General features: G+C 52.0%; 2 protein-coding genes, 1 long non-coding RNA gene and 1 pseudogene across 4 annotated transcripts; 1 reads left to right on the top strand and 3 right to left on the bottom strand.

Moving 5' to 3' along the window:
* Positions 42619–44934, bottom strand: LOC108637960. Its single transcript, XR_001919435.1, has 2 exons — positions 44829–44934; positions 42619–42798 (listed from the first exon to the last, which is right to left on the bottom strand). It is a non-coding gene; the product is annotated as an uncharacterized LOC108637960 (long non-coding RNA).
* Positions 44994–76697, top strand: KLHDC4 (kelch domain containing 4). 2 transcript variants are annotated; one of them, XM_018061831.1, is made up of 12 exons: positions 44994–45201; positions 48742–48833; positions 51308–51386; positions 51963–52061; positions 55873–56009; positions 66843–66935; positions 67947–68106; positions 72173–72248; positions 73988–74196; positions 74623–75025; positions 75493–75621; positions 76201–76697. In XM_018061831.1, exons 1-12 carry the CDS (start codon positions 45013–45015, stop codon positions 76410–76412), a joined length of 1878 nt encoding a protein of 625 aa, XP_017917320.1. In that variant the 5' UTR covers positions 44994–45012; the 3' UTR covers positions 76413–76697. The 2 variants fall into 2 exon arrangements, with proteins under 2 accessions (XP_017917320.1, XP_017917321.1); XM_018061832.1 differs by lacking the exon at positions 55873–56009 and having other exon boundaries at positions 51308–51391.
* On the bottom strand, positions 58021–58759 carry LOC102171732 (annotated as a pseudogene).
* Positions 75991–155576, bottom strand: JPH3 (junctophilin 3). Its single transcript, XM_018061830.1, has 5 exons — positions 154886–155576; positions 124410–125187; positions 84684–84808; positions 82833–83731; positions 75991–81266 (listed from the first exon to the last, which is right to left on the bottom strand). Exons 1-5 carry the CDS (start codon positions 155265–155267, stop codon positions 81186–81188), a joined length of 2265 nt encoding a protein of 754 aa, XP_017917319.1. The 5' UTR covers positions 155268–155576; the 3' UTR covers positions 75991–81185.

Below are 263066 nucleotides of genomic sequence, written 5' to 3'. Positions count from 1 at the left end.
AGCGAATTGCCTAATGCATTTGTCTGAGCAGAGCTGGCGGGTCTGGGTCCTCTGTGGGCAGGGAGGAGAGAAATGTCCCTTGGGGGCTGGGAGAAGAACCAGGCATGTTCACCCAACAGCCTGTGTCGCTCAAACCCTGGGCACCCAGGCACAGAGAGGATGTTTATTTGGAGACCGGGAAGAAGGTGGAGGAGTGCTGGCTCTTGCAGGAGACCTCTCTCTTTGTGGTCCCCATATTCTTGGGAAGGGGCTGGTAGGGTGGGGGTGTGGGCAGCGAGGCAGGGGCCTCTAACATCAGGGGTTAGCCAAAACCACCACGAGGGTGTGGGATCTCGCCTGGCTGTGGGGATGGGGGCCAGGCACACACAACTGGATCCCAAGCAGAGTGGGAGGGGCCCAGGGGGAGAGCTGGGAAACCAAGCTGGTCATGAGCTCCCGGGGAGGAAGCAGTGCCCACGTTGTGCTCCTGCTTCGGGACAAGACCAGTTCTGTGCATCTTAAACACATGACTTTTCCCCAGCCTCCGAGATGGTGAAGGGGGGCAAAGACCTGGAGAGAATACCCCTACCCACAAAGGGGCTCTCTGTACTCAGGAGTCTGCCCCAGGCGAGCAGCTCCTTGTGGCCCCAGGACCTTTGCCCTCCTGCCAGAAACTGCTCCTAAATTCCTCCTTGTGCACAGCCACGTCACACAGGTCCAAGCTGCAGGCCCTTCTAGGGGTCCAGCTCTGGCAAGGCCCATTGTCCTCCAGCCAAAGGGTGACTTAATCCTGCAAGTAGGAACACAACTGTAATTAACTAAAACACTTAAGTTTAAATCACACCAGTGCCCCGGGTGATCAGATCTTCACAGAACTCGTCTCTGCCTGTTTTCCCGAAGGAGAACCTGTCCTCTCTGGATCTAAGATGGTCATGGAAGTTTCCCTCGTAGCCCTCTGCAGGCTGGGTGGAGGGTGGCACATGTGCCTCAGAAGGGCTCTTACCCACCTCCTCCCCAAGAAGGAGGGCTCGGGGCCCAGAGTGGCATGTGCCTGCCCCTGCCCACCTCTGGTCCCAGCCCTTCCAAGCCTGGGCAGGTAGTGGCCACCAGGCACTCTGGGCCCTAACCAGGGCCCTGAACTTGGGAAAGGGATGTGTTTAAGGCAAGGTCCTCGGGGCTGACTGGACCTCCGGGCCGAGACTGCAGGCTGGGCTGCCCCTCACCTCTGGGAAGGTTCCATCTCACGTGCCTATACAGCTGCAGAAGCTGGCTCCTCCGTTGCCATGGCCGCTCTGTCGCGGTTGCTGAGGGAGCGGGAGGCCGCCTAGACCTGACCTCTACCCCCGCCCGTTCCTCTAGCTGCCATGATGTGCTCCAGACTCTGGCGGTGGTCCTGGGACAGCCTGCCTGAGTCTCAAGGAGCCCCGGGGGTGTGGGCTGAGCCCCTCCTGTTCCAGAAGAGCTGCTCCTGTTCTATTTCTGGGCTGTGGACCCCACAGGGAGGGAGCTGACACTCAGGAGCTAGATTTGGCCTGAGGAAGGAGGTATGTTGGACAGTCACTGCAGAGAGTCCCTGACTGAAGGATGGGCCCGCGTTTGGGGCAGGGTGGGGAGAGAGGGGAGGAGGCCAGGGGTCTCCACAGGGAGGGGAAGAGGTCAGAGAGGGCTGGGGTGGGTGTGGGGTGAGGGCAGCCAGGAGGGCCGTGGGGAGGTTCCCCCCCAGGCAGCCTGTTTCAGGAGCCTCTGTCAGCTCGGGGGTCTGGGCAGGGAGGGGAGTCACCAGAGTCTGGTTATGAGCAGTTCGTCCCCTGGGTCAGAGGGGAAGGACAAGCAGCCCCTCTGGCGGCCACATGTGGCCTTGTCACAGGGGAACAAGAAGTGTCCTCTGGTCTTAGGGGCAGTTCCAGAGCACGGGGGAGGGGCTGTCAGCGGGGTTTCTCCCGGACGTTCAGCCCCATCTTAATGAAGTCGGGCTGTTTTCTCCTGTGGTACCTGGCACACTGCCCCCACCCCTGCCGGCTCCCACTGCTTCCTGCCGCCCGACACCCTTCTGAGGGCCATGGACGTGCGCCTGGCCTTGCCACCTCTGTTCCCCCACGAGCCCCTGGGTTACCAGGGCCACCTGTCCAGCGGTAGGCAGCCCCTCGGCCAGTAACGGGTGCTGCATAGATTCCCAGGGTGATGAGTATGCCTGCAGGGTTGAAGTCTGACCCACCGCAGGGAAGCAGGAAACGGGTGCTGAGGCCGCCTGATCTCTTAAAACCGCCGGCAGAGCAATAGGAAGCTGGCTCAAGGGAAGGGGGTTCAGGATGGAAGGGACACATGTATACCCGTGGTCGATTCCTGTTGATATAAGGCAAAAAAACATTGCAGTATTGTAAAGTAATTAACGTGTAATTAAATAAATGTTTTAAATAAAAATTTTCTAAACAAAGAAACTGGCTCAAGCCCACGGTGGATGGAGACCATGGAGACCAACATGGTGATGAGACAGTTCTGTGGTGGCGGTTGCACAACCTTGGCAGATGCTCTGGAAACTGTCGGGGGACTTGTTCAGTGTGTGAACTATGTCTCAATAAACCCATCACCAAAAAAAAAAAAAAGAAAGAGATGGAAGGCTTGCCTTATAAACAGCGTGAACCACTCAGCCATGTGTGGAATGGTGGATGCGGTTGTTGTTCAGTTGCTCAGTCGTGTCTGACTCTTTACAACCCCATGGATTGCAGCACGCCGGGCTTCCTTGTCCTTCACTATCTCCTGGAGTTTGCTCAAGTTCATGTCCATTGATTCAGTACTGTTATCTAACCATCTCAACCTCTGTCACCCACTTCTCCTCCTGCCTTCAATCTTTCCCAGCATCAGGGCCTTTTCCAATGAGTCAACTCTTCGCATCAGGTGGCCAAAGTATTGGAGCTTCAGCTACAGCATCAGTCCTTCCAATGAATATTCAGGGTTGATTTCCTTCAGAATTGGCTGGTTTGGTCCTTGCAGTCCAAGGGACTCTTAAGAGTCTTCTCCAGCACCTACCGTTTTTACCAAAAAAAAGGAGAAAAGAATATCAAGTGTATTTCCCTGAGTATGGAGGGTCTTTGTGGGTGGGCGGTGGCAAGGAGTTGTTGTTGGGGGGGGCGGTGCTCCATCCTGCAGTAGTAGTTGCCTTGGTGCCTGCAGGAAGGGCCTTGAGTCCCTGGGGAAGGACACCAATCTTGCACCCTTTGCACCTCTGGAGTTTTCGATCACATGGGTGATTTACACATTCACAAAAGCAGTACTTTCAAATTAGCTTTTAAAAACTCAGCAGGCTCCCTGGGATGCTGGCACTGTTCTGTGTTTAGATCTAGTCGCGTGGAAATTTATCCTGCTGGGCACGAAACATTCACACGCTTCCCTGTACGTGTTTTTAAATGTGCAGTGGAGGCTCGGCTGCCTGGCTGTCACCTGGATCTCACGGTGGGTCTTTGATGGGCCCTGCAGACCCCAGGATCACACCCCTCAGTTGGATGTGACTCAGAGACTATTGCATTTGAGACAAAGACCCACCTCTGTTAACACCCCCAGGGCCTTGCACGTCCACCCCTGCACCTGCCCTTCTGGCTTTACTGACCCAGCGCCCCTCCCTCTGTACCTCACCCACCAACATGGTCTCACAGCAGCTGGGAGACCCCCAGGGCCTTGCACCTGTTCCTCCTCCTCACCTGCAAATTCCTCTTGCCCCCCTTCCCCCACACACAGAGCCCACCCTCTCTGGGCCCTGGGATCCTGGGGCCTCTCAGCACCTCAAGGTCCACAGAATATCATGGGCTGCCTGTTAGCATTTCTTTCCCTCACTTGTCGCTAAGAAAACGTGGGCAACTGGGGGCTCCCGGAGACGCACGGGTGGAAGCCAGAGAAAGGGGGTGAGCTACCCTGTGAGCTTCCCCGGGACATGAGCGCTGGCCGTGTCCATGAGGCATTGTGGCCCTCTACTCTCCAGCTATAACAGCCTGGGCAAGGCCACCTACCTCCACCTGAGCCTCGGTTTTCCCACATAGAAGGTGGGTGTGGGAGGTGGGGAGGGTTAAGGGAAGCAGCCAAGTCAGTGTAGCATCCACCTTCCCTCTAGGACCCTGAGCCCACTGCTCACTCCAGAGACAGACGGGCCCATCCAGCACCTGCTCCAGGAGCAGCCAGTGGCTGGGGGAGCCCCCAGGAAACATGCGGGGGGCCTCTGGGCACAGTGCCAAGAAGAGGCTGTTTTCTTCCCTGGGACGCAGTGTGAGTTCTGAAACCACTACTGCTCTGGAGGCGGCCTGAGAAAGAGGCCCGCACACACAGGGCACGGTGCCCGAGGAGCGGGGGAGAGGCTGCCGCAAGCATCCCTCCCCCAATGGTGCTCCGGACCGCAGGTGTCCCACCTCCCGGGGTGGCTGCTGATCGCTCTCAGCTGGGCCTCCCCACTCGCGCTTGGCCTAGGGGACCACTCATCCAGAGCTAACGCCGGCATCCAGTGACAACTGGACATGGCCCCGGTTGTCCCCAGCTGTTACCGAAATTGTGGCCCCTCTGTACAGTGCTGAGTCAGACCTCAGAGACCCAGTTTGGGGACAAGTAGACAATGATAGCTTTATTGCTTTGTCAGGCAAAGGGGGCCACAGTGGGGTCCTGCTCCAAAACACTATGTGTGCTGACCCAAGAGGATTTGATGAGGGTTTTATAACAAAGGTGGGCTCCCTGACAAGCTTAGGGTGCGGCAGGGCCTGCACACCCTCGATCTCATCTCAGGAGGTGGTCTCCTCATCTCCACAGTTTCCTGGCTGCTTCTCCCTTGATTAGCAACTGTTGGAACCTGCGCTTTGGAACTCAGGAAAGGTCATGGAGGCCGGAGTCTTGCCTACAAGAAACAGGAGACGAAAGGCCCTCTGCGCCTGGGAGCCCCAGGGGACCCTGCTCAGTTTCAGGACAAGCCCAAAGCCTCCCCAGCCCCAGAGCTCCTGTGGAGTCAGCTGGGGCCTCAGCTGTGACCAAGTGCAGCTCAGTGGGACGTGGAGCTGATAGGGGAAACACACTGACTGAGACCACCCACCCTAGCCAGGCACCATAGTAACCATTTGCATGAGTTATTTATGACAGTTATTTTAGGAAGGAACAGGAACTGACAAGCCACCACCAACCAGAAGAGTTAAGAAAAGGTCGAAAGGTGACACCGTGTGTCCAACCGCCTCCCAAAATCCTCGCTGGCATCCATCTTGGCTGAGCAATGCTTGCGCCACCAGAAAGGACCCTGAATCAGAATGATTGGCCAAAGACAACCCAGAAACGAATCCGTCACGTTTCAGCTTTAAACTGAGACTGTGAGCCACGTGGCAGAGCAGTTCTCCTGGGTTTCCTTACCCTACTGCTCTCTGCCCAGGCGCCCCTTCCTAATAAGGTCTCTTGCTTTGTCAGCTCATGAGTCTCCTCAGTTCAGTTCAATTCAGTTCAGTCGCTCAGTCGTGTCTGACTCTTTGCGACCCCATGAATCGCAGCACGCCAGGCCTCCCTGTCCGTCACCAACTCCCGGAGTTCACTCAGACTCACATCCATCAAGTCCGTGATGCCATCCAGCCATTTCATCCTCGATCGTCCCCTTCTCCTCCTGCCCCCAATCCCTCCTAGCATCACAGTCTTTTCCAATGAGTCAGCTCTTCACATGAGGTGGCCAAAGTACTGGAGTTTCAGCTTTAGCATCATTCCTTCCAAAGAACACCCAGGACCGATCTCCTTTAGAATGGACTGGTTGGATAGCCTTGTAGTCCAAGGGACTCTCAAGAGTCTTCTCCAATATCACAGTTCAAAAGCACCAATTCTTCAGCGCTCAGCTTTCTTCACAGTCCAACTCTCACATCCATACATGAACACTGGAGAAACCATAGCCTTGACAAGACGGACCTCTGTCGGCAAAGTAATGTCTCTGCTTTTCAATATGCTATTTAGGTTGGTCATAACTTTCCTTCCAAGGAGTAAGTGTCTTTTAATTTCATGGCTGCAATCACCATCTGCAGTGATTTTGGAGCCCCAAAAAATACTGGGATAAGCTACCCCATGTCCGAGGTCAGGGGCGGCGGCCGAGAGTGCCAGGCTGCAATGGTGCAGGAGCAGCCAAGAGGAGCTACCCCCGGCCTGAGGCCAGGGGCAGCGGCCGAGAGGAGCAACCCCACATCCAAGGAGCGGTGGCTGCACTGGTGCAGGAGGGCTGAGAGGAGCTACTCCATGTTCAAGGTCAGGAGGGGCAGCGGTGAGGAGATACCCCTCATCCAAGGTAAGGAGCAGCGGCTGCGCTTTGCTGGAGCAGCCGTGAAGAGATACCCCATGTCCAAGATAAGAGAAACTCAAGTAAGACGGTAGGTGTTGCAAGAGGGCATCAGAGGGCAGACACACTGAAACCATAATCACAGAAAACTAGTCAATCTAATCACATGGACCACAGCCTTGTCTAAACTCAATGAAACCTAGCCATGCCGTGTGGGGCCACCCAAGATGGACGGGTCATGGTGGAGAGGTCTGATAGAATGGGTCTCCTAGGACAATTCATTTCCCAGTGTTAGGCAAGAGCCTGCTCTCTGGCCCTAGAAGGGGTCCCCCTTCCTGCAACAGGGCCACCCCAACAAGCCTCACATCCCTGGCTCGGAGGTGCTCCTGGGAGCCCACTCAAGAGGGGAGGGTCTCTTCCACCTATATGTTCCTCCCTTTGCAGTGGTCCACGTGGAATGTGGGGCTAGGGGCTGTGGGGGTTGGTGCTATGGGGTGGCCCAGACCAAACCCTGGGCACCCACCTACCGGAAGGGGCAGGGCACAACCTTTGAAAGAATGACAGAACCCGAGGCCTCAATGTAAGCTGAGTAGAACCAAGTGGGTCCAAGATGGCAGACAAGTCAAACTGAGGAGACCTGGATGCTCGGTGCACACTTGTGACACATCAGCGAGGGGCCAGGCCAGGTCAAGGTCAACTCGCAAAGTACCCGGAGATCTCTACCCCTTCCCCGAAATAATGGAAATAATCCTCCCATTCACTAGTCTATAAATGGGCTCGATAAAGGACAGAAATAGTATGGACCTAACAGAGGCAGAAGATATTAAGAAGAGGTGGCAAGAATACACAGAAGAACTGTACAAAAAAGATCTTCACAACCCAGATAATCACGATGGTGTGATCACTCACCTAGAGCCAGACATCCTGGAATGTGAAGTCAAGTGGGCCTTAGGAAGCATCACTACGAACAAAGCTAGTGGAGGTGATGGAATTCCAGTTAAGTGACTTCAAATTCTGAAAGATGATGCTGTGAATGTGCTGCACTCAATATGCCAGCAAATGTGGAAAACTCAGCAGTGGCCACAGGACTGGAAAAGGTCAGTTTTCATTCCAATCACAAAGAAAGGCAATGCCAAAGAATGCTCAAACTACCACACAATTGCACTCATCTCACACGCTAGTAAAGTAATGCTGAAAATTCTCCAAGCCAGGCTTCAGCAATAAGTGAACCGTGAACTTCCTGAAGGTCAAGCTGGTTTTAGAAAAGGCAGAAGAATCAGAGGTCAAACTGCCAACATCCGCTGGATCATGGTAAAACCAAGAGAGTTCCAGAAAAACATCTATTTCTGCTTTATTGACTATGCCAAAGGCTTTGACTGTGTGGATCACAATAAACTGTGGAAAATTCTGAGAGAGATGGGAATACCAGACCACCTGACCTGCCTCTTAAGAAACCTATATGCAGGTCAGGAAGCAACAGTTAGAACTGGACATGGAACAACAGACTGGTTCCAAATAGGAAAAGGAGTACGTCAAGGCTGTATATTGTCACCCTGCTTATTTAACTTCTATGCAGAGTACATCATGAGAAACGCTGGGCTGGAAGAAGCACAAGCTGGAATCAAGATTGCCGGGAGAAATATCAGTAACCTCAGATATGCAGATGACACCACCCTTATGGCAGAAAGGGAAAAGGAACTCAAAAGCCTCTTGATGAAAGTGAAAGAGAAGAGTGAAAAGATTGGCTTAAAGCTCAACATTCAGAAAACGAAGATCATGGCATCCGGTCCCATCACTTCATGGGAAATAGATTGGGAAACAGTGGAAACAGTGTCAGACTTTATCTTTTTGGGCTCCAAAATCACTGCAGATGGTGATTGCAGCCATGAAATTAAAAGACACTTACTCCTTGGAAGGAAAGTTATGACCAACCTAGATAGTATATTCAAAAGCAGAGACATTACTTTGCCAACAAAGGTCCGTCTAGTCAAGGCTATGGTTTTTCCTGTGGTCATGTATGGATGTGAGAGTTGGACTGTGAAGAAAGCTGAGCGCCAATGAATTGATGCTTTTGAACTGTGATGGTGGGGAAGACTCTTGAGAGTCCCTTGGACTACAAGGAGATCCAACCAGTCCATTCTAAAGGAGATCAGCCCTGTGTGTTCTTTGGAAGGAATGATGCTAAAGCTGAAACTCCAGTACTTTGGCCACCTCATGTGAAGAGTTGACTCATTAGAAAAGACTCTGATGCTGGGAGGGATTGGGGGCAGGAAGAGAAGGGGACGACAAAGGATGAGATGGCTGGATGACATCACCGACTCGATGGACGTGAGTCTGAGTGAACTCCGGGAGTTGGTGATGGACAGGGAGGCCTGGCATGCTGTGATTCATGGGGTTGCAAAGAGTCGGACACGACTGAGCGACTGAACTCAACTGAAAAGCTGAAAGATGGGGGGAAAAAAAACACTAACCACACCACATTTCCGGGCCACACTCGCCCCTGTGACAGCCCATATTCTGTTTGTGAAGTGTTTCTCTTTGAATAAATCCACTTCTTAGTTATCAGTTTGTCTCTCGCTGAATCCTTTCTGAAGTGAGACACCAAGAACCGGAGTTTCAGTAGGTCCTGAAACCAGGTCTGTTATCTCAGTTGGAAGACCGTGGGTTTTGGCTGGATCAAGTCCTAGCCACGTGAGTTAGAGCCCCAAGCAGGGTGTTGGCCAGGTTCGAGTCCCAACCTGAGGTGGACAGTTTCACTAGCATTCCCACCCATTTCTGGAGCTGGAAAGTCCGTCCTCCTGGTCTGGCCTCTTCTCCATGCCTGCATCTTTCTCTGGCTCCTTCCAAAGGGAAATCTCTGTCTCTTATCAATCACGAGGTGCTGGGGACCACTCTGGAGCTCTGGCCCGCGGCAGTGTGTTCCCGTCTATGTTCTGATGTTCACCTCCTAGAGTGCAGGGCGCCACAGGCCAGGACAAGGAGGGGAATCATTAATTCTGCCAAGACGAACTAAACACCTCGATCCCAGGGATCAGGACCAGTTTAGTCAAGGTCTCTACCTGGTTTTCAGAATCCTGCAGGCGGCACAAATTCCATTTGGCCAACTCTCTCCCAGATCACTCAATCCTCTTCTCTCTCCCTCGAGGGGATACAAGTGAGTTCAATTGTTTGGAAATGGTGAGGCAGCACTTGCTGGAGCCCATGACTCACAGATCCGCTTCTGGGTGTGTACCCAGCACAGATTTCAAGCTGTGTGCAGGGCATGTTTGTGGAGGTTCCAGTTACTGCAGCTCATACTGGGGACTACCTGGGGTTCTGTGAACTGTCAAGAGAGAGACTGTGGTGAGGTCACGTATGGGTAGTAAACTGTGATGAGGATGAGGGGCCAACCACAGCCACGCGCAGCAGTTCCACAAACCCCATGTTGGACGAGAGATGCCTGGACCGCAGGCTCCCTGTGTGGCAGCGTCCCAGAAAGTCCGAGCCGGGGACACACCTTTGCACCAGCGTCCTGGGGCTGTGTTCCACTTAGTGCAACCCAGAGGCTTTGACAACAGGAATCTATCCCGTTGAAGTCCAGGGATCTGAGGTCCACAGTCAAGGTGTGGGCAGGGCAGTGGTCCCCTGAGATGCCAGGGAGGGTCCTTCCTGCCTCTTCATCCATCCAACCTCTGCCTCCATCCTCAGATGGCCTCTACCTGTGTCTCTGAGGCTATGTGCATTTCCCCTTCTCTTACAAAGACTCTTTCATGGGATTTAGGGCCCATCCTAGTCCAGGATAGGTCATCTTGAGATCCCTACCATAATTCCATCTGCAATGTCCCTATTTCCAAACAGCGTCCCAGCCTGAGGCTCTGGGTGGACATGGATGGGTGGGGCATCATCTTAACCCATGGGAGGTTCCATGGGACTCTGCCAGCCCCGGCACGCCCCACCCCATATACTGGGTGCCCCCAGCCATTGCAGGCAGACCAGGCTCAGTTGGGAGCCCTATTCAGCCCCAAATCTCCCTCACCTGTCACCTCCCAGGGTCGGTCACGTGTCACGTGCTCAGCGAGGCCTTTTCAGACTGACTTCTAACCCCTCTGGGTCACCTGTCATCCCAGAGCCCAGCGCCCTTCTCCAGGCTCTCCCTGCTTCCTGATGTGAAGATCTTCAAGCTTGGTCTGTATGGAAGTCCACCTGGAAACTCAACCCAGATGGTTGTGGGGGCGGGCGGTGGTGGTGTGGGGGTGAAGCTGGGGTCTCAGAAAACTTGATAACACCCCCATCTAGACCGGAGTCTTCGGAGCAAACAACCCTCCCTGCAAACAATGGCGAATGGAGAGCCAGGGGTGAAGCAGACAGACCAGTGGGGCCTCCTGTCTCTGCTCCCTGCCCTCATCCTACAGGGTAACTGCCCCGGACAGTGAGGGCAAGGAGGAGGCCAGGGGTGGGAGGGAGGGGGTGCAGAGCTGGGCTACCATGGGCTTCTGGCTAAGATGCCAGCCGCTCAGCCTCTGTGTGCCCCCAACATGAGGGCCACCTCCCAGGGCTGACCCTGCACACTATGATAGCCTGCACTTCCATTTCTGGATTAGCATTGATTAGGTTAATTAATTAGCATTAAGTCAGAACCACAGACCCAGACAGAAATGGCCAGAGGGTATGGGACCCCACAGCTAGGATGACCATTCCACACTCTGCTCTTAGGACCAGAGCAACCTATCCTAGATGCCACTTCCTGTCACACTTAACAGACCCCCAAATCCGTAAGACCCTGGTGGTCCGCCCCACCCCCTGCCTGCCCCTCGCTCACCAGGTCGCCCCGCCCCGTATACTGGGTGCCCCCAGCCAGTGCAGGCAGACCAGGCTCAGCTGGGAGCCTTATTCAGCCCCAAGTCTCCCTCGCCTGTCACCTCCCGGGTCGTGTGACATGCTCAGCGAGGCCTCTTCAGACTGACTTCTAACCCCACTGGGTCACCTGTCATCCCAGAGCCCAGCGCCCTTCTCCAGGCATTTTCCTAGTCTTATTTCTGGAATAAGCACTCGAATGCGGCAGACTTCCACTAAAGAAGAATTTCTCTGTTTCCTAATTTACACCCAGCACTGGAGCTGGGTTCGGCCAGGCATGCCGAACCCAGGGGCCCAGCCTTCTCCAGCAGCACCAGAGCTCTACGGTGACCAGAAGCCCAGCCCTGGGTCTGGGCCTGGGGATTGTCCCTGGAGGACGAGGACCCCATCAGGTCACGTCGGATCGCTCTGTCCTGGTCGGTCTGGGTCTGCCCCGGGCCCAGGTGCCCCTCATTGAGGAGAATCTCTTCTGCAGGCAGCTTCGTCTCAAAGGACTAAGACTATCAGGGGATTCGAGCCCTTTGCTGCGGCCAGGCTGGGCAGAACTCCCGGCTCCGGCTCAGAGAAGACCCTCCAGGGACCTTCCAGGCAGCCAAGCCACAGTGGGGTCGCAGGTGTCCTGGCTGTTTTAACAACCCAGAGTCAGAAGACAGCACTGACCACTTCTGGCTCCAGCAGGAGGTGAGTGCGAGCGGGTGAGGCCGCCCCTCCCTCCATGGCCGCTGGGCTCCAGCCTGTGGCTCTGTTTGCCTGTCCAGGCACCATTGGGCTGCGCTTCGCCTGGGTTGGAGGGCGCCTCCCCGGACCCTGGTCCACACAGGGACGGGCACCCTAGCTGTCCTGTGGGACTGCTTTCGGGGCGAGGCAGGGGTGGCCTGCCCTCAGCATCCCGAGCTCTGGGCGGTTGTCATGGCTGTGTGGATACGGGTGAGCTCCATCTGCTTCTGCGGTGCCCTAATGGTGAGCCGCGCTTCTCAGAACCAGCCCCGTGAGTCACCGCGCAGCCGAGCCACATGGATGTCGGGCTGTGGCCACGCAGTACAGCAGCTGCCACTCCCATGGGGATGTGAGAGGCAGGCTGGGGGAAGCTGTGGGTGAGGCCACAGCCGGTCTTAGCATCAGCCTAGAGGCCTGTGAAGGATCTGGGCCCTGAGACCACATATTCCCCCCGGCCGGGTGTCCTGGGCTCAGATGACCCGGAGCTGGGGGCTTTAGAACAACAGAAATCTCTTTCCTCCAGCCTGGAGACCAGGAGTCTGAAATCAAAGGGTCGCAGGGCTGGGCTCCCTCCACAGGCCTTTTGGAGACGGTCCCTCCTGCCTCTTCCAACTCCTAGGGGTTCCAGACGTCCCTCCAGTGGTGGCCTCCTCCCTCCAGGTCCTGCCTCCATCATCACATGTCATCTTTGTGTATGCGCCTCAGATATAAGGACACTGTTCATCGGACCACCCTAACCTCAGTTTGGACCTCATCTAAATTCAACTGACTCTATCTGCAGAGACCCTGTTTCCAAGTCAGATCACACCTGTGTTTCCAGGTGGAGGTGAATTAGGGGGTCACTGTCTCACTGACAAACAAGGTGTTTGTCACCAGCTCCTGGCATGTCTGGTGTAGGTGGTCCTGGCCGCTCCCCTGGGGTGCCCCAGGTCAGGGTAGCCCTGCAGTCCTGACTGGACTCCAGCCTCCCACACCCCAACCTCATCATTTCCACATGGGTAGGTTTTTCCAATGGGGAGGAATCTCCCCTCCAGCAGGAGGATTATGTGGGCGCCACCATTCAGATGAGCTGGCAGACGGCTGTTACCTCCCAGCGTCAGGCGTGTGTGTGGGTGCCCCTGAGTCCCTGCAGAGAGACGGTGACCTCAGGACATCTCTGTCAGCCTGGACACCAGGCGTGCTTTGTTTCCTCACCGTGGGCCACGTGGCCGGGCGAGGAGCCGCTAGTCAGAGGCAGACGGCGGCTGGGGAGAAGCAGCAAAAATGTCCTGGGGGGCCTGGGAGGAGGGGCTGCACAGGAGAGGCAGGAGGGGTCCCCTCCAGACACAGGCCTGGGCCTCAGGGTCCCCTCCTCGCCCGGTTGTGTCCATTCCTTATGTCCTCCAGGGGCCAGAGCAATTGGCTGAGCAAAATGGCCCTTGCCCTGGGGAGTTTGGGGGAGCCCACTGCACCGAGCTTCTCGTCAGTCTCAGGCCATAAGCCACCTCTGTCTCTTCTCTCCCAGAGTTTCTTTCTTTGCAAAAATGTGTTTTTTAAAAACTTTTAAATCGAGGTGTAGGGAGTTCCCTGGTGGCCTAGTGGTCAGCACTTAGTGCTTTCACTCACTGGCCTGGGTTCCGTCCCTGGTTAAGAAACGGACGTCCTGCAAGCTGTGCAGTGCAGCAAAAAAACAAAAAAGGAATAACTCATGTAATGCAAAATCAGTCATTTAAAAAGTACAATTCAGTGGCATTCAGCAGCTTCGCAGTGCTGTACAACCAGCCCCTCTGTCTAGTCGCAGAACGTTTCCGTCACCCCAGAAGGAACCGCTGCAGCCACTGCTGGTCACCCCCATCCTCTGTCCCAGCCCCTGCACTGTCGCCCTGGACTCGCCGCTTCTGGACACTTTGCACACGTGGAACTGAGAGAGTCAGTTCCTACACAGTCCGGGGTCCCCGAGGAGGAGAAAGGAGTCTGAAATCCTCAAGGAGGAGGAAATGACAAACATCTTTGTTTTTCCCTCTACATTCCTTAGTCTTAGTCACATAAAACATTTGGGAACTGATGACTACACAACAAACAGCTCAGTTTAAACTCTGTACTAAGGATTTTATAACAACAACGTATCCTGCTTGAGGACAGTTTCTCCTTCCTGAAAACCTTCTGGCTAATCCTGTTATCTTAAAATGTAAATTATGGGCCTGGGTCTGGTAAAATCTTTACAACCTTGAGACATTCTTTTGACTTATTGTAATATCAAGATTGGAGAAATATCACTAACCTCAGATATGCAGATGACACCACCCTTACTGCAGAAAGGGAAGAGGAACTAAAGAGCCTCTTGATGAAAGTGAAAGAGGAGAGTGAAAAGGTCGGCTTAAAGCTCAACATTCAGAAAACGAAGATCATGGCATCTGGTCCCATCACTTCATGGGAAATAGATGGGGAAACAGTGTCAGACTATTTTTGGGGGCTCCAAAATCACTGCAGATGGTGATTGCAGCCATGAAATTCAGTTCAGTTCAGTCGCTCAGTCGTGTCCGACTCTTTGCGACCCCATGAATCACAGCACTCCAGGCCTCCCTGTCCATCACCATCTCCCGGAGTTCACTCAGACTCACGTCCATCGAGTGGGTGATGCCATCCAGCCATCTCATCCTCTGTCGTCCCCTTCTCCTCCTGCCCCCAATCCCTTCCAGCATTACAGTCTTTTCCAATGAGTCAACTCTTCACATGAGGTAGCCGAAGTACTGAAGCGTCAGCTTTAGCATCATTCCTTCCAAAGAAATCCCAGGGCTGATCTCCTTCAGAATGGACTGGTTGGATCTCCTTGCAGTCCAAGGGACTCTCAAGAGTCTTCTCCAACACCACAGTTCAAAAGAATCAATTCTTCGGCACTCAGCTTTCTTCACAGTCCAACCCTCACATCCATACATGACCACAGGAAAAACCATAGCCTTGACTAGACGGACCTTAGTCGGCAAAGTAATGTCTCTGCCTTTGAATATACTATCTAGGTTGGTCATAACTTTTCTTCCAAGGAGTAAGCGTCTTTTAATTTCATGGCTACAATCACCATATGCAGTGATTTTGGAGCCCCCAAAAGATAAAGTCTGACACTGTTTCCACTGTTTCCCAATCTATTTCCCATGAAGTGATGGGACCAGATGCCATGATCTTCGTTTCTGAATGTTGAGCTTTAAGCCAACCTAAAAGACACTTACTCCTTGGAAGGAAAGTTATGACCAACCTAGATGGCATATTCAAAAGCAGAGACATTACTTTGCCAACAAAGGTCTGTCTAGTCAAGGCTATGGTTTTTCTAGTGGTCATGTATGGATGTGAGAGTTGGACTGTGAAGAAAGCTGAGCACTGAAGAATTGGTGCTTTTGAACTGTGGTGTTGAAGAAGACTCTTGAGAGTCCTTTGGACTGCAAGGAGATCCAACCACTCCATCCTAAAGGAGATCAGTCCTGGGTGTTCTTTGGAAGGAATGATGCTAAAGCTGACGCTTCAGTATTTTGGCCACCTCATGCGAAGAGTTGACTCATTGGAAAAGACTGATGCTGGGAGGGATTGGGGGCAGGAGAAGGGGACAACAGAGGATGAGATGGCTGGATGGCATCACGGACTCGATGGACATGAGTCTGAGTGAACTCCAGGAGTTGGTGATGGACAGGGAGGCCTGGCGTGCTGTGATTCATGCGGTAGCAAAGAGTCGGACACGACTGAGAGACTGAACTGAACTGAATAACTAATTTAAAAAAGTAATATAACTCCCTTGATAACACTAGCAAGGGGGGCACTCTCCACCCCCCTTCTGATCCCTGTTTTTACTTTAATAAAACTCTTCTGCAATTCATGGGGCCGCGAAGAGTCGGACACAACTGAGCGGCTAAACTGAACTGAACTAGGTTGGTCATTGCTTTTCTTCCAAGGAGCAAGCGTCTTTTAATTTCACGGCTGCAGTCACCGTTTGCAGTGATTTTGGAGCCCACATGTCGCATGGTTCTGATAGCTCATGGTGAACACTGTCAGATTTGTGATCTCCGAAGAAGATTTAAGTTCAAGAGATTTTGCAAGAAAATAAAGTCTCTTACTGTTTCCATTGTTTTCCCATCTATTTGCCATGAAGTGATGGGACCAGATGGCATGATCTTCGTTTTCTGAATGTTGAGTTTTAAGCCAACTTTGTCACTCTCCTCTTTCACTTTCATTAAGAGACCCTTCAGTTCTTCTTCGCTTTCTGCCATAAGGGTGGTGTCATCTGCATATCTGAGGTTATTGATATTTCTCCCAGCAATCTTAATTCCAGCTTGTGTTTCATCCAGCCCGGCATTTTGCATGGTTTTAAATAAGTTATTTTAACTGCATATAATTAAATAAGCAGGGTAACAATATATAGCCTTGATGTACTTCTTTGGAACTAGTCTGTTGTTCCATTTCAAGTTCTAACTGTTACTTCCTGACCTGCACACAGATTTCTCAGGAGGCAGGTAAGGTGGTCTGGTATTCCCATCTCTTTCAGAATTTCCCACAGTTTTTGTGATCCACATAGTTAAAGGTTTTGGCATAGTCAATAAAGCAGAAATAGATGTTTTTCTGGAACTCTCTTGCTTTTACCATGATCCAGCGGATGTTGGCAATTTGATCTCTGGTTCCTCTGCCTTTTCTAAAACCAGCTTGAACATCTGGAAGTTCATGGTTCAAGTACTATTGAAGCCTAGCTTGGAGAATTTTGAGCATTACTTTACTAGCATATGAGATGAGTGCAATTGTGCAGTAGTTTGAGCATTCTTTGGCATTGCCTTTCTTTGAGATTGGAATGAAAACTGACCTTTTCCCATCCCGTGGCCACTGCTGAGTTTCCCGAATTTGCTGGCATATTGAGTGCAGCACTTTCACAGCATCATCTTTCAGGATTTGAAATAGCTCCACTGGAATTCCCTCACCTCCACTAGCTTTGTTTGTAGTGATGGTTCCTAAGATCCACTTGACTTCAGACTCCAGGATGTCTGGCTCTAGGTGAGTGACCACACCATTGTGGTTATCTGGGTCATGAAGATCTTTTTTGTACGGTTCTTCTGTGTATTCTTGTCATCTCTTCTTAATACTGTCTGCTTCTGTTAGGTCCATACCATTTCTGTCCTTTATTGAGCCCATCTTTGCATGAAATGTTCCCTTGGTAGCTCTAATTTTCTTGAAGAGATCTCTAGTCTTTCCCATTCCGTTGTTTTCCTCAATTTCTTTGCATTGACCACTGAGGAAGGCTTTCTTATCTCTCCTTGTTATTCTTTCAGTTTGGTTCAGTTGCTCAGTCAAGTCTGACTCTTTGCAAGCACACCAGGCTTCCCTGTCCATCACCAACTCCCACAGCTTGCTCAAATTCATGTCCATTGAGTTGGTGATGCCATCCAACCGTCTCATCTTCTGTCGTCCCCTTCTCTTCCTGCCTTCGATCTTTCCCAGCATCAGGGTCTTTTCCAATGAGTCCGCTCTTTGCATCAGATGGACAAAGTGTTGGAGTTTCAGCTTCAGCATCAGTCGTTCCAATGAATATTCAGGACTAATTTCCCTTAGAATTGACTGGTTTGATTTCCTTGCAATCCAAGGGGCTTTCAAGAGTCTTCTCCAATACCACAGTCCAAAAGCATCAATTCTTTGGCACTCAGCTTTCTTTATAGTCCGACTCTCAACTCTGCTATTCTTTCGAACTCTGCATTCAGATGGGTATATCTTTCCTTTTCTCCTTTGCCTTTAGCTTCTCTTCTTTTCTCAGCTATTTGTAAGGCCTCCTCAGACAACCATATTGCCTTTTCGCATTTCTTTTTTGAGGGAATGGTCTTAATCACTGCCTCCTATACAGTGTCACAAACCTCTGTCCATAGTTCTTCAGGCACTCTGTCTATCAGATCTAATCGCTTGAATCTATTTGTCACTTCCACTGTATAATCATAAGGTATTTGATTTACATCATACCTGAATCGTCTACTGGTTTTCCCTACTTTCTTCAACTTAGTGTGAATTTGACAACAAGGAACTCATGATCTGAGCCCCAGTTAGCTCCTGGTCTTGTTTTTGCTGACTGTATAGAACTTTTCCATCTTTGGCTGCAAAAAATATAATCAATCTGATTTTTGTATTTACCATCTAGTGATGTTCATGTGTAGAGTTTTCTCCTGTGTTGTTGGAAGAGGGTGTTTGCTATGACAAGTGCATTCTCTTGGCAAAACTCTGTTAGCCTTTGCCCTGCTTCATTCTGTACTCCAAGGCCAAATTTGCCATTACTCCAGGTATTTTTTGACTTCCTACTTTAGCATTCCAGTGCCCTATAATGAAAAGGACATCCATCTATCCAACACCCAAAAGCACCTTTTTGGGGTGTTAGTTTTAGAAGGTCTTGGAGGTCTTTATAGAACCATTCAACTTCAGCTTCTTCAGCATTACTGGTTGGGGCATAGACTTGGATTACTGTGATATTGAATGGTTTGGAAATGAACAGAGATCATTTCGTCATTTTTGAGATTGCACCCAAGTACTGCATTTTGGACTTTTTGTTGTCTATGAAGGCTACTCCATTTCTTCTAAGGAATTCTTGCCCACAGTAATAGATGCAATGGTCATCTGAGTTAAATTCGCCCATTCCAGTCCATTTCAGTTCACTGATTCCTAAAATGTCAGTGTTCACTCTTGCCCATCTCCTGTTTGACCACTTCCAATTTACCTTGATTCATGGCCCTAACATTCCAGGTTCCTAAGCAATATTACAGCATTGGACTTTACTTCCATCACCAGTCACATCCACACTGGGTGTTGTTTTTGCTTTGACTCCACCTCTTCATTCTTTCTGGAGCTATTTCTCTACTCTTCTCCAGTAGCATATTGGGCACCTACCAACCTGGGGAGGTCATCTTTCAGTGTCCTGTCTTTTTGCCTTTTTATACTGTTCATGGGGTTCTCAAGGCAAGAATACTAAAGTGGTTTGCCATCCCCTTCTCCAGTGGACCACATTCTGTCAGACCTCTCCACCATGACCCCTCTGTCTTGGGTGGCCCCACAAGGCATGGCTCATAGTTTCATTGATCTAGACAAGGCTGTGGTCCATGTGATCAATTTGATTAGTTTTCTGTGACTGCGGTTTTCATTCTGTATGCCCTCTGATGGATAAGGATAAGAGGCTTATGGAAGCTTCCTGATGGGAGAGACTGTGGCAGAAACTGGGTCTTGTTCTGATGGGCGGGGACATTCTCAGTAGATCTTTAATCCGATTTTCTGTTGATGGGCGGGGCTGTGTTCCCTCCCTGTTGTTTGACCTGAGACCAAACTATGGTGGGGGCAATGAAGATAATGGCAACCTCCCTCAAATGGTCCGGTGCACACTGTCGCACTCGGTGACTCTGACCCTGTAGCAGCCCACCACCGACCCACGCCTCCGCTGGAGACTCCTGGATACTCACAGGCAAGTCTGGGTCAGCCTCTTGTGGGGTCACTGCTCCTTTCTCCTGGGCCCGATGACTATAGTCTATGGGGTCGCAAAGAATCAGACATGACTTAGCGACTAAACAGCAACATGGATTTGTCAGTTTCTTTTATGTGAGTACTGTAAGAAGCTAAATAATTAAAAGCCTTATTTGTGATTTTAAAAAATAAGTAAACTTCACATTAAAAAATAATAAAATTTCTAATTGTTTTTCTTAAAATTAAAAATTAAAAAAAAAACCAAACCCACCCAAGGATCTAGCAATGTCAGTATCTCCGTCCCCAGGGACTGAATTGGCTGGTGAGCCCAGCAGCTACCTGGGCATGTAACCATCACCTCCACCCACCCAGTCAGCTCCTTTCTCTTCTGGCCCCAGCTCCTGGAGACATAAGATTTCAACTCCTGGCTGGTATACAGACCATCCCTGAGAACGAAGTAACCCACATAAGGCCACCACATCAGAGAATCCCTAGAATAGGGTGACACGTGCCCTGGTTCAAACACCTGTGCTCCCTAGGGTCTGCCTGCAGCTGGCATCGCAAAGGGGCCCAATAGGTGTAAAGGCCCCAGAGAGAGACAGGGAGAAGGGGGAATGAATGGGTCGCTGTCAGCCAGGTAGGCCTGAGATGGAGACTAAGCTGTGTGGGCACCACCACTTTCCTCTTCTGTGTCAGGGACAGACATAAATACTGGCTGTAATATAGCTGTCTTTCTCTGAGCCAGCATTTCTGTCTTGGCTATGGACATCTGGGGCCAAATCACTCTGTGGTTGGTGGGGTGTGGGGGGAGGGTGCCATATGCATTGTAGGCTTCTGAGCAGCATCTCTGAGCTGCTCCCACTAGACGCCAGTAACAACTCCCCGCCCCCCCTTCCAAAGCTGTGACAACCAAAAGTATCTCCAGGCACTGCCGAGCATCGCCCTTCCCCCATGCCTTTCAGGGGTTGATCAGAACTGCTTCCCAGGAGAAGCCTCTTCTTCATCCCTGTGGTGCCTGTGTCCTGCTTTGCACATCCGCGCTCTAACCCAGTTGCCCTCTAACATAGTTGCCCTCTCCAAGACCTCATTGCATCAGACCAAGTTGCAGACACCAGACTTGGCTCCTGGGTCCTCCCCACCCTGCCCTGCCCTCCCCTGCCCTTCTGTGCAGGGAGGTGACTCAGAGCCAGGTGGAGGTGGGCACCTGGGAGCCGCTCCAAGCCGCAGCGCTGGCCCATCGCAGCCTGGTCTCCGGTTACATGAGGGCTGGACTGGGCAGAAAAGATGGAGCATGTTCTGTTGAGAAAGAAGCCCCCAGGGACACGCTGGTCTCCTGGCATCAGTGAATCTGGGGGCACACTCCCCGCCCCTCCCCCTCATGCAGAGGCTGGTGGCTGATGCAAGATGCTCTCGGATTGCGCCGCCTCCCAGAACAGCCTTTCAAGTGGGAAGTGCGAGTGAACAGGCGGCTGCAGCGGTTGTGGAAAGAGCGGGGGAGAGGTGGCGCCGCCCAGCGCTCCGCTCGGTAGGGGCCGGCAGGCCGGCTGGAATTCTGCGGGAAGGGGAGGGGGACCCTCAGAAGAAGACTGCACCCTCCTGGAGCCCCGAGAAACTGCAGGTGCAGAGGGCAAGGGGAGACCCCAGTGACCACGGGAGAATCTCCCCAGATGCCCTCTGTCAGGGAGGGGGCAGGTCCCCAGGAGGGACAGAAGCCCTGCTTCAGCAGCACCGGGGACTCTGGGAGGGACTCCAAGGCCCTGGGCTCAGCGAGGCTTCTGAGATGTGGGAGCAGGGTGGCTGCAGAGCCAGGGCGCCTTTGCCTAGCTGTGCCCAGGGTGGGGGCGCTGACCACACGAATGTCCTGGTGCCATGGTTGCCTGTATGAAGAGCACGTGGCAATGGCAGGGGTTCCTGACCCCCACATGATCTTGGGGGTCTAAGGGGGGCATCCTGTGCACTGTAGGCTGTCGAGTAGCATGCGGTCTCCACCTCCCAGGTACCACAGCACTGCCCCCAACAGGTGTTGATAGTCAAAACTGCCACCTGCCGTCGCCCTGCATCCTGAGGGTGCCTGCCAGGACACCCCTAGCTCTCCTCCCCTGCTCTGCCCAGCGGCCCTCCTGTCCAGTCCTGCCTGATCTGGTCCTGCAGCTCTGGCGTCCAGTGCCACACCCACATCGCCCCAGCCCTCGGGCTTCTCTGCTGTGGCCACTTTGGAGGCTGGCTGCCCTCGGCCTGGGCTCTGCCGCCCTCCTCGAGGTCGGGCTGCAGGGAAGGGGCTCCCCAGGAGTGGAAACTACTCCCCACCACCACCCGACGTGAATACATATTCCTGGGCCAGGTGAGCTCATATGGGTCCTCTTGGAGGTCTACCGAGGGGCTCCCAGGAGCTATTCTGGTGTCCCGAGCACAGAAGTCTCCCTCTCAGTAGTCAGAGTTTCCCAGGAAGGTGGGGAGAGAGGGTGCTGCCTCCAGCTCGAGGAGCCAGGGACCCTGACTCCCTTCCTTCCCTCCAAAGTGAACCACGGGCGGTCGTCAAGGAAAGCATGACTCATCACACGTGCTAAGGTTGTGGGGGGTGCCCCTCCAGACAGTGGGTGTAGGGAGGGATTTGCAGGAGGGAAAGGGAATGGGCTAAGCCTGGAAAATAGCATCAGGAAGGGAGGGTCACAACTGAGGGCCAGGTGGGGTCACTGGGTGGAAAAGTCATGGGAGGGGACAAGGGGGAGGGGAGGAGACTCTGGCCAATGGGCAGAGGCAGCCCAGGGGGTCAGAGACCTCCTCTGGGAAGGGGAGGGAGGAGGACTTGGTTGGGTTGTATATTGAGGGGGTCAGATACCAAGGTGGGGGAAGCTGGCTGAGCTGATTAAGCAGACTTCTTGCTGTAATCAGCCCCTGAGCGCATGCCCAAGGATGAGGCCTTGTTGAAAATGTGCTCGGAGGAACCTGCCTAGGGTCTGGTCAGGGGACAGCCTCTGTCTCCGAGCGGTGGGCATTCGTTACACTCTGCTGTCGTCACTACACGGGAGGATGTGAGACTCTGGGGAGGCCGGGTCACCTGCCCCAGGTCCCCATCGCCGGAGCAGGCAGGCGGATGAGGCCAGCAAGGCCATGGGGGGCCCCAATGTGAACCATGAGGCGTCGGCGTCCAGTGAGGAGGGACGAGGGGGCAGGTTTCTCTTTTTGCCCTGCAACCCCCATCAGGCCCAAGGATGTGGAATACAGAGGACAACTCCTGGTGGAGGCCCCTTACTCCACATCTCTTGGGGCTTTTCTGGAGCCAGAGTGGGGACGAGGCTTTTCTCACCTGTGCTTGAAGCTGCTGTTCTCCCTTCAGTTCCCCACAGGCAGGGGCTTGCTAGAGCAGGCAGTGCCCATGGAGGGCGGCCTAGGGGTCACCCTCCAAGATGAGGGCCAGCAAGGGCAGGAGCCAGGACCGCCCAAGGCAAGGGAACCCTGGGATGTCTGCAGAGGGTGGGGGAGTGGGAGCGGGGTCTGGAGGGGCAGAGAGAGGCGCCAGCACCCATATTCTCAGGCCCAGACAGCAGACTGGATTGCGACACCAGGGGCCAGGGAGGCCAGGAAGAGGGCCGCAGGAGGCACACTCCCCCGCAGGAGAGGGTGCAGGGTGGACGAGTCCTGCTGGGTTCTGGATCGGGCTCCTGTTAATAGTCCCCAGCAACAGACTTCAAAAGGACTCACCTTGGGCTAGACAAGGCCGGGACAAGCAGAGACTGCAGACCTGTGCCCGAGAGGAGAGGTCAAGTCCTGGCCCACAGGCCCCAGGGCCTTGCTGGCACCTTCCCTACACCTCCTCTGCCCTCTCCTGGCACCCAGGCTTGCCTCTGCTGGCACCTTCCCCTGGCTCCATGTTTGGCTAAGCTGCCTGGCGGCCAAAACAGGCCAGGATGAGGGAGGGGCCCTGTGATGAGTGAGTGATGGACACAGCGGAGGAGTGGTGGGGACACTAGTGGAGACGCTTCCCACTTCCTTCTGCGGGTGGTGAGGCCTCCACTCGGGGCTGCCATGTACAGTGCCACAGTACGTGCACTGCACAAAGTCACCCTGGCCTGGATTTGCTCCAGCAGAGGACGGGGTATCCATCAGAGAGGCCATCCACGAGCCAAGTGTCCCTGTGGCGTTTTCCCTGCCCTAAGCGTCTCCCCAGTGGGGAAGACTTCATGTTCTCACCAAGCCACTTATTTGCTCTAGCTATCGCCGTGGAGCAAATTGTTCACACAAATTCCTGTGCCCGATGTGTGCTGAGGCCAAACCTACTGAAACGTTGGAGTTTAAAGCAGAGAAAGGTTTATGGCGGAGCCAAGCAGAGACAGGTGGCTTGGGCCTTAAAAAGCCCCAGATTCTCTGAAGGGTTTTTGGCAAAGCATTTCTCAAAGCCAGGAGGCAGGTTGCAGGGTCTGTGGTAAGCTTGTGCACAATTCTCTGATTGGCTGGTGGTGAGGTAATTAGGGTAGTATCACAGAAGTTAACATTATCAGTCCTTAGGCTCCAGGAAGCCTAGGGCTGCGTGCTCATGGTCATCAGGTAGTTACATCTTTGTAACCGTTTGGTGGGGGGTTTTCATGTCTGCAAAACAACTCTGAAAATGCGCATCAGATATTGTTATCTATTCAACAGGTACTTCAGAGAGGAGCTAAAGCAGAGGATAAAGGGGAAGGCCTCTCCCCGGAGGGCCCCTGCTTGGTTACAAAATCAGCCCCAAGGTTAACAGCTTAAAACAATTTGTTATGAGGGCTCCTGGCTCCCAGCAGTTGGGCTCAGCAGGCGCTTCTTGCCTAGGGTCTCACATAGCTGCAATCGCGGGCAGGTAGACCTGGAGTCTAGAATCATCTGCTTCTTGGTCCTGGGCTGGTGTGGCTGGAGTTTTGGGGGCTGGGCGGACATCTTTCTCTCCATGCAGCCTTTCCATGGGGCTTCCCAGACCCTGAGGGTCTCCCTGTGGTCAGAAGCCTTACAGGGAAATTCTGGGGTCCAGGAGTGACTGTCCCAGGACAGGAAATGGAAGCTACCAACCTCCTATGGTCTGGTCACCACAGGCACCAAATCACTTCCTCCAGGTTCCCTGGAAAACTTGTTGTCCTAGTTCCAAGGCCACTGAGCAGGAAGAACTCTCTCTTACTCAGAAGAGGTTGGCCTTTTTGTTCTATTCAGGCCTTTGACAGATTAGATGAGGCCTACCCACACTACAGAAGGCAATCTGCATACTCAGTCCACAAATTTACATGTTACTTTCATCCAAAGACATCCTTAGGGAAATACTTAGAATTGTGTTGGAACACAAAGCTGTGGCCCAGTCAAGCTGACATAAATAAGATTAATCCTCGAACTTTTGCTGCTTCTTCCAGCTTCACCCTGGTGGGCTCAGATGGTAAAGAATCTGTCTGCAATGCAGGACACCCAGGTTCGATCCCTGGGTTGGGAAGATCCCCTTGAGAAGGGCATGGCAACCCACTCCAGTATTCTTGCCTGGAGAATCCCAGGGACAGAGGAGCTTGGCAGGCTACAGTCCATGGGGCTACGAAGAGTCAGACACAATTGAGCGACTAACACTTGCGGTTTCTTCAAGCTCCTGGGGCTCCTGGTGTTTCCTGGCTTATGCTGTATCACTCCAACACCTGCTTCTGCGCTCACATGGTCCCTGGAAGAGTCAGCATCTGTGCGTCTCAAATCTGCCTCTTTTGCCTCTTTAAGGATACAAATTAATTAGATCTGCAAAGACCCTGTTTTCCAATAAGGTCACATTCCCAGGTCTCCGGGGTCAGGACTTGGACATTTTTTTTTTGGGGGGGGGGACACTATTCTGCCTCATGCTGGGTGAGGGTGGGCCCTAAAGCCAGTGACTGGCGACTTTGTGTGAAGACATGGAGACACAGAGAGGAAAAAGCCATGTGAGGCTGGACAGAGGTTGGAAAGGTGCAGTTAGAAGCCCGGACGCCAAGGCCTGCTGGCCACCAAAAGCTGGAGGGTTAAGGAAGGCCCCTCTCCTCGAGGGGAGGCCCCATGTCTGACCTCTGCTTCTGTTGTCGCCTCTCCTCCTCTGACCTCCCATCTCCCTGATAAAGATCCACGTGATGAGATCGGGACCCTCAGATGATCCGGGGCCATGTCTCACCTCAAGGGCCTCACTTTATCCCACCTGCAGAGCTTCTTTTGCCACGTGAGGCCGCACATCCACAGGTCCCCCTGGGGCAGGTCGTGGTCACCCTACCCACCTCCCCAGACTCCTGCTGCTCCGCAGTGGCCAGAGTGCCCTTTCCCTAGGTGCCAGGCCCCTTTGTGTCACAGCCCGGCATACTGCCCTGGTGCTTAGAACAGAGTCCAAACCCCTCCTCACGTCCACTGCCCTGTGGGAAGCTGCCCTGCCTCTCCCCCAGCCCCCTCTCAGGGCACAGTGTGTCTGACACCAGGTCACCCCAGCAGGGCCCCTCCGGCCTCTGCCCCGCAGGAGACCCCATCCTGCCTACTGGGCTGGCCTGTTTACTTCATTCACACACTGCTCATTGCCCCAGGTTACCTGTGGGTCCGTGCACCTGTTCCTGTCCGTCCCCCTCTGAGGACCAGCTGTGAGTTCTGTGAACACCTCGGCCTCTGAGTGCCCGGAGCCCGCGGACCACGCTCGCCAAATGTTGTAAAGTGTCGAGGGATTCCAGCAGAGGCCGCCCAGCTCAAGCCGGCCCGTCGCCGGTCTTGGCACAATGTGCCGTCCGGTCCTTGGCCAGTTATTCAGACATACAAAGGGCTCTTGGCCTCGGCTGGGGACAACAGAAGGGGCAGTGTTGGCGCCAGGGCCCCAGGTCTCAGCCCCTGGAGTTTCATTCTGCCGCTTCAGCAGAAGCCATTCCCGCCAACTCTCACCAACGACCCCAGGGAGGGAGGCGCCTGCTTCTCCCTTGTCCCCCCCGAACCCTGTGCCATCTGGGAATCTTGCTCCTCTGACCTCCACTCCCAGATCCCAACTTGGCCTTGGCTACCGGCAGCGGACGATAATATTTATTGGTGGGGTGCCACGGCCTGGCTCAGCTCTGTGACCGTGAGACAAATAACACCCACATCTTGGCAGCAGAGTGTGGCCCGTTCCTCCTGGGTGGGAGAGCCTTGGGGAGCCAGAGGGTGTGATGCTCGGAGACCAGTGGCAGCCAAGCCCAGGAAGCAGCCACGGCCAGGTCCCAGCACATTCGCTGTGCCTACCCCGAGGCCCAGGGCCCTTCACACAGTCTGGCATGCTTGTTAATTATAGCGAGTTAAAAGATTATCTCTGGAGAAAGCACTGTTGCAGGATTTTTGCTTACGGCTGAAGAGATGTGCTCACCAGCCAACAGATGGAAGGCCAGTGAGGCGAGTCTTCTCTAGGTTCTGCAGAGAAATGGAAAACAATGTGGAGATCTGGAGACCCCAAGGTGCCCAGCAAAGAGGCCAAGAGCAAGCTTCCACGGGAGAGGGTCCAAGGTGCCTGTAATGATCACATGTAGCCTCTGAGAGGCTGGGGGCTGCTGTGGGGGTCTGCCATCAGAAGCCCCTCACCCACCCTCCCCACTCACAGTGAGCACGTGACATGTTTCACACAGTGTATTTCTGCCTCCTCATTAAGCCTCCTTTATGGCGCAGGGTGGACATTTGAAACTGACCCGTGACTGCCTCGTGGATGCAGGGACCTCGTGTTCCACCAGGGACCACGGCCTCGGATGCTCGGGGCATGACCCGCTCCCCTCTCCTGGCCTCGTTTGTTGAAACTTGCAGGATCCTATGTGCTAATTCCCAAAGAATGAAACAGCCAGAGGGACCCAAGAATGCTGGGCTCTCGTTCCAGTGGATTAACAGCCCATTCAACCCGACCGGACAAGTCTGAGAGGCTGCTTCTTTCCAGCTTCACGCCCCTGCTGGTCTTGGTTCCTCTTGCCTCCCAGGCCTGAGTCCCAGGTTGGAATCAAGGAAAGCGCCGAATGCAAACGTGTGGGCCGTGCAGGACGGGAGGAGAGAGCGCGAGCAGCGCCTGACACCGCTCTCTGGTCCACAGATCCATTCGGCTTTTAGAAATGAAGCTGAGGAACCATAGCTCCTCAGGGCTGATGGAGACAAATGAGGGAGAGGGGAGGGTGTGGATGAGAGGGGGTTGTTCCACTTACCGTGTGTGTGTGTGTGTGTGTGTGTGCGTGTGTGTTTCGTGTTACAAGCACATAAGGCCAACATCAGGAGGGCGTCTGTGAAACAGGAAAAGCCTTTGTACCAGGCCTCCTGCTAAAAGCTCATGAACATGAAATTCACATAAGAAGCAACAGAAAAGTGTCAAGGTCAAATTCCATACACAAGTTACTACAAGAAAAACAAGAACAGGCCACAGAGCGACACTCCTCACAGAGGAGGAACGAGAAGACTGAGAAGGAGGCATCTGCAAAGAGATAAACCCGAAACTCGCTGTCTCAAAATGAGCGAAAAAGTTTCACACAATGATACAAGGCCTGAGAAAAACACCATTGTAAGTCAATTTTTACAACTCACAAATGAGAGACTCAAGAAAAGAATTTAAAACAGGAAAGAAACTTCCTTGACAGGCAGTACAGTGGACAGGACTCTTGCTTCCGAGGCAGGGGCCAAGGTTCTACCCCTGGTTGGAAAATGAAGATGCTGCATGGCCAAAAGAAAAAAGAAAATAAAAAATCATTTCCTACGTGAGGACTAAATTACGAGGAATCCAAGAGTAAATAAACACAATAAATAATGCTCTAAGAGAAGTAGAAGGTAAAGAGAAGTTTTTTAAAACTGAAAAGGAAACAAAGATTGTGGGACAAATTAATTAAGGGACATTCTAAATTTGCCATCCCAGGGGTCCTTGAGACCCCTAGTGAGCTCCTGGAGGAAATGAGGTCGCTCAAGCCGCAGAGGCTGGCTTTTTAGAATATACATATATTTTCCAGATTCGTTTCCCTTGTAGGTTATTACCGAATACTGAGCACAAAACTCCCCGTGCTATAGAGCAGGTCCCTGTTAGTTGTCTATTCTAGCTCTGGTAGTGTGTTCACTTTTGCTCTGCATTCCCAGTGCAGGGGGCCTGGAGTTGATCCCTGAGCAGAGAACTAAGATCCCACGTGCTGCAAATGCAGCCAAAGAAAAGAAGACTAGCCTCCATTTTTTAAGCAGTTAGAGGTTCCCGGAGGCCCTATTCAGCCTGCGCCCGGGGAACTCTGGGCCCCACAGCCCTGCACCTATCACCATCAGGAGCCCACACGGGCATGTCACTGCCACCCAGGCCGTTTACGACCACGTTTGGGGGTAATTTCTGCTTCACTGCCACGTGGTAGGAGAGGGTTTGTTGGGTCTCATTGTCCTGAGTAGATGAAGTGAGAGTGGGGTAACCACAGGAAACTGGGAGAAGGGACGGTCCCTGAGCCAGGGGACAGCCCCTGAGCCAGGGGACAGCTGAGCAGGAGCTGGCAGCTGCCACAGGTGTCACTGTGCCCCCGACCTCTGCTGGGTTCGAAATCTTCCCCGGGTGAAGACCCTGCAGCCTGGGGCTTGGGACCCCAGGTTCTGGCTGCAGACTCAGCAGCTCTTTGTGCTGTGTCTGGAGGTTCCTAGATTTACAAAGTAAAGCCAGGGGTATTCTGCGGGGCCAGCACGGGGGAAGGGAAATGGAAAGATGACTGCAGGGGCAGCTGTGCGGAATGAACTGTCTGGGGCCTGGGGAGGAGCGGGGAGGAGAGGGACAGCCGTGGGCACGGAGCCCACAGGTGGAGCCTCTGCCCCCAGGTGGGCACGGGACACAGCCCCTCAGCCCAAGCCCCACCGTCCCAGGTGTGCAGGGGTCTCTCTCGGTTTTCCCACCCCAATACTGTTCAGAGGGCACCGCAGAAAGACTAGGAAGGAGACGGTCCAGTCTGCCCAAGTTCGAGCCACCCAAGTGGCTCCGAGCCAGGGACTCGGGGACGCGGCCCCGCGAGGTCGCTGCGGCTCCCGCCGCGGTCGCTGATTCAGAAAAGCGGTGCTCCTGGCACCCCTGGCTTTGGCCTCGTTCCACAGTCACAGTGAAGTCAGGATTGAATGGATTCCGTAGCTAGCGTTCTGGCGCCCTGCGGCTGGTGGCCCCCGAGCGAGCGGGGGAGACAAGTCACTTTGGTGCCTGGTGGGGATGTTTTGATTTCTGCATCCCTTACCCCGGGGGTTGTTCTGATCCCCTGGCCAAGGCATCGAGGTTACCCAGAGACTCAGCCTGAGCAAAACTTACAGATTCCCTCCCGTTTTCTAGAGTACAGACCTGTCTTGCTGCATGCAAGTGAGTCTCAAATGACGCCCTGTGTCAGCGCTCCAGCTGTGGGATTCAGGGGAGACTCTGCAGGGGTGGGCAGGGTAGAAAGGGTCAGAGTCACAGGAGTGACCTCCAAGCATCAGGACTCTCAGAAAAGCTTTAATCCCTAATGCCACCCAAGACTCGAGACTATTTCCGTTCTGGAAAACTCTGCATCTTTGAATCTCTGGGAGCTGAGAGGAGGCCAAGGGGACCCCAGAGGGATGGATGGAGGAAGGCCAGTGTGGGGACTGCTGGGAGCAGGCAAAGCAAGGTCCAGCTCTCTATCTGGAGCCCTGAGGCATTTCAGAGACAACCTGGACTTTCACTCAAGGGCGTGTTTTCTCCCCAGAGCAGCAGTGGATGGGATCTGGCGGTGGGGGGTGGGGGGGGGCGGGGGGCAGGGGTGTGTGCGGTGCACACCTGATGGGCACGGGGTGCTTTACAGACCACATCCTGAGATGCGAGTGGCCTCTAAATGCAGCATCATAACATGTGTGAGATCCTGAGCGGGACCAGGCATTCACGGGGAAGCCAGCTGGATCCAAACAGCGTCTGTAGTTGAGTTGATGGTCATGTATCTGTGTCCCCGTGTTGATTTCTCCATTTCTACCGATTTACCGATGTCCTGGAAGATGAACATACGAAAACTCAGAACTATCTTTGCAACATTTTTGTAAATCTAAAAGTATTTCAAAAGAAAAAAAAAAAAAAGTGTATCTGATTAAAAAAAAAAAAAAAGGAGGCCAAAGGTGAAAGCAATAGGTGTGGGAGGGGAGAGTGCAGGTGCAGGGCAGAGGGCAGGAGGGCAGGAAGCAGGGCCGGGAGCCCATTTTAGACCTCTTGGGTAGAGCTGCATGGATTTGAGCCCCAGAAGCAGAGAGGCGTGTCGGCTCTTGTTCTCCACACTTTGATGGCGGAGATGAAGGTTAACATTTTAAGAAGGAGCAGTTGGCCTCCATCCAGCCCCAGCTGGGCTCTCCTCACCTGGCGGGCAGCAGGGAGGACTGTCCCGGTGCCTATCTGTTTTCAGAACAGTTGAGCAAACAATCATTTACAGGTTTCCATGGACGCCTGAGGACACTGGGCAGCTGACGCTAGGGATCACAAACAATTCTTTCCACCATCTTTCCACTCCCCTGGGGCCCCAGGGCTCGGGCCGGGCCTTCCCCTGTGTCCTATATGTGTGAAGGCCGGCAGGCCCTTCTGACCTCAGTTCACCCTGTAAAATGACCCCAAAGCCGGCATGGAAGTCCCTTTTAAAAACATACCTTCTGGGAATTCCAGGCAGTCCAATGGTTAGGACCCTGAGCTACCAAAGCTGATGCTGGGGCCTAGGTTTGACCCCTGGTCCAGGAACTAAGATCCCACAAGTCACACAGTGCAGTCAAAAAAACCTACGTTTCTCCTAACACATCGGGGAGGTGAAAGTGAGTTCTGAAAAGACATTTTTCCCAGCCGCCTCCAGTCCAGCCCCTCCTGTCTGGTCCCTCTTGGCAGCCTGCCTGGGGACCGGCCACCTTCAGTGTGACGGCCATGAGGGACACAGTTCCAGCCACAGAAGGCTGCGGGTGCTTCTGTTTCTGATGCCAGGAGGTTTCCAGCAGGCTGTTCCCTGATGCCATGCGGGGATCATGCAAGGCCATTGTCACGTGGCCGGAGGCCGTCAGTGGGGAAGCGCTGACCTCTGGTGGCAGATTCCAGTATTGCATAACGTCATGGCAAATAGAAGGGGAAACAACAGGAACAGTGACAGGCTTTATTTTTCTTGGGCTCCAAAATCACTGCAGTTGATGACTGCAGCCATGAAATTAAAAGACGCTTGCTCCTTGGAAAAAAAGTTATGGCCAACCTAGACAGCATATTAAAAAGCAGAGACATTACTTTGCCAACTAAGGTGCATCTAGTCAAAGCTATGGTTTTTCCAGTATTCATGTATGGATGTGAGAGTTGGACTATAAAGAAAGCTGAGCACCAAAGAATTGTTGCTTTAACATTGAGTTGGTGTTGGAGAAGACTCTTGAGAGTCCCTTGGACTTCAAGGAGATCCAACCATTCCATCCTAAAGGAGATCAGTCCTGAATATTCCAATGGAAGGACTGATGCTGAAACTCCAATACTTTGGCCATCTGATGCGAAGAACTGACTCATTGGAAAAGACCCTGATGCTGGGAAAGATTGAACGTGGGAGGAGAAGGGGGCGACAGAGGATGAGATGGTTGGATAGCATCACTGACTTGATGGACATGAGTTTGAGTAAACTCCGGGAGTTGGTGATGGACAGGGAAGTCTGGCGTGCTGCAGTCCACAGGGCCGCAGAGTTGGACACGACTGAGCGACTGAACTGAACTGAACTGAACTGAATGCTCCTCCCAGCTTCTATGCTGTCTGTGTGCCCCATGGGAGCCGCAGGCCCTTCCTATCCCTGGGCGCCTTTGCAGGCTGAGGTTGTATGCTGAGGGGTGAGCTCACCCCTCAGGCCCCTTTCACCTGTGGGGACTGTGTCCACAGCACATGTCCAGGGCCTGGCTCCTGGCCATGGGAGCTGGTGACCCACTGGGACCACAGGGCTGCTCCTCAACCCTAAGGGGGCCCCGTCTGCTCTCACTGGGCCCAGCTCTCTCAGTCTTTGCCCACCTCCTGTCCTTCATCCCCCGGCCCAGGAGGAGGTCTGGTTGTCTCTGGCTCTGTGACGGTCAGGAGGTGCCCAGCCTTGGATCAAAGAGGTCTGGTGCTCAGACAAAGAGACACCCCTTCTGCTTTCAAGAATATCGTCACCAAGTCGTTATTATTGTCCCCAAGAAATGCTGACAGCAGACACTCCGATGCCTCCTCTTGTCAAGGGTCAGAAGTAAGGAGGAGTTGGCCATGGAGAGGATGCCTGCTTCACATCGTACCTGGTAAATTTTTTTTTTTTCCCCCACACTATGAGGCATGCGAGATCTTAGTTCCCTGACCAGGGACTGAACCTATGTCCCGTGCAGTGGACCGCCAGTGCCTGGTAATTTTCAGCGCGGCAAGCCTGGTGACCAGGCTTTCTCTCTTTTTCGCTTGTTCTCTCATTACTATGGCTGAGCACGTGCCAATGTGCACACTTCCCTGAGTGCTGTGGGTGGAGCTGACTTCCTTGCCGCGTGCCTGTAGTCCCTGCTCACCGGTGCAGGCTGGGAGAGAAGTTTCTATGTCTCTATCAGGGAACCTCAGAGATACCCCAGGAAGACGAGGTCTCCTGCCAGCCAGGAAGCAGCTGTTATCGAATCGAATGCACAGCAGTTGGTCGGCAAGTGGGTTATAGTGGCACCATGAGCCTTAGTGCTACAGGCTCAAGAGTGCAGGTTCAAGTCTGTGTCCCAGAGACAGTTCCCTAGGCCTACCTTCTGGGAGGAGGGCATTGGCTCGCGAGAGCCCACCCACTGTACCCTGGCTTCTGCACAGCATCACTCCTACAGGTTCGCTTCTCTTTGTGGATGAATGGATTGTAACATTAAATACGCTGGGCCCCTTGGTCGCTCAGATGGTAAAGAATCCGCCTGAAAAGCAGGATATGCAGGTTTGATCCCTGGGTTGAGAGGATCCCCTGGAGAAGGAAATGGCAACCCACTCCAGTATTCTGCCTGGAGAATCCTATGGACCGAGGAGCCTGGCGGGATACAGTCCACAGGGTCCCAAGGAGTCAGGCACTACTGAACGACTTTCGCTTTCTTTTTATGTATTTTCTTTTAAATGCATTACTGTAGGGGAACAAAATTTGTCACCCAAAATGTCTCTGGCCTGCAAATCACTTCAAATTGAAGACAATCAAGGCCCTAAAAGCCTCAGGAAGAAACTTTGACCTTTCTCCGGCTTGTTCCCAGAATAGGACTGTCAGTAAAGACGTCTATGAGAGTATGGTTGGGTGGGGCGGGGGACTTGGCAGGGCCTGCCATCGGAGCCCACTCCATGTCCCATCGTCTCTGCTGGCCCAGCAAACAGTCCAGGTGAATGATCTTCTGCCCCTTCGACGTCCCAAACCACTCTACTCATCATCCTATTCCGTCTGTAGCTGAGGGTGGTATTTAAGATGAGGGTTTTGGCCATTTTGGTGAGTTGTGCAGTTTTTCTGGATCTCTCCTATGTATACGTTATTAAACTTTGATTTTTCTCCTGTTAATCTGATTCATAGACCAGCCAGAAGAAACTGGAAGTTGTGGAGGAAAATGTCTTCCCCAACATTACTTATGTAAAAATATGCAACACCTCCTCACCAGCCTTGGGTGTTAGTGTCCTGGGTCTGGGGCATTCTGATCAGTGTGTGGGGTGTCTCCCAGCTGCTGTAACCTGTGTTTCCCTGATGACATGTGATGCAAAGAATCTGCATTATTTATCAAACCATTAGTTGATGGTGTCATCCTGGGGAGAGGCTATTTGAGAGGCTGGGATGGCAGACATTTCAGTGGGATTCAAGGGCTTAGAGTGGAGTCCCACTTCGGAGGGAGGGTCCAGGTGGCAGGAATACAGGGGCCTTGCACAGCTTCACAGCAATGCCACTGGCATTCGCTTTGATCAGCCTCCACCTGAAACCGTGTTCCTCAGGTTGGGACTTGAACCCATGGGGCTGGGACTCGAACTGTTGCAGGAAGGGGGACCCCTTCTGGAGCTGGAGAGCAGGCCCTTGTCTAACACTGGGAAATGAATTGTCCGAGGAGACCCATGAGCTGACAAAGCAAGAGACTGTTGGGAAGAACGCCCGGCAGGAAGTAGCAGGGTAAGGGAACCCAGGAGAACTGCTCTGCAGCGTGGCTCTCGGTCTCAGGTTTTATGGTGATAGGAGTAGTTTCTGGGTTTTCTTTGGCCAGTCACTCTGACTCAGGGTCATTCCTGGTGGTGCACTCATTGCTCAGCCAAGATGGACGCCAGAAAGAAGGATTCTGGGAGATGGTTGGACACATGGCATCTCCTTTTTACTTTTCCTGAACTCTTTTGGTTGGTGGTGGCTAATAGTCCCTTGGACTGCAAGGAGATCCAACCAGTCCATTCTAAAGGAGATCAGTCCTGGGTGTTCTTTGGAAGGAATGATGCTAAAGCTGAAACTCCAATGCTTTGGCCACCTCATGCGAAGAGTGGACTCATTGGAAAAGACTCTGATGCTGGGAGGGATTGGGGGCAGGAGGAGAAGGGGACGACAGAGGATGAGATGGCTGGATGGCATCACCGACTCGATGGATGTGAGTTTGAGTGAACTCCGGGAGTTGGTGATGGAGAGGGAGGCCTGGTGTGCTGCAGTTCATGGGGTCGCAAAGAGTCAGACACGACCGAGCGACTGAACTGAACTGAACTGAATTAGTTCTGTGTTCCTTATCAGGACCTCTTGTCACAAAATAACTCATGCAAATGGTTATTATGGTGCCTGTCAGGGTGAGAAGTTTCAGTCAGTGTCTCCCCCTAACAGAACCTGGCCAAATCCCACTGTCTTCCGAGATCATTCACCTGGTTTTAAGACTGAATGGCGCTCAGGTTCTTGATGTCTCCTTGGAGAAAGAATTCAGTGAGAGACGAAGTCTTAGGTAAGGAGTGGATTTATTTAGAGAGAAACACATTCCAAGACAAGAGTGTAAGCCCTTGTAGACCGGCCTCCAAATATGGTGTTGTTAACTTTCATAAATAGTTTCATAGGCCAGTGAGTGGGAGGATTATTCCAACTATTTTGGAGAAGAGGCAGCGATTCCCACGAATTGGGCCACCACCCACTTTTTGGTCTTTGACAGTCGGCTTTGGAACTGTCACAGGGCCTGTGGGTGTGTCATTTACTGGTGTGTTACAATGAGCATATAATGAGGCTCAAGATCCAGTGGAAGTCAGCTTGTCCACCATCTCGGACCCATTTGGCTCTAATCAGTTTGTGTTGTGTCCTCAGACTCAACATTCTTTCATTCTTTCAAAGGTCGCGCCTTGCCCCTGCCTTCCTGCTTTACACTCATTTCCCCGAATAATCTACTTATTTTGTTTTCACTCAGCCGCAGGGGCTTCTCAGGTGGCTCAGTGGTAAAGAATCCACATGCCAGTTGCAGGAGATGCAGCTTCAATCCCTGGGTCAGGAAGATTCCCTGGAGGAGGTCATGGCAACCCACTCCAGTATTCCTGCTTGGAGAATCCTATGGACAGAGAAGCCTGACGGGCTACGGCCCACAGGGTCTCAAAGAGTCGGACGTGACTGAAGCAACTTGGCACACACACGTATTTTCACTCTCAGCATCAGCAGCGCTTGCAGGGCCCATCGAGGTGGAATTTCCCTCTGCCCACCCCAGGCCTTTCTTCTCAGGCCAGAGCAAAAAATACTAAGGAAGGAAGGGGGCTGGAGAAAGAAAGGGAAAGAGAGAAGAAAGGGAGGAAAGGAGAGGAAAGGAAAAACAGTCTCCTGCCACTCCAGTTCCACGGGGATCAAGCTTTTGGCAGTCGCCCACCAACAGAGCTGGGTGGGGGGCGGCGGGAATCAGGTGGAGAAAAACAGGAAGTGCTCTGTGATGGGGATGCAGGCCTCCCAGACAGCTCAGTTAAATATCTAAGGAAAACCTTCAATGACCCTAGATGCTCACATCTTGTCCTACCTAGAAAAGCACAGTAAAACCATTAACTTGAGGCGGCTGTCCTCTGTGATTAGCCGCAGTCTTTGTGTGCTTGATTACACGTTTTTCCAGTAAAAAAAGTTCTTATATGTCTTGGCCCTTCCCTCACCTCTTTGGAGCAGTTCCTCAGAGCCCTGTGAGAGAGAGAGGGGTGTAGTCCTCAGGAAGGTCTCCGAAAAAAGCTTTCTTTTTATTTTTTAAATTATGAAAGTATGATAACACATTTACAGGAGACTTGGGAACTACAGAACAAAGTCATGTGTAGTTCCACTATATATTACAGTTATTTTTTTAAGTAGATGAGTTAAGATTTTTAGTTGGAGTTTGAATATCAAACTCTCAAAATTGATAGAATGAACACACAGAAAAGTAGGATATAGGAGACCTTAAAAGCACTACGAACCAATTCAACAAAATTAAGATTGATGCAATTTTCACAAAAACAGCAAGATACAAATTCTATTCAAGTTCCTATAAACTATAGACCAGGAGACACTGGAACATATCCAGGGACATAAAGCAAGGTGCAAAAATTTCATGGTCTAAAGGTGTTGAAATCATACAGAGCCTTTCTGTTATCACTGTGGAATTATGTTAGAAATCAATATCAAAAAATTAGTGAAAATGTTAGGGGAAGCACACTGATTAAACCACCCACCCTGGCCAGGCACCATAGTAACCATTTGCGTGAGTTGTCTTATGAGAGGAGATCCTGATGAGGGATACGGAACTAATATGCCACCACTAACCGGAAGAGTTCAGTAAGGTGAAGTCACTCAGTTGTGTCCGACTCTTTGCGACCCCGTGAACTGTAACCTACTAGGCTTCTTCGTCCATGGGATTCTCCAGGCAAGAATACTGGAGTGGGTTGCCATTTCCTTCTTCAGGGGATCTTCCTGACCCAGGGATCGAACCTGGGTCTCCCGCATTGGAGGCAGATGCTTTAACCTCTGAACCACCAGGGAAGTCTCATGGAAGAGTTCAGGGAAGGTCTGAAGGAGACACTGCATGTCTGTCCACTTCCCAGAGTCCCTCTCGCTAGCATCCATCTTGGCTGAGTGATGCGTGCGCCACCAGGTAGGACTCTGAATTAGAATGATTGGCCAAAGACCACCCGGAAACTAATCCCATCACCATAAAACCCGAGACTGCAAGCCACATGGCAGAGCAGTTCTCCTGGGTTCCCTTACCCTACTGCTCTCCACCCGGGTGCCCTTGCCCAATAAAATCTCTTGCTTTGTCAGCACGTGTCTCCTCGGGCAATTCATTTCTGAGTGTTGGACAAGAGCCCAGTTTCTGGACCTGGAAGGGGTCCCCCTTCCTGCAGCAAAAATAACCCACATATTTTCAAATGCAATGTGACATTTACCAAGAAATTTTGGATTTAGTTGTTGAAAACCTCAATAAAGTTAAAAGACTAAAAACACAGAGGTGATTGCAAAGAAGAAAGCATTTATATGAGAAATGACGTCAAGGGTACTTTAAAAACTTCGTTTTTGGCAATAAAACTTAACTGACAACTTTTATGTTGTGTCTTTTCAGTCAACAGAAATGAGGAAAAAAAATACACCAAGCATGCAGATGACACCACCCTGATGGCAGAAAGTGAAGAACTAGAGTCTCTTGATGAAAGTGAAAGAGGAGAGCGAAAAGTTGACCTAAAACTCAACATTCAGAAAACTAAGATCATGGTATCCGATCCGGTTACTTCATGGCAAATAGATGGGGAAACATGGAAACAGTGAGAGACTTTATTCTTTTGGGCTCCAAAATCACTGCAGATGGTGACTGCAGTCATGAAATTAAAAGATGCTTACTCCTTGGAAGAAAAGCTATGACCAACCTGGACAGCGTATTAAAAAGCAGAGACATTACTTTGCCAACAAAGGTCCATCTAGTCAAAGCTATGGTTTTTCCAGTGGTCATGTATGGATGTGAGAGTTGGACTGTAAAGAAAGCTGAGCACTGAAGAATTGTTGCTTTAACATTGAGTTGGTGTTGGAGAAGACTCTTGAGAGTGCCTTGGACTGCAAGGAGATCCAACCAGTCCATCCTAAAGGAAATCAGTCTTGAATAGTCATTGGAAGGTCAGATGCTGAAGTTGAAACTCCAATACTTTGGCCATCTGATGCAAAGAGCCAACTCATTAGAAAAGACCCTGATTCTGGGAAAGAAGGACATCGATTAAGCTGTGAGTTGGTGATGGACAGGGAAGGCTGGTGTGCTGCAGTGCATGGGGTTGGAAAGAGTTGGACATGACTGAGCGACTGAACTGAACTGAACCGATGAGCTATGAACTGGGGTGAGAGCTGACCCTGGATCCCTTAGAGGGGATGTTAAGGAGCAGAGTTAAAAGTTTGTAATGCGAGGATCAAGCTTGCCATCAAAGCTGCTTCACAAGGTAGGTAGGACGGGCATCTTATTCAAAGGGCCCTCCGTCCCATTTACTCACTGGCCCTACATTCCTCTCTAATAGATCTTTCTTGATCTTCATTTTTTTTCTCTCCCTTGAGTTTTCATTTCAAATGTGTGTGGTTCTTCATCTTTGGGAACGAATGGTCTATATACAGGTCATTACTCTGAAATATTTAACCAACTGAAACATACCCTCACTCTGACCGTGCTGGACAAACGTTCTCGGCATTAAGCTGTACTGTCACTTGGGGAGTTTTACTCATTCACTGTTTATTCATAATTTATTAACGTTTAACAGAGAGAGCAACATTTTTGTCCTGGGGATACAAAGAGGAGTAAGACACAGCCTGAGGAGACTGACATCTAGTGGATGAAAGAGACAGTACACAGATGACTGATGCAATAAGCTCTTAAGTATGCTCATACAGTTTGAGGAAATGCGTTAATGGAAAATCTTGATTTTCTCGGAAATCAGATAACATGAACATTACTCCTGGCACACCTTTGAAATACCAGGCAATATGTATCAATTCTCCTATCCAGTTTCTAAGTGCCTCTAACAACATTCCAGCCCTCAGGTAGGTGTTAATGTATAAGTTGTCTTTGTTGCATTTTACGTATTTTCTGTTGATTGCATCATTCACGAATGTGGCCCCAGGTGGGAGGATGCGCCTGCAACTTGGGTTTTTGAGCTTTGTTTCCGCGAAGGGTTTTAGAAAGTGGCCTCCTCCCAGATGGAGAAGGTACTCAGAACAGTTCTTCTGGAGAATTAGGAGGGTTAGTGAATGCCATCTGTTTTCAAAACCTGGCAGCTGAAACTTAAGGGGCTACAGCTATGAACCCTGAGCATAAGTTGTTGACTGTGAGATGGTCAAGCTTGAAAGCTGAGCTGGTTTCTGGGTCAGGGAGGATTAAAGGGCCAGAGACTCAGAATTGTTGTGAGGGTGATATTGTTGTTGCTGACACTAAGTGGTGTCCGACTTTTTGCAACCCCATGGACTGTAGTCCGCCAGGCTCCTTCTGTCCATGGGATTTCCCAGGCAAGAATACTGGAGTGGGTTGGCATTTCCTTCCCCAGAGACTCAGGGATTGAACCCACATCTCCTGCATTGGCAGTGGGATTCTTTACCACTGAACCACCTGGGAAGACCATGTGATGTTATAGGGATTTAAAAACTCAAAAACCACCAATATCGCTAACTATTTGGTCAAGTTTTACCTTTGTAAAAACAAATTTAACCTTAGGAACAGATGTGCAGTTTCACAGACCGCATGTCCTCTAGGCTGCTGCCTCTGAACCCCATGTGCGTGGGAGCTGGCTTCGGGCTGCATCTGGGTAGTTTAGGGGATACAGTGGCTGGTAAACAGATGCACGGCTGCAGGCTCACAGGGCAGCGTGCAAGATCCTCAGCTGCCTCACACCCTGCTTGCTCCCAGACTCGCTGTGATGCTGCAGTTAGCACAGCCACAGGGCTTTGTCTCCTGTTCCACTTCCTGCACTATTGCCTGGCAAAAGCAAGGATGAGGCAGGCCCTGCACTTGAGAGCCAAGCAGCTGAGTGAAACTACAACACAGAGCTTTGCTTTTCTAAATTAATTCATTATTTATGTTTGGCTGTGCTGGATGCTGGGTTTTCATTGCTGCATGCGGGCTCTCTCTAGTTGCAGTGATCAGGGGCTGCACTCTAGTTGCATCTGTGCAGGCTTTTCATTGTGCTGGTTTTTCTTGCCGCAGAGCATGGGCTCTAGAGTGAGGGCTCAGTAGCCGTGACACACGGGCTTATTGTCCCACAGCATGTAATCTTCCCAGACCAGGGATTGAACCTGTGTCCCCTGCATTGGCAGATTAATTCTCCACTGCTGGACCACCAGGGGAATCCCAGATCTTTGCTTAGTATCAGTCAGCAGGGAATTTCCTCCATGCTAAGCATGCTTGTGAGTGGAAGACTGTGGGTGACTTTGGGGTTTCCTTCATCATACATGCCTGCATTTTCCAAATTTTAAACTTTAGTGTATATTAATGACACACTGAACAATACCATTTAAAGACTGAGCAGTGCTATCGTATGGTAGACTAGGTTATTTGGACCAATCCTCCTATTCAAACTAGAAAATGAGGGATTAGCGATGGAAGACTCATCTTCTTCATGGCACTGGAAAGCTGACAAGGAGTCAAGTATCACCAGATGGGAACCTAACCAGGAGTACATATGAAAACACTGGGGTAGCGGCTGGGCTCAGGGATGGGTCTCTTCTGGGCACAAGCAGGCAGTGCCACACTTTTCTTCACTTCAACAAGCTTGAAGCGCAAGGAGTGCTGTTAGTCGCTCAGTGGTTCCGACTCTGCAATCCCAGGGACTGTAGCCCGCCAGGCTCCTCTGTCCATGGAGATTCTCCAGGCAAGAATACTGGAGTGTGTTGCTCTCCTCCAGGGGATCTTCCCAACCTAGGGATCAAACCCAGGTCTCCCACATTGCAGGCAGATTCTTTACCATCTGAACCACCAGGGAAGTTCTGAAGTGCAAGGAGAGCTCAGCAAATCCTCGGGGGCAGGGGGGTGGATCTCAGAGAGATACCCTGCAGATGAGCAGAGATTCCCTGAGGATCCTGACACAGCAGAAGTAAGCTAGCTCCCCAGAACCCCGGCAACTGGGGATGTTACCCCAGTGCCAAGCAAGGTGGGAAGGCAAGGTCCCTGAGACACTGACCACATCCCAGCCTTTCCTTGGATTTTCAGCCTCAATTTGCATCACCTGGATTGTCCAAAAGACAATCTGGACTGGATGTCACGAGCTGGCAGTGCCCATGGCTGTCTGGCAGCAGCAAAAGCAATTCCCCTTGGGAGAAAGATGCTCTGGCTGAAGTCTTTCAAAGGTTATTCACAAGCAGTTCTTCAAGACAGAAGCAGCATCACTGCAGCACAAACCGATTGATATACTTCCTCTAAGGACGAGACACGCTTGAAAATGTCTGCAGGGAATTGAAAGCTGCAAAAGTGATCCAGCAGATTTGAGAAAAATGGAACCTGTGAAAATTACTAATCATAATCAAAAGTTATATGGACAAATTAGACAGATTTGATGGGGTTCAGCAAACAATTCATGAACCAGTAGGAGGAATTTTCCAGAAGGACAGATTATCCAGAAGTGCAGCACAGAGGGACAAACAGGGAAAATGGGGGAAATGAAGAGAGGTTAAGAAAGCCAAAGGAAAGGAGAAGGGAGCCCCAGAAGAGAAAGGAGCAACAGCATCTCCTGAAGGGAGGGTGACAGAGAAATCCTGCCACGCGTGGCTTCATGGAGACTAGTCATTTCCAAGCAAGGTGAATAAAAAGAAATAAACAAGCATATCTTAGTGAAACGGCAGGATAATAGAGAGGAAGGTAAAATAAAAAGGGTTAGAGAAAAAGAAAACTACTTTCCAGAAGGATCTTTAGAACATCTCCAAATATCTGGAAACAAACCAACACACTTCTAAGCAAGCCAAGGGCCAAAGAAGAAATCAAAAAGGGAATTAGGAAGTATCTTGAGTGGAATGAAAATCAAAGCACAAATATTAAATTTTGTAGGATGCAGCTGAAACAGAGTTACAGGGAAATGAAGAGCTCTCAAATCAATGAATTGAATTACAAATAAATAACAAAGAGATCTCCAAATGTTTGGGATTAAACACCTGAATCCCAGAAAGGAGAAAATTTTGCTATCGCCCATGATGAAGCAAAGAGTCTGGATTTACCCTTTCCCCTCAAATGTCTAGAAAACCAGACAAAACATATGAAACAAAGGTTTTGAAGCCACTCCTTCCCTTCCCTTCCCTCTTCCCCTTCTCCCCCATCCCCTCCTTCTGTCCTTATTCCCAGCTTAATTGCACAAAGCATTTGAGGAATGCCATCAAGCTTGTCTCATTAGAACAAAATCTCCTCGAAGCTGGTGGCTGGGTCTTGTTTTGTATCTCATGTGTGCAGGTACAACGTCGCCAAGTTGCAGTAACCAGTGAATGTTGTTAAATGAAATGACCATCTGTCAGTCCACAACCACTGTGACCCCACTCTGAAGCACACAGAATCTCTTAAATTTGTATTTTCCTTTTTATTACTCTAAGTTTTTGAAAAATTGTATTTCATTTGATTCAGGAGTTCTGTGCAGTAGGTGGGCAGGTTTAAGATGATCACTTTCCAGGTGGTTAAGTACAGAGATCCACTTCATCTGTAGCACACTTGGAACATCTCTCCTGTTATGCTGATTGTTCCTGGGAAGGATGATTAGAAGTTAGACGCCTTGTTCATCTCTTTTTCTCTTCTGGATTTCAACTTGAAGACAGCAGAGGGCGCCTGACTACATGAAAGGTACGCTCTAAATGTTAATGATAGGTTAGATTTAAGATTATTCATTAAAGTTTCAAAAATGTGAATTTCACTAAAATAGGACTTTGTATTTCATCTTTCTACTATTTTTGGATTCTGATCTCATTTTAAATGTTCTCTTCTCCTTCTTTTTTGGTAATGAGAGTTTCAACCTCATGTAAATCACCATGACACTATTAGTTCCAAGAACCTTCCAATTTAGCTTCAATATTCTTTCAGAAAATGTAAGTATTAAATCCTTCATCTACCAGATCCTTCAAAATCTTCAGTAGGGAATAGGATCTCCCTTTGGTAGCTCTTAAGAGGTGACCACTATAATGTGTTGCAAACAGACGTGCTGCAACTGAAGGGCCATCTTGCTTCAAGTGCATTGCCTCCAGATTACCCAGTTCTCAGAAAAGGATACAAGGATTAGGTACGTTCTTAGACATATTGCACTAGAGGGAATGGAACAATTTCCGAGAGGCAGTATTGAGGCTTTGACACCGTGTTGCTCACCGTTGAGGGTAATTATGTCTGCAGGCTCAGGGGCCAGGTTCCTGTGAAATTCTGCATTCCCTTCTGACTGACTTCTAGCTGGTTCTTTTCTCTGGCATCTGGAATGTCCTCCCATTCTCCTACCATCACTGCTGGAGACAGCAGCAGCCTGAATCCTAGTCTACCCTGCCCTCATAGTTCCCCAGTTATATTTTCCTTCCTGAAGACTAGGTTTATGGACAAGGCTTGGAGCTGGCTGAAAAAGCATTCCTCCCTGGCTGCTCACTGATTAATAAATTGATTGGATCTAAGTTGATTTCGCTACCTATCAGGATTCTAGGACTTCTTTGGCAACCCACTCCAGTATTCTTGCCTGGATAATCTCACAAACATCAGAGGTTGGTGGGCAGAGTTGGACACAACTGAAATGACTTAGCACAGCACTCATAATCAACAGAAATTGATAAGAAGCCAGAGAAGAAGGTTCCCTTGCTTGCTCCCAGACAGGGGATGGGGCAGGTGAGCTGGTTTTATACAGGTGAGGGTAGGGTTGGTCCAGGAGTGGGAGGGTGGTGGCTTGCTCACTCCCTTAGTGGTGCTGTGTGCAAGGATCATGTACAGTAACCATGCTTTTGTTTCTGACTTCTCAGAAGTGGCAGTTGGGGTTTTTGTCTTTTTGTATCTTGCTCATAATTTGCCCCAACTGTGCATGCATGCGTGCAGTTATTTTAATCCCTTATAGTTTCTTTGCATTTTGTTTATGGAAGAGGCATTTGTCCAGGTGAGAGCACTGAGGAAAGGGTTCCAGGTCCCAGCTGGTCTTAATTTCTTTAAGGATGAGTCTTGTGGTGGTTCACTCACAAAGCAGGAAAGATTATTTCCTTGTTTATGCTTTCCCTTTGCTGCGGGTTTACTCGTCCTTATCCTTAATTTATTCTATTTCCTGATTTTGAGCATGAAATTATGCCTTCTAAGCAATGAGAGGCATTTTCACTCTGCTGTCCAAACCTTAGCAGTCCACGTATTATACGTGTTTTTTCGCATTTATTACGTTTAGTCAAACGCTAGCGGGCAGTTTTGGTTTTCCAGACTTGGAAACTGACTGCTCTTGGAGAGGGGTCATTAGCCCTGCGCCATGATGGAGAAAACAAGTCCCCTCACACAGTACACTTGAGGACAGTCACCTAGAAGGCGGATGGGCAGGGCTGTTTTTCTTGCTGAGCACAGTATCCTCAGCCCCTAACAGTAGCTAGCGCGTTTTACACCTTCGCTCGGGGTCTGCGAACCCTTTAAGTGCATGACCGTCTCTCCGGAGCAGGAAGCCACAACAATCATTTAATTTGCACAGGGTTCGCGCTACCAAGTGAGCCCACTAAGTCACTGTGCACGGGGCTCAGCATTGTTGAACAAACACGGCGGAGCGACAGGCGCGGCGTACCTGGTACAGCTGAAGGGGGAAGGGGAAGGAGCGCGGCCTCGCTGCTTCTAGGCGGACACCACCCCGAGCCGGAGGTCCCCAGGCCGGTTTGTATAGGCGGACCAGGAAGGACTACGGAAGCAGCCATCCCCAGGCGCAGGCCCCACCACCCGCCCGGGAAGGCGCGCGAGGCGAACCGGAAGTGATGCGCTCTCTGCGCGTCCCATACGTATTTCCTGCGCGTCGCGCGCCGCTAGAATCTTACAGGCGGTTCAGAAGCCTCCTTGGACCCGGCGCGATGGGCAAAAAGGGCAAGAAAGAGAAGGGCCGCGGGGCGGAGAAGACGGCCGCTAAGATGGAGAAGAAAGTGTCCAAGCGCTCGCGGAAGGAGGAGGTGAGCGGGCCCGGGGGGCGGGTGTATCCGGGCCCCCACTGTGAGGGGTGCTGGCAGCGGCCGGGCTGAGCTGGAGCACCTCTGCAAGCCTCAGTCCTCGGCTTTAAACGGGGCACGTGACCCTCAGGGCAGCCCTGAGCAGTGAGCATCGGTGGAGTGAGTGGGACTGTGGGAAATTCCATAACAGTTGATGGCGACCAGGGGTCTTTCTCTGTGTCTGTCCCTGTCTCCCTTTGTCTGTCCCTTCCTCTCGCTCCCTCCCTCTTTCTTCTTTTACCCTCTTTCTCTTTCCACATCTTTAGCAGGGTCTGCAGATGGGTCAGTGCTAAACTTAGAGGCGAGCGCTCTGTTCCTAATTGACTGTTGCTCAGGGACTCCCTCGGAGAAGGCAGTGGCACCCCACTCCAGTACTCCTGCCTGGAAAATCCCATGGACGGAGGAGCCTGGAAGGCTGCAGTCCATGGGGTCGCTGAGGGTCGGACATGAGTGAGTAACTTCACTTTCGCTTTTCGCTTTCATGCATTGGAAAAGAAAATGGCAACCCACTCCAGTGTTCTTGCCTGGAGAATCCCAGGGACAGGGGATCCTGGTGGGCTGCCGAATATGGGGTCGGACACGACTGAAGTGACTTAGCAGCAGCAGCAGGAGCAGGGACTCCCTAACCCGGGACAGTTTATAATGGTTAAGGAGTGTTTGCTGTCTCCAGGCTTTGTGCTCTCTGGGCTTTCTCACAGCCAGTTGAGTTAGGTAGCTTTGGCATCTCCGCCTGACAGTCAGGAAATCAGAAGCTAGCAGGTTACGCAGGTCGGCTGTGAGGTCGCCGGGAGCTGAAATTTGACCAGACACCTCACATCCAGAGCTCTTGACCACATACCCTTGTCCCTTTTCTTCCTAAGGCATTCGTGTGTCCATTTTGTCATCTATCAAATAATGAGGTTGGGCTCTTTTCTCTCTCCATCTCCCGTCATTTTTCAGCTAGGGTGGGGGCAGGTGGCTAAGCCAGCGGTCTTTAGGGACAACTTAAGAGTTCTGCTCTGCACAGAACTCATGTCTCAGATACCTGGTGACATCTGCACACAGGTGGCAGTCACACAGATTGATTCCTTCCCTTCTGCATGGTCCTGCTGAAGCCCCATTTCTTCACCCTGCCTGGGCGCCCTGCATCTCCTGGGCTCTGCCTCCTCAGCAGCTCACTCCCCAAAGGCTTGCAGGGAAGGTTTTTAAAGACAGGGTGAGGGAAGGGGCTGTCACAGCATCAGCTCATGGGCATTCTTCTGGTTGGTTGATGGTGAAGTAGTTGGAAATCAACGTCCTCAACCTTCTGATTCCAGCTGGTCTGGAGTCTCCATCCTTGTGGGCAGCATGTGGTTAACTTCTTCCACCTGGTAGGGGTTTCGGTATCTGCAAAACAGCTCAACGGACATAGCTCAGAATATTATCTGTAGGCCTTGGAGAGGAACTAAAAGTCCTGACTTTAAGGCTAAGTTACTTTTATTTTGTCTTGCTTGACTCTTTTCTGCAATTTCCCACTCTTCTGATTAAATTTATTCTTTGGAACTCGAGAAGGCCTGGGACGCTAAAGTTTTTACAGACAAGAGGTAGGCGGGGGACATGGCGGGGGTGTGCACTGGGGTGGGATGGGGTGGTTCTGTCCCAGGAAGACCCCAAAGACCCCGAAGTCTTGGTTAGAAGACGGCAGGGCCTGTACTTCTAACGAAGGGGGCGACCAGGCCTGCTCCCAACCGGAGACATCAGGGTCGCTCCTGCTCTCGAGTGACAGGGTGTTCAGTGCTTCCTGCTGACCTCGCCCGGTGTGCATCAGTGCCATGACTGGTACTCGCCCCGTGACTGACACAGCAGCTCTCCCTCCAGGCCTGCTTGTTGCAACCACGCCTCCCTCCCACCTTGATCCCGTCTTCCCTTCCGCCTTAAGGAAGGTAATGACACTGGACTGGAACCTGAGTTCATCAAGGTTCCAGTAGTCCCTCGTTCACCTGTCCCTTCCTGGAAAGAGCCAGTGGTTCAGTAACTTGTCTTTAGTACCTAAAGGAGCGTGTTTTGCACTTGGGACTTGGAGTCAGCAGGTCAGCTGTTACACAGAAGTAATAGGATGACAGGTGTTTCTGTGGACTTTTGTGAGGGTGCAAATTAGTAGAGTCAGTTGGGTCTTAAATTGTCAGTACATACAAGAATGGCAGATAAAACATAGCAGTTGCACACATAAAGATTTAGCTTGGAAAAATTACCCCCAGCTCTGCAAAGACAGGTCCTCCAGCAGCCATGGTAGTAGTGCTTGTAAAGTTTTGGAGTTGAGTCAGATGTTCAGTAGCAGCGGAATGGGTGGAGAAGCCGTGTGGCGCTGCCACCATGACAGCAAACAGACTTGGGGTATCAGGCTGCTCTTTCAGCAGGGTAAAGCAAAGAAGCAAGTCGCAAGGGAATATTCAGTGTGATGACATTTACATGGAATTGGAAAACTTGAGACAGTAATGTACAGAGCTTAGGGATACATTAATGGGTAGTGAAAGTATCTAGAGAGATGCCTGAGAGTCAGGAGCCCCCAGTTCCAGACAGTGGCTGCTTCTGGAAGGTGAAGGGGGTACAGTGGGGGAGGGGGGTTGCCGGTGGCTGTTCAAGCCCAGGGCAAGTGATGTTCTGCTGAAAGAAGCCAAGAGGGAGCCTGGGCAGCTGGAGAGTGAGGAGGTGGGGTGAGACATGAGGTGGGTGAAGGAGGAAGAATGGCCTGGAAGTATATGTAGGCGCAGGAAGGACGCCTCACCGACTTTGAGGCCCTGCACAGTGTGGAAGCTGAGGGAGAGCTGGTGTGAGGTGAAATGGGGAGGAACGATGGGGGACAGATGCCAGGTGTCAGCATGAGCCAGGGGCTAGGATGAGCATTGACGGGCAGGTGGGAGCCTTTCCCGTGACAGGCGGGTCAGCATCCCTGTGGGCTGGGGGACACTAGCGTAAATGCAGGGACTGGGGGTGGGAAGTCTGAGTTCCAGCACTGCCCAGGCGTGCACAGAAATAGGCACCTCAACCTCTAAGTCTGTAGTTGTAACAGTGGAGATGTTCTTACACAGGTTGGTTGCAGCTGGTAGTTGACGAGCCCCCCGCAGTGTGCAGGCACATGTCAGTAAGCAGACTGACATGTCTGGGTCACGTGGAACTTACATTTTGTTATGTTGGTAGAAGATGGAAACTAAATAAATGAATTTAGAAATGTCAGACCCTGCTCTGTGGACAACAGAGCAGGCTGGTGTGGTGGCCCGGGGCCTCGGTTTCAGCGGTGATTGAAGGTGTTGGTGTGAAATTGGGTGGGCTTGTCTGAGAAGCAGGCCTTTGGTGGGTGTGGGGAGTGAGGGTTTGGACTGAGATGACGCTTGCCGTGTGCCAGAAGCTCAGGTGCTGAGTGTTTGTGCCTGTGTCAGGTTCTGTGACTTTTAAGTGGAAGGAACAAGATCTAATCTGGTCAGGTCAAGGGGTCAGGGAGAGCGGACCCAGGCATTTGGCCATGTGTAACTGCTTGTCTGTCTGCAGGAGGACCTGGAAGCCCTCATAGCCCACTTCCAGACTCTCGATGCCAGAAAGACTCAGGTCGTGGAAACACCCTGCTCGCCGCCTTCCCCACGGTAAGCAAGCTACAGGGTAGCTTCTGATAGTTTTCTGGTAGAAACTGGAAAGCTGCTTGAAACAGGCACCATGTTTTCCTAAGTAACTGGGCACTTGGGCATTTCCATTATTAGAAACTACTAGATGAGCTCCTACAAGACAAGACGCTTTTTTCACCTCTGCCTCTGACGAGTGGGAGGGAGGCAGTCCAGCCCTGTTGTCACATGGAAACACGGAGAAGAGGTCCGCCGGCCCTGCTGCTCATCAGGGAGGTTATGTGGGTTTGAAACCCCACCTGGTGACAGTCTGTGTTTGAGGGTGTTTTTTTAAGCAATGTTTTATTAGTTCCTGCCACACAGCAAAGTGCCTCGGTTGTACATGCATACATATATGTTGTTGTTGTTTAGTTGCTAAGTCATGTCCAACCCTTTGTGACCCCAGGGACTGTAGCCTGCCAGGCTCCTCTGTTCATGGGATTTCCCAGGCCAGAGCAAGAGTACTAGAGTGGGTTGCCGTTTCCTTCTCCCTGTGTCTGAAGTTTTTAAAGGCTCCTCAGACGTACAAAAGTTTAAAAATCATGATGCTTTTCACTGTGCTCATTCATAGCGCTTCTATGTTCTCATGTGGAAAGCATGACCATTAAACATGAAATTGTAAGCCATTTCAGATGGGTTTGTAGTTTATGTGAGGAGCTCCAGTGTCTTTTGTAGGATTTCAGACCCAGTGGAAGGAGGAGGAAGGAGCAGGCTGTGGTCTTTCCCTGGCTCCTTATCCCTTCGTTCTTGCCTCCTCAGCTCTTGAATGCCCGCAGTCCTCTGGTTGGATGCAGGACCCAGGGCTCCGTCATTCTCATCCCTGCTCCGGGCAGAGCATGGCCAGGACACAAAGCACCTCGAGCTAGGAGCCTGGGAGGCCAAGTGACCCTGGCGAGGAGATGCATGCCCTTCAGAGAAGGGGAAATGCCTAACCTCCCGAGCATCCAGGGCTGCCTTGTTAAGCTGAGAAATGATTTGCTTTATTTCCTTCAGGCCTGAGTGGAGGCCTTTGCCCAGCACATCAGGAAGGGAGGTGGTGGAGTGTCCCCTCTGCCTCAGTGGGGTGCAGGGCATGGCCTGAATCCCACGACCTCGCCCCAGCATGTGGTCTTTACCTTTCAGGGTCAGGAGCAGTGTGCTCACTCCTGAGCGGACACCAGGGGCTTTCCCTAGGCTCCCAGAGGTTCCTCCTGTCCTTCCGTTCATAAATTCCCCTGGGAGTCACGCTTTATTTTCATTTTATTCGTCATGTTATCTTTGGGTCAAGCCTAAGGGTCACATGTGGTAGGTGGACCTGTTCATCTGAATTGTTGAAGCAGATAAATCCATGAGATCGTGAAGGCTTTACCTGTGCAGAACCCCTGAGGGAACTCACATTGAATGTGGGTTGATTTGGTTGAATTTTTTTTGGATGACATTTGCCTTAAAGTATGTTGCCCTAAAAGTCAGGTGTAATGTTCCAGTATAATTTGAAACCTTGGCAGTGCCCTAGGTCACCAGGTCACTGGGCAGCCTCCTGAAGGAAAAGGACAGGTGTTAGAGCTGAGATCTGCTGGGACACAGACCTTTCAGGGGTCACCTCAGTACCGTCTCACTTCCTACCACTCCATTGAATTACAGGAAAAATCCATGAAAATCACCAAGTTTAAGTGTGTATATCCCCACGTCTTTGCTCAGAGATAATTTAATGGGAGCGTGAGGGCGAGGTGCTCAGTTGTATTGGAGACCAGGGTGCACTATTTTGACTTGAGGATTTGACTACAGAGTTTCTCAGCCTATAGAATGTCTCTGTGTATAATAAATCCCCAGTTAACAACAACAACAAAAAAACAGTTTTCCCTTTCCCTTTGAGAAGCATCGTTTGGCATTGATGTGGTAGAGGACACCTCGGGAACACTGCCCCAGAGGCTTCTGCACAGAGAATGTTTTCCCTCCCTGTGGCCATACCCTTCAGTGCTTCCTGCTGAGATGTCAGGGTGCACTTAAAATTCCTGCAGAGCTGTTGCCTCGTCCTCGCGTTTGAAATTAAGCAGAAAGGTGTTTGTGTTTTCCACATGGAAGCAGTCTGGGATGTATACTGAAACGCTTGAACAGTGGACCCCTGAAGACGGTTCGATTGTGATGTAGGAGGACAGAGCTGTGAAGGAGGACGGCTCTGGGAAGAGTGGCACAGGCGTAGGCCCGCCGACTCCACCCCTCCTGATGATTTGTAGCCAGATGCTGTGGGAGAGGCCCTGGCCCCTCCTGGGAGGCTAGCCTGGGTGTCAGTGTCCTGAGGGTGAGGCTGCCATTAAGGGCGGTGGCTCAGCTTCCGTCCTCGGCCCGGGCTCCTTTTTCCCAGAAGTTCAGGACAGGCTGGTCCCCGGCGGTGCAGCCTGTGGAGGGAGGGAGACAGGCCCTCAGTTTGGGCGTCACGTGGTTTGATTATTGTGTTGAGCTGCTGCTTGTGTCTCTTGCAGGTTAAATGCCTCCCTCTCCACTCATCCTGAGAAAGATGAATTAATCCTTTTCGGAGGTGAATATTTCAATGGCCAAAAAGTAAAGTATATATTTTATTCTTTCCCTTCAAATTTTCATGAGTCTCATTTAGAGGAAAATCCCTTTTAGGCAGTGATGTCAAATACCCATTGGTCCTTTAACTCCCCCTCATGTGTCCTGCCTCCACACGACAGGACGGACCTGGGGTGTGGTCCTTGACAAGCCACCAGGGTCCTTTCGGGCCCTTGAGGGTCACGGCTCTCCCTGCCTGCATGAGGTGGGCCGCGCCTTGCTGTCCTTCCTCAGGATAAGTTTCCAGAGGTATTTGAATAGGCAAAGTGCTGATACATGGTAGAGCAATTGATAACATCATAAAAACTATAAGTTTTATTTTTGAGCAGACCAGATAGCCCCGTGTTTCAGAGCTACAGATGAAATAGTTCCAGAGTCCTGAGTTCAGCTTCCCTGCGTGGCGGTCCAGAGGTGGTCTTTGTCTTTGTGTCACCATCCTGGAGGGTCCAGGGACTGGCCTTAGGAAGCACACTGCCCGGGGAGAGCTAGTGACTGAGCTCTACCTCCTGCTTGCCTTTGCTTGTGTGGAAGCAGTGTTCGCGATGTTCCTCTTCCTTCCTGCAGACTTTTCTGTATAACGAACTCTATGTCTACAACATCAGGAAGGACAGCTGGACCAAAGTGGAGATTCCCAACCCACCTCCGAGGCGCTGTGCTCACCAGGTACGTGTCTGTGTGATCGTCGGCCTCCTCTCTTCTCATGCTGGGGTCCCGATGCAGGGTTCCATGACGGACTTTCGAGCTGGCGACCTCCTCACTCTGCTGTCTCCGCCTGGAACGTGTTTTTCCCATTTTTCGGCTCTGCTGGGTCTTCGTAACTGCGTCTGCTTTTCTCTAGTTGAGAAGAGCGAGGGCTGCTCTCTAGCTGCGGTGCGTTCTCGTTGCGGCGGCCTTTCTCATCATAGAGTAGTCCCTAGGGCATGCAGGCTCATTAGTTGTGGCGCACAGCCACAGTTGCTCCGCGTCACGTGAAGTCTTCCCGGACCAGGAATAGAAGCCATGTTCCTTGCATTGGCAGGCGGACTCCCACCCACTGGACCACCAGAGGAGTCCTCTCGTTCATTCTTATAACTATTTGAAACAGTGTTGGGGCTCAAAAGGTAGTTTGAAAGAGTGAAACCTCTCCAGTGTCAGCCTCCCAGGGCGTGACTGAAACATTCCTCCACACTGTGGTTCTTCTGATTCAGTGCTCAGAGGTAGCCTCCTGATTTGAAATTGGGTCCGCAAGGGGGACCTGCCTGTCTGAACTGCATCGACGTCTCATGCACAGCAAGGCTTGCAGCCATTTGGACTGGTTCATATTTTGGAAGAGAAGCGTGCACTGCTTTTTGATTTAGAACCTAGATCTTAGTAAGCCTGGGTTTTAATTAGTAAATGGCTCTTGATAAGTTCGAGTCCATTCATCTGAGCCTACTCCAGCTCTGAGAACGTGTTCACCCAGGCCTCCAGGCTAAGCACCGAGTCCTGTCCTGGTCCAGCAAGGAGTACTCCAAGTGCCCCCACCCAATGCCCGGCCAGTTCCCAGGCCCCAGGCATGCAGGCTGAGGGGCTTCTTTGGTGTTGTTTTCTTATCTGTTTCAATTAGTTATTAACTGTCCTTGAAGAACTAGTATCATAAGAGTCTTTGAGATTTTATTTCAGTCATTTGGGCAGGCTCTGATTCATATGCATATCTTGTGAGTACTTTTTGAGTCTGGGACTTAATATTATCCCTGTAGGTAAGGTTGGCTTGCTATTTACTCTGTGAATTTTCCAACAAATCAGAGCTATGGGAAACAGAAAATTGGGGGTGAAGTCTTCTGCCTAGAGGTCATTACAGTTCAAATTCCACTGCATTATATTTTGAGATGTAAAAATTTCCTCATTTTGGACTAGTTTAATGAATGTGATAACAGAAGCCACGTTCTTTATCTTCTCTTTAATCAATCAGGGGCAGAAGGAGTAGAAAGAGAAAGCTTATATGTGCACCCATCATTCTGTCATTTCTCTGAGATCTTAGATTTTTGGGGGGTGAAGTTTATTTTAGCATGTAATTTGAAAATTTAATGCCATTTTCTAAAATTAGTACAGCTGGTGAGAGAAAGGAAAGGGCCACAGGGCCCCTGAAGGTGTGCCCAGCAGCCTCATGGACCTCACTCGTCAGGTCTTGCCTGGTGCTCCCCTCCTGGGACCCTCCCTGGGTAGAATATTCAGATGCTCCTGTTGGGATGGACTGAGCAGGACTGTTGAAAGTTGAAGGGTGGGGGAGGAGGGGTTTGGGTGCAGCTGAAGTTCTCCTCTTCTTATTCATCTGATGGTTTGTTTTTCCTGAAGCAATAACTCACTTGAAACAAAATGCGTTCTTGCAAACAGTAGAACAAGCAGTTCCCTATGGTTTTAAAAAAGTCACCTCTGTTCTCGTCAGCCTTTGTGTGTGCGTGAGCAGTAAGTAGTCGGTGTTTACAGAATGCCTACTCCTGGGTGATTGGCATTGTGCCCACAGTGCCCAGGGGAGCTGCAGAAGGCATTTCCTTGCAGCTCAGTCACAGCTCTGTCTCGTTCCACCTGAGCAGCAGGGGAGGCTTGTTCACTGGGAACTGAGCATCTTTCACACGAGAGGTGCGCTTCCAGGGCTGAGACGCACCAACAAGAAGGGCCCGTTTGCCACTTCTTATTATGTCCCCTGGGCTCTGCTTTCCTTGGTCCTGGTGGCCTGGCAGGTTGTTAGGACTTGGCTTTCACAAAGCAGGTGCATGTGGCTGACATCACAGTCTAGTCACCGAGTCTGTATGTTGCTTTGGACTCCATTGTGCCTTTTTTTTTTTTTTGGCCTTTGGAGGGAGAGTTGTGACCTTAAGGTTTTCTGGACATGACTTTATTCCATTGAAGACAACAACACAGAAACCCAAATGCTTGGGAAGCGTACAGCCTCAAGTGACACGTAGGAAAGTAGACACTGGTGGGGAAGCCCCGCCTTGGCCTGGGAGCAGAGCTGTCCTGCTTTGGCCACTGGACGGTGTTCAACCTTTGTTAGGTCCAGGGAACGTTGGCCATCAGTCCATCTAAACCATTACTTCAAAACCACTGTGAGTATGTATATGTGTGTGTGAATATATGTATGTAAAGGAGTTTATTTTTATTGCTTTATTTTCAAATACATAAATTAATCACTCCAAAGTGGGCCAGGGGGCTCAGTGGTAAAAAATCTGCCTGCAGTGCAGGAAACACAAGAGATGTGGGTTCCATCCCTCATCGGGATGAGGAGGAGGAGATGGCAGCCCACTCGTGTATTCTTGCCTGGAGAATCCCGTGGACGGAGGAGCCCAGCAGGCTGCAGTCGATGGGGCTGCAAAGAGTTGCACACAACAGTGCATGTGTGTGGGTGTGCTCTTTCCGGTAGATGCATTGTTTGTGATGCTGTCCCGGGCATTAAATAGCTTCTATAATAGGGTATTTCAGGACCACATTGGATCGCATAGCATGACTGTACCACCTAAACTTCTTTAAACTCAGAAAAATGTGTTAAGTTTGGGCCTAAGCTAATTTTCATGTCTGGTTTGAAGATTTGAAATAGTTCCTTACAATCATGGTTTTAGAATCACGGGAAGCTGATGTGTCTTCTGATAGGTCAGTGCTGAGAGGATGCACAGAGCTGAGTGGAGATGGCGTGGGGGGCCACATCACCCTGCGTGTGCCACAGGGCCCTCCAGTTGGTCCAGGGCAGGGGCAGCATGGTGATGGAGCCACAGTTTTCCGGCATTAAGCTGACTTAAGCGACAGCCTGTGCTGCGGCAAAAGCCTGGGGTGCTCCGACGGTGCTGAGAGGCGGCGTCCTGGGAACCACTGTCTGACCGCCCAGCGTGTGCTTGTCCGTGGAGGTTTGCCAGGGCAGGAGGCGTTCACCCAGAATGCTTGGTAGTGCCTGGCGTCCAGCTGCCCCAGCCCACTTCTGCCCTGCCACGCTGTGCCTGCTGCCCTGGACACTGCTTCTGAGCCCCTGGCCAGGAGCTACTCAGCCACTTGGTGTGAAGATGTGTCCTGTGGCCTGCTTTGCTGCCAGAGCCCTGGGACTGGTGACACCGAGGCAGGCTGGCTTGCCGTCTGCCCCCTACAGGCATTCACTGACTAGGCAGCACCCCCACATTTTTGGGGTACTGGCAGAAGTGATTTCTGTGAAGTCTGTCCCCTCACATGATTCACATAAAAGCAGCCAAGATGAGACTGTCTCCGCAGCCGTGCCCTCCCTGGGTGGGGGGCACTCCAGGGAGGAGTTCTCCAGGGAGGGGCTCCATTGACCACTGGCCTCCAGTGACTTTGTAGTTCTGTCGGCCCAGGCAGTCCTGCGTGGTCCTGTGTGAGTCCTGGGCCTTCAGAACCAGAGGGGCAGGCCTTTGAGGCTGGGGTGTGGGCTTGGAACCGAGTGACCAGGGACAGGTCTCCAGTTGGACTGAGAGCTGTCTGGCTGTGCCCTGACCCATCACCGTTCTCTCAACAGGCTGTGGTGGTGCCCCAGGGTGGTGGGCAGCTGTGGATCTTCGGTGGGGAGTTTGCCTCTCCTGATGGAGAGCAGTTTTACCACTACAAGGACCTCTGGGTGCTGCATTTGGCCACCAAGACCTGGGAGCAAGTCAGGTGAGTGCTGGGTGATGAGCCCAGCCCCTGGGCCCACTCCTGTCCCCTGCCAGCATTTGGAGTTTGTGGCACGTGGCTCTGGGAAGGTACATTTATGCAGGCCTGATGGTGGTGGTGGCGGCACGTGGTGGGGTGTCCCGCAGTGATCTGCCAGGCTGTGTGTGACGTGTGCTGTCTCGTGGCCTTCAGACTTTCCAGGTCTGTGACAGGTGTTAGTTCCAAGGAACAGGGAGGCCCTGGGGATGTACAGTCACTGCCCTTTGCAGGGCTGCCCGTGGCCACGGACTCCAGTCCCAGCTGAGTGTCCCACTGGAGCTGTGTTCTGCTGCCGTTAGCTCAGTGACGCTTGCAAAGCATTTGAAGCCTCCGTCCTGAGTCAGAGGTTGTTCCTGCTAAGCAGGTCTTTACTTCATTGTTGATTGTTGCTGAAGGCGGAGAATTCTGTAAGAAATGGGAGGCTGCGCCATGCTAATACAGAGGTGCAGAGGCAGCTTGGCCTCTCTGTTCCAGCCTGGGTAGAGTGGTGTGGCAGGGAAGGTGGTAGGTGCTTTATTTTCTGTCTTTTTGTCTGGTGGATTTTTTCCCAGGCCTGCCTTCTGGGCCATGGTCTCCGGTTCTCAGTGAGATGAGCAGAGGGGCAGAGCTGTGCTGAGCTCTAGGAAGAACTCAGTGGCGGGGCACAGCTGTGCGACTGACCGGAGCCCTGGTCCCTGTGGGGTGGACGTCAGGGCATGGAGCCTGTCTCCCTGGCTTCGCGTCTTCCTCTGTCTGCCTCTGCTCCCCTTGTTATGGTGCTGGGCTGCAGCCCCCGCGCCACCTAGCCCAGCGTGGTCCATAAGACGGCCAGGACAGCATGCCTCGTGTGGCCTCTTCTCTTGCTGTTACAGGGTTTGCGAACACCATGGGTGGAGGGGGCAGGTGTCTTGGGGAGGGGTCCTCCGTGAGCCACACTCCAGAAGCCACAGGAGAGGGACTGCCCGAGCATGGCAAGTAGGAAGCCTTCTCGGGGGGGATGACGCCGCCAGGATAGTGGGGAGTCATGGCAGCTGTATAGCGGAGAATGAGCTTGTGTCCAGAATAGAGACTCTCTGTCGAGCGGCCAGTAGCAAGCTCCTGGGTGTAAGACAGCAGGCTCAAGGGCTCCCAGAGCAGGTTGGGGCAGTCCGGTGGGGTGGGCGGAGCAAGCAAGGTCATGCTGGCCAGAGCGTCGGCAGCTTCCTGTTGCACGCCTGCCATCGACCCCGTTCACCGTTAGGAACAGACCCTAAAGAAATACTGCTTTTCATTTCATACAGGAAAGCGTATACGGAAATAAAGTATATGCAGGAAAAACCAAGATGCAGAGCAACCTGTGCCTGAGTGTGTGTGCACACAGGTGCCTGCAGAGGGGGCCAGAGAGAGGTGCAGCCCCATATGTGTGCACACAGACACGCACACACGAGTGCCTTTGTATACACACGGTCCAGAAGGGTCTGGATGTTTCCAAGTTTTCTTCTGACTCCTAGAACTTCTCTTTGCACCTGTTCTAGTATCATGCTCCATTTTAATTGCTACATGGTTTTATAGCCAGAAGGTTTTTCTCATTTACTTTAAAAATTTTTTTGCCGTGCACTCGTTGTTTTCATAAGAGCTTTAAGATCATTTTTCAGGTTCTGTCCTTAACCATTCTAATGGGATTTCGATTGGATTGCAGTTTGTAGATTGCACCTAGGGAGAATTAACACCTTTCTAATCCTCAGGGCCCCCCTCCCATGCCACACCCCAGGAACGTTTCACATACCCACCCTTAGGAGTCTTAGGTGACTGCTGGCAGCTTCTCTGTAATTTTTTCTTACTGACCAAGAAGCAAAGGGAAGGAGCTTCAGCCAAAATGAAGGCTGGTTTTGCTGTTCCTGGGGAATATCGCTGAGCCTGGGGGAATCCACACGGTGTGGGCTCCAGTCCTGGGAAAAGCGCAGCAGGAGTTCACTGTGAACTGAGTTTCTCCAGACTCCAGGATTTGGGCCTGCTCTCTAGAAAAGCATTAGAACTCCTAGAAAAGTTTCATTTTCTAGGAAACGTTTTTTACTCTTGTGGGTGTAGTTTGAGGGAAGGAGAGAGTGAGAAAAGTCTACCCAACAGTGAAGGCCGCAGAGGCGGGGTTATATCAGCACTGGGGTCTGTAGAACCTTTCTCAGCTTGTGAATTAGGGTTTATGAAGCCGTGCCTTAGTACTGGCGTAGGGGCTGATCCACAGTGCTCTTACTGTATGAAACCTGGACATTTCCCCCAGTTTTTCTTGAGCAATGACACCAGGAAGTTGACAGCTAAGTGGATATTGTGCCCGAGCTCCTCATCTGTCATCTCCACGGGGCCAGCAGCCACTGCCAGACCCAGCAGCATCTCCATCTGGAGCTTGATCCTGGACTTCTCTTCATCCACTTTGGCCTCCGTGTCCTCATTGTGGGTCCGCAAGGAAGGGAACCTGCCAGCCTTCTTCAGGCCTGGGCCCCACATTTGTGGGATCTACTTGATCAGACTCTGAAGGCAAAACCACATTGTACTTCTTGGCCAGCTTCTTATTCCTGTTGAATTCCTTCAGTGCCTGGATGTCCATGTGGGGGATACCCACAGCCTTGGCCTTATCACAGTGCTGCTGGTCCCCAGAGCATTTATGGAGAATAGGGGTGGGGAGTGGGCTTAAGCCTGATGGTCCTGAGAAGCGTTTGAGGGTCATGGTTCTTTTTGTTGTTGTTTGGGCCACACCACATAGTGTGGGATCTTAGTTCCCTGACCAGTGTTTGAACCCATGCCCCTGTGTTGGGAGTGCGTAGTCTTAATCACTGGACCACCTGGGAAGCCCCTTGGCTTTTAAGCAGGCTTTTCTGCTGGGAGGCAGGGTGATTCCCAGATGTCCGTTTTGTCCTCCCTGTTTGCCCTACCCACGTTTCTGTAGCACGTTTACGAGTAGCCCCTTTGGAGACTTTGCTGTCTCTTCCTTTATGCATGCTCTCCATTCTAGCAATGTTTAATAGACATCATGACAGTTTGAAAACAAGAGGAAAAGTCCTGGTGTTACTAATGTCAAGGAAACCAGAGCTTAAATGTCAGCAGGGCCTCCCGATTTACGTTGGGCAAGCGTGACCAGCTTTACCAGATGTTTCGAGAGTCCCTTCAGTCTCTGCCTTCGGTGGTAGGTGCCTGCACAACTGACCTGATTTTAAGATTCTGTCTACTAATCCTGTTCTTACTTTCATAGCATACAGCCTCTCTCCCTATCCTCAGCTGCATTTCCTCCAGAAAGTAGGGGAGAAGAGTGGGCTGTGTTCTGTGGATGTGCAAAGGCAGGAGTCGACATTGACCCGCCTGCCCTGTCTCCTGTCTTTCCTGGAGGAAGAAATGGCAATCTGCTCCAGTATTCTTGCCTGAGACATTCCGTGGACAGCGCTACCTGGCAGGCTATAGCCCATGGGGTCGCAAAGAGTAGGACACTGCTGAGCTGCTGAGCACCTGTCTCTCACAGCACAGACTTCTCTGTGGCAGTTTCTTATACGAACACCCCACAAATGGGGGTTTTAGTACTGATCGTAATAGTTAAAAGAAGGACACAGCTCTGATAGGCTGCCTGGATTCTAGAAACTGCTGCTAATTATTCTGTGCAACGTGATTAAATACTTACTAACTCCCCAAATCTGTGTTTCGAGTGGCGCTTGGAAAAGGGGGGCCAGATTCTGAAGGTATCTGTTTGGTTATGGGGGAGATGCTGTTGCCTGCGGTTTGAGTCTGGCTTCTGGCCATGTCGGAACCAGCCTTGCAGGAAGGTCCCTTCTTTTTCAAAGGATGGGCCGCTAGATCAAGTTACCCATCAGCTCAGCCTGTGTGGCCTTGAATCTCTGGGGTTATGAGAGAAATTTTTCCTCTGCTCGGTAAATGTCTCAGGAACAGCGTGGTACTATGGCATATCTTTTGTAAGGTGTAAACTTTAAAATAACTCGGGGACGCATTTGCATACTGAGTGCCTAACGCTCTGTTTGTATCCGAAGCCCATGGAGTCACTTGATGTGTGTGCATTTTCTGTAAATGTCGCTGCAGCGACGGCTTGGAAAGGGCCTGGGTGATGCTGAGTGGCAGCGTGCCCTGCCAGAGCACCGCACCACATGCAACTCGGATGTGCTGAAAGCTCTCCCTCCCACGGCAGGACACATGTATTTTTGTGCTGCTTATAGATCTGGCTGAGTAGGACATGTGAATTTTTTAAGACTCCGTATTTAGGACTGACGGCAGTTGAAAAGTGCCTGTTGAAGATTGAAATATAAACAGGTTTTTTTGGGTGAGTTTATTTTTCTGATGGGGTATATAGAGCCTTTTTATAGAAAAAAAATTCCCATTTTGGTTACAAAACACAGCGATACTTGGCTACTGCCAGGAAAGTTAATTGAGTCCTCCGTGCCTAGCCCACGGAAGGATGACACTCCCTTCAGATTCTTGGGCGGGAGGCCCTGACCTGGCCACCCTGGGGGTCATCTTGAGGCGGCTTGGCTTGCTGGCACTGTTTCCGTAGGTCACTGGGCCTCTGCAGTCACAGTTACTGGAGTAACACTGGGAGCGTTTAGGCTCTCCTGTGTACCTTTTCTTGAAGTAGAATTGGAAGCCAACCTACTAGCTTTTGAATGAAAACCTGTTCCCCAGGTTGTATATTTGTAAAGTGCTATAACAGAAAGTTTCTCAGAAAGGGAGTCTGCTGCGCACCCAGCAAGGTGGTGTTCTTCTCATTCACCTCCTCTGTTGTGTAGGTGACTGTATGTTGGGGCTCATCACCGTGGCACCCAGCATAGGGGCATGGGGTGGTGGTCCAGCCGCTTCCACCTGTGGCCTGCTCCGAGGACAGTGATGCTTCCTCTTTGCAGAGAGCACAGGCGTGGACCTGTGGTGTCTCGGCCTGGCACAGCTCCTCCTTCTGAACCTTGTCCTGCTGGTGTTTTTTATCACAAATTTACATGAGAAAACATGCTTACTCGATTCGTGGGTGATAAAAAGCTAGGAGGGAAAGCAGATAAGTTGGTTGGCAAATGCAGCTTCCAAAATCATCTTTGTGGACCAAATCAAGCAGGATGAAATTGAAGTGGGGCTGAATTTTCCTTGTAGGTTGCATTTGGAAGAACTACCCTTGCTAGAAGGGAAGAAGGATTTAGTAAGTTGAAATCCTTGTCGTCGTCTGCATATGGTGACGCTACCCCAAGGCTGATGCTTAAAGATTGGATTAGCAGGATATAGTTGACAGGGACAGATAGCTTTTGGTTGACTTTCCATGGCTGAGTACATTGGTCCGTTTGAATGACATGTTAAAAGGGATGTTAGTAAACTGGGCGTTAGGAGAGAGAGACTGGGATGCTCAGGCATTTGAGGAAAGGTGAGAGAAAGGGATTTGTTCTAGATTGGAATAAGGAAGGACCCTGGGGGTCCTCATGGCCACATGTGATGAGTCATTCATCTGAGATTTGCTGGTGGGGAGATGCTGGGTTGGGCAGCTCAAGCTTCTGGTTCATTTTGAGAGTCTCTGTTGTATCTTTTAGGGCCCGTGGTTTGGGGGAAAGGTTTGTAGAAAAAAGTGGAAATTGTAGAGAAGAGCTGGGTTGGGGGGCTCAGGTTGTAACCATCCTTTGTAGCCTGGACTTGGTGGTTGGATTGTGTAGGTCGGAGAGCTGGATGGAGACAGCACCAGCGCAGAACAGGGTGAGCAGAGGTAGCCTGGCAGATGGGCCTGGCTTGACGATGCCGGTGCTCTTTAAATGGGGTCACTTGTTTCCTTACTCTTGAGTTTTAAGTGTTTGTGTATTTTGGATAACAGTCCTTTATCAGGTGTGTTTTTTGCAAATATTTTCTTCCAGACTCTGACTTCTAATTCTCTTGATACATCTTTTGCAGAGCACAAGTTTTAAATCTTAATACAGTCCGGCTTGCATGCATGCTCTGTCGTGTCCGACTCTCTGCGACCCCACAGACCATAGCGCACCAGGCTCCTCTGTCCATGGGGTTCTCCAGGCAGCGATACGGAGTGGGTTGCCATTTCTTCCTCCGGGGGATCTTCCCTACCCAGGGATTGAACCCATGTCTCCTGCATCTCCTGCATCGGCAGGTGAATTCTTTACTGCTGAGCACCTTGGGAAGCCAGCTTATCTGTCAGTTATTTTACATGTAGGCCTGTGATCCATTTTGAGTATTTTTTGCAAAAGGTTTGCAAAAGGACACGTAAGGCTTGTGTCCAGGTTCATTCTTTTGCATTTGGACGTCCAGTTGATCGAGCACCATTTGTTGAAGAGATTGTCTTTGCTCCATTGTATTGCCTTTGCTCTTTTGTCAAAGATCAGTTGACTGTACTTTTTAAAAGTTGATTAGTGAGTTTTTGGCTGTGCTGAGTCCTTTGCCGCACGCAGGCTTTCTCTCATTGCATCGAGCGGGGACCAGTTGCGCAGGCTTCTCGTTGCAGTGGCTTGCTGAGGGGCACGGGCTCCAGGGTGAGTGCGCTTCAGCAGTTGCTGCGCGTGGGCTCAGTAGGTGTGGCGCGTGGGTTTAGTTGTCGCCCCATGGCGTGGTCTTCCCTGAAACCATAGCAGGCTGACTCAGCCACTGGAGCACAGGGAAGTCCTGGTTGACTGTACTTAGGAAATTTATTTCTGGGCTGTCTTTTCTGTTCCACTGACCTACTTGTTCATTCTTTCACCAATGCCCAACTGCTTTGCTCACTGTAGCTTTGTAGTGTAGTCTGACGTCAGGAAGTCTGGTTCCTCCAGCTCTGTTTTTCTTTCTTGGGATTGTTTTGGCTATTTGAGGTCTTGTGTGTTTTCATACAATTATAAAAATCTTAGTTCTTTGAAAAATGCCATTGATAATTTGATAGGGATTGCACTGAATCTGTAGATTGCCTTGGGTAGTATCCTTTTTTTGACCACATTGATTCTTCCAAAGAACATGGTATATCTTTCCATCTATTTCTATTGGTTTCAATTCCTCCCCCTCCCCCACATCTTCAGTTTCTTTAATCTCCGTCTTATATTCTGAGTACAGATCTCTTGTCTCCTTAGGTAAATTTATTCCTAGGTATTTTATTTATTTACTTTTTGATGTAACAAATGAGATTTCTTCATTAATTTCTCTTTCTGATCTTTCACTATAGTATATAGAAATGCAACAGGTTTCTGTGTATTAATGTTGTATCCTACAGCCTTACCGATTCACTGATGAGCTCTAGTAGTCTTTTTCTTTTTTTCATAGTTTTCTGTTAGCTTGTTTAGGATTGTCTGTATATAGCTGCATGTCATCTGCAAACAATGACAGATAATTACTTCTTTTCCAATTTGGATTCCTTTTAATTTCTTTTTCTTCTCTGATTACCATGGCTAGGACTTCCAAAACTGTGTTGAATAAAAGTGGCAAGAGTGGACATTCTTGTTCTGTACCTGATTTTAGAGGAAAAGCTTTTAGCTTTTCACCATTGAGAATGATGTTTAGCTGTGAGCTTGTTATATATGGCCTTTATTATGTTAGGTTCCCTCTGTGCCCACTTTCTGAAGACTTTTAGTCATAAATGGGTGTTTTGTTAAAAGCTTTTTCTGTGTCTGTTGAGACGATTATATGGTTTTTATTCATCAGTTTGTTAATGTGGTGTATCACACTGGTTGATTTGCAAATGTTGAAGAATCCTTGCATTCTTGGGATAAATCCCACTTGATTATGGTGTGCGATCCTTTTAATATGTTGTTGTATTTAGTTTGCTAGTATTTTGTTGAGAATTTTTGTGTCTTTGTTCATCAGTGATATTGGCCTGTAATTTTCTTCTATTGTATCTTTGTCTAATTTTGGTATTAGAGTGATGGTGGCCCCATAGAATGAGTTTGGAGTGTTTCTTCCTCTGCGGTTTTTTGGAATAGTTTCAGAAGGGTAGGTGTTAACTCTTCTCTAAGTGTTTGGTAAAATTTGTTTGTGAAGCCATCTGGTCCTAGACTGTTGTTTGTCGGAAGATTTTAAGTCGCAGTTCTAATTTCAGTACTTATGATTGGTCCGTTCGTATTTTCTGCTTCTTCCTGGTTCAGTCTTGAAAAGTCAGAACCTTTCTAAGAACCTGTCCATTTCTTCTAGGTTGTCTTATTTTATTGGCATGTAGTTGCTTGTAGTAGTCTCTTGTGATTCTTTCTATTTCGTGATGTCAGCTGTAACTTCTTTTTTGATTCTAATTTTATTGGTTTGACCCCTCTCCCATTTTTTTTTTTTTGGTGAGTCTGGCTAAAGGCTTATCAGCTTTGTTTATCTTTTCAAAGAATCAGCTTTTAGTTTCATTAATCTTCTCTGCTGTTTTCCCTTTTATTACATTTGTTTCTGCTCTGTTCTTTATGATTTTTTTTTCCCTTTTGCTAACTTTGGGTTTTGCTTCTACTTCTTTCTCTAGTTGCTTTCAGTGTAAGGTTAGGTTTATTTGTTCAAGACTTTTCTTGTTTCCTGAGATAAGATTGTATTGCTGTAAACTTCCCTCTTAGAACTGCTTTTGCCATGTCCCATCAGTTTTGGATTGCCATGTTTTTGTTGTCATTTGTTTCTAAGTTGTTTTTTTTTTTTAATTTACTCTTTGATTTCTTCAGTGATACATTGGTTGTTTAATAACATTGTTTAGCCTCCACACGTTTGTGCTATTTAAAGTTCTTATGATTGATTTTTGTCTCATAGTGTTATGGTCTGAAAAGATGCTTGATATGATTTCAGGTTTTCTTAAAATTACTGCAGCTTGCTTTGTGACCCAGCTTGTGATCTGTCCTGGAGAATGTTCTGTGTGCACTTGAGAGGAATGTGTATTCTGCCCTCAGGTGGGATGTTGTACACATATCACTTAAGCCCGTCTACTCTAATGTGTTGTTTAACACACTGGGGGATTTCCGCAGAAGCTGACACCTGTGGCTGGCAGTTTGCTCCATTAGTGAGTTTTGTAGGCAGTTGTTTGTTTATTTGGCTGGCTTGGGTCTTAGATGTGGCATGCGACTCTCCCGCTGCAGCGCATGTGCTCCAGAGTGCATGGGCCTCGGTAGTTGTGGGACCTGGGCTTAGTTGCTCTGTGGCACGTGGGATCTTCCCAGACCAGGGATCGAACCTGTGTCCCTGCATTGGCAGGTGGATTCCTGTCCACCGGGCCACCAAGGAGTCTCCCTTGTGAGGCTTTGATAAAGCAGTCTGTGTCTATATATTTGCAAGATTGTTTCACGTTGCTGGTGTCTTAATTTCAAGTGCACGTCCAATATCCTACATTTATATTCTCCTCATGATTGCTGAGTTTGGTGTCATATTTGTGTGTGGGTCATTTCCTACCTTTACTGTGTGTTTGCCTTTACTGATGAGCTTTTCTGTTCATAATTTTCTTGTTTCTAGTTAACGGCCTTTTCTGCTTAGAGAAGTTCTTTTAACATTTGTCATAAAGCTGGTTTGGTGGTGCCAAACCACCTTACCTTAGCTTTTGGATGGCATCTCTGACTCGATGGACATGAGTTTGAGTAAGCTCTGGCAGTTGATGATACACAGGGAGGCCTGGCGTGCTGCAGTCCATGGGGTCACAAAGAGCTGGATATGGCTGAGCAACTGAACTGAACTTGCTTGTCTGTAAAACTCTTAAAAAAATGTTTGTTTATTGGGCCGCGCTGGGTCTTTGTTGCGACACGCGGGTTTGGATGCTTGCTGCCCCTTTCCTCGTGTGTGCTGCCTGTTACTCCCTGGATACGGGGTGTGCGGGTGTTGTGGCCCCTGCACACTCCTGGTATGGGGGGGCAGTGGTCAGTGCCTGCTTGTGGGTCCCCACAGTGGTGGCGGCCGCTGGGCCCATGGGGCAGTAGAGACAGTAGGGACAGTGCTTGGTGCCTGCTCCCGAGTCTCAGCGCTGGCAGCCTGTGAGCTCCTGAGATGGCAGGGACAGTGATTGGCGCCCAGTGCCGCCTACGCACACTCCCCAGCTTAGGGGGCAGCACCTGTCACATGCTTGCGGGTCTCTTGGCGGTAGTAGGGGACTGTGTCCTCCTCGTACAGTGGGGGCAGCGCCTGGTGCCTGCTCATGGATCTTGTGGCGGGGGCAGCCCTTGGGGCCTGCTCGTGGGCGTCTTAGCTGTTGTGATGCCCATGCGTGCCTTTGGAGTTCATGTAGGTGTGACCTGTTCCCTGAGAGTATGTGTGCAAGGAAGGAAGCTCTGTGGCGGTCCTGCCCCTCCTCTGTGTGCCCCCAGCAATGGTACCTTGCGTCTGGCGGGCCCAGGGTTCTTCCCAGTGCACCCTCAGTGGCCATAGTCCAGCCTATTCAGGCTGTCTCTGTGCAGCTAAGCCCGATCCTCCCCCTGGATCTGACCTCTGATGCCCAGGCGTCAAGCATGAGGCCCCCGCACACACCTGTGGACAAGTGTCTGAGGCTGGGGAGCACAGAGTGGCGGTCCCCACTGTCCGTGCAGGTCACTCTGTTGTGCCTTCCGCTCACTGGGTCCTGTGCTCTTCTCTGAGGCCCCGAAGCCCCTCCGCGCCCAGGTCAGCCTCCCTGCCGGTGAGGGGCCTGCCCCGGGTGCGGAGCCTCTGCCCCTCCTCAGCTCCTCCGTGGGTGTGGGCCCCCTTTCACGTCTGTTCAGTTTGCTCGCTTGTTTCTTTTCTCCTGCCTGGTGACGTGGAGGCTTTTTGCGCTTTGGGGAGTCTGAGGTCTCCTGCCTGGCATTTAGTAGATGCTCTGCTTGAGTCGTTCCACTCGTAGACGTGCTTTGATGTGTTTGTGGGAGCTCACGAGCTCCACGTCCTCCTCCTCTGCTTGCCAAGTGCCTATTTTTTGTGTGTTTTCAATTTTAGATCACCAGGTGGTCCTTCAGGCCGGAGTGGACATCGGATGGTGGCCTGGAAGAGACAGTTAATCCTTTTTGGTGGCTTCCATGAGAGTACAAGGTCAGTACCAACAGGAAGGTCCTCCTTCCTGGTGCAGTAAGGAGGGGGCTCTCTGGGAAGAGCCGCTTAGAACACACGTGCAGGACACTGCCCATCCCTTCACACAAGGGCTGATGGCATGGGCACGTTGCTTGGGCAGTCGCACAGGAGGGCCCTGAGCTTGGTTTACTGCTCTGCTGTCCCTCTTGTGGAATTCTTCATCGTTGTTAAAATGACTGTTTATGAAGTGTTTCAAGAGTACAGAAGAAATTTAAAGTTTTCAGAGAGATAATCTGTGTGGTCACCATTTATATCAAACAAGTCCGTTCGACCTTGAGAACGCAATTACAGTTTTTATTTATCCCACGTGCAGAACAGAGTTTTTTTGCTAGATATCTGCCATGTGAAATCGGAGAAAACAGTGGAATGTGATGAAGTCTTCTAAGAACTGAGCCCCCAGCTTCCTTAGTTCGCCTCCTGAAAGCCTTGCTCCCATGGAAGGGTGCGTTTGTTTGGTGGGCGCAGGTCGGAGAGCTCACGTGTGCTCCCGTCCCCGCTCCCAGTGCCCTGCTGTGGATGGGGCTCCTGGGGCCACAGTGGCCTGCATGTGGGCGCAGGGCCCCAGACCAGGGCTACCCGAGTGCAGTAGGGGCGACAGGAACCGTGTCCGATGGGTGGAGCTGCTTGCTCTTTCCATGTGTCTGTGTGTCCTTCCTGCGGAAGCAGGCCCAGCTCTCATCATGTGACTCTGACCCGAGCCCCTTGCCCATGGCTGCCTGTGACCTGCCTTCAGGACACCATTCCCCCTGTGTGTGACTTGGGCAGACCCGCCGTTTCCCATTCGTCTCCCTTCTCAAGGCCCCATCTGTGTTTTGAGTGCTTTGCCCCTGAAGTCCCAGGAGCGTGGTGTGAGCAGGGCCACCGTGCCTTTTGGAATGCCTCAGAAAGCACAGTGTGTAGGAAAGGTACCTTTAAGTGAAGTTCACGTGTTCATCTTGCTGCCTCTTTGTTTTTGTTCCTGTGTTGCAACAGAGATTACATCTATTACAATGATGTGTATGCCTTCAGCCTGGACACTTTCACATGGAGCAGGCTGTCCCCATCCGGGACTGGGCCCACACCCCGGTCGGGCTGCCAGATGACCGTCACCCCTCAGGGCAGCGTCCTCATCTATGGGGGCTACTCAAAGCAGGTAAGACGTGCGGGACGCAGGGGGCTTCTGTCTGCTGTGCTTTCAGTCTTGCCAGCGCTGAGAACCTCAAATAAGACTGCACCTTAGTTTAATGTGAAAGTCTTTTCTGTTGTTTAGATGAGACGTGGACAGGGGTGTGTGCTCTGCTCCTCTGAACACACTGAGGTTCTGTACAGCCTTGCTGCGTTCTCATCCATGTGCCACGAGGTGCCCTGCCCTCCTCCTCCCGCTCTGCCCCACCCCTACTAAGCCAGTGGTCAGCCCTCGCTCTGGAAAGGAAAACAGACAGTTCTCTGTAGTTGTGACCTGCCCGGGTCTCATCTAGACGTGAGAGACGTGGGCTGTGGCCAGGGCTGCCTGTTAATCACAGCAGATGCTCCACAGAGCCAAACAGGATGACGAACGGTAAGCCGCATTAGGCTGACCCCACTTTAATCAAGACAGGGTCTCTTTCCCCGCCGCTGCTCTTCTACAGCTGCACAGACAGCCAGGGGGCGGTCCTAGCAGCACGATTCAGAGCCCACTGGCGCCAGGCCTTGGCGCTGGGTGGAATGAGAAGCTGGTCTGTTCGCCTTCATGGGGGTCACCAGAATTGAGGAAAGATGCAGGTGTGGTGGTGTGGCTCGTCTGGCTGGGAACACAGGAGCAGCGCATGGCTCCTCCTGCCTGGGTTGCCGCCAGCTCTGGGTGTCTGGTTGAGCTGGGCAGCATCCAGGGAGGCAGCCTTTACCAGCAAGCCCTTAACTCATGGGGATCGACCTCTTGGTGGCTTCTGTGTTCCACAAACAGTCCATCTGGAGACCTCAGCCATCATCACCCCGAGTTCTGAAAAATTCCTGCCGTTGTCGGTCCCGCAGAACCAGTGTGAAGTGGTGCTAAAGACTGACCTCTTGTTGCCAAGGTGCTGAGGGCGGCCTCTGGCCGGCGGTCATGCTGGCAGGCGAAGGAAGGCCCCATGTGCCTCACTCTTCCGGACACAGAGCCAAGAGGCAGTCCTGGCCGGTTTATAGCAGTGCGTCCTGGCCTGTCCAGACGGCACCTCCAGCGCACACAATAGGGTTGTTTATCCACCTGCTGCGAGGCGGCCCAGCGTGCCCTTGACCTCCCTGGTGTCCCCTGTGCTGACCGGGTCTCTTGCTCTGCTGTCAGGCTGCCACTGTGTCTCAGTGCTCAGGCCAGGAGTGGCGTGGGGGCCCTTGGCCCCTCCCCGGCAGCTCTGTCTCCCTCAGCTTGGTGCCCCCGTGCCCCCGCTCCAGTCCTCCCCCAGCGCTGCTGGGAGCCCTTTCTCAGAGTGGCCGGGAGCCCGGTCCGCTGCAGTGCCGCCCTTGGAGTGCCGGAGCGTGCCCCCTGCTGGGACAGGCGCACCAAAGTTGGGAGCCTGGCCCGGGCTGTCTCCTGCTGACAGTTGAAGGGCCTGGCTCTGAGTGTGAGGCTGGGGCAGCAGGAGACTCAGGACACGTGTCCAGAGCTCATGGTCCAGGCAGGAGGCCGTGGGGGTGCGTGCACAGGCTGTCCTGGGCTCTGGGTCACTGACGGTTGTGCTGTGACAGCTTAGCGCTGTCGCACTTGGCACACATCTCTCAGATATACATGTGAGCAGAGGATGGAATCGTGTGTGAAGTGCACGCCCGAGTCACCACTCTGTGGGGTCAACATCCGCTCACCCTTGAGAACAGCCGAGACCCCAGGTGGACGCGCCACAGCCCCGGGAGTCATGCCCAGCCCGTGTCCTCCAGTGGGAGGGCTGAGTGTTGTGCCAGCGTGCTGCGCGTCACTGGGAAGGACAGCACAGGCCACCACGAGAGAGACCAGCGCCCGGTGACCTCCAGTCACCCCCGTGAGGATCGGGGGTGGAATGGGGGCGTTGCAGACTTCAGGAGGAGCCCTGATGGCTGCGGCATCCTTGCTCCCGGCCGCTCTGTGGAAGCCATCGACCTGGCGGGCAGAGCGCCTGCTTGGGAGGGGCTCTGGCTCACAGGCCACAGGGGGCATATTTACATGTGATGGTGAGGAAGACCCGCTCCGCTCATTGGTCTAGGAAAGATGGTTGCTGTCAGTGGAGCAATACCATGGATACCGCAGGTGTGGGGGGACGAGGGGAAGGTCTGCGCCGGCTGTGATTGGTTTCTAGTAACCCGCCTGCAGCGCTGACTTCCCCTATGTGCCCCCATGGGTGAGGCCTCGGTGTGGGCTTAGCTTCCGTGAGTGGGGGGCATTGGCCTGGAGGGTGGGCCTGGGAGTGGCAGCCACTTCCTGGTCAACCTGCAGGATGGGAGGACTGTCCGTCTTGGGGACTGTGACACACAGAGGCTGACCGCCTGACTGTGAGGGTCCCCGCCTCGTCCTTGGTGCTAGGAGGCTCAGGCCACAGTCCACTCAGGGAAGGTGGATTGTTTTGTTTTCCAAAAGGAAAGTAACTTTCCCCTTTACAGTAAACACAACACGTACTCATTAGTAAACAAGGCAAGATGAATCGTGCACTTCGGCTGAGAGAACAAAACCATACTGCCCAGTGATAAGGCCTCGCACCCAGACCTGGGATTCTAGGACTGTCCAGTGAAGTCACAGGGCTCTGTGGGGAAGCGGCCGATTCCAGAACTGGGGCAGGGAGTGTGTGAATGGTGCCAGAGCCCAGGAAACCCAAGACATCTGCGCCAGTGGGACACATCAGGGGCCTGGGTAGTGGGTCCCCAGGGGCAGAGCTGGAGGCGTGTGAGCAGCGGAGTGAATCAGGTGGTGTCAGACTGTAGTCCAGAGGAGATGTGATGGTGCACGGGCGCATGTGATGCCAAGCCAGTGACTGCATGAATTCATACACGGGGAGGAGAGGCAGACGCCCTGCACACTGTCCCACCCCAAGGAAGACCTGCCACCCTCCAGGAGGTGGAGCACGACCCCCGGCCCCTGTTAGAGGGGCTACACAGGGGACACTTTTCCCCCGAGGACAGCCTGGAAAGTTGGGGTGGGGGCAGTGACTGGACCACGGAGAAACCTGGTGAACACCTCAGCCAGATGGCCCAGGTCCACGTCTGCGATGGCGGTCATGGTGACAGCACATACCCCCAGTAGGGTGGGATGGAAGGGCACTTGACCTCTGAGACCCCACCTGGAACCCACAGCCTGTCCAGTCATGAGAACAGTGTCGGCCGGGTCCCAGTGGAGGGCACTCTACAGGACCCACAACCAGCACTCCTCAACGTCAGTCACCAGAAACAAGCCAGACTGAGCAGTCTTCCTGGCCCAGAAGGCCTAAGGACCCACGACAGCCTGGTGGGCTCTGGGGCGGGAGAAGGACGTTGGGGAGAACAGGAGTGTGAGTGAGCCATGGGCTCAAGTGTGGCTTGTTGATGGTGTCACACGCACCACGAAGTCAGGGGATCAACAGGAAGGGGAACAGTGCAGGGCACATGGGAACTCTCCGTGCCAGCTTGCACAGTTTTCTATACACGTAGAAATACAGCTCAGGTTTTCTGTAAACGTAGAAATACTCCGAAGTTAAGAGTCTATTAAAAATCAGGAGTTTGAAGGATAAAGACCTGGAAGCGAAAGCTGGTGCCCCCAGCAGCTGGAGCCGCCGGGAGAGCCAGTCTGCTAGGTTGCCGTCCCGACGCCTGTGCCCTGCGGGGAGGTGCAGTGTGCACACTGGGTGTGCTCTAGAGAGCCACGTGTCTGACTGGGCCGTGAGCCTGGTGTGAGGCAGGCGGTGCTGCTGAGAGCTCAGCAAAGCTTTTGAGCGGCCGTGCGGGCGTCTGCAGAGTTTCATCCGGTCCTTGGACCACAGCTTGAGTCCCGATATTCGGAGGTGATGGGGATGGAGGGCACGTGAGCTGGAGGCGGAGGGTGGCCGTGTGACGACAGGAGAGGTCCCCGTGCCAGCCCATCCACCCTGAGCAGAGGGCTCTGTGCGGATGGGCTTGGAGGGAGCCTGTCGTGTTTCAGATTTTGAAGCTGATCTGAGTGAAGGCTCCCGAGTCGCCTCCACAGGACCTGGGACCGCGAGCTTGAGGGGCCGTGCATGGCGTGGTGTAGCACGTGGTCTTCTCATGGCTTCCTGTTCCTTTTGCAGAGAGTCAGGAAAGATGTGGACAGAGGCACCCAGCACTCTGACATGTTCCTGCTGAAGGCTGAGGAGGGGAGAGAAGGTATGTGCACTGTGCCAGGACAAGCCACGTGGGCGGCTGTGTGTCGGTGGGAGGCGGGCAGAGGGTTTGGGGCTGGTGGGGAGCCCCTGCACGTGCCCCCTCGGGAGGCCAGCAGACACCTCGCAAACGGCTCCCACGTGCCCTCCGGGGCACCGAGGATGCAGAGTTAAAACCCCGGTGGTGTCGGTTGGTCCACGGTGCCTGTCGTCTCTCTCTCCTTCCTGCTCAGTGGTAGGACGGAGACTCCTGGAGGCTTATGGTGGGATTGAAGTCACCACTGTGCTTTTTTGTTAGTTGAAGTATAGGTAACATCCAGTGCTGTGTTAGTTGCAGGTACTCAGCAGAGTGATGCAGTTATATCTAAGCATACACGTTGCTTTTCAGACGGTTTTCCTTATAGGCCGTAAAATGCTGAGCGAGCTCTTGTGCGCCACAGTAGGTCTTTGTTGATTTTACACCCAGTGACGTGTTTCTGTCAGTCCCGTACTCCTAATTCCCCCCCCACACCTCCGCTTTGGTAACCCTAACTTTGCTCCTGTGTCTGTGGGTCTGCTTCTGTTTTGTGAGGGCACTTGTATCCTTCTTCTTAGGTCCCACACATGCATGTATTTACCTCACCGAGTGTGATCACCTCTGGGTCCATGCAGACAGCATTATTGCATTCTTCCTAATGACCGAGCCATATTCCATTGTGAATATGTATCACGTCTTCTTCATCCATTTCTTCTGTCAGTAGTCATGTAGGTGTCCTCCCGTTGTTCATTTTTTAAAGCTCAAAAACTAGTGATTGGTGAGAGAAATCACTGCCTCCTCCCCCACCCTACTGCCATCCCCCACACTACATACGAGTCTAAGTTTTGTTACTGCTATAATAGCGCTTTATACTGGCTTTTCTCAAAAGAAGGGGGGGTGTTGTGGGGGAGGTGGTTGGCTTGCGTGGTGCCAGTGGTGGGCGAGAGGCCTAAGGGGATGGGGCCTGTCTGGCCCTGGGCTGCTCCCTGCCCTGGGAGGGGTGTCTCTGTGGCGCCAGAGGCCTGCTGGGTAGGGCCTGTCCTCCTCCTCGCTGTGATGCTCTTTCCGTACAAGGTGTTTCTCGGATGCAGAGGTGATGGGGACCTGGAGCCAAAGAGTAGAGCCCCTTTCACTTGTCAGCGCACCTGCACTTGAAAGGGCTGTGTTCTCGGCAGTGGAGCCCTAGCCCTTTCATAGTTGGGCGAGCACACCCCGCCACCCTCACCCCATGCGAGGCACGCTGACAGCCTTCTCTTATTTAAACACTGAGACGCTGGCTGTCATGAGTGACCTTCTGGCCCGCTGGTGCATGCAGCTGGGGTCGCGCCTCCAGGGGGTGCTTGCTGTGGGTCGCTTCATTACAGAAGACATCCCTGTCCTTCTCTAAATGTGCTGGGGAGACTCCCTCACGTACCACGCCCAACCCCCTCTTGAGGGTTATTGGCAGACCCAGTGCCCCACTCAGAGGGCAGGACTGCAGTGCTGGCCCGCCCCAGGGCGTGGTGTGCGGGTCCCAGAGCCAGTGGGCCGGCCTCCTCTTCACCCCTGCCTTCACAGCTCCACTGCCCAGTGCCCTAGGCGAGTGTCGGGAGGCTGTGTGGACGGGTGGCTTCTGTGTAGACCAGCCCTTGAGGACGCACGGCCTCCGGGGCGGCTGGCCCAGGAGCCACAGACCACGGCTGCGCCCTCCTGCGGGTCCATGGGTCCCCGCCTCCTCTCCTTGGCAGGCAAGTGGTCGTGGACACGGATTAACCCTTCTGGAGCTAAGCCCACGCCGAGGTCTGGATTCTCGGTGGCTGTGGCCCCAAACCACCAGACGCTGCTCTTCGGAGGGGTGTGTGACGAGGAGGAGGAGGAGAGCCTAGAGGGGGACTTCCTCAACGACCTGCACTTCTACGACCCCGTCAGGAACCGCTGGTTTGCAGGGCAACTGAAGGTAGTGTGGGCCCCCGGCCTGCGACACCTCCCTCACCTCAGGGCCTCCCCTGTCTCTGGGTCTGCTGAGCTCTGTGGAGCCATCGTCACCATCTTCCCCATCACTGAAGGCGGGGACCAGGTCGCCCCTGCCCTTGCTGCCAGCACAGGCTGGGAGTGCGGCTCAGGGGCTGCTTTCCGGGGCTCGGCTCCCTGGGGCTGCGTCAGGTCGGGGGCCTCAGAAACAGGGCCCTAGGGCCACAAAGGGGGACGGTCCACCCCGTGGGGAAGACTGGCTCTGGACGGAGTGCCCTGGCGCCTCTGACGGGGGTCGGACGGCGTGAGCGCTGTGCTCTGGCTCGTTCTTCCAAGAGGTCACCCTGGCGGGGGCGGGGTCCTCTAACGCTTGGGCACTTGCCACATCATGCTGCCTGCTCTCCATCCGCAGGGGCCCAAGGCGGAGAAGAGGAGGCGCAGGCAGGGCAGAAAGGCGGAGCCCGGGGGCGCCGACAAGCAGGCGGTGAAGGGGCCCGGTGCCCAGGAGCCCCTGGAGGTGGTCAGGGAGGTGGTCTCAGAGGACGGGACCGTAGTCACCATCAAACAGGTGCTCGCCGCCCCGGGAGCGGCAGGACAGCTGGAGTCGGATGACGACGACGGCCCCGAGGAGGCAGCTGTTGCCCCGGTGGAGCCCAGCCCTCGCTCCAACGCCATGCTGGCCGTGAAGCACGGGCGCCTCTACCTCTACGGCGGCATGTTTGAGGCCGGCGACCGCCAGGTGACCCTCAGCGACCTCTACTGCCTGGACCTCCATAAGATGGAGGAGTGGACGGTCTTGGTAGAGACGGACCCAGGTGAGGGGGAGCGCCGTCCACCCCGCGACCACAGAGAGTGCTTGCAGGCCCGGGGAGGGCGCAGGCTCACCCCAGCACCACTCGTGAGCCCCGGACCAGCCCCAGGCAGCATGGACTGGACACCTGTTCTCTCCAAGGGGCCCTGTGTGCCCCGAGTGGACCCTCCTCCCCACCGCCCAGTCACACCACAGGCAGGCTGCGTGGACATGGTCACTGCTCCGTCCTGAGCTGAGGCTGAAGTACCTTCAGATCCACATGTCTGGGGAGAGGCTCGGAGTGGCTGTGAGACCCCTCCTGTCTCGGAGCACAGCCTCCCCACCCAGCCCTGCTGTGAGATGCAGGGATGAGGTGTTGACCTGGAGCCCCAGACATGCTGGGTGGGCCCCGCGCTCACGTCCCGGTATTTAGACAGAGGGTGGCATCCTCGAAGCAGCCACACTGACACTGGTTCCTCCCTTTGCTTAAAGAATCTCAGGAGTGGCTGGAGGAGACTGACTCGGACGAGGACAGCGAGGAGGCCGAGGGTGCTGAGGGCGGCGGGGAGGAGGATGAGGAGGAGGACGAGGAGGAGGAGAGCAGCGGCGAGGAGGGCAGGGGTGAGTGCCGGGTGGGGAGGGGCACTGGGAGGAGGGGGAGGGGAGGAGTGGGGGCCCTGGGGAGGGGCCGGCTCCCTCAGAGCTCGCAGCTCCCCTCCTTTTCTTTTTTTGGTAACAAGATTTTAAAGTTTTAATAAGTTTTTGTTAAGACTTACTTTGCTGTGTGGCTTAGATGGTGAAGAATCTGCCTGCAATGCAGGAGACCCGGGTCTGATCGCTGGGTTGGGAAGATTCCCTGGAGAAGGAAATGGTAACCCACCCCAGTATTCTTGCCTGGAGACTCCCATGGACAGAGGAACCTGGTGGGCTACAGTCCACGGGGTCACACAGAGTCGGACACGACTGAGCAACTAACACTTCTTTCACTTCTTTCACTTTACTGTGTAGATATGCCCCCGAGGCAGGCAGCTGGTGTGTGTGTTTCTCACTGTGTGGAGGGTGTGTGAGCACTTGCTGTGAGTGGGGCCTGTGCTCTTTCCTCGTGCAGTCCTCTGTGGACGTGGGGTGCTCACACGCTCGCTCTGCAGGACGTAGGCCCCTTCCTCACTGAACACGTTTCTCTCTCCTTCCCCACCAAAGAGGAGCACCCCTCGGTGGCACCTGGCGAGCTGTTCGCAGACTACCTGCCCAGGACGGAGCAGCACTGGCTGAGGTGTGCGCGGGACGACGTCGGGCCCGGCGCCCCGGAGAGGAGGGTGCTGAGGGCCGCGCAGGCCCTGGCCCAGGCCTTCTATGACAGCTCAGCCGGAAGATGGACCGAGGGAGGCACGGTTCCCTGCGGCTTAAAATAAACTGACCTGGCCCAAGGCTGCTGTCCCTCTTCTGTGCCGCACGTCTGGCTGGGCCTCTGGCAGGTCGGGGCCGGACTGAGGGCGAGGGTGAGCCGCGCCCACAGTGCAGCGCCTGGTGGGACGTGGCGCTCACAGGGCTTCCCCTCAGCAGGAGCAGGAGTTCAGCTCCGCCTGACTGCACGGTCAGCCGTCTCGTTCGTGTCTAAAAAGTGCGGCAGCTTTCGACCACTTGCTGTACAGTTTTCTCGGCTCTTTGGAAAATAAAGTGCCTGTCGGTGGGTGGCCTGCTTGCTGTGCTGTCGGGCCTGGCCTGGGGTCTCCTGGTGTGTCTGCCGTGTCGGGCTTGCCTGGGCCGTCCGTGGGCCTCCTGCCTGCTCCATGCTGTGCTGACTGGCTGGTGAGCCCACCTCCCCTCCCCGCCTTCGGATGGGCTCCACCCCTTTCTCTCACTGGCTCCCCAGGACGGAGAGGGGGCTCCCCAGGGTGAAGGGGGGCTCCGCAGGACAGAGTGCAGGCTCCCCAGTGGAGTGGGGGCTCCCCACAGTGGAGAGGGGGCTCCCCAGGACAGAATGTGGGTGCCCCAGAACAGAGGGGGGCACCCCAGGGTGGAGAAGGGGTGCCCCAGGGTGGAGAGGGGATCCCCTGGGTGGGGCGGGGGTGCCCCTGGACGGAGGAATCTCCCCTTGGATTGAGGGGGAACTGCCATGGACAGTGAGGGGACTCCCTTAGACAGAGGGGGGACTCCCCTGGGTGGAGAGGGGCCCCTTGATGGAGATGCGGTCCTCCCCTGGGGGGCCCCCTGGAAGGAGTGCAGGCCCCCCTGGAGGGGACTCAGGGGATGCCCCTGGATAGAGGTGGGTCTCCCCTGGAAAGATGGGGTTCCCTTGGATAGGGTGGGGGTTCCCCTGGACAGAGAAGGGGTACCCTGGGACAGAAAAGGGGCTCTGCTGGAGTGACAGGAGGCTCTCCTGGACAGGGTGGGTAACCTAGGATGAAGGGGGGCTCCCCTAGACAGATTGAAGGCTCCCTTGGACAGACAGAACTCCCCAGGGTGGAGTAGGAGCTCCTTGGGATGGAGAGGGGCTTCCCCTGAACGGAGAGGGGATTCTCCTGGAAGGTGAGGGTTCTGGAGGAGAGGGGCTTCCCCTGAACAGAGAGGGGATTCCCCTGGATTGAGCTGTGGCTCTCCTGGATGACATGAGCACTCCTCCTTTGGAAGGAGAGAGGATTCCCCTGGAAGGAGTCGGGGGCTCCCCTGGACAGAACAGGGGCTTCCCTTCAGGGGACAGGGTCAGTGCAGTGTCCTGCTTCCATCGCCCTCGTGGGGTCCTCCTGGTCTCCTCTGCCTGGCCTGGCTGGCTGTCCAGCTGCTCCCTTGGGTGGCCAGCACCCTAGTGTGTCTGTGCCCATGCCTGCACACCCCCACTGCTGGGGCACAGTCTGTGTCCCGGAGGCCATGTTCCCAGGTTCACGCGCATGCGGCGTAAGTACAGCTTCGTCTCTGGTTTTACAGAGACAAAGGCAGCTGCGCTTGCTTCCTTTCAGGCTGAGTCAGAGACATGGTTGGTAACTGGGGCCTGTGGTTTCTCGGTCTTGCTTCCTGCCGAGTTCCTGATGTGGGCAGCTCTGGGCAGAGTAAGGCCGACCAGGCTGAGCCTGGCTGCGCGTCACTCCGCCCTTGTCTGGGCTCCTCCTCTTACCGAACTACCTGGTAGAAAACCCTCGTTCCCCCATGAGGCTCATGACGCTAGGACAGTACGAGCTGGGTGTCGTGAGCTGACCGCGTGTGGCCGTGGGCAGAGGGGTCGTGATGTGCGGGAGGGACTGTTGTGCAAGTTTCCAAGACAAAAGCAGGAAGAGCTGGAGGCGAGCCCTTGGGTGAGCTGAGCGTCACCCAAAGATGGCCTCTGCCCATGGGGCTGGGGGGACCCGCAGGGTGGGTCCTGCTGCTGGGTCAGGAAAACCCAAACTAAGAAAGGGCGAAAGACAGAAACAGCTTGTTTCACTCTCCCCAACATTCGTCTGCCTCAACAAGTCTGTCACGTCCCGGGCTTGTTACCTGGACCTCTCAGGGCTCTCGGTAATGTCCTCTTGGGTTTTTAAGTGGGATGGCCATATGACTTACTGTCCAAAGTGGGGCTCTAGAAACAAAAGGGAGCCATTTGATGAGCAGGCTGGTGCGCTCTGCACACTTTCCAGGGGAGTTGTGGGCTTCATGAAGGTAGGAAAGTGGAGAGTGCCCTTATGCTCCCACAGAGCCCTCACGGAGGGCGTCCAGCAGGGAAGCGGGCCCACGGTTGCGTTCCTGCAGCCACGCTGAGCTATTCTGCACAGACCCCATCTTCCCCGTTGGTTGTTTGGGTGCAGTTGCGGTTTCCAGCCTGAGGGCAGCCCCGCCCCGCTCTCCACAGCCCAGGTCTCTCGGTTTCTCTGCCCTGGTTTTCACATCTCGAGCTCGGAAGCAGCTGTCAGGGGACAAGACGCCTCTCGCGACGCTGCTCTGGGGTTAATTAAAGCCTGCCAGCGCTCCTCACCATCGGGGCCGCCACTGCGCCCGTTCTTCCCTGGCCTGCATGTCCACCAGGGACATGCCCGGCAGTGGCGGGCCAGCCAGCCTGGCCCGGAGGGAGCCCGTGGATGTGCTTGTTGGGAAACCCGGGGTGCCAACAGAAGGCCGGCCGGCCAGCCTGCGGGGCAGTCCAGTCTTTGACCACCGTCTGGAAACCGGTTAAAAACTAGCTTGTGGAGCCCATCAGCCCCAGGGTATGATGATCTTGGCGGAACCCACCTGGGATTCCCCAGGTGCAGGGAGATGACAGCTGTCCAGGCGGGCACTGCTCCGCTTTTTAGGGGTGCTGCTGGCAGCCGGACGCGGGATGGGATGCCAGCCTGCCTCCGGTGAGACCCCTGCCTCGAATGATGGGCGTTTGTGCTGCCGCTGTTTTGCACGTGGCTCAGGGTGTTTGCATGTGAATGAATATGTGCCCTGCCTGTGCGGGTACCATCTGTGTCCTGCAGTGCCCGGAATGTACCAGAGGTATCGGACCTTTACCAAGTGTTGCGGACGGAATCACAGGACACACACCCAGCATGGACGACGCGTGGAGCTGCGAGGAGCAGGCATGTTTATTTGGTTCTCTCCAGGGCTGCGGCAACCACGCGGTAGTAAAAAAAAAAAAAGATGTACAAAAACATGGAACATCCCTTCAGAAAGTAACAGCAGCAAAAATGTATCTTCTGCAGATCCTCCCTCCCTCTCCTGTGTCCCCCACTCCCCCGAAGAAGACCCCCAAACTCAACCCAGCTGGGAAAAGGATCAGGGGGTGAGTCTGTAACAGGAAAAAAAAAAAACTGAATTTAACTGGAACATGCTCTAATCTTTAGTTTATTTCTGGTTAAAAATATAGCAATCCAGTGCAGTGTAGTAAAGAAATCTGCTCGAAACGTAGCAGAGAGACAGCTGAACAGAAGCAGAGCAAGCAGAGCCCATGGGCGCCAAACCCTGGGCCTTCCCAGGCTGAGCGCGGGCCCCACACACGCATCCGCGCACACAGCCCGCCAGGCGGGCACCCAGACGGTCTGGGACCTTGGTGTTTAGTTTGGACGGTGGACAGCGCTGGCGGCAGACACACCAGAACCTGGTCTTGAGGGGCTGAAACAAGTAGGTTGCATATTCTGGAGGTGGATATGTCATGACTGCTTAGGAGCTGTCAAGCCCCCCTGGGTTGCGACCACATTCCTGTCCTGGGACCCGACCAGCCCCCAAGTGTGCGTGAGGCATCTAGGAGGAAAACGCGTGTCTGCCGGGGCAGTGGAGGCAGGCACAGGACGAGAATGTGGAGACTGCGGCCTCAGAGACAGCCAGAGAGGACCACGTGGCGTGGGGGCCGACCGGGCTGTGGACCTCGGCAGGAGCCTGGACAGGCATCTTGTGCCTGCAGTGCACGAATGCCACGTGCTGGGGCCTGGGCCCAGTGGCAGGCTGTCCCTGCGAGGTCTCACCCCCGTCCCCAACCACAGTGCTACCCCTCTCCTGCCCCCAGGGCCAGTCCCCTGGACACCCACTGCGCAGCAGCCCTGGGGGCCTGGGTCGGTGGGGGAGGGAGAGACAGTGAGAAAAATAAGAACTTGACTGTAAGACTCGGTGTGGGAAGGTGGCCTCGTGAGGAGGGCCGTGGGGCAGTGCCAGGGGCCGGGGTGTGATGGCTTCACGGGCAGTAGAGAGGGCAGATGCTTGCCCCCGCTCTTGGTGTGCAGCAGAGGTCTGAGACAGAACAAGGCCCAGGGGGATGCCCACGCCTGTCACCTGCTCGTCCAGAACAGGAACGCAGGGTTACTGGACTCCCTGTGTGCGGCCCGTCCCCAGCCGCTGGCCCCCACCCCCGCCCCCCAAGGCTGGACCACCCGATCCTCCACCCAGGCTGCCCCCTCCACGTCCCAGATGGAGTGTGATGACAATGACGATTTTTTTTTTTGCCGCGGACTTGCCGGGATCCCTTTTCTTTCCATGTCAAGCTGGAGGGTCGGCGTGCTGGCCTCCTTCTGCCATGCCACACAGCAAAGTGTTATACAAGCAAGGAACTGTGGCTAAAATCCAAAAAACATTACCCAGAAAAAAAGGCAAACTGTGAGTAATACCCAATCGTGTGGTTCTGTGAAAAGACTCGGAAGTTGTCATTGGGTGTCCAAGCGACGAGCCTTCCCTTTTGTTGGTTTGCTTTGAAACATCTCCCGTTTGTACCCCAACTGTTTTTTCCGAACGTGACAATCTCCTCAGATGAAAAAGTTAATAAACAAAATGGCGACTCCGATGTTTAGCAAGATCACCATGGCAACCAGGATCGGCGCAGAGCCCTGGAACAGAATGAAAAAAGGTGAGGTGAGCCTGTGGCCTCTCCCCTACTCCTGAGCCAAACTAGGGGTTCCCAGGGGACTGGGGTGGGGGGACGGACATGGATCGCTGAGGAACCAGTCAGAGGCTCCCATGAGCGTCCAAGTCTGGACTCTGAAGCCCTTCAGGCCTGCACCTCTCCTGCCCCGGGTCTCTGAACACAGTCGCCCCCTGGCCTACGGCGTCGCTGCCTCCAGCTCTGCACAACCAGGCTTCAGAAGTGGCCCCTCCACCCAAGCGTGGCCCCAACCCAGGGAGGGCGGAGCTCTCCCAGTCCTCTCCACTGGCTTGCGGTGTGCAGCCGCCAGGAGCCCCCTGTGCAATCCTGGGACATGAAGCCCACCAGGGCACGCGGACCCCAGCCCTTCCCTCCCTGGACCCTCCATCCTCAACCCTCTGCAGGCCCCAGGGCTGTACAGGGACAAACGGCTGCCCCGGCCACCCCAGGTCTCTGCAGGAAGCCCTTCCATGGAAGGGTTTGGCAGTGGTGGTGCTCCCGTAAGTAGCTTTGTTTTTAAGCACCCAAGCTGTGCTTTAAGAGGTGTTAAAGCAGGAGCACGGTTCAGGGGACTCCGTATAAAGCCCTTCCTGCATCTCCCACCCTGCCCATTGCTCAGCTTTCTAAACTAACTGCGTGTATGTGCACACACCACGCGCATTTCTGGAAGAGACCTGGGCGCTCGGTCCGCGAGGACCGCCTGGGTTCAGAGAGGGCGGGCATGTCTCAGGACAGCCCTCCACCCGGACACAGGCTCACACTGGCTGCTGGGGGCTGAGCACACTGCGAGGGGCCCTGAGGGCTGGTCACATGGGGCGTCTGTCAGCCACTGGGCCGTGGTCAGAGAAGTTTCATGGGTCCTGCCTGCCGCCATGCGGTGGAGGAAGCAGGGAGTGTCTGCCTCCAGGTGGGAGCCAGGGGTGGGGGGAACAAGGGACCTGGGGAGGTCCCTCTGGGGTGCAAGAGCCCCAGCTCTCAGTCTGGCCCAGGCCTCTGTCCTCTCCTCCAAACCGCCTGCCCTCTGCGGGGGGCGTGCAGGAGACAACGTGGACCCCACAGCTGAGCAGGAGGCGCCCCACCCCCCACAGGGCCTGAGGATCCTGGGTCACAGCCCCACCGGCGTATCTGACCCCACGGGCCTGAGGCACTGTGTCCATCTCACCCACGTGGGAGCGGACATGCCTGTGTCTCGCCTGCTCTGTCTGGCCTCTGGGTTTCCCTCCAGGACACAGAACTTTCCTTAAAGGACAGCAGGGGGAAAGGTCCGAGAAAGCTGGAGGAAGGTTTGGGGTGGGGAGGCGTTCCAGGCTGCCCAGTTCTTTTGGGGGAGCTTTCAGAACCACCCAGGCGCTTTTGCTGGAAAGATGCCCCAGGGGAGCAACCCTCGCGTGGACCTGTCAGAGGCAGTTCGGGAATTCCCGTGGGTGGGCTTTCAGCGGGGGAGGGTCCTGAGAGCTGGATGGGCGGGGTCGGGCTCTCGCCACCCACCCTCCATCCCCGACCCCACCCCGGTCGGCTGGTGCCCACTCACCGTGCTGGCCTTGAGCTCGTCCCCATTCTCATCGTCAGACTCCAGCGCCACGGGCGCGGACCTCTGGGGCGGGGAGAAGGTCAAGTCCCAGCGCAGCAGCCGCGGCTCTGCGCGGTCCCCCAGCCTCAGGCTCTCCAGCCTCTGCACTGCGGGCTCCGCGCAGGGGGCTGGCCTGGCGTGCTCCTTGTTCTGGGACTTGGACCGCAGTCTCTGGGCCCCGAAGGCTCGGTCCTCCGGGCGGTGGTCCTCCCCGGGGCCCCGGCAGGCGCCCCCCTTGCTGTAGCGTCTTTTCGGAGGGTGCACGTCTTGTGTGTACGAGTCCATCCTCAGCAGGGGCTTCATCTCCATCTCGTAGTTGCTCAGTTTCTCCTCGTCCAGCTCCAGCAGCTTGGGGCCCCCGGGGCCGGGGTTGCCGGCCCGGTGGTGGGAAGTCCAGGAGAAAGTGGTGGGGGACTCCGTCCGCCGCTCCCGGGGCTTGGGGTTGCCGGACTGCTTGTGGCCCGCGCCCCGGGTGCGGAAGTCATCCGCCGGCTGGCCGCTGCGGAGGACGCCGCTGCGGATGCCGCGGGAGGCCCCGGCCTTCTCCTCGGCCCAGCTGTTGCGGGTGTAGTCCCCTCCCCTGCCCTCCAGCAGCATCTGGATGTCCCCGCCCCGCTCCTCGTCCACCGAGACCTGCCGGGAGAAGTGGGCCACCTTGTTCCTTGCGGCGGGGGCCGGGGGTGGGGTGGCCGTGGGGCTGGCGGGGAAGCTCTGCAGGGGGCTGTCGTCGGGGGTCAGGTCCGAGGGGGTGGTGCCCTTGCGGTACAGCTCGGGGCTCTCCTGCTGCGGGGGCGTCCCCGTGGAGGTCACCTCGATGTCCTCACTCGAAAGCTGATGCTTCGGCCGCTGGTACTCGAGCCCTGCGATGGGTTGGAGACAGATGTGGGTGGGCAGGTTACTTGGGGGTTCTGTGCTCAGGCCTAGGGGGGACCAGGATTGGGCCAGGTGGCACTCACTGCCTGCCAGCGGGTGAGGGGCAGAGAAAGTGGGAGGACAGTGTTCTCAAAGTCCCGAGGAGACCCCCATCCCCATCTGTGGCCACTATTGAGGGTGACCGGATCAGGATGATGGGGTGGCCCCCAGCTACAGAGGTGACCCGAGGCCCAATGTGTTCCTCCTGAGGACAGAACGTCTTGTGCTGGGTGACATTCCGCAAGGCAGATGTGGAGCTTAAGTGACAGTCCCACTGCCCCTGCCCCCATCCTGGGTCCTGGGGTTCTCCAGGCCGCTGCGAAGGCAGGGCTGAGAGCAGAGCTCCAGAGGGTGGTCCCAGGACGGATCCGACCCCAGCACCTCAAGAGCCTTCCAGTCGCTCTGGGAAGCGTGCATCCAGAGGCATGATCCTGAGCTGCGTGAGGAGGGTGGGGGCTGGGCTGCCAGGACCTCGGCCTCGGCAAACCCTCGGACCAGTCACCCCCTGCTCTCGAGGAGGGAGGAGGGTCTCGGGTCTGGCTGACTCAAGGGGCTTCTAACTCCTTTCATCCGTTCTCCGCTCCGAGAGCACAGGTGGGCACCCCATGAGTGTCTCCGAGCTTCACTGCCCAGCTCGGCACCAGCTCGGTCATGTGTGGCTGCTGATGTTTAAATGTGGACTGAAGAGCAGGCCAGGGGCTGCAGTGGCCACAGTTCCTGCATGGAGGGCAGCCACCTGGTTGGGCAGAGCAGGGACAGAGTTTCAGAACAGCCCTGGGGGCCGTGGAGCACACCAGAGTCTAAGGGGTGAGGCAGGCAGGAGGGATGCAATGCGCTGGCGGGGGGCTCTGGGGCACAGCCCGTGGGAGGCGTCCAGGGACCCTGGCTGAGCAGACTCACCGTTTTCCCGGTGCTGGAAGGAAGGGGAGAACTCTTTGGCAGTGATCCGGGCGATGCGCGCCTCCTCCTGGGCCTTCTGGGCCGCGGTGAGGGCTGCCTCCGCCTTGGCCCGGGAGTGAGAAGTCCTGGGCGGGGGAGACGGGAGGGCGGTGAGGGCCCGGGATGGGTCAGGACAGGGTGCCCGACACCTCGCTCACCCACACGGCCCCACCAGGGCCTCGGTGCCCTCCAGCCACTGCAGGCATGGGGCAGGCCACACTCGAGAGTGGAACCTGGCCTGGGACGGGTCCAGTCCTGCCTGAGGAGTGTCCCTCCTCCCCGGGTCCTGGCCACAGACTAGACCCCTGGCTGACTCGTCTCAGCCTCCAGGGGTGGGCCGGTGCTCAGTGTGGCCCTGACTAGAGACGGGGGTTCTGGGGGTGGCTATTCCCTGATGGACAGGGAAGCCTGGCGTGCTGCACTCCACGGGGTCGCAAAGAGCCGGACATGACTGAGCGACTGAACTGAACGGATGCCACTGCCACCAGCGCGCAGAGTGGGCCGTGCTCCAGGTGGCCGGCCTGGAGCAGGAAGGGGTGGGGCCCGCCAGCCTGGCACAGAGAGGGTGCCAGGGCCCAAGGAGCATGGCCTGCCTGCACACCAGCTCTGACCTACCCCAGGCGACCGCTTAGCCTCCGTCCCACCCTGTGTGAAGGGCCCTTGTTCAACCCAGCTGAGCCAAGAGCTGCGCGGCTCCTGTTCCCAGGACACAGGCCAGGATGGGTGTGTTGGCCCCTGGCCACCAGCCCAGCATTTCTTCCCCCAGACCCTATCCCGGCCACCACAGTGCCTCCACAGGCTAGTGCCTCCAACCCTGTGGATGTGGAGGAGACATGTCCGGGGGGGTCTGAGAAAACCTCCCCAAGTGGGTGGGAGCCGTGGTCTCCAGGCGCTGAGAGAAGGCGAAGCCCGACTCCCCTTAGCAGGGTGATGGTTCTCCACAGTCACTTGGATTTGGTGATGGCACCGCCCTTGTGTGAGGACACAGGCCCAGCGTGGGGACCTCACACCCCAGGGTGGACACGGGAGCCACGACTCCAAACGAGCTTGATGTTAGGCCCAGAAACTTCCAGCAGGACAGCCTCCGGCCCAACGCTCGGACCTGTCCCTCCCCAGCTGAGTCCAGATGAGACACAAAGGGGGCAGGGCTGGGTCACCCAGATGGAGGGTCTCACCTGCCTCTGGGTTCCACTTGTTCCTGCCTCCTGTCCTGGCTCCAGGGGCCTGCTTCCCAACCGCCAGTCCCCCGAGACGATTGCAGTCTGACCCCCCAGGAGCCTCCTCCCTTCCCCGGAGAGCTCTAAACAGCCTGGCCACACACCCCTCAGTGCCCATGGGACCCGCTCCATGGGGTCCACCAGGAGACCCCTCACTCTTTGCAAGCCACAGGGTTCTGTTTTTTTTTTCAGAATGCCCCTGTGCTAACCAGGACGAGTTTACAAGAAGAGAACAGGGTGTGATGTACCCAGAGAGTGTGTATGTCATCGCATGAGCAGGAGTGCAGGACCCAGAGCCGCCGCCTCCAGGCCCCTCGCCCGCCAGCCTGCTGCCTCACCTGGGAGTGGCCGCTAAGGCGGAACTAACCGTAGAAGCACAGTGCCAAGGAAATTCTTCCCTTCACACGGTTTCTGAACAACGGGGAAAGACAGCGCCTCTCAGTGTGGCGGCTGCCCGGGCCCCTTGGCATGGAAGCAGAGAAGCAGCGCCCCGCGGACGATCCCTCAGGGAACCCGTGCTTGTCATCTTGACAGACGAGGGGCAGGATGCCCGGGGGGCGGCGAGCCAGTAACACAGCACCAGTTACGAACACGGAGCTCATCGGTTGTCATCAGTTGATAAGCCATGGCTGCAGCCCACGGGCTCCCACGGGGCGTCCCCCACCTGCACCCCTGAAGGCACAGGGCGTGTCTGCGGCCCTCAGGGGCTGTGCCGTCCGCGCTGATGGGGGCATGGCTGGCCGAGGCCCGTGTTCACTTTCAGAACCGGCAGGGTCGCGTCAGACCCGGTGAGGGTCACTGTGAGGCCCCGGCCGCCCAGGCCCATCTCAGGGCCAGGGCCCTGGGGACAGAGCAGGAAGAACTGAGGCAGGGTTTCCGGCTGCGGGGGTCCCGCCTCCCCGTCCTTCTCTGTCTGTCTGCTGCATGGGACCCGGTGAGCGACTCCTACACGGACACCCCGACCTGGAGACCCGGGCACTCTGAAATCGTGTTCGAAGTGCCCCATCTGCTTCTTCCTTACCCCTAGCAGGGGCCCACGGTTTTTGTCTGACCCTGTGAGGCCCCACAGCCCCACACGCGCTGGACTGGACACGGCCCTTCCTGGGCCAATGGTGTGATCTGGTTCCTGCAAGGCAGCTCCCGCAGCTGAGAGGGTTGTGGTCGGGGCAGGACACCAGCTCCCTTGGAACCTGCCCGTGGGCCGGGGCTCGGCTTAGCTGATGCTGCGGCTTCTCCAGAATGTGCCAGGGGCTGGCTTTTCTAGTAACACTTTATTGAGCTATAACTCAGAATGTGTATATATATATATTACATATATAATAATGTATATATGTAATATATATATAAAGTGAAGTCGCTCAGTCGTGTCCGACTCTTTGCGACCCCATGGACTGTAGCCTACCAGGCTCCTCCCTCCATGGGATTCTCCAGGCAAGAGTACAGGAGTGGGTTGCCATTTCCTTCTCCAGGGGATCTTCCCGACCCAGGGATCGAACCTGGGTCTCCAGCATTCCAGGCAGACGCTTTAACCTCTGAGTCACCAGGGAAGTCCAAATAATAGTGTGTATATACATAAAACAGTGTGTGAATATATTTATCAGTGTGTATTCATATATAATAGCATGTGTGTGTGTGTATATATAATAAGTAGTGCAGTGGTAAAGAATCTGCCTGCCAATGCAGGAGACGCAAGAGATGAGGTTCAGTCCCTGGGTTGAGAAGATCCCCTGGAGGAGGAAATGCAACCCACTGCAGTATTCTTGTCTGGAGACTCCCATGGACAGAGGAGCTGGTGGGCTACAGTCCCTGGGGTCACAAAGAGTCGGACACAACTGAGCACACATCCACACACACATGTGTATAATGATGTGTCTATATATAGTGTGTGTCTATATAATCACTGCAGAAGGCGATGGCACCCCACTCCAGTACTCTTGCCTGGAAAATCCCATGGACGGAGGAGCCTGGTAGGCTGCAGTCCATGGGGTCATGAAGAGTCAGACAGGACTGAGCAACTTCCCTTTCACTTTTCACTTTCATGCACTGGAGACGGAAATGGCAACCCACTCCAGTGTTCTTGCCTGGAGAATGCCAGGGACGGGGGAGCCTGGTGGGCTGCCATCTATGGGGTCACACTGAGTCGGACACGACTGAAGTAACTTAGCAGCAGTGTATACACATTAGTTTGTGTATATTATATGTTAGTGTATTATTTAATAGTGCGTGTATATATATAATTGTGTATAAAAACTAGCATGTGTATCTGTAATAGTGTGTGAATATGTATGATTGTGTGTATGTCTGTAATAGTGTGTGTGTATAAATATAATAGCATAGGTACATATATAAAAGGGCTTCCCTGGTGGCTCAGTGGTAAAGGATCCGCCTGCCAACGCAGGAGACGTGGGTTCAATCTCTCTGGTGGTAAGAGCCCCTGGAGAAGGAAATGCAACCTACTCCAGTATTCTTGCCTGGAAAATCCCATGCTTAGCGGAGCCTGGCTGGCTGCAATCCTTGGGGTCACGAAAGAGTCGGACATGACTTAGTGACTAAACAACAATATGTATATAATAGTGTGTGTCTGTGTAATATGTACACGTGTGTATGTATGTGTGTATCTGTATGTATCTGTAACAGTGTGTGTGTATATATAATACTGTGTATCTATAATCCCATGTATATACACACACACACACAATGGTGTATATATAAAAATGTGTGTATATATGAAACAGGTGCATATGTAATTGTATAGAATAGTGTGTCTCTATAATAGTTTGTGTATATATACCTGTCTGTATAATAGTGTGTGTCTATGTGTGTCTGTATATATAATAGTGTCTGTACACATATACATAGCTAAGTGAAAGTGAAGAAAGTGAAGGTGCTCAGTCATGTCCGACTCTTTATGACCCCATGGACCGTAGCGCACCTGGCTCCTCCGGCCATGGGGTTTTTCAGGCAAGAATACTAGAGTGGGTTGTCATTTCCTCCTCCAGGGGATCTTCCCGTGACCCTGGGTCTCCTGCACTGCAGGCAGACTCTTTACCATCTGAGCCACCAGTGAGTCCCATATATACACACACACACACACACAACGGTGTATATATAAAAATGTGTGTATATATGAAATAGGGTGCATGTATAATTGTATAGAATAGTGTGTATCTATAATAGTTTGTGTATATATGTGTGTTTATAATAGTGTGCATTTCTATAATACTGTGCTATATAATAGTGTGTGTCTATAAAATTGTATCTATATAATAATGTCAGTAAGAGTGTATCCATATATAGTGTTTGCATCTATATAATAGCGTGTGTATATATAATAGTGTGTATACCTTATCTAAAATAGATAGCCAATGGGAATTTGTGGTACGGCTCAGGAAACTAAAACAGGGGCTCTGTATCAACCCAGAGGGGTGGGATGGGGAGGAAGATGGGAGGGAGGTTCAAGAGGGAGGGGATATACATATACCTATGGCTGATTGATGCTGAGGTTTGACAGAAAACAATAAAATTCTGTAAGGCAATTATCCTTCAATTAAAAAATAAATTTAAAAAATAGTGTATACGTGTGTGTATATATACGTGGATATATATTATATACACAACTATTATATACACACACACTATTATATATAAAATACTGTGTATCTGTGTAATAGTGTGTTGTATATAATCTGTATGTAACAGTGTGCGTGTATAATAGTGACTGTACGTACATGACACACACCGGGATAACTCGGCCGTCCGAGGCGTGCAGGCCGGTGGCTTTAGCCCATCTGTGGAGCTGCAGTGCCACCACTGCAGTCAGCCTTAGAATCTTCTACCCACCCCCGAAGACCCCGCTCCCTCCATCAGTCAGCCCCGCCTCCCCCAGAGCCTCCCCACCAGCCCGTGGTGGTCAGCAGGGTTGCCCGGGACAACGGTGGCAGCATGAGCTCTGCACCCTGCCCTGAGGGTTCAGGCAGTTACTGCTTCCTAGGACGTGTTCATTACAAACAAAGGTAGGAAAAGGTTGACATGATGCTGAAACCTGGGATGATTTCCCATTTTTAGCATATGTTACCACCTTTTCGCTCATTTCCAATGCCCCACAACAGTCCTGGATTGATCATGCAGGGACAAGAAGACTCCCCTGCACAACCTGGAGGAGGAGTTGATGATGGAAGCCTGATGTCTACTCAAGAATGAGGAAGAAGGTGGTCTTTTTCTCCTCCCCACTTTTCCTTTGATTATAGAACTGCAGCCCAGCTTCTCGCCCACCCACCTGTAAGCCTCCTATTCTAATAAGTCGCTTCTTATCTATGGCGTTGAGTGCCTCTGCACATGTGCCAAGTTGCTTCAGTCGTGGCTGACCCTTTGTGACCCCATGGACTGTAGCCCACCAGGCTCCTCTGTCCATGGGGATTCTCCAGGCAAGAACCCTGGAGTGGGTTGCCAGGCCCTCCTCCAGGGGATCTTCTTGATCCAGGGATGGAACCTGAATCTCTTATGTCTCCTGCATTCTCAGGGGGGTTCTTTACCACTAGTGCCCCCTGGGAAGCCCTATCTATGACTTTCAGTTCAGTTCAGTCTCTCAGTCGTGTCCGACTATTCGCGACCCCAAGAATCACAGCACGCCAGGCCTCCCTGTCCATCACCAACTCCCAGAGTTCACTCAGATTCACGTCCATCGAGTCAATGATGCCATCCAGCCATCTCATCCTCGGTCGTCCCCTTCTCCTCCTGCCCCCAATCCCTCCCAGCATCAGAGTCTTTTCCAATGAGTCAAATCTTTGCATGAGGTGGCCAAAGTACTGGAGTTTCAGCTTTAGCATCATTCCTTCCAAAGAAATCCCAGGGCTGATCTCCTTCAGAATGGACTGATTGGATCTCCTTGCAGTCCAAGGGACTCTCAAAAGTCTTCTCCAACACCACAGTTCAAAAGCATCAATTCTTTGGCACTCAGCCTTCTTCACAGTCCAACTCTCACATCCATACATGACCACAGGAAAAACCATAGCCTTGACTAGATGGACCTTAGTCGGCAAAGTAATGTCTCTGTTTTGAATATACTATCTAGGTTGGTCATAACTTTTCTTCCAAGGAGTAAGCATCTTTTAATTTCATGGCTGCAGTCACCATCTGCAGTGGTTTTGGAGCCCCCCAAAAATAAAGTCTGACACTGTTTCCACTGTTTCCCCAGCTATTTCCCATGAAGTGATGGCACCAGATGCCATGATCTTTGTTTTCTGAATGTTGAGCTTTAAGCCAACTTTTTCACCCTCCTCTTTCACTTTCATCAAGAGGCTTTTTAGTTCCTCTTCACTTTCTGCCATAAGGGTGGTGTCATCTGCATATCTGAGGTTATTGATATTTCTCCCAGCAATCTTGATTCCAGCTTGTGTTTCTTCCAGTCCAGCGTTTCTCATGATGTACTCTGCATAGAAGTTAAATAAGCAGGGTGACAATATACAGCCTTGACGTACTCCTTTTCCTATTTGGAACCAGTCTGTTGTTCCATGTCCAGTTCTAACTGTTGCTTCCTGACCTGCATACAGGTTTCTCAAGAGGCAGGTCAGGTGGTCTGGTATTTCGATCTCTCTCAGAATTTTCCACAGTTGATTGTGATCCACACAGTCAAAGGCTTTGGCATAGTCAATAAAGCAGAAATAGATGTTTTTCTGGAACTCTCTTGCTTTTTTGATGATCCAGCGGATGTTGGCAATTTGATCTCTGGTTCCTGTGCCTTTTCTAAAACCAGCTTGAACATCAGGAAGTTCACGGTTCACGTATTGCTGAAGCCTGGCTTGGAGAATTTTGAGCATTACTTTACTAGCATGCTGAGCAGGCTGATGCATGAACTGATAGTGGGGTATTTTAGGGTCAGGAAGCAGGAAGGACGCGGGGTGAGCACAGAGAGAGTGCTGGAGGGCCCGGGCCGTGGAAGGACTCTGAGCTCCCCAGGGCCCAAGGTAGGCTTGAAACAGCATTGATCCCATTCAAGGGGTTTGCCGGACAGAATCAAAGCCTTGGCTCAGGAGAGAGGTGGCCAGCCTGGGCTCTGGGCCTGCAGGAAGCTTCTTGTCTTCCAGGCTTCCTCAGGGCAGGATGGGGAGCCACACAGGCTGAGCCCAGCACTAAATGTGGAAGGCTGGAATGACCCAGAGACCAGCACTGTGGGCCTGGAGGGGACAGTGCGCGTCCGTGAAGGTTTGGTGACTCCGAGTCGACATCCCTCCCCAACCCCCCCAGGGAGTATCCCCTGACGCCCACTAACGGCAGGTCCCCACACTCACTGACAAATGCCGATGCTGGAGCCCAGACCCCCCCACCCCTCCCCAGGGATGGGGTGGCAGGCACAGGACCGAGGGGGCGGGTGGGCAGGGCAGGCCCCTGAGCAGTGGCAAGGCCAGACTGCAGGCCACAGGGGGATATGGAATCGAGGAGGGTTTGTGTACCGTGAACTAGTGGGGTTGCTGGTTCGTCATTAGAGGAATGATGTGAACCTTACTGTATCAGCGCCCACTTTGAAGAGCTCAGTGCAAATCCCCCCAAAGGTCAGGCCAACAGGCGTCACCTAGAGCATCTCTGCACACACATCCTGTGTAAACACGCGTGTGCCATCCCCTCTGTCCCAAGGGAGACGTGGCTCAGACATGACAGCAGTTCTGGGGACGGACTCATCCAAGAGGCTGATGGAGGCCCAGCTTTCATCAGGCCCAGCGTGATGGGCTGTTTCCCTGTTTATTCTGAGCCCATGGAACTAAGAACAAGCACCTCCTGCCCACCCTCCTGGGAGGCCTGGCTGGATGGCAGGAGCTGGGTCCCCGTCCTCAGATGGCCACCTTGGCCTGGCCTCAAAGCCAGCGTGGTGGGTGTGGCTGAGCCCCGACCCCCGTATCCAGTCCCCCTCATGGTGTATTTGGTGAACACCCCCTCGACCAGAGGCTCCCAAAGAGGAGGTCCCGCTGTTCCCACCTGCTCGGGAGCACACACACACACACACACACAGTGAGAGGGAGGGATGGGAGACATCCCAGAGGGGCCACGGTCTGGTTCCTGCAGCTTTGCTTAGTAAAAACACATGGACATTAATCCCCCAACATCATACGTATATTTACACATATACGTTCACACATATATAAAAAGAACGCGCTGCGGCAACCCTAAAATAAAATTAAATCAAGCAACTGCATTTAATAGAGAAGAAACCTCCCAAGGCATCGCGAAGGTTCCCCGGAAGTGAGACATGCAGGGCTCTTGGCTGGCAGTGAGGTGACCTGCCCTCTGGGGACGCTGAGCAGGGGTCCGGCCGGTGCCGTGAGCCGGCTGGGGAGTCCCAGTTCCCCCTCAACTCCCGGCAGCTCCACCTGGTGTCCTACACCTCTGCCCCCTGCACCCCAGCTCCCAGAGAGGAGGGCCGGGCATTCCCGCCAACCAGGTGGACAGCACCTCCCAGACACAGGGCTGCACAAGACAAGGCCACAGGTGCATCAGATGGATGGACACATGGGTGGGGCGTGCAGTGACCTGCCTGTGTCTCCCCAAGCTCTGTCCATCTGGGAACTGGGAATGTCACCTTATTTGAGGGGGGGTGTGATAAAACCCCAAATGGCCAAGCCCCTCCAAGTGTCTGACTCAGCAGGTCTGGGTGGGCCTGGGAACCTGAACTTGTCTGCAGTCAGCCCTCTGCCCCCGGCTGACACCACAGTGAACCGGTTCATGTTCCCACACCCCAGACTGAGGCGTGCCCACCCTCCAGGGCTGCCCTGGGCCCCCCAGCTCACTGTTTGCTCAGAAGGAGGTGTGTGGTCCCACTCACAGCCGCCAGCTCCCATCCCCAAGTCCAGGCTTGACTTTCTCATGCCCGGATTCAATTCAGCACATGTTGAGCGCCTGCTGTGTACATGTGGGGACGCCCAGGAGTCAGGGGTCCTCTACACACTGTCGTGGGCCCTGTTGACCCTGGCAGCCAGCTGGTTTCCATGCCCATGACGACCCTGAGGTCAGTGTGTGGGTTACTCCTCACTGACCAGTCAGGAGACTGAGGTACAGGGATCTGGGCGCGCTCTGGGGCCCAGGGCTGGGACAGGTACACACACTTCTCCAGCCAGTGAAGGACCGCCTTTTGGAGGTGGAGACGTACCATGAGCACATTCAGGGGGAAGGCGCCAAGTGGAAGCCAGGTGTTAGCCCCACCCACCCCACTCCTTCTCCTGATGGCCTTCTTGAGGGCCCCCAGGAGCCTCTGGAGTCTACCCACACGTGATTCCAGCTGGGATGGCCAAGCTGAGCATGAGGCCCTCGGTGCCAAGGGCTCCTTCATGGGCCCAGAGGTGTTCTTGGGCCCAAGGAAGAAGGATCGCGGCCCTGCCCGCCCGACAACCTGGGGCCCTGCCCTCGCTGCCCAAGGCCGTGACCGAGCTCCACGTTCATCTCTCATCCCCACGGCCCCTGCACTCTGGCCTTACACTGTCCTCCCAGCAGGTCTCTCTGCAGACGGCATCTGACCTCGTCACCACCACCTCCCCCCTCTGGTTTTATAACAGTTTAACTGAGCTCGATCCACGTCCCTCCATGACTGCCTTCACGGGCTGTCTTCTCCATGTATGGCATCCCCTCCCCCGACCTCTGTGAGGGCGCTGTCCTTGGACTCAGACCACACCTATCTAGGACGACTACGTCTCCAGACCCTCACTCTGGTTGATGTGCTTCCCCAGAGAGGGCTACGCTGCGTCTCCAGGGTGTCTGCAGATGGAGGTGACTTCTCAGGGGTACCACTCAGCCCACCCTGGTGGGCAGGATGACAGGCTGGGGACAGGGGGCGGAGGAAGGGGAAGTGCTCCACTGTCCCTCCAGCCCCAGCCCTGCCGGCCCTCCCTGCCCCACCCCAGGCCACAGGATCTCTTCTTTCTAACTGTTGTGAGCAAGGCCGCCCCCTGCCTGCAGGAGGGCAGAGCCAGACCTGTATCTGTCCCCACTTGCATGCGGCCTGAGGCGTGCGGGCATCTCTAAGGGCAGAATCCAGGGCTTAGTTCCCTTGAAGAGAGGCTGGCAGGCAAGCCAGAGTCGAGGGGAGAAAGAAGGGGAGACAGAGGCGCACAAGCCTTCCTTTCACAGGCAGGGCCAGTGCAGTAACCCTTTGCCTTCGCATCGTTAGGTCCTTGCTAAGGGCTTCCAGCCGAAGAGCAGTGCATCCCTATAGATGGAAATGTGCAAGGCTGTGTGCACGCCAGTGAGAGCGCAGTCCCAGGCATGGACGCTCCTCCAGGACGACCGGGCTAAAGGCAAGTGGCTGAGCCCTGAGCCCCGAGTGGGCAGACACAGCAGAGGGGGCCCCCGCACTGCGTCACCAGGAGACAGGGTGGAGCAGTCAGGCCCTTGAGCAGCTGGGCTTCGACTCCTTCTGACACATCAAGCTAACGGTAAGGCAGAAGGGAGGAGCTGGGCCCTGTTTGAGTAAAAGTAAGGATATTTCTGGGCTGCTCATCTTAAGGATATTTCACCCACATACTTCTCATTCTCAGGGTCAAGGAGATCTCCCAGACTACACGTGTGGAGATCAGAGGAGGGAGGGGTGTCAGACCATAATATGTCCCGCCAACCTCCCGAAACCCTTGCGCTGGAATCCATCTTCGGTAAAAGATGCACGTATCTGGGAGGGCCCTGGGTCAGATCGAATATGGACATGAAGCCAAACAATGCAAGATGACTGGCCAGAGAACGCCTGGAAACTGCCCGCCGTGTGAGCATTTAAACCATCCCCAAAGTGCAAGACTCCCTGAGCCTGCCCACATATCCTTCTGCACATTTTACTTCTAATAAACATCCTACCTGTTTCACAAACTTTCCTTCTCATTGCTGAACATTTTCTTTAAAGAAGAGAAGATCTGGAGACCCACTTCTAGCCCCCAGTCTCTGGTGGCCTAGTGGCTAGGATTGGGTGCGCTCACCTCCGGGGCCTGGGTTCAATTCCCCGTCAGGGAACTCAGATTCCACGTCAAGCTGCCACAAGCTGTGGCCACCCTCATCTCACAGACAAGAAGACTTGGGGCCCCAGGGGTGGAGAGGCTTGCTCGAGGTCCGGAGGGGTGGTGCAGAGCCCAGGGTGTGTGGGATAGGTCAGGGGAGGACCAGACTCCTGACCCCTCTGGACAGAAGCCGCATCCAGGGCCTCGTGTGGCCCCGTCAGCTCCTCGCTGGCTCCCACTCAGAACTGCCCTCATGTCATTTTTCCCCGTCCACACCTTCGGATCACAGAGGAGAGCAGAGACGGGGCAGAAAACGGAGAACAGAGGCTTTTTCACTAGGAGTGGCGCCGACCAGAGCCTGCTGCCCGACGGGGACTCCGACGATGCCAGCCAGGAGCCAGGCTGTGGCGAGCACCGTTGGGGGGCATCAAATCCCCACATGACCCAGTTCACAGGGGAGAGAACCGAGGAAAAGGACACGCAGCATGGCTGGGTGGCTCTCAGCCCCCACAGCCAGGTGTGTTACAGAGAATACTCGCACGTTGTAGGCACTGAGAACACGTGTATGCTGACTTGTATCCTCCCAAATACACACGCTGAAGCTCTAACCCGGGCACCCTTGAGTCTTTACTGAGGTCATCGAGTTAAAATGAGGTCACTTGGGTGGCTCTGATCCAGTTTAAACCCTTAAATCCTGATGACCGGTTTAAGAAGAGAGACCAGCACACATACAAAGAGGGAAGGTCACGTGAGGACGCAGGGAGGAGGGAGGGTCTACACGCCAGGGAGAGATGCCCCCAAAACCAGCCTGCCCAGACCTCGATGTCAGGCGTCCGGCCTCCAGGACTGGAAAGGAATAAACCTGTCATCTGAGCCCCGTTCACTGCCTCAGTCCATCCACACAAGTAAGGCAGGGGACTGGCAGGATCTTCAAAGAGGATTCAAGTCAAAACAGGACAGTAGCTGGGACTTCCTTGCTGCTGCAGTGGTTAAGACTCCACGCTTCCAATACGGGGGCCCTGGGTTCAATTCCTGGTTGGGGAACTAGGTCCCGCATGCCGCAACTAAAAATGCTGCACATTTACCACTCAGTGCAGCCAAAAGCAAAAGCAAACAGGCAAAAAACAAGCCAGAATAAAACAAGTCCCTTATTGCAGCTATCTTAATGGCATTTTCTACTGAAGCCAGGAAATTGGTAAGGGTCTGTACCGCCTGAATCCCATCTGAGGCCCTGAAAAGGGTATTTCATCTGGTCAGACCCAGTTAGAACGTCTAAGATGAGCAGCCCAGAAAACCAGGGAACATTCCGGATCAAACCGTGACAGCTGGCCTCTCTTCCTCCTGCCATATTTCCCCACTTCCCCCTCCACCTCTTTTTTTTCTATTAAAAAAGCCTTCAAAGGAAGAGAAAAGAGAACTCAAAGTAATGAAGGAACCGCTGTCCAGCGCACTGGCAGGTCCAGCGAGGCTGACTCACAAAGCACAGAGCAGACGGGGGTCAAGATGCCGCACAGAGGGACGTCCGGCCCCGGCGCTGAGACGAGAGGGGCGGGGGAGGCCCTGAGGTCACGGGTCTGACACGGACACCCCACCCGGCGAGCAGCCTTGGGGTCTGTGGGAGATCCTGGGGCTGCAGTAACAAGTGACCACCAACTGGGGGCTTAAAAGAGAAACCTATTCTCCCTCAGCTCCAGAGGCCCGAAGTCCACACCCCTGAAGCCCTGGGAGAAGCTGTTCCAGGCCTCCCTCCCAGTTCCTGCAGGGCTGGTGGTCCCCGGCAGTCCTTGTCGTGGGGCTGCACTGGTCTCTGCCTCCATCCTCCTGTGGCCTCTTCCCGTGTCTATGTCTCTCCTTGTCTGCCTCTTATAAAGACACTCATCATTGGATTTGGGCCACCCTAAGCCAGAATGATCCCATGTCAAGATCTTTAATTACATCTACAAAAACCCTTCTTCCAAATAAGGGCATGGTCTAAGGTTCCAGCTGGACAAGTCTTCTGGGGTCCACCATCTAGCCTACTGCAAGGTATTGCTGTCACTGTTCAGTCATGTCCGACTCTCTTTGATACCAGGGGCTGCAGCACACCAGGTTTCCCTGTCCGTCACTATCTCCTGGAGTTTGTTCAAACTCATGTCCATCCAGTCGGTGATGCCATCCAACCATCTCATCCTCTGTCACCTCCTTCTCCTCCTGTCTTCAGTCTTTCCCAGCATTAGGGTCTTCTCTAGTGAGTTGGCTCTTCACATCACGTGGCTGAAGTATTGCAACTTCAGCTTCAGCATCAGTCCTTCCAATGAATATTCAGGAGTGATTTCCTTTAGGATTGACTAGTTGGATTGCCTTGCTGTCCAAGAGATTCTTAAGAGTCTTCTCTGACACCACAATTTGAAAGCATCTGCCTTCTTTATAGTCCAAGTCTCACATCCATACGTGACTACTGGAGAAACCATAGCACTGACTATACAGACCTTTGTCAGCAAAGTAATGGCTCTGCTTTTTAATTTGCTATCTAGGTTTGTCAAAGCTTTTCTTCCACGGAGCGTCTTTTAATTTTGTGGCTGCAGTCACCGTCCTACAGATGAGTATAGTCCTATAGTCACTATAGGGTATTAATTCTCCACTTCTCTGGAACCTTTGATCTCAGGCCAAAATAACTCCCAGAAAATGACCCCACCCTCCACTTGCCCCTCTAAGAGCAACCCAGGTTTCCCAGGACCCCCATCAACTCCCAAGAAGGTGTGACGGGGGTGAGTGTTGGCATCCAGGCTCCATCCACCTCCTTCTCCATCTGGGGCACGTTATGCCTCTCTGGGTCTCAATGGAAAAAGGTACAGTAACAAGGATCCTGTGGGATCTCAGCAAAGGTCCCTGAGACAAGGCGTAGATGGCACACAGCTCAGCTTTCCTTCTTAGTGGGTATTTCACAGACGAGGTTTGCACTGCGGCGTAATTTATGTATCATAATTATGACAGAATAATTTCTCCTATTTAATGGTGCAGTTCAGTGATACTCAGGGTACTTAGAGTCCTGTAACTGTCACCATAACCGGATTTTACATTTTCAGCGCCACTAAGAAATCTCATCCCCATTAGCCCTCACGCCCGTTCCCGGGCTCACGGCAGCAGCCAGTCTGCTGTTCCGTTGTTGTTTTGATGGAAGTATTTCTCTGGGAAGGAATTAAGGGCCAGCGCTGGCAGGGGAAGGGCGGCTGTGTTTGAACTAGGTGCAGCTAAGGGGCTGGGAGACCGGGGGCAGGGCCTCGCTGCAGCCCCCTTCCTGCTCTCCACGGTGCCTGGCCGCTTCTGAACTTCCTCTGTTTTGGACAGTTCCTTTCTCAGGACTGTCCTTTCACCAGGACTTCCTGGTGGCTCAGATAGTAAAGCGTCTGCCTACAGTGCGGGAGACCTGGGTTCACTCCCTGGGTCAGGAAGATTCCCTGGAGAAGGAAATCCACTCCAGTACTCTTGCCTGGAAAATCTCTTGGATGGAGGAGCTTGGTGCAGGCTACTGTCCATGGGGTTGTAAAGAGTCAGGCACGACTGAGCGACTTCACTTCACTTTCTCAGTTAGAAAATACAACAAACTCTGTGGATGGCAGAAACCAACACAATACTGTAAAGCAATTATCCTCCAATTAAAAATAAATAAATAAATAAAATACACCAAAATCTAGAAAACCACCCTCCTGGATCGAAAGAGGAAATGGCAGAGAGGAGGGTATAAAACAACCCAGACACAGACACACTCTCCGTCACCGCCAGACATGCCCTGGGAGAGCAGGGCTCGCTCGTCCCCTTGCTCCAAGTGGGCTGACCGCCACACACTGGACATGTGGGGGCACCAGGGACTCTGAGCACAGGGGCAGAACCTGCCCTGAGGGAGTGGATGGCCTGATGGGGAGGCTGGTTTGGACACGGGCCTCCCAAAGCCTGAGAGGAAGGAGCTGGCCAGGTAAACAGTCTTGGGATGAAGTCGCAGTGAGGGCCAAGGCCCGGGGCAGGGGAGCAAGCCATGTGCTGGAGAAGCTGGGGAGGCCGATGTGGGTGTCTGCCTCACAGTAGGGCAGTGGGACCAGCCCGGAAGATGAAGGTTTAAAACCTCCCAGTGCCAGGCTATTACGGCTGGATGCTCTCTCTTTAAAAAAAAACCACAATACACACACATATACACATACACACACACACACACACACGTGTGTGTGTGTATATATAGAAATGTGAGTTCTTTTTTTAAAAAAACGTTCAAATAAAAACTGTGGAGAATGAGTGTAAATTCCCCTTCCACCCTCCCCATCTACTCAGCGCCCCAGTGCTCAGTAGACAGCGGCTCTGTTGTGTCCGACTCTTTGCGACCCCATGGACTGCAGCCCACCAGACTCCTCTGTCCATGAGATTCTTCAGGCAAGAATACTGGAGTGGGTAGCCATTCCCTTCTTCAGGGGATCTTCCCGACCCAGGGATGGAACTCGAGTCTCCTGCATTACAGGCGGATTCTTTAGTGCCTGAGCCACCAGGGAAGCCCCCAGCCCCACAGGAACTACTGTTAATTCTGGCCAACGCCCTTCCAGCTCTCTTTCTACATAAAGGGATCCCTTGCTTCTCCAAAGTTCACTTTACGCCACTTTGTTTCTAGGAAAAACCTACGTTCATCCCTGTTTTCCATCATTCATATGAGAAGAGAAGAAAACTGAAAACAGAGTTCAGGGCTGGCTGTGCGGCGAGAGGGGCCAGGCCCCTTCCCCGGGAGCCACAGCCAGAGTCCCGGCATCGGCCGCCGGCACCGTGACCTCCGTCGGCATCTGCGGGGTTCTCTTAAAAACCATAATTTGATTAATTAATTAATTTTGGCTGTGCTGGGCCTTTGTCTGCTGCACGGGCTCTTCTCTGGTTGCGGCGGGCAGGGGCCCCTCTCGAGCTGGGGTGGGAGGGCTTCCCCTGCCGCGCAGCACGCAGGCTCTAGCGCACGCAGGCTTCAGTGGCCGTGGCTCACGGGCTTAGCTGCTCCGCGGCAGGTGGGATCTTCCCTGAGCAGGGGTCGATCCCGTGTCTCCTGGACCAGCAGGCAGACCCTCTACCCCTGAGCCGCCCCGGAAGCCCCTGCGCTTTGCCTGGACTTTCTTGTGCATCTGAGAGCCGGATGTGTCCCGAGGTCCTTGTAGTTCAGTCGCTCAGTCGTGTCCACCTCTTTGTGACCCCGCAGACTGAAGTCCTACTTCTTGGCTTCACACCACTCCGGTTCAGGAGAGAGTTCGCAGATGTGCTCTGCTTTCGGATAGCGGGGGAAACCCGCACGCACAGACACGCTCATTTGAATACAACTGGGGTCACACTCCACGCACTATTTCCTAAGACTTGCTTTTGCCTGTCACATGTCGCACACATTTCGACGAATGAGTTCCCCATGGTTTTCCACACCGTTTCTGAAGCCTGTACGGGCTCCCACACTAGGAAGTCTGAACACTGGCATCAGCCCCGCCCGCGACCTGGTTCTGCCTCTCGCCTCTTCCGTTGTTCTCGCCTTCCACTGTGTCTTGGACATTGTTCCACACCAGCAAACGCAGGCCTTTCTTGTTCTCTTTCGTGGTCCTTGTGCCAAACACACCAGGCCTGCCCCACTGACAGATGGGTAGGCTGCTCTCTACTCTGATTTTTTTTTTTTTTTTTTTACAAATCAAGGGCCAGTGACATCCTTGTGCCTTTGGTATTGACACACAAATCCACCTCCAGGACACATTTCCAGAAGCTGGCTGCCCGTTTCTGGCATCTCCAATTCAGTGGGACACTTTTTTTTTTTCCTTCCCAAGCTGACAGGTGAAACAATATTATACCCTTGTAGTTTGAATCTGCACTTTGGTTATTAACAGTGAAAGTGAGTTTGTTGTTCATTTCAGGACCATTCGTAAAGATATGTCGAGGCTGCCAGCACCATCCCCTCTCCCCATTTCACAGGTGAGAACACCAAGGCCTCTGCAGGTAGGGCCCTGCTGGTACTGCTGGTGCGTTGACAAGCCCACCTGCGGTCTGAGCTGGGCAAGCCCAGAGAGAAGGGCCATGATCAAGGGGGTGGGGGTGGGGGTGGAGGTGGGGGAGGCACACCCTAGTTGCCACGGCAACCCACAAGCTCTCCCGCTCATTAGAAACACAAGTCTCTTGAAGAGTTGATTTTCCACCATCATCTCTCCCTCCTTCCTGCCACCTCCCTCCAGGCTGCAGTCTATGTTTAGAGCGAGCACCCCCTTCTCCTCCCTCACCCCGCACCCCAAGCCCCCGCACGCCAGGAATAGCAGGCGAGCTGTCGCCCCGTGAGTAGCCTATATACCCACCCAGCGAGGGGAAGACGGCTGATGCCAGCACTACGTTCCAGCGGGCAGGCCGCATCTGCCAGCAATTGTCTGTGCACCCAGACAGGGTGGGGGCCAGGGAGGGGGCTGGGCAGGGGGTGGAACAGAGGGAAGGGGACCGGGGAAAGGCCCCGTGGACTCCAGAGTCACTTAAAACCCAGTTTAAAAAAAAAAATTTTTTTTAAAAACCAGTTTAAAAGGAAGCAGGTCCCTGCCCTCTTTGGTTTGCCTACTTACTCCTTGAAACTTGAAATAACTCAGTTGTGTTCAGCTTCACAAGGCACCAGATTGTCCACGACATCTGGACTGGGCCCAGGACTCTGGCCCCCATGGCTCTCCAAGAACCCTGAGGTGGCCCGCCCTGTCCCCCGCCAAATTTCTGTGACCCGGCTCAGCTCAGCGTGGCCTGTGTGCCCAGCCCGACATCCCCAGTCCCACGGAGCAGCAAGCAGTGGTGGGACGTGGGCCCCTCACCAACAACGCTGGCCACACTGTGGGACTGGAAGGGGAGGCGGGGCCAGGAGAGGTCAGGGGGCAAGCGGCCACAAACTTGCCTCTGGGATAAAAGAAAAGACCTACGCGCTGTCCCATCGAACTGCACTGAGTCCACACAGACGCCAAGGGTGAGGTATGTCAAGATGGTGATGCCAGGCATCAGGGCCCTTTGGGTCAGGGGACCCGGATGACCACACTACCTACAGCCCACCCAGTGCCCTGCTTACCCCACGGCCCCCTCTGTGATGGCAACACTGCCTCCCGACTCCAGGAGGGCCAGGACCCGATCACACTGGCCCTGGGATCTCTGACCAAGGTGACTTCTGTGGGAAAGTCCTTCCTGCACCCCCCACCCTTTCTCCTCGGCACTCCGGGCCCAGATCTTGTTCCTGCCTCAGCGTGGATGATCCGTAAGCAGCATCTTCCTTCTTCCTTCCAAGTACCAAGGACAGCGGCAGGGGGCAGACCTGCCCCACCAGGCATCTGGGGACTGGACAGATGGTGGATGGATGGCGCAGGAGAGTGATTCTCCAGGAACACTGGCTCCCCAACCCTGCCCCGTTCCAGTCCCTTGAGAACGGCTGTGCCCATTTCTGGCGTCCGTCTGGGGCACAGAGATATCTCAGGAGACACTCTCCTGATGAATGAGCGGATGGAAAAGAGGGTGGAACGGCGTGGCCAGCAGGTGGATGGCGCCGTGGATGAGGGATGGGCCTTCGTCCAGGGTCTACCCACGGTTCCAGCACCTGGCCATTCACACAGCAGAACCCATGGGCACTGCTGGCTGGTTGATAAACAAAACCAGACCAGTGGGCCAGCCCTGCACTGAGATCTTGGGGGTGCTACCTGTGGGCTCCCTCCTCCAGGCCTCAGTTCCAGGCGGAGTGGAGAAAAAGGCCGCTCAGAGGTGCTGCCAACTTTCTGCCAGGTCCCTGTACCTGGGCCCCCGTAGGTGCAGCAATCACCCACCCGTGCCCATTCAGAACCCCCCCTCGTGATCCCATCACTACCTTTGCTCCTGCAGAGTGACAGCAAGTTCGATCAGGGCCTCAGGCTTGTAGGAACTGGCTGCCAGTGGTGGGATGGGCCTCACTCAGTCCCTGACTTGCTGTAGGAAGTCCCCACAGTTCGGGAAGGGCTGAACTACGCTGGTGAAAGAGTCAGTTGCTCAGTCGTGTCCAAATCTTTATGACCCCATGGACTGTAACCCGCCAAGCTCCTCTGTCCATGGGATTCTCCAGGCAAGAATGCTGGAGTGGGTAGCCATTCCCTTCTCCAAGGGATCTTCCTCACCCAGGGATCAAACCCAGGTCTCCTGCACTGCAGGCGGATTCTTAACCGTCTGAGCCACCAGGGAGCCGTGCTGGAGGCAGAGCTAAGGGAACAGTTCCACAGCCTCCAGGACACGAGGCTGGGCTCCACATGTAGCTGGACTCTTGCCGTGTGATGCTGGCCCCCCATTTCCTCCGCTGTTTGCTCCCTGCCCTCCCTCCGACTGCTCCAGGTCCTCTGCCTGCAGTGGCACTTCCTACAGGAAGTCCTCCAGGTCTCAACCAGCTTCTCTGAGCCCCAGAGCCCCTAAACGTAAGCTCCTCAGCCAGAGTGAGCACACGAAGGCCCCTGCAGAGCCGGGAACAGGGTCGTGCCCTGGATCAGCTGCCGGTCTCACCACGAACGTCATTAATCTTCCTCCCTCTGCGCCATCCAGCCTGCCACCCTCCCCCGGGCTGGTGGCTCTCAGGCATCCGGCCTACCGGTCCCAGCAACCCGACGCCCCGGACTTTCCACGCAGCATCCATGCCAGTGGCTGGTGTGAGGATCACCCCGCTTTACAGAGGAGGACGCTGTGGCCCAGGGGAGGTTGATAAGCTGCCTCGGGTGACAGACGAGGCAGGGGGTAAGATCCTGCCTGCTGAGCTCAGGTGCCCGCTCCTCCCACTCTGATGAAGCTCCAGTCTGGGCACAGGCTGCTGTCTAACAGTAACCAGTCTCTCCTTTTTTTTTTTCAGCATCTCCCAAGTCAGGTGTGGGTGGAACAAGACACCTGGTCTGGGCTCGGAGCCCCACCCTGCAGGTGAGCATCCTGGATTGGGAATCTACTCACTGACCTGACATTTCCTGCAGGTGTGCAGGGGGGACCAGGGGCTTTCAGCCAACTCCACCTGGGAGGACCCAGGGCGGACCCCGACCCTGGACTGCAGACATCCCTCGTCCCATGGGACATGAGGCAGGAGACGCCAGCAGCACCTCAAGGCTCTGTGCGCCCAGCTGGAGAAGCTGGGGGAGATTTAAGCTGGGGGAGATTTCGTAACTAATCGTCAGTTCTCTGAAGGCAGAGCTGCGCAGGCTTAAGCTCGTGGGACCTCACAGAGGATTAATGAGATGTTTGTAAAAAGTCTGGAGCTCCCGGAGGCCAGATCCCGGTGAGTGCTAGGAGCAGGCAGGAGGAACCCCGCCCACTGAGGTGGCCCGAGGGGGTGGGGGCTGGAGGCCTGGTCCCAGGGGAGGAAGGGGAGGAGGTGGCACTGGCGTCTAGCTCTTTAGGCAGTAATTTGAGTGCACAAGGGGCTCAGCACTGGCCACGAAAGATCTCTTCAGAGATTGAGCCCCAGTCACTGCCAGGAAGGGAAGGACAAGATCCTGCCCCCTCCATCAGGTCTTCCGACTCTCCCTGGATACTGGGCAGGGCCAGCCTGACAGGCCACTCTTCGTGAAATGAAACCCCCCCGGCCCTCAAACAACAGACAGGGAGACGTTATCACCTCCTCTATGAAATTAAGTGGGATGAAGGCTCAGCTGTGCTCACCAGCTCCCCACCCAAGTCCCACCAGTGGGGCCTGGATTTGAGATGGACCAGAAAGGGTGTGAGTAGACACCTCACCTCCAAACACCTGTAGAAGGGGTGGGGCTCGATGGGACCCCAAATCCTGGTGTCCACATCAGAGAATGCAGCATGGTGCTGGAGTAAGCCTGCCCCCAAGTGCCAGGTCAGCCCCGGCCAAGGCCCAGCTCTCATGCGTTCAGGCAGCAAATGTGGGGAGTCTGGGTGCAGACCAGGAGGACTTTCTGGAAGAAGTGCCACTGCAGGCAGATGACCTGGAGCAGTCAGAGGGAGGACAAGGAGCAAACATTGGAGGAAATGGGGGGCCAGCATGCTCCGCTCACCAGTGCACAGCCAAAGAAAAGAAACACCCAAAGCAGGGCGGACAGAGCCTAACACTCCATTCGTGGGCCAGTACCCGTGGAGCCAGAGGGTAGTGTGGCACTTGTGGACAGAGTCAGAGGCCCCTCTTAGGGCAGGGCACTGCCACTCACAGCCCACCAGCCAAATCCAGCTGATGCCTGGAGCTGAGAGTGGGTTTTGCGTTTTCAATGATTTTAGGAAAAATGACTTCCTCGCTTGCTCCTTGGAAGAAAAGCTCTGAGAAACCTAGACAGCATATTAACAAGCAGAGATGTTACTTTGTCGACAAAGATCCATACAGTCAAAGCTATGGTTTTTCCAGTGGTCATGTATGGATGTGAGAGTTGGACCATAAAGAAGGCTGAACACCAAAAAATTGATGCTTTTGAACTGTGGTGTTGGAGAAGACTCTTGAGAGTCCCTTGGACTGCATGAAGATCCAACCAGTCCATCCTAAAGGAAATCAGTCCTAAATATTCATTGGAAGGACTGATGCCGAAGCTGAATCTCCAATACTTTGGCCACCTGATGCGAAGAGCTGACTCATTAGGAAAGACCCTGATGCTGGGAAAGATTGAGGGCGGGAGAAGAAGGGGACGACAGAGGACGAGATGGTTGGATGGCATCACTGCCTCAATGGACATGGGTTTGAACAAACTCTGGAAGATGGTGAAAGACGGAAGCCTGGCACACTGCAGTCCATGGGGTCGAAAAGAGTCAGACAGGGCTGAGCAACCGAACAACAACAGCAAATGGTGGTCCAGTGCTAACACTCCAAGCTCCCAGTGGAGGAGGCCCGGGTTTGATCCCTGGTCAGGAAACCAGATTCCACATGCCGAAACCCAAACCCAGTGCAGCCAAATAAATAAGATAAAGACAAATATTTTTTTTTTAAAGAATTTAAAAAAAGAGATGATTCTATGACAGGGAGCTCAGGGCCGCCAAAACCTAAAATATTTACTGTCTCATCCTTTACAGAAAAGTGTGTTGACACTGATGGAGGGGAACTTTGCAGGCCAAGGACACACCACTCTAGCTCCGAGGCCCTGAGATGGAGGTGCCTGGCTCAGGAGCCCAGCTGTCACCACGCAGGACCAGGACCGGGTTCTCCATGCAGGTGTGGGGGTAGTGGTTCACGGGCTGCCTGGGGTCAGGGCCGACCGTTAGATCTAACCTCAAAGCCGAGGATGGAGCCACGATGACCCGGCTGCCAACCGGGGATGGAACATTCTGGTCAAGAGACAAAGTGCTTTGTCTGAACAGCCTCAGGAAATGGAGGAGTGTGGATGTGGTTGCCAGGATGAGCTGGGCTGTGCAGGACGCGGAGGAAACCGGACTCGGGCAGGCAGGTGCAGTAGGGGACAGTTTCAGAGGCTGGTGAGTGGACCAGCCTGTGTCCCGTCCCCTCTGCCCCCAGCTTGGAGCCACACAGGAAGGCGTGGTGAGTGCTTAGCATCAGGGGCTCACAGGAGACCGTTCCCACAGTGGTCAGGGATCAGCCTACAGTCATTATCATGGACACAACCTCACAGCAAGGCCCAAGCTCAAGGCTCAGGGAGGAAGGGGGTCTCTACCCCGACCAGCAGGTGGGAGAGACCACAGCCCTTGCCAGCCCTGACCTGGCTTCTTGGGCCAGCCCCTGAGGTGAGACAGGAGGTTCCAGGCAGGCCCAGGGTCCAGGGAAGGGTTCCCTGAGCACTCCCTGGGGAAGAAGGGTCTAGTCTGACCACTCACAGTGAGCCCCTTACCTCCTACTGAAGACAATGCCTGTTGGCAACTGCCCCTTGTGGGTATAGACCCAAAAGAACTGAAAACAGGGTCTCAAAAGGGTATCTGCACAACCATATTCACTCCAGGATTATTCACAACAGCCAAAATGTGGAAGTGACCCACATGCCCATCACTAGACTTGTGGATAAACAAAATGTGGTCCACCCACACAGCGGAGTATCATTCAGCCTCAGAAAGGAGGATTCTGACACACATCACCACACGGATGTACCTTGACCTTAGGCTCAGTAAAATAAGCCGCACGCAAGACACTGTACAACGCCACTTTCGTGAGGTTCCAAGAACCACCAGGCTCACAGAGAGAAGGAGGGCTGTGGCTGGGAGCTGGGGAGGGGGCTGCGGCTGGAGAGGGGATTGGGAAGGGGCTGGGGAAGGACTGGGGATCCAGCTCTTGTCTCTTTCGTCTCCTGCATTGGCAGGTGGGTTCTTTACCACTATCACTACCAGGAAGCCCATACTTAACGGTGGTGCTACTGGTCAAGAACCCGCCTGCCAATGCAGGAGATACAAGAGACGCGGGTGCGATCCCTGGGTCGGGAAGATCCCCTAGAGCAGGAAATGGCAACCCACTCCATTGTTCTTGCCTGGGAAATCCCATGGACAGAGCAGCCCGGCGGACTACAGTCCATGGGCTCACAGAGAGTTGGACATGACTAAGTGACCTAAGCACAGGATGTTATGTATGTTTTACAAAAATTTTTTACATTAAAAAAAAATGCTGCAGGCACCAAGGGCCAGAGAGGGTGAGCAGCTCACTCTGGAGAGGTTCACGTCCACAAGTGGGAGCCCCAGTCTGCTCCCACAGCCCCTCCTGGTGTTCCTCCCACCCCCTGCCCAAACCCATGACAGACGGTCTGGATCACTGACAGGGCCCTTCCATTGAGCCCAGACTTGGCCTCAGAATCCTTCTCAACCCAGAGCCCAAGGGCGGCTTCTGCCCATCAGACAAGGTTGGGGGTGGTGCTCACCCCAGGGCCTCACAACTCATGCAGCCCAGAGCCAGGCCCCAGATGCAGGGCAGGCCATCTCAGGCCTTGGCTGGGCCCCCTGGCTGGCCAGATGCCTCTGCCAAAGCCAGCGATGACCGAGGTCACGGCCACAGTGGCACCCTGCCTGTGATCGCGCCCTTGTTCAGCTACTTCATGCAATTACTGGGCCTGTCAAGTCTCCTGCCGGGCAGACAGCTAACAAGGGCATGTTCAGTCGGAAAGGGCAGGAGCTGGGCTGCGGTGGGGGGGCAGACGCCGCACTCCAGGCCGGCAGCCAGCTGGGCTCCCAGCTGCCCGCCCACCAGGCTGGGGTTCAGACTCCCATAGACTCTGCCAGCAGCCGCCCAGCAGCTTGTCCAGCTTCCCCACAGCAGGAAACGGGGAGCACAGCCCTGCAGCACCCCACCTCCCTGCCACCAGCGCCCATATTTGGGGTCAAGGGCAAGCCCCTCTTCTCACTGTCCTCCCTGTGCCCAGGGTCTGTGTCAGAACCCACAGTGGAGAGACAGGGCAGAGGGAGACACAGAGATGGAACCCCTGTCCCAATGCTTTTGGGAAAAAGGCAAACGGCAAACAGAGAACTCTCCACCCAGATGTCACATTTGAAGTTCAAATCATGGCCCCACTGTTGAATTGCTGTGACCCCCAAGAGGGCACTTTCACCCACTCTTGCTCACTCATGAAGTATTTGCTGAGTATCCCCTCAGTGCCAGGTTCTCACCTGGCCCTGGAGATGCCAGTCAACAAACAGGCAGCGCCCGGCACCCAAAGAGCAAGAGTCTGGGGCAGGTGGGGTGGAGAAAGCCAGGTCCCACCTCCCTAATGTGAGCAACACAGGGCGCACCGCAGGGCCTGAATTCTGGGGCTCAGGGAAGACTGCACAGAAGAGTGGACGCTAGGTCCTCAAGAATGACCGCCCTGTGACCAGGTGTGGCTGGGACGGCTGCTGCCCACCCAGGAACCACTGGCCCCACTCTTGCACAGCAGCGCATGGCTGCCCAGAATAAGGACTACATTTCCCAGCCTCCCTTGAAGCTGGGTGGCCATGGGACTCTGTTCTGGCCAATGGGGTGTGAGCTCAGTGTCCTGTGAACCTTGGAGGGGACAGTGTGGATGTTCCATGCAAGACATAAGCACCTCCTTTGCACCGCTATGAGCTTCTTATTGTGGCAAACTATATGGAGTTAACCCTTCTGGAGCGTGCAATTCAGCAGCAGGGGTGACATCCACAGTGTCGTGTGACCATCAGCACGATCTATTTCAAACCCATTTCCAGTGCCCCAAACAGAATCCCAGGACCAGTACCAGGGACTCTCTGCCCTCCCCTGCACAGCCCTGGGAACCTCTGCTCTTCCTTCTCCTCTTCTAGGTATTTCACTTGAATGGAGTCAGACGGGACTTGTCCTTTTGTGTCTGGCTTCTGTCACTCAGCACCACGTCCCCGGGGTTCATCCACGTTACAGCCTGTATCAGACCTTAAAACCAATGTTATTTTAGGTCTTCTCAATCTGCCTCCTTCTTAACACACCAGGTGCTGTGGACTGGTTGTACCCCCTGAAATTTTTGTGTGAAGCCCCACCACTGCAATGTGACTGTATTTGGTGACAGCACTTATAGGAGGTCCTTATGGATAAATGAGGTCATAAAGCTGGGGTCCCCATCCAGCAGGACTGGTGTCCTTATTAGAAGGGGAAGAGAGCTCTCCGCACACACAGAGGACACGCCACGCGAGGACACAGAGATGGTGCTGCCCGCCCCCAGGGAGAGCGGCCAGAGCCGGCCCCACGGGCACGCTGACCTCAGACTCTGCAGACTCCAGACCTGGGGGAGACCACGTCTTGTGTAAGGCCTGTGTCTGTGAGATTTTGTCACACGTCTAAGACACCAGGGAAGGAGTAGGACAAGGATGCCAGGAGTGGGTTAGGGTGAGGAAGGTGCTGTTTCCTCAGTTGTGAAGCAGGTACACAGGCTCCTGTGCTGCCCCGAGGGCCAGTGAAGATGGGACACAGAGGCCCCAGTGCGACCAGTGGCATCCCGCTCGTCTGACCCGCTCGGGGAGGCCAGTTCATGGTCGGGGCACTGACGAGTTAGCTCTGGGGGCTGCTGGCAACCCTGGAGAGACCTACTCATCCAAGCCCCACTGTCATGGCCTCGCCTTTGGCGGCCCCACTCAGGTCAGCTTGCAGAGGGTGGCCGGGCAGTGGCGAAAGGCAACCGTGCGGGGCCGTGACGCCAGTGGAGCAGCCGAGACTCCAGGTGCGCTCGGGCCCTGTGCTGTGTGCACTTGCCTCCCGCCTCATTCAACCCCGATTCCCCAGGAGGCGGGCCAGGCAGGGGCAAGGATGGAGACAGGTGCTCACTTCTCCACGTACTGGTAGGGACGCCGGCTGATGCTGTGCTGATGGGCAGTAAGTATTCTGACTGCCACTCCTGGGAATAGTCATAATTGTTGAGGGCAAAAGAGGAAATGAAAATCAAAACCAAAACAGAAAATGATCCTGTCCTACAGACAGAGAAACCAGCTCAGCAAGGAGAGGCAGTGTTGCCAAGGTGGCCACTGGCCTGGGGCCAGCTCTGCACCTCGTGTGCAGGATCCGGCGCTCATGGGGGCTGGCGGGCGGGGCTGTTGTGGATGGAGGTCCCCACCTCTTGCCGAATACACACCAGCAAGGCTTTGAAGCAGGAAGACCAGGGCTGGAGACATGAGCCACGGCCCTTTCTAGCCCAAATGCCACCCCATGACCCCCGAGGGAAATGGTGGCACACAGCCCTTGTCCATGGTGGACCACGGGAGCCCGCATAGCCACGCCCTTCGGGTGCTTGGCAACAAACAGCAGCTTGTCTGCAGTGACAATGTTTTCCTGGAGCCAAACCAGGGCAGGGATTTATTTTGAGTCCTTGTTGGGAGGGGCCAGGTGACCAGTGCATGTGTGCGGCCACCCTCCCACAAGAAGACGGTGGACTGGTGACCGGAACCTGAAGAACAGTGTCGTGGGCAGTGAGAGGACCTGAGTCTGGCAGGAGAATCCTTCTGACTCCTGAGTTAGTGTTTAGGTAGCCTCTTGTGAGTTCCCACCACCCTGAAGATCCCAAGGTGGAAATATAACTCCTGAGGGCTTCCTGGAGGCAGGGACATGCTGAGCATTATTAGAGAGGCCCCCTCCTTCCCTTGCTCACTCCTGTACCTATTCGGTGCTGAGAAGTAAATAGTCCTAACTTCAGGGAACTCACAACCCAACAAATAGACAAAAACTCCTGCACCGCCAGACAGACGCCAACACAGAGGGGAAGAGAAAGTGCTTTGCGATCACAGAAAGGGAGCAGCTGATCCCTGCCTCAATCAGGGATGAGTTCGGAAAGGTATATCTGAACTGGGTCTTGAGGGGTGCACAGGAGTTGGCTGGTGGAGCTGAGGCATTCAGAACTTAGGGAACAATGTGTGCAAAGAAGAGGGTGGTGGGGCGGGTGTGTGGGACAGAGGGCCAGAACACAAGGGCAGCCGTCCAGCTGGGGATCTGGACTTTATCCTGAGGCCTGGAAGCACTGGCACAGAGAACAGCAGACTGACCCTACGGCTGCAGATGCGCCCGTCTGTCCACTGCAGAGATGTACGTGGTCTCTCACCAGCCCCCCACCGGTGGGCGGCAGCACTGAGACCTGAGACGCACAGCTGGAACTCTACTGCCTATACCGCCCCTCCCCAAGCCCAGAAGCCCAGGGCAGGGCTAGGAGCTCAAGGGAGAGAAGCCAGAGAAGCCAAGGTGGGATGGGAGAGCGACCGGCAGCCGCCAGCACTCCTGACATGGCAAGGTCCTGGAAGCCCGGTGGCAGCTGAGGTTCGGGGAGGGGCCAGGGTCCTGGGCAGCCTCAGTCTCTTCCCCGAGGGACCCCAGCCGGGGAGGGCTCTGCAGTAACCCCTCCGGAAGATGAGCTCACCGGGGCCTCGGGGCTGGAGGGACCGGGTCTCCCTGGCGACAGCTAGAGGCGAGTCAGTTCTGTCCCCAGCAGGGCCCTACTGCTCCCCAGGACAGCACTGTGGCTGAGGGCTCTGAGTCAGGCGGCATAGCCCTGCTGGGGAAGGGGTCCCTCCCTTGGTGCCCGCCAAACCCAGCCCAGAGCCCCGGGGAGGCGCACTCTAGAGCACGGGGCAGCTCTGCCTCCCGGGGTGGGTGCCTCCAACCAACACACAGAGCCCACAGGGGAGAGAAACGAACATTCACTAAAACCCAAGCTGCCAACAGATCTCCCAAGAAGATGCCCAGATGGCCAAGAAGCACAAGGAAAGATGCTCGAAATGTCCATTGAAACCACAAGGAGGGACTTCCCTGGTGGTCCGGTGGCTAAGACTCCACGCTCCCAATTGCAAGGGGCCGGGGTTCAATCCCTGGTCAGGGAACTAGATCCCACGTGCTGCACCTGAAGATCCTGCATGGCACAACTAAGGTCTGGCAGAGTCAAATAAAGTAAATAAATATTAAAAAAAACAACCATGCAAGGCAATCCACTCCACACCCACAGGGGCGGCTAGAATCAGAGACACACGGGAACAAGTCAGGGAGGATGCCGAGATGCGGGATCCAGTGCTGACGGGGAAGTCAGAGGAGCAGGCCGTGGGAGACAGCAGGCAGCACCTCTGACCGTTAAGCCCGGAATCGCCATTCGGCCTAGCAATTCCTCTCCCAGGTGCCCACCCAAGAGAACTGGACAGCACCCAAAGATTCCTACAGGAACGTTCACAGCGGCACTATCCGGACCAGACAGGAGCAGAGACCACCCAACTGCTCCTCAGCTGGGGAGGGGATCGACAACGCGAGACCCACGCGCACGGCAGGCTGTCACTCGGGTGGAGAGGGATGAAGCTCAGACGCAGGCTGCAGCGGGGCTGAACACTGACAGCAAGACCACACTGTGCCGAATGGAGAAGCCAGACAAGCCACAGCACGTATTGAGCGACTCCACTTACACGGAGTGCTCTGAGCAGGCAAACAGAAAGAATTTAGATCTGTGGCTGCCAGGGGCTGGAGGAGGCTGCTGAGGGGTACAGGTTTCTTTTGGGGTGGTGGAAATGTTCTAAAAGCAGCGAGGACAGCTGCACCACTCTGAACATTCCAGAGATCACTGTGTCGTGCACTTTAAAGAGTGACTTGATGGTATGTGAAAGTGTCTTCATGGGGCACCACTAACCTTCCACATGGACGGGAGAACATGACCTGAGAGTGTTCCCTTCTGGAGCTGGACAGAGGTTTGCTTGCCCAGCGCCCCCCATCAGGGACCTTCCCTCCTCCACTGCACTCCTGATGGAGTGTCAGGATGTCCGTCCTCTGACCACACCCCTCACATCTCAGGTGGGCACATGACCCAGCCTGGCCAATCAGCAAATTCCATCGTCAAGGGCAATTAGCAGGCGGGTGACTCCTGCAGAGCCAAGCTGAGCCTTTCCAGACCATCACTATACGGGCCCCGGGAGAAAACCATCTCGCCTTCCCGCCAGGACCGAGAGCTCTAAGGAGTATGTGAACGCAGACCCGGTGGCCTTTCCCACCGCATGCAGAGAACCTGGAGAGTGGAATTAACACGCAGAGGAAAGCAAAACCAAGAAAGGGAGGTAACGACAGAGCTCTGACATTATCTGAATCCCTGGATCCAGCTGTGCCCGACGCCAACCCAGCGACTGGGAGCCAACACAGTGCCTCTCTGCTTGAGCTGCTTTGAATGATGATGCTACTGCTTGCAAGAGTCCTGATTAAGGGAGCCAAGTCACATTCTACATAGACTTTAGGTTTAGAGAAAACTTCAAGTGGTCACAATGACTCTTCAAGATCCCCCAAATATATACACTGAGCAGCTCCACTGCGCAGAACATACAGGTCTTTAAACAGCAGACACCAGTAAGTTCAGGTGCTTACACACCGGATGTTCTGTTCTTCCCAGCTTCTGTTTCTCCTTCCTGCCTTGTTGCTGTTAAGGCTGAATCCATAACTTTTTTTGGCCTGTGTCATGCAGCATGTGGGATCTTAGTTCCCCAAGCAGGGATCAAACCTGGGTCTCCTTGCAGTGGAAGCATGAGGTCTTAACCACTGGACCACCAGGGAATTTCTAAATCTGTAACTTCAGTGCTCACATGGCTTGTGACTCCTCCGGATACCAGACAGGCTGGGAGAAAATGACCCCTCCGCCCTGGCAGAGCCCATCAGTGGATCTTTCGAGAGGCAGAGGGGAGCCCAGGGCAGAGTCTGGGGTGGCAGCGGGAGTAGGTGGGAGTGCTGTTGGCAGACAAAGCCTGAAGCTCATATTGGAGCAGAGGCTGGGCATTGTGAGAACAGGGTGGTCAGCAAGCAGTGACTGAGGAAACCCCTTCTATTTCCCCAAGCCATCTGCAAGCCACACCCCTCAAACACACACCCCTTAGACGAGGATAAGGCAGGTTCTCATGGAAGACATTCAAGGTTAGAAAAAGCACGGGAAAACTAAAGTGGCCCCTCAGAGCTTGGGACACGAAGACCCAGAGCACGTAAGACCCTGAGACCCAAAGACACTTTGTAGGGAAGCAGGGAGCTCCCCAGGAGAGTAGTAAGTTTTGTTCCAAGCCCTCCAGAGGCCAGCCTGACTCCGAGGCAGAAGCTGTGATCACAGGAGTTGAAGTGAGGCAGTGGGAGAAGGCATTCACGTCCGCAGGAGCCGTGGCCGTGGGGCAGCCGTGCAGAGTGCAGACCCCAAGTTCACATCCATTGGGAACCTCAGAGCGGGGCCTTCTTTGGAACAGCGTCTTTGCAGATGTAATAAGATGACACTGGATGGTGGCTGCCCTAAATCCAATGACATGTCCTTATAAGAAGGAAGGACAGACACCGGCAGAAGTTGGAGGGATGTGGCCACCCCACAAGGATGCCTGGACACCCAGGAGCTGGAAGAGACAGGAAGGACTGCCCCCACCACCCCTCTAGAGAATCCAGAGGGATGGTGATGCTGCCCACAGCCTGACGCTGGACTTCTGGCTCCAGAACTGTGAGAGAACATTCCCATTGTTTAAGCCCACCCCATTTGTGGCACTTTGATATGGCAGCCCCAGGACACTCACACAAAGGATCAGGAATGTTCCCCCAGAGGACTAATGGTCTAGTGTGAGCCTTTTATCCAAGACCACCCACAAGGGCCGTAGCAGTCAGCGATGCCAAATGACGCTTTTCAACATGTCACCGGGAATGAGTGACGTGTCACCGGGAAAGACAGGACACCAGCTGTCTTCCTCGTGACGTGTTAGAGCAGGCAAGAGGGGTGAGGAGGTGTAGCGGAGACTCCCCTGCCCTTGACCCCTTTACCCCTGGGCAGCCACAGAGCCTCAGTCTCCTCACCCGAGTGCCTGCCTCCCTAGATGTGGAAAAGGAGGTGATTTAAAATAATCATTATTTTTGCTTACGCATCCAGGTGTCCCCAGGTGTCCCTCTCCCCCGCCCCCAGGGATGGGGGCGCCCAGGGCATGTTGTCAGCCTGGGATGGGGCCCTCCATCACTCCAGGCCAGTCTCGCGGACCAGGCAAAGCCCGTGGCCGAGGCTCCAGGGGGCGAACCACAGTCACAGGGCCAAGGGCGTGGGGATGACGAACAAACATGTAGCCTACACATGCCTGCCTGTTCTAGGCTGCATTGAAGCAAACTTCGATTTGATGAAACTCCTCAGTTTAAACTCAAATTAAACTCGGATCTGACGAGTGTGGATATGGTCGTTTCCACATCTAGGGAGGCAGGCTCTTGGGTGAGGAGACTGAGGCTCCGTGGCTGCCCAGGGGTAAAGGGGTCAAGGGCAGGGGAGTCTCCCCTACATCCCCTCACCCCTCTTGCCTGCTCTAACATGTCACGAGGAAGACAGCTGGTGTCCTGTCTTTCCCGGTGACATGTCACTCTCCACAACGACCCTACTGGGCACATCACCTCTTCAACCCATTTCACAGGGTAGAAATTGGAGACGCAGGGAGTTTATGTCCTTGCCTGAGGCCACAGACCTGCTAACAGCAGATCATTTTACTATTTCCCTCAACAACAGGAAAGAAACAGGCGCGGGTGGTAACAGAAGGGCTTGGGTTTAGATTAGGATGAAAAATCCCTGTGCCACCAAGTCTGGGGACAGGTCACCAAGGCCACGTGGGAGGCCCATCCTCCAGGGCTGTGGAAAAGCCCACAGCTTCTCTGTGAAGGGGTGAGTTCAACAGCCCCCCAGCCCAGAACCCTGGGCCAGGGATCTCCTGGACACGGCCAACACAGGGCCCAGGTCACCCCAGGCGCCTTCTGATGCCAGGTGGGAAAGCTGCCCGTGGGTGAGTCAGAGCTCCGCGCGTCTGTCTGACAAGTGGCCCAGAGCAAAGCGGGCAGCGATCCTAATCCCATCTGACAGCCTGAATCCCCGACCCCACACGCGAGGACCGGAGGTGACAGAGGTGTAGGCACAGCCTGGCACCCCAAGCCGACACCCTCCAGCCCCAGGAAGCGGCTCACAGACGCGACACGCAGGCCCAAGGCCAAGCGCTCCTGGGTCTTTGGGGTGAAGCCAGGTCTGGGGGCTCCGTGGCCTCGCACCCCCAGGGGCCCTCAGGCTGGCCCGTGACCCAGGTATTTCCAGGCCCTGGCACCCCATTCCCCGGCCTCTTCTGCTCCTTCTCTTTTTTTAATGTTGGGAGGCCAGAGCCGGAACAGATGGCTGTCGCCCACCAGAAGGCCTCTCCTGGCGTGTGGCCGGCCCTCCCCCGGAGGCAGGAAGCCGCACGTACTCCTCACCGAGAGTCCATCTCCGCAGGGCCTGGAAGCACGGCTGCAGAGCAGGTCTCCTGCCGGGGGCGGGAAGGGGCCGGGCCTGCCCTCTCTAGAAGGGGGACACCAGGTGACACAGCCCACCCGGTGCCAGAGCTGGGGGCGCATGGGCTTCCTATGGAGCTGCAGCAGCCCAGAACAGCACACACTCATTATCCTACGGTTCCGGAGGCCCGAAGTCCAGAACGAATCTGTCTTATCGGCTGAACTGGGGCCGGTTCCCGATGGAGGCTCCAGGGAGATGCATTTCCTCCCTTCCAGCGTCTGGAGGCACCAGCACCCCCTGGCTTGTGGCCACGTCATCCTGACCTCCACTTGCAACATCACTTACTCTGCCCTCTCGCCTCCCTCCAACAAGGACGCTTGTGATGACACTGGGCCCCCACCCAGGCCATCCTGAGCAGCGCCGAATGTAATCTCATCTGCCAAGTCCCTTTTCCCAAGGAAGGTCACACATCCACAGGTTCCAGGGATTATCAGGATGTAGGCTTCTTGGTGGGGACAGGGGGCTGACTGCAGGGAGAAACCCCTCAATGACAGAGCAGTCACTCAAGGCCGCCCCACCGCCTCCTCCTGCAGCCCTCCCTCCCAGCCAAGGGAAGGTGATGGAGCCTGGCACCAGGATGAGGCAGCACCTTGCACACGTCCCTCAGCCACGCACACTTGCTCTAGGGGGTCGAGGTGGGAAAGACCTGTGCCAGCAGCGGAGCCAGGCAGACAAGCACAGTCTTAGCTGCCTTGTAAGACCACAGGATGGGATGCAGACTTGGGCCAGGCTTCCCAGGCGGCGCTAACGGTAAAGGACTGCCTGCCGATGCAGGAGACGCAAGAGACGAGGGGTCGATCCCCGGGTCGGGAAGATCCCCTGGGGGAGGGCGTGGCAACCCACTCCAGCCTTCTTGCCTGGAGAGTCCCATGGACAGAGGAGCCTGGTGGGCTACAGTCCCTGGGGTTGCAAAGAGTCAGACACGACTGAAGCGACCTAGCACACACCTAACGGCTGGACAGTGGTGGTGCACCCGTAACATAGAATATGACGCAGACACCAGGGCAAAAACCCGACACGGAAAGAGGTCTTTGACATAAGTGAGGGGAAAAGGGAACCAAGCCGCAGAACAGGTCGACAGTACGACTCCTTCACCGTGACACAGAATCCTGTAGGTGTGATATGGTTACCTGCACACACGTTGAAAAAACTGTGATTTCCTCTAAGCAGACGGACAGCCCACGGTGGGACATGCCTACTCGATGCTGTCTGCCTTATTGTGTGAGCGCTCCATTACTCAGTGTGTCCAGCTCTTTACAACCGCAGGGACTGTAGCCCGCCAGGTTCCTCTGTCCATGGGATTCTCCCAGGAAGAACACTGGAGTGGGTTGCCATTTCCTTCTCCAGGGGATCTTCCTGACCCTGGGATTGAACTGGCAGGCAGATTCTTTACCACTAGGGCCACCTGGGAAGCCATCTCCCCTATTGCTTTAGTATTTTCACAGGGATGTATTACATTTTAACAAGGAATGATATGAACATATTTTCATCCCATAATAAACCACAACCCCCACCCTGATTTCAGGTCCTGAAATATTTTGTTTTCTCTAAGAGGGAAAGATGCCCCAGTGAGACAGCCCCAGGCAGTCTCCCCTGCAGACAATGCGCCCTCCCTGTCTTGACCCACATGGGGCTCATGCACTGTCCCCCTGCCCCCCGGGCTCTGAGGACGACCTGCTGAAGACACGTAACTGACAGGGGCAGAAAAGCCACAGCACGGCTTCCCTGGTGGCTCAGTGGTAAAGAATCCACCTGCGGAAGCAGGAGACATGGGTTCCACCCCTGGTCCAGGAAGATCACACATGTCGTGGAGCAACTAAGCCTGTGAGCCACAACTACTGAGCCTGCGACCTAGAGCCCGGGAGCCTCTACTGAAGCCCGTACGCCCTAGAACCTGCGCTCTGCAACAAGAGAAGCCACCGCAATGAGAAGCCTGCACACTGCAGCTAGAGAGCAGCCCCTGCTCGCGGCAGCTAGAGAGAAGCCCGCAGAGCAACAAAAAAGGAGAGAGACAGAAGCCACAGCAGAAAGCTTAAAGCAAACAGGTCTCCCCGAGGCCCAGACAGACGCCAGCCCAGGATCGACATAAAAAGGTGACTGGGGACGTAGACGCCTGTCCCTGAGCAGACCTCACCGAGGTTTCATGCGTGAAGCCCTCCTGTCCAGGGGCAGGGCTGGATTTCAAGAGCACTTCATGGAAGGCAGCCAGCACCCCTCTATTCACAGAGCCCCCAATCTGGGCCCAGGTCTGAAGGGGCTGAGAGCAGGCACAGGGCAGCAGGCAGCGCGGAGATGTGAGTTCTAGTCCTGCCTGGGCCACTGCCTGGCTCTCAGACTGGCTCCGCCCTGCCAGCACAGGGGCCTGACTCAGCCAGGCTGCCCTCGGAGCCCGCTTTCCCACCTCGCTGGCGGGGACCACTCCCGTCCTTCAGAAGGGCCGGCCGGCCTGGCGCGAGGATGTGGTGTGCAGCCCGCCATGGGTGCAGGAAGGAGGAATGGCTGCCCCCTGCCAGGAACTTGTCATCTTTCACCTAAACGTCAGGTCAAGGTCCCTCCTAGCTCCACCTGCCCACGACTCTGCTCACTCAGCAAAGCATCAGGAGACAGAGGTATCAGCTGATGGGCAGCACGCAGGCCTGTGGTCACAGCCCTGCCGACCACCACGACCACTGGCAGCCTTGGCGCACCTCCTGCCCCCACACCCCTGCCCCGCGGGGACCCCGCAGCCTGGAACCGCGAGGCCGCCCCGCCCACACCTCCTCCCCTCTCACCCCCGAGCGCAGCAGTCACTCCCAGGAAGCAGAGCTGGCTCCATGCTCCAGGCTACAGGTTTAGCGCCAGAGGGCAGCCTGGCCAAGAAGAGGCAGCGCGGACAGGAGCGACTGTTCCACACCCAGCCCCTCCCTCTCTGGTCCCCGCAGGGTCTCGGGTGAGGATAGCGAGCTGTCACATTCACCAGACTCAGGCTCTGGTGTAGCCCCTACCATCCAGGACCTTGGGGGAAATTTGCCTCTCCTCCCCCCGTGGAGCCAGCTGACCCGCCAGGCCCCACAGCGCCCCTGGATCAGGATTGACCACGTCTACAGGAGGTCCGGCCAGAGACAGACCAAACCTGAAGGAACTTGCAGTTCCATCCTGCGGGCTTTGCCGAGGATGCTGCCTTGCTGGTTCGTGGTGGGTCTGCCTCTCGCCCTGGAGAGTCTGCGGGCACCCAGGAGCAAGAAGGGACCCGTGATCCTCCCGGGATGAACGATGTGGCTGTGGCTCCTGGGGAACCTGGCCCAGCTCCACGGTGGCCATGGCCTTGCCTCCAGGTCTCAGAACCGAAGGAGGCAGCCAGGCCCCTGATGATGAGAAGGGGCGGGGCTGAGCATCTTCATTCATTCATTCATTCAGAACTAGCTTCATTCATTCATTCAGAACCAGCTTTTGTGCACCCCAGGGTAGGCCAGCAGGGCCTCTGAGCCCGCCTATCTCTGCAGACCAACCAGCCTGGCACAGCTTTCCCTCAGCCCGGGCTCCACGTTACCTGATTGGGCAGGAAGCTCCTCCACCTCCCACCTCGGCCACAGGCAAATCTGCTCCCCGCCCTGGGGGCCCAGTCAGCACCAGCATCCCAGGGGCTCCCCAGGAATACAGGTTCTCAAGCCCCACCAGGATCTGCTGAGCATCTGCATTTTACACACGTCCTGAGGGGGCTGAGGCAGGGCTCTAGAGCCCAGGTGGCACCCCTGTCAAGGAGCTTGGCATCTCTGGGCAGGCTGCCTGTGTATCCCTGGTGATGCCAGCCTGCACGACGGGCAGCAATGATGGGGACCAACCTGCAGACCCGGTGCTCAGGAGGAACCCCAGCTTCCCATCTCAGCCATGTGGCCCGGCCCTGGCCCTAAAAGCCAGGGTGGGTGCAGTTCACCCTGGAACAGAGGGAACAGGACCCCGTCTGGGACCCCAAGCTCCGTGCAGTCCCCCTTCCCAGGAAGGCCCGTGGCGTCCTCACGGCAGCTGCCCTCCAGGAGGTCCTCACACTGGGAGAGAGAACACACACACACACACACACACAGAACCGTTTCTGGCTGGCTCGGCTCAGCGACTGCACCCTCCTAGGCCCGAGGACGCGGCTCGCTGACGCCAGGCCGGCTCCTGGCTGTGACAGTGACTGCAGCCCGCCGGGGCCAGTCACTCCGTGGCCCCACGCGGCTGCCGCGGCTGCTTTCACGCTCCGGTGGAGGGCGGGCCTCGGGGCTCCAGGGCGTCCACTGGCTTCACTCTCCAGGACGGCAGCCTCTGGCTTCTCTCTTTTTTTTTAAATCTAAGCCCATTGAGAAAACGCAGGCAAGTGCAGCTCCTGCCGCAGCCTGGAATGGAGGCTCGTCCTCACTGTGTCTGGGGACCGAGAACACTGTCCCCTCCCACCTCTGATGGTGGCCCAGGGCACTATGAGGCCGCCAGGCTGAGACCACATCAGGGTGTGCATTCACACCCACCTCCCCACAAGGCCAGGGTGCAAGGCGAGGGGCCAACCTGGTTCAGGGGTCACCTGGGAGGGTAGCCAGGTCCCACACTTGCTGAGGGCACTGCATGCTGCTCCATGCCATCTGTCTACAAGGACCCAGCCCAGAGAGGGTGAGTGCCCTCCCCAGGATGCTCAGCAGTGGTGGGCCAGGCTGGATGTTCAGCGAGCCAGCACGCAATTCACGGAGCCACCCTCAGGCCTTTGCAGCAGGCAGGCAGCTGCATGGGGGCCCAGGTAGGGGTCCTCAGGGAGCTGGCTCTGAGCTCTGCCCACACCACCACATCCATGTACTCCTTCTTAGAGACCAGCACCCCCCAGGTTCTGGGAGTGTGTCAGAAAACTGCCCTGCATCCCATGTCCCCAGTTCCAAGAGGTTCACCTGAGTGACAGACTTTCAAATAAAATCAGAGCTTCCCTGGTGGTCCAGAGGCTAAGACCCCACACTTCCAATGCAGGGGGCCCGGGTTCAATCCCTGGTCAGGGAACTAGATCCCACATGCCACGACTCAGAGTTCGCACACCACAACTAAAGATCCTGCAGCCACAACAAAGATTGAAGATCCCGTTACTACAACCAAGACTCGGCGCAGCCAAATAAATAAATACTAGCAAAAATAAAATAGCCAATTCCGGGGCATACTGTCCATGAAATCTTTGTGCTTCTTGCCTCACAAGCCTCTAAATTTCTGACGACACTGACCCCCTGCCCTGTAAAGTGCCTCGTATCCACTGAGGTCAACAAGACAAACAAACACAAATGGTAAAAAATAGATGAACTATTGGAAGGGAAGAAAAATGCCCAACACCGGCGGGGTCTCTGGGTGATGCATGCGACCTGCCCTTAGGCTGCTCCTTGCCTTTCATGTTCCATCATTCAGTTTTTCTATGTGGAGCAAGGGTTATACATTCATAAAGGAAAAAATAACCAGGGAACCAAATTTGATTGTACAATACCAGAAGAGCAGTGATAAAAGCTGCTCTTATTTATCGTTGAACACTTCTGGGGGAACTGGAAGGGGTGAACAGAGCAGGGCTGGACCCCGACATTCAGGCAGTAATTCCTTTTTCCCCTTGGCTTCTTGGAATGGGTTTCGTTCCCCTCTAAGATCTTGGATGTGAGCGGCAGATATCCTGCCAACAAACCACAGCCACCTTTTTTTGTTCTTCCAGTATGGGTGGAAGGTTGCTGAAAATCAGAACCAAATAGGCTACAATAAAGTTTTATTAGCGATGAGGTTGGGAAGGCCTGAGCCTAACTGAGCTGGGTGTCTCCCTGGAATAACCCCAGCCTGCCTTGGCCGGGAATTCAGAATCATCCAGAAAGACTCAGTGTCTGTCCTCCTGGACACCTCCTGTCCGGGCAGCCTGAGGCATCTAAAGTGCCCCAGACTCCTGTCCTAGGCCCCATGACCCTCGGGGCTGACCCCAGGGCCCTACCCTGACCCGGAAAAGTACACAGGTGGCCGGAAGCTCTCGACACACTCAAGTCAGGAATGGTACCCTGAGAACCCAGGAGCGTGGCCACCCGGGGGCACTGGTTTTCAACTGGGTGGCTTCCTTCAACCTGGGGCTGGCAGTTCCTGCTGTCTGTGTCTCCCGCAGCAGCAGCGCGGGGCAGACCCAGGCTCACACACTTTCATCTGTGCTTCCTGGGGGGACCCAGGGACCCCTTCTACCAGTTCAAAAGTTCCCACCCCTGCACCAATACAAAGCCACCTCAATAGCCAACACAGCACCCACCTACAGTCAACTCTGGACCCTGCTTAGGGTCTGGAGGCTGCTGAACCCACACAGTGAGCCCCATGTCCCACTGAGAACAGCTGATGGCCGACAGCACCAAGTTGCAAGTGACTCCTGGGCCAGCGCTCACAGCCCAGCCCTGTTCACTTGGTGCCATCTCCAGGGCCCGTGGAGAATCTACCTCAGGCTGGGGTGGCCGGGACAGCTACCCCCTGCCTCCCACATCCCTGCAGCACCGGGGGACTCCATGCCCGCCTGGGAATGCAGCCGTGGGGGCACACACCTTCCTCTCAGCCAGCAGCTGTGCTATGCATCCTACTAAGAGAATGGCCAACATCGTTCTCCATCAAACACCAGCATATAAAACAAGGAAGAGAGGGGAAGGGAGGTTTGCTCCATTTGACGGGAGCTTGTAAGACCCAGAGCCTCCTCAGACCAACCATCTCCTTGCACCACCTCTGAGGAACACCAGGGTTCCACCGGGCATAGTTTGAGAAACACACGCTTAGTCATCGAACCAGGCAGCCCAACCAACCAGACCAGGTCCGGCGGCCCAGAACAGCCCCGCTCCCCACCCCCTATCATCACGCCGCCCCTCAGCCTCCTACCTGGAGGCCGCGATCTCCGCCTTCTGCTTGGCGATGGTGGCTGCCCGCTCGGCCGCCTCCACGGCCCGGTCCACCTTCTCGCGGATCTTGCTGGCGCGCAGCGGGATGAGGTTCTTGCGCTTGCCGCTCACGAGGATGTTCTGCTTGTACTTGCCCTCCTCCTTCGTGCCGTCAGGGAAGGTCATGCAGCCGTAGCCATGCCGCCGGTTGCCCGCCCACTCGCCCTCGTACTTGAGCCCATCCGAGCGCTGGCTCACGCCGAAGCCCGAGCGCTTGTCGCTCTTCCACTCCCCCACGTAGGTCTCGGTGGTGGTGGCGTCGATGTCGTCCTCGATGGCCGACAGCTCGGCCTCGCCCTCGCCCAGGCTGATGGTGGAGTGGATGTCGCTGGCCGTGGAGCTGACCGAGCTCATGCCAGCCTCGCTGCGGAAGGAGCTCTGCTTGCTGCGCTGGCTGGCCAGGCTGCTCTTGGACTCCGACTTGCGCAGCTTCAGCCCGCTCAGCAGCGAGCGCCGGAACAGCCCTTTCTTCTTGCTCTTGAGGATCTCGGAGTCGCTGTGCGCCACCAGCACGAAGCCCCCGCGGGACACGGCGGGGCTGCCGGCCACGGCGGGGGAGGCGTCGGGGTGAAGCGCCGCGCCATTGGTGTGCTCGCTGCGCAGGGAGTTGATGGAGGTCCTCAGGGGCGAGCGGATGACCGCCGCCATGCCGTAGGGGACACTCTGCCGCACGCCGTAGCCCTGGCGCATGCCGCCGACCCACTGGCCCTGGTAGGTCCCTGCGGAGACAAAGGAGAGGGTGAGGCTCGCGGGCGGGAGGGGTGAGGCGGCCTCCACGGTTCGCCCCGTCCTGGGGCAACTCGGCCAGGTTCACAGCGAGGCAGTCAGCCCCCAGGTGGTTTGACGATTGCTATCACGGGTGGTCATTTCTTTGTGTGCTGCCTAAAGTATACCATTCTTTTTTTAAATTTATTTTTTTATTAAAGAATAATTGCTTAACAGAATTTTGCTGTTTTCTGTCAAAATGCAACATGAATCACCCATAGGTATACATATATCCCCTCTCTTTTGAAACTCCCTCTCATCTCCCTCCCCATCCTACTCCTTGAGGTTGATACAGAGCCCCGTTTGAATTTCCTGAGCCTTACAGCAACTTCCCCGTTGGCTATCTATTTTACATATGGTAGTATAAGTTTCCTTGTTACTCCCCGGTGGTCCCCCTGTTTCTTGAAGCTGAATTCTGCTCCCTTAGGGCTCAGGGAGGGGGAGAGAGGAGTTGGATGCAGTCAGGAGTGAACAGCAGAGCTCCTCAGGCACATGGGCACAAGGGGGTGGGAGAGACGAAGAAGCACTCCCCAGGTGAGCAGCTCCACACTGGCCTCATGGGGCTCATGAGTGACAGATATAAGCACACAGAGCCAGGCTACAGACTGGGTACTGACGACACTGGGAGGTAGTGAGTTCTCCATTGCTGGAGGCATCCAAGAAGAGTTGGGAAGACCGGACCTGATGTCTCCAAAAGAATCCAAAGTGGAGACGTAGACACTCGTACCTGCACGAGCCCAGCAGCACTACTCACAAAAGCCAGAGAAAATGTGGTCCATCCAACAATGAAACATTGTTCATGCAGCCTCAAGAGGAAGGCCATCCTGCCATTTGCCACAACATGGATGAACCCTGAGGACACCATGTTCGGTGAAATAAACATGTCACAAGGGACACTCGCTATTTGATTCCTCTCACAGGAGATATCCAGGAGTCAAACCAGACAGCCTGAAAGTAGATGGTGGGGCCGGGGCTGGGGCAGGGAACGGGCAATTACTGCTTATTGGTACAGAGTTACTGTTTGGGGGGACGGTAGTCCTGAAAACAGGCAGAGGTGATGGCTGTGTGACACTGTAAGAGTGATTGACGCCACTGAACTGTGCACTTAGAAATGGTTCAAGTGGCGAGCTTTATGTTATCTATATATCTCACCACACTCAAGCTAAAACATCACAGCACTGGGCTCATATTCTTGCTCTGCTTATTGGCTGTGTGACTCTTTTACAGGCCGGGTCTCCATTTTTCCTGCATTAGGTAGTTATGCAAATTAAATGGCATTCCTCACACAGCAGGGCAGGGCGCTCCATCGTCTTCCGTCCTCCCACCCCCCCTCAATACCAACAGCTTTTCCTCCCTTGGGCCACAGCTGCCCTTGCTGGGGCAGAGAGCCTGGACCTGCACCCTGGGTTGTGAGAGGGACGCTGGACTAGCCTTTCAGTCCTGGATGGCTCCTCCCCTCCTGGGTGGGTGGCTGTGGGAAGCTGGCCCTTTAAGGCCAGACCCTTCCACCACACAGCGGCCTTCCTGTGGCCAGTTCAAGCTGGGAGCCAGCAGCTGTTGCAGGGATCTCTGGCTCCCAGCTTCCTGCCACTTCCACTTGTGGGTTGAGGACAGATAAAACACAGGACCCCGAGTTAAATCTGAATTCCACATGGACAAGTGGGACATAGGCTAGAAACGATCAGACTGATGATCTGAAATTCAGGGTTAACTAAATGTCCCATGTGTTTATTTGCTGAATCCAACCGCCCCCGCTGGGGTCTCCCAACATGTCACCCCAGGTTTCTCTGGCAGGCCCCCACAAAGCTGAGGATGCCCTTGCATGAAGAGACTCAGCCCACCTCCCCACCAACACCCCTGCACCCCCTCAAGGCAGGCTGAGCATATAGCTGAGGACACACGGGGGCTCCACACGCAGCCTCGTGGAGGTCGTGGGTATGGGGGTAGAGGGAGGACTCAGAGGGGGGCAGACACGGAATCGAGTTCCCAGCTCCACTCTCTCTGCATTTGTGACCTTGGGAATGTCTGCTTTAAGTTCCCATGCCTCAGTTTCCTCACCTGTAAAACAGGGAAGGTGGCTGTGTGGATTAAATGTGGTAATCCACGTAAAGTGCGGAAAGGTTGTTAATGCTCAGTAATCACCAACAGTTGTCCATCATCGTCATTAAAACCTTAGGGATACGTAAAACTGAATCCCTTAGCTATACACTTGAAACTGTCATAACACTGTAAATCAACTATACTCCAATATAAAACAGAAAGTTTACAAAATGAAAGAAAATTCGGTTAAGGAAGAAACCCTTAGGGATAAACAGCACTTTACCTGGCAGGTGAGGAAACTGAGGCTCAAAGAGCGACAGGATTCAACCCCAGGGTTTGCGTCCTCCCCCTGCCAGGGCTCTGCACGCAGTGAGGTCCTGCCTACCCTCGTCCAGAGGGCACCAGGCTGGAAGCCACACCTGGCATCCTGTGAGGTGTGGGCCACTTCCATCCCTGAGAAAAAGATTGCCCACACCCCCTCCCTCAGATAAAAGGGTAATAACAGGGAGGCGTCGGGAAGTGGGCCTCCCTGTGCCGATCTTGGAGTCTGAACGACGTCCCCACAGGCTGGAGGGCATTGTTCCACCTTCCAGACGTGGACGCGGAGTCCATCACATACACGGAGGCAAAGGCAAGCTGCAGCTTGCTCTGAGCATTGGCGCAGGCAAAGCAAGGGTCCCAGGTGGGGATTCGAGCCTCCCTCCCACTCTGAGCTCCCGGGTCCTGCTGCCCTGGCCTTCCACAGGCCACGCAGCCCTGCAGAGGTGAGTCTCTTTTCACATCAGCGAAAAAGCTGCTCGGCATACTATGCCTGAATTCCATGATTCCAGAGGTCCCTGGACAGGAGAGCTGCGGCTGGAGAGGGTCAGAGATGTGTGCAGAAGGTGTGCCCAGACAGGAGCGAATGCTGAAGAGAAGGCTCCGCACAGCCAGCCTCCGCTTTAAAATACACAGCCTCAACGGACAGTCCAGGGAGATAGCAGGTTGTTGGTCCCCAGGGGCTGGGGGAGGGAGGACGAGAATGACGGCTATCGGGGTCAGGGTTTCCTTTTGGGGTGATCAAGACAGTCTGGAATTAGATGGTAATAACTGGTAGCAGAAAAATGAACAGAAGCAGTGAGAAATGGGCTTCCCAGGTTGTGCTAGGGGTAAAAAACCCTCCTGCCAATGCAGGAGACGTAAGAGATGTTGGTTCGATCCCTGGGTTGGGAAGATCCCCTGGAGGAGGACATGGCAACTCACTCCAGTATTCTGGCCTAGAGAATCCCATGGACAGAGGAGGCTGGCGGGCTACCGTCCACGGGGTCGCAGAGTTAGACACGACTGAAGCAACTTTGCATGCACAGTGAGAAACATATCAAGACAGAAGATGAACTGATCATATTCTAGGTGATTTAAGCAGAATGAGGGCATCGGGGCTTTGAAACAAATGCCTGTGGTTGCTGGGGCCCTGCTGGGCCAGCCTACCCAGCGGTGCTGGAGCCTGGGGCTTGGGCACCGGGACTCAGGAGCCCCGAGTTCAGAGCTGGGGCTTTCTACTTACCCCAGACCTGGGGTCCTCACTCCACCTCTCAGATCTCCCAATTCATCTGTGACATGGGGGTGACGACCATAACCATCCTCTAGACACATGGAGCCGTGGGTGTGGCCTCCTGCACACGGTGTGACGCGGGCAGTTGAGCCTTCCTTGCTCAGGGCGTGCAGTTTTATTGTATTTGCACTTTTGATTTCTGAATTTACAGCTGATATCAGTAAGAAAAATGAATTTTGATATTACAGAAATACACTCCTGATCAGCTCTGCTGTGACCTGCTGGGATAACTGGGCCCAGCTTCGGGGCTGGTCCAGATCAGGAGAAAGAAGACAGGCCTTCAGCCAGGAGCCAGCTTCTCCCAAAGTGGGGGCTCTGGGCTGGCCCCCGCTGGGCCAGGTCCTTTCTTCCCCTCCCATCTCCCTTTCTTGTTTGGGGCCAGTAGAGGACAGGTTGAAATCAAACCTCTGGTTCCCCATGGCTGTTTCATTGAATCTGGTTGGTTCTTAAAAGAGACTAAGTCCACCGTTTTGTTTTATATGCCAAGCAGCTTGCATGTGGACAGAAGCCAGCCCAGTGCAGAGAGAAGACCGCGTGTGGCCCCGCAGGGGCGCCCTTGCGATGCTGCAGGGTCAGCCTGGGTGGCGCAGACCCCAGGGCAGGGCAACTTCCTGTCTGCACTCTGTACCCCGACCCGGGGCCCCGCAAGCCCTGTGTCTGCCCCTCACAGGGAGACACCCAAATGCAGATGAATCATCCAGGGGGCACCTGGGGGTGGGGGGGCAGGTAACCTCAGGGGGGTAGGGTGGCACGCAGGTGACCCACTCAGGGACTCTGCACATTGCAATGAAGATGAGGGATGACCCCTGTCACCCAGAACTCAGAACTAGAGCTCAGTGGACCTCAGGTAAGGAAACAAACCTCCCAAACGCGGCCTGTGAGATGCCAACTGGAGCGACCCAGGCCTGCAGAGAAGAGCCAGTGAGGTATGAACACCAGTAGGTCTCAGGCTTGCGGGGCTGTCCAACATCCCTGAGCTCCTAGCCACAGCCCCTGCATTCCTGACGAGCCTTCCGGGAAGGCCAACACTGTGCTCAGGGACCCACTCGAGGGCCACTGTGACCGTCGCTCTGGGCACACCATGGACACTGGCGCCGTCTGGTTCTGGACACCACCGGGTCCAAATTAAAAAGCTGGCTCTGCTCCACGGAGCTCAGCCAGCGGAGATCCAGGCCTCACCCCCGCTGCCAGCCTCTTGGGTGCTGCGCACAGTCTGCTCTTGCTGACTTATTCAGGCCTCCCCAGAGCCCTAGCGTCTCTCACACGCTTTTATCTTCTTACTGTGGAAACCCCTCCCCAGACTCATCCACTGAAGTCCTTCCAATGCGTTCATCACAGACACAACATGTTCAACTGTCAATGTTGTGTTAGTTTCAGGGACCAGTCTGGGGACAAGACAGGTCAGTCCAGCCAGATGCTGCATCCTCCAAGAGCAAGCCCTGGGCGGGACAGGGACTGTTCTTCCTGGGAAGGGCATGGAGCCCACAGCAGACAGGGTGGGGGTAGTGGGGGTGCTCAGGCCAGGGCCCCACCCTGGAAGGATGCTCACCCATGGCACCTGACGGTGAGGGGGCAGGAAAGAGCCTCACCTAGGGTAAAACTGGAGAGAATCATGGGAAATGCAGGGTGTGGACACCAAATGTTAAATCCTCATAGAGATGAGATGCTGCACCTTCAAAATGAGAATCAAATGCAATTTTCAAAAAAAGGAAAAGAAAATCAGAGAAAAAGAGCTCCTGGAAATTGAAAGTGGAATGGCCAAAATAAAAATTTTGATGTGAGTTGGATGATAAAGCCAAGGAAATGTTTCTGAAACTAGAACAAAAAGAGGTAGGCAAAGTAGTGAGAGATAGAAGAAATTTAGAGCCATCCATGAGTCATGTGGAAGGCTTCAAATCTATATACTAGGAGCTCCAGAAAGCAAGGAAGGAAACTTACCAAAGATGCAAACTGGGAAAGTGCCCCAGAACTGAAGGATGTGAGCATCCAGGCTGAAAGGGCTCAAGACGCCCTGCACGACCAAGCAGAGAGGCACAGCCCAAGCCCAGTGAAACTTCAGAACCTCGGTGAGCAAAGCAAGACCCCGAGCGCTTCCAGAGAAGAAAAAGAGACTTCACGCGAAGGGCTGAGAGCACGGCATGAGACCCTTCTGCAGCAACACCGAGACCAAGACTTCGGCGGGAATTTCTCTCACTCAAATTCGGATCAAAAATGATTTTCAATCTAAAACTACATATACAACCAATTGACCAACTAATTAAGCCACAACAACTATCTTCCACGCATCCTTTCTCAGGAAGCTACTGCAGGATGTACTCCACCGAGACGAGGAAGCAAACCACAGAAGAGGGAGGACACAGGGGAGCCAACAAACATGAGGGGAAACGATTCTATATATGCTCACAAAAATACCACGGGTTTCAGGGTCCAATTATACTGATTTTTCTTGCAAAGGTAAAAGCTACAGTGGTTGAATCCCCAGATGCAGAACTGCAGATACTGTGGAACTGCATACCCTGAGGTTGACTATCAATTATACATAAATTTTCAAATTCGTGGAGGGTTGGAGCCCCTTATCCTGACACTGTCCAAGGGTCAATTGAACATAACTTATAGCAAGCAATGAGAGAAAATATACAAATATGAAATGCATGTATACTGTATATATGTAGAGAATTTGGTGTATTTGTTCAGGCAAAAAGCTGTATTGGAGTAGCATTTTACTGAGCATTTGGAAGGTGGGGAAAGAAATGACCAGCATAGTGGTGAGCATTCCCACCTGTCATGTGGGAGACAGGGGTTCGATTCCCTGACAGGGGAACCAGAGCTTCCCTGGTAGCTCAGCTGGTAAAGAATCCGTCTGTAATACAGCAGACCCTGATTCGATTCCTGGGTCAGGAAGATCCCTTGGAAAAGAGATAGGCTACCCATTCCAGTATTCTTGAGTTTCCCTAGTGGCTTAGGTGGTAAAGAATCTACCTGCAGTGTGGGAGACCTGGGTTCAATCCCTGGGTTGGGAAGATCCGCTGGAGAAAGGAATGGCTACCCCAATATTCTGGCCTGGAGAATTCCAAGGACAGAGGAGTCTGGCGGGCTACAGTCAATGGGGTCTCAAAGAATTGGACACAACTGAGCGACTTTCATTTCATACATTTGAAAAATGAGGCAGTTACTAACTTATGCTGCACAGGAGAAGTACTTGAGTGTATATAGAATCAATACATTGCTGGCCCCAGTAATAAGTAACGCTTAATAGTCTTGTAATAATGACAACTCACAACGAATTTAACAGAAGAATTGTAACCATGCTGAAACAGTTAAAGAAGGGAAGAGGAAGGTGGTTCTAAAAGACTGAGAACCTTTTGTTTAAGTCTGCCTCAGTTATACACATAAATATACATAGGCTATGCTGGTTCTTTGTTGCTGTGCGTAGACTTTCTCTAGTTGTGGTGTGTGGCTTCTGATTGCGGGGGCTTCTCTTGTTGGAGAGCATGGGCTCTAGGGCAAGTAGACTTCAGCAGTTGCAGCACACAGGCTCAGCAGTTGTGCCCCTAGGCACGTGGAATCTTAGTTCCTGGATCAGGGATAGAACCTATGACTCCGGCATTGGCAGGTGGATTCTTAACCACTGGACCACCAGGCAAGTCCCAAGACTAAGAATCTTCACCTAAGAGTCCCATGCTGAGTCTGAGGAAGTCAGTGCGTGCGTGTTCAGTTGCTCAGTTGTGTCTGATTTCTTTGTGACCTAATGGACTGTAGCCCTTAGGAAGTCAGAACCTAACAGCTAAAAGAGACGATGAGCCAAGGAAGCAGTCAGCACACAGATGTAGAAACTCGGAGGTGGGTCTCTGAAGACACGACTGCAGGAGTTTAAAGCCGTAGTTCTGGGGAGCGGTAGGGGTTGGGATCCCGCTGATTTTGTTCTAAGCGCTATTCTTTGTAGCACCCACTGACATCTTAAACTATGGGCACATCAGCGTGACAAAGATTAAATTTGTCAAGGGGGATGAGACTTTCACGAGAAAATTCTCACAATAGTGGTCTTATGCCTGTTTCCCCAGCTGTAGAAACTAAGCCTCGGGATTTGTGTCTCGTGGGGGCCCAAAGGTGAACCTGGATATCAAGCTAAAGCCCTGCTCCTCACAGAGGCCGCTGACCTGGAGGATGCCCAGCCCTAGTATTTAGCAGGTGGGTAGAGGAAGTCAGAGAGGAAGCCCAGGGGGCAGGTCGGCGGAGGTCTTGGAGGGATGGAGGGGATAAAACTCCCTGAGAAGGCATCAGATATGTCAGATGAGAGGCAGGAAAGGTCAGTGACCTCAGAGGCCATGAGCATCGGGTGCAGGTGACTGCCATTCCCACGCTGAGAACAGGACACCAGCCAGGAAGCCACCCAAGGCTGGGAGGGGCTGGGAGCAAAAGCAGAGCCCGTGGAGACCAGCAATTATGGGCCCTCGTGCTGCCCAGAGGGGAGGGCCTTGGGCCAGGGAGCCACCCAGGTAGGCCCACCTCCACGGTGGGGGGCAGGGTCCCCAAAGGCTGGGGGAGGACCAGGCTCAGAGCCAGCCTCAGAAAGCATTCTAGGTCGTGCCCGCCCGCCCGACTTCACACCAGCATTGCTCCTTCCGTACCACTCATCTTTTACTATCTCCTTATCCACTCATCCTGGGAAGCTTTAGTTTAGTTTTCTTTTTTAAGATGAATAAACGCTCTATTTATCTGTTACCAGATATTTCTTACAAATTAAAATAGAAAAAGCTTAAAAAAAGATTAAAACGTCAAGAGGGGATGAGAGAGGATGGATGGCATCACCGACTTGATGGACATGAGTTTGAGCAAGCTCTGGGGGTTGGTGACGGACAGGGAGGCCTGATGTGCTGCAGTGCAGGGAGTTGCAAAAAGTCAGACACAACTGAGCGACTGAACTGAACTATAAAGTCTACAGAAAAGCGAGTGCGAGTACAGACACACATGAGTGTGGCGCATGTCTTACAGCCAGTGAGCCAATACTGACACATCTCACCCCTGGCGTGGCCCGTCCCTGGATTCTGGATAAATGCAACAAGCATCCGCCATTACCGGGACATGCAGGGTGTCTCCTTGCCCTAAAAGCCCTCTGCACTCAGCCTGCTCACCCTCCCTCCCCCAGCGCCTGGCCACCACTCAGTTTATACAGTCTCCACAGTGCTGCCTTTCCAGAAAGTCGTGGGGTTGGACTCAGTATGAAGCCTTTTCAGACTGGCTTCTTTCACGTTGCAACACACACTTCAGACCTCTGCGCCTTTTGTGGGCCTGAACCATACTGTGTCCTCCACTCCAACTCAAGAGTACCTTTGTTGCTTAAGTTTTGGTGATTATGAATAAATGGAAGGTCTTTTCCACATCAGAAAAACAAAGAGATGGGTCTAACCTCAGATGAACGAACGCTGTTAAGTGAAAGTCGGCTCAGTCGTGTCCGACTCTTTGTGATCGCATGGACCATACAGTCCACGGAATTCTCCAGGCCAGAATACTGGAGCGGGTAGCCTTCCCTTCTCCAGGGGATCTTCCCACCCCAGGGATCGAACCCAGGTCTCCCACATTGCAGGGGGCTTCTTCACAGCTGAGCCCTGTCAAGTCAGGGTTCTACTGAACTCCCCTGCACTGGCTGCCTTCTCAGCTGGAGGCACCAAGAAAACACTCCAGGGCACTCGGGTCGGGAACCACAGCCATAGCGTTCGGGGACACCATCCGCTGACATCCGCTGAGCTCTCACCATCTACGGAGGGCCAGGACCTGCCGTCACAGCAGGGAGCTCAGAGTGGTGGGGTGACTTGTCCGAGGCCACACAGCAGGCAGGGGTGAAGATCTGAACCTCCCTCCTCTGCTGTCCCCAGAGCTGGAAGGGGCTGTGGGGATGAGGGGCCGGCCCAACCGTCAGCTGACGCATGCACCTCTGGGGCGAGCCTAAGGAGCGGCTGGTCTGTAGACCCCAGTCAGCGGTCCCTTCCCTGAGCTTGGTTCCCTCTGGGCTGCACTACCTGGGGAAAGCCCCTCTGCTTGCCTGTCAGTCACCCTGACCTCCCTGCAGAGTGCTCACAGTGGGCCCCAGGGAGCTGCAAGGGAGACACTGCCCATTTTACAGACAGAAAAACTGAGGCATGATGAGGTTAAGGCTCTTGCCCAGAGTCCTGATGGAAGTGGCTCAGCTTAGGACCCCTGCCACATGTTCTGGGTTCTCAGGCCTGCAACCTTTCTCCACTGCCCAACGGAAAACTCTGAGGGGTCTGCATCAAAGTACACAGCCTCCAGCTCCCACCACACCAGGGCCCCTGGCCCAGCGGTCCTCACTCAGGGTGGGAGGATGACTCACCCCATAGGAGGTCCCTTTAGCATGCAGCTCTGCGCCTGGCACTAAGGGGCTGGCCCCGGGAGGCGGGAGGAACCCAGGCTTCGCTCAGAGGCGGCGGCTGCTGCTTCTGACCCAGTCATATCAAGGGCAGCCTCCTCTCTAGAGTCAACGTTTTCAAGGCACAGGCTGGGGAGATCTGGGCATCCCTCCCATAGCTTCCAAGCTTCAGCTGTACCTCCTCTCGGGCCTCAGTGAGCAGGGACCACCCCTGCCCACCTCTCCTGCCCCTCGCCCTGGGCCTGAACAGGGGAGACGGGAATAGAAGGCAGGGTTCCCAAGCCCGCCACCCAGGAAGCCTCCTTCTGGGCCTGTGCCTCCCTCTCTGGTCACCCAGGGGATATCGTGATTCACTTGCAGAATCACGGCAGGGCTGGCCTCTTAGAAGTGAGCGGGTTACAGAAGCAATTGTGAGGTGTGGCAGCGTGGGCCACTGGGCAGGAGTGGGAGGAGGAAGCAAGGGAGCCCCCTCCTCGGGGAGGCCCTTCACCAGAGTGGCTGGAAGTCAGGCAGGTCTGAGCACAGGTCCTGGAAGGATGACCTGACCTGAGCCTCTATCTGCAAAATGGGGGTAAAATTATTTCCGCTCGGGCTAAAGAAAGAGGGGAGGAGCGAGGAGCTGGAGCCAGGCCGACACTCAACGCCTCCAGAGCTGCCCTGAGACACCTGACGTGGCTGTGGCTCTGCGTCCCCTTCTGTGGAGGGCGACAGTCCACCCTGGGGACACTCAAGGGGAGAAAGTGGATTTGTACTTGCAAAGCGCCTCACGATGGTGCGTGGCAGGTTCTGCATTAAGTACATCACACCAGAAGCCACGACTGTCTTGCATGTGACCAGGCAGAGGACTTGGGGGCTGTGAAGGACGGTGGTGGCTGTGGCTGCTCTGGGCTGGGGTCTCCGACAGCGTCCGCAACCCAGGACCTCGATGAAATGCAGATTCTCGGGCTCCCCTGGGCCCCGCGAAGCAGACACTCTGGGGGTGGGCAGACCACCAGGGCTATAACACCCTCTGGGTTTCTCAGCACTTGAGGTCAAGCACCCAGGTTGTCCTGTTAGAACACCTGCAGGACCTTAAACTAATGACCGACGCCCCATCCACCCAGAGACGCTGATTCAGTGGTCAGAGGCAAGGCCTGAGCAGAGGTGGGTTTTAAAAACTCGAGGGGGACTTCCCTGGTGGTCCAGTGGCTAAAGCTCCACACTCCCAATGCAGGGGGCCTGGGTTCAATCCCTGGTCAGGGAACTAGATCTCACATGCCGCAGTGAAGATGGAAAATCCTGAGTGCTACGACTGAGACTCAGAGCCGCCAAATAAATAAATAACCATTAAAAAAAAGAAGAAGCTTGCGTGTGATTCTTATTTCAGGACCAATAACCATTTTCTCTGTTACATTTTTTGAGGACCAAGATTTTGCTGAAGAGCTGCCAGAGGTCAAGCTCCCAGCTTCCCCCCGGGCCGCAGCCTCTGTTTCACACTCTCTGGGGAGCCCTGCCGGCTCTTCTCAGGGACAAGTGCTGCACACACACACACCAGACACCCCAGGACCATGGCCTGGGCCCAGGCTGCAAGCCGAGCACCGGGGAAGGACGGAGGATTGGGGCTTCGGAGGGATCTGACCCTCCTGATGTGACTTGAGCTCTGAGCCACTGTCACAGGAAAACACCCAAGCCCACCACCAAAAGCAGGGGCTCCCACACCCCCACCAGCCTGGGCCCTAGTGTGCAGGGCTTTTTCCAAAGCCCTCCAACGTGGAGAACAGGCTCGCTGGTCATGCTCAGTGTGAGAGCCTCCCCAGGGTCCCTCCCTGTCCCCTCCCTGGCTTCCTGTGGCTTGGGGACAGCCCCTCCTCTAAATGACTGGTTATCCCGACCCATAACCACCAGACACCTTCTGAGTGCCAGGGGCTGAGGGTATAGAGAACAAAGAACTTCATGGACCTGAGATTTAGGGGGACAGATTTAGAGACACTAGGTGAACCGCACCCTGAAGAAAGCTAGAGCAGGGCATCGGGGGTCGGGGGTCGGGGGTCGGGGGGAGGAACATGGGTGCGGCCACCTGCAGGGGGCGACACTGAGCGGTCTCCACGCTCGGCACAGACCATGTGCTCAAGAAATGATTTTCTCCAAACACAGACTTCACCATGTCCAGGAACAGATTTCCAGGTTTGGGTGAGGGGTGGGGGGCTTCGTAAAGATGTCTCAGCTTCCAGGAAACTCTTTTTAAAAGAAGCTGAAATGTAAAAAGGTTCAGACGCTCTGGAAAGCAGTCTGGCAGTTTCTCTTAAGTGTAGAGGTCTAGCCTGACCCAGTAATTTCATTCCTGGCTTGATACCCAAGAATGAAATGAATAAAACACAACTTGACACACAAACCTGTACAAGAACCTTCACACAGCAGTACTGCGTGAAACAACCCAGAGGTCCATCACTGGACGACTGGATAAACTGAATGTGGTCCTTCCACATGCTGGAATATTACCCAGTCTTAATACTCATGTGGCCTGTAGTCAAGCTTTGACATGGATGGATCTCGAAAACGGTACAGGGAGAGAAAGAAGCCAGACAGCACAGGGTTCCAGCTCCATGAAGTGTCCACGGTGGACAGATCTGCAGAGACAGAGAGCAGATTCCTGGCTGCCGGGGGCTAGGGGATGATCAGGGGGTGATGACAGCTGTGCACAGGGCTTCTTTTTGAGGTGATGAAAATGCTCTAAAATTGACTGGTGATGCCTACACAACTCCAAATATACTAGAGGTCACGCGATTGCACGCCTAAATGGGGGAACTGTGTGTTGTATGAACTGTAGCTCAAACCATAAAAAACAGAGCCTTGGTCCGCAGAGGCCCTGCAGTTTGAGCAGGGTGGGCCCTGGCGGGGAGCTGGCCCCGCCCTTCCTCTACCTTGGGGAGGGGCCTGGGGGTCTCTGCACGTCCCCCCCCCCCCCACTGACAGGCATCACAGCTCCCCTGACCACCCCAGTGGGGACATGACCACTTCCAGTCAAGGTCAGAAAAAAACCCTCTGATTACTGGGTTCCATGGGGGCCCCCACAGACGAAGACTCCCAGAAAGCCTGCTCTGCAGCCCAGGGGGGCCCCACAACCTAGGAGTATTTCCAAGCTGTGCCCTGAACTTCCACAGAACACCCCCAAACCCAGAGGCCCTGGCAGCAGGTAGGGTGGAGAAGGCTCCAGTCAGGACTCCCCTCAGGAGGTGGGCTCTCTGACTTCAGGCCATACATATGCTCCTGAGGTGGGGGCGTGCTGGGGCAGGGACCCCCACCCCAGGATTGGTGGGCTCCCAGGGGGAGGGAGGAATTGGGGATTGCGGGGGAAGAAATTGTATCCTTATTTCACTGGCAGCAAACTGTGGTGGTGGTCGCCAAACCCGGGACGCTGTCACCCCCGGAAACGGCACATCTAGTGAGGGTGGCTGCAAGCACCCTGGAAGAGCGTTACACCCAGGCCTGCTGGCCAGAGAGCTGAAAACACGGCTCACACGCCCACTCTGCCGGACGCTGCAGTGGCCAGCCGGGGGGGCCTAGGCTCGGGACACGCAGCACCACTGCCCTGGACCCGCTCCATGGACCCCAAGGGCAGAAGGAGGGGCAGGAGAGGCCCACACGGTGTCCACCAGCCAGCAGACCCCCCACCTCCACTGCCCCTCCGACTCAACGCCCAAGGGGCCCGGGGACCTTCCGGAGAGGCAAGGGCGCTGGGAGGACTCCGGAGCCCCCAGCGCTGCCCTCTGCAGCCTGACTGGCACATGCTCAGAATCACCCCCGATGACCCTCAGGCAGCTTGCTGGGCAGGGGTCCAGGCCTGGGGTTCTCCTACAGGATGGCCCAGGGAGCGGCTCCGGGCAGAAGGAGGGGGTGTCCCCAGGTTGGGGAGTTCTGATCCACAGCGGGGTGAGGCGGCCCTGAGTTTTCACCCCAGGACTTTGGACCAAACTGACAGCAGCTCAAGTGGGATCAGGCGTGGGCTGCTTGGGGGATGGGGACCCAGTTCTACCAGGGACCCCTCACTGTCCAGAGAAGGGGGCGCAGGGCTGAACACTGAGGCAGGGGTGCCTGCCTGGAGCACGGAAGCAGCCTGGCCGCTGGCAGCGAGACAGGCCACCCACCCCCCATCACCCCGGCCCTGCTCAGGCTGCTCTGGGCTTCAGGACAGCCGGCCTCAGGGGACAGCTGCTGGGGCTTTATGGAAAGGTGCGTGGGAAGGGCTGGGCACTGGGCTTCTGAACAAGGGGGACTGAGCAATAACACGTGTGCCCTTGGCGGGGCAGAAGGGCTCATTCTCTCTCGCTGCCCCCACGGCCCGCCCCCAACTCCTCGGCTCTTCCTCCCCAGCCCTGCCTCTCTGCCCTCCATCTCTCTCTGCCCTCCCTGTCTCTCCTTCCTTCTGTCTCTCTCCCCTGCTCTCCTCCCTTCCTCTCTCCTGTCTCTCCACTAACACAGTCAGTAACAAGGCAGCCTCCAGCCCCGAGAAAACCCTGACTTCTGCTGTATTTCTGCCGCATTCTCTTGGGGACTCATAATTCATTTCTTCCACGTTTGGGCCCGGCCCCTGCACACAGCCACTGAGGCCCCCACGCAGGGTGCGCGGGTCCCCAGTCTGTCTGGGCAGCACGGGATGCTGGGAGAATCCGGCCTGGCTATGGACTGGGACCTTGGGCCCCAGCGGGTTACCTCCTGGCTCATTTCTCCTGACCATCGGGTTGATTTTGTGCAGACAGAAGGGTCCCCACGCACCGGGCAGGGGGTCTGGCCCCCAGGCATGGCCCGTTGTGCCCGGCCAGACACAGCCACGCTGGTCCCCCACCCCTCACCCGTACTTCCGGGGGCTGCTTTGTTCTCTCTGCCTCTGGGGGTGATTAAACATCTCCTCCTTGTGCACCTCTGACACCTGCCTCTCTCCTGAAACTCTCAAGTCTCTGTGGAAAAGTGCTGCACTAGAAGGTGTTCCCAGATGCCCAGACATCTGCTGGTCCTGTCCAGGATTCGCTGACACAGGTCCCCAGCCTGTGCAAACACACACCCCGCCCTGGGGCTCTCGGACCCCTCTCTCCCCAAGGCCTAGCTCATTGCCCAGCACAGTCAGTGCTCAGTAAATACCTGCATGGGTCCCCACTTCCCCACAGACACCACTGCCGTTCTCGCTTGGCTGGTAACACGGAGCCTAAATGCAACCCATCACAGCCACCTTACTGAAAAGTAGACAGGACCGTCTAGCCCCTTAGCTGGTGTGCTGAGGTCCCAATGTTTACTGAGCCCCTGCTGTGTGCCTGGCACTGTGCTAGGTATTCGGGCCAAGAGAGAGGCACCCACAATGTATTTCAAGGAATGTGTCACCCAAGGGGGCGGCAGCATGCCAGTGGGCACCCTGGGGGTGGCTAAGAGTCAGGTGGTTCAGTTTAAGTCACTGTGGTATCTACAATACATTAAAAAGAGCTTTAGAACCGAATAATATAAAGACAAATAACCCCATCTTAAAGTGTGCAAGGATCTGGACAGACATTTCTCTGAAGTCTCACAAATGGCCAAGAAGCATGTGAAAAGATGTTCAACATCACTGGTTATTAGGGAAACACAAATCAAAATCACAGTGAGACATCACTTCACACCCACCAGGATGGCCATAATCAAAAAGACAGATATAACAGGTGTTCGAGAGGATGTGGAGGGATTGGAACCCTCAGACCCCGGCTGACGGGATTGCAAAACCATGAAGCTGCTTTGGAAGAGTCCCGCAGCTCCTCAAAAGGTGAAACACTGTTACCATCAGACCTCACAGTTCCACTTGTGAGTAATTACCCAAGAGAATGGAAAACATTTCCACATGAAACTGTGTCCACAAATGTTCACAGCAGCAATATTCACAACAGTCCAAGGGTGGAACCAGTACAAATGTCCATCGATGGATGGATGGATAAACAAACTGAGGTCTATCCATATAGACTGCTATTCAGTCTTAAAAAGGAAAGAAGGGGCTTCCCTGGTGGCTCAGTGGTAAAGAATCCACTTGCCAATGGAGGAGACACAAGTTTAATCCCTGATCCCACATGCTGTGCAGCTGAGCCCGTGTTTTAGAGCCCAGGAGCTGCAACTACTTTAGCCCATGGGCTGCAACTACTGAAGCCCGCATGCCCAGAGCCCGTGCTCTGCAACAAGAGCAGCCGTCCCAGTGAGAAGCCCGTGGAGCGGAACTAGAGCGTGGCCCCTACTCACCACAGCTAGAGGAAAGCCCACGCCGCAGGGAAGACCCAGCACAGCCAAACGTAAATTAAAAAAATTTTTAAACCAAAAAAAAGGAATGAACTTCTGATACATGGCGTGAGGATGGACCCGGGTGCTGAGTGGAATAAGCCAAACCCAGAAGACCACATGCAGAGCGTAGGATTCCATCCACATGAAACGCCCGGAACAGGCGGTCCACAGACAGCAGAATAGGGCTTGTCAAGGGCTGGGGGGCGGGGGGCAATGGGGAGTCACTGCTTAATGCAGAACAGGGTTTCTTTTGTGGGCGATAAAAATGTTCTAAAATTAGGTGGTGAGGACAGCTGCACAACCTTGTGAACATTCCAAAGAGCACCGAATTATGCACTTTAAAAAAGTGGGTTCTATGTAAATTATATCTCAATAAACACAATACGATTTGTCTTCTCTCAGGGCACAGGCGTGACCTGGGACCACTTATGATATAATAGGATAAGTGGGGAGGATGTGAAGCACAGAACGGGGGCTACCATCCACCCTTGGGGTTTGTGAAGGGTCCACAACGGCAGCAATAGCAGCTTATTCATGGAGCATCCGTGGGTACCAGGTGCGAGCTCGGAAATCTTCGCCTGAGCTCATGGACCTTCAGGAAGGCCTGCGCAGGCTTTAACCAATGGCCTGCGCTCTGAACTCAGCCCTGTGCTCTGTGATTCCGTGGCTTCCGGAATCCAGCTCTCCCTCATGACTTGGGCAGGTCACTCTATCCTCTGTCCCTGCTTTCCTGGTCTGTAAATGGGCACACTATGTGGGAGTGATCAGATGACCTCATGAAGGAAAGTGGTGCCCATGTGGACAGGACAAGCAGGGACCAAGTCCCTGCTGCCCCCTCGGTCTGTCTTCACCCCCAACCCTCCTCCTCCTCCTCCAATTCTGAGGCCTAGGGCCCCTCTAGGAAGATGCCTCCCCTGACTTTCAGCATCACCTCCCACAGAACGATGTCCCCTGAGACCCAACTCACAACCCTCACCATACCCTGTCCTCCCACGACCGACATCCACTCCTCCCCAGGGTCCCCTCAGCCCTCAGTTCCCGGGCACTGTCTGTCTGCACTCCACCCCCCTGCTCTGCCCACCTCCAAATTCTCAGGCCTCTGGTTCTCCCCTGCACACTGTCTCGACCCAGACTCAGGCCATCATCCCCTCCTTCTTGGACACCTGCACCCCTCTCGGGGGCCCCAGCTTCCTCTCTAGCCCCCCTTTTCCGTTCCCACCCAGCAGCCAGAGTGACCATCTAAACACAGCCACACAACTGCCGCACGGCCCAGCAAGCACACACCTGGGCATTTATCCCAGAAAAAGGAAGGCTTAGGTTCGCACAAAGCCTCTGCGTGGAAGAGCGCAGTGGTGGCATTCATGGCAGGCCCCTGCGGGAACACCCCAGATGCCCCTCAACGGGGACAGGGCGCCTCTCCATTCACGGAGGAGCACAGTGGGCAGCGAAAGGAACCAACTGTTGGCAGGAGCAATGGCCTGGATGGTCTCCAGGGAACCGCAGCGAGCGACAAAGGCAGCTCCCAAAGGCCACATCTGTAGAATATTCTTGAAATGAGAAATGACAGAAATGGAGAGCAGGGCTGTGGTCGCAGAGGCTGAGGAGACCGGTGCGGCGGGATGGGGAGGGATGGATGTGGCCCTAAAGGAGGACAGAGGGTCCAGATGGTGACGAGATGTTCTGTCTGAGACAGTACGCACGCTGGCATTCAGACTATAATACCGTACTAGAGTTTTTCAAAATGTTACCCGTTGGGGCATGTGGTGGAGGGTTCAGGGGATGTCCTGTATCATTCTCACAAGTGCGTGTGAATCTACAATTATCTGGAAAGAAAACACTTAATTACGAAAGCACAAACACCAGATCGCATGCTGCCCTGCTTAAATCGTTCAGAGCCCTTCCCTGGCCTCTGGACAAAATCCAGCATCCTTCCCGGAGCCCGGAAGCTGAGCTCGGACACCGCTGGGCTCTGCCTCCCTCTGCTGCAGACCGAGCCCTGCCTCTGGCCTCTGCACGTGCTGTCCTCCCCGCCCGCACCTTCTCTCGCTCTCCACGGGGCTTCGCTCTCACATCTCCAGCTCCCTGCTAAGGGGTCATTCATTCACCGCCCTACCCCAAGTCCCCCTGCAGCAGGCGCTGTGACTGGACCGGGGGTCACAGCCAGGAACTCGACAGACGGGCCTCTGCCCTTCTGGAGTTTCCAGTCCAAGGAGAGAAGATGCCACGGGAGCCAGAGCACAAGCACGGGCACACACGGGGGGCCCAGGGGCACCGAGGGGCCAGTGGAGGGGCGGGGGCGCCACACCTGCCAAGCCACAGACCACCCTCACTGTCCTCACCAACGTGCATTTCGAGTGATGCTTGTTATCTCAGAGCGACCCACGAGCAGCCGGGTCTCCAAACTCACCAGTAACAACCCAATGGTTGGGGGTAGGGCCTCGAAACGCACATGCATTGGCTGCACATCCCCAGGTAGGCAGTGGGGCCCCAGCTCACGCCCCCTGGCTTTTCTCCTACAACCAGTCTCCGAGAAAGCCTGCGTGGTTTGTGACAGTGGTCGGCCACGTAGGATCTCACCTGGCACTCCTGGCAGGGCCCCCTCAAGTCCCCTTAGTCCCTGAAACCCTCCCATTGGAAACCCCTCCAGGACTTCCCACAGTGCAGGTGCCACCTGGCCCACATGGAAACACCTCCTGTCCCCATTAGCCGTCCTCAGCCCTGATGCAAAGACCTGCTGGGGTGGGGGGACAGGTCTTCCCAGCATGGTCCTCACGACCACCCGCATCAAGCAGCCCCACTGCAGGTCCCCGGGCTCTCCTTTGGGAGCCCGTCCAGGCAGCCCCGGTCAGACCACAAGTAGTTCAGTCCCTGTTTCAGCATTTCCCATCTCCCCTACCTCCCTGAACCTCAGGCCCACCCCCATCTGTAAAATGGAGGGGTCATGCTTATCTCACAAGGGGACCACAGGGAAGAAGCCTGGGCAGGGACTTTCCTGGTGGCTCAGCGGTTAAGAATCCGCACTTCCAACGCAGGGTTCAATGCCTGGTAGGGGAACTAAAATCCTACATGCTAACGGGCAGCTAAGCTTGTGTGCTCCAACTACTGAGCACGCACTGCAATGAAGAACCCACACGCGGCAGGAAGACCCAGCATAGCCAAAATTTTTTTAGAAAGGAAGAAGAAGGCCAGGTCACTCCCAGCTCAAAAAGCTAGACACTCACCAGGCATGGGAGTGAGGGTAGCTGACAGAGGGTAGCTGTGGGGAGCACGATGGGAGGAAGGTCAGGGCGCCAGAGGCTGGCTGCAAGCGTGGGCCCTGGAGGCTTCCGGAAGAAGCCTTGGGCTGTGGGCCTCTGGAGTGGAGCATCCTGAGAAGGGAAGAGGGACGGAGGGGCAGGCCCACTGCCCACTCCTGCCCTATGCCTCGGACTCAGACCTGTAGGAGTCCGCAGTTCCTCTGTCCACCTCCCACTGGCTGTGAAATCTCGGCATGTACGGACACCCATGGAGAATGGTGGGGTTCTCATCTGGGGTCTATGGAGAAGCCTTGGGGAGTCTGCAACCCCCAGAGGTGCCCACAGAATGTCACAGGACTTGCCTGCCCCTGGGAGAGGGCCAGAGTTCTCAGGGCCTGGGAGAACCCAAGTGTTTACAAATGTGGACAAAGGCCCACTGGAGGCCCAGGCTCAAAAGATGGTGTCACCCTCTCCAGCCTCTGCTTCATGGTGAGACATGGGCTCCTCTGGCCCCAGCTTCCTCAGCTGTAAGGAAGGGGATGAACTGATGGCTCCACTGGGGAACACCATCGCTTGGGACTGTGGGTGGCTCTGGGCCAGCTGAGCCCAACGTCCAACAGTCATGCAACCTCCTAAAGCCTCGGAACCTGCACACTTCACCTTCTCATCCCCTAAATGAGACCCCATGCCTCACCCCAAGGACTTCCCTGGTGGCTCAGTGGTAAAGAATCCACCTGCAATACAGGAGACGCGGGTTTAATCCCTGGGTTGGGAAGATCCCCTGGAGAAGGAAATAGCAGTATTCCTGACTGAGGGAATCCCATGGATAGAGGAGCCTGGCGGGCTACAGTTCATGGGGTTGAAAAAAATTGGACATGACTGAAGGGCCTGAGCATGCACACCTCACCTCAAACCACTGATTTAAGGACTACAATTGATGCTTGCAAACTGGGGGGCTAGAGAAGACTGCTGAGGGTCCCTTGGACTGCAAGGAGATTAAATAAGTCAATCCTAAAGGAAATCAACCCCAAATACTCATTGGAAGGACTGATGCTGAAGGTGAAGCTCCAATATTTGGCCACCTGATGTGAACAGCCAGCTCACTGGAAAAGACCCTGATGCTGGGAAAGACTGAGAGTAGGAGGACAAGGGGGTGATACAGGGTGAGATGGTTGGATGGCATCACCAACTCAATTGACATGAGTTTGAGCAGACTCTGGGAGATAGTGAAGGACAGGGAAGCCTGGCGTGCTGCAGTCCATGGGGCTGCAAAGAGTCGGACATGAGTTAGCGACTGAACAAGAACAAAGGACTAAAAGCAATAACACCTGTGGTGAGTGCACAGCTCAGTCCTTGGAACAAAGTGGATGTTAAGACAGTGAGTATCCTTCCGGAGGAATCTCCTGGCTTCAGGATTCCAGTTAACACGTATTCGCATTGGAGCTCTTTCAAACCAAAACTGGTATGACATTGCAGTGGGTTGAAAAATGTCCCCCCAAAGAGATGTCCAAGTCCTAAACCCTGATACCTAGGAATGTGCCCTTATTTAAACATCTTTATTTATTTTTGGCTGGGCCAGGTGGCATGTGGGATATCAGTTCCCCAACTAGGGCTCAAACTCATGCCCTCTGCAGTGGAAGCATGGAGTCTTAGCCACTGGACCGTCAGGGAGGTCTCTTGTGTGCTCTTATTTAGAAAAAGGGTCTCTGCAGATGCAGCGAACTTAAAGTCCTTGAGATGAGATCACCCTGGATTTTGGCTGAGCCTTAAATCTAATGAGAGGCATCCTTTCAAGAAACAAAGGGGAGACACAGAGAAGGAGGCTGTTGGCGATGGGGCAGAAGTGAAACATCGCTCACCCTCATGGATGTGGTGCTGGGGAAATGCTAGTCTATTTCCTTTTCGTGAGCCATGTGACCCAGAGTTTAAAACACTCTGTCCAGAGCGGTGACTCTCAGCCCTGCCTCCTCTGTCACACACCCAAGCCGGATGCCACCGTCCGAGATCCTGGCTGGAGAGGTGCTGCATGGAGCCCAGACATGTCCCTCCCTCAAACCATCCCAGTGATCCCAACGTGTGGCTGAGGCTGCTCTGCATGCAAGGCCATCGACCAAACTACACATAAGAATCCCCCGGGCAGCTTGAAAAAGGACTCAAACACCCAGGCCACACCCAGATCACCCTGTCAGCATCTCTGGGTGGGGCCAGGCACCAAGTATTTTTCATAGTGCCCAGATGACTCTGCATGCAGCCAAGGAAGGAACTTGAATGGAGCTGCCCACATGCGAACCCCCTGGGCATCTTGCAAGCACGAGGATTCCGACCCTGCAGGTCTATGGGAGGCCTGCATTTCTAACAGTCTCCCTGGACACCATCCTTGGTGGAGCTACTGTGTGGCTGGGGATGAAAAGGGCTGCCTAGCACTGTGGTTCTAGAGGTGGGGTCCTTGGGCCAGTAGCATCAGCATCAATTGAAACTTGTAAGAAATGTAAATTCCCGGGGGTACCTCTCAGACCCAGGAGGTCAGCAATCTATGTTAACACACCTCCCAGGTGACTCACACACGATCAGGCGGAGGACACACTGGCCTGGGGTAACAGTGGCAGGCCAGCACCAGCAGCAAGACTAACCCTTGATTCAACTGGAGGTCTCCAAAAGCACCAGGGAGCCCTCTCTGTGTCCAAATCAATAACGCTGACATTCCTGGGAATTCGTGAGATGACACGTATGGAAAAAATTGCTATGGTAGCTCAAATGGTAAAGAATCTGCCTGCAATGCAGGAGATCCGAGTTTGATCCTTGGGTTGGAAAGATCCCCTGGAGAAGGGGATGGCTGCCCACTCCAGTAATCTTGCCTAGAGAATCCCAAGGACAGAGGAGCCTGGTGGGCTACAGGCCATGGGATCACAAAGAGTCGGACACAACTGAAGTGAATAACACTTTCATCATGGAGATGAGAAAACCAATGCGGAGGACAAGCCTCCTTTAAGGCCAGCAGCTTCAGTCCTGGTGTAATGACCGACCACACTACCCCCCGTCATCCAGACTTGGCTCAGGTGCTCCTCCAAGGATGCCTCCGGGGCTCACTTAAGGACAGACATGGCTCTCCCTTCCCTTCACAGAGCCCTCACCTATGGCATTTCCTTTTGAGATGCCCAAAGTCTGGCATGAGAAACTCCTAATTATTTTACACATTATAGTCTTGTACCCAGGCTACATATTCTTCTGTAAAAGTCATGTCATGCTGTTCCTTGTGTTTTAGATTTTGCTTATTTCTTTTCCAACAGCCTACATTACTGCAAACTATGTACTGTATCCATAGTGCTATGGACTATGCTTGTGTCCCCCCAGAACCGTGCAGGCTTTGGGAGTGATGAGGTCATGAGGATGGGGCCCACCACGGTGGGATTGGTGCCCTTACGAAGGAGACCCCACAGAACTCCTCTGTCCTCCCCCTCATGTGAGGACACAGAGAAGCTGGTGGTCTGCAACCCAGAAGGTCCTCACCAAACACTGAATCTGCCAGCGCCCTGATCTGGGACTTCTCAGCCTCCAGAAGCATGAGGAATGAATGCTGTTGTTTATAACCTCCCCATCCCCCACCTGGTCTATGGTTTTCTGCTGCAGCAGCCCAAAGGGACAGAGACACAGAGTCAGGCGCAGCAGATACTGCCAGGTGGACCCACTGAAAATGAGGTTTCAGTCTTTACGCTGTGAGCATAGTAGGAACTTGGTAAATGCTGCTCAATTACTGAACGAATCAAGCTGAGGAAAAGGGACTGTTAGAAAGTGGACAGATGAAAGGGTACTTATTTTTCTGCTTGTGTTTCCTAGCACTTAAAAAAATTACTTATTTGGCTGCATTGGGCCTCAGTTGCAGCACGCAGGCTCTCTGTTGTGGCACGCAGCCTTCTTTGGTTGTGGCACACGGGCTCCAGAGTGCGTGAGCTCAGTTGCAGCACATGGGTTTCGTTGCCCCATGGCACACGGGATCTTATTTCTCCAACCAGGGTCCAGGCTTTCCTGGACCACCAGGAAAGTCCCTTGCTTAGCACTTTACAATGAATGCTGCTCATTTGACAGTGTTCCAACAATGCCTCCTGGCATGACTGCCTCGCAGCATTAGAACATCTTCTCTATTATTCACTGTATTCAACACCATCCATCTTACTCATGTAAAATGCTGGCAGGTCTATGAGCAACAACAGAGCTGATAACAAAACAAAACCAATCAGGGAATTTTAACAGCGATGCTTTAGAGGGTTTTTAAATTTCCCTTTAACTGTCTACATCCAGTTCTAAGTTCTTACAACAGGATGGATGTGTGAAATCATGACAGTGAATGAAATTACCAAATACTGCTTCATTTGCCCATGGATTCATCCCACACATTTACTGAGTGACCACTGTATGTGGGCACTACTTCACTGGCGGGACACACAGCCCTTCCTGCACAACTCTTACGCTCCACACTGGTGCTGTACAAGACGACTTTCTGTGATGACAGAAATGTTCTGTCTCTGCACTGTCCAAGGTGGTGGCCTCAAGTCACAAGCAGCATTTGAGCGTGTGGAATGCAGCTAGCATGGCAGAGGCACTGAGTTTCTAAATTTCATTTAATTGCAATTAATTCAAATTTAAATTCAAATGGCCACATGCAGATTGGGCAGAATTGGTTCAGATGACTAATCCATTGATGCTGATTTAAACAGAACGGAGGCACGACCATCTTCCATTGTCTGCAACAGACAAAATCCTTCCTTTGCTGCCGTGTGTGCACGTCCTGGTGTGCATGTTTTCTCTTTATGGGGCTGTGCCACGTGGCATGTGGGGTCTTAGTTCCCTGAGCAGCGATTGAACCCACACTCTCTGCAGTGGAAGCTCAGTCTTAACCGCTGGATGACCAGGAAAGTCCCTGGTGTGCACTTGTAACCCTTGTACACCCCATGGGAACTGAACACACACAACCCAAGGCAGAAGTAAACCTCAGGTTTTATTTGCATGAGTTCTACCAAAGGACCCCATTCCAATCCTGCCCACCCTAGCTGGGAAATGCCCCCTTGGCTCACAAGAAGACACCGAGACACTAAGAAGGCATTCAACCGGCCAGTAGACAAGGTCTTAGTGGACGAAGTGCCCAGAGGGAATCGGAGCAAGGCCGTCTCCCAGCAGCTCAGGCAGAACAGGGGAGCGCTCTCCATGGTGCTGAACGGGCCGCTCCCGTCTCCGAACAACGGGCGAGCCGCCGGCCTCTTGCACTAGTCCACAGAACCTGTTTGGCAAAGCCAGGACGCCACAGAGCACCACTTTCATCAACCACGTGCCCTTTCCCAAGCCGGGAAACTACAAACTGGGGAGCAGTTGATCCAAGAGGGGGAGAATCGCTGCAGAAAATTCAAACATCACCCGTCCTTCCAGGGCTCAAAAATCTAATATCGTGCTGACATTGAAGGACCTGAGGAGTGTTTTATACAGACTTATCAGCTCAGGGTTGATAGCTAGCTGTCTTTAGAGCTGTGGAGGCCTGGCGGAAGATGAGAAAGAGAAAGTCTTGAGGAAAAATGGCAGACGCTCCTGGCCCTGCCCTCATGCCACCATCACCCTTTTCCCGGGGGCTTCCTCTCTCCACAGGCACCCTCAGAACATGGACCCACAGTCCCCTGTCCTTGGGTTCGCTGCATGAACTGTTACTGTCAGCGAGGGCTACTCACTAGCTACCCGGCGGATGGCTATTTTCGGAGGGTGCTGATCCTCACCAGCTCAGTTAGGCTTCCTAATATAAAGCCCGTCAAATTGCTCCAGGGCTGTGCTGGGTGAGGGGACTTTTCAGTAACACTCCTCTCTCAGCTATTAGTGGCAACAAAGAACTAGTTATTTGCTTTCCCTTCTCCTTTCACCTCATGGAGCCTTTTCCTTCCCCAAAGGGGCTGAAAGACTCTCTGAAGACACACTTTCATCTCCAACTCCCTTTCGTTTCTGAAATGAGTTCCTACTGGCGCAATATCCATGTCCATGGACCTGGCTCCTCTTAAATTAAGCATTTGGATTTTTTAAAAAAAGTTCACTTTTCACATATTCCAAGCACCAATGGTCATTTATTTTGATAGAGGGTTTCTCCCACTTAAAGGGGGGGTACTGACTGCCTAAATGTGTGTTTAAAGTGGAAACAAAGCCGCAGACCCGTATATGTACCCGAGCCCTGCTCTGTGGTTGGCACCCTCTCTTTACAGGGAGAGCCGCTTCTCGGAAGGAGTGGAGGTGGGGGGACCTGGAGTACCTGGCAAGCGAACAGAGCTGGAGGGCGCACGTGGCTGTGTTTTGGGGGGCAGGGTGGAGACTGTCTCTGGGTGACGTGTACTGTGTGCACGCACGCAGGCGCAGGGGGGGTCTGAATTTTGACTGTGGGCGTGTGTGATTCGTGTGGGCCGAGGGATCTGGGCCAGTGAACGGAATCTGTATGTGAGGGGGAGCGGCCGGGTGTGTGCAATGACTCACATCTTTCGGGCTGTGGGAGGGTTTTATTTGCGGGGGGTAACTTTTGGTCTGAGGGATCCTGTGCACATGGCACCCGACAGGAAATATTTACCTGTGCAGCAAAGCAGGGGTCCATCAGGCGGAGAAGAGAGCCCGGGTGGGGTGTCTGGCTGTGTGCACCTGCCTGCAACTCCTCTGCTGCACCCAGAGGAGGAGGAGGGTGTGGAGGGAGAGGAAGAACAAGGATGGGGCTTTGCACAAGGGAGTTCAGAGAGAGGTGTTCCACACAGAAGCAAGAGCTTGGGAACTGCAGCCCTGAGTGTGATTCCAGGTGCCGCCCAGTGCGCAGCAGTCAAGTCACCTGGCTCCTCTGAGCCTCTGCTTCCCAAAGTGGGAAATGGGAGGAAGGAGAAAACCAAGCCTGGAAATGAACTGGGACTGAGTGCTGTAGTCGTGCAGACACTCGGCACATGCCTGGCACACAGTAAGTGTTGAGCATGGCCATTTATTAACATTTTCATGATCATTATCATCATGTCTGGCTTTTGGTTCTAATAACGATCATTGTAAGTGACATTCATTGCACGTGAACTCTAATAATGAAATGGTGCTAAATAACAATGAATGCTTACTCTATTCCTGGCACTGCCATGTATACCACCTCAATTAAGCCCCACCTACTTCACAGTCATTGCTATCGGCCCTCTGGATGGCTTCAGAAACAGAAGCTCAGAGATGTTAAGTAGCTCACCCCAAGGTCACAGAAAAGAGCAAATGCACAACCGGGATTCAAGTCCAATGGGTGTCGATCCCACAGCATGTGCTCCTGCCACACTTGTGCCCTCAGGCCTCACCATCTCTTCAGGGTCACCCGACAGACAGTGGAAGCCACTCAGCTCGGTTGAGTGAGCAATGCCGGCCTTGCGCCTGGGGGAGGATGAACCTGGAGGAGGAGGAGTTGGCAGAAGTGTCCCCAGTTGAAATGGATTCCATACCAATTCCAGCTAAATGTAGAATACATTTGCCGTTGGTGCATTATTCATGAAAATCACCATTTCCCCAAGTCAGCACTGGGAACTGGGCGGCTGCCCGCCCCACATCCCCATCCCCGTGTGCAGAGGAAAGCAGGGTTGGAGGCAGGACCATGCGCTTATTAAGGCTCTGCTGGCCCTCTCTAAGCATGACCCACGCTGCCTACCAGTTGACTTGGGAGCAGGCGTGGAGACCACCGCTCAGTTCTGGTGGATTATGAAACATCACGTCAACTCTGCTCGCCCCGTGCACTGCTTGAGGGCAAACATTCTCAACAGCCACCCCCTTCCTAGTGAGGGGTGCGGACCAGGTTCCAGCAGCCCCAGATGTCTGGCCTGATTATTCCAGGCCACAAAGGTCAGTTCGACTTTCTGTGCTCCCTTGTCGCCAACCAAAAGGCAGCAAGTTGGCCTGGCACCCTGCATCCTGTGCCCGCCTCGGCTGGCACACAGGTGATGGGATGTGAGTAAGGAAAGGGGGGGTCCGGGGTCCCAGCCTGGACAGACTGGGGGTTCAAACCCTCGCCTCTGCCACCAAAGGTTGGGGGCTCGGTACTGTCCCATGGGCTCCAGGGCCTCCCTGGCTCGATAGGTGGTGGACATGACTCCCTCCCCTGCAACCTGTGAGACTCAAGCAAGATGATGTGGAGGAAAGCGTTTTAGGGGGTGGACACAGCGGAGCTGGTTGGTAGCTGATGGAGACCCAAGGATGTCCACCCAATGGCAGCAGCGCTTCTCACAACAACATAGCCTATCCTACACTCGTGGCCCCCACAGGATGGGATCCTCTCCTCCCAGTGAAACCACCACCCTTCCCTCTAAAATGGAAGCTCCGCGAGGGCAGAGATTCCATCCAGCAGGGTCCCAAGCACCTGTTCACAGTAGGCACTCGGGAGGTGTCTGATGAACAGAGGCTTGACTTCCATGGGCCACTGAAGATCTCTGGGGAAGGGGGGCCGACCAGGGTGCTGGACCTCCCCGGCAGACACACTGCCGAGTCCCACGGGGGACCAGCCCAGCCCCTCTCCTCCCAGGCTCCAGTCTCCAGGCACAGACACAGCTGGCAGAAGCTCCAGAGGGACGGATCTGCAGAGCAGCCAGACCAGAGCCACGGGTGACGGCTGCCCTGGGCTCCCAAAGTGCCCAGCTGGGAGCGCCAGGCTGCTCGGCCGCCCACCTCAGCCACCCACATCTGCTGCCTGGGCCTGGCCGTGCCTGCACACACACACACACACACACACGCCCACGGCCTAGAACCCAAGGAGGGCTGTCTGTTCGGCCTGGCCTGGGCACCCCTGGGTCAAGGAAGCTCTCCAACCCACTCCAGAAAAACAACAACAGCACAGAAGAGGCCGCCTGGGACGGGGCGCCATGGCTTTGACAGGCAGGAGCGTTATATAATTAACTGCCCCCCACGCCTCCTCCCCTTGCAGGAATAACGAACCTTGCCTCTCAGTTGCATAAGCCAAAATAATAATTACTCTCCAGCCCTCTGACACTCCTGGATGTGGCCAGGGAGCAGGTGTTTAGCACAAGCTACAGGAGCCTCAGAGAGCAAGCAGGGGACAGCACGTACGTTTGTGACTCTTGTGCCCAGCAGAAGCACACACGTCCCCTCCAGTTCCCACTCCTTTCCCAGGCATCCAAGCCTGAAAAATTAGCCAGCCGCCAAGAGGGAGCCACTCATCAGGATAAGCTCCCAGATGGGGGAAGGGGTCTCTGGGGAGCAGGCTTGCTTGGGGTCTGGCTTCCAGGAACAGAAGTGCCTCACACCTCTCAGATGCCCTGAGGAGTGGACACTGGAGTGTCTGGGACAGCCAGGGCTCCCTGAACAGAAACCATCTTAGAGCCACGCAGGGCGGGCAGCACGCTGGCTTCCGGCGCCGGCTCAGCCGGGAATGTGGCGGCATCTTGGAATGAAGGCACGGAGCATCCCTAAACTAACGGTGAAAATGATTCAGCCACTGAAAGGCGAGATTCCTGGGCTCGCGCTAAACAGATGGGCCTCCCTCCCTTCCGCCCGCCAGCAGCCTGCTCCAACAGCGCTAGCCCCGCGTCCAACCACCTAGAAGTTTATTGCCTTGTTGTGATGGTTTGGGTTCGCGTCCCCCGCCTCTAGCTCTCCCAGCCGCTCTCTCTCCATTGGCTTGGGTTGATCAGGACCAAGAGAGGCCCGGAGGCACCGCAGGGAAAACAAGCAGCAGAGCAGGGGCCTGACTCCCAGAGGCCGACACCCAGGGAGCTGGGCCAGCAGGGGGGCCGGCGGGGGGTTCTCCCAGCCCCCCTGCGCCCTTGCTGGGTCCCAGAGGAGGCCGCGGGCCCAGCCTGGCCTTTCCGGCCTGCTCTTGGACGATGCACTAACACCCGGCTCAGCTCTGAGGCTCCTGGGCCTGGCACTGCTCCCAGAAAGCCCCCAACACCCTTCCGCTGGCACAGGGGCGCTGTCCCCCACCAGGCAGTGAGGCAACCTGTAGCCAAGGCCGCTGTGGCCTCCAGGGAGCCCCAGGAAATGCCCTAGGTGCCCACGGCCCTCTGGAGGGAAAAGCTCGACTTCCCCAGAGATAAAACAGAAGAAGCGAGAGAAGAAGGTCCCTCCTCCGCCAGCCCCCGCGCGCCGGGCGCACCTACCTCCATCGGAGTAGGTCTCCGTGCCGTAGCCGTCCTGCAGCCCGTTGCTCCAGGTCCCTTCGTACTTGGCCCCGTTGCCCGTGCACTCCCGCACCCCGTAGCGCCCCTTAAATCCGTGCGTCCACTCGCCCTTGTACACCCACTTCCCCTTGCTCTCCAGGCCGATGCCGTGGCGCTTGCCCTGCGCCCAAGTGCCCTGGTACGTGTTGCCGCTGGGCCAGGTGTAGACGCCCAGTACCTCGAAGCCGTGGCTCCACGAGCCGGTGTATTCGCCTTGGCCCTTGGGGCCGGTGCAGACGCCATGGCCGTGCGCCTTGCCGTCCTCCCAGCCTCCACAGTAGGACCCTCCATCGTCAAAATTAAACCTGCCCCCACTGGACATGCATGTAACTCGGTTTGCAAATCCCGCAAACGGTGAAAAAAAAAAAAAAAAAGGCGATCAACAAACCGGAGTCTTGGTTGGCTGGCTGGCTGGTTTTGTTTTGCTTTTTTTTTTTTTTTAAGGAAGAATGGAGAAAGCAAAAAACACAGCAAACAGATCCCGGGCGGCGGACGGCCGCGGCGTCGGCTTCGGAGGAATTCAAGTCAATTGGGGGCGATTATTCATTTTCGAGCTGCGCCGCGGAGCCTGACCAGCGTCTCGCGCTCCCGCTGGAGACAGGACCGGAGGGGAGGAGGGCGGGGGAGGGGAGGGGAGGGGGAGGGAGGGGGCAGGAGCAAGAGCGGCTGGTGCGAACGGCTCCACCTCAGCGGCAAGTGCCCCTCGGAGGCGAGCCCGCTGGGCTGGCCGCGCAGGCCAGGCGGGGACGGCGGCGCTCAGGCCCGGGGCGCAGTCCCCCACCTGCGGCTGCCGCGCTGCGGGCGCCCGAGGGCGGCGGCGGGGCCCGCGGGCGGCGGCGGCACGGGCGGCGGCGCGGGCGGCTGCACCATATTGGGGGCCGCGGGCCGGGCCGGGCCGGGCGGCGGCGGCAGCAGCAATGCGGAGTGTCGGGCGGCGGCGGCGGCGGCGGCGGTGGCGGCGGCGGCGGCGTGCGCTCTGGGCCCGGCTCGCGCGCTCGGGCCGGCGCGGCGCGCGCCTGCACTCCGCGCCCCGCCCGCGCGCGCGCCCCCGCACCCCGCCGCCCGCGCGCCCCCGCCCGGCCGCCCGGACCCCCGCCCCCGGCGCGCCCGCGGCCTGGAGAGGGGAGCTGGCCGGCCTGGCTGAGGGCGCGTGGCGCAGGCGGGGACCCGGGGCGCCCCGCCCGCCCGGCGTCACCTCTTCCTCCGATCGGCCTGGAAATAGGGGTCCAGCCGCGGCGCCCCAGACGCCCCCCCTCCCCCCATCTTTCCTGGGACTTGGGTTTAAAGGGACAGGAACTGCGTAACGGGAAGGCGCCCAGCACCCAGGGCGCTCGCTGCCCCCTCCCGGGAGCCACGAGTTGAAGCCGGGCGCCGTAGGCCTTGGGCAGGCCAGGGGCGCCCCGCATGCTTCGGCTCGCCCACCGCGCGCCTCGCCCCTCGCGCCCGACTCCTGCCTGGGACGCCTGGCCCTGACTTGACTGGAGAGGCTCTCGGCGGACCACAGGTGGTTTTCTCTATGACAAATGATCCTTCCTTTTTCCTTACAGGCGATTTGGGTCCACATGTGGGGGAAAGGGGATGCTCGCCTTAGAAAACTGGTATTTGGCCATTGGCCCCTCCCCATAAATTAAGAGAAAGTCCAGCTACGCAGAGACCTTAAAGTAAAGACACCCAAATTCCGTTCCTCCCCTGCACCCCGGCCAACAGGTAGCCCCCTTCCATCCCGTGAGCCGTTGCGCTTTGGGGGAACAAAGTGGAATCGCCTCTCAGGCGTAATTAGGTCTCTTTCAACACACACTCCCACCCCCCACCCCCAAGAGATGGTGTCTGATTCCTGGATCCGGGTATCCTGGGACCAATTTGAAGTGCATTTCCTGGACCATAAATCCGCAGGCAGGAGCCCGAGTTCCCAGCTCTCCGGAACGTGTTGGGCAACTGGCAGCAGCCAAGTGCTGCGCCGCGAAATTGCACAGGGTCGCCGCTGGTTGCAGTGGGGGATGGGGGGTGGGGGTTACTCAGAGGAGCAGACTTTGCAGCTGAGGTTTAGGCAGGCCAGGAGAGCTGCACTTCCGGGGGCAGAGTGAGGGGACGGGGTTACACCTCCAGCCAGCAGTGTTCCCACCTTTGGCTCTCAAAAGAAAACCAGCCCCTCCTCCTCCTAGAATTCAAGTTCAGTTTCTTTTCTCCCTGGGATAACCAAAGCCCCCTCTCTGAAGAGCCATCAGCCTGCAGGGCTGTACCCTCTTCACCACCCCTCATCAGAGGGACAATTAGGGAGTTTTCAGTTTTGCTTTGTGACTTGGAGTTACTGGGATTCAGTGCACTTTCTAGGTGGCGCCTCCCTGTGCCCTCTGGGAGGTTTTCCTACCTGCCCAGGGTGGAGTTCTTGGGCCTAGCCTGTCTTAGACTTAATGGAAGTAGCCGATCGGCCCTCCAGAACACCTGGAGCAAGTGCCCTGGGTTTCTGGTTCTCTGTTCCTCAGCTGAAATTCAGTGTTATCAGGCTTAGGTCTGCTTTTATTGTATTTTGTCTCTCTAAAGTAAAGTAAAGTCGCTCAGTAGTGTCCAACTCTGCGACCCCATGGACTGTAGCCTACAACGCTCCTCCGTCCATGGGATTTTCCAGGCAATAGTACTGGAGTGGGTTGCCATTTGTCTCTCTAAATGGATATGAAATAGCATTTCAGAGCTGTTCCGCGTAAATGAAAGATTAAATGTTGTGAAGGGCTATAGACTTTCCTCACAATTCAGATTGAAATCCTGCCTCCAGGGACTGGCAGCTGTGTGGCTCTGGGCAGTCCCTTAAAGTCTCTGAGCTCATTTTTCTCATCTGTAAAGTGGGCACAATAACAGTTTCCATCAGAGCACTGTGAGGATTTATCTGAACTGAGTGCCCAGCACCTCGTAGGTGCTCAAGACATGGGATGTGATGTTACTAGAAGGCCAACCCCCAGCAAAGGTCATGGCTTTCTACATGGGACACCCAGCCTTCAGCCTGCTCCCCTTAACATAGCTGACATAAAATTGCCATTTCTCTTGGACACTGCACTTTCTTTCTTCCATTTTATTTCCAAGCTGTCTTTTGCTGATTCAGCGGCCCTTCCTCACACAAGCAGTGGATTGCAACTGAGATCTCATTGGGAAATGGTGATTGGTTCCAAGTAACTACTGGCCAGCACCTTCTGCCTCTAGCTAATTGCCCCAGGCAATTCTAGTGCACACCCCCAGGACCCCTCCCTCCTCTCCAGGTTTGGTCAGATTGGCTCCAGCGGTTTCAGACTCTCTTTCTTGAAATGCAGATATTAGAGGCATTCATTTTTTGCAATTTGGAAATCATTCTCCCATAAAGTAGGGCTGACGGTATTGATTTCATTTTGGAGGAAACTCTCTAAGGTTATAAACGTAGTACCTACCACCCAGCAATTTCAAAACACAGACCAGGGAGAAAACACAAAAAGCCAGACCCCCATGTGGAATTTCACGACTCTGTGCACCAGGCTCTGGGGTGAACAGCTCACAGTAGTGACCTCAGGGCACCCCTCAGGTGACCTGGGCTTACCCACTCAGCTTCCACAAAGGCCAGCTTGGAGGGGACTTTGGTGATCCAGTGGCTAGGATGCCATACTCCCAATGCAGGGGGCCCAGGTTCCATCCCTGGTCAGAGAACTAGATCCCACATGCTGCAGCTAAAGAAAGATCTCCCATACTCCGACTAAGACCCAACACAGCCAAATAAATAAATACTAAATTAAAAAAAAAAAAGAAAAAACCACACCAGCTTGGAGCTCTCTCTGTGAAGTGCCTGGCCAAAGGAAAAATAATGACTGAGCAGGGTTCCAGCCCAAGCTGTCCAGTTTTCCAGCCTCCAGGAGTGAAAGCTCCCATTTCCCTGCCCACTCCCTCTTCCTGTGACCAAGAAGTTTTCTGATTTTGGCTTCAGAAAGGCTTCTTGGCTTCCCTATCTAAAGAACGGCCCCATTTCGCCTCCACAGAAGCCTGTGTGTTTCCTTCAGAGAACTGAGCTTCAGTCTACAGTTTACGGTTCTTCTTCATGAATCACAGCTGATGGTGACTGCAGCCACGAAATTAAGATGTTTGCTTCTTGGAAGAAAAGCTATGACCAATCTAGACAGCATATTAAAAAGCAGAGACATCACTTTGCCAACAAAGTTCTGTGTAGTCAAAGCTATGGTTTTTCCAGTAGTCATGTATGGATGCAAGCGTTGGACCATAAAGAAGGCTGAGCACCAAAGAATTGATGTTTTCAAACTGTGGTGCTGGAGAAGACTCTTGAGAGTCCTTTGACAGCAAGGAGATCAAACCGGTCAATCCTCGAGGAAATCAACCCTGAATATTCATTGGAAGGACTGATGCTGAAGCTGAAACTCCAATACATTGGACACCTAATGTGAAGAATTGACTCATTGGAAAAGATCTTGATGCTGGAAAGATTGAAGGCAGGAGGAGAAGTGGGTGACAGAGGATGAGCTGATTGGATGGCATCATCTACTCAATGGACATAAGTCTGAGCAAACTCTGGGAGATAGTGAAGGACAGGGAAGACTGGCGTGCTGCAGTCCATGGGGTTGCAAAGTGTCGGACATGACTGAGTAACTGAACAGAAACTTCACGAATGTGCCTGTGTTTACCCCACACTGTGAGATGCCTGCATCAAGAGCTCCCTTCCTTCCTGCTCTCTTAGAACGTAATGCGGATACTTCTCCTGCCAGGAAGTGGGCTGGCTGGTGAGTGTAGCAGAGGGGGCGCAATGTGATTTTGAAGGTTACAGCGTAAAGGCAGCTTCTGCTTCATGCTCTTGAGATCCTGGAGAGCTTGGACCCCACTCGCCATGATGTCAGGAAACCCAAGCAGCGCCGGGAGAGAAACAGAGCCTCCAGCTGTCAGCCCAGCTGGACTCCTGGCACACAGCCGGTCCCAGGTGACAGCTCTGTAAGCATACCATTTTGAAAGTAGGTCTGCCAGCTCCTGACTAGCCACTGCAGCAAATGCCGCGTGGATCAAGACCCCACCCACAGGGCTTTCTTCACCATGCCTTGTTATAATTCCACATAATAATATTTTATCATGTCTATATGATGATCTATATTTCCTCTATCTCACATGGATAAAGAATACAGTGTATATATGTATACATACAGTGAAATATTACTTAGCCATAAAAATGAATGAGATAATGCCATTTGCAGCAACCATGGATGGACCTAGAGATTTTCATACTTCTTCTTTTCTTTTTGAGGTATGACTGACATACATTTTACTAGTTTCAGGTGTACAACATGATGATTTGATATTTGTATATACGGCAAAGTGACCACCACAGTAAGTCTAATTAAAATGAACATCCATCACCACACAGAGTCATAGAATTTTTTTTTTCGTGATGACAACATTAAGGTTTACAGTCTTAGCAGCTTTCAAATATGCAGTCAGTGTTGTTAACTAGAGGCCAGGCAATGGCACCCCTCTCCAGTACTCTTGCCTGGAAAATCCCATGGATGGAGGAGCCTGGTAGGCGGCAGTCCATGGGGTCGCTGAGAGTCGGATACGACTGAGCAACTTCACTTTCGCTTTTCACTTTCATGCATTGGAGAAGGAAATGGCAACCCACTCCAGTGTTCTTGCCTGGAGAATCCCAGGGACGGGGGAGCCTGGTGGGCTGCCGTCTATGGGGTTGCACAGAGTCGGACACGACTGAAGTGACTTAGCAGCAACAGCATGCGGTGCATGACACCCCCCTGACTTACTTGTTTTATACATGGAAGTCTGTACCTTTTGACCTGCTTCACCCTTTCCGCCCACCCACCTCCCCTGCAACATTCAATCCAATCTGTTCCCTGTATCTGTGAGCTTCTTTCCCCCCTTTTAAAAAAAGATTCCACACATAGTTGCAATGAAATATTTGTCTTTCTCTGTCTGACTTAATTCACTTAGCATAATGCCCTCATGATCCATGCATGTTGTTGCAAATGACAAGATTTCATTCATTTTTATGGCTGAATAATATTTCATCATATCTATATCTATCTATCTCACATGGATAAAGAACATGTGATATATATATATATACATATACAATGAAATATTACTCAGCCATAAAAAATGAGGTATTGCCATTTGCAGCAACATGGATTGACTTAGAAATTGAGTGAAGTATTATTTGTATATGTATTATATGTATATGTATTATTTGTATCATATGTATGTGTGTGCATATATTATACAAATAATCTGAAAAGTATATATATATTATTTTCAGATTATTTCTCTCCTAGGTTATTATAAAATATTGAGTATAGTGCCCTGTGCTATATAGTAGGTCCTTGTTGGTTATCTATTTTACATATACATTTTACATACTGAGTGAAGTAAGTCATACAGAGAAACACAAATATCATATGCTATCACTCATATGTGAAATCTTTTATAAAAAGATACAAATGAACTTATTTACAAGACAGAACTAGACCCACAGACATAGAAAACAAACTTATGGTTACCAAAGGGGAAAGGGTAGGGAAGGATAAATTAGGAGGGTGGGATTAATTTATACACATGACTATATGTAAAATAGATAACCAACAAGGACCTACTGTATAGCACAGGGCACTATACTCAATATTTTATAATAACCTAGAAGAGAAATACTCTAAAAATAATATATATATTATATATGTATACTTTTCAGATTATTTGTATAATATATATACACACACACACATATGATACAAATAATACATATATTCTATTATATCAGTTCAGTTCAGTCGCTCAGTCATGTCTGACTCTGCGACCCCATGAATCGCAGCACGCCAGCCCTCCCTGTCCATCACCAACTCTCAGAGTTCACTCAGACTCAACGTCCACCGAGTCAGTGATTCCATCCAGCCATCTCATCTTCCATCATCCCCTTCTCCTCCTGCCCCCAATCCCTCCCAGCATCAGGGTCTTTTCCAATGAGTCAACTCTTCGCATGAGGTGGCCAGAGTACTGGAGTTTCAGCTTTAGCATCATTCCTTCCAAGGAAACCCCAGGGCTGATCTCCTTCAGAATGGACTGGTTGGATCTCCTTGTTGTCCAAGGGACTCTCAAGAGTCTTCTCCGACACCACAGTTCAAAAGCATCAATTCTGCGGTGCTCAGCTTTCTTTGCAGTCCAACCCTCACATCCATCCATGACCACTGGAAAAACCATAGCCTTGACTAGACGGACCTTAGTCGGCAAAGTAATGTCTCTGCTTTTGAACATGCTGTCTAGGTTGGTCATGACTTTTCTTCCAAGGAGTAAGCATCTTTTAATTTCATGGCTGCAATCACCATCTGCAGTGATTTTGGAGCCCCCCAAAATAAAGTCTGACTCTGTTTCCACTCTTTCCCCATCTATTTCCCATGAAGTGATGGGACCAGATGCCATGATCTTCGTTTTCTGAATGTTGAGCTTTAAGCCAACTTTTTCACTCTCCACTTTCACTTTCATCAAGAGGCTTTTTAGTTCCTCTTCACTTTCTGCCATAAGGGTGGTGTCATCTGCATATCTGAGGTTATTGATATTTCTCCCGGCAAACTTGATTCCAGCTTGTGCTTCTTCCAGCCCAGTGTTTCTCATGATGTACTCTGCATATAAGTTAAATAAGCAGCGTGACAATATACAGCCTTGACGTACTCCTTTTCCTATTTGGAACCAGTTTGTTGTTCCATGTCCAGTTCTAATTTTTGCTTCCTGACCTCCATATAGGTTTCTCAAGAGGCAGGTCAGGTGGTCTGGTATTCCCATCTCTCTCAGAATTTTCCACAGTTTATTGTGATCCACACAATCAAAGGCTTTGGCATAGTCAATAAAGCAGAAATAGATGTTTTTCTGGAACTCTCTTGCTTTTTTGATGATCCACCGGATGTTGGGATTTGATCTCTGGTTCCTCTGCCTTTTCTAAAACCAGCTTGAACATCTGGAAGTTCACAGTTCACGTATTGCTGAAGCTTGGCTTGGAGAATCTTCAGCATTACTTTACTAGCGTGTGAGATGAGTGCAATTGTGTGGTAGTTTGAGCATTCTTTGGCATTGCCTTTCTTTGTGATTGGAATGAAAACTGACCTTTTCCAGTCCTATGGCCACTGCTGAGTATTCCAAATTTGCTGGCATATTGAGTGCAGCACTTTCATAGCATCATCCTTCAGGATTTGAAATAGCTCAACTGGAATTCCATCACCTCCACTAGCTTTGTTTGTAGTGATGCTTTCTAAGGCCCACTTGACTTCACATTCCAGGATGTCTGGCTCTATATACACATATATACACATCATCATATCATCACATCATATATATATGTATATGTGTGTATACATATAACTGAATCACCATGCTCACATTTGAAACTTCATACAGCATTGTAAGTCAACTATAGTTCAATAAAATAAACTAGGATATGTGTTCTGTCAATGGGACAAATAATTTGAAATTGAGAATAAAAGAGCTTTGAAAAATGGCAGGCATCATTTTACTTCCTTATTTATGAAGATCTAGAACTATCTATGACAGGGAGCAGTGTCATTGGGTCATTTCCATTTCTAGATAAAGACAATTATGAAGAAGAGAGAGGTGGAAGAATAAAGAAGCGAAGGGTAAGGAAGAAGTGATTTGGATGGATTAATGAGAAGGGAAAAGAGAGGCTGTGGTGATGATGGTGATGATGGTAGTGATGATGTTATGACAGTCGTGGTGATGATGGTGGTAATGGTGATGGTGGTGATGATGGTGATGATGATGGTGATGATGGTGGCAATGGAGATGGTGGTGATGGTGATGATACTGGTAATGGTGATGATGGTGATGATGGTGATGATGGTGTTAATGGTGATGATGGTGATGGTGTTGGTGGTGATGGTGATGGTGGTGATGATTGTGGTAATGGTGGTGATGGTGATGATTGTGGTAATGGTGATGGTGGTGATGATGGTGATGATGGTGGCAATGGAGATGGTGGTGATGGTGATGATACTGGTAATGGTGATGGTGGTAATGGTGATGGCGGTGATGATGGTGGTGATGGTGATGATGGCGATGATGGAGATGGTGGTGATGGTGGTGATGGTGATGGTGATGGTGGTGATGATGGTGGCAATGGAGATGGTGGTGATGGTGATGATACTGATAATGGTGGTGATGGTGATGAGATGGTGATGATGGTGTTAATGGTGATGATGGTGATGCTGGAGATGGTGGTGATGGTGATGGTGGTGGTAATGGTGATGGCGGTGATGATTGTGGTGATGGTGATGATGACGATGATGGAGATGGTGGTGATGGTGATGGTGATGGTGGTGATGATGGTGGCAATGGAGATGGTGGTGATGGTGATGATACTGATAATGGTGGTGATGGTGATGAGATGGTGATGATGGTGTTAATGGTGATGATGGTGATGCTGGAGATGGTGGTGATGGTGATGATGGTGGTGATGGTGATGGTGGTGATGGTGGTGATGGTGATGGTGGTGATGGTGGTGATGGTGATGGTGGTGATGGTGGTGATGGTGATGGTGGTGATGGTGGTGATGGTGTTGGTGGTGGTAATGGTGATGGTGGTGATGGTGATGATGGTGGTGATGGTGATGGTGGTGATGGTGATGATGGTGGTGATGGTGATGGTGGTGATGGTGGTGATGGTGGTGGTGGTGGTAATGGTGATGGTGGTGATGGTGGTGATGGTGATGGTGGATGGTGGTGATGGTGGTGATGGTGGTGATGGTGGTGATGGTGGTGATGGTGGTGATGGTGGTGATGGTGATGGTGGTGATGGTGATGATGGTGGTGATGGTGATGGTGGTGATGATGGAGATGGTGGTGATGGTGGTGATGGTGATGATGGAAGTGATGGTGATGGTGGTGATGGTGATGATGGTGGTGATGGTGATGGTGGTGATGATGGAGATGGTGGTGATGGTGATGATGGTGGTAATGGTGATGGTGGTGATGGTGATGATGGAAGTGATGGTGATGGTGGTGATGGTGATGATGGTGGTGATGGTGATGGTGGTGATGGTGGTGATGGTGATGGTGGTGATGATGGAGATGGTGGTGATGGTGATGATGGTGGTAATGGTGATAGTGGTGGTGATCAGGATTAATTACTACATTTGTGTGCCTGGCTCTGTGTCAAGCACTTGACATTTGCTATCACATTTAATCCTAGGACAACTTTATGAGGCTGGTATTATTATTATCCCCATTTTACACATGAGGAAACCTGAGACCTGGACAGGTCAAATCAGTTGCCCAAGATGGAAATGAACCCAATTAGCAAGCAGTAAAGCGCAGGCTTGCAACTGCCACACTTTTCTGTCTTGAGTGTGTAAACATATCCTCACCGGGGAAGACAAGTTGTTGTCTATGGTCAAGCTACATGTTCGTACATTTTAATGAATGGTTATATAGCATTTTCCACGAACAACCACCCAGGTGAAGGAATTGAACATTATCAGCATCTCAAACCCCCTAGTGTGCTCCCCTTAATCATAACTTCTCTCCCAAACAGAACCATTAATCCGAGTTTATCATTATCTTTCTTTCTTTATAGTTCTACCACCTGTATGTGTATTCCTAAGTCCTGTAGTTTAGGAATTCCTAAGTCCTGTAGTTTTGGAATGTTATGTGACAGAACTTATAATACCTGCACTTTCTTTTACCCAACATAGCTCTATGGGTCACTCATTTGCTTAACAGTATAATATCCCATTGTATAAATGCATCAGCTGTTACTTGCCCCATTCTGCCATAACTAGACATTCAGGTCAGTTGTTTCCAGTTTGGGGCTATTAACAGCCACGCTTGCTTTCTAGCGTATGTGTCCTGCAGCATGTGAGCACACGTCTGCACCGGGAACACTTCCTCACTCACAGGACTCACATCAGCACCCCTCCCCAGGAGCCAGGCCAGGCAGGTGCCTCTCCTCTGAGCTTTGCTGACACCTGTGCTCATCTGGGTTTGGTGCATGTCGCTCTGCCCTGTAGTTATTTGTAAAGTCATATGTCTTACTTCATGCTCTCATCCACTCACAGGCAGGGGAACACTGCAAGGTGGGACCCCATCTGATTCCTCTCCTCCCCTCTCTGTGCCTGGCACGGTGTCTGGCACACACCAGGAGTGTGATCGTTGCAATCGAGTCAATGATGAATGAACAAACCGATGAATGAATGAACAGTGGGCGTTCCCTAAACATTTGCTAAACCAGAGCTTGTCACGTAAGTGAACGGTGGAGCCCGGAGGTGCTGTCAGCTGGGGCTGCTTTCGATCCGTGTTTGACCTTGTCTGACACTCTGATGTCACAGCGGTGGCGCTGGGGACACAGACTATGTATGGGCAGAGGAGTGGGAGGATTACGGAGGCTTCACACACACTCCCTGTTCAGCAGGCGGGGTGTCAGGGTGAGGGGCAGAAAGGCGTCCAGGAAAACGCTTCCCCACCCCCGGCCAGATCGCTTGTCTCTGTTCCCGCCTCCTCTGCCTCCCAGGGCTAATGAGGGTGATTAGACCTCATTAGACCGCAGCAGCTAGTGGTTTCCTCCTGCCATTCCCTTATCTACCCTGTATCTGATTCGTCCATCCCTGTGATGATTAGCGAGATGGCAGTGGGGTTGGGGGTGTGTGTGTGTGTGCTGCAGGGTTGGCCTGAAGAGGCTTGTAAATCTGCTGGTTCATCAAAGGGGAGGATGAAAGTTCTGGAGTCTGGGCGAGGGCCATGGGCAGGGGCTGAGCTGCTGTAGCTGGAGGGTGTACCAGGATCAAAGACAGTGTAGAAGGGCTCAGAGGCTGGGGAGGTGAAGTCACAGTTGTGGATGGGAGCCCCAGGCAGTGTGGACCAGGTATGTGGGCCAGGCCAGGTGAGTTCACACCTGTCCTGTCAGGAAGTGTCTCATCAGAGCCCACTGGACTTGGGATCACACCCAGCCTCCCTAACCCGGTTTTCAGCCTCCCTCCCTGACCCGTGCCTGCCTCTCCGTCCGCCTCCTCCCCTCCCGGCCCCTACATCCCCTTGGCCTGGGCTGCTGGCTCTGCCCTCACCTGTTCTGCTCCCCCTCCTGCCGCATCCCGTCAGGTCTCTGCTCTGTAACTCCTTCTCCCAGGAAGTCTGCCTGGCCCCCCACCACTTCCAAGGCCAGGGTGGGTGGCCGCGCCTGTGGTTCCACAGCCCCTGGGGCCTCTGCACCCCCGCACCGTGCGGTCCAGGCTTGCTCCTCCCCAGCGTTCTCTGCCAGGTGACTGATGGCAGGGACTGGGGTTGCTGGGCTGACATTCTATCCTGACTCAGTGTCGGTCCAGAGCAGGTGCTCAACAAATCACTCAGGGGGTGACAGCATGAAGAAGGTGGGCCAGTGTTTGCCCAGGACCATAGCGTAACTCAAAGGTACCGTGGTCTAAGGACCCCCTCCTCCCCTCTTCCAGCCCTTCCCTACCCCACCTTGCTTTCCCATGGATGTAGCCTCCCCCAACCCCTCTGTGCCAGTTGGAGCTGGCAGTGCACGCAGGGCTGCTCAGAATCCAGCACTCTGCTCATACAAACGCACTCAAGAGTCTTCCTGAGTCTCAGCCCACATGCTGGGTGCCTTCACCCAAGGGCTGAGGACCTGATTTAGTCCCCCAAATCAGGTGGTACCTGAAGGCTGGTGTTGTCTGAACTTATGACTACTCAAGTACAGGAGTGAACGAACCCCTTTTTGGGCATACCTCTCTGAGCTGGGTTCTCTGGCTTTTTGCAAAAGGGTGTTTTTAAAACATCTTTATTGAGGGACTTCCCTGGAGGTCCAGTGGTTAAGAATCCACCTTTCCATGCATGTGGAAAGGTGATGTGGGGATGTGGGTTCAATTCCTGTTCAGAGAACTAAGACCCCACGTCTTGTGGCAACTAAGCCTGCACACTGCAGGTACTGGGCTCCCACGACACGGCTAGAGAGAAACCTGCATGCCGCGACAAAGATCTCTGGTGCTGTAAATAAGACCTGACACAGCCAAAAATAGATCCAAAGAAAAAGACTACACAGTACATAATTCATATAAGATAAGAAATACTCGGAAAAGGCAGATTCATTGAGACAAAACTAAAGAGTGGTTATCTAGGGCCAGGAAGGCTGGTGAGAAGTGGAAAGTGACTGCTGACAGGTACAGGAGCTCATTCTGATGTAATGAGAAGGTTCTAGAGTTGATTGTGGCAATGACTCTGTGAATATACTAAAAAAAGAAATTAATAAAAAATTTTCGAAAACTTTATTGAGATATAATTCGCTTACCATATAATACATGCACTTAAAGTGTAGAATTCAGGGTTCTTAGTATAAAGTTGTCAACTATCATTACAATGTAATCTTGCATTTTCATTACTCCCAAAGAAGCCCTGTGCATATTAGCAGTCACTCCTTACCGTCCCCTCCCCCAGCCCCCAGCAAGCTCTAATCTGCTTTCTGTGTGCACGGATTTGCCTGTTCTGGACGCCGCATATAGACGGACTCATACAATGCAGGCTCTTTGTGACTGGCTCTTTTCACAGGGCATAATGTCCTGAAGGTTCATTCATGTTTTAGCGTCAGTACCTCGGGCCTGTTTGTGGCCAAGTAACATTCCATCATGTGGATGGGCCGCATTTCGTTCACCCATTCATCAGCTGATGGACATTTGGGTTGCTTCTATTTTTGCCCGCTGTGAACAATGCTGCCATGAACATTTGTTTCCAAACGTTTGTGTGCATGTATGGTTTCATTTCTCTTGGGTATAAACCTAGCAGAGGAATTGCTGGGTCACATGGTTACTCTCTTTCACCTTTGGAGGAGCTGCCAGACCGTTTTCCAGACCAGCTGCACTGTTTTCCTTGTGATTTGTGATGCTGAGAATCTTTCTATGTGCTTACTGGCCATTTGTATGTCTTCTTGGGAGAACTGTGTATTCAAGTCCTTTGCCCTTTTCTAAATCTGCACTTTCTTATTAAGCTGTAGGAGTGCTTTGCATATTTTGGATACAAATCCTTTAGCAGATAGACTGTTTGCAAATATTTCTTTCCGTTCTCTAGATTGTCTTTTTACTTTCTTCATGATTTTATCATTTGCAGCATTAGGCTTTTAATTTTGATGAAGCCCTTCGTATCTGCTTTTTCTTTTATCCCTCATGCTTTTGGTGTCACTCCTAAAGGATCTTTACTAACACACCCAACTTCTTTGACACAACTGGCCACTCCTCTTCCATCTGACCCAGCTTGTATCCTCAGAGTGCAGTAGTCTTGCCTCCCAGAGAGCCTCATGCTCTGGGGATGTAGGGGTAGCTGAACCAATGATGTCAGAGTCATCAGCACCCCCAACGATGTGTTCTTGTGGAAAGCATCTCAGGTACCTGAACAGATGGCTTCTGAGACACACACATTCCCTTTCCCACTGTGACCGCAGCTGATAGACACTGGAGGGCTTCCTGGAGGAAGGGTCAGTGAGGCATGAAGGGGCAATCACAGAGCGTGGGCACCAGTCAGGCTCGGACCTTTGGGGGCCTACACCCTGGAGCGTGCTTGAATCTGGTGTGTCCAGCCCACTGAAGCCTCCCTGAACCCCGACCAGTCAGAGAACACGCCAGGCCTTGAGCTCACAGGAGCTGGTCTGCGCTCTGCTCGGCCAAGTGAATTGCTGAGCAGACAGGCTTCTTTCCCAGCCCCTCCTCCCAATCTCTCCTGCCTCCCAAACACAGGCTCTTTACCTCAAACCCTCAACAGCTCACTCAACATTCATTCAAGAACCCCTAGACCAGGGCTGGGGATATGGCAGAGGACAGGTGTGGCCTTTGCCCTGGTGGCAGAAAGCCGTCTGCAGGAGCCCAGTGTGCCCTGCTCACAGCCAGCAGCCAGTTACTGGTGACGTGGAGACCAGGCTCAGCTGGTACATAGCTGTCAGTGCAGAAATCCCCACCTGAGGAAGAACCTGTGGAGCCCGGGGCGGACTCGGCGGAGTGCGCGTTTGGTCCTAAGCCTGCCCCTTGCTCCTCTGTGGCCTTGGGCAAATCACTCGGCCTCTCTGAGCCTCAGAGTCATCACCTGTCATGTGGGAAGAAGAATCAACGCCACCTTCCTGCAGAGAGTAGGTGACGTGTGACTGTCAGTGTTGACCCAGCTGCAGCCAGTGACAATCCCTTCATTTAATGAAGAGCTGGTCTCAGTGTCACCCACTGAATCCATACAACAACCCCACCCCCTCCCTGTGGGAGGCACCCCCAGGAAAAGAGACAGAAGCTCAGGAGTGGGGAGGGGCTGAGCCTTCTGGCTCTGGGGTCTCTTGCTCCCTGGAGAGCTGGGGATAGAGAGATCAGGGTTCTTGTAACTTCTCACCAGTCCACCCTCCACACCTTCGCCCTGCAGTGGGGCCAAGGCTTTGGGAAAAGGAAAGACAGCCCCCCATCATGACAGGAGTCGGGGGCTCCCTGAAATATAGCTTTCTTCTTTGTGGGCAGGTTTTTAAAATGTATTTCGTTCATCTTATAACCATCGCATTTACTGTACACACTTTGGAAAATCCAGGAAGGCACACACAAAAGGTGAAAGTCATCATCGCCCCCAAGTCCAGCAGTTACAGTCAACAATTGATTTCTTTATTCCCAGGCTTTTTCTCCTGGGTGCGGTTAACACAGATAGATTTTACAAAAGTGGGAAGACACTTTTTGCACTTCCTTTTTTTTTTCATTTAGCACATGCTCCGCACATTTTCTCATTGAATTAAATCGTCTTCTACGGCCCAGGTTGCTAGTGTCTATCCAGAGCCATCGATAATAGCGAATGTTAGATTTGAATATAGTTTACATCCCTTTAGAGCTTTATAATGCTTGCACTGTGCTCGTATGTGCTCCGTGCTTTCCATATAATAATTCATTTAATCCTCACAACAACTGCATGCGCTCAGTGGACTATTATGACCCCTTTTACAGAGAAGGAAGCTGAAGAACAGAGAGGTAAAGCCACTTGTCCAAAATCACACAGCTCCTAAGGGGCAGGGCCAGGATTCGAACCTGGGCAGCCTAGCTCCAGGGTCCACGCTGCCCTGGTTATGAGCAGAAATGGGACAGGAAGGGCACTAGGGGGACAGGGTGGGGTAAAGGGTGCAGACTTCCCCTTCTCTGGGGCTCTGGAAGACACATGGAGTGGGGTCTCTGGGTCCAGCTTGTGACTGACGCTGGGCTATCTGTGCCTCTGATGGTCAGGAAGCCATTGTGCTTGTCTGTGTGGATGTGTGCACCTGCTAGCCCCTTTGAGAGCCTGGGAACCTATTTACAGTGATGCCCCGGAGCTGCAGCCACAGGGGCTGGGGGTCCTCTTCTGCCCTCAATTCCCAGCCCCTTGGTCTCAAGCACCAGGTTCTAGGATGCGGGTTGCCTCAAGCGACCCGAGGCGATGCCAGCCTGAGTCACCAGACACATGCTTTCCCAGCCAGTGGCAGCCATGGCAGCAGGCTGACAGGCCTCAGCTGGGAGACTCAGAGTCCCCACACTCCCGGGAAGCCACGGCAGCCCCTGGGGTTCCGGGGGACCTGACAGGGGCAGGAGGAAACTGTGGACCTCGGCCCAGTTTCGAGGGGTGCTATTCCAGTGCACAGGCGGGCCTATCAGGGACTGGTATCCACGCCCCCAAACCAGAGGCAGGATACCTGATTGTAAAGACAGACCACGTCCCCCTGTGCCCAGCCCCAGTGCAGGAGGTGCCCCATACTGCCCACTTCTTGTAAACAGCACCACCATGGCCACGCCCACCCAAGAGGCAGGGGACTGCTGGTGGGCAGCCGGAGCTCAGCTCCTCACCTTACTGTGCCCTGGCAGGTGGCCTGGTGGTCCTTGACTTTTGTGAGTCTCAGTCCCCTCTTGGCCAGCCAGCCCCATCCCAGGGTTACACCAAGGACATGAAATGAATGAGGTGTCCATCGTGTCTGGAGTAAGCGCTGCATTACTAGGTCAGACTTTTCCCTGGGTGCATCTCTGATCGCTTCCTTGGGATAAATTCCAAAATGCAGACTGGCCACGTCAAAGGGCACACGCGTTCTGCAAACCAGCTGCTGCCGGATGGTCCTCCCTGCTACAGTTCAGCCTCTCATCACAGAGCCTCCTGGCTCTAGTTCTGGGTTGGCAGGACTGGGCGGGCCCTGAGACTCTGCATTTCTAAAGCGGGCAGTGCTGACACCAGGGTCCCGGACCACCCCCTGGCAGGGGTCATCAGGTGTACGCAGGCTCTCCACCAGCCCCCCTTGTAGGAAGCCGGTTCTCGGCAGGGCAGGGCGGACCACAGCCCCAGGCAGTGTCAGTGGCAGGGCTAGAAGGCCATCCTGGCGTTCTGCCTGCATCTCAGCGTGGAGTCTGAATCTCTGCCCTTAGCCGCCAGTCCAGCAGAGCTGTTTATGCGGTCAATTCCAGCAAATGCACTTTATCCAGAGAGGCCAAGAGAGACCAGCTCTCTGCACCGAGGCCAGGCGACTGGGGTCCAGCCCTGCACCGCCCAGAGAGCCTTTCCAGCAGCCTCGGGCCTTTGGCTTCAGTCCCTGCGGCGGCGCTGCAAGCAGGCCCAGAGCAGACGGTGGGCCGAGGGAGACCCCGTCTGGACGGGAGCGTCCGTGCAGCTGCCTCGCTTTCTCCCCGCCCGTCAGATGCAGTGTGCACGCTGGGCTTCCACTCCAGCCCAAGGGGCTACAAAGCCTGGGCATTTCTTGAAATCAGGGATCAAACAATCAACTCCACTCTGGGTAAAAGGAGGGAGGAAGGCATAAAATACATAGGGTGTGTTTGTTTCCTGTATGAACCACATAAAATTGCTGAATTGGGGCCTTTTTTGCCCTGCAAAAGGGCAACTTCACGTGGTTCAGCGCTTACTTCGTGGCAAACCTTCCAGGCAGTTTTATAATCGGCCTGTTCTCAGGATGCACCGTCGCTCTTCACACACATTGCCAACAACACTGACCATATTTCAGGGAATCAGACATCAAGGGTGCTCGGGGCTCCTCTGTCCCCTGACAGCTGAGCTCACTTTCAGTCCCCCGGGGGGTGTTAGAGGGCCAGGGCCCCCCATCTTCTCTTTCCAGCATTTTAGGGTCACTTCCTGGAGGAAGTTCCCGTGAGCACTGTTGGGCAACGAGGCAGACAGAGCCCCCAGAGGCCGCTGTCCGTCTCACAGCAGAGGGAGCTGCCCTTCTCTTGTCTCCCACAGAGACTCCGAGGATCGTCCAAGGGAAGAGCTGTGAGGTGGGAGGGGAGATGGAAGCCAAACAGAAGGAGATGCCGACTTTTGTCTGATCCCGGAGACAAGATGCCCATGTGTGGTGGACGAGGGACTCACCTGGCCTGGCCTTCCTGAGTCAGGAGGTGAGAGCTCCCAGGTGTCAGAGCGCTGTGGCCAGGCGGGCGGAACCGGGTGGACCCCCTCACCCAAGCGGGAGTCTCAGGTCGGAAGAGATGAGTAGCCCGTGCACCCATGATGAGGCTCGCTGCAGGGAGCAGGGCGGCCACCCACGTGGGTCCGAAACAGCAGGGAAGGAAGACTGGCCTGGGTCTTGCTGTGATTGGGGGTGAGGTGTCTGCTCTCAGAACGGAGCTGCCAGCAGCCACGAAGGAGGGAGCACCCACTTCCTATCAGCCTGCCTGGATGTGGGGTGTTGGTGCGGAGGCTTCATAGCTGCCAGCAGTCCAACATCCAGGTCGGAGTCAGACTCTGCTATGCACTGACACGCCTGCCTCCCGTATTGCAACTCAGCGACACGAGTGACCCAATCCAGGCCCAGGGAGCAAGATGACCCTACGAGTCTCCAGCACCTGAGTGCCTGGGGCAGGGGTTGCATTCAACCCACCTCTCCCCACGGCCTCCTCATGGCAGCTCCGCTGTCAAAACACACTCAAGACTTTAAATTGTGCCTGGTTCAGGCTGTACCAGACACCCATGTACCACCACCCAGATTGAACAAATGTTCATCTTTTCCATATTTGCTCTGCAGTGTTTTTTAAGGAGATCAGTTTAGAGTGGAAGCTCCACCCCATGCTTCCCCTCTCACCTGGCTCAGAGGCGACTTCTTGCCAAGTTACTGTGTATTCCTCCCACTATATGCCATCGTCGTGTGTGTCCCACGAAATTTCCATAAAGATGGTCATACCATTCAAATCCTTTAGTGGTTCTTTTTCCCTCCACCTGATATAACATTTTAGGTTCATCTCTATTGATTCAAGCAGCTCTCATTCATTTTAAAGGTGAGGATAGAGGTTGGCTTCCCCAGTGGTTCAGTGGTAAAAATCTGCCAGCAATGCAGGAGACTTGGGTTCAATCCCTGAGTTGGGAAGATCCCCTGGAGAAGGCAATGGCAACCCACTCCAGTACTCTTGCCTGGAGAATCCCATGGTCAGAGGAGCCTGGTGGGCTACAGTCCACGGGGTCATAATGAGTAGGACAGCCGAGCAACTAACACGCACAGAGGTTATTCCACTGTGAGACTGAGCCCAGCTGAGTTAACCATCCCACGTCCTGCTAAGATCAGGGATGGTTCCTGGCTTTTGCTTTTAGTCTTTTTTTTTTTTTTGACAAAGAAGATAGGATGCTCAGCAGGTAAGCAGTAGGGGCAGGAGACAGGTCATCCTCTGCTTTCCCAGCAGAGCATCACCACAGTCTTGGACCCCTGGTTAAGCCACACACCCCATCAGGGCAAGGTCACCTGTTGTGGTGGCTTTAGGATATGTGCACAGGGTACTCCCCAGTGGTCCTGTGGCTAAGACTCCATGCTTCTAATGCAGGGAGCCTGGGTTCCATCCCCGGTCAGGGAACTAGATCCCACAAGCTGCAACTAAGAATTCACACACTGCAACTAAGACCTGACACAGCCAAATAAATTAATTAAAAAAATAAAAGTATGCCCACAAATCCCTGGACTCCCTGCCCCTCAAGAGGGGAAGCTTTATTCTCCCGCCCCGAGTGTGGGCTGTACTCACCCACTTGCTCACCCCTAACAAATAGAACAGGCAGGTGTGGTGTGGCATCACAAAGATACTAGAGGACTGGGGCTTATGTCTTTGCCTGTCTGTCTCTTCCTGTCTCTGATCACCCACTCTGTGGGAAGCCAGCTGCCCTCCCCAGAGATGTGATGAGGAACCGAGGCCTTCCAAGAACAGCCAGCGAGGCCCTGCAGGCTGCTGGTAACCACAGAGGTGCCTTGAAAGTGGATCCTTGATGCCCTGTGCGACACCTTGACTGCAGCTGCTCAGGCACTTCCTAGACTCCTGCGCCATGGAACCGTGGGCTAACTAATGCACATGTGCTCTTCAAGCCCCTGATTTCAGGGGGGTGGGTAGTATTTGTTATGCAGCAGCAGATAACTGACACACCCATTCTGCATCACTCAGAGGCCAGGAGGCAGACTTGGGAGTCCGGCTGGCTTGACCACCCATAGTCTCGAAGCATCTCCTCCTCACAGCATCCTAGCCTCAGAGTGAGTGTGCTGGCCCAGGAGCCACCAGCATGGACCTGTCACAGCACCTGGGGCTGACCACGACGGCAGCCTCCTCTTCCCTTTCTCCTCTGACTCCATCATCTTTTGCCAGTTCCCTCACAGCCCTGACTGGCTGCATCTCCAGGGACTGAAATACTACACAATAAACTCAGACCCAGCCCCCAGCTACAGACAACTAGCCTCCCATTATGCTTTTTCCCTGGGCTTCCCTGGTGGCTCAGATGGTAAAGAATCTGCCTGCAATGCAGGAGACCCCAGGTTGATCCCTGGGTCAGGAAGATTCCCTGGAGTAGGGAATGGCTATCCACTCCAGTTCTTTCCTGGTGAATCTCATGGACAGAGGAACCTGGTGGGCTACAGAATTGGACATGACTGAGAGACTTACACACACACACACACTTTCTTCCTGAGGGTAAATTTCTGATACAGAATCCAACAACTTCTGCCACATACAGTGTTCTGGAAATTTTAATTAGGTTGGTGCAAATGTAATTGTGGTTTCAGACTGTGAACTTTAGATCATTATAACTAGGCTCAAACACACCTTTATTAATTAAAATAGGAACAATTATAGTCAACATATTTTTGCCAATGGAATATAAGTTTGTTTATTCCTGTGGTGTAGAAATCCATGCTTCAGGATTTGACAAACCCTTGGAAAGCATTTTCTGCCTCCTTCTGGTTATGGAAGTATTTTCCCTGCAAAAAGTTGTCAAGATGCTTGAAGAAGTGGTAGTCGTTTGGTGAGAGGCCAGGTGAATGTGGCAGATGAGGCAAAACTTCGTAGCCCAATTCATTCAACTTCTGAAGCACTGGTTGTACGATATGCATTTGGGCGTTGGCATGGAGAATAACGGCCCTTTCTGTTGACCAGTGCCAGCTGCAGGCCATGCAGTTTCAGTGCGTCTCATCGATTTGCTGAGCATAGCTGTAATGGTTTCACTAGGAGTCAGAAAGCTGTAGTGGATCAGACAGACAGCAGACCACCAAACAGTGACCGACCTTTTTTTTGGTGCAAGTTTGGCTTTGGGAAGTGCTTTGGAGCTTCTTCTCGGTCAAACCACTGAGTTGGTCATCACTGGTTGTCATATGCTGCTGCTGCTAAGTCACTTCAGTTGCGTCTGACTCTTTGCAACCCTATAGACCATGGCCCACCAGGCTCTTCACTCCATGAGATTTCCCAGGGAAGAGAAATTTCCCATTTCCCAGGCAAGTGGGAAATTTGCTTGGGAGTGGATTGCCATGTCCTGGAGTGGGTTGCCATGTGTTCCTCCAGGGGATCTTCCCAACCCAGGGATTGAACTTGCATCTCTTATGCCTCCTGCATTCGCAGGCAGGTTCTTTACCACTAGTGCCACCTGGGAAGCCTGAGTTGCTTTATAAAATCCACTTTTTGTTGCTGGTCACAATCTGAGCGAGAAATGACTCACTGTTGCGTAGAATAAGAGAAGATAATTTTTCAAAACACTGATTTTTTTTTTTGATTTGCAGTCAGTTCATGCTGCTGCTGCTGCTAAGTTGCATCAGTCATGTCCGACTCTGTGCGACCCCATAGATGGCAGCCCACCAGGCTCCTCCATCTCTGGGATTCTCCAGGCAAGGATACTGGAGTGGGTTGCCATTGCCTTCTCCAATGCATGAAAATGAAAAGTGAAAGTGAAGTCACTCAGTCATGTCTGACTCTTCATGACCCCATGGACTGTAGCCCACCAGGCTCCTCCATCCATGGGATTCTTCAGGCAAGAATACTGGAGTGGGTTGCCATTGCCTTCTCTTAGTCAGTTCATGAGGCACCCACTTATAGAGCTTTACCCTCTTTCCATTTTGCTTCAAATGCCAAACAACTGCAGAATGGTCAATATTGAATTCTTTGGCAACTTCTCATGTAGTTGTGAGAGGATCAGCTTTGATGATGGCTCTCAATTGGTCAGTATCACCTTCCGATCACTATACTCCTCATCTTCAAGGCTCTCATCTCCTTTGCAAAACCTGAACCGCCACTGAACTGCAGGCTCTCGTCTCCCTTGCAAAACCTGAACTGCACCGTATGTTCACTAGCAGTTCCTGGGCCAAATGCGTTATTGATGTTTCAAGTTGTCTCCACTGCTCATTTTTAAAAATTAATTTAATTGGAGGCTAATTACTTTACAATATTGTGGTGGTTCTTGCCATACATTGACATGAATCAGCCATGGGTATACATGTGTCCCCGCGTCCTGAACCCCCCTCCCCCCTCCCTCTTTATCCCATCCCTCTCGGTTGTCCCAGTGCACCAGCTTTGAGTACCCTGCTTCATCCATTGAACTTGGACTGGCGATCTATTTCACATACGGTAATATACATGTTTCAATGCTATTCTCTCAAATCATCCCACCCTCACCTTCTCTCACAGAGCCCAAAAGTCTGTTCTTTATATCTGTGTCTCTTTTGCTGTCTTGCATATGGATTCATTGTTGCCATCTTTCTAAATTCCATATATACGCATTAATATACTGTGTTTGTGTTTTTCTTTCTGACTTACTTCACTTTGTATAATAAGCTCCAGTTTTATCCACCTCATTGGAACTGACTCAAATGCATTCTTTTTTATAGCTGAGTAACATTCCATTGTGTATATGTAACTTTCTTATCCACTTGTCTGCTGATGGACATCTAGGTTGCTTCCATGTCCTGGCTATTATAAACAGTGCTGCGATGAACATTGAGGTACACGTGTCTCTTTCAATTCTGGTTTCCTCGGTGTGTATGCCGAGCAGTGGGATTGCTGGGTCATACGGCAGTTCTATTTCTTGTTCTTTAAGGACTCTCCACACCGTTCTCCATAGTGGCTGTATTAGTTTGCATTCCCACCAACAGTGTAAGAGGGTTCCCTTTTCTCCACACCCTCTCCAGCATTTATTGTTTGTAGACTTTTTCATGGCAGCCATTCTGACTGGTATGAGATGGTACCTCATTGTGGTTTTGATTTGCATTTCTCTGATAATGAGTGATGTTGAGCACATTTTTATGTGTTTGTTAGCCATCTGTATGTCTTCCTTGGAGAAACATTTGTTTAGTTCTTTGGCCCATTTTTTGATTGGGCCATTTATTGTTCTGGTATTGAGCTATGTGAGCTGCTTGTATATTTTGGAGATTAATTCTTTGTCAGTTGTTTCATTTGCTATTATTTTCTCCCATTCTGAAGGCTGCCTTTTCACCTTGCTTATAGTTTCCTTCGTTGTGTAAAAGCTTTTAAGTTTAATTAGATCCCATTTGTTTATTTTTGCTTTTATTTCCATTACTCTGGGAGGTGGATCATAGAGGGTCCTGCTGTGATTTATGAAGAAGGAAATGGTAACCCACTCCAGTGTTCTTGCCTGAAGAATCCCAGGGACAGGGGAGCCTGGTGGGCTGCCATCTATGGGATCACACAGAGTCAGATATGACTGAAGTGACAGCAGCAGCTGTGATTTATGTCAGAGAGTGTTCTCCTATGTTTTCCCCTAGGATTTTTATAGTTTCTGGTCCTGCATTTAGCTCTTTAACCCATTTTTATTTTATTTTTGTGTATGGTGTTAGAAAGTGTTCTAGTTTCATTCTTTTACAGGTGGTTGACCAGTTTTCCCAGCACCACTTTTTAGAGAGATTGTCTCTTCTCTAGGGTATACTTTTTCCTCCTTTGTCAAAGATAAGGTGTTCCTCAGTTCAGTTCAGTTCAGTTCAGTCGCTCAGTCATGTCCAACTCTTTGCAGCCCCATGAATTGCAGCATGCCAGGCCTCCCTGTCCATCACCAACTCCCAGAGTTCACTCAAACTCATGTCCATCGAGTCCGTGATGCCATCCAGCCATCTCATCCTCGGTCGTCCCCTTCTCCTCCTGCCCCCAATCCCTCCCAGCATCACAGTCTTTTCCAATGAGTCAACTCTTTGCATGAGGTGGCCAAAGTATTGGAGTTTCAGCTTTAGCATCATTCCTTCCAAAGAAATCCCAGGGCTGGTCTCCTTTAGAATGAACTGATTGGATCTCTTTGCAGTCCAAGGGACTCTCAAGAGTCTTCTCCGAAACCACAGTTCAAAAGCATCAATTCTGCAGTGCTCAGCTTTCTTTACAGTCCAACACTCACATCCATACATGACCACTGGAAAAACCATAGCCTTGACTAGACGGACCTTTGTTGGCCAAGTAATGTCTCTGCTTTTCAATATGCTATCTAGGTTGGTCATAACTTTTCTTCCAAGGAGTAAGCATATTTTAATTTCATGGCTGCAGTCACCATCTGCACTGATTTTGGAGCCCCCAAAAATAAAGTCTGACACTGTTTCCACTGTTTCCCCATCTATTTCCCATGAAGTGATGGGACCAGATGCCATGATCTTCGTTTTCTGAATGTTGAGCTTTAAGCCAACTTTTTCACTCTCCACTTTCACTCTCATCAGGAGGCTTTTTAGTTCCTCTTCACTTTCTGCCATAAGGATGGTGTCATCTACATATCTGAGGTTATTGAAGGTGTCCCTAGGTGTGTGGATTTATCTCTGGGCTTTCTATTTTGTTCCATTGATCTATATCTCTGTCTTTGTGCCAGTACCATACTGTATTGATGATTGTAGCTTTGTAGTATAGTCTGAAGTCAGGCAGGTTTATTCCTCTAGTTCCATTCTTCTTTCTCAAGACTGCTTTGGCTGTTCAAGATTTTTTGTGTTTCTATACAAATTGTGAAATTATTTGTTGTAGTTATGTGAAAAATACCATTGGTAGCTTGACAGGGATTGCATTGAATCTATAGATTGCTTTGGATAATATACTCATTTTCACTATAATGATTCTTCTGATCCATGAACAAGGTATATTCTCCATCTGTTTGTGTCATCTTTGATTTCTTTCATCAGTGTTTTATAGTTTTCTATGTATATGTCTTTTGTTTCTTTAGGTAAATTTATTCCTAAGTATTAGATTCTTTTTGTTGCAATGGTGAAAGGGATTGTTTCCTTAATTTTTCTGTCTGTCTTCTTATTGTTAGTATATAGGAATCCAAGGGATTTCTGTATGTTAATTTTATATCCTGCAAATTTACTATAGTCATTGATTAGCTCTGGTAACTTTCTGCTGGTGTCTTTAGGGTTTTCTATGTAGAGGATCATATCATCTGCAAACAGTGAGAGTTTTTCTTCTTCTAGTCCAAACTGGATTCCTTTTATTTCTTTTTCTTCTCTGATTGCTGTGTCTAGGACTTCCAAAATTTTTTTGAAAAGTAGTGGTGAGAGTGGGCACCCTTGTCTTGTTCCTGATTTTAGAGGAAATGCTTTCAATTTTTTGCCATTGAGGATAATGTTTGCTGTGGGTTTATTATAGATGGCTTTTATGTTGAGGTATGTTTCTTCTATGCCTGCTTTCTGGAGAGTTTTTATCATAAATGAGTGTTGAATTTTGTCAAAGACTTTCTCTGCATCTATTGAGATAATCATATGGTTTTTAATCTTTCAATTTGTTAACATTGTGTATCACATCAATTGATTTGCAAATACTGAAGAATCCTTGCATCCTTGGGATAAAGCCCACTTGGTCATGATATCCTTTTAATTAGTTGCTGGATTCTGTTTGCTAGAATTTTGTTGGGGATTTTTGCATCTATGTTCATCAGTGATATTGGCCTATAGTCTTCTTTTTTTGTGGTATTTTTATCTGGTTTTGGTATTAGGGTGATGGTGGTCTCATAGAATGAGTTTGGGAGTTTACCTTCCTCTGCAATTTTCTGGAGGAGTTTGAGTAGCATAGGTGTTAGCTGTTCCCTAAATTTTTGGTAGAATGAAACTGTGAAGCCATCTGGTCCTGGGTTTTTGTCTGTTGGAAGATTTTTGATCACAGTTTCAATTTCCTTGGTTGTGATGGGTCGGTTAAGATTTTCTGTTTCTTCCTGGTTCAGTCTTGGAAGGTTACACTTTTCTAAGAATTTGTCCATTTCTTCCAAGTTGTCCATTTTATTGGCATATAGTTGCCAATAGTAGTCTCTTAGGAAACTTTGTATTTCTGTGTTGTCTGTTGTGACTTCTCCATTTTCGTTTCTAATTTTATTGATTTGATTCTGCTCTCTTTTTTTCTTGATGAGTCTGACTAATGGTTTGTCTATTTCACTTATCTTCTCAAAGAACCACCTTTTAGTTTTGCTGATTTTTGCTATAATCTTCTTTCTTTTTCATTTATTTTTGCTCTGATTTTTATGATTTCTTTCCTTCTACTAACTTTGGGTTTCTCCTTTTCTTCTTTTTCTAGTTGCTTCAGATGTAAAGTTAGGTTATTTATTTGATGTTTTTCTTGTTTCTTGAGGTAAGCTTGTATTGCTATGAACCTTCCTCTCAGCACTGCTTTTACTGAATCCCATAGGTTTGGGGTTGTACAACTCATTTTGAACTCAAATAAGAAAATTGCTAACATTTGCTTTTTGTCTTACATAAATACAAAGTAAACAGTCAGTAATAAGCCATTAGCAAAAATAAAGCAAAAAAAGGCATTAAAATGGTGTATAACACAACCACATTTATGGAAGAATATATTCCAATATCAAATGGCAAAATTAAACAGTGCAAAACCACAATTGCTTTTGCACCAACCTAGCTAATTTTTCAGGCGCAGAAGCACGCCGGCTGTGATGGACCGCGCAGAAGCATGGCCAAGAGGAGCTAGCCCATGTCCAAGGAGCGGTGGCTGCATGAGCACAGGAGGGCCGAGAGGAGCTACTCCAAGTTCAAGGTCAGGAGGGGTGGCCATGAGGAGATACCCCTCGTCCAAGGTAAGGAGCAGTGGCTGCGCTTTGCTGGAGCAGCCGTGAAGAGATACCCCACGTCCAAGGTAAGAGAAACCCAAGTAAGATGGTAGGTATTGCAAGAGGGCATCAGAGGGCAGACACACTGAAACCATCATCACAGAAAACTAGCCAAGTTGATCACATGGACCACAGCCTTGTCTAATTCAATGAATCTAAGCCACGCTGTATGGGGCCACCCAAGACAGGTGGGTCATGGTGGAGAGGTCTCACAGAATGTGGTCCACTGGAGAAGGGAATGGCAAACCACTTCAGTATTCTTGCCTTGAGAACCCCATGAACAGTATGAAAAGGCAAAATGATAGGATACTGAAAGAGGAACTCCCCAGGTCGGTAGGTGCCCAATATGTTACTGGAGGTCAGTGGAGAAATAACTCCAGAAAGAATGAAGGGATGGAGCCAAAGCAAAACAATACCCAGCTGTGGATGTGACTAGTGATAGAAGCAAGGTCTGATGATGTAAAGAGCAATATTGCCTAGGAACCTGGAATGTTAGGTCCATGAATCAAGGCAAATTGGAAGTGGTCAAATGAGATGGCAAGAGTGAACACTGACATTCTAGGAATCAGTGAACTAAAATGGACTGGAATGGGTGAATTTAACTCAGATGACCATTATATCTACTACTGTGGGCAGGAATCCCTTAGAAGAAATGGAGTAGCCATCATGGTCAACAAAAGAGTCCGAAATGAAGTACTTGGATGCAATCTCAAAAATGACAGAATGATCTCTGTTCATTTTCAAGGCAAACCATTCAATATCACGGTAATCCAGGTCTACGCTCCAACCAGTAACGCTGAAGAAGCTGAAGTTGAATGGTTCTGTGAAGACCTACAAGGCCTTTTAGAATTAACACCCAAAAAAGATGTCCTTTTCATTATAGGGGACTGGAATGCAAAAGTAGGAAGTCAAGGGTAACAGGCAAATTTGGCCTTAGAATACAGAATGAAGCAGGAAAAAGGCTAATAGAGTTTTGCCAAGAGAACGCACTGGTCACAGAAAACACTCTCTTCCAACAACACAAGAGAAAACTCTACACATGGACATCACCAGATGGTCAACACTGAAATCAGATTGATTATATTCTTTGCAGCCAAAGATGGAGAAGCTCTATACAGTCAGCAAAAACAAGAACAGGAGCTGACTGTGGCTCAGATCATGAACTCCTTATTGCCAAATTCAGACTTAAATTGAAGAAAGTAGGGAAAACCATTAGACTATTCAGGTATGACCTAAATCAAATCCCTTATGATTATACAGTGGAAGTGAGAAATAGATTTTAGGGACTAGATCTGATAGATAGAGTGCCTGATGAACTATGGACACAGGTTCATGACATTGTACAGGAGACAGGGATCAAGACCATCCGCATGGAAAAGAAATGCAAAAAAGCAAAATGGCTGTCTGAGGAGACCTTACAAATAGCTGTGAAAAGAAGAGAAGCAAAAAGCAAAGGAGGAAAGGAAAGATATAAGCATCTGAATGCAGAGTTCCAAAGAATAGCAAGGAGAGATAAGAAAGCCTTCCTCAGTGATCAATGCAAAGAAATAGAGGAAAACAACAGAATGGGAAAGACTAGAGATCTCCTCAAGAAAATTAGAGATACCAAGGGAACATTTCATGCAAAGACTGGCTCGATAAAGGACAGAAATGGTATGGACCTAAAAGAAACAGAAGATATTAAGAAGAGGTGGCAAGAATACACAGAACTGTACAAAAAAGATCTTCATGACCAAGATAATCACGATGGTGTGATCACTCATTTAGAGCCAGACATCCTGGAATATGAAGTCAAGTGATCCTTAGAAAGCATCACTACGAACAAAGCTAGTGGATGTGATGGAATTCCAGTTGAGCTATTTTGAATCCTGGAAGATGATGCTGTGAAAGTGCTGCACTCAATACGCCAGTAAATTTGGAAAACTCAGCAGTGGCCACAGGACTGGAAAAGGTCAGTTTTCATTTCAATCTCAAAGAAAGGCAATGCCAAAGAATGCTCAAACTACTGCACAATTGCATTCATCTCACACGCTATGAAGTAATGCTCAAAATTCTCCAAGCCAGGCTTTAGCAATACATGAACCGTGAACTTCCAGATGTTCAAGCTGCTTTTAGAAAAGGCAGAGGAACCAGAGATCAAATTGCCCACATCCACTTGATCATCAAAAAAGCAAGAGAGTTCCAGAAAAATATTTATTTCTGCTTTATTGACTATGCCAAAGCCTTTGACTGTGTGGATCACAATAAACGGTGGAAAATTCTGAAAGAGATGAGAATGCCAGACCACCTGACCTGCCTTTTGAGAAACCTATATGCAGGTCAGGAAGCAACAGTTAGAACTGGACATGGAACAACAGACTGGTTCCAAATAGGAAAAGGAGTATGTCAGGGCTGTATATTGTCACCCTGCTTATTTAACTTCTATGCAGAGTATATCATGAGAAATGCTGGGCTGGAAGAACCACAAGCTGGAATCAAGATTGCTGGGAGAAATCACAATAACCTCGATATGCAGATGACACCACTCTTATGGCAGAAAGTGAAGAGGAACTAAAAAGCCTCTTGATGAAAGTGAAAGTGGAGAGTGAAAAAGTTGGCTTAAAGCTCAACATTCAGAAAACGAAGATTATGGCATCTGGTCCCATCACTTCATGGGAAATAGATGGGGAAACAGTAGAAACAGAGTCAGACTTTATTTTTGGGGGCTCCAAAATCAGTGCAGATGGTGACTGCAGCCATGAAATTAAAAGACGCTTAATCCTTGGAAGGAAAATCATGACCAACCTAGAAGCATATTGAAAAGCAGAGACATTACTTTGCCAACAAAGGTCCGTCTAGTCAAGGCTATGGTTTTTCCACTGGTCATGTATAGATGTGAGAGTTGGACTGTGAAGAAAGCTGAGTGCCCAAGAATTGATGCTTTTGAACTGTGGTGTTGGAGAAGACTCTTGAGAGTCCCTTGGACTGCAAGGAGATCCAATCAGTCCATTCTAAAGGAGATCAGCCCTGGGTGTTCTTTGAAAGGAATGACGCTAAAGCTGAAACTCCAATACTTTGGCCACCTCATGCGAAGAGTTGACTCATTGGAAAAGACCCTGATGCTGGGAGGGATTGGGGGCAGGATAAGGGGACGACAGAGGATGAGATGGCAGGATGGCATCATTGACTTGATGGACATAAGTCTGAGTGAACTCCGGGAGATGGTGATGGACAGGGAGGCCTGGCCTGCTGTGATTCATGGGGTCACAAAGAGTCGGACACGCACGACTGAGCGACTGAACTGAACTGAACTGAATTAATTTTTTGGCTGTGTTGAGTCTTCATTGCTGCACGTGGTTTTCTCTAGTTGCAGTGAATGAGGGCTACTCTTTGGTTGCAGTGTGAAGACTTATTGCAGTAGCTTCTCTTATTGCAGAGCATGGGATCCAGGCATGCAGGCTTCAGTAGTTGTGACTCATGGGCCTAGCATGCGGAATCCCTCAGCATGTAGAATCATCCCAGACCAGGGACTGAACTGGATTTGTAAACTCTAGACCACCTGGGAAGTCTGGTCCTGGGTTTTCAAGCCTCTTCTGCCGCTTTTCGTCTCCCCCAGCCTCCCTCTCCTCATCTGTGCAGTGGGTCAAATTGTACCCATCTCCAGGACCACCTCCAGGACAGCAGAGAGAATTCAGGCAGATGAAGGAGCTGGTGATTAGGAAAGAACCCTCAGGCAACAGGGCTGTGAGGTTATCATCCACCTAATTAATACCAGACAGCAGGAGCTGGGCAGCCCAGGTAATGTCCTGGTGATTAGTGATGTTAAGCATCTTTTCATGTACCTGTTTACCATCTGTATGTGTTCTTTGCAAAAATGTCGATTCAAATCCTGTATTTTTAAATTGCGTTGTTTTGTGATATTGAGCTGTATAAGTTCTTTATATAGTTTGGATATTAACCCCTTATCAGACATAAAGTGAAAGTGAAAGTCTCTCAGGTGTGTCCGACTCTTTGCGACCCATACAGTCCATGGAATTCTCCTGGACAGAGTACTGGAGTGGGTAGCCTTTCCCTTCTCCAGGGGATCTTCCCAACCCAGGGATTGAACCCAGGTCTCCCGCATTGCAGGCGGATTCTTTACCAGCTGAGCCACAAGGAAAGCCCAAGAATACTGGAGTGCGTAGCCTATTCCTTCTCTAGTGCATCTTCCCAACCCAGGAATCGAACCAGGGTCTCCTGCATTGCAGGCAGATTCTTTACCAACTGAGCTATCAGGGAAGGCCTATCAGACATATGATTTGCAAATTCTCTTCTTCCATTTGGTAGGTTGCCTTTATTCCTTTTTACAGCTGAACAATGCTCTATTGTATGGAATATGTGTATGTACATGTGTTCATACACCTAATAATAGTTATTGAACACTTATTATGGGTCCATTGCCATCCTAAGAATTTTACACTTATTACCCTTTCAAACCTCACAACAGCTCTATAAGTAGGTCCTACCATTATCCCCATTTTTATAAGGGAAATGAGGCTGAGAAAGGCAAAGTGATTTTCATAAAGCCACCCAGCTGGCAGATGGTAGGACCGGTACGCAAAGCCAGACAGCCTGATTCCAGGGGCCATGCTCTGAGCCTCTGAGGCTTGCATTTGAAGATGTGAACAAACCTCTTGCCCCTTCTGAGACACGCAGCGGAGTGATGCCTCCACCTGGTAACTTTCCTTCTGTTCTGGCTTCTTCACAGGAGAGCAAAAAGTCCCTGAGCATATCCAGTCTGCATATTCACTTTATAGTCGGGATGAAGACGCTGGGAAAGACTGAGGGCAGGAGAAGAAGGGGATGACGGAGGATGAGATGGTTGGATGGCATCACTGGTTCAGTGGACGTGGGTTTGGGTGGACTCGGGAGTTGGTGATGGACAGGGAAGCCTGGAGTGCTGCGGTTCATGGGGTCGCAAAGAGTCGGACACGACTGAGCGGCTGAACTGAACTGAACTGAACTAAAGACATTCAGGGAGAGAAGTGACTCCTGCAAGCACACACAGCTGGAAGTGACAGATGGGTCTGGATCCTGAGGACCCAGAGGGGAGGCGAGACCTCCATGTGCCTCCAAACTGCAGAACCATCCCCAGCTAGCAGTCTAATGAGCTGTGTCCTTTCTCCGACGGCCACCAGGAGGAGGTGAACCTCTGCCCACAGCAACGCCGGCTGTGTCCCCTCCCCCAGGCTCCTCCCGCGGGCACATTCATTCTTCCGAGGGTGGTTTCCTTTTTCACTACTGCTTTAGTGGGAAAGAAAAAGGCTAGAGACCAAAAACCTGGGAGCAGTGGTCCTGGTGAGCAGAGGCACTCGCTGCCTCCCCCCTGACTTCTGGCCTCCTCAGCAGCCGCTCCTGGCAGGCAGGTCATGGGACTGGAGGCAGACGTTGCCTGCGGAGACAGCTGCCCGTGCCCCCGCCCCGCCACCCCCCACCCAACTTGGCCGACAGACAGGCTGGCCTTGGCCAGAAATTATATGTTTTGAAGCTGTTTCTAAAGCAGAAGCCCCAAGACTGTGCCGTCTTTGTGGTCAGTGCTTGAATTCTTCTGCATTTCCTTGAATTCTCCCAGCTTTTCTTTATACCCTTTGATTTTTAAAAACTATGTCTCATTATGGAATATATATTTGCTGTAGAAAAATGAGAAAATATAAATAAGCATAAGAAGGGTTTTAAATATCCCAACTCTACTACACAGAGAGGAAATTAAACCATCTGATCTGGCATAAGGATAACCCTCACAAGCAAGAAACCAGGCCCTCTAAGGTGCCCTGACTCACCTGTGAGTGAGAAGCCAGGAGGGTGGCCAGCCTGGAGGAGGTGCAGGCCTGGAAGGGAAGGCTGGAAGTCTGCTGCTCAGACTACACGGTGTTTGCATGGAAGAAAAGGCACCAAGTGTACATGTATGACCCATGCATGTTCCACGTGTAATCTCAAAATCACCATTACTAAGGACCTGCCCTTTATATTCCCAAAGTCACCACTATTATTTTTTAATTCCTGTATTTGGCTGCAGTGGGTTTAGTTGTAGTACAGGGGATCTCAGTTGCTCCATGGCGTGCGGGATCCTTATTTCCCTGACCAGGAATCATGTCCTACAAAGTGGATTCTTAACCACTGGGTCACCAGGGAAGTCCTGGGGTCACCACTAGTAACATTTTCAGGGCGTTTCCTAGCAGACGTCTTCCTGTGCATACATGCAGATTTTTTCATAGACTTGCTAAATCTATGTTAATTTTTGTGTCCTTGTTTATTGCCCTCCAGTCCCACTATAAGGACCCATGTCATCTGAGGTCAGTTAAAAGCAAGGAGGCCTGGGTGTACTGGTTACTATTAATGACTGGGAGCACAGAAGGGCTGAGGACAGAGGCCATGGGGAGGACTCTCAGGGGTCTTGTGGGTCAGGTAGGAAAACACCAGTGAACAAGCTCTCGGAGCTTCAATTGTCTACATCTTGAACCGAGCAGTTACTGCGGCACTAAGAAGGCAGGGCTTGCTCCTGGCCCAGTGTGGCCCCCACTCTGGGTCTCACCTGACAAATGACCTGGACCCAGGCTTCCCAGGCTGTCCCTGACCCAGCCTCCTCCGCCGTTCTCATGCACGGACTGCTCTGCCTGCCGCCACTGCTGCTGGTCTGCAGTTGTCCTATCCCCAGGGTTAAAGGGGCTGCTCACCAAGTGGCTGGTTGAACCCTGAGTCTGCAATGCAGCTCATCACTCCAGGATCAAAGGACCTCATCCAGGCCCTCAGTCTAAGTGAGAGGAGGGAGGCTGTGCTGCCTCCATCAGACACTGGGAGCCAGACCCACCCCCTCAGTCTCTGATCCCCGATGGTCTTGGTCACTTGGGCAACTCACTGACCAAGTGAATTGACCAACTCACTGGCCAAGAGGCTTGCTGAGCCCAGGGGAGGCCCCCCTACCTGCCTGTCCACCCAGGCCTCACCCACCAGGTGTGGGGCAGGAAGAATGATATTTCTGTCAAAGGCTTTGGCTGTGAACTTGCCCTGAGCAAGTCTGGGTAGGTGCTGAGAAGTGAATGGTTGTCCCGTGGTCAGAGAAGGGGCTTCAGGGACAACGAGGGGCCAGATGGGAGTCAAGACTGTGGGGTCCTTCCTGCTGGCGCTCACCATGCCCTGAGCTTATACGTCATGCTCTGCCGTGCCCAGAGGAGGGCTGCTGCCTCGGTGACATGGCCTCTGCAGTGGCTGTGCTCCGTTGCGGTCCCCATTTCTGAACAAGGCTTTAATATAATATTTTTCATTGAGTGAATAAGTGAATGAATGGATCATTCACTCACACCCATTTTTCAACACCCAGAGTTAGAAGCTGAGCAAATGAGAGAGAACAAAAGAGTCTCTTGGTCCAAGCAAACCCCAGGCTGGTCGGAAGGAAGCTCTGGGTCCCCAAGAACTGTCCCTTCTCCCTCCTTACTGCTGGGGAAACCGAGGGCTCTGCGGATGCTAGGCGTGTGGCCGGACTTCAGGAAATCAGGTACCGCTCGGTTTTGGAACATAAACACATTCCATCGACTCTGGAGAGTATGGCCCTGCTGTGGACTCAAAGGACTGATGTCAAAGGCCACTATGCGGCCCGTCCTCTTCCCAAGAAATCTGGGGGAGCCTTGAGCATCACTAGATCGACCCCAGGCCTGTCGATGGGCAAACTGAGACCAGGATGGGCAGGGACTTGCCCAAGGCCACTCAGCAGTCAGGAGCAGAAGTCAAGCCCCCGTTACTCCGCTGGGTGCAGTTTGAACCTGACTCCCGGCCTGGTTAGAGCAGGAACCACAGAGCTCAGATGATGGTGGAGGCAGGGGGTGGGGGGCCGGGAAGCTGTATCCCGGTCTCCTCTATGGGCACAGGATTGTGCCAACTGACGGCCCCAACGTGTAGTGTGCTGGCACCAAAGCTGTGCTGTGCCTCCTGGTCAGAGCCTGCTTGGACCCCTCCATGTGGGGAGTTTGCCCAATGTCCTTTCATAGATTCCTGTCGTCAGAGGTGTGAGTGCAGGACGGAAGGCTGAGGCCACGGGCAGCAGAGCCCACTGGTGACTCCGAGCCTGACCCATCTTGAGACACACGTGGCATTGCACCCATGGCTGACCATGGCATCATGGATACAGCCCAGATGCTGGCCCTTCCAGGCTGGGCACATCAGCACAGAGGCACATCCATCCCAGGCCAGAAGATGCTGCGTTCGCTGAGGCTGGCCGGTGGGGGAGTGTCATGCTTTTTTAGGCACAGAGAGGGCTGCTGATGGGGCTGTAAACAGAAACAGCTGCTGCAGAAAACAGTCTGGTGGGTCCTCGCATGGTTAAGCACAGAGTTAGCATGTATGTGCATGCTGAGTCACGTCAGTCATGCCCAGCTCTTTGCGACCCTATGGACTATAGGTCTCCAGGCTCCTCTGTCCATGGGATTCTCCAGGCAAGAATACAGAGTGGGTTGCTGTGCCCTCCTCCAGGGGATCTTCCCAGCCCAGGGACTGAGCCAGCATCTCTTATGTCTCCTGTATTGGTGGGCAGGTTTTTTACCACGAGAGTGCGTGGGAGCCCAGAATTAGCACGTGATCCAGCGAGCACATGGGAGCCCAGAATTAGCACGTGATCCAGCATTTCCACTCTTAGGTTCATATCCGAGAAAATAAAAACACACACCCACACAAAATCTTCTATAAAGACGTTTTTAACAGTCAAAGGGTGGAAGCAACCCAAGTGACCATCAGCTGACGAATGAATAAACAAAATGCGGTATATCCAGGTGGTGGAATATTACTCAGCCACCAACAGGAATAACCAGACACATGGCCCAACACGGATGAACTTTAGCAACACGGTGCCATGTGAAAGAAGCGGGTTGCAAAAGACCAAATTTTGTAATTCCCTTTATGTGACATGCCTAAATCCATAAAGACAGAAAGCATGTCAGTGGTTGAATAGGGCTGGTCAGCTGCTGGGGGCGGATCCTGGGAGGACACCTAGCAGGTACAGGAGTTTTTACAGGATGATGAAAATGTTCTAGCACTGAATGTGGTGATGGCCCCACAGTTCTGTGAGTGTATGAACCACCACTGAATTATTCCCTTTACAGGGATGAACTGTTTGGTCTGTGAATTGTATCTCAATAAAGCTGTAGAAAAAGCAAATGTTAATGATAGGCAACAATGTGGTGTCACTGGAGATTTCAGACGCTGCTGGAATCTGCCATTGCAGAACTTTGTAGAATTGGCAATATGTACTCAGATGAACTTGCACACCCAGTGACCTCCTGTCCCACTCCCAGGCCTGGACTCAACAGAAACACCACATCTGTCCACCAGAATATGTCCACAGCAGAATGATGACAACAGCCCTCACCAGGCTGCCACTCGTGTGTCCATGAATAGTACAGTGAATGAATTTGCTGTTGCTATTCAGCTGCTCAATTGGTGTCTGGACTCTTTGATGAGTCCCCATGGACTGTAGCAACGCAGGCTATCCAACCAGTCCACTTCTCAAGAATCATGGATCCATTGAGCGAATGATGCTAACAGCTCATCCTGTCCAGTACTCTTGCCACCTCAATGCCAGGCATGAGTCTTTGCAAAGAGCTGCTGCATGCTGGTGCCAAGGACTGGAGCTCAGCATCAGTCTTTCAATGAATATTCAGGACTGGATCATCACTGTAGGACTCGAATGGATGTGGATCTCCTTGCTGTCCAAGGGCTCTCGGTTGATTGCCAACACACTGTGTAGCATCGATTCATCGGGTCACAGAGTTCTGTCATGGTCCAACTCCGACATCTGTTCCAACTACTGAATAGCCATATGCTTTGACTGATACAGACCTTTACTGGCAAAGTGATGTTCTGCTTTTAATATGCTGTCCTAGGTTCTGTCACAGTTTTCTTCCAAGGAGCTTTAGGTTCTTTTAATTCATTCTGTGCTGCGTCCAATCTGCACATCATGTGGATATTGGAGCAAGAAAAGAACATCTGCTACACTGTTGGTGATGCAATATCTGTCACAGCCATCTATTTGCCAGAAGTCAGTGATGGAGCGTGGTCATTCAAAAATGGCAGAATGAACTACCTGCTGAGCTAAAATACACACGGTGGATGAATTGTGCACATACAGCAATGGAGGGAATGGCAGGCCAGCTCTGGAATTTCATGTGCTCACATTCAGGAAACCAACTTCTGCATCAAAAGCTAATCGATGGCTACTCTCAGAGGACAGACAGAGCCATGGGAAAGGTGCTCCTGCGGCTGCTGACATTCTATTTCTTGATCTGAGTACATGCCATGAAATTAAACAACAGCACAGCTAGGATTGGACGTCTTTGCGTCAGCTAGGTAAAGAAACCACCTGCAATGTGGAACCATAGGTTTGAATTTTGGAAGATCCTGGCAAAGGAGAGCTACCCATCCTAGAGAATCCAAGGACTGTACAGTATGGATCGCAAGAGTAGGACACGACTGGCAACTTTCACTCATACTAGGATTTGCCAGCTATGGCGACGATATTGGAGTAATGGGTTCTTATACATTATACTGTCATTAGATATGTAATCCATCCTTATGACGAAATCATCTGTGGCAAGAATCTTCGTGCCCATTCAGTAGGTGGCGCATTTGTGTTTTTGTTGATGTTCCATTTGCTGTACAAAAGGTTTTCAATTTAATGTGATCCTATTTGCTTATTTTTCTTTTTTTGTCTCTTTACTGATGCGAAACAGATTAAAAAATCAATATCTAGAACAGAGTGAATGTCAAAGAGCATACATGCTTCACGTTTTCTTCTGATTTTTTTTTTTTATTTTATTTTATTTTTTTTTAAATTTTTTTTTTTTTTTAAATTTTAAAATCTTAAATTCTTACATGCGTTCCCAAACATGAACCCCCCTCCCACCTCCCTCCCCACAACATCTCTCTGGGTCATCCCCATGCACCTGCCCAAGCAAGCTGCACCCTACGTCAGACATGGACTGGCGATTCAATTCTTACATGACAGTATACATGTTAGAATTCCCATTCTCCCAAATCGTCCCACCTCTCCTCTCCCTCTGAGTCAAAAGTCCGTTATACACATCTGTGTCTTTTTTCCTGTCTTGCATACAGGGTCGTCATTGCCATCTTCCTAAATTCCATATATATGTGTTAGTATACTGTATTGGTGTTTTCTTTCTGGCTTACTTCACTCTGTATAATTGGCTCCAGTTTCATCCATCTCATCAGAACTGATTCAAATGAATTCTTTTTAACGGCTGAGTAATACTCCATTGTGTATATGTACCACAGCTTTCTTATCCATTCATCTGCTGATGGCATCTAGGTTGTTTCCATGTCCTGGCTATTATAAACAGTGCTGCGATGAACATTGGGTACATATGTCTCTTTCAATTCTGGTTTCCTCCGTGTGTATGCCCAGAAGTGGGATTGCTGGGTCATAAGGTAGTTCTATTTGCAATTTTTTAAGGAATCTCCACACTGTTCTCCATAGTGGCTGTACTAGTTTGCATTTCCACCAACAGTGTAGGAGGGTTCCCTTTTCTCCACACCCTCTCCAGCATTTATTGCTTGCAGATTTTTGGATCGCAGCCACAGAATGGCTATTTTAAAAAAGACAGCAAATAACAAGCATTGGCAAGGATGTGGAGAAAGGGGAGCCTTCATGCACATCTGGTGGGAAGGTAAGTTGGTGCAGCCACTACAGAAAATATTATCAGTTCAGTTCAGTCGCTCAGTCATGTCCGACTCTTTGTGACCCCATGAATCGCAGCACACCAGGCCTCCCTCCATCACCAACGCCCGGAGTTCACTCAGACTCACATCCATTGAGTCAGTGATGCCATCCAGCCATCTCATCCTCTGTTGTCCCCTTCTCCTCCTGCCCTCAATCCCGCCCAGCATCACAGTCTTTTCCAATGAGTCAACCCTTTGCATGAGGTGGCCAAAGTACTGGACTTTCAGCTTTAGCATCATTCCTTCCAAAGAAATCCCAGGGCTGATCTCCTTCAGAATGGACTGGTTGGATCTCCTTGCAGTCCAAGGGACTCTCAAGAGTCTTCTCCAACACCACAGTTCAAAAGCATCAATTCTTCGGTGCTCAGCTTTCTTCACAGTCCAACTCTCACATCCATATATGACCACTGGAAAAACCATAGCCTTGACTAGACAGACCTTTGTTGGCCAAGTAATGTCTCTGCTTTTCAATATGCTATGTAGGTTGGTCATAACTTTTCTTCCAAGGAGTAAGCTCCTTATTGCCAAATTCAGACTTAAATTGAAGAAAGTAGGGAAAACCACTAGACCATTCAGGTATGACCTAAATAAAATCCCTTATGATTATACAATGGAAGTGAGAAATAGATTTTAGGGACTATAACTGATAGATAGAGTGCCTGATGCACTATGGACACAGGTTCATGACACTGTACAGAAGACAGGGATCAAGACCACCCCCAAGAAAAAGAAATGCAAAAGAGCAAAATGGCTGTCTGAGGAGGCCTTACAAATAACTGTGAAAAGAAGAGAAGCTAAAACCAAAGGAGAAAAGAAAAGATATAAGCATCTGAATGCAGAGTTCCAAGGAATAGCAAGAAGAGATAAGAAAGCCTTCCTCAGTGATCAATGCAAAGAAATAGAGGCAAACAACAGAATGGGAAAGACTAGAGATCTCTTCAAGAAAATTAGAGATACCAAGGGAACATTTCATGCCAAGATGGGCTCAATAAGGACAGAAAATAGTATAGATATTCCTAAAAACTTAAAAATAGAACTACAATATGTCCAGCAATTCCACTTTTAGGTATTTATCCAAACAAAATGAAAATACTAACCGCAAAGACATATACACTCCCATGTTCATAGCAACACTATTCACAACAGCCAAGATATGGAAACAACCCAACTGTCCATCAACAGAGAAATGGATAAAGATGTGGTACAGATATACAGTGGAATATTCAGTTCAGTTCAGTCGCTCAGTCGTGTCCAACTCTTCGGGACCCCATGGACTGCAGCCTGCCAGGCCTCCATGTCCATCATCAACTCCCAGGGTTTGCTCAAACTCATGTCCATCGAGTCGGTGATGCATCCAACCATCTCATCCTTTGTTGCCCACGTCTCTTCCTGCCTTCAATCTTTCCCAGCATTAGCGTCTTTTCAAATGAGTCAGCTCTTCGCATCAGGTGGCCAAAATATTGGAGTTTCAGCTTCAACATAAGTCTTTCCAATGAACGGTCAGGATTGATCTCCTTTAGAATGGACAGGTTGGATCTCCTTGCTGTCCAAGGGACTCTTAAGAGCCTTCTCCAACACCACAGTTCAGAAGCATCAATTCTTCAGCACTCAGCTTTCTTTATAGTCCAACTCACATCCATACATGACTACTGGAAAAACAATAGCTTTGACTAGATGGACCTTTTTTGGCAAACTAATGTCTCTGTTTTTTAATATGCTGTCTACGTTGGTCATAACTTTCCTTCCAAGGAGTAAGCGTATTTTAATTTCATGGCTACAGTTACCATCTGCAGTGATTTTGGAGCCCAGAAAAATAAAGTCAGCCACTGTTTCCACTGTTTCCCATCTATTTGCCATGAAGTGATGGGACCGGATGCTATGACCTTAGTTTTCTGAATGTTGAGTTTTCAGCTAACTTTTTCACTCTCCTCTTTCACTGTCATCAAGAGGCTCTTTAGTTCCTCTTCACTTTCTGCCATAAGGGTGGTGTCATATCTGAGGTTATTGATATTTCTCCTGGCAATCTTGATTCAAGCTTGTGCTTCATCAAGCCCAGCATTTCTCATGATGTACTCTGCGTATAAGTTAAATAAGCAGGGTGACAATATACAGCCTTGACGTACTCCTTGTCCTATTTGGAACCAGTCTGTTGTTCCATATCCAGTTCGAACTGTTGCTTCCTGACCTGCATACAGATTTCTCAAGAGGCAGGTCAGGTGGTCTGGTATTCCCATCTCTAAGAATTTTCCACAGTTTGTTGTGATCCACACAGTCAAAGGCTTTGGCATAGTCAATAAAGCAGAAATAGATGTTTTTCTGGAACTCTCTTGCTTTTTTGATGATCCAGAGAATGTTGGCAATTTGATCTCTGGTTCCTCTGCCTTTTCTAAATCCAGCTTGAACATCTGGAATTTCACGGTTCACGTATTGCTAAAGCCTGGCTTGGAGCATTACTTTACTAGCTTGTGAGATGTGTGCAATTGTGCGGTAGTTTGAGCATTCTTTGGCATTGCCTTTCTTTGGGATTGGAATGAAAACTGACCTTTTCCAGTCCTATGGCCACTGCTGAATTTTCCAAATTTGCTGGCATATTGAGTGTAGCACTTTCACAGCATCATCTTTTAGGATTTGAAAGAGCTCCACTGGAATTCCATCACCTCACTAGCTTTGTTCATAGTGAAGCTTCGTAATACCCACCTGACTTCACATTGCAGGATGTCTGGCTCTAGGTGAGTGATTATAGCATTGTGAGATTATCTGGGTCATGAAGATCCTTTTTGTACAGTTCTTCTATGTATTCTTGCCAACTCTTCTTAATATCTTCTGTTTCTGTTAGGTCCATACCATTTCTGTCCTTTATCAAGCCCATCTTTGCATGAAATATTCCCTTGGTATCTCTAATTTTCTTGAAGAGATTTCTAGTCTTTCCCATTCTATTGTTTTCCTCTATTTCTTTGCACTGATCACCGAGGAAGGCTTTCTTATCTCTCCTTGCTATTCTTTGGAACTCTGCATTCAAATGGGTATATGTTTCCTTTTCTCCTCGCTTCTCTTCTTTTCACAGCTATTTGTAAGGCCTCCCCAGACAGCCATTTTGCTCTTTTGCATTTCTTTTTCTTGGGGATGGTCTTGATCCCTGTCTCCTGTACAATGTCATGAACCTGTGTCCATAGTTCATCAGGCACTCTATCAGATCTAGTCCCTGAAATCTATTTCTCACTTCCACTGTATAATCATAAGGGATTTGATTTAGGTCATACCTGAATGGTCTAGTGGTTTTCCCTACTTTCTTCAATTTAAGTCTGAATTTGGCAATAAGGAGTTCATGATCTGAGTCACAGTCAGCTCCCCGTTTTGTTTTTGCTGACTGTATAGATTTTGTCCATCTTTGGCTGCAAAAATAGAATCAATCTTATTTTGGTGTTGGCCATCTGGTGATGTCTCTGTGTAGAGTCTTCTCTTGTGTTGTTGGAAGAGGGTGCTTGCTATGACAAGCGCATTCTCTTTGCAAAACTCTATTAGCCTTTGCTCTACTTCATTCTGTACTCCAGGGCCAAATTTGCCTGTTACTCCAGGTGTTTCTTGACTTCCTACTTTTGCATTCCAGTCCCTTATAATGAAAAGTACATCTTTTTTGAGTGTCAGTTCTAAAAAGTTTTATAGGTTTTCATAGAACCATTCAACTTCAGCTTCTTCAGCATTACTTGTTGGGGCATAGACTTGGATTACAGTGAATCTGAATGGTTTGCCTTGGAAATGAACAGAGGTCATCCTGTCATTTTTGAGATTGCGTCTAAGTACTGCATTCCAGACTCTTTTGTCGACTATGAGCGTTACTCCATTTCTTCTAAGGGATTCCTGCCCACAGTAGTAGATATAATGGGCATCTGAGTTAAATTCACCCATTCCAGTCCATTTTAGCTTGCTGATTCTTAAAATGTCAACGTTCACTCTTGTCATCTCCTGTTTGACCACTTCCTATTTGCCTTGATTCATGGACCTAACATTCCAGGTTCCTATGCAATATTGCTCTTTACAGCATCAGACCTTGCTTCTATCACCAGTCACATCCACAACTGGGTGTTGTTTTTGCTTTGGCTCCATCTCTTCATTCTTTCTGGAGTTATTTCTCCACTGATCTCCAGTAGCATACTGGGCACCTACCGACCTGGGGAGTTCATCTTTCAGTGTCCTATCTTTTTTCCTTTTCATACTGTTAATGGGAGTGGCAAGCGGTGGCTGTGCAGCACTGGGGTGGCAAGCAGCCAAGAGGAGCTACCCCTCGTTCAAGACAAGGAGCAGAGGCTGCACTTTGCTGGAACAGCCGTGAAGAGATACCCCACATCCAAGGTAAGAGAAACCCCAGTAAGATGGTAGGCACTGAGAGAGGGTATCAGAGGGCAGACACAGTTAAACCACAATCACAGAAAACTAACTAATTTAATCACATGGACCACAGCCTTGTCTAACTTAATGAAACTAAGCCATGCTGTGTAGGGCCACACAAGATGGATGGGTCATGATGGAGAGGTCTGACAGAATGTGGTCCACTAGAGAAGGGAATGGTAAACCACTTCAGTATTCTTGCCTTGAGAACCCCATGAACAGTGGAACGTTAATCAGCTATAAAAAGGAATGGAATCTTGACATTTGCAACAACAGGGATGGATCTGGAGGGTATCATGCTAAGTAAAATACATCAGAGAGAGGAAGACAAATACTGTCTGATCTCACTTATATGTGGAATTCAAATAATAGGCAAATGGACAAACAAAAGGAAACAGAAACAGACTCACAGACACAGAGAATAATCTACTGGTTGCCAGAGGAGAGGGGGTGTGGGAAGAGGTGACGGGGGAAGAGCATTGAGACGTGCAAGTGTCCAGCTATAAAATAAACAAGTCAAGGGGATATAGTATACAGCATAGGGAATACAGCATTGTGAAAGTATTGTAATAATTTTCTGTGGTGACAGATGGTAACTACACTTACTGTTGAGCATTTCATAATGTATGTTATCACTATGCTGTACACCTGAAACTACCGTAATGTTACAAGTCAATTATAATCTTCAACATCTTCTAATAAAAATACGAACAAAGCTTGTGGAGGTGATGGAATTCCAGGTGAGCTATTTCAAATCCTAAAAGATGATGCTGTGAAAGTGCTGCACTCAACATGGCAGCAAATTTGAAAAACTCAGCAGTGGCCACAGGACTGGAAAAGGTCATTCTTCATTCCAATCCCAAAGAAAGGCAATGCCAAAGAATGCTCAAACTACCGCACAATTAATCTCACATGCTAGCAAAGTAATGCTCAAAATTTCTCAAGCCAGGCTTCAACAGGACATGAACGGTGAACTTCCAGATGTTCAAGCTGGATTTAGAAAAGGCACAAGAACCAGAGATCAAATTGCCAACATTCTCTGGATCATCAAAAGAGCAAGAGAGTTCCAGAAAAACATCTATTTCTGCTTTATTGACTATGCCAAAGCCTTTGACTGTGTGGATCACAACAAACTGTGGAAAATTCTTAGAGATGGGAATACCAGACCACCTGACCTGCCTCCTGAGAAATCTGCATGCAGGTCAAGAAGCAACATTTAGAACTGGACATGGAACAGGCTGGTTCCAAGTTGGGAAAGGAATACATGAAGGCTGTATATTATCACCCTGATTATTTAACTTACATATAGAGTACATCATGCAAAATGCCAGGCTGGATGAAGCACAAGCTTGAATCAAGATTGCCGGGAGAAATATCAATAACCTCAGATGTGCAGATGACACCACCCTTATGGCAGAAAGTGAAGAACAACTAAAGAGCCTCTTGGTGAACGTGAAAGAGGAGAGTGAAAAAGCTGGCTTAAACCTCAACATTCAGAAAACTAAGATCATGGCATCCAGTCCCATCACTTCATGGCAAATAGATGGGGAAACAATGAAAACAGTGAAAGACTTTATTTTCTTTGGCTCCAAAATCACTGCAGATGGTGACTGCAGGCATGAAATTAAAAGACGTTTGTTCCTTGGAAGAAAAGGTATGACTAATGTAAAGAGCATATTAAAAAGCAGAAGAGATGTTACTTTGCCAACAAAGGTCCGTCTAGTCAAAGCTATGGTTTTTCCAGTAGTCACGTATGGATGTGAGAGTTGGACTATAAAGAAAGCTGAGCACCGAAGAACTGATGCTTTTGAACTGTGGTGTTGGAGAAGACTCTTGAGAGTCCCTTGGACTGCAAGCAGATCCAACCAGTCCATCCTAAAGGAAATCAGTCCTGAATATTCATTGGAAGAACTAATGCTGAAGCTGAAACTCCAATACTTTGGCCACCTGATGTGAAGAACTGACTCACTGGAAAAGATCCTGATGCTGAGATGATGGACAGGGAAGCTGTGTGCTGCAGTCCACGGGGTTGCAAAGAGTTGGACATGACTGAGCAACTGAACTGAATGCAATAAAAATATGTTGAAAAAGTTAATGAAAGGAAACAGCCCAAATGGCCATTAACTCATGAATGGATAAACACTTCACGTCCCTGCATGTCTGCTAAGTTGCTTCAGTCGTGTCTGACTCTATGCAACCCTATGGACTATAGCTCACCAGGCTCCTTTGTCCATGGGGTTCTCCAGGCAAGGATACTGGAGTGGGTTGCATGCCTTCCCCCAAGGGACCTTCCTGACCCGGGGATCAAATCCTACCTCTTACATTGCCTGCATTGGCAGGCAGGTTCTTTACCTCTAGCACCACCTGGGAAGCCCCTTCTGCCCTCACAATGGGCTATTATCCAACCGTGAGAGGGAATAACTGGCTACAACATGGATGAGCCTTGAAAGCACGCTTAGCGAAAACAGCCAGACACAGACCGTCACGTGTTTTCTGCTTCGTTTGCTATGGACCGTCCAGAGCAGGCAAATCCACAGAGACAGAAGGCAGGTTTGCGGTTGCCAAGAGCTGGGAAAGGAGACCCGGGATTTGTTTTGGGGAGGATGAGAATGTTCTTGAATTAGATAGTGCTGATGGTTGGAACAGCTCTGTTCTTGCTTGTTGTTTCGCCGCTAAGTCGCGTCGGACTCTTTGCGACCTCCACCAGGCTCCTCTGTCTATGGGATTCTCCAGGGAAGAACCCTGGAGCGGGTTGCCATTTCCTTCTGAAAGGGATCTTCCTGACCCAGGGATCAAACCCATGTCTCCTGCACAGGCAGGCGGATTCTTTACCACTGAGCCACCTGGGAAGCCCATGACAACTCTGAGAATGTACTAAACGCCGCTAAACTGTACGCTTTCAAATAGTTGAGTGGTGAATTTTCTGTTAAAAAGAGCTGAAGTCGCCAGTAAACAGCCCCCTGTATGTTACACCTCAGTATGCATTTTCATTTTGAGTACTCACTATGTGCCAAGATCTAGGGGCAGCCCTCTTCCTACAAGATCTCATTGCCAGTCCAGTTCAATGCATGAGACAGGGCGCTCAGGGCTGGTGCACTGGGATGACCCAGAGGGATGGGATGGGGAAGAAGGTGGGAGGGGGGTTCAAGATGAGGAACACATGTAAACCCATGGCTGATTCATATCAATATATGGCAAAAACCACTACAATATTGTAAAGTAATTAGTCTCCAACTAAAATAAATAAGTTTAAAATAAGAAGAAGAAAAAAATCTCATTGCGTTTTCAAAGCCACCTAGGAAGCAGTTACTCTCATCATCCCCAAAATACAGGTGAGAAACTAGATGTCCCAGGAGGCCAGCTTCCTGTCTGGATGAGGGTGGCAGAACAGAGTTTGAGTGGCTTGGTCCAAGGCCACACTTGTAGGCAGGTAGGCGACTGCCTCTCCCAGGGTATGGGGGGACCCGCTTCCTGTGACCCGGGCAAAGGTGGCCTGAGGTTTTGCTCACAGTCCGCCTCATGGGATCAGCAGGGGGATATTTATGGTCAAGAGAGGATGAGTAATGTGTGCCCAGTGGTCCACCACCTCCCCTACCCCAGGATCCACTCTCTGATCTGGCCGGGACTGAGAGGTGGTGGTTTTCAGTCGCTCAATCATGTCTGACTCTTTTCCATCCCATGGACTGCAGCATACCAGCCCTCTCTGCCTCCACTATCTCCTGGAGTTTGCTCAAATTCATGTCCATTGAGTCAGTGATGCCAGTCAACCATCTCATCCTCTGTCGCCTCCTTCTCCTCCCGTCCTTAATCTTCCCCAGCATCAGAGTCTTTTCCCTGAATCAGCTTGTTGCATCAGGTGGCCAAAGTATTGGAGCTTCAGCATCAGTCCTTCCAATGAACACCCAGGTCTGATCACCTTTAGGGTGGACTGGCTGGATCTCCTTGCAGTCCAAGGGACTCTCAAGCATCTTCTCCAGCACCACAGTTTGAAAGCATCAATTCTTCGGCACTCAGCCTTCATTATGGTCCAAGTCTCACATCTGTACATGAGTACTGGAAAAACCACAGCTTTGACTATATGGACCTTTGTCACCAAAGTGCTGTGTCTGTGATACAGCTCCTAAGGCCTCAGTGTGCCCCGTCTACTAAAGGGGAGCAGCAAAACCAGGCCTTCAAGTATGCTGTGAGCCTACACCAGAGAATGCAGGTGCGAGGCTGTCAGAGAACCAGGCCGTGTGCAGGGATGGAGGGTCCTCCCCAAGAGTTCTGTGGCTTCGACCAAGCAGGGACTTCACATCTTGTGCTTCCATTTCCTTGTCAGTGACAAGGCATTGGGCTACTGACACCTCATGGGTGATGATTCTCCCGGTGAGGATTAAGCAGAACCTAACGTTCTGCTAAATTTTTTTAATTTTTTTTTTAGGATTTCCCTGGTGGCTCAGACGGTAAAGCGTCTGTCTACAATGTGGGAGACCTGGGTATGATCCCTGGGTCTGAAAGATCCACTGGAGAAGGAAATGGCAATCCACTTCAGTACTCTTGCCTAGAAAATCCCATGGACAGAGGAGCCTGATAGGTTACAGTCCATGAGGTCGCAAAGAGTTGGACACGACTGAGCGACTTCACTTTCCAACGTGAATAAAGGGAATAGTGCCCAGCCCTTAGCAGGCACTCAACTGGCATTGGGGTGTAACGGCCTCATAATCACCAGGCTGGTGGGCCCCTCTGACCCTCTGACTCATCCTCTGTGGGTAGAGGAGCCCAGGATCTGTGTGTAAAGCATCTCTCCCTCCAAGGGGCAGATGTAGGAACCCTGGCTCATCACTGAGGGGTGACAAAGGACCCTGTGCCTGCGGACAGGCAGGGCAGGCCCAGACCTCAGCTCCCTGGGCTGGGCGAGCTGGACTGTGGCTGGGCTCTCTGTGCTGTGCTGAGTCGCTCAGTCGTGGCTGGGCTCTTGGCCACCAACAAGAACTGCCTGATAACGAGCTACCTCATTACCTCGCAGACTGTCACTGCCCTCAGCCACCATCTGCCGCCTCACCTCTCCCCTGGCACGTCCCCATCCGTGCTTCCTTGAGTCTGCTCCCTGCATACTGCACCTGCATCCTGCTCCGGGGGCGGGGTGGGGCAGGGTGGGTACGGGGTCGGGGCGGCGGGGGGCGGTGTTCTGTGCCCAGGCGGAGGCTGTGCACATCGTCCAGACGTGTTGGAGTGTTCTGCTCGTTTCAGACAAGTAGCAGCAGACCCCAGGACGCAGCTTAAAAGGCACCCGGCGGCGGGCCAGCCCAGTCCCCAGGCTTCTCTTCCTTTTCCTACCAGAGCTGCAGTTCTGCCCAGCATCAAGATCAGGGCTGAAAACCCCTGTGTCGCAGCTCCCCTGCAGCTGTGGGCCCAGCACCACCAATGGCACCGGGTGTTAGGAAGGGCTTATGGAAAAGCCCTTCCCGCTCAGCTGGCGTCTGCCCTCCTTCCCACCTGGAGGCCAGGATGTTGGCAGTGCAGCCACCATCTTGCAGCCATGAGGACAGGAGCTGGCTGGGGGGTGGGGGGGCGGTCACTGTGGCCAGCTTGGGGCTGCTGTCCCAGCCGGCATGCCTGGCTGGATGCCTCCGGGGTCCCAGGAGGAAACACGCTCCTTATTCCACGGCCTGAGTTTGGTTCTGTTCCCTACAGCCACCTGCAGTTCCCAACGGGCTCTGGGAGAAAGCAAGAGTGAAGTGAGGGCTCTCCTTCTCCGTTGCAGTCCCTGGAGGAAGCGGCGACAAGATTCTTGAGGTCTTTCCGGGAATATGGACGCACATACAAACACCGTGATCATGGGCTATTTTTATTTTCACCAAATGGCACCAAGGAGCACATTGCTCTGTAGTGTCCACTCTCCAGCAGAGCTGGGTCTCTCCCCTGAAGGGGTGTGGCATCGCAGGAGCCGCGCAGCCTCCTTGAGACCTGGGGTCACAGTCCCATTGACGGACCCTAGGCCGTTTCCAGTTCTTCCAGGCATATGCTTTGGCAGTGGTCTCTGAGGGTACTGTTTGACCAGATGCTTAAGACTGTGATGGAGACACAGGCAGCCCCATGAAAACCAGGCTGGAGCAGCGAGGTGGCTATCAAGGGGGAAGAATTTATGTCTGCCTTCTTCAGCTAGTCAACAACCTGGGCCCGAAAGTGTGGTCCCACCTCCAGGAGGCCTACCACACCCCTAGAAGGCCCAGAATTGAGCACTGAAGAGTTGACGCTTTTGAATTGTGGTGCTGGAGGACTCTTGAGAGTCCCTTGGAAAGCAAGGAGATCCAACTAGTCAATTCTAAAGGAAATCAGTCCTGAATATTCATTGGAAGGACTGATGTTGAAACTGAATCTCCAATACTTTGGCCACTTGATGTGAAGAGCTGACTCATTAGAAAAGACCCTGATGCTGGGAAAGATTGAAGGCAGGAGGAGAAGGGGATGACAGAGGATGAGATGGTTGGATGGCATCACCGACTCAATGAACACGACTTTGAGCAAGCTCCAGGAGTTGGTGATGGACAGAGAGGCCTGGCGTGCTGCAGTCTGTGGGGTTGCAAAGAGTTGCACGTGACTTAGCAACTGAACTGAACTGAACTGAACTGAGAAGGCCTGGGTCTGCCCTCAGGAAGTCTGGTCCCATCCCAGGAGGTCTGGCTCCACCCTCCGGAGGCCAGGCTCCACTCCCATGAGGCCAGGCTCCATCCTCAGGAGACCTAGGTCCGTCCTCGGCTTTTTCCTTCTTAGCACCTGCATCCCCCCTGCCTTCCTCCTACCCAGCCCCGCCTCTGGCAGTCAGCACCGGGACCAGCCCTCACCGTCTAGTTCCTGGACTGCAGTAACTGCCTCCCGCCGGTCTCGCAGTCCCCTCCTTCTCCCTTTCTCACCCTCAATAGATGCCATTCACCCCAGAGAGCCGGACACTACTGAGCAGCTGAACTGAACTGAATCCCCTGCTTAAAACCCTTCGGGGGCTGTCTCCAGGGCAAGGACCAGCCCAGACCAGTATCTCCTGCTTCGAGAGCACCCTGTCAAGCCCCACCCACCTCTGCTCTTGCACACTTGTCTTCGTGGAGTATCTTTCCTTCAGTTTCAGGTCGGGTGTCACCGTCCTGCTCACCCCGCGAGAACTGGGCACCGTCCTTTGCTGTCGCCGCCCCCGCCTCTGCCCGCCACAGACTTGACCCCAGTTCTAATGGCTGCCCTGCTTCTCTTGGCACCTCTCACTCAATCCTCGATCCGCCTCAGGGGGTCAGGCTACACAGGAGGTCCCGTCTGACACAGGAGCAGGCAGGGCTGTCTGTGGTACTGTCCCCTTGGCTGGGCTCATGGGTTCACTGGTTGAAAGAAGGCACAAAGGAGAGGGGAGCAAGGAGAAATGGAAGAGGTGAGATGATTCCCGGTTTCCATAGCAACAGAAAGGATGCCGGACTAAGAAGGGTGGGGTGGGGAATGTCCTAGGGGCAGGATAAATGGTGGAATTTCAAGACAGAAGGGACCTCCAATGTCCTCTAGTCCAGGAGTTCTTAACTGCGAGCGAGTTCCCCCTGGGAGACATTTGGGGATGGCTGGAGGCATTTTTGGTTGTCAAGTTGGTTGGGTGGGAGGCGCTACTGGCATCTAGTGGACAGAGACCAGGAATGCTGCAAAACATCCTGCTGTGCACAGGTGCCTCCCACAGCAGCTGTCCAGCTCAGACCATCATAGTGCTAAGGCTGAGAAACCCTGGTGTACTTCACTCCCTTCTCTGGGCTTGAATGCTCTCTATATACCCCCACCCCTTCCAGAGCTGTTTCTATCCTTGCTTAACTTCAGTGATGGGGGGCTCACTACCGCTAAGACCAGCTGGTCCAAGATGATGAGTTTTACTCAGAACCAGAGCTGGCAGGACATCTAGGGGAATAATTTGCACATATGTCTCCACAGCAGAAAAGCATCATTCAACTCATACTGAAGCCTTGGAAAGAATCTGAGCTAAGACACCAGCTCCTGTCTGTCCTCAGATTTTCTGTGGAAGAGGGTCAGCCAGGAGCCAGGGGTCTGGGGGGAATTAAGAGGGCCCTGCTGGTCCTTGGCTTGGGAGCTCTCAGCCTGAGGCTGCAGGGTGTCAGTGGGGAGAGGCAAGGGAAGGGGGGAGGCAGGACTTGGTCATTTGCTTATCCACAAGGAAAATTAAGTTTCACAAACACTAAAGTCTTGTTCATGATATACATGACAATGTAGCTAGGAAGAAATGTACATACTCTGAAATACAAACTAATAAGATGCATGGATGAGTGGACAGATGGATGGATAGACAGATGAAGGATGGATGGATGCACAGACATGTGCAAGTATAGAACATTTCTATTCAAGAGACTGAGATGGTTGGATGGCATTACCAACTCAATGGACATCAGTTTGAGTAAGCTCCAGGAGTTGGTGATGGACAGGGAAGCCTGGCGTGCTACTGTCCATGGGGTTGCAAAGAGTCGGACATGACTGAGCGACTGAACTGATCTGAATTGATTCAAGTTCTATTATTAAATCCACGTTACAGATGAGGAAACCGAGGGTTCAGAAGATTAGAGCAATTGTGCAAGGTCACCCAGCTCGTAAATCATTGGGACCCGGACTGAACCCAAGTTAGTCTGACCCAGAGCTGAGCTCTGCCCACCCTGTGGACTCATCCCTTCCTCCAGAGGACAACCACAGCTACCCCAGGGTTTCTGCAGGAGAGAGGCCCTGGCAGCACCCTCACCAGAAGGAGGGTCCCAGGAAGTCTGTCTATAGGGATGCTCTAAAGCATGTGCATGGCCTTTTCTGTGCCGTGGAGCCTATTCGCATTCTGGCAAAGGCTTTGGATCTCCTCTCAGAATAATGGTTAAAATGCACAGGGTTCCCAGCTGGCTCCGTGGTAAAAGAATCCACCTGCCAATGAAGGAGACACAGGAGATGAGAGTTCAATTCCTGGTTCAGGGAAGATCGCCGGGAGTAGGAAATGGCAACCCACTCCAGTATTTTTGCCTGGAAAGTTCCATGGACAGAGGAGCCTGGCGGCCAGGCTACAGTCCATGGGGTCGCAGAGTGGGGCATGACTGAGCACGTGTGCATTCTGCACTCCCATAAGGAGATCAGTCACATAAATGCAAAAGCATCGTTTCAGATTGAGACCCAGTGACGCAGGTTCCTGTATTAGCATGTTAAATATCAAGCTCCAATAGGTCTGTCCTGCCTGCTGGGAGTGGGCACTCGGGGGCCACTAGTGGCCGCAGGATAGTGCTCGAGCATTGGGGCAGGATTGGCCTGGGTTTGAAACCTGCTCCTGATTCACAAGCAGGACCTTGAGTGATGACATTCCCTGCCCATCCTTGGTTTTCCCACCTGTAAAGTGGGGAGAAGGCTGGAGGTGAAGATGGCATTGCTCTGAGATGCCTGCCTTGACTCTGGCAGATGTAACCCCACTGCTCTAATCCTACTGAGCCTGGCTTGTCTGCATCAGTGAAAGGTTAGTGAAAGCAAGATGTAATTTTTTTCTCTAAGTTTATTGACCTCTGTAATCCCTCCACGAGCCCAGTGGGAACTGATGGCCATTAGACCTCGGATGCTGGGCTGGCAGGGGCTCCCGACCACCTCGTCCTCCCTGAGCCCCAGGAATGGTGAGCATGTCCAGGCTGTCAGAGGGCCATGGCCTCTGACCTCAAACCACCCCCTGGTTGAGGTTTTGCTTTCTGTTCTGCCTAGAAGGGAAACAGGGCCAGCCCTGAGCCTGGGACAGGCCTGGGCAGAACTGGAGCTCACAGCCGGACTTCTCTCTGGGCAGCTGGCCAGAAATAAGGGTGTTTCTCTGCCCGCCATTCCCAGGCCCAGCCGGCCAGGAAGGCCACTCCCGGCCAGGGCCCTCGGGTCAGCCATCCCAGCTGTGCTCCTGAAAATCTTGGCAGGGTGGGAAAGCGCTGGCCGGCCAGGAAGCAGAGCCATCACCCAGCTGTGAGTAATTGGCTGGCCGGGAGGTGGGTGGGTGGCATACTTCCAGGTGGATGGGAAGGAACTCTGCCCACCCAGCAGCCCAGCCTTTCCTCCCTGCCCTGGCTGCCCCTCCTGGACAGAGCGGAGATGTGAGTACGCTTCCCCTAAGACAAAGGCACGACAGCGGTATTCAGCAGGGGCCGTGCCCGCACCAGGGAAGAGGCTGATGGGGAGAAGCCCGTGAAGGAGTTGGCGAGCATTGCCTTGGGAGTCAGGTTCCGGGCCAAGCCTGCTCCTCGGGTGGCCCTGGGCGGTGCCAGTGAGCGAGGAGGAGCGCTGGCTGTGGTTCAGCTGGACTCTGGTCCATCTTGCAGAACCATCTAGATCTAACTGACCCCTCCTCCATCAGGAAGTGGAGTCCAGCTCCCTTCCTTGGAGCTGAGCCTCCCTGCTCGCCTTGAAAAGATCATTTGGGTAATTTTGGGACTGTGGATCTTAAAGAAAACCTGAGCGCTGAGAAAGCGCAGCACAGCCCCCCTCAACCCCCTGCTAATGCTGCCCTACTGGGAGGCCCATGACGTTGCCTTCCCAGGCGGGTGGCTCTGTCCGCCAGGCCGCAGTCACACATGTGGGCAGCCTGCCTCCTTGTCTATGTCACAGCATGTCCACATCATTTTGTAACACTGGTAAGCACCGCTTTTCCTTGCAACATTTATTTATGTATTTATTGCAAAATCGCCATCTTTCTGGTTGTAAGAGCAATATGGACTCATTGCAAAATGTTCAGAGACTAAAGAGTGTGATGGAGAGAGAAGATAGAAAGATCACCCTTAACCCCCTGGGTGCTTACTCAGCCAGGCTGAGATTTAAAACAACAACAACAAAGAACTCTAAAGGAGAAATATCATATGACATCACTTATATGTGGAATCTAAAAAGAAACGATACAAATACACTTATTTACAAAACAGAAAGAGACTCACAGACTTAGAGAAGGAACTTATGGTTGTGGATGGGGGGACGGAAGGGGGCAGGGACAGTTAGGGAGTTTGGGATGGACAGGTACACACTGCTGTATTCAAAGTGGGTAGCCAACAAGGATTTGCTGTATAGCACACGGAATTCTGCTCAAAGCTGGGGCAGTCGGGAGGGGAGAGGAGTCTGGGGGAGAATGGATACGCGTATTTATATGAATGGCTGCGTCCTTCTGCTGTTCACCTGAAACTATCACAGCGTTGTTAACTGGCTATAACCCAGTACAAAATGAAAAGTTAAAAGAAAAACTCTATATACGTGTTTACTTATCTGCAAACTTGCAGTCATACCTACATATGTGCTTGCAGATTTATATATGAAAGTAGTGAAAGGGAAGGAGAAGGCAATGGCAACCCACTCCAGTACTCTTGCCTGGAAAATCCCATGGACAGAGGAACCTGGTAGGCTGCAGTCCATGGGGTCGCTAAGAGTTAGACACGACTGAAACGACTTAGCAGCAGCAGCAGCAGTGAAAGGCAAAGTCACTCAATCATGTCCGACTCTTTGCGACCCCATGGACTATACAGCCCATGGAATTCTCCAGGCCAGAATACTGGAATGGGTAGCCTTCCCCTTCTCCAGAGGATCTTCCCAACTCAGGGATTGAACCCAGGTCTCCTGCATTGCAGGCGGATTCTTTCCCAGCTGAGCCACAGGGGAAGCCCAAGAATCCTGGAGTGGGCAGCCTATCCCTTCTCCAGTAGGTCTTCCTGACCCAGGAATCAAACTGGGGTCTCCTGCCTTGCAGGCAAATTCTTTACCAACTGAGCTATCAGGGAAGCCCATTTTATATATACATATATACATATTTCATTACACACGCATATACGTATATTCATACAATGCCTTTTTTTTTTTTTTTCATTTTATAGTCTTACACCTCCACTGAGATTAGGACAGCAAGGACACTGAAATCCAAGTTCAGCAGATTATTCAACCACATCTCTGCTGGGTGACAGTGGTTTCCACTTTTTCACAATAACTGTGAAACTCCAGTACACTTTCCAAGTGTGTCTCTGAGAAGAATTCCAGGAAGTGAAATTGCTAGATCATAGACCAGCCCCCTTGTAACATTTCTAACCCTGTCCCCTGGGGACCCCATAATGTTCCATCTGGGGAAAGCAGCAGCATTTATTTTTGCCAGCTCCTATGATGGACAGGCTCTTTTGTCCACGGGATTCTCCAGGCAAGAATACTGGAGTGGGTTGCCACTCCCTCCTCCAGGGGACCTTCCTGACCCAGGGATGGAACTCGGGTCTCCAACACAGCAGGCAGATTCTTCACCATCTGAACCACCAGGGAAGCCCACGGTGGAGCATGTCAGTTGTTTCTAGTATTTTCTATGGTAAATAACACTGAGAGGGACATCTTCACTCACGAAATGCCTTCTGCATCTGGGATTGAGCTTGCATGAATTGGTTACAGAGAAGACTCACAGGGACCTCTGGGCCGCTCACGTTTCATTTAAATTAGCCACACCCACCAAGTACCAGTCTGAGTGAGTGACAACTCCAACTAGAATCATGGCTTCATTTCGAGAGGGCTGTGTGTCCATTCGCAACCAGGCAGGAGAATGGCAGCCTGTGGAGGCCCACAGAAATACCTAACCTGAAAATGAAGCCACAAAATGCCAACCCCAACTGTCTGTCATGAAGAGGGCTTCAGGTCCTTACTCTTCCTAGAGATGAAGACTACGGCTTCTGGCTGCAGAAGATTCTCCGGCGGGCCACACGGCACGGGCCAGCGGTGCGGAGGGGGATCTTGGCCAGTGGTCTCCCGTTGGCACCTTCACCCTCAGGCCCCCAGGCCCTCTGTGATCCCCTGCCTGCCCTTGGTGCTGTGATCACTGAGAGTGAATTTTCAAGTAGCTGCTCTAAGAAGCTTAGTCTCGGAAGCCGAGTTTCCAGCCTGCTTTGCCAGGAAATCACACAGCCCAACGTGTGCTGTTGCGTCTCACCGGGCTTCAGGAACCCCCCGGGTGGACTCACATCTCTGAAGCCCCCGTGTTCTACCAGGAACCTAACTGCCTCTGTTCATGTGCTTTTCCAGCACTCTTCCAGCGGAACCTCTGTTTCCCCTTAAACACCTGGGTTTTAAAACACACAGGAACTTCATATGAATCTTACACGTGGAAGCGCCTGCCCCTCGCTGCCCTCCTGTGAAGCCCTCTCCATCTGAGTGAGGGCCCAGCCAGAGCCAAATGCTCTGACCCTCCCCCCGACCCACCCCCAGCCTCCTGACTCCGGGCCAGTCACTTCCCAGTGGAAATCTGGAGTTGGGCGTCCCTTGTCTGTCCACTGGTCCATCATCTTGAGAAGCATTTGATATTCACAGTATCTGTGGTGCATTTATTGAGCACCTGCTGCGCATGTGTCCGGTTCCATTCTTCCAACAGCACGATGAACTGGGTGTAACCTGTTCCATTCAGCTCACCAACACCAGCACAATCTCATCTTAGCTCGATGTCATGACGTGCAGAGACCCTGTTCCCAAGTAAGGCCACATCCACAGGTAACAGGGTTGGAACCTGACCACATCTTTGCAGCAGGGGTGGGTGGGGGGACACAACTTCACCCACCGCCTCCTCCAGGAAACCAAGGAGGGCATGCCGAGGTGCCTTTGAGGGGCATTACATACCCATTCCTGCCCCGTCGCTTGTCTGCTAGAATAGGGTGCCTGTTCTGCAAAACCATAGAGATGGGAGGGGCTGGACCCTTAGAGGATGTGGGGACCATCAGGAGAGATGAATACACACAGTGATAACTGGTGACTCTTGGAGGGGCTGGGTGCGGGGTGAGGGCCATGTCTCAGGGCCAGGCGCCTCCCACCAGCCATACACCAGTCCCCTCTCAGGGACGTGAACTCCGGAAGGAGCCCCTGGCACAGAGCAGGGCCAGAGACACGTGGCACCCACAGTAACGAGCCCCTGGTGTGGAAGGAAAAGCCTGGGGGCAGGAAAGCCTGCAGAGGGGAAAGGAGAACTCCGGCCTCAGGGCTCCCAGCTGGCTCAAAGAGGGGTGGGCAGGGAGCCCCCATCCTGCGGCACTCTGCCTGGTGCTGCCACCTGCTGGATGGTGGGGGTAGTGCACAGGTGGGAACATTCCGGAAGAAGCTCTTGGCTGAGTATTCCTGACGCCCCAGTCACTGTCACTGTGTTCCTCCCTTGAAGGTGACGCCTACAGCGACCAGGCACCTTGCTCCTCATGAGTCACGTGCTACTGGCCAGGTGACGGGGGTGCGGCGCAGGGAGCAGGGACCTTGGTGGTGGCCCCAGAAGTTACCTGACTCCTGCTGACGGGGGCTTCCGGGCTGCTTCAACCATAAAGCAATTCCACTGTGAACGTCTGTGCATCTCTGCCCATTTGTGAGCAGCTGCTCTTGAAAGGTCACTGCAGGGTCTTGGGTGGGCGAGGTCTTGCTCTTGGATGCCACACGTTGGGACCTTCTCTGCAGCAGAGGACCAGCAGCCTGTGCCCTCATCCTTGGCATCACCTGATGTGCTTGAGTTCTTTGAGTTTTGCCAACCCACTGGCCAGAAGAGGGCCACACCAGGACAGGTGTGTGTCCTACTACCTGGTGGGGGCCTGCCTTTTACCCAGCAGGCACATCACGCCTCTTCCCCTTGCTTGTTCATTTAGATGTCAGAGTCAGTAATCTCTTCCTCTGTGGTCTGTCCTGTGGTGGTTTTGTTAAAGAAATCCTTCCCTACCCCAAAGATAAAGATAAGGCTTTTTCTGCAAAAGTTTTACGCACTTTGCTTTTTGGATCTTGGAACTGTCTGCTGACAAAGTCAACACTTTGGGACTTCCTTGGTGGTTCACTGGTTAGTGCAGGGGAACGTGGGTTCGATCCCTGGTCTGGGAACTGAGATCCCACATGCCTCCAGGCAACTAAGCCCATGCGTCACAACTAGAGAGTATGTATGCGTCACAGTGAAATCCCCCATGAAGCAACAAAGATTCCAACACAACCAAATCAATCAATCACTATTTTAAAAAAGCATAAAGACAATCTGCTGTCAAAGAATCATCAGGAAGGTGCCCCCACCTGGTCCGACTGGTGTCCCGCCTTCTCACTGCCTCCTCTCTCTGCCTCTGCTCTCCTCACTTCCCTTGTCTAGCCTGCTTCCTCCAACTCCAAATTCTCCTCTGGCCATGGTGCTGAACAATTCCGCTCCCTGCAGGTCCCTGCCGCACCCCTCCCCTGCCCACTATTGGAGAGCCTTGCCTAACGCATCAGCTCTGATACCTGCTCACTATGTGATCTTGGCCACTCTTCTCAGCCTGCCACACACACCTGCCATGGAATCTGACCCCAATGCCCAGCCACGAATGCCTGCTCCACTCACAGCCTCTGCACCAGAACCCCACTGCAACCCTGTGTGCCCCATCCCTGCCTCAGGAGCTGACCTGTGCTTTCGGCAGAAGGGGACACGCTTGGGACTTCCCACACTTGCACTGCCAGGGGCGTGGGTTTGGTCCTTATTCAGGGAATTAAGATCCCATGAGCCTTGAGGCATGGCCAAAAAAAAGAAAAAGGGGACACAGTTGCTCTCTGGCCTCTGGCTGCCCTGGGGTACCCTGGTGCAGTTGGCGTGGGGTGCAGAGCGAGGGCTGGGTGTTCACGCTCTGGATCCCTTCTTGCAAGGCTGCCTCAGGCCGGGTGTCCCTTGAGGGTCAAGGCTGTGGGCTCCCCACACTTGCCCTTGCCTGGTGCCAGCACTGCCACCTTCATGCTCTAGGCCCCCCACCCCCAGTTCCAGCACTGCCTGCCCTCACGCTCCAGGCCCCGCGCGGCAGCAGCTCTGCAGCTCCCCTGCACCATTCAGAGCACTGTGCCTGCTGCCCTGCCTGCCCACACCTCTGGGGACCACCCAGACCCTGGCATGAGCCAAGGGTGTCTCCTGACAGGTGGGCCAAGGGGTGCCCCTCCTCCTTCAGAGCCCCCTCCCTGAGGCCCATCCCTAGAGGCGGAAACCCCAGGAAAAGTTAGGAAGACCCTAGTGGTCAACTGCGGCAGCAGGTTCCAGTGAGGACTGTGTCTGGGTTGGATCATTGTTCTCCTGGAGATGAGACGTCATAAAGATTTACAACGCTACTCGGTGCCCTGGAGGGCTAACCTTGCCAAAAAGTTAGTCTGTCTCCACCTCCTGGCTCTGCCCCAGGTCTGACAACAGTGGTGGGGAGAGGGGGAGAAGGCGAGGCCTAGGTGTTCCCAAGCACTTTATCAAGGTCAAGGGACGAAGCCTCCTCCCTTCTCACCCCTCCTTCTGGAAGTTAAATTCCACTGGAGAATGGTGGCAGCTGCCAATAACAGAGAGGGCAGGGAGAGGGGCGGGAGCTTTGAAGTCAGACTGCCTGGCCCAGCGCCCATTCACTAGCTGGGTGTCCGGAGCAGGCCAAGAATCTGGCCCAGAGACTGAGGACAGAAAGTCCACCCTGTAAAACTGTTGAGAGGATTACAGACGTGAACGGGAAACATCCACCTACTGCAAGTCCTCAGTCAGCACCGTCAGCTCTTGCAGCCACAGTGGTGAGCATTCATATGATTAACATGAAAGATGGAATTGCTAAACCTGTTCTTTGTAAGAAAAACATGCATCGATTTTGATATTGAACATAATGACCATTGACCTCTACTGCTTTGCCGCCCAGATGAGGACACTGAGGCCCAGAGAAGGTGAGTGGCTTGCCTGAGGTCACACAGCAGTAGTAGCCCTGGGTCTGGAACCCAGCCTTCCTGAGTGTTTACAATCTCGTGCTGTGGCAGACATGTCCTAGGGTGGCCCCCTCCTCTCAAGTGTGGGCAGAACCTGCAACTTGCTTCCATCCAAGAGAGTGTGGGATGTCGCTCCCATGATCACGTTTCTTTATACAAGACTCTGTCTTAGCAGATGCAGTGAGAGAGAAGGAAAGAACCAGGCTGTGAACTGCCATGGGGGGCTCGAGGGCAGCCTCCAGGTGACACCTAGAGACAAAACGGGGACCTCGATCCTTCAGCCGTGAAGAAATAAATCCTGCCAACAACCAGAGTGAGCTTGAAAGCTGAGCCCTCCCAGTCGAGCCTCCAGATGAGCGTGCAGCCCAGATGACACGTTGATTGCAGCCCACAAGACTGGACCCTCAGAAACTGTGAGACACACTGGGGGGCATTTTCAGCTGCTAAGTTTGCAGTAATTTATTATGCAGCACAGGAAACTGACACACATGCCATACCTCAAAGTCCTCCCGAACCACGAGGAAACGTCCCCTCTCCTTTGCACAGTAGGCACCCCTCTCTGCTCACCCAGGGCTGTACTGGGTGTCTGGGCTCCAGACTGGCCAGGAACAGGCCAGGTACGATGCTCTGCCCACCCCTCATGGAGTGAGACTGCCAGCTCACAACAGGCACGTGGCTGCCCACAGTGAACAAACACCTCCCAGCAGGCAGAAGCAGCCACGTGCCTGAGTTTTAGCTGGGGACCTGTGAGGAGGTGAGGTGTGCAGCTTCTGAACTGTGTCCCTGAATGTTCTCCCTCCCATCCTTCCTGCCTGCTGGAGCACCACCCTGGGGAGCCAGCCTGCTATGGGCTGTGTGCCTGAGTGGCAGCGGGTCCACCAGCTGGACCACCCTTCTGGACTGGAGAACTCCCACCCCGTCTGCTGGGACACAGCCCTTTCCAGAGACACTCTCAGCTGTCCTGCCTGGAGCCACCCCGCTCTGGTCCACATGGGGACACAAAGGACAGCCCTGAAGGGCCACCCCAGCTTCGGAGCTCACCCACGGGGTGAGGCCTTGGAGGCCATGTTACAGGGAAGGTCTCCACCTGCCAGGCAGTGCCCCCAGATCTGGCTGCAGATCTTTATGGGTGGGGCACCCAGCCTGCACCCGGAGAAAGGCAGGGGAACCCCAGGTGAGAAGGCGCCTGTGCCAAGTCAGCATGACCTTGCTGTGAGACAAAGACACTTCTGGCTCTGCTGTTTTGGTTTTCTTCTCTAGAGCACTGGAATTGATCCCTAATTAACATGCCTGGCTGCAAAGACGCAGGGGCAGCCCAAAAGGACTGCGTCCCTACAACCACTGGGAGACCCTAAATTCCTCTACCTAGAAGGCCATGCCTCTCTAAACAGTCCAGATGGGGGCGCCTTTGCACAGACGTCCCAGGATTGGCTCAGGTCCCACATGCCCCATGGGCTTGAAGACTCCCTCGGGAGAAGACAGTGAGGGTCCCTTCCTGCCAACGGCAAGATCCTGGCAGGCTGGGGAACATGGTGTAAAGAGGCGAGCAAGGAAGAGTCAGAAATCCTTATGAGGAACTTCTTACAGAAATGCCTCTGGTCCCAGAAACACGTGGCTCCCACAGGACCACACGGCCTTGCTTGAGCGCCAGCTTCCATCTGCAGCGTGATTTACGGACCACACCAGGCACGTCTAGATGGGGAGCAGCCGCAAGTGATTACCAGGCTGTTAAGAGGCCTCGGGTAATGCAACCTCTGCCAGCACTTACAAGGATTCTGCTTGTCTCCAAGGCCTTAGCCTTTAGTAGCAAATGTCAGAATCAATCATTATGTTATTACCAATGAACATATTTTACACTGAATCCATAAACAGATCAAGAAGATGAGGTGAGGACCAGAGCGATTTTGGCAGTGAGACTGGCGCACAGCGAGGCTGGGCAGTGCCGCGAGGAGAGCTGCCCTGAGAACCTTCGGTAAGAAGGCAGGGCTGCCCCCGCCCCGAGGAAGCTGTGCCCCCCCATGGCTGGTGTTCCCGCTGGGCGCCAGGCCTCCAGGGACACCACACGCACTCTTGTTCGTGGAGGCACTCCACAAATGGATGAAGACTTGGTCATTGACGGGCCCTGAACCAGGAGGTGCTTTTGCGTCTTGCTCCCCAGGGGCTGAGTCTGAGCCACATCCGTGCGGTCTCAGCTGTGATGTGGTCAGCACTCCTCCAGGGTCTCGGGAGCCCTTTTCCCACTTCTGCACACCTGAAGTTTGAGCGCGTCCACACCTCAAACGGGCCCATGCCCAACGGGCGCTGTGTCTGGAGGACTGCCCATGGCTCCCGCAGGTCACCTGCCCCCAGGAGTGAGATGCCTCAGTTTACATCACTCCGGGCAGCTCCTCACCAAGAGGGTAGGTCTGGGAGGGGGTAAGAAAACCCGTTTCCTGGGTTTCCTGCGTGGCCCCCCATCCCTCCTGTGTGGCTTCCCTCACTCCCTAATTGTCACCTTGAGACAAAGCTTCACGGTAGGTCCTGCTTGTGGGCAACCCGTCCCAGGAAAGAGCTGGGTAAGCAATGCCTTAGACATCCGCATAAAGGAAACGGCACAGCTGCGGCCGGAAAAAGGAGAAGCAGCCACTACTTCTCAGGGATGCCTTTAGAATCAGCTGTTAAGTACACACGCAACTCAGCGTAAGACAGGTAGCCAACAAGGACCCACTTAGACTTTAGTAGCAAATGTCAGAACCAATCACCACGTTATTACCAGTGAACATACAGTCCCCTCTATAGCACAGGGGGACGCTACTCACTATTTCATAATAACCTATAAGGGAAAAGAATCTGAAACAGAATGTATTATACATATATACGTATAGTATAACATATCACTGTGTCGTGATCTGATCTGAAATCAGCACAGTATCATAAATCAGCTATGTTGCTCAGTCACTCAGACTCTTTGTGACCCCATGGACTACCGCACGCCAGGCTTCTCTGTCCTTCACTATCTCCTGGAGTTTGCTCAAACTCATGTCCACCGAGTCGGTGATGCATCCAACCATCTCATCCTCTGTCGCCCCCTTCTCCTGCCCTCAATCTTTCCCAGCATCAGGGTCTTTTCCAATGAATCAGCTCTTCACATCAAGTGGCCAAAGTATTGGAGCTTCAGCTTCAGCATCAGTCTTTCCAATGAATATTTGGTGTTGATTTCCTTTAGGATGGACTGGTTTGATCTCCTTGCTGTCAAGGGACTCCCAAGAGTTTTCTCCAGCACCACAGTTCAAAAGCATCAATTCTTCGGTGCTCAGCTTTCTTTATGGTCCAACTGTCACATCTGTACTTCAATTTTAAAAATTATATGCATTCAGGGAAAAAAAAGAGGACAGATTGTTACCAGGGGTGTGGTGTCCTTGTTTTTCAAAGGGAGAAGGACAAGGACCTGTGTTACTCGTGCTGTGCTTGCATCTCCGTCAAGAAGGAAATACTGATACGTGAAAGCAACGCAAGCAGATACCCAGGGTGCAGAAAACCACAAGCCCTCTGTATGTTTAGACTGCTGAGTCCTGTGGATTTCCACTCACCCCGAAGATTAAACATGATTCCTGGGCCCCACCCTCCAGGGAGCCTGACACAGCTGGTCTAGGTGAGGAGCCAGAGTCATAAGAGGCTCCTGGGCTGACCGTGGCCCTGCCGGGCTTGGGGACATTGTCCTAGGTGATTTCATCAAGAGGTCTGAACAAAACCCAACAGGCAGCCGGCAGTTCCAAACCCAGGTGGTTCTGCTTCTAGGATGTGAGCCAGCCCCCATGGGAGGCGAGACTGAAAGCCTCCTTTCATTGCCAGGTGACCCCTGATGGCGCTTGTGAGTGGGGCTCTGGGGTAGACATCACTGCCTTCATCTTGGCCTCGTCAGGCCCGGTGCTCGCTCCACATCCCGTTGCCACAGCAACAGCAGGGACAATGGATTCTGTGGAGTTCAGGTCTATAAATAATTTCTAGATCAGTCCTTGGGGTGGGAACAGGTGGGCTCTGCAGGGTGATCCTTGGTGGCCAGTAGGCCATGCCACTGGCCACCAGAAGCACAGCACTTGAGGATGCAAAGTCTGTTTAAAGTCCAACCCTGTCTAGTGGCAAGAGTGGCCTCTCCTGACTCTGCAGCCATTTCTGCTTTGAAGAACACACCTGGGAGTGTCCATCTCTGGGAATCTGAGATGTGGGTACCTGAGCTGGCTATGTTGTGCTGGGGCTGGGTGCCAAGGTGGGTGGGCTGGAGGGGGTTGAAGTCCCTTCTGGTGTTGTGGAGACTGAAGAGGGTGCAGAGGGCTTTTTCAGGGTTGACAAGGACCGACTCAACGGACATGAATGTGAGCAAACTCTGGGAAATTGCTGGAGGCTGGAGTGTTGCAGTCCATGAGGTAGCCGAGTCGGACATGACTTAGCGCCTGAACAACAAGGACATTCCTACTTCATATCTCCATCTTGCTGGGTGAGCTCTGGAAGGACGCAAGGACTGTGGTCTGAGGACTGGGTCCCAGTCTCTCCGGCCCCCCTGTTGCCGAGCAGGCACGCAAGAAGCCCCATCCCATGAAGCTGTGTTTACTACACAGGTCTGATGTCTCCCAGGAGGGAGGCTGGTACATACAGCTCTGCACCCACGCACCAACAACGAGCAGACAGACCACAAGAAGGGCTGGGTGGTCTGAGCCGACATGCAACAGTCTCCAGGATAAATGAATGAAAAAGAGCAAGATGCATGGATGCTCTTGCTTCTGTGAGAAATGTTTGATGTCCTGCAAACATGCACACACACGTGGGCACATGGGTACATGGGCAACACACACATATCTATGCCTGAGCACACGGAGGTGGATAGAGATTCTTTCTGAAAATGGACACAGAAGCAGACAACCCTGCTTAGCTCTGTGAAGGCGGGTCTGGTGCCCTGAAGAGCTGGGCTGGAGGAGACTTACTTTCATCATGCACTTTTCTGAGGGGTTTCGTTTCATCATTGACAGTCGTTAATTTTTTCAGTTAGAAACAGGTGAGTGGAGAAAGAGGAACCGGCCAGGAGGGAGGGAGCTGAGAAGGGAGGCGGGACCCCCTCTTCTAATCCTGGCGCTGCCAAGGTCAGAGGACGCTGGGGCCACAGAGGCAAAGGAAACACAAACCAGTTATGGGAGGGCTTTCTTCTGACGATGCGCCAGTTCCTGGGAAACTCGACAGTTTGCTTCCCCAACCCAGAGAACAGCTGGGGTCCCAGATTCCCTGAGAAGCAGCCCTCACAGGGCAGCTTCTTTGACCCTCAGCCCGGCTGCTGTCCACCTTGCGGGCGAGGGCAGAAAGGGAGGGAAAATGCTTGAGAACAAACTGGAGAGTACACTTTTCATATTTCTGAATGAATCCAGATCTCAGGCAACTGGGCCTGCAGACTTGTATCTGCAGACGGTCACTGTGCTGACTGTGTGGGAAGGCTGGTGCTGGAGGGGAATGTCCTGGGGTGTCCCCCTTAAACAGAGTGGTGGCTGAGGTGTGACCGAGAGTCTCAAACAAACAAAAGAAAGTGGCTTTTCATCTCAAGGGAGAAGATAGGAATTGAGGGGTGGCAAGTGTGGGTATGAGTGTGGTAACAATGACCTTGTGAGTCCAAGAACTCAATGTCTCAGCTACGATGTCAGGCTCAGCAGGTGGCTGACCTTGACTTGGGAGCCTGTGTGAGGAGGGCTGTAAGCAAGTCCCTAGGGTTTTCCCATGGCTGACTAGAGCGGTTTCTCAAGTGCCAAGACAATGATCGGAAAACATAGACTCCGGGCACCCCAAGAGACAGAAACGCAAGGGGATCCACTGCAAGTGCGGGGAGAGGCTGTTATCACTTCAACTTCATCTCATCCTTTTTCTCTTTTATATCTTACGGTGTGTATTGAGTGGCACAGAACAGTACAGAGGCAGGCTTTACCAATAACCACAAGAATGCCGCGCCCTCGTCCTGCTCGTGTGCCACAGCCCTGCCCCAAGCCCTCTATAGCTATTCATTGATTTACTCCCCATGGCTCTTCACGGTACCATCCCCTCCTGCTAAGGACTGAACTGTATCCCCCTGCCCCACCACCAAATCCACAAGTTGAAGTCCTGACCCCAAGCAGGGCTACTCTTGGAGTAAGGAAAAAACAAAGAGGAAGTCAGGTCCTTAAGGGTGGGCCCTGATCCCACTTGGTTACTGAGACTCCAAAGGCTTAGTTCTCCTCCCTCCCCTCCACGTGAGGATGCAGCCAGAAAGTGGCCGTCTGGAAGCCAGGATGAGGGTCCTCTCCAAAGCCCAATTATCAGGACCTCAGTCTGGTAACTCTGGTCTCCAGAGCCATAACGCAATCGATGTCTGTGGTTTAAACAACCTGTCTGGCTGTGGGTGCAGCCACAGGAAACGACCACCCCCTCAGTGCCGAGAAGGGGTAGAGGTGTGGAGAGTCGGGCGTCTGGACGAGGAAGCACAGACTGGAGGCGGGGCCGGGGCTTGGATCCAGGCAGCTTGGCTGCAGAGTCCAGACTGTTAATTACATATGTTGGATCATGCCTTAAAAAAAAAAAAGAAAAAATTGTAATATGTTTGAAAGTGTGGAAACCACCAAATTAGAAATCAGGATGAGAGGGTGTGGTAAATGGGACAAGAGCCCCCATCATCTCCATGTCGTAATCCTCGGAAGCTGTGAGTGTTTACCTTACTTGGCAAAAGACACTTTGCAGCTGTGATGAGGGGCAGGATGCTGAGGGGAGGAGATGACCCCGGCGCATCCAGGGGGCCTACGTGCAGTCCCAGTGTCCTTGCAGGAGGGAGGAGGTCACAGAGAAGATGCTGGGCTCCCAGGCTTGAAGATGAAGATGGGGGGGGTGGGCACGAGCCAGGGGACGTGGTGCCTCCAGAGGCTGGAAGAGCCACAGGATGGATTAGAGCCTTCAGAAGGAATATGTCTGCCAGTCACCTTAGAGTTCTGACCTCAGATGGTAAGTCTGTGTTGTTTCAAGTCATCGAGTTTGCAGTAATTTGTGACCACAGCAGCAGACAACTACACAAAGGGGGAAAAAACTGCAGATGTGAGGGGGTAAATTATCACAGGAGATGACACGATTGGGGAGGAAGTGGAAATGATGCTGTGCGGCTGACCTCAGTCCCGTGAGAGCCCGCTGTCCCCACGCTCACCCTCTGGATGCCGGGAAGATGCCCAACCTGTCTATGGAGGGTGAGGTCACGTGAAGCACAGAAGATCCACGCCGGCTGCACCCGCAGTTGGCATCAACCGCTAGCACATAAGAGAAATGGTCTTGGACCACGCAGCCCCCACGAGCCAGCTGACAGCTACAGCTATGTGAGCAGCCCCGCGTGAGGCCACAGAAGTGCTGCCCAGCTGAGGGAGTGTGGTTGGCCAACGGCAGTCAGACCCACCCCTTCTGGAGCAGGTGGGTTAACCTTACGGGTGTCTTCCACCTGGTCTCCTCCCATTCCACTCACACCTCCTGCCAGTTTCCGTAACAGCAGTAGGGTGCAACCTGTTAATCCTCATGAGAAGCCTCTGAGCTAGCTAATCTTGTCATCCCCATTTTAGATGAGGAGAAGGGGGCCCCGAGAGACTGACGACCCTGCAGCAAGACCCTCCACAGGACTCCCTGGCGGTCCGGTGGCAGTCTCCATGCTCCCAATGCAGGGGCCTGGGTTCGATCCCTGGTCAGGGAACTGGATCCCACATGCCACAACAAAGATAAAAGCTACTGCATGCCACAACCAAGACCCAGTGCAGCCAAATAAATTAATCCTTTTTTTTTAAAGGAGCCAACTTGGGGTGGGGGGAAGATCACTCAGTGGGTGAGTGGTGGGGAGTGGGATTCAAACCTGGTTTTATCTGACACAAGAGCTACTGCGGCTTTTGCTAGCCTGCTCCACTCACTCATCCATTCAAGATAAATTAACTGAGAGCCTTTCTGTCCAACGCTTGGGATGGACAAGCTCGGGAAAATGAACAAAAGAGATATGGACACTTTGTGAATAGCTATTCAAACAAAGAATCACCAAGCACGGAATTCCCTGGTGGTCCAGTGGATAAGACTCAGCACTTTCCCTGCCTTGGGTCTGGGGTTCAATCCCTGGTCAGGTAACTAAGATCCCAGAAGCTGCACTGGGCAGCCAAAAAAAAAAAAAAAAAAATCAACCATGATGGTTACTGGGCTTTGCGCTTACTTTGTGATGAATTGAGGGGGTGATGTGAAAGTGGTCACTTGTTCCAAGTGTTAGGATTGTGAGTGAAAGCTCATTTCACTAAGGTCTCCTGAGGTTGGGGCTGGTGCGGCACCCATGCGGCGTTGTCTGTAGTCAGCGCTGCTGTCCTTGGTGCGTGCTGTCCCCTGCTGTGGGCTCTGGGACTGTGGGCAAGGAGGGGCTGGGCTTCAGTTGGGCTGGCTCGGGGTCACATGCCCACATGTCCCACCCTCCCCACCAATCCCTGTGGCTGGAGAGATGGTGCATCACTCATGGCCCAGCCGGGTCGTGGGCTCCCGTGTGGACACAGGATGGTTCTGCTGTCAGACAACGGGGGAGGCCAGAAGAGGAGGCAGGACAGACTGTATTTCCCAAGCGGCTGCAACACCTCCCAGACACGGTACGATTTTACCCCTCCTCCCCAAAGCAGCGGGGCCTGGGTCTTCTTCCCAGAATGGAGTGGGCTTGTGTCCATGGCCAGAGTGATTCCACACGACACCGGACGTTTGGTCCTAAATGGTGACGTACCTTCCACCCACTTCTCTCGGGATGCTTCCTCTTGGCAGCCAGCCACCACAGACAAGTCACATTTAGGCATCTGAGCCAAGGTTCCACCAGAGCTGTGAGTGCAGGACCTCAAGCTGACCTCAGCCCCCGCCACGGAACCACTGTCAGGGTTCGAGCTGCCCCTGTTGCGTCCACATGGAGCAGAGGTGACCTGTCCCCGCAGGCCCTGCCCAAACTGCAGTCGCACCACCATCACGTGGGCTCCCCGGTGGCTCAGACGGCAAAGAATCCGCCTGCAGTGCAGAGGACCCAGGTTCGATCCTGGGTCGGGAAGATCCCCTGGAGAAGGGAATGGCTACCCACTCCAGTATTCTTGCCTGGAGAATTCCACAGACAGAGAAGCCTGGCGGGCTCCAGTCCACAGGGTCGAAAAGAGTCAGATACGACTGAGCAACTAACACTTTCACTTTCACATGATATATGATTTTACAGGATGCATGATTAATACGTGGGGCTTGGGGTGGTTTGTTAGAAAGAGGCAGATAGCTAGAATAAGAGGTAATGAGCATAAGCGATGAGAATGGACATTGTTCAATCAGATCTTTCTTCTGAGGCGGGGGGGGCGGTGGTGAGAGGTGAGAAACAGTAAGAGACGGACCGAGACGGCAGGAGAGATACAGAGACACCTGACCTGCCGGCACCAGAGCGAGGTCACAGGAGGGGAAGGTGTCTGTTTCTTGCCAACACAAGAGAACCTAACCCAACCATCTGGTCACATGCTAGCTGAATCCGAAGAGACCCAGAGAGAGGCCTGCGGGGTTGATGGAGAGTGAGCGACTGATTCATGAGGCGAACTCGGAACAGCCCTCTCCCCACCCTCCCCAGCCTGCTCTCCGACCAGCTGGAACCACAGTGCTGTGCCCAGCACTCAGACCCACCCACATTCCTGAACCAGCACTGACCTTGGGCAGAACCTCTTCTGGGCTCAGCCCTTGCTGTCCAGATAGAACCTGCACCTCTCACCTGGCATGCTCCCGGCTGCTCTGTTTGGGCTTTTAGATTTAAATTTTTAATGATTGGATGTCACCTTGCTAAACTCTTCTCATATCTAATGATTTTCCTGTAGACTCTAGTTTTTAACATAGTCATGTCACCCGAGAGGCAATGATGGTTTTGTTCCTCCATTTCCAACCCTGAGAAACAATCCTTTCCCTATTTTCCTGGGCTGGTCACTCCTCCAGTACAACGTTACAGAGAAGCAGAGAGAGAGAGTCATCCTTGCCTTGTTTCTGACTATAAAGGCACTGCTTCAGATGTGTACCTTAAGAATTATATTTACTATAGAATTTTTGGTAGATAGGCTTAAGATATTAAGAAAATCTAACTGGACATGGAACAACCGACTGGTGCAAAATTGGGAAAAGAGTGCATCAAGGCTGTAAACTGTACCCTTGGTTATTTAACTCGAGGCTTCCCTGGTGGCTCAGATGGTAAAGAATCTGCCTGCAATGCAGGAGATCCAGGTTCAATCCCTGGGTCAGGAAGATCCCCTGGAGAAGGGAATGTCTACCCACTCCAGTATACTTGCCTGGAGAATTCCACAGACAGAGGAACCTGGTGGCCGACAGGCCATGGGGTTGCAAAGAGTCGGATATGACTGAGCAACTAACACTTTCGCTTTCTTTCCCTTTATTTAACTTATATACAGCGTATATCATGCAAAATGGCAGGCTAGATGAATCACAAGCTGGAATCAAGATTGCTGAGAGAAAGATCAACAACCTCAGATATACAAATGATACCACCCTAGTGGCAGAAAGTGAAGAGGAACTAAAGAACCTCTTGAGGAGGGTGAAAGAGGAGAGTGAGAAAGCTGGCTTGAAACTCTGCATTCAAAAAATGAAGATCATGGCATCCAGTCCTATCACTTCATGGCAAATAGATGGGGGAAAAGTGGAAGCAGGGACAGATTTTATTTTGGGGGCCCTATCTACCAAAATCTACCAAAATCACTGTGGACAGTGACCACTGCCATGAAATTAAAAGATGCTTGCTCCTTGGAAGAAAAGCTATGACCAATCTAGACAGCATATTAAAAAGCAGGGACATCACTTTGCCAACAAAGGTCTGTGTTGTCAAAGCTATGGTTTTTCCAGTAGTCACGTATGGATGCGAGAGTTGGACCATAAAGAAGGCTGAGTGCCAAAGAACTGATGCTTTCTAACTGTGGTGCTGGAGAAGACTCTTGAGAGTCCCTTGACAGCAAGGAGATCAAACCAGCCCATCCTCGAGGAAATCAACCCTGAATATTCATTGGAAGGACTGATGCTGAAGCTGAAACTCCAATACATTGGACACCTAATGCGAAGAATCGACTCATTGGAAAAGATCCTGATGCTGGGAAAGAATGAGGCAAAAGGAGAAAAATGCAGCAGAGGAAATGGTTAGACAGCATCCCTAACTCAATGGACACATGAGTTTAAGCAAACTCTGGGAGACAGTGAAGGACAGGAAAGTCTGGTGTGCTGCAATCCACGGGGTCACCAAGAGCTGGACAAGACTCAGAGACTGAACAACAACAACAATTTTGTTCTTAATCTTTCGAGACTTTTTTTTTGTAATAAAGAAATGTTGAGTTTTAGCTATTGCTCTTTTTGCATCTGTGTGATCAAGTGGTTTTTCTTCTTTAATCTGTTAATGTAGTGAATGACATTTACAGATTTTTCTAATGTTATCAATACACCACTTCTGTATTCCTAGCATAAATTAACATTTGTCATGATGTAACATATCATGACATACGTACAGAAAAGATTGGGCTTGCTAGTATTGTGTGCAAGATTTTTGTGTCTTTTGTATGGGTGATTTTAACCTGTAACTTTCTGTTCTCACATTTCTCTTGTCAGCTTTGGCATCAGCATTACACTGGCCCTACAGAATGAGTTTGGAAATATTCCTTCTTTGTGTATTCCTTGGAAGAGTTCGTGTGAGACCAGAATGATAGACGTTAAACGTTTGGAAGAACTCATGAGTAAAACTCATTCGTTGCGTGCACGTGCTCAGTGGTACCTGACTCTTTGGGACCCCATGGACTGTAGCCTGCCAGGCTCCTCTGTGCGTGGGACTCCCCAGGCAAGAATACTGGAGCAGGTTGCCCTTTCCTTCTCCAGGGGATCTGCCTGACTCAGGGATCGAATCCTCATCTCCTACATTGGCAGGCAGATTCTTTACCACAGAGTCACCTGGGAAACCCCAGCTTCACTCAGTTTACCTTAAAAATTGAGGGTCACCAAAGATTAGTGGTCCTCAATAGAGGCAGTGCTGCCCCTCGGGCATTGAAATTTGTAGGCATTTCATGGCAGAGACTGTCCCCCAGTGAAGAATTCCCCCAATCTCTCCTCTGTGCAATGTCACACCAGACCTTATGTAAAGGATAAGCCCTCTTGTGATGTACAGGCTAGAGCTAGCCCTGTCTTCTGTTTGTCTGTGCTTTGCAGCACCAGCATGTTGTTTAGTGGCTAAGTCGTGTCCGACTCTTTGTGAACTGTATACCATGCTGGGTTTCTCTGCCTATCACTAACTCCCTGAGTTTCCTCAAAACCATGTCCATTGAGTCAGTGATGCCATCCAACAACCTCATCCTCTGTCAACCCCTTCTCCTCTTGCCCTCAACTTTTCCTAGCATCAGGGTCTTTTCCAATGAGTCATGAGCCAGCATAGACACTGGATATTCTGGGAAAGAAGCTATCATGTGGTCAAGGGCAGATGGTCACTTCTGTTCAGAGCTTGACTATGAGTTGCTCACCATTATGGAAAATCCCATCACCAGCAGTGATGCCTTCATGGTGTTGAGCCTTCATGTGATGCATCCGTGTCACCGTGATTCCCCTTCTGGGCAATCATGTACACTTCACTGTGTCATCCACCATGCTCAGACCTCAACCTTTATATTCTGAAATCTATACTGCTTTATATTAAATGACTTTTCCTTCATGTTACGTTAGGGCATTATGTAGTTCTGCTTTTATTTCTCTCTCTCTCTCTCTTTTTTTTTTTTTTGCTTTTATTTCTCAATTAGTGTGTAGGTAGGCTATTATTTGAGCTATTTCAAATCCTGAAGGATGATGCTGTGAAAGTGCTGCACTCAATACGTCAGCAAATTTGAAAAACTCAGCAGTGGCCACAGGACTGGAAAAGGTCAGTTTTCACTCTAATCCCAAAGAAAGGCAATGCCAAAGAATGCTCAAACTACCACACAATTGCACTCATCTCACACGCTACTAAAGTAATCTCAAAATTCTCCAAGCCAGGCTTTAGCAATACGTGAACTGTGAACTTCCAGATGTTCAAGCTGGTTTTAAAAAAGGCAGAGGAACCAGAGATCAAATTGCCAACATCCACTGGATCGTGCAAAAAGCAAGAGAGTTCCAGAAAAACATCTACTTCTGCTTTACTGACTATGCCAAAGCCTTTGACTATGTGGATCACAATAAACTGTGGAAAATTCTGAAAGAGATGGGAATACCAGACCACCTGACCTGCCTCTTGAGAAATCTATATGCAGGTCAGGAAGCAACAGTTAGAACTGGACATGGAACAACAGATTGGTTCCAAATAGGAAAAGGAGTACGTCAAGGCTGTAAATTGTCACTCTGCTTATTTAACTTCTATGCAGAGTACCTTATGAGAAACGCTGGGCTGGAAGAAGCACAGGCTGGAATCAAGATTGCCGGGAGAAATATCAGTAACCTCAGATATGCAGATGACACTACCCTTATGGCAGAAAATGAAGAGGAACTAAAAAGCCTCTTGATGAAAGTGAAAGAGGAGAGTGAAAAAGCTGGTTTAAAGCTCAACATTCAGAAAACGAAGATCATGGCATCTGGTCCCATCACTTCATGGGAAATAGATGGGGAAACAGTGTCAGATTTTATTTTTGGGGGCTCCAAAATCACTGCAGATGGTGACTGCAGCCATGAAATTTAAAGATGCTTACTCTTGGAAGAAAAGTTATGACCAACCTAGATAGCACTTGAAAAGCAGAGACATTACTTGGCCAACAAGGTCTGTCTAGTCAAGGCTATGGTTTTCCCTGTGGTCATGTATGGATGTGAGAGTTGGGCTGTGAAGAAAGCTGAGCGCTGAAGAATTGATGCTTTTGAACTGTGGTGTTGGAGAAGACTCTTGAGAATCCCTTGGACTGCAAGGAGATCCAACCAGTCTTTTCTGAAGGAGGTCAGCCCTGGGATTTCTTTGGAAGGAATGATGCTAAAGCCGAAACTCCAGTACTTTGGCCACCTCATGTGAAGAGTTGACTCATTGGAAAAGACTCTGATGCTGGGAAGGACTGGGGCCAGGAGGAGAAGGGGACGACAGAGGATGAGATGGCTGGATGGCATCACTGACTCAATGGACGTGAGTCTGAGTGAACTCCGGGAGTTAGTGATGGAGAGGGAGGCCTGGTGTGCTGCGATTCATTGAGTCGCAAAGAATCGGACACGACTGAGCGACTAAACTGAACTGAGGCTATTATTTCTATGAATTTAATTTCAGATGAAGAAGAGCACTATAGAATATTTACTATACTCTTTGTGTGAGTCAATTGCTCTGTCGTGTCCAACTCCATGGACTGTAGCCCACCAGGCTCCTCTGTTGATGCAATTCTCCAGGCAAAAATATTGCAGTGGGTAGCCATTCCCTTCTTCAGGGGATCTTCCTGACCTAGGGATTGAACCTGGGTCTCCTGCATTGCAGGCAGATTACCCTCTGAGCCACTTTACCACCTGAGCAACCAGGGAAGCCCTGTTGTATTCTTTAAAAGGTGTTAAGTAGGGCTGATACAGGCCTGGGAACTGCTGAGCAACATCGTTTCTTCAGATCCCTTCCAGATTTAAAATAATTAATCCTGACCTCAGAAAACTTTTCCCATAGTCCTTACAAAACCCTGTACACGGCGCCTTTTAAACAGTCCCAAAGCATCATTGCCCCACTGTGGCCCAAGTGCGGGCAGAGGCTGATCTCAATGAGCTGGCCCTGTGGACTCTTAAGAGGCTGCCTCCTGACCTAGTAGAAAAACCACCTCAGCTTGTAACACAACACTTGGCTAATTTCCTTTTCACCTCAAAAAAAGAGAGAAAAGCTGATACCCCAAACTAAAAATCTTTCTTATGCCATCTCTTTGCATTTTGACAAGTTCAGTGCTTACCTAGAATGTTTTACTGGAAGGGAAAAAAATAAATGGAGCTCTGAGGAAGCCTCGGTAACAAATTTTGGTGTGCTTGAGTGAGTTCACGCCACGTGACATTCCCTCCTGTTAATTATTCCTCCCGGGCTTATCTTCCCTCATCTCTTCTCTAACTTATTATATTTTAACGGCAGCTAGTGGAACGGCTGGGTGCCTCCTTCCCCATCTGCGTGGAACAGAATGTTCAAGACATTGGAATCACGGATGCCTCTCGGAACCAGCAGATGTGCCAGGGAGTGAAAGACGGCAGAAAAAAAGAGAGAGAGAAAGCAGAACCGAGCAAAGCCTGGCAGGGAACAGACTGCAGTGAGGGACGTTCTGCTGTGCACAGCGCCCCCTAAGTAGTCACATTTCCTCACATCTCAGAACACACCCTTACCTGTGGAGAACAGGACTTTTGCAGGTATATGGTTAGGGTATCAGGGCTTCCCTCAAAGTTCAGCTGGTAAAGAGTCCACCTGCAATGTGGGAGACCTGGGTTCAATCCCCGGGTTGGGAAAATCCCCTGGAGAAGGGAAAGGCTACCCACTCCAGTATTCTGGCCTGGAGAATTCCATGAACTAAGTCCATGGGGTCACAAGGAGTTGGACAAGACTGAGCAACTTTCACTTTCATGAGGAGGTCACCTAGGACTAGGATGATGAGCCACCAGCAGAAGCAGGAAGGACCCTCCCCTTGAGCCTTTAGCGGGAGCCCAGCCCTGCCCACACCTTGATTTTGGAGAGAAAAAATTTCTATTGTCTAAGCCCTCCTGACCGTGGTAGTTTGTTATGGCAGCCCCACGGCTTCTGGAGGAAAACCAAGAAGCTAAGTGTTAGGGACCAGATGTTCTTGTCCTGCCCAAAGTTCCTATAGTGAAGCTCTACACATAATGTGATGGTATTAGGAGGTAGAATCTTTGGGAGGCAATTAGGATTAAATGGAACCTAAAGGGTAGAGCCCCCATGAATGGAATTAGGGCCCTTCTAGGGGGCTGGCTGCCACGGCTCTGCTCTGCTCTCTGCCATCTGAGGATACAATCAGAAGTCGGCAGTCCGTACCCGCAAGAGGACTGTCACCAGAGTCTGGCCTTGCTGCATCCTGATCTCAGATTTCTCGTCTCCAGAGCTGTGAGAAACACATGTCTGCTGTTTATAAGCCCCACCCCCTAGTTTGTGGTATTTCATTACAGCATCCTGAACTAAGACAGTATGTGAGCTGGTCCCCACCCCTTCCACATAACCCCCATCCACTCCATTCTGTCGCCAGTTGCAAAACTGATTTTAAGATGTTTTGATGTGGACCATTTTTACAGTCTTTACTGAACTTGTTATGATATTGCCTGTGTTTATGTTCTGTTTTTTGGCCATGAGGCATGTAGGATCTTAGCTCCCTGACCAGAGATCAAACCCACACCTCCTGCGTTAGAAAAGGAAGTCTTAGGCACTGGACTGCTAGGGAAGTCCCTGCAAAACTGATTTTAAAATCAGTGTTGTGTCAGATGAAGGAAGGACCTGTCCATTTCCTGTCTTGACAATAGCAGGGTGATTTATATTTTCTGAGCCCTGGGTATTATTTTAGCCCCAACTGAACAAGCCACTTCCTCTTACCCTCTGAAGATTCTGGCATTTACTGAGCTCTTACTATGATCCTGACACTATTCAGGTGTAAAATATGACAGTGGTCAATCACTATTCTATATATTCTATTGATGCTGCTGCTGCTGCTAAGTCACCTCAGTCGTGTTCGACTCTGTGCGACTCCATAGACAGCATCCCACCAGGCTGCTCCATCCTGGGATTCTCCAGGCAAGAACACTGGAGTTATTTGTAATAATAAGTAGAATGTGTATATTCTATTAATTCATATACTGTTCTCAAAAAGTTATATTTTGTTGACACCGTTAGTTGTAAGACACACCATTATGTTGTATATAACTAAGAATAAAAACTACCGTCAATTAAACATGTCATTACTTGTAAAAACATTCAACATGTGAATCTTAGACTCAATGAAATGTAGCATTACCACCACTTCTATTTTATGGGTAAGAAAACTGAGGCTGAGATCACGCAGGGTAGAGGCCACATGAAACCGTCTGGAAGCTTGCTCCAGGGCCTGTGATCTTATTCAGTGTACATACTGCCTCTCTCATTAGGGATACTGCTTCTGAGTGTCTCAGGCCAAGACTGCTGTTCATCACCCAATACCCAACCTCCTGTTCTTTATTTAGTAATATGACCCTTGAGTTTCAGTGGGCACATAGTTGCTGGATAGAAACTACATTTCCCAGCATCCCTTACAGCTAGATGTGGTCATGTGACTAAATTCTGGCGAATGGGACATAAGCAAAAGAGAGTGGGTAAGAGTTCTGGGCCAGTTCTTAAAAGGAGGAAAGGGCATCCTTCATTCCCTCTTATCTTGTTGCCCTGGCTGGAATGTAGATATGCTGGCAGGGGCTGGAGCAGCCCTTTTGGGTCTGAAGATGGAGGCCACATATTGGGATTGGCAGAGCAAAACGATCTTATATGTATAAAAGAAGCTAGAATTGCCACATGGCCTGACTTATTTAATCTTGGGCAATTGTAAGAGAAAGGAAGTTCTATCTTATTTAAACCACTGTTATTTTGGCCTTTATTACAGTAGCCAAGATGCAATCCTAATTAAAACATACTATTGCATGCCAGATACTGCCCCAGGGGCCTAGTCCTTTCCCTCCAAGAGTGCAGGTTCATTAAGTGAGAATGTATATAAAACACCCAATGCAATACTGAGCACAGAATATTAGTTCCTCACACAGACCTGGGTAACTCAGGCATTAGCTGCCTGTGTTACCTTTTTTTTTTTAATAAAACTTAAAAAAAAATTATTTATTTGGTTGGTTGTGCTGGGTCTTCCCAGGTGGCACTAGTGGTAAAGAACCTGCCTGCCAATGCAGGAGACATAAGAAACACTGGTTTGATCCCTGGATCAGAAGATCCCCTGGAGGAGGGCATGGCAACCCACTCCAGTTTTCTTGCTTGGAGAATTCCATGGACAAAGAGGCCTAGAAGGCTAGGAGGCAAGTCCATGGACTTGCAAAGAGCCGGACACGACTGAAGTGACTTAGCATGTACACACAAGCTGGGTCTTAGTTGTTGCAGCACATGGAATCTGTTATTGCAGCATCTGGGATCTAGTTCCCTGACCAGGGATCAAACCCGGGCTCCCTGTATCGGGAGCTCGGAGTCTTAGCCACTGGACCACCAGGGAGGTCCCTCTCACATATCTTGACGTTCTCCTATTTTCTCTGAATCCTAGCCATGCATGGTAGGACAAACAGTGTGAATGTTGTTTTTCTGGGTTCCTTTCCCCAACTCTCCATCATCTATGCCTTAACAAATAAAACACTTTCTTGACTGGTAGAGCAACTCACGAGTAAGTTGTGGACCTGCCTTCACATGGTAGAATGCTCACCCTTCAGCCAATATGCCATCCCCCATCTCCTTGCTGGGGTCCTGAGCGAGCTGACTGTCCCTGTCCCCATTCTTCAGCAGACCAGGGCATGACTCATGCTCCAGCCTAACCAGTCAGTTTTCCATCCCTCTGGCCACAATGATTGGTTAAAGACGAGACTTACCCACACTGAATCAATCTTCTTTACTAAGAAATGATATGTGGCTGTTGAGAGAATGAAGCGCTATCTCCTCAACTACCATTACTTATTTGTTTGCTTGGCTGCACCGGGCATTAACTGTGGCATGGAGGATCTTCGATTTTTGTTGTTGTGGCATGCAGGGTCTAGTTCCCTGACCAGGGGTCAAACCCAGGCCTCCTGCATTGGGAGGGTGGAGTCTTAGCTACTGGACCACCAGGGAAGTCCCCTGTCAACATTACATTTTAGGAGAATATGTGGGATGGGACATATGTAGACGTGGCTAAATTTGAAGTACACAGCCTAACATAGAAACCTAGAGCTACCATCATCCTGTTAAACAGATGAGGTTATCCACAGAGGAAAGCAGAGGAGACACACCACTGGGCCCCTGGATACCCCTGTACCTGAAGCTGCTGCTGTTGCTGCTAAGTCACTTCAGTCGTGTCCGACTCTGTGCGACCCCACAGACGGCAGCCCACCAGGCTCCCCTACCCCTGGGATTCTCTAGGCAAGAACACTGGAGTGGGTTGCCATTTCCTTCTCCAATGCATGAAAGTGAAAAGTCAAAGTGAGGTCGCTCAGTCGTGTCTGACTCTTAGCGACCCCATGGACTGCAGCCTACGAGGCTCCTCCGTCCATGGGATTTTCCAGGCAAGAGTACTGGAGTGGGGTGCCATTGAAGGACAACTATAGATTCTCTTTTCCATGTAGTAAACCAATAAATATTCTTACTTTAGAGATTTGGGTTGAAAATCTGTCATTTGCAGTGAAAAGAGTCCTGAGTAACACACAAGCTCACTAACTTGCTCAGGTAAGCAGCAGATAGTAGCATGAGGCACTAGCCGGTGCTCTGAAATGACAAGTTCCCCTCTGCTCCTGGCTAACCAGAGCCCTGAGGCCAGCATCTCCACTACGAACTGCCGCTTTTGAAGGCAAGAATTGGCAACAGTTTTTCATGTGTGTGTGGCTTGCTTGTAAGCAGCTGAAATGTTCCCTTCTGCCACGAGGACAGTGCAGGGCAGCATTTGAGAAATGCTGCAAAAAATGACTCAGGTCAAGGCGAGAGGCGGGGCCAGGAAGAGTGACCCTATGGCCCGGAACGTTCCTGCAGGCTGGGTTCCCGAGAGAGACACTGGGCCCTGGAATGCCCGTCATCCCGAGCATCTCCTGTGTGCCAAACATCTGCGTCTGCACACCTCACCCCTCAACTTTACAGCAAGCTTGCAAGAGACATCTTACCTCTATGCTACAAAGGAGGAACTGACATGGAGGGGGCCCTGCAACTTGCCCAAGGTCCACACCAGGAAGCTGTGAAGGCTGCTTGGTTTTCTGACTGCAGAGCTTGAATTCTTTCGTGCCAAGCTAGTGGGGTGGAAGGAATGTGGGGTGGGGGAGGGCATTCCAGGTGAAGTGACGGTGCGTGGAAAGTGGGGAGGGACGGGTGAGATATCTGGTGTGGTCAGGGCACGGAGGGTGGGACACGTCATGTGAGTGGACGCCGACAGAGTGGGCTTGCTGGCGGTCAGAGAGGCAAAGCCTGGCGTCCTGCCAAGGCGGTGCTTCTGTGGCCTCTGCAAATCGAGGCCTGGCCGTTCTGAGCGGGACTTGGGCAGCTGGTTGGTGGCTGTGCACTGGCTCCTGCTCGCCAGCCTCCCCTGCTTGCTTGCCACACTCCAGCCCTGGCTGAAAGTGACCGGGCTGGGCCTCACACCCTACCTGTGAACCTGCCCCACACAACTGCCAACATTCCAAAGTGGACCGGTGACCCCCCTCAAAGAGCCTGCGGTACCAAGTACTTCTCATGGTGGCCCAGGGCCCACACAGCCCCCAGAGCTGGCAGCGGGATCTGCGGTGGGGGAGGGCCCCAGGGGGGAAGGGGTGGCCAAGAAGCACCCTTGGAGTCTGAGCGGTGCTTTCCAGAAGTGGGGTGTGGCCGCCTGTGTCAGAGCTGGTGGGAAAGGCAAGGCAGGGTGTGATTACCGTCGGCAGTGGGTGTGATAGCAGCCAGCCCCAGCGCATTGTTAGCGAGGGCACGGGCAGCGCCCCCTGCCCACCCCTGCACCCTGTCAATCCCCTCTCCTCCCGTCGTGTGCACAAGTCAGCAGAGCCAGGCGCTTAAGAATAGCATCCTCCCCGAGATGCAGGCATGAGACGGAACTCCAGGAAAGGAGACAGCGTCTGTGCTCTCGCCTGGAGCGCGCAGCTCCCGTCTGTGCCTGGCTCTGGCGGCCGCTCTCCGCGCCTTCTGTTCCACGGGAGGGGAAAGCCCGAGCAGTAAGCTCCTAGCCTGAAGCCGGTGCCTCGACTCACCGGGGCTGGTGTGTGCATGCTGAGCACCACGTGTGCACATCTGGGGCCCCGCTGCACGCTGCCCTGAAGAACTGTGCCCCCTTCTTCACCAGCAGGCAGCCCTGGCATGAGGGTGGAGGGAGGGGGGAAGTAGGGGGTCAGCACTGATCTCCCACCCTCCTCTCTTCAAGGTCACCACAGGCTGGCTGTGACCTTGACCACTACCCCCACCTCCGTCCCACTGGGTCAGTGACCCACCAGATTGTACTTCTGCCATATGCTTTTTTTGGCAGCACTGTTGATTATAGTAAAGAAAGAGAAAAAAAAAAAATACAAGGAAGGAGTTGAAATGTCCAAAAGTAGAAGTCAGTTATACTAATTATGGCAAAGGCACCCAAGAATATGATGTGGTTTCTAAGAAGTGCTTTTTCGAAAGCTCCATTGTTACCATTCCTTACATGCAACATACTATTTCATAGCCCCCTTTTCAGTGGAGAAAGAGAAAGAGAAGAAAAATAGCTGGCATGTTTCTTTTGACATTGATTCTAAAACACATCTTTATCTCAGCAATATAAAAATGTGGGAAAATATGCAATATGGTAAAAATGTAATGATTTGGAGAAGATGCTCATCATATATTTTTAAGTTTTAAAAAAGTGGGTTAAAAAAGATCATGCTTGGAATTAAGGAAAGTTAGCATGTATATATGCATGTAAGCTGTACTGATTCAACAGCGAGCAGAATCTCTGAAAAACACATGCATAGAAAATAGTCTGGTATAGAGTGAAGTAAGTCAGAAAGAGAGAAGCACGTATCGTGTACTAGCGCGTATGTATGGAATCCAGAAAGATGTGACTGATGAAGCTATGTGCAGGGGAGCAGTGGAGACACAGACGTAAGAACAGACTTGTGGACATGTTGCGGGAAGGAAGGGTGGGACGCACCAGAGAGCAGGAAACACATACACCACCATCCATAAGACGACAGCCAGTGGGAATCCGCTGTGTGACTCAGGGAACCCAAACCGGCCCTCTCTGACAACCCAGAGGGGTGGGAAGGGGTGGGAGCTGGAGGGAGGTTCAAGAGGGAGGGGACCTGCTTACACCTGTGGCTGATTCACGTTGATGTGTGGTAGAAACCGACACAACATTGTAAAGCAATTATCCTTCAAATAAAAACAGTTTTTAAAAAAGAAAACAGACTGTATGGCAGAAATCAACACAACGTTGTAAAACAATTATCCTCCGATTTTAAAATTTTTGAAAATTAAAAAGAGACTGAAAATCAACGATATTTCAATTAAAATGTTTTAAAAGAGAAGGGAGGCTGCACAGCAGCCCATCACAGGCCGGCAGTGTGTGCCTCCAGAGCCTGGGGTCCCAGGGGCTTTCGGTTTTCTTCTTCAAAATTTTTGTGTTTTGCCACTTTTCAATTTTATATTCAACCGAATAAAAACACCAACTACCCCTTGTGATCTCCTTTCCACGTGTCTGCACTTACCTATGCTGAACGCTTTATTATAATAACCTCATTTGGGTCTCAGAATCACCCATTGTGGTGACAGTACTTGCTATTGCCATTTTGCAGATTAGAAAACCGAGGCTCAGGCAGATTGGGTAATTTTCCCAAGGGCACACAGCTCTTAAGTGGCAGAGCCAGGATTCAAACCCTGGTCAATGTGATTCCAGAATGGAGGCCCTTAACCGTTATGTGATCAGCTTGAACATCGCCCAAGAGCCCTGCTTCTTCACACAAGATGGCACCTGGGAACAGGAAGGATGCTGAGATGTGGACCACAGAGGGAGTCCCCACACTTCTGCAAGCTGAACGCTGGAGTTGAGGACCAGTCTCTTTGGTGTGAGCTATCAGTGTGCCCTGTGACATGAAACCACCAGGACTTGGCTGACAGCCTCTCTCGGAGGTGTTGTTGGCTGAGGCAGAACAAAGGACATGGATATTCCCACAGTGCCATGCTGGGATGCTCCGGCAAGCCCCCCTGCCGCCTCCTGTGGTTTCTCCTTGTTCTGCTGAAAGGAGCTCTTCAGCTTCCTCCAGAGATAAACATTCCTAACTCCACTTTTTCTCAGCTAGGCGGCCATGGCAGCAGCTGGGAGACCTCCAAGCGCGGAGGAGTGTGTGTGTTTTCTGGAACTCTGCTGACAGTCTTTTCTCCGGAACTCACTCCAAACAAACAAAAAGGCCACTGAGGAGCCTGGCAGCTGAGAACCCGGGGAGGCCCTGGGGAGCAGAGTGGGGTCAGCAAAGGCTAGTGTTATTGCTACCGGGAATCACTGCTCTGCGTGTCCATGGCAACAACTCTGGGGGTGGATGTGGGTGGTGGTGGTGGGCAGGACTGTCCCCTCATCCAGATGAGGAAAGTAGAGACTCAGAGAGGTGATGAGACGATCCCACGGCCAGAACTTAGCCTGAGCTCAGAATATGCTTTCCCAACTCTTGTCAGCCTCCCTTGGGTCTTAGGCTAATCTGGGAATATAGTGAAAGTCATGGACCTTCTGCTTTAATAATAATAATAATAATAAGGTATCTACAAGCCAATGTCCTGTATAATTCAGGGGGATCATTCTCCTCAAGAGCCTTCGATCAGAATCCCAACCAAGAGTCCACACCGATGCACCCCCACACTCCATCTCCAAGCCAGGCCTGGGCTCTGGGTGAAGGGAGGAGGGACAGTGGTTTCCACCTCCTGACCCAGCCTTGAAGGGTGGAAAGATCAGCACTGTGTTTCCTCTGTAAAGCCCTGTGTGATTAGGACTGGCACCCCATGTATGGTGCGAGAGCCAGAGCTGTCCCCCTATTTCTGACTATAAGAGCTCTCTTCTCCCCAACACCCAACCCTCTCTCTGCTGAGAAGTGGGGGCCACACAGAGGTGGAAGGGCCCCTCTGCCTGGTTCCAACAAATCAGAAAACAAACCAATAGGCAAACACTCTCCGAACACCTTCTCTACACAACAGGTGCTCCCCACCCGTAAGAAAGTTAGTAGACTTCATGGTTTGCCTGCAGTCACCCCCCTCGCGGAGTTCTCAGTTACACAGTACAGAAACAAAAATGTTTCCTACAGTCACTGACTTGGGGTTTGGATTTTTGTTTTTGTTTTGACAGCTAGTAGACATGAATTCTTTAGTGCAAAAACTTTTCAGCACAATATATGTGCATTAAAAAATTTATGAATTAAACACATGTACCTGTGTTCTTATCTTTTATGTAAAATCATAAGAGCCACATTAACAGGGAAATTTTGTTTGGCAGGGGGTGTGGTTACACTGTGAGGCTTGTGAGACTGACCAGGGATGGAACACGGGTGAGCCCTAATCACCAAACTGCCAGGGAATTCCCACAACATGGACATTTTAAAGTGCTGAATGAAAGATGAAGTGATGTTTTTTAACGTCCTGCTATTGTGTCGGCTTCCATCATCACTAATACGACAGCTCAAGGCAGAAAGATGCCTTTAGGTGAGGATTTTTGCTAATGGTCCTGGGTTTCTGAATACGTGCTTCCAATACACCTCCTGACTTGGATTCTGGGACTGTCTTTGAGGTCTGACTGGATGACCATCTTTGTTTCCTGCTTGGATGGACCTGATGAAGACTTGGGCAGAAACCAGACAGTTGCCTCTCCTGCTTTCTTGCTCTTACCTGTGTTCCAGTTATGTAGCATTTGCTTCAGTCCTCATGTTCTGGGCCAGAACCATTCTAAGGCATGTGTTTAACTTAGTCAGGACTAGATGAGGTGGTATATAGCCTACAAATCCACTTTGCTAAGCCAACATGTCACAGCTCTGCTCTGTAACAGGTTACGAGCTGGCAAACCAGCTGACAACCCGACTTTGTGGGGGAACCTTCGCTCTGCCTGGAGCACGCACATTTTCTCTTTGCTACCGCAGGTTCCCTCCCTGCCTCTCTGCACTTCCACATCTGCTGAACCGATCCCCTGTATTGAATTCTCCTGCCTGCTAGCTGGTGTGGTCTCTTTTCCAGTCTGGACTCTCGTGGGAACAGAAGGCCGGTGTCAATCCAGCATTTGTAAATCCAGCTCTCTCTTGGTCATCAGAAATAACCTAGGACCCCTTCCTGGTCCTCAGCAGGTGGTGTCACCCTAGGAGTGTGGTCGCTGCCAGGAGCATTCAGCACAGCACACTTCTAATGCCCGCGTGGTCCCCTCCACCACAGGCTTGCTGTACACACACTGTAGCAGGTGAATAAAGGCCTCAAAGACACCCACGTCCTAATTCCGTGAATATGTGACCTTACTGGGCAAAGGGACTCCACCAATGGGACTGAGTTAAAGATCTTGAGGCAAAGACTGCCTTGGATTATCTGGGGGCCCAATATCCTCATAGAGTCCTTATAAGAGGGAGGGAAGGAGGCAGAAGGGTCTGAGTCAGAAGAACAGGATGGGAAGATGCAAGCAGAGACTGAAATTTGAAAATGGAGGAGGGGGACCACGAGCCAAGGTACGCAGCGCCTCTAGAAGCTGGAAAAGGCAAGAAACATTCTCCCCTGGAGCCTCCAGAAAGAGCAACCCTGCTGACACTGATTTTTAAACTTGTGAGACTAATCTCAGACTTCCGGTCTCCAGAACTGAGAGGTAATAAATACGTGTTAAGCTACTGAGTAGCCAGAGGGAGCTAACACACTCACCCAGGAGGAGACATAAATCCAAGAGTGTTTCTTTCCCAGCTCCCTGGACCAAGCAAGGAAGCTCACAAGATTTTGAAGCTGGCCCTCACAGGAAAATTTAAATTCTCCTTTCAGAGCGTGCCAAGATGTCAGATGACTACTGAATCAAATTGCTCCATCCAAATCCACCTCGGCCACACCCCATGTGTGGTAAGAAACTGGCCCGTAATTTGTAAAAAGTTCCACGTAGAAGCCTTGACTTGGTCCCAATTTTATTGGCCCAGGTCCAGTGAGGATAACACTCATGGCCACTGCTCCTGGGTGCCAGCCGCTTGTCAGGTTTCAGTATCCGTGGTCCCTGAGCCACAGAGCAGCATGGCCAACGCGGCACACAGATAAGAGAACTAGGGGGCAGAGGGAATAAACGGCATGTCCAAGGCCAAAGTGGGAAAGACAGAAGCCGGGTTCCAAAGCCCTGGGCTTTCCCAGCTGTCCCCTCTGACGCTGCTAACTATTCGTGAACCCAGATGACACGAAGAAGGTTTTAGCCTGATCATCTCAGGATAAAGGCAGGGCACACCCTGTCTCCACGCTAGTGATATGCAGTGCTGTGTGAGTGTCAAGTGAATGACCAGGATGAGGAGGCTGTTGCTGAGACATCTACTTCTCCCTTATCTGTGGCAGTGGAGCAGTGATAGGTGAGACAGCAAGTCTGGGGAAGCTCCAGCCTCATTACAGTCAGCCCCTGGGACCTCCTCTCTCCTCAGCTTCCCAGGGATGCTATTGAGCGACCCAGGCAGACCCAACACCTTCCAGTCCTGGTGTGGTGCTCAGAACTAGCTAAGGGGTGGACAAGAAGGAAGAAAGCACTACAGGCTGAGGAATGCATTTCCCGCAGAAGAAGAGGTAATTAACCTGGCAGACTTGACCCTCGCACAATGTGGGACTGAGCTATGCGGTTATCTGAAGCTAGATTGTATCTTCCCAGCTATAAAATTAATGATTATGGGGCACCTACACTCTCAAAAGCTGCCTCTAATGGAGTACAACGGCCACTGTGATTATGACGGTAAAAGGGCAATATCAGCAATAACATAAGCCCTTCCCTCTCCAGCCTTGCCACCTTGTGTAAAGCAGCAGGGTGCTCCAGTGGAGAGAGATTTTGGGTCCGACAGATCTGTGTTAGAAACCTGGCATAAGGCATATCAGATGCGACCTCCTGCAAGTTATATGACCACTGTGAGCCTCAGTGGCCTCGTTTGCAAACAGAATCCTGATATTACTCTGGCTTCCACACTCTATTCCACAGCCATGGGCTTCAGGAGAGGCTGGCTCCAGCCTCAGAAGGTGCGTCCTTATTGGTCAACAATGACTCTATGACTAAAGATGACTCTATTCTTCTCGTCTGAAGTTAGTTTAAGCATGGGCACGTGCTACAACCTGAACTAAGGGGCTTCAGTCAAAGTTGTTTTGTTTTGTTTTTCTTCGCCCTTAAAATTGTTATACATAGAAAAATCATCTTTCTTCTTCTTCTGGATGCTAGATGTGATTCCTGGAGCAGTTGCAGCCATTTGTGAGCATGAGGAGAGCCAGACTAAGGTCAGGGCTGACATTCTGAGGAGGGCAGAATGTACACTTGGGCCAATACACTCACCAACTCTAGAGTCTTCACACCTCAGGACTTTCTGACAGTGACTTTCTTTTTTTTCTTAAGCCTTTTTCAGTTGGATTTCCTGGTATACATAGTCAAGAGCATCCTATCTATTGCAGAGTCATGCTGAGGATTAAATATATATGGTGCCCACTATCATGCTTGGAAGCTTGTGTTGCCTTGTGATGTGATGATATAAGAAGCCAGTGTAACAAACCTCCGTGATTCCAAGGGCTGTCTTCATTCCTGTGTGTACATGATGTTCCCCAGCTAGAGACAGAACCTTCCTGAGAGGGAGCGCCTTGGAGTCTGTGCTCTGCTCCAACGTCTGCTTCACAAGCGCTCTGCTACCGATCCGGGGTAAACAGTGAGAGCTGCCTACTGTATCAGGCCACTATGGCCCCGATAATGCTGAGAAAGACGTCATCATAAATAGAAGTCAATGCTGATTAAAGGTTGCAAACATTCAGTTACAAGGTGAATAAGTTCTGGGAATCTAATGTACAGTGTTCACCACTAGAGTTAATACCATATTGTGCCCCTGAAATTTGCTAAGAGAGTAGATTGTAAGTGTTCTCACCACAGACAAAAAAAGATAACTATAAGACATTGATGAAACAAATTGAAGATAATAAAAACAAATGGAAAAATATACAGTACTCATGGATAGGAAGAATTAATACTGTTAAAATGACGATACTCCCCAAAACAATCTACAGATTCAATGCAATCTCTATCCAGTTACCAATAGCATTCTTCATGGAACTACCGCAAAAAATTCTGAAACCTGTATGGAAACACATAAGACCCCAATAGGCAAAACAATCTTGAGAAAGAAGAGCGAAGCTGGAGGTGTCACATTCCCTGACTTTAGACTACACAAAGCTGCGGTAACCAAAACAGTATGAAATTGGCACAAAACCAGACACAGAGATTAATGGAATAGAGGGCTCAGAAATAAACCCACACACTTATGGTCAATTAATCTATGACAAAGGAGGCAAGAATATACAACGGGGAAAAGACAACCTCTTCAATAAATGGTGTTGGGAAAACTAGATGGCCACAAAATAATCAAACTGGACTATTTTCCCAAACTTCATACAAAAATAAACAAAATAAAGACTTCAAAGTAAGACTTGAAACCATTAAACTCCTAGAATAAAATATAAGCAATACACTCCTTGACAGAGGTCTTAGCAGTATTTTTGGAGGATCTGTCTCTTTAAGCAAGGGAAAAACAGATGATACTATATCAAACTAAAAAGCTTTTGTAACTATCAACAAAATGAAAACGCAGTCTACTGAATGGGAGAAGATATTTCCAAACAAGATATCTGATAAGAGGTTAATATCCAAAATACACAAAGCACTCATACAACTCAATATAAAAATATAATCCAGTTGAAAAATGAGCAGAGGATCCAAATAGACATTTTTCCAGAGAGACATACAGATGGCCAATAGGTACCTGGAAAGGTGATCAAGATCATGAGTCATCAGGGAACTGCAAATCTAAACCACAATGCAGTATCACTTCACACCCGTCAGAGTGGCAGCATCGAAAAGACAATAACACGTATTGGAAAGGATGTAGAAAAAGGGAACCCTCGCACACTGTTGGTGGGAATGTAAATTGATGCACCACTATGAAAACAACACAGAGCTTCCTTTAAAAATGAAAAAATAGAATTAACATATGATCCAGCAATCCTACTCCTGGGTATTTTTCTGAAGAACACAAAAACACAAATTTGAAAATATACATGCACCCTTAATTCCATACAGCCAAGACACTAAAGCAACCTAACTCTTCATTGATGGATGAATGAACAAATAAAATGTGATATACATCAGTTCAGCTCAGTTCAGTCGCTCAGTCATGACCGACTATTTGCGGCCCCATGTATCACAGCACGCCAGGCCTCCCTGTCCATCACCGACTCCTGGAGTTCACTCAGACTCATGTCCATCGAGTCCGTGATGCCATCCAGCCATCTCATCCTCTGTCGTCCCCTTCTCCTCCTGCCCCCAATCCCTCCAGCATCACAGTCTTTTCCAGTGAGTCAACTCTTCACATGAGGTGGCCAAAGTACTGCAGTTTCAGCTTTAGCATCATTCCTTCCAAAGAAATCTCAGGGCTGATTTCCTGCAGAATGGACTGGTTGGATCTCCTTGCAGTCCAAGGCACTCTCAAGAGTCTTCTCCAACACCACAGTTCAAACGCACCAATTCTTTGGCGCTCAGTTTTCTTTATAGTCCAACTCTCACATCCGTACATGACCAGTGGAAAAACCATAGCCTTGACTAGATGGACCTTTGTTGGCAAAGTAATGTCTCTGCTATTCAATATGCTATCTAGGTTGGTCATAACTTTTCTTCCAAGGAGTAAGCGTCTTTTAATTTCATGGCTGCAGTCACCATCTGCAGTGATTTTGGAGCCCCAAAAAATAAAGTCTGACAGTGTTTCCACTGTTTCCCCATCTATTTCCCATGAAGTGATGGGGCCAGATGCCATGATCTTCGTTTTCTGAATGTTGAGCTTTAAGCCAACTTTTTCACTCTCCACTTTCACTTTCATCAAGAGGCTTTTTAGTTCCTCTTCACTTTCTGCCATAAGGGTGGTGTCATCTGCATATCTGAGGTTATTGATATTTCTCCCGGCAATCTTGATTCCAGCTTGTGTTTCTTCCAGCCCAGTGTTTCTCATGATGTACTCTGCATATAAGTTAAATAAGCAGGGTGACAATATACAGCCTTGACGTACTCCTTTTCCTATTTGGAACCAGTCTGTTGTTCCATGTTCAGTTCTGTTGCTTCCTGACCTGCATATAGGTTTTTCAAGAGGCAGGTCAGGTGGTCTTGTATGCCCATCTCTTTCAGAATTTTCCACAGTTTATTGTGATCCACACAGTCAAAGGCTTTGGCATAGTCAATAAAGCAGAAATAGATGTTTTTCTGGAACTCTCTTGCTTTTTTGATGATCCAGTGGATGTGGGCAATTTGATCTCTGGTTCCTCTGCCTTTTCTAAAACCAGCTTGGACATCTGGAATTTCACGGTTCACGTATTGCTGAAGCCTGGCTTGGAGAATTTTGAGCATTACTTCAGTAGCGTGTGAGATGAATGCAATTGTGCAGTAGTTTGAGCATTCTTTGGCATTGCCTTTCTTTGGGATTGAAATGAAAACTGACCTTTTCCCATCCCAACTCTTCACATATACATATTCAAGGACCATTACTCAGCCATAATAAATAATGCTGAGTTTTCCACATTTGCTGGCATACTGAGTGTAGCACTTTCACAGCATCGTCTTTCAGGATTTGAAAGAGCTCAACTGGAATTCCATCACCTCCACAAGCTTTGTTCGTAGTGATGCTTTCTAAGGCCCACTTGACTTCACATTCCAGGATGTCTGGCTCTAGATGAGTGATCACACCATCGTGATTATCTTGGTCTTGAAGATCTTTTTTGTACAGTTCTTCTGTGTATTCCTGCCACCTCTTCTTAATATCTTCTGCTTCTGTTAGGTCCATACCATTTCTGTCCTTTATCGAGCCTATCTTTACATGAAATGTTCTCTTGGTATCTCTAATTTTCTTGAAGAGATCTCTAGTCTTTCCCATTCTGTTGTTTTCCTCTATTTCTTTGCACTGATCACTGAGGAAGGCTTCCTTATCTCTTCTTGCTATTCTTTGGAACTCTGCATTCAGATGCTTATATCTTTCCTTTTCTCCTTTGCTTTTCACTTCTCTTCTTTTCACAGCTATTTGTAAGGCCTCCCCAGACAGCCATTTTACTTTTTTGCATTTCTTTTCCATGGGGTTGGTCTTGATCCCTGTCTCCTGTACAATGTCACAAACCTCAGTCCATAGTTCATCAGGCATTCTATCCATCAGATCTGGTCCTTTAAATCTATTTCTCAGTTCCACTGTATCATCATAAGGGATTTGATTTAGGTCATACCTGAACGGTCTAGCGGTTTTCCCTACTTTCTTCAATTTAAGTTTGAATTTCATAATAAGGAGTTCATGATCTAAGCCACAGTCAGCTCCTGGTCTTGTTTTTGTTGACTGTATAGAGCTTCTCCATCTTTGGCTGCAAAGAATATAATCAATCTGATTTTGGTGTTGACCATCTGGTGATGTCCATGTGTAGAGTCTTCTCTTGTGTTGTTGGAAGAGGGTGTTTGCTATGACCAGTGCATTTTCTTAGCAAAACTCTATTAGTCTTTGCCCTGCTGCATTCTGTATTCCAAGGCCAAATTTGCCTGTTACTCCAGGTGTTTATTGACTTCCTACTTTTGCATTCCAGTCCCCTATAATGAAAAGGACATCTTTTTCGGGTGTTAGTTCTAAAAGGTCTTGTAGGTCTTCATAGAACCATTCAACTTCAGCTTCTTCAGCATTACTTGTTGGGGCATAGACTCGGATTACTGTGATATGGAATGGTTTGCCTTGGAAATGAACAGAGATCATTTTGTCGTTTTTGAGATTGCATCCAAGTACTGCATATACATATTCAAGGACCATTACTCAGCCATAATAAAGAATGAAATCTTGCCACTTGTGACAATACTGATGGACCTGGAGGGCAGCATGCTAAGTGAAATAAGTCAGGCTATCAAAGACAAATATCATATGATTTCACTTATATGTAGAATCTAAAAACTAAAACAAATGAACAAGCATAACAAAACAGAAATAGACAGTTGCCAGAGGGAATGGAGGTGGGAGGAATGAGTGAAATAGGTGAAAAGAGTCCAGGGGAGGGGCAGACTTCCAGTTACAAAATACATACATCATGGGGATAAAATGTAGAGCATGGGGAATGCAGCCAATAATATTGTAGTAACTTTGTATGGTGGCTGAGGATAACTAGACTTATCCTGGGGGGCCATTTTGTTACATATAAAAGTATCAAATCACCATATTGTGCCCCTGGAACAAACATAGTGTTGTAGGTCAATTATACTTCAACTAATAAAAAAAGAAGGTAACCTATGTGAATTGATGGAAATGTTAATTAGCTGTTAATTGGTAATCACAATTAAGTATATAAAGTCATCAGGTTGCATACCTTAAATATATTCAATTTTATTTGCCAATTATACCTCAATAAAGGTAGAGGAAACTGACACATGCTACCACATGGATGAACCTTGTGAATATCATGCTACCTTAAAGCGGTCAGTGGCAAAGGCTGCATTTTGTACCATTGTGTCTCTATGCAACATCCAGAAGGGGCAAATCCATAGAGATGGAAAGCAGATCAGTGGTTGCCAGGGCTGAGGCTGTTCTGGATGACTGAGGAGGGGCCACACCAGGTACAAGGTTTCTTTTGGGGTGATTAGAACTTCTAAACTTGTAGTGACAGTTGATGCATGTTGTACTCTTTTAATTCACTAAAAATATTTAATTGTATCTACTTCCGCTTTATTGACTATGCCAAAGCCTTTGACTGTGTGGATCACAACAAACTGTGGAAAATTCTTAAAGAGATGGGAATACCAGACCACCTGACCTGCCTCCTGAGAAATCTGTATGCAGGTCAAGAAGCAACAGTTAGTACTGGACATGGAACAGACTGGTTCCAAATTGGGAAAGGAGTATGTCAAGGGTGTATATTGTCACCCTGTTTATTTAACTTATATGCAGAGTACATCATGAGAAATGCTGGACTGGATGAAGCACAAGCTGGGATCAAGATTGCCAGGAAAAATACCAATAACCTCAGCTATGTAGATGACACAATACTTAATGGCAGAAAGCAAAGATGAACTAAAGAGCCTCTTGAAAGTGAAAGAGGAGGGTGAAAAAGTTGGCTTAAAATTCAACATTCAGAAAACGAAGATCATGGCATCTGGTCCCATCATTTCATGGGAAATAGATGGGGAAACAGTGGAAACAGTGTCAGACTTTATTCTGGGGGCTTCAAAATCACTGCAGATGGTGACTGCAGCCATGAAATTAAAAGACACTTGCTTCTTGAGAGAAAAGCTATGACCAACCTAGATAGCATATTCAAAAGCAGAGACATTACTTTACCAACAAAGGTCCCTCTAGTCAAGGCTATGGTTTTTCCAGTGGTCATGTATGGATGTGAGTGTTGGACTGTGAAGAAAGGTGAGTGCCGAAGAATTGATGCTTTTGAACTGTGGTGTTGGAGAAGACTCTTGAGAGTCCCTTGGACTGCATGGAGATCCAACCAGTCCATTCTAAAGGAGATCAGCCCTGGGTGTTCTTTGGAAGGAATGATGCTAAAGCTGAAACTGCAGTACTTTGGCCACCTCATGTGAAGAGTCGACTCATTGGAAAAGACTTTGATGCTGGGAGGGATTGGAGGCAGGAGGAGAAGGGGACAACAGGATGAGATGGCTGGATGGCATCACTGACTCAATGGACATGAGTTTGAGTAAGCTCTGGGAGTTGGTGATGGACAGGGAGGCCTGGCGGGCTGCAGTCCAAGGCGTTACAAAGAGTCAGACACGACTGAGTGACTGAACTGAACTGAACACTGCTGGCTTCTTCCCTTCCTCCCTTTTTCCTGCATTTGGTGCAGGAGGTGATGTCTGGAGCTGTGGCAGCCATACTGATACCATTAGGAAGGACCAAATCACAAACCACACAAATGCTGTCCCTGACATCAATGAGCATCATTGCTGAGGCAGCACCACCAACTACTCATCTCTGGATTTCTTGTCCCATGAAAAAAATAAACCCTAAATGTTCAACATCACCATTCTTTGCAACCAAAGGTATTTCTCATTAAAACCCAGCATCAGTTAGAAGGGTCTAGGATGCCTACTAAGTGGGCCTTCACATTCAATGAGAAAGTCACAGGCAGCATTTCAATCCAAATTTCATCAATTATTCAGTCAACAAACACGTATTGATTACGTTACATTTACTAGACACTGCAAGCAAGCAGAGCTGCCCTTGGGAGCTGCTAATTAGCAGGTTACATGGGTAAATTCATACCTGATGTCAGAACCACAGATGAATAGTGACTAGCACATATTATTGCAAACTGTTATCACATAGGTAATACAAAGAAATTTGGTCAAATATAATTGATCAAAAACCTGAAGAGGTTGTAAATTACATCAATTATTTTCTGTACCAGCAATCACTCCCCTATTCAAGTGATGAGTGAGTTGGCTAGGTGATCTCTGGTGGCCCTTAAGGGGATTATTTTCCTATTTTCCTCATCTACTAGTTAAGAACTTAACCTGCCTAACAGCTAAATGCTCTTCCAGCTCAAGTCTTTCTCATCCTGGGATTGAGGCTATGCTATAAAGGAATATCAACAATATTTTGGAAAACATTCCACTTTTCAAGCACTTGGGTAGAACCATAATTATACATAACAAATCATAATTGGTAGACAAATATCCTAATTGAAGATATTAGCCCAGTACCATGATCTTTACAGAAGAAAAAGATTCTGCTTGGGAGAAGCATCACAAAAACTTATTTGGGAATTCAGAACGACCATCTCAAAATATTTAATTAGTGCCTATAAGGCGTCTGTCTAGAGCTGGTAAAGTACCAGACCCAGCCCCTGCTCTCAGGGAACTGGAATTCCATTAAGCCACTGGCACATATTTTGACAGTATTAACTGTCCATCTGAGACTTGCCAGCATGGTCTTGCCATAAACTATCCAGGTATGGTTCTGATGGTTCCATCTAGAAGTTCTTGAGGAATACTATCCCTGTAGGAAAGAAAATAAGCCCATCACCAAGAATCACACATGTGACATATGGGCCAGCGGTTACAAATGTGAGCCACACAATTCCCTCTTCACAACACCTTAAGCTGAAGCCAAACACATATTCATATACAAGCACATATCCTACATATATATCGTTAAAATGCAGGGCAAAGGCCTCTGCTTGGGGAGGAAATTCTCAAAGTGATTAGGGTCACAGAGTGGGCAGGAAGTGGAGTCTGTCCTTCCTGGCGTCTACGTGGGCAAGCGGCCACCCTGAGCCTCAGTCTCTTCTTCTGTCCAAAGAGGGCTGAGTGAGATGATGGTGCAGAGCACCTAGCTTCCAGCAGGATAACATAGGTGCTAGCTCCAGGCTCACCTAGCGCCAGTGACCCTCCTTGCCCACAGAGCCATCATCCTGACCTGGGCTTGATTTTCAGCCTTTCTGGAGGGCACAGGGCAGTAGGATTTGGGGTCAGGAAGCATTTTTTCTTGTGTGAGCTCTGCCAGCATCTGTTCTCCTTCCCCGAGGCCTGATCGCCTCCTTGCCAGGTGAGGATAACGATCTATTGATTTCAAAGCATGTCATAGGGTTAAATGAGGCATGAAGGTGCTTTGTCCCCTGGCATTTCTGCCCTTCCTGCTCTTGGTGCCAAAACCCTTAGCTCGGTCAGGCTTGGCAGAGGCACGGGGAGCTGCCAGTCTTGAGGCCCTGCTCTGTCACTTGCTGTCTGTCCTCCGGCAAGTGACGTCCTGTGCCGTGCCCCATGCACCGAGCCAGCTCCCACAGTGCCAACAACCATGATGACGATATAGGGCTGTTCTTATTCTCTGACATGGGACTGGCTCAAGCCAAAGTTAGGGCGGTGAGCCCTGAGGCTCGGGAACCTATGGGGTGTCAACTGCTGGTTCAGAGCCCAGGTGAGATGGGCCAGTTTCCTTGCCCTGATCCCGAGTGCACTGCGTTTCCAGTGCTTAGGATTTTGTAGAGCCCTGCGTACATCAGGACCCGGGGATGGAGATGCTCCTGGAAATGGTGGCAGTGCTATTTCTCCAGCATCTGCTAAGTGCCGGCAGTATCTCATTTGACTCTCCTGCCATCTTTCCAAGTGGCTATCTTTATCTCCATTTCTAGGGGAGTGAGGCCCTGAAAGGAGGCGGAACTGCAAGCTGGGGGTGAGGGAGCTAGGGTTGGAGTCTGCTTGGTCTGACTCACAGAGCACCTGCCTTTAACCTCTCTGGTCACCTGGAGGGAAGACAGGCTTGGAAGGGCTCATGCAGGCAGAGCATGGTACCCAGGAAGTCTTCAGCGGCAGGAAGCAGAAAGCCCAAGGAGGCTGAACAAAGTGGTTTTATTTTTCTCATGGGACAAGCTGAGCAGCTGGGTGATGTCAGGTACAAGGTGACAAGATGGCAGGCTGGTTCCCCAATGCTGCGGCCCCCAACACTGTCGCCATGTTGTGCTCAAGCAAGCTCAGATGGGGAGAGGAAAGAGGGGCACCTGGCACACTTGTCCTTTGATTTGAGAAGCAGAAGTGTTTTAGAAACTTCTTGGCAGAATTACTTGGGTCTCACTGGCCAGAGCAGGACCTTACAGTGACTCCTGGATGTGAGGGAAGACAGGCACATAAAATGTGGTTTCCTGCCTCTGTAGCCTGAGATGATGAGAGAGAGCAGGTGGGGAGGGCTTGTGAACCACTGTGAATAGGTATTTCATGGGCAGCGCTGCACATTCACCAAGCGGCCGTCCCCAGCCGGGTCTTGGAGGCTGGATCCACGTTCTGGGGCCGCCATAACCAAGAACCACAAACCACAGGGGCTTCAAACACCAGAAATGGCTTCTCTCACAGTGCGGAGTATGAGTCTGAAGTCCAGATGTGGGCATGGCTGTGCTGCCTCTTGGAGGCTCTGGGGAGTGTCCCTCCCACCTCTTTCAGAGTTGGGGGTGGGGTGCCCAGGTGTCCTTGGATTGTGGCCACATCATCCTACTCTTGGCCTCCTTCTTCACCTGGCCCCTCCCTTTATGCTTCTCTTTGTATGCGGACACAAGTCCTACTGGGTTAGGATCCACCCTAACAGCCTTGCCTCAACCTGCTTACCTCCACAAAGGCCCTGTTTCCAAACAAGGCCAGCTCCCAAGCAATGGGGGTCAGGACTTCAGCACATCTTCTGGGGGCGGGGGTGGGGTGGGGAGGGCACAATTCAGCCCAGAACAGAGACCCTGTCGGTGGGAGGGGAGGTAGGGGCCACGCCTAGGCCATTTTCCTCTAAGATCAGACCCCTGACACCTGCGGTCCTTCTTGCCTGAGCAGGGCCTTTCTCATCCCTCCGCCTGCCTCACACCCCCTGCTCAAGAAGCCCTCTGGCGTTTCTCTGACTGCTCCTTCCTCTGTGAGAGGGCATTCTCTGACACGTGAGTCCTAAAACCTATTTTCAAAGCCCTGACTGCCCTGCTTGGCACTGACCTTTCCTCCCACCCGCACAGGGCACTGTGGCCCAAGGATGCTCAGGGCTTTGGGTGGTCTTCCCGGGCAGAGGCTCAGCTCCTCCCTGTCCCGGGTGCCGCTGCTGTGCAGCCAGGGTTGCAGGTCCCCGCTCTGGTCTCACTTCCATGATGGGATGAGGACACCTGTCCTGGGTCACAACACTGAGACCAGGGAGGGGGCGGTGAATAAGCCTTCCGCCTGAGAGTCATTGTCCCAACCGCCAAGGTTTACTAAACACCTGCTGGATGCCATGTCCCCTGCGCCCACCACCTCCACTCTGCAAGGAGGAGGGTATCAAGATGCAGGTACCCAGAGCTGCTTATTCTTGTTTTGTTTTTTTCACTTCCAGGGGATGCAATTTTCTGGGACCTTACGCTAAAGGGGGGAATTGATTATGTGACAGTTCCTTGGTTCTAGGAAGCTATAAAACACCCAGATAGAGTGTGATCGACTCACCTGGTTGCCGAGTCTTCAGGGAGCTGGTTGACCACGGAGCAGCACAGGTCCACTCTCCATCAGCCTCTGGAGCCAGTGGCCCCACACCCAGCTCATTGTGGTGTCTTTATGTCATGGCAGGGACCAGGAGCTCTGGCAGATGGTGTGGGTGAACACAGGATGGAAATGTTCCAGCAGAAGAGACAGAATCACCCGACCCCTCTCTCAGCAGCCTCCCCGACCTCATCCAGAGCAGAGGCCGGCTCCTGTCTCCTGCTGCACAGCAAGTCACCACACACTTAGCAGCTTACAATAATACCCACTGACCACCTGACAGCTCCGTGGGCCAGAAATCTGAATCCAGGCTTGACTGGGTTCTCTGTGCAGGTCTTAAGGCAAAAAGCCAGGTGTCCCCCAGCGGGGCTCTCATCTGTGGGAGAATCTGCCTCCTGGAGGCTGTAGGTCTGATGTCCTGTGTCCTTCTGGCCATGGGCTGGGCCACACTCAGCCCTAGAGGCCACCCACATTCTCTCCCAAGTGCTCCATCTGTCTTCAGAGCAGAAACGGCGTCATGTCCCTCTGGCCCTTCTAGCGCCTCTGAGGGCCCCTATCTACCCCTAGCCAGGGAAGACACCCTGCTTTCACAAGTTCCACCTGAACGGGTCAGGCCCATCCAGATAATCTTCGTGTCTTTTAAGATCACCAGACCTGGGACTTTAATCTGCGTAATTGCCTCACAGCAGCACCTGGGCTAGTGTTTGGCTAACCAGGGACTGGGAACCCTGGGGCAGGGCCTGGGGCATCCTCAGAGAGCCCTCCCCCAGACCTCCAGGCAGGGCAAGCACCACCTTTCTCCTTCTCTGGTACAAAAGGGGACGTCCTTTGGCACAGAGGGGTTTGTATGAATTCACCTCTTACAGCGAAGGAAGAAGCATAACAGAGGCCTGGCCTGCAGGGGGAAACCCAAATATTTATACAGAACAAGCCTGTCTTCTGTAAGGCGGCGGGGCAGGCCAGCTCTTCGTCAGACTCGGGAGAGTCGGTCTCTCTCTAGTTCTTTTTCCTTTTCTCAGGACATTTTAAAGTGACCAACTGTCAGTGCTTCTCAAAACTGATTTGGAGAGTGAGGTCTGATGAAGTGAAGTGAAGTATGTCACTCAGTCGTGTCCGTATAGTCGATGGAATTCTCTAGGCCAGAATACTGGAGTGTGTAGCCTTTCCCTTCTCCCCGGGATCTTCCCAACCCAGGGATCGAACCCAGGTCTCCCACATTGCGGGTGGATTCTTTACCAGCTGAGCCACATGGGAAGCCCAAGAACACTGGAGTGGGTAGCCTATCCTTTCTCCAGTGGATCTTCCTGACCCGGGAATCGAACCGGGGTCTCCTGCATTGCAGGTCGATTCTTTACCAACTGAACTATCAGGGAAGCCCTGAGGACTGATGAGTTTCCCAGTTTAACAGACCCTTTGTCACTAGGCACAGATGGTGCCAACAGTGGCAGGAGATGTCCATGGAGGTCCCCAAGCACATAGGCTCCAGGGGCTCCGGACAGTTCTGGTTTTACCTCACCGTCCTCCCAGAACACGTGTCTACCTGGAACCTATGAGGGTGACCTTATTTGGAAATAGGATCTTTGGAGATGTAATCAAGTTAGATGAGGTTGTCCTGGATACGAGTGGACCCTGAATCCAAGGACTGGTGTCCTCATGAAAAGAGGGACGTCTGGACACAGAAATGCAGGGAAGAGGCCACGTGAAGACAGGCAGAGACTGGAGTGGTGTGGCTGTGGGCCCAGGAAGGCAGGGACTTCTGACAGCCACAGAAGCTGGAAGGACAGCCTGCAACAGACTCCCCGCAAGACTAACCCGCTGACACCCTGACCTCAGACTTCTCGCCTGCAGAACTGTGAGAGAATAAATTTCTGTTGTTCTAAGCCACCAAGTTTGTGATCATTTGTTTCTGGCAGCCCTAAGAAGCTAATATACCCACTGTGAGGGGTGTTTTTTTGACTACCGCCTATGGGATCTTAATTCCCTGATCAGGGATCTAACCTGTGGCCCCTGCAGTAGACGCTCAGAGTCCTAACCACTGGACCACAAGGGAAGTCCCAATGTGTAAGTGTGTTTTTTAAATGTAATCTCTGGTTGGCCATGGACCTTACCACTCCGTTTTATTATACCATCTAGCTTTGCTCATTAACTTTCTGCCTGGCTCTTGAAAGCATTTTAATTTGCAACCTGAGGTTTAATGAATACATCTACTAAAACTGAAGTCACTCATTCGTGTCCGACTCTTTGAGACACCATGGACTGTAGCCTACCAGGCTCCTCCATCCATGGGATTTTCCAGGCAAGAATACTGGAGTGGGGTGCCATTTCCTTCTCCAGGAGATCTTCCCAACCCACGGATTGAACCCGGGTCTCTCGCACTATAGGCAGACGCTTTACTGTCTGAGCCACAAGGGAAATCCTACATCTAATAAAACTGGGTTTCAAAAGCAAATACCTCATGTTTCACGTAAGAGTAAAGTCCCAACAGATCCAGGATCTAAAGACAACAAAATGAAACCATATCCATAGTAGATGAAAATATGGGTTAATTCCTATATAACCTGAGTGTAAGGAAATGTCTTCTAACCACAATTCCAAATCCAGATGCAATAAAAAGAAAAGATAAATACATTTAACTATATAAAAGAAACCTTTTCAGGATAAAAATACTATAAACAAAGTCAAAGGCAACTACAAATTGATAGAGAGTATTTTCAACATAAATCACAGATAAAGGGCTAATATCCCTAAACTATTTTTTTAAATGAAAAATTGACAGAAACAGAGACCCAAAACCTCATAGAAAACAAAAAGGCAAACAACATGAACAGGCAATTCATTTATAAAAAGACACAAAAATGGCCTCCACACCGGTTCTCCAACCCTGCCACAGACTCTCATCTCTCTGTTATAGCTGAGTAAATCTGTTTCTGCTCAAACTAGACAGATTGTATGTTTGCAATGTAGTTGGTGAACACAGGCTATTTCCAGATCTCAACATACCTTGAAGCATAAAGACTTTCCAGCCTATAGGACATCCAAACACCACCTACACCAGGCTCTGGAGATAGTTTTAAGACTTCTCAGATGTATTTCCATGCAAGCACAGTTTTATTGCAAGGAGAGGACTGCCTTCCGGGTGACTACTTTGAAAGGACAGGGAGTTACTGGGTTGGGTGAGCTCTGGTATGACTGCCGGAAAAGAAACCTTCTGTATTTTAGAGTTACATCTTGTCACCCAAACAGTACGCTCCCTGCCTCTGGAATGTGATTCTCATCCGCACTCGAGTCTGGGTGTGCCTTCTGTCTTGAGACTTGACTGGGGAGGCACTGGAAGCTCCACAGGATGTCTGTCTTTGTCCCTGCCTGATCCTTCTCAGAAGACCACTTGGGATCTAGAAGAGGGGGGTCAGCCTTCAGCCTAGGACGAAGTCCAGGGCAGGCAGAACTGCCTTTTGACAGTCAGCAGAACGCAGACACAACCTGAATGTCCGACAATAGGAGATTAGTCGAACAAATCACGATACATCCAAACAAGATTCTGGGCTGTCCTTGACAATCACGAGTTGCAAGAGATTCCGTGGCAAGGACAGATATCTGGGGTATGCTGTTGGGTGGAAAAAAATGGATGGTAAAATGGGGAGCACAGTCCTATTTTTGAGGAATATACCATTTTTGTAAAAATAGATTTGCCTGTGTATATATGAATATGAAAGTGTCTAGAAAAATATATTTTAAAATGTCAGTGTTGGTTACGACTGAGAAGCAACATTATTTGACTTTAAGTTTGTTTTTTACTAAGGTATAATCTCTTTACAAGGAACATGTATTATCTTACAATCAGACAAAATAACACAGTTTTAAATATGTAGCACGGGCTTCCCTGATAGCTCAGCTGGTAAAGAATCCGCCTGCAATGCGGGAGACCTGGGTTCGATTCCTGGGTTGGGAAGCTCCCCTGGAGAAGGGAAAGGCTACCCACTCCAGTATTCTGGCCTGGAGAATTCCATGGACTGTATAGTACACTGGGTCACAAACAGTCGGACATGACTGAGCGATTTTCATTTTCATATATGTAGTACATATACAATTATATATGTGTATAAATCCCCAATTTATTTGCTTTAAAATACGCCAGAAAGAAAATATATATATTTCTCCCACTCTAGCGGGAAATAGATGAAATAAGAACAGTGAAATGTCATCTCTGTTGGAGGTAGGCTGTAGGGATGTGGAAAATGACTACACTATACTCTTGATATTCCAGTACGTTTGAAAACTTCCATAGTAAAAAGATAAACAAAAGAAACCCAAAGCACAAAAAAACCAAAGGCAGCAATGAACTGTTAGTTTTCCGAGGATATCGTTACTGCGCCATAAGAAACATAGAAATATGAGTAACAAGCAAATATACAGCAGAAGTAAAGCTGCAGAACTTACTGATGTGAACTCACTATTCACTAACTGGGTGGTCTCTTTAAGCCTGTTTCCTTACTTGTAAAACAGGGAGATCCAGGACTTTGCGGCAGTCCAGTGGTTAAAACTCCCAAGTTCCCAACAAAGAGCACATGGGTTCAATCCCTGGTTGGGGAACTAAGATCCCTCATGCCACCCGGTGTGGCTGAAAAAGTAAATAAAATAGGGAGATCCTTATGGAATGGCAGGCCTCTAACATGAACTTGACTCTGATAGGACTGTGGCTGTCAACCCAGGGAAGCACATTAGAAGCCTGAATGGGAGAACTACTTGCCCAGGGGGACTTGCCCAACTTCAGTGTGCCCTGGGGGGCATGTCTCATGCGGATCTGAAGGCCCCACCCCCTTGGAGTCTGACTCCACAACTGTGGTCTGGCTGAGGAACCTGCATTCTAGGTGACAGCCCAGGTAATGAACTCCCTCTGGGGAAACACTGCATCTAGACCAAGGTTAAAGACACCCTGGAAAGCAGGTCTGCCCTGGAGAACATGTGGCCAAACAGAACCAGGCCGGGCGTGGCTGGGGACAACTGCCCGTTTATGACCTCAGGCGGACTTTGTTAGTCTCATGGCTAGAAAGAACTGGCATGCCACAGACACCTTTGGAATCTCTAGTTTGCAGAGATAGTGAATAATGACTTGTACCTCTGTGCTTTACTCCCTGAGGGACAGAGTCCTAGCAATTGACTTAGGTCAGGATCTGGTTCCATCAGCCGCACCCACCACCCCCCACCCCGCTACCCCGGCCCCCGGGGTTAAAGCTGACTGCTCTGCATCTGCAAAATGGGAACAAAGATAGCATTATGATGATTAGTCCCACCGGCTTGAAGCTACACCCAGCAAGGATCCCACAGAGGGGTTAGGGACCCACTTCTTAGGGCCGGCACTTTAGGGGTCCTTTGCTGGCTCAGTCACAGGAAGGCAGGGCCTAGGGAACATGAAAACATTTACAAGGAAACCACACACATTCTGGCCACATACCCCAGGGTAAAATAAGTGGTGGCTCCAGACACGAAGCCTGTGTGGGTGCACCTCCAGCCCTAACTGCTTAAGGCACCCTCATCTTAATCGGAGTCTCAATCTTAACTTCTGTTTTCTTTTTCCTAACTGCAACCTGGCCTCCAGGCTCTTCCTCTCTCAGTTCAGTTCAGTTCAGTTCGGTCACTCAGTCATGTCCGACTCTTTGCGACCCCATGAATCGCAGCTCGCCAGGCCTCCCTGTCCATCACCAACTCCGAGTTCACTCAGACTCACATCCATCGAGTCAGTGATGCCATCCAGCCATCTCATCCTCTGTCATCCCCTTCTCCTCCTGCCCCCAATCCCTCCCAGCATTACAGTCTTTTCCAATGAGTCAAATCTTCGCATGAGGTGGCCAAAGTACTGCAGTTTCAGCTTTAGCATCATTCCTTCCAAAGAAATCCCAGGGCTGACCTCCTTCAGAAAGGACTGGTTTGATCTCCTTGCAGTCCAAGGGACTCTCAAGAGTCTTCTCCAACACCACAGTTCAAAAGCATCAATTCTTCGGCACTCAGCCTTCTTCACAGTTCAACTCTCACATCCATACATGACTACTGGAAAAACCATAGCCTTGACTAGACAGACCTTAGTCGGCAAAGTAAATTTCAATATGCTATCTAGGTTGGTCATAACTTTTCTTCCAAGGAGTAAGCTTCTTTTAATTTCATGGCTGCAGTCACCATCTGTAGTGATTTTGGAGCCCCCAAAAATAAAGTCTGACACTGTTTCCCCATCTATTTCCCATGAAGTGATGGGACCGGATGCCGTGATCTTCGTTTTCTGAATGTTGAGCTTTAAGCCAATTTTTTCACTCTCCTCTTTCATTTTCATCAAGAGGCTTTTTAGTTCCTCTTCACTTTCTGCCATAAGGGTGGTGTCATCTGCATATCTGAGGTTATTGATATTTCTCTTGGCAATCTTGATTCCAGCTTGTGTTTCTTCCAGTCCAGTGTTTCTCATGATGTACTCTGCATAGAAGTTAAATAAGCAGGGTGACAATATATAGCCTTGACATACTCCTTTTCCTATTTGGAACCAGTCTGTTGTTCCATGTCCAGTTCTAACTGTTGCTTCCTGACCTGCATACAGATTTCTCAAGAGGCAGGTCAGGTGGTCTGGTATGCTCATCTCTTTCAGAATTTTCCACAGTTTATTGTGATCCACACAGTCAAAGGCTTTGGCATAGTCAATAAAGCAGAAATAGATGTTTTTCTGGAACTCTCTTGCCTTTTCCATGATCCAGCGGATGTTGGCAATTTGATCTCTTGTTCCTGTGCCTTTTCTAAAACCATCTTGAACATCAGGAAGTTCACGGTTCACGTACTGCTGAAGCCTGGCTTGGAGAATTTTGAGCATTACTTTACTAGCATGTGAGATGAGTGCAATTGATCCTAAATGAGAGGAGAAGCAAGGCCCTGGTAGAGGAGCCGGGGTCGGGGAGGAGCGCTGAACTCGAAGTCCAGGTGACTAGTCTCATCTCAGCCTGGTCCCTGGCTACCGCAGTAATTCATCAGTGTTGCTAACTCAGACACAAGAGGTCACCCCAGGCATGTCACTGCAAAATCGTTTGGAGAATTTGGGGTGAATGCCAATCTTTCCCTTTCTCAAAAGTAGTATTAAAACAATTTCTGCTCCATCCCAGCTCTATGGAAAATGCAGAGACATACTGTCCTACCTCTTAGGGCAGGGCCCACCGCACTGCCATCCCTGGGTCCCCGCGAGTTAGGCATGTGGCAGGAATAGCTTGAAAGAGCAAGTGAACTTGTTTCTGCTCTGCACTGTGTGGCAATCTCCCTGCTGAACACGTGGTCCACCTCCCTGTTATCTGTAGTCCCCTTGCTTTCACAGGGAAGGGTGGCCTCTCAATCTCCTTCCATGGGTCCCAAGCCTCTCCAATTTGTATGAGCTGGAGAAACACTCAAACACAGGGGAAGCCAGGCGTCACCTCCTGGAGACCAAGGGAAAGTGAGGAGCTGCTAGCAGCCCAGGGCTACAGGCTGTTTTGGGGCAGGATCCCTGGGCAGCAGGTAAAGCAAAGAAAACCTCAACCTCAGGACTGGACAGGGGGTCAGTGCCCACCCTACCCCTTCCCCAGAGGCCCTTGGGGAAGAGGACAGTGTACGGAAGGGAGCACTCCCTCGTGGACTGGTGCCCATCTGCTTCAGAGCAAGAAGTCCAGGCTGTCAGTTCCTTAGAGTAAAGGGTGGGGGCTAGGGGGCTGGGTTCCATTCTCCTTAGAAGCCCAAACCCTTAGTGGGGTCTGGTCTTGCAGGGCAGAGATTTAACTTGAGCTAGACCGAAGCTGACAAGCAAACAATACTGTAGGAGTCTCCTGGGGTTGTGGTGACAACCAACCACAAACCTGGTGGCTTAACACAACAGAAATGCATTCTCTTATGTTCTGGAGGCCAGAAGTTCAAAGTCAAGGTGTGGGCAGGGCCGTGCTCCCGCTGAAGGCTTCAGGGGAGAATCCTAAGCTCCTGGTGGCTCCAGGTGACCCTTGGCTCCAAAGCTCTGCCTCTGTCTTTATAGGGCCTTTTTCTTACCCAGTCTCTGTTGTTTTTTTCCCCTGTCTCTTATAAGGACATTGTCCTTCAGGGTTGACTCTAGTTCCCGATCTCATCTTGATTCTTAACTGAATTATATCCACAAAGACCCTCTTTCCAAATAAAGCCACATTCTGAGCTTCTGGGTGAACAGGACCTTTTGGGGGGGACATGCTTCATCTCAGTCCATACTTTGAGTAGCAAATAGCACGGGCTGAAGTGACAAGAAGGTGGCTGGGAGCTGGGAGCCCTCCATCTAGTTGCTCGTGGCTCAGTTGCCCCAGTTGCCAAGGGGCTCCACTAGCATCTCCGACCTCCATGCCAGCTGGGAGGTGGGGTTCCTGATTCTTTTTACAGATGAAGAAACTGAGGCTCAAAGGGATCAAATGAATGGCCAAGGTCACATGGCCAGCTAGAGCTGGGCCTGGAATCCAGGTTGACCGGCACCAGAACTTAAGGGTTTCACAGACAGGTCTGGCTGGATTTGAGGAAGCCCTCAGCACCCATTAGGTCCCAAGATCTTTCCACTCCACGGAACTTAATTTATCAACAGAAAGCAAAGGCGAACTATTGTGGTTTTCATGTTCCTTCACTTCCTCATATTGTAGATTTGGGAATGTGGCTACTTCCCTGGAATCACCTGATAAAGTGCAGTTGGGGAGAACAAGGATTAACTCAATTACTCATAGGAGTCAGTCTGTACTGGGAAAGGAAGTGGGGACTGGGCCCAGCCTTGCCCCTGGCTGCCTGTGAGGATGTGATACACTTGGGAAGCTGTGCTGACCTTCACCTGGTTGCCGGCTCCTTCCCACAGCAGCCAAGAACAGCAGGAGGTTCCAGGAAAAGTTGCCCAAAGAGTGGAGGGGGTGGAAGACTGGGAAGAAGTTGTATCCCCCACCCCCTCACCCCGCAACTATGGCTCTGCAATATCCGTGTAACTTTGAAGTCCCAAGGCTAGAGAACGTCTTGTTAGAAGGTTTCTAGTATCTTGGACCATGTCCTGAAGAAATGCATTCATTTACTCAATCAATATTGCTTAGTACCCGGCACCAGGCTGTTGGCTCCACAGGCGAGAAGGCAGGCTTGGCTCGCAAGCCGGCACCTCACCACCCCTCCCCTCCCCTCCAGAGCTGCTGAACGAATGCAAAAGCGGGCCAGATGGAGAGATCGACAGGAAGGGCCGGGAAGAATGACTTTCTTGCTCCCAGGGCCTAGGTTTCCTTATTGGAGATGGCAGACCGCTGCCCGCAGTTATGGCTGGGCCACCACCTTCTCCCCCGCCTGTCCCCAACCCGTATGGAAATGCTCCCTGACCCTGGCCGGTGTGCTTGCATCCTCTGGGCTCCCGAAGCTGAGGAAGTGACTCGTGAAAGGAGGCCGGCCTAACGACTCCATTTGGGCGAGGTTTTCTCACAAAGCTTGTTCCCGTCACATCCCAGGGCAGGCCGGCTGCCTCAGGGATGCGGGCGCCGGGCCTTTGTGAGCTCACGACCTTCTCAAGGGCCCCCGGAGGCGGCCTGTGGTCACCCTCACTTTCAGGGGAAGCACCCGGGGCTCAGAGAAGCCAAGCCACTCGCCCAAGGTCACAAAGCTTCGCAGAAGCAGAGCGGGAATGGCGATGGGGGGGGGGGTCTCCGGAGGCCCTCTCCCAGCGGCTTTTCGAAGACACCCGCTACCTCCCTATTGTGACGCTCAGTAATAAAACAGGAAGGCCGGACGCCCGGCTTTCAACCAGGACAATGCTCCACGCAAATCTGCGCGAACAAAAGCAACCATAAATCCGCCTCGGGTTTTCGGCCCTCCCGGCCCCCGCCGGCCAATTGACTCTGTCGGCCGCCGCGGGGCGGGTCAGGGAGGTTCCAATGTGATCGACAGCCCTGGGGAGGCGTGGCCGCGGCAGGGGCGCATACGATTGGGAATCCGAAACAATCGCAGGCCGGGAAGGCGCAGCGCGGACCAATCAAAGGGAGGGGCGGGCTCGGCCGCCCGGCTTTCGTGAAAGGCCGCCTCCCCGCCCACTTTTGCCTCGTCGCGGCGCCCGTCAGCTGCGAACGCGGCGCTCGGCCCGGATTCGTCCGCGGCGCTGGA

This window comes from Capra hircus, chromosome 18, assembly GCF_001704415.2.
Source record: "Capra hircus breed San Clemente chromosome 18, ASM170441v1, whole genome shotgun sequence".
Classification (NCBI taxonomy): Eukaryota; Metazoa; Chordata; class Mammalia; order Artiodactyla; family Bovidae; genus Capra; species Capra hircus.
The sequence above is the reverse complement of the archived record's forward strand: the minus strand, read 5'-3'. Positions and strand labels throughout refer to the sequence as shown.

Excerpts from the sequence above, each read along its gene's own strand:
- KLHDC4 (XM_018061831.1), top strand. The coding sequence starts at position 45,013 with ATGCGCTCTCTGCGCGTCCCATACGTATTTCCTGCGCGTCGCGCGCCG. Across the intron at positions 48,834-51,307 it reads TGCTCGCCGCCTTCCCCACG|GTTAAATGCCTCCCTCTCCA; the intron begins GTAAGCAAGCTA and ends TGTCTCTTGCAG. Across the intron at positions 72,249-73,987 it reads GGCTGAGGAGGGGAGAGAAG|GCAAGTGGTCGTGGACACGG; the intron begins GTATGTGCACTG and ends TCTCCTTGGCAG.
- JPH3 (XM_018061830.1), bottom strand. The coding sequence starts at position 155,267 with ATGTCCAGTGGGGGCAGGTTTAATTTTGACGATGGAGGGTCCTACTGT. Across the intron at positions 83,732-84,683 it reads CTTCCAGCACCGGGAAAACG|GGCTCGAGTACCAGCGGCCG; the intron begins GTGAGTCTGCTC and ends AACCCATCGCAG. Across the intron at positions 81,267-82,832 it reads ACGAGCTCAAGGCCAGCACG|GGCTCTGCGCCGATCCTGGT; the intron begins GTGAGTGGGCAC and ends ATTCTGTTCCAG.